The sequence below is a fragment of the Corythoichthys intestinalis genome, chromosome 19 (genome assembly GCF_030265065.1).
Source record: "Corythoichthys intestinalis isolate RoL2023-P3 chromosome 19, ASM3026506v1, whole genome shotgun sequence".
Lineage (NCBI taxonomy): Eukaryota > Metazoa > Chordata > Actinopteri > Syngnathiformes > Syngnathidae > Corythoichthys > Corythoichthys intestinalis.
The window spans coordinates 22441949-22722617 of NC_080413.1; the positions used below are offsets into that span (position 1 = coordinate 22441949).

At 39.0% G+C, this 280669-nt stretch overlaps 14 protein-coding genes across 18 annotated transcripts; 6 read left to right on the plus strand and 8 right to left on the minus strand.

Annotated features, from left to right (window-relative positions):
• The first annotated feature begins 1023 nt into the window (after nt 1-1023).
• pals1b (protein associated with LIN7 1, MAGUK p55 family member b) lies at nt 1024-39961 on the plus strand. The gene is made up of 14 exons (XM_057822387.1): nt 1024-1306; nt 4830-5291; nt 9023-9231; nt 15891-15968; nt 17629-17748; nt 20640-20801; nt 20907-20984; nt 21094-21277; nt 28278-28349; nt 28440-28511; nt 34790-34951; nt 35025-35227; nt 35368-35478; nt 38934-39961. The coding sequence occupies exons 2-14, from the start codon at nt 4964-4966 to the stop codon at nt 39108-39110; spliced, it is 1956 nt and encodes a 651-aa protein (XP_057678370.1). The 5' UTR covers nt 1024-1306; nt 4830-4963; the 3' UTR covers nt 39111-39961.
• Nucleotides 39637-49949, minus strand: atp6v1d (ATPase H+ transporting V1 subunit D). Its single transcript, XM_057822389.1, has 8 exons — nt 49738-49949; nt 46156-46273; nt 45991-46070; nt 45814-45926; nt 45615-45718; nt 40384-40450; nt 40221-40299; nt 39637-40143 (listed from the first exon to the last, which is right to left on the minus strand). The coding sequence occupies exons 1-8, from the start codon at nt 49776-49778 to the stop codon at nt 39999-40001; spliced, it is 747 nt and encodes a 248-aa protein (XP_057678372.1). The 5' UTR covers nt 49779-49949; the 3' UTR covers nt 39637-39998.
• A 17-nt stretch (nt 49950-49966) lies between these two features.
• eif2s1b (eukaryotic translation initiation factor 2, subunit 1 alpha b) lies at nt 49967-59683 on the plus strand. Its single transcript, XM_057822388.1, has 8 exons — nt 49967-50146; nt 50744-50986; nt 51056-51135; nt 53962-54113; nt 54408-54514; nt 54607-54704; nt 54843-54986; nt 59250-59683. The coding sequence occupies exons 2-8, from the start codon at nt 50746-50748 to the stop codon at nt 59373-59375; spliced, it is 948 nt and encodes a 315-aa protein (XP_057678371.1). The 5' UTR covers nt 49967-50146; nt 50744-50745; the 3' UTR covers nt 59376-59683.
• A 108-nt stretch (nt 59684-59791) lies between these two features.
• rbm25b (RNA binding motif protein 25b) lies at nt 59792-86638 on the minus strand. The gene is made up of 17 exons (XM_057822385.1): nt 86242-86638; nt 85697-85797; nt 85248-85453; nt 85057-85114; nt 82695-82855; nt 82434-82616; nt 82282-82365; nt 78608-78861; nt 75378-75495; nt 75219-75308; nt 74784-74857; nt 68786-68936; nt 68177-68621; nt 63538-63818; nt 63343-63441; nt 63220-63267; nt 59792-60236 (listed from the first exon to the last, which is right to left on the minus strand). Exons 2-17 carry the CDS (start codon nt 85773-85775, stop codon nt 60144-60146), a joined length of 2424 nt encoding a protein of 807 aa, XP_057678368.1. The 5' UTR covers nt 85776-85797; nt 86242-86638; the 3' UTR covers nt 59792-60143.
• A 1953-nt stretch (nt 86639-88591) lies between these two features.
• On the plus strand, nt 88592-95152 carry hsp90ab1 (heat shock protein 90, alpha (cytosolic), class B member 1). The gene is given in 13 exon segments (XM_057822573.1): nt 88592-88758; nt 89744-89757; nt 89760-89878; nt 89948-90154; nt 92036-92195; nt 92334-92467; nt 92540-92848; nt 92907-93072; nt 93147-93337; nt 93415-93562; nt 93639-93907; nt 94214-94547; nt 94611-95152. Coding segments are annotated over 13 exon segments (2322 nt in total). The 5' UTR covers nt 88592-88606; the 3' UTR covers nt 94730-95152.
• Nucleotides 95153-95492: 340 nt separating this feature from the next.
• slc35b2 (solute carrier family 35 member B2) lies at nt 95493-112431 on the minus strand. Its single transcript, XM_057822574.1, has 4 exons — nt 112206-112431; nt 105075-105265; nt 104838-104998; nt 95493-101653 (listed from the first exon to the last, which is right to left on the minus strand). Exons 1-4 carry the CDS (start codon nt 112223-112225, stop codon nt 100727-100729), a joined length of 1299 nt encoding a protein of 432 aa, XP_057678557.1. The 5' UTR covers nt 112226-112431; the 3' UTR covers nt 95493-100726.
• A 10079-nt stretch (nt 112432-122510) lies between these two features.
• Nucleotides 122511-148840, minus strand: nfkbie (nuclear factor of kappa light polypeptide gene enhancer in B-cells inhibitor, epsilon). The gene is made up of 6 exons (XM_057823547.1): nt 148075-148840; nt 134350-134452; nt 130554-130764; nt 130321-130409; nt 123254-123502; nt 122511-123190 (listed from the first exon to the last, which is right to left on the minus strand). Exons 1-6 carry the CDS (start codon nt 148392-148394, stop codon nt 123122-123124), a joined length of 1041 nt encoding a protein of 346 aa, XP_057679530.1. The 5' UTR covers nt 148395-148840; the 3' UTR covers nt 122511-123121.
• Nucleotides 148841-151120: 2280 nt separating this feature from the next.
• On the minus strand, nt 151121-160913 carry LOC130908062 (SMC5-SMC6 complex localization factor protein 2-like). Its single transcript, XM_057823679.1, has 2 exons — nt 160753-160913; nt 151121-154918 (listed from the first exon to the last, which is right to left on the minus strand). The coding sequence occupies exons 1-2, from the start codon at nt 160818-160820 to the stop codon at nt 151759-151761; spliced, it is 3228 nt and encodes a 1075-aa protein (XP_057679662.1). The 5' UTR covers nt 160821-160913; the 3' UTR covers nt 151121-151758.
• Nucleotides 160914-166446: 5533 nt separating this feature from the next.
• Nucleotides 166447-177969, plus strand: tmem151ba (transmembrane protein 151Ba). The gene is made up of 2 exons (XM_057823138.1): nt 166447-166840; nt 175600-177969. Exons 1-2 carry the CDS (start codon nt 166742-166744, stop codon nt 177043-177045), a joined length of 1545 nt encoding a protein of 514 aa, XP_057679121.1. The 5' UTR covers nt 166447-166741; the 3' UTR covers nt 177046-177969.
• A 6551-nt stretch (nt 177970-184520) lies between these two features.
• On the minus strand, nt 184521-188780 carry tcte1 (t-complex-associated-testis-expressed 1). The gene is made up of 5 exons (XM_057823459.1): nt 188636-188780; nt 187989-188554; nt 185569-186018; nt 184863-185207; nt 184521-184740 (listed from the first exon to the last, which is right to left on the minus strand). Exons 1-5 carry the CDS (start codon nt 188778-188780, stop codon nt 184702-184704), a joined length of 1545 nt encoding a protein of 514 aa, XP_057679442.1. The 3' UTR covers nt 184521-184701.
• Nucleotides 188781-192728: 3948 nt separating this feature from the next.
• Nucleotides 192729-204670, minus strand: rnf8 (ring finger protein 8, E3 ubiquitin protein ligase). 3 transcript variants are annotated; one of them, XM_057823150.1, is made up of 11 exons: nt 204470-204670; nt 204179-204307; nt 199523-199953; nt 198369-198576; nt 196550-196612; nt 196371-196457; nt 196190-196297; nt 195896-196107; nt 195401-195540; nt 194826-194975; nt 192729-192948 (listed from the first exon to the last, which is right to left on the minus strand). In XM_057823150.1, exons 1-10 carry the CDS (start codon nt 204593-204595, stop codon nt 194854-194856), a joined length of 1626 nt encoding a protein of 541 aa, XP_057679133.1. In that variant the 5' UTR covers nt 204596-204670; the 3' UTR covers nt 192729-192948; nt 194826-194853. The 3 variants fall into 3 exon arrangements, with proteins under 3 accessions (XP_057679133.1, XP_057679134.1, XP_057679132.1); XM_057823151.1 differs by having other exon boundaries at nt 192734-192948; nt 194826-194908; nt 196371-196460; XM_057823149.1 differs by having other exon boundaries at nt 192734-192948; nt 196371-196460.
• A 1982-nt stretch (nt 204671-206652) lies between these two features.
• aida (axin interactor, dorsalization associated) lies at nt 206653-224065 on the plus strand. The gene is made up of 10 exons (XM_057822811.1): nt 206653-206989; nt 207524-207590; nt 207674-207727; nt 210395-210449; nt 210527-210590; nt 211937-212034; nt 212412-212534; nt 212624-212746; nt 216248-216365; nt 220009-224065. Exons 1-10 carry the CDS (start codon nt 206883-206885, stop codon nt 220106-220108), a joined length of 909 nt encoding a protein of 302 aa, XP_057678794.1. The 5' UTR covers nt 206653-206882; the 3' UTR covers nt 220109-224065.
• mia3 (MIA SH3 domain ER export factor 3) lies at nt 223668-251895 on the minus strand. Of its 2 annotated transcripts, XM_057822807.1 has the most exons (28): nt 251685-251895; nt 248890-249023; nt 248725-248811; nt 246498-248607; nt 245892-246248; nt 244480-244610; nt 241967-242098; nt 239067-239088; nt 238907-238995; nt 238747-238824; nt 238559-238669; nt 238389-238460; nt 238204-238308; nt 236645-236767; nt 235486-235573; nt 235351-235403; nt 235175-235265; nt 234951-235089; nt 234602-234764; nt 234485-234520; nt 234337-234404; nt 234158-234243; nt 232619-232732; nt 232187-232231; nt 230766-230812; nt 230137-230211; nt 228011-228425; nt 223668-224421 (listed from the first exon to the last, which is right to left on the minus strand). In XM_057822807.1, the coding sequence occupies exons 1-28, from the start codon at nt 251803-251805 to the stop codon at nt 224186-224188; spliced, it is 5328 nt and encodes a 1775-aa protein (XP_057678790.1). In that variant the 5' UTR covers nt 251806-251895; the 3' UTR covers nt 223668-224185. The 2 variants fall into 2 exon arrangements, with proteins under 2 accessions (XP_057678790.1, XP_057678791.1); XM_057822808.1 differs by lacking the exon at nt 230137-230211.
• On the plus strand, nt 243241-261138 carry taf1a (TATA box binding protein (TBP)-associated factor, RNA polymerase I, A). Of its 2 annotated transcripts, none has more exons than XM_057822810.1 (11): nt 243241-243361; nt 253566-253762; nt 253870-254033; nt 254151-254264; nt 254338-254536; nt 254980-255101; nt 255220-255378; nt 255442-255508; nt 259245-259368; nt 259465-259619; nt 260082-261138. In XM_057822810.1, the coding sequence occupies exons 2-11, from the start codon at nt 253636-253638 to the stop codon at nt 260132-260134; spliced, it is 1284 nt and encodes a 427-aa protein (XP_057678793.1). In that variant the 5' UTR covers nt 243241-243361; nt 253566-253635; the 3' UTR covers nt 260135-261138. The 2 variants fall into 2 exon arrangements, with proteins under 2 accessions (XP_057678793.1, XP_057678792.1); XM_057822809.1 differs by lacking the exon at nt 243241-243361 and adding an exon at nt 253215-253361 and having other exon boundaries at nt 260082-261137.
• Nucleotides 261139-280669: the final 19531 nt, after the last annotated feature.

Consider the following 280669-nt stretch of genomic DNA (forward strand, 5'->3'; position numbering starts at 1 on the left):
GGGCCAATACGGTAAATATAGGCCTATATAGGGTTAGGTTTAGGGTTAGGGCTTGTTAAGTTAAGCATTTATAATTTCTTCGTTAAGGGACACATGTGCTTCACTTTACAATAGGGGTCCAAAAAGCATTCATTAATGGTTAATAAAGGTTAAGGTGTGTGTGTGGGGGGGGGGGTGGGGGGTGTAAATTAAGCATTTATGATTTCTTAGTTAAGGGACACGTGCTACACTTTACAATAAGGGTCCAAAAAGCATTCAGTAATTGCTAATAAAGGTTAATAGGGGGGAACTTAAGCATTTATAATTTCTTAGTTAAGGGATACGTGTGCTACACTTTACAATTAGGGTCCAAAAAACATTCAGTCATGGTTAACTAAGGTTAAGTAATACTTATGAGCTACGTTCATGTGAAATAATACCATACTTACGGTTAGGATATAATATATAATATACATAATACATAACTTAACATGAATTCACATATACATTAGTGCATTAATAAATAGTTATTAATGTATACTGGTACTAGTAAGTGATTATTTTTATTTTAAAATGAAAAACATTGCTCTGTGATTCCTTGGGTACTGCAAACCTAAACCCTAACCCGAACCTTATATTGGCCAATATATATTTTTAATTTTACCAAACCATTAATTACTGTCTGGTTATGCATTAACTAATGCATTATCTAATGCATTAACTCATGTTAATTAATATATAAATAAATGTTAGTTAGGCAATTCTATCAATTATTGTAATGTTACTTAAACATTAGTTATTGTCTAAAAATGCATTAATTAATTAATTAAGGGACCCTTATTGTAAAGTGTTACCATAATTTCATAGACAAATGAAACTATTTACAGAGGCGGCAGAGAGTTGGGGTCGCGAAACGTTTACGCCTTCTTGGAGGGGCGTAATGATAAAATAATTGAGAAGCACTAACATGACTCTTTATGCGCTGTACCAATCCTTTTGTCCCAAACGGCATCCGTTACAGTGTAGTAACGTGTCTGACCGATGGGTGCCGCTGTGTTGCCTCAGTGTTGCCAAGGGAGACCGCATGAAAACACCTCGTGCATGTCCTCAATGGCTTCAAGAGTTTCGGAACACAACTCTCACTACAAGCTGGACGTGGACTACCCGGATCACGAGAGAGACAACGCATGCTTTCGTTTTGATATTTGACCGTGATTGATTCTTTTCATCTCTGGTAAACGAGGTTGCGGTGGATTTTAAAAGGGGGGGAAAAGAGCAAAAGGGGGCAACAGGCTTTTCTTAAGCCGTATTCACAGACACCGAACTGGTGAGTCGTCGCCGCCGTTCACTGGGCAAAGCTACGTAGTTGACTTGAGAGTTAGCGGTACCCCGACACTAGCTAATCTGTGTCATTTAAACTTTTGAGAAAACAATGTAATGAGAATTTGCTTTTACGTGACTATATTTATTACGTTTTACGTCAAAACAGGACGTTTTACGTCTTGGTAGTCGCTAAATAGTACACGTGAAGGCTATTTAAACTAATCTCTTCGCAAAGCGCATCTATGTGTTCAAATACATAGTCGCTATTGCCACTATCCTTAACACTATTTTAACTTAAAGATAGGGTGGTAAAAATATGGAATTAGTTGAAAATGTATTTTTTAATGTAAATTTAGACGTTAGGCTCAGCCACTTTACATCACTTGTCAAGGGTCACTGTATATCGACACATTGTCAACGTAACAGAATTTGACAAAATTACATTCAGAATTTCCCTTTGGCAACTAGTGATACCGATACAAAGCAGGTATTACAGCAAATTAGAATGAATTAGATGCAAGAAAAGTTGAAAATAATGTTTAGTTCAAGACCAACATTAGAAGCAGAACTTGGTTTAACCATCACATTTCATTGCAGAGGTAACACGAGCTAAGGAAAAATGTGCTGGAGAAAGAGCATGTGCCCCATTATTGATGATCAATGAAATATTAAACTTTATAATCGAGGCTCATCTGGAGTGGAGAAAAAAAATGTTGTTATTAAAATTTATTTAACCCCAAATTTCAGGATGGTAACCAATTTTGGGGGGGATTCCCTAATTTTGCAGTCCCAGAGATTGTAAGCAGAATGATATGATACCACATGAAATGCCTTGGTATTGAAATAGGTACTGAATAATTACATACTTTTTTTTCTTTCTCAAGAGCACAACGTATCCTTGTGAGTGGATTCTTGCACATGTTCATGTGATGCTTTAATGCTTACTGCACATATTCTAAGTTTTTCCCCTCTAATTCGTAGGTTATGCTTTGGTCAAGTGATCAGGACATACTTAATTTGATCATTTCACCTCATTTTATCCAGTACAGTATATGCATAGATATCACTGTCCTGTTCAGGTAACTCAGCCTGCTGAGATATTCAAGGATTAATTAAGGCTGTGGTGACAGATGGCCCTCTCGAAGTCTGCGCTGTTTGTCAGCCGCCAGTCTAAACTGAGATAAATGCTTCCAGAGCTTGCAGCAAGAGCTGAGGCGGGGGGTGCTTGCTAGGCCTGCCAATTGTGATTAGCTAAGGCAAATCAACGGTAAAGGGGGAGGGCCACCAGGAGTCTGTGATATTAATGGCTATTGGGCATGAGCATTTAAATTGGAACTTGTCATTGACATGAATATAGACACACCCATTTATATCTCGTACTATGAGCAAACATATTCCTGTGATAAACTATAATAAGCCCTATGTATCTGACGATTTGAATTTTAGAGAATGGACACATGATATTTTAATGTCAACGTGTAAAAATATCTTAATCATCCTGAAGAAGCATATTAAACATGAAATCAATCGGGGATGCATTTCAATGGGATCCTAGCAACATCATGCATAGGCCTGGATGAGGGATTTCAGGTGACCGAGGCCGTAGAGCTTTCCGTATTGAGGAAACATCAGCTACAGTGGTATGAAAAAGTATCTGAACCTTTTGGAATTTCTCACATTTCAGCATAAAATCACCATCAAATGTGATCTGATCTTTGTCAAAATCACACAGATGAAAAAACTGTCTGCTTTAACTAAATCCACAGCAAACATTTATAGGTTTTCATATTTTAATGAGGATAGTATGCAAACAATGACAGAAGGGGTAGAAATAAGTAAGTCAACCATCACATTTAATATTTTGTGTCCCCCGTTTGGCAGTAATAACTTGAACCGGACGCCTCCTGTAGCTGCAAATCAGTTTGGCACATCGATCAGGACTAATCTTTGCCCATTATTCTCTACAAAACTGCTGTAGTTCAGTCAGATTCCTGGGAGCCAGACATCCCAGATTCCTGTGATGTCTGGCTTGAATCTCTGTCTTTAGGTCATGCCAGAGCATCTCAATGGGGTTAGGGCTTTGACTTTCCCACTCCAGAACATGTAATATGTTTTTCTGAAACTATTCTGAAGTTAATTTTACTTCTGTGTTTTGGATCATTGTCTTGTTGCAGCATCCATCCTCTTTTGAGCTTCAACTGTGTGACAGTTGGCCTCAGGTTTTCCTGCAAAACATCCTGATAAATGTTTGAATTCAGTCTTCCATTAATGATTGCAAGTTGCCCAGGCCCCGAGGCAGCAAAACAGCCACAAATCATGATGCTCCCTCCACCACGCTTCACGGTGGGGATTAGGTGTTGATGTTGGTGAGCTGTTACATTTTTCCTCCGCACATGATGTTGTGTGTTCCTCCCAAACAATTCAACTTTGGTTTCATCAGTCCACAAAATATTTTGCCAAAACTTCTGTGGAGTGTCCAATTGCCTTTTTGCGAACATTAAAGAAGCAACAATGTTTTTTTTAGACAGCAGTGGCTTCCTCCGTGGAGTCCTCCCATGAACACCATTCTTGGCCATTGTTTTACTTATAGTTGATGTTTGCACAGAGATATTGGACTGTGCCATGATTTCTGTAAGTCTTTAGCAGACACTATAGAGTTCTTTTTTTACCTCTTTGAGTATTCTGTGCTGAACTCTTAGCGTCATCTTTGGTGGACATCCACTCCTTGGGAGAGAAGCAACAGTGCCAAACTCTCTCCATTTGTAGACAACTTCTCTGACTGTCGATTAATGAACATCCAGACATTTTGAGATGGCTTTGTATCCGTTCCCAGCTTTATACAAATCAACAATCCTTGATCGCAGGTCTTGAGACAGCTCTTTTGACCAAGCCATGATGCACATCAGACAATGCTTCTCAAATCTTACCCGGTGTGTGTTTTATAGTGGGCAGGGCAGTTTTAAACCACTCATCAGTGATTGAGCACACACCTGACTTAAAATGTTTGGTAAAACTTGGTTTCAATTGCTCTTTAAGTATCCTTAGGCAGAGGGTTCACTTGCTTATTTTCCACTTCTGTTATTGTTTGCATGCTATCATCATTAAAATATGACAACCTACAAATGTTTGGGTGGTTTTAGTTAAAGCAGACTGTATTTTCATCTGTGTGATTTTGACAAAAATCAGATCATATTTGATGGTGATTTTATGCAGAAATGTGAGAAATTCCAAAAGGTTCAGATACTTTTCCATACCACTGTATGAGAAATTACACAGCATATAACGTTTACTTTTTATTTAATTTCTTACAAGAAAATGAATGAATTAATGTTTAATGTTGTACACTGAATAATGAGATCCAGTATGAGTGCTTCAATAATATTTTCAGGAACTATGCAATGTTAAATGTTCATGTGAGAAACTTGTTCTTCAATGATGACTTTCTTCTCAAATCAAAAATCTAATTCTCCAGTTCCAGTCTGCTTTTCTTTGGGTATTTATCTTGCTTATGTTTGGATGTATTTCAGGATGACTGTTTGCACCTACATCCGTATTGGAGTAAAATGGCTCCAGATGAGAGTTTGTTCACCAGTTCCTCTTAACAGCCAAGCAGAGCTCAGCCAGGACTGAGGTGGTCTGAGCCGTATGCTTTGGGGCAGTTATGATCACGTCCCACATGAACGGTTATGTGCAAGAGGGCTCTGGCCAGGCCGCCAACCACAGGGAACGGGCGGTGGACTGTCCCGGCGATGAGAGCTGCCTCGTCAAACCCGTGCACTGCAGCGCCCAGATGGAGAGAATTCAGCACTATCAGGAGGAGCTGAGGAGGAGGAGAGAAGAGGACAGCCGGGGGAAGCACGACATCGACCCCAACGCTTCACTGAGGCTCAAGAAGCTGGCGCAGAACCCCAAAGTGGGCGTTGACAATCCCACCTTCGAGGGGAGGGAAAACACCACCAAAGATGCACATTCCCAGGCCCCGCTTGCTGGTGAGTTGACATGGCTAGATAGTACACTATCTTGGGGTCTTAATAGGGGGTCACAAAGTAATGCAGACCTCAGGGAAGAAAGGGAAGTTGTGAGCAATTGGGAAAGATAACTACAAACAAAAGGAGTCCAAACAATGACTATTGAGAAGGGAGTGCAGAGGGCAGGCATGGAAGTGGGTGGCATTCTTTGTAGGACAAGAAACCGTAAATTTAGGTTGGATCCTTTCTTGGTAGCATTGTTAGCACATCTGCCCACAATTTGGCAAAGTCAAGGGGGAAAAAAAAGACTATTTAAAGTTGACATGTTAGTTTATCTCGTTAAGTAAAGACAAATTATCAAATGTCAATACACGTTACACATTTTGATTGTTCGCCACATTAAGAAAAGGAACAAATGTATGCCTCTTTAATTTATTAAATTACGTTAAAGCAGTTGGTTGTCGAACTGTTTCCGAAGTTTGGTAACATGCCAAAGTTACTGTGTGGTCAATGTACTGTAATGTTGATCACTGTCAATGGTAGCTAATGAGTTCAATTGTGTTGAACTAATATAAAAATTCACACAAAGGATTTTAAATGCCTGAAGTTGTTTTTTTAGACTGACAACATTAAACAAGTCTTCAATTGCGATTGATTTTTGCCTGTTGAAAATGTAACAAAAGTATTTTTACAAAGAAGAGCAATAGACATAGTTTTGTTTTCAAGGATAAGTATTTAATGCAAAATAAGAGTACCTTAATTTTCGGATTGTAAGCCGCTACTTTTTTCTGTCATTTTGAATCCTGCGGCTAATAGTCCAGTGCGGCTTAGTGCGGATAATTTGCCAGATGACACAAGACATCTCTCGTAACTTCGTAAGCATTTATCAATGCTTATGGTAGTGTCATGTCATAGTTAAGATGGTCTTGTGACGGTTTTATGGTGCCACTGTCAAATAAAGTGTTACAAAATACTAGAGCTAGCAATTAATGAAACAACTGCAAGAGTAACTGAAGAAATAATTAGCACAGAACCTTAATTTTGATTGTTATTTACATCTGTAGCACTGCATGCTAGGAGGTATGTTGGATGACAGCAGTGTTGACAGCAGGTGGCAGCAGAGGTTGACTGTCTCACCCAAGGTAGCAGTGATGTCCAAATGAAGCTTCTTGAAGCAATGAAGCTTTGCAGCCAATTGGTTCTCAAAGCTTAATGGTGGTTCATTTGGTCCTATGACAGTCTTCTGATGCCACTGCCAAAAAAAGTGTTCCCTGTTAATGTCTTTTGGTGTAATCATCCCGTAGTACAATGAGGACAGCTGCGGCTTATTTATGAAAAAAATGTCATTTTCATGTCAAATTTGGTGGGTGGCGGCTTGTAGTCAGATGCACCTCATAGTCCGAAAATCACGGTAATTGGAAAATGATAACAGAACTATGGACTTTAGCAAAGCACAATTACTTTCTTTTTTCTTAAATTTGGAGCTCACGCATTTTTACATCCCACCACTACAGGTTTCAAAATCATGCATATCAGATATGGTTTACAATTTGTAGATGCAGTATGTTTATTTCCGATGGTGACAACAACCATAATTGACAGTATATGCAAACGCAAGTCAGAACGTCTTCTAGTCCACTACCATTCTAAGCTAATGCAGTTGTAAATTTTTAATTACTACACATTCAAATACTTGGTAAGACTTTATAATACCTATCTGTTATAAGTAGTTAATACATCATTACCAAACTGTTAACAAATGATTTATTGTTAAGTGTTTGTTAACAGTTTGATGTAATGTATGGACATTAAATGTCCCTCATAATAAATTCAGTTTATCCTGTGTTTAGCGCAAAAAGTGTCCCGAACGCATGGGTTTGTAATATACTTTTGTATTTTGTTTTGCCATGTGATGGCTCAGTATGTGTGTTTCTATGCAATAAAAAATGTTCAGCATTATTAAGTATCAGTTATGAGCTTATGTATGTTATTGGGACGTTATCCTAAAGTTATTATTTATTCCTTACTAACAATTAAGAAACGAGGAGTTGTTGCAACTTTAGAATAACGTCCCAATAACATAATTGAACTATCAACTGATACTTGATAAGTCATTAGTTACTAAGTTACTAATACCTTGTAAATGCTATATTGACATAGCGCGTACAAGTCATTTATTGCTCATTAACCATCAGTTTATAAATGATATTTTAACTATCTATAAGGCATCAATTTAAATTCTTAACTGTTAACAAACACTTAACGAATCAACAATAAATCGTTTATTAAAGGTTTACTAATGATCTATTAACTTGTTATAACAGCTAGTTATTATAAAGTGTTACCAAATAATTACACAGAATGTTGTGTTTTCTCAGCATATGAATATAAAACTTTTTTTTTCTTCTTCAAATAAGTGAGCATGCATTCTTTTATCATGATGTGCTAGTGTAAATTGCTCACAATTTGATGCATAGATCATTGTGTAATACTTTTATTCAAGATTTTCTGTATGCACGTGTTTGTAGGAACTTTAAGTCAATACACTCTGAAGGGCTCTTGCTTTGACGCACAATCTTTGTTTGTTAACCCTGCACACTCATCACCCAAGCATGCCTTTAAGGACACTGCCTTGAGTCATGCTGCAACAAAAAGTGACCTTCCCCCCAAATATTCCCACTAAGCAAGGAATTATCCAAACTGTACTGGTCATATGAAGATTTCAGATTCCGTTTAGAGTAGACAAACTTGCAACCATTGATTGTTCATTTGCGCTGTTTGTAGCAGTTTGAATTAAGCTACAGGTCCGATCTCAAATGATAAAATATGAATAACTGTAATCACATTAACTCATTCACTCCCAGCCATTTTCACCAGAGCAAGGCCCTTCGCTCCCGGCCGTTTTACTGGATTTTGACTGATTTTGCAAGGCCCAAAGAAAATTCTGTTCTATTGCTACATAAACATGGAACCCACCAAAAGAAAATTTAGACTCTCTTCTTTCAGCAGAAAAAAGTGACTTTAACACAGCTATTTTTTGCTTTAGTTACATCCCAAACATCTGAATAATGTTTTCCTTTCACAAAAAAAAAACAGAAACAAAAGGACAAATAGAGATTTTGATAGCAAAGTAACAATTTATTAAGACATAACGAACTGAAAGATGACGTTGTGTAGGCCGCGACAGCGGGTTAAACTTTTCCCTCATCGCCGCCTGTTTCAAAAAGATGAATTTTTTTGAGTCCGTGCGGGCTCTGCTCGCGAGCAGCACGGACTGTACAGCATCTAGTAGCCCCGGTTGTTTTGCCCGGTCGTCCAGCGCCTGGCATCCCGGGCATTCTACCGGTTGTTCTGCTCGGTCGTCCGCCGCCTCTCATCCATTCGGTCGTCTTCCGCACTCTCCCCGGCTTTGCGGCTTGGCCGTTGGTTGCCGTTGAATAGGGTTGCGGGTCTTACCAAATGCGCTACTAAACTCCAGTGGCCAGTTTTATTGCTTTAAAATGGGTTTTGAGCTTTGTGCATTCTATCTGAGATACATGGGAACCTATAGATGCCGATTGTGGAAAAAAATGCAAAAGACGTATAAATACGTTTTTGGGACACTGAAGCAATTAAAAATAGAACGTATTTATACGTTTTTGGGAACAAATGAGTTAAGCTCTAGCATGAACCGCATATAAAACTAAAGGATACTAGATTGTAGGTAAAATCATTCATCCAACAAGTTTCCTATGTGTTTATCGCCATCACAGAGCTGGAGGACCTGCTGCAGGCTGTAAAGTGGGTGCAGCAATGCTTGAGTGACGCTCAGAGCCAGCAGGATGCAGAGCTGCTGCTCCAGCTGCTGGCAAAGGATGACTTCAAGTGCGCATACAACATCTACACTGTTGTGTCCCAAAAGATGAACAGAGTGAACCCCACCTCGCCCCTCACTGTACAAGCGCAAGAACTTTGCCTAGAGGTATCTATTGTAGTGCACTTGCTTCTTTTACCATGGTAATGTGATTGATTTTTTTGTCATATATATTTATTGATTTTTATTTTCTGAGGTTGTGGTTCAAATAGTTATTATCGTTAAAAATAAAAAATAAAAACCGGCATGGCGAATGACGTAAATGCAATGTGTTGGTCACAGAGCATTTTTAAGACAACTCAAAAAAAAAAACAAAAAAAAAATTTTTTAAGACAACTCAGTACGAACAGGGTTTACCTGACTAAACCGTCTAGTGAGCAAGTGAAATCATATTTTATTTGTTATGCACAAGTGCAGTGGTGCTGTGACGCAGTTGCAACGCGATGCTAAGTGGCTTAGAGCGTTAGCGTAGCATTCACGTTCTAGCTAGCATTAGCATTTAGCGTGGGGAGCGTCTTGTTAAACGCTCGGGAAACTGTATGGAGACATACTGTTCAGTTTCAGGTGGGTACAAATATTTAAAATTAATGTTTTTGTTTTTTTATTACAAAAAAATAGTCACTTTTCTTGAATGACGTATAAACTGTGTGTGATTTTTGTGTGTGTGTGTGTGTGTGTGTGTGTGTGTGTGTGTGTGTGTGTGTGTGTGTGTGTGTGTGTGTGTGTGTGTGTGTGTGTGATTATGTCATTATACATAATCTAAAAAAAAATAATCCTGAACTCACATGATTTTTAAATATTTTATCTGTAATTTACTGGGGTTCATAAGTATTTGTACCCCTGAGAAAATCATTGATAATATGTAGTGCAGGAGCCTTTGTTTGCAATTTCAGAGGTCAGACGCTTTCTGTAGTTCTTCGCCAGGTTTTCACATACGGAAACCGGGATTTCGGCCCATTCCTCCACACAAATTTTCTCTAGATTAGATCGGGGCTGTCATTGAGAAACATGAAGTTTGAGCTCCATCCAAACACTTTCTATTGGATTGAGGTCTGGAGACTGGCTAGGTCACTCCAGAACCTTGATATGCTTTTTACGCAGCCACTCCTTGGTCAGCTTAGCTGTGTGCTTCGGATCATTGTCATGGTGGAAGATCCAGCCACGACTCATGTTCAAGTCTCGGACTGAGGGAAGGAGGTTGTGGATCACAATCTGAAGATTCCGCCTCTGCTGTCGTCCTGTCCCCTTTGCAGAAAAGCAACCCCAAAGAATGCGTTTTCCAGCCCCATATTTCACAGTGGGGATGGTGTTCTTGCGGTTGTACTCATCTTTCTTTTTCCTACACACACGAGAAGTAAAGTTTGCACCAAAAAGTTCTATTTTGGTCTCATCTGACCACATGACTTTCTCCCATGACCCCTCTGCATCATTCAGGTGGTCCTTGGCAAACTTCAGACGGGCCTTCACATGTACTGGCTTCAACAGGGGAACCTTCTGAGCAACGCATGGTTTTCAACCATTGCACCGTAGTGTTTTACTGACAGTAGCCTATGAAACTTTGCATACAGCTCTCTTCAGGTCATTGACCAGTGTAGTTGTTGGCTGAGTCCTCACTTTTCTCATCATGAGTGATACTCCACAAGGAGAGATTTTACATGTAGCCTCATTGCGAGGTAGATTATCAGTCATGTTTAGCCATGCTTTCATTTTTACAGTTGCTGCAACTGTATATTTATTCTCACCAAGCTGCGTTCCAATTGTCCCATAGCCTTTTCCATCTTTGTGGAGCTCAACAATTGTTTTCTTCAGTGTCTTTCGAAAGCTCTCTGGTCTTGCCCATGGTACCAGTTGGATTATGACTGACTGTGGGGTGTACAGATGACAATATTGAGATCAAACGGTTGGTGGGTGGGTGGTTACTCATAGGGTAAAGGTGGACTTTTTTAAGGTAGACTGACAACTCTTTGAGTGTCATAATTATTGCTGATTCACAGGGGTACAAATACATATGAAGCCCAGTAAATTACAAATAAATTATTTTTAAAAGTCATACAGTGTGATTCCTGGATTTTTTTTTTTAAAGATTATGTCTTTATGAGTGGAAATTCATCTATGATAGAAATTTCAGACCTCTACCTATTTTCTAAGTGGGTGAACTTGCAAAATGACAAGAGGTGCAAATACTTCTCTTCCTCACTGTATGTCAAGGGGATCGTATGTCAAGGTACCTTTAAGTGTGGCCACTGTTTGCAAGCTGGTACTGTACAGGTAGCTTTGTCAGCACAAACAAGTCAGTCGGCCTAAAGCAAAGCAGCAGTAATTGACTTATGTCCCTGCACAGTTGAGCTTGTGTTGTTTCCTGTCACACAGAACCATGTCAGAGTCATGCATTGTAACATGTTTGGCCAGTATTTGGTTAAACAGGCCTACCACTGGGAGTTGCGTCAACTCCATAATGGTAATGTAGGGGGGATGAAAGACTGTATCTAATGTGGCAGACTCAGCCTTTATTGTGAAGAAACAGGCAGCCATGAGGCATGTAAAGTTCATTTAAAGGGCACCGAGCAGCACCGCCGCTATTCCAGTCTTGCCTTGAGACAACCCGATTGAGCGGATCTATTTTGCTCTCAGACATGGCAACGCGTCGTCCTCCTGTGTACAGTAAACCGATGTGATCTCACACACCGGGCACGGATCCCGAAGCGCTTTAACAATGCCTAATAGCCGTGGCCGGGCCGTGTTAGACGCTCCTATTGGATAAACTAATCTTCAAGCAGCCCACGGTGCAGCAGGGAGCAGGACAGAAAAAGAAACTCCAGCAGCTTACTGTAGTGTGGTTGGAGGAGCAGCAACATCGCCAAGGAAGGGGGGGAAATGTGCGTCACTATCGTAAAGGACAAAGTAAACAGCTAGCAAGATGTCAAAGAATGTTTTTAATACTATTTTTGAACTTTTTGTGTACAGTAAATTTCACTGACTAATGTGTTTTCATTTTGACTAATGCCATTGATGGGTTGAGACATTTTTCGTTGGAAGAAACTAATCTTTCCATTGAGTGACACCCCATAACTAAATGATTCAAATGGAGAATCATGTGACTTAGAGGTTGAATAATAAGAATTGAACCAGTGGAAATGCTTAACCTGTCGGTGTTATTTTTTTTTTAGTCTTTTACTGTGTTTCACCAAAAAAAAAAGCATTGGAAAAATTACACTAGGGAGCCAATATTTCCCCAGGATAGTAAAGACATGTAAAGATCAAAATGGCACCATGCTGCAATTTCTAACTTATTGCTAACAGGTTGGGGAGATTCGCACTTAATTCTTGTAATAATGCCATGTTCTGGCTCATAGACTCCCATTATAAATAATATTTTTTTGATATGCTGTAAGCCTGATGTGTTATAATTAGGGTTGTTCCGATCATGTTTTTTTGCTCCCGATCCGATCCCGATCGTTTTAGTTTGACTATCTGCCAATCCCGATATTTCCCGATCCGATTGCTTTTTTTTTGCTCCCGATTCAATTCCAATCATTCCCCATAATACATATCATCATATACATTTTGGCAATGCATTAAGAAAAAAATGAATAAAACTCGGACGAATATATACATTCAACATACAGTACATAAGTACTGTATTTGTTTATTATGACAATAAATCCTCAAGATGGCATTTACATTATTAACATTCTTTCTGTGAGAGGGATCCATGGATAGAAAGACTTGTAATTCTTAAAGGATAAATGTGACTTTGTATATTGTGACTAAATATTGCCATCTAGTGTATTTGTTGAGCTTTCAGTAAATGATACTGTAGCCCTTTAACTGTTGTGCCCAAATGCATGATGGGAAGTGCCCCCATGACTGTGCGTAGTGGTACCAATTGATATATCTTCTCTGCGTTGGGAAATAACATAGGATGTTAAGAAAAAGATCAATTACTACCTTTCTTCCACACATTGCTTCCTACGATATTTCTAAACGTAGGGAGAGGGATTGTAAGGCTTTAGCCAATTAAAAAAATGCTCCAAAGGTTGCCAATATTCACAAAAGGCATGTCCGATATTTTTTTGCCGATTCCGATACTTTGAAAATGACATGATCGGACCCGATCGATCGGCCGTGATTACTGATGCAATCGCTTCTTTGACGAGTCAAAAACATGGAAATAGAGGAATTTTTGTGTTGACAGTCTTAACACCCAAAAGTCACTCGGAGGTGCCAGTGGCCAAAACATGAATTTGCTTGCAAAGAAATTCTGTTGTTATGACTTATGGACTTATTTGGGCCTCTAACTATGTCATATGAAATATTCAAATTAGACTTTTATTTTATATATGTATATACAGCATAGTTAGTTTTGCTTTTAGAATAATACTGTTATTAATGTCCATAGGGGGCGTTAAAAAAAATAAAATAAAATAAAAAAAGTATATATGTGTAGATAGGTCTGATGCCAGTGAACATTTTTGAGTGGCTGAAAGTGAAAAAATATTCATAAATCATTCATAAATATTCATAAAACTTAGTTATCACACTTCAAAGGAAAAGCCATACTTTGGACAAAATCACAAGAATTTAGTCAAAATAAATTAACGGCCACGGGTTTTATACGTAACATAACAACCTAACATAAGAAAAAAATTGCTTGGAATGTGTTGCAGTGAACACTTGCACTATAAACCTGTAAACATTGTTTTATGGCAGGGAGAATTCTCTGGTGTGTGAAATTGCATTAAGATTTAAATGCGGTATGTGAGATGTTTATATGCTCATTTAGAAAGAAAGTTAGTAGTGTAATTGTAATAATATATTGCTTACATTGTGAATCTTTTTACTATGTCGCTGAAAGCTTTAACCTAAGCAGATCTAATGTCAGTTACTAGTACTGTCTTTTTATCATGTGTTTCTTGCAGTGAGTAGGTATGTGACATAAAAAATAAATATGGAATGCAAACGATATTGATATAATTTAATATGTGTGAAAGGACGGTAATATAAATTCATTAAGTTTACGGATCTGACTTTGTGACCCATTTTGCTGTTACAATGGTGCAAAGTAAAGGCCTCGAACTTGCTTTTATTTTCATTTATTGTAATAAACAAGCTTAGTCAATATAACTATGACTATGCAGGGCTGCAAATAACGATTATTTTTATAATTGATTAATCAGACGATTAATTAAACAATTGATCAATTGGAAAAATATCACTTTTTTTTTTCAATTATATTCACAATTCAACTTGAAGTTGATTTAGGCATGTTGTGAGTAACAATAAAGACAAAATGGATTACTATTTCCTTCAAAAATGATATTTTATCAAAGCTTCCTGACTTAACTGTTCTCTACAATTGTACTGTACAACTGTAAGTTCGCAAAACTTGTTAAAGTTTTTAATCAAGGTTCTGAGTAAAAAACATTAAAATAATTTCTCAGTACACAAATAAGACAAAAGTCCTGTTCTTTCAAATAACGAAAAAAAAAGTGCTGGTGATTGACATTTTTTTTCTTGTGGGCAAAGCCCTGATTGACAATGAGGAGGAGGCTAACTGTAATGAATCGGTTTTCTTTATCAGTTTTTCATTAGTACAATCCAAGCCCAATTTCAAAGCACTCTCTCTTGTATGACAATTTACAGTTTGAATGGGAATTTGTGTTGAAAGGAGACTCTAAGCTGTTATACGAATGTGTTTCTTTGTGTGGTTTATTTATAAAAAGAAAAATGAGACTTCACAGAACTTTACTATCTAACAATAACTCAAGTGCTAATGTACTTCTCCAAAACACAATACAAACGGACACTTAAGACACGGATTAGCATAATCGGTAACTAGCTTAGCGCTCTGTGCTAAGTAGTAACGTAGCATCAACAAAGAATACAATTGACTTCATTTACTCACCTCTGACAGAGGCACACTGGATCTAAAAACACACACGACTAAAGACAATCGAACTCTCGTGTAAATATTATTGATTCAGCGACTAAACCTGAGTGCAGCAGTGAACTCTTTCTCTCTTGCTCTAATCACTGGCACGCGCACAGCCTCACATTACACACAAACAAGGACCCAAACAGAACGCTTAATAGCTGCTGGCAAAAATTTATCAATCGATTTAATCGATTAGTTGTTGCAGCCTATGACTATTCTACAAGAAAATATTGGTTGGTTACTCATTTGAGTGTGCAGTCACCCCTAATTTACTGCCATAGCTGTACCCGTCGTGAGGTTGGCATCGTTTAAACTTCCCCGAAATTTGCCAAAATGAAGAATAACAATGAATGAAATTGTATATTATGGTTGCATGACTTTTACACATTTTGACGAGGGGTTTTGGCGAATTAAAATATCGTTCAACTTCCAATGAACAGCCCGCTACTTAAAGTTGACCAATTGTAAAAATTCGAAAATGACACATATCGTGGGGAATTCCCCTGCACTTTTGTGTACATTGAATCACCTTGTTGTTCATCAAAAAAATCATCGAGTTCATCAAGGCAAATGCTGTAGTTTCTCTAAGTGTTCCCCACGAACGCAGCTGTGTTGGTTCGTATGCATATATACACCTACATATATTTATACCCACAATGAGGTATTAATGGACTGTTGAGACCTACGTATATTTTATACAGAAATATTACCTTGGGGGCTGGAGGGAGTAGAAACACTTCTCATTATTTTAAAAAAAATCTCCCCTCCTCTGTAAAATTAATCATCATGTGACTTGTCACTTTAACATCCTATGTGTATTGTACATTTCCAGGTCCAAAAGATCCTCCAGTCCAGCCAACAGAGGGAAGGCTTGGAGCTCAGCGCTCTACTAACCAATCCTCATCTCCAGGTCAGGTGACTTGTGCATGTTCAATTTACAGTATGTCATTCATTGTCTTTCAACTAACACTTTTGCTCCAGGGCTCCCCTATAGTCTTGGAAGCTATTAAATATACAATAAATTAAGTAATTATTGAGCATTGCAGTTGCATTGAAAATTAAAAGGAGTTAAAGCAGTCACTATTGGTTTCCTGTTAATGTAGTTTGAAGGGATGGAATCGAAAGTGCGAGTGGAAGTAGAAAAATATTGCTGAATTACATAAATCCATCTAGGGCTGCAGCTATCGATTATTTTAGTAGTCGATTAATCTGTCAACTAGTTAGTTCGAATAGTCGAGTAATCGGATTAGGACTACTTAATGCATTGCAGAATAAATTTTAGGAGATGTAAAACAAAAGCTTGCTAAGATTGCACTTTTAAAGATCATTAAATGCAAATACAAAATAAAACCCCCGAGTGTTTCATCAAACTATGCAGGATTGCACTTTCATGTAAAAATAAATTAAAATGTGTGCGCTTAGCCTCAAACGGTATAAAAAAATAAATAATTAAATAAGGATTTAAGTACAACAAAAGAACAATTGGTTAACTTGCATAGCAAAATCTGCTTGTCTTGTGTAATGCTATAAAATGCAAAATTTTTTTAAATTTATTTTTTTTACAGTGCTCCCAACAAATTGTTCAGACACATATTTCCACAAAAAAACAGCTAAAAATACCTATAAACTTAATGACAAATGTGTATTAAAAAACATGAGCTCAAACAAAAACTTACGTTATGTTGGTCTTAACAGGGAGCAGCTAGATTCAGCCATGTAAAATGAGTTGTGTCATATTCACTGTTGCCACTAGAGGGCAGTGTATCCACTCAAATCAATTAAACTAAATGCAAACATGTTCAAAAACCATTACAACACTACTCTAATTAAACGAATACTTGAAGCAGCAAAATTTGTTTCGAATGTTTTTTTTATTACTTTATTACTCGAGTTAATCGATTAAAAATCGCAGCACTAAATCCATCCCTCGGTCAATTTTAGGGGAACCAGGAAATGCATAAATACTATGTTAAGTATGTTTGATTTAGGTCATCATGGGCACATGGTCATTGGATATGAGATGTGCCAGTCTTATGTAAAGTTGTATTTAAACCTTGGGATAGCAAACATTAAATTAAAAGTAGCAAACCTCAACTGTCATAGCAAGCAGAAATAACACAAACGCAGCGACATTTATAGTTGAAAGGAGGTTTGTGTTATGTGATATATGTAGCATGACTCCTTCTTTTGATTAGTTCCAAGTCCTATGTGTTGCAACAGTTTTGTTTCTGGCATTTCTGAAAAGATTTACACAAGCTTAAAGGTTCTGTTCTCCATGTCACCTCTCAGTTTAGGACCTTTCTGACCTGTTCTCCATGTCACCTCTCAGTTTAGGACCTTTCTGACCTGTCTTTTTGATGTGGTGAATAAAAACTGATAATAAATCATCAGAATCTGTTTAAATATCACATTGCGTATTACATGATATTGAGTATGTATTCCAACTCATCTGAAAGTTGGCTTGTAACATGCAGATAGCAGTAAATCCAAAAATAAAGAGGAACATTTTTTAATTGGACTCCTTAATTCATTGTAAAGATGCATCCTGACTGTTTTCTTTGTGTGTCCAGGCGCTGATGCAGGCACATGACAGCTTAGCAGTTCAGGAAATATCAGAAGACACTGTGATCCAGTATTTTGGAGAAACTGTGAAAATGGTGCGGCTGCATAAAACCCGTGATACTCCACTGGTGAGAAGCCATCCATATTTATGATTTTTTATTTTAAGAGGTGTAGTGGTCAGCAAGACAAAGACAAACACAAATATAGGTTAAATCATATATTGCATCTCGCATGTCAAGCAGTTTAAAGTGTAGAGGTTACAAGTATACACACTTATAGGGGTGATATTTCTTCTGTGTCCCCTAATTCAAATCAAAATTCAATATCAAAATTTGTAAGTTAAAAATACCTGTATTTAAAAAAATATTAATTTATCCCCATAATGTATAAGGCATGTAGGGTTATTGCAGGTCATTAAAAATCATAAAAAGTTATTAAATGGATTTTGTCAAGATGCAGGCCTTAAAAAGTATTAAACTATAAATTCAAAGCATTAAAAATTATGTAAACTTGACGGTTAAATACATGTTTTTTATATAATTTATTACAGTTGAGTAGAGATCTCGGCCGATAAAGTCATTTTAAAATGGTATCGGATATTATTAACATCTGTCTTTCATTATCGGTTTTGGACCAATATGCATGTTGCCTTCAAAGTGAATGTAGAAGCCTTTTGCCTTTGTTCAAGGGCTGGTCACAGCCTATCACGGCAGTTAGGCTGATTGACCATTAGATGTCTCTAGATTAAGATGCTTACGTTTTTTTATGTGGGAATACCATTTGCGTTCATGGTGCAACAATTAAATGAACAATAAATGATTGAAAATGATGAATTATAAACTTGTTACATACCCCATTCACTGTACTGAAGCTGTGTGCCTTTGTTGTTATTTTGAGCCAGAAGCCCTGTGTGGCACTTTACCATAACTTTAGTTGAAGTTGTTCCCTTATTTTTCACAGAATATCCAGTTGGGCATCACAATTCAATTAGCCAAAATATGTCCACGACCGCATACAGTCCCTGCCAAAAGTCTTGTCGCTTATCCATTTTGTAGAAACAATTGCTAATAACCTGACTTCTAATTATTCAATTGGTTTCAGAAATGGCTCATATGAAAGCTAAGACCCTCCCAAATGATGTTGAATGTACAAAAATATATTTGTTTCACTGAAAAAAGATTTATCATTTAATGAAGACATAAAGGTCAAATTTTGGCAAGACAAAGGTTTTGTTGCCTGCAGAAAGTAGTGTGAATATTGAACAAAAAATGTACTTCAAATATAAACATATGTTACATCACATAAGCGAATTAAGTAGTGGTGCTGTTAAATCCAAATGTAATATTTTGTATGACTTCCTCGGGCTTGAAGGACTGCATTCATGCGGTTCAGCAAGGATTCATACAATTCATTGATGAAGTCATCAGGAACATCAAAGAAAGCAGTCTTGCATGCCTCCCAGAGTTCATCAACATTCTAGGGTTTCGTCTTCCATGCTTCCTCTTTCATCCTACCCCAGACATCCTCAATGATGTTCATGTCTGGTGACTGGGCTGGCCAGTCCTGGAGGATCTTGATCTTTTTCCACTGCAGCAGAGCTCCACAAGACCTGGTCACCTGAAGTCCCTGTGTCAACCAGAACAGTCTGTCGAATTCTGTCTAGAAATGGCCTCCGTGGTTGAATCAGTGCCCAGAAACCAGCATTAAAGAAAAGACAATTAAAAAACCGTGTGGGATTTGCCAAGGCCCACAGCCTGTCAAAAGGACGGACGCTGGAAAAGTGGCAAAAGGTGGATTTTTCAGATGAATCTTCCATTGAATTACACCACAAACGCCGCAAATATTGCAGGAGACCTACTGGAGCCCGCATGGATCGAGAGATCTGGAGGGTGGAAGGCAACATAAATAAATATTCAAAAATCTTAGCTGCCTCTTACATTTCTAACCATAAAAAGGGACAAATTCTGCAGCAGGATTGCACCACAGTCGCCGCAAATATTGCAGGAGACCTACTGGAGCCCGCATGGATCCGAAATTCACTCAGAAAACTGTGAAGTTTGGTGGTGGCAAAATCATGGTCTGGGGTTACATCTAGTATGGGGGGGTGCGAGAGATCTGCAGGGTGGAAGGCAACATAAATAGTCTGAAATATCAACAAATCTTAGCTGCCTCTTACATCCCTAACCATAAAAAGGCACAAATTCTGCAGCAGGATGGTGCTCCATTGCATACTTCAATCTCAAAGTTCCTCAAGGCAAAGAAGATTCAGATCCTCCAGGACTGGCCTGCCCAGTCACCAGACATGAACATCATTGAGCATGTCTGGGGTAGGATGAAAGAGGAAGCATGGAAGACGAAACCCAAGAATGTTGATGAACTCTGGGAGGCATGCAAGACTGCTTTCTTTGATGTTCCTGATGACTTCATCAATAAATTGTATGAATCCTTGCCGAACCATATGGATGCAGTCCTTCAAACCCATGGAAGTCATACAAAATAATAAATTTGGATCTCATGGCACCTCTCCTTAATTTGCTTATGTTATGTAACATATTTTTGTATTTGAAGTACATTTTTTGTCCAATTTTCACACTGATTTCTGTAGGCGACAAAACATTTGTCTTGCCAAAATTTGACCTTTATGTCTTCATTAAATGATAAATCTTTAAGTGAAACAAATATATTTTTGTACATTCAACATCATTTGGGAGGGTCTTAGCTTTCATATGAGCCATTTTTGAAACCAATTGAATAATTAAAAGTCAGGTTATTAGCAATTGTCTCTACAAAATGGATAAGCGACAAGACTTTTGTCAGGGACTGTATATCGGTATCGGTTTGATATCGGGATATGAGTTATCGGTTAAAAAGTAATGATCAGACAATTCAACTCACGATTTGTGTGTGTGAAACACAAGTAGTTGGGTATGGGCATTAAATTTGTTTAACGTTGCATTAAAAAGCATTAAATGAGATTTGCTGATACCTGTAGAAACCCTGTGCATGGCTCTATCACCAGGGTGCGACCGTACGTAATGACATGGATAGTGTTGTGGTGAGTCGAGTAGTGAAAGGCGGGACCGCGGAGCGAAGCGGCCTGCTCAATGAGGGGGACGAGATCCTGGAGATCAATGGCTTTTCAGTTCGTGGGAAGCACGTCAATGAAGTTCACGACTTACTGGTGAGAACATGCTCGAGAGGAAACAATACACCTCTAATTGTTCTAAGCATGAGCTGAATAATAACCTAATATTTGAGGAACATTTCCTCTTATCTCGTCCATCAGCAACAAATGCACGGCACTTTGACCTTCCTCCTCATCCCAAGCTCTCAGATTAAACCTGCCCAACACAGACAGACTGTGGTAAGTCTCTAATATGGACCCGCACGGGCTGTCTGCACGCACAAATGCAAGCAAGGGCAACAAAGACCACGCTAAACCTTTACTCTCCAAATCCCGCCTTGTTCCACAGATGCACGTACGAGCTTACTTTGACTACGACCCCTCGGATGACCCTTTCGTGCCATGTAGGGAGCTTGGCCTGTCTTTCCAGAAAGGGGATATTCTCCATGTCATCAGCCAGGACGACCCCAACTGGTGGCAGGCTTACAGGGACGGTGACGAGGAAAACCAGTTACTGGCTGGACTCATTCCAGGTTGGGATTAGAACAGAGGAATTCATAATTATGTAGAGTACCGTAACGATAAAATGGAGAACAACAGGCTAATATTAAAGTAACATTAACGTTTATTTAGATAGTGAAGTGCCTAAAAAAGACAAATAGTTTACCAATCTCTCGATTTTACCTACCAAATTGTAAGATGTGCTTTAATGCTTTTGCACACTAACAGTATTTACAATAATTAATGCAATTATGTGTGTTTAAAACTAGGTGTTATGATTATGTTTTCTCATGTAACAGTTTATTCGCCTGTGCTTTAGTGTTTACACAATGAAAAGAGTAAGGTTTCTGTTTTCAGTAAACGTTACCATAATGTTTCATTCTGGTTTCTGTTCTCAGTAAAGAATACCTTAGCAGCTCAACGAAACTCACGTGTGTGCAATAAAAGGCTGCGCTCCTCAGGGGGAGGGCAGAGAAGCTTGTTGTGAGCCACCCGCTCCGCATCAACCTTCCTCCTGACGGCCGTCAGCGTAAAACCTTATCTCTGTCTCCGTTCTGATTCTCTCTCCGCCCTCCCTCAGGTCCTTTATTATTTTCTCAGTACAATAGTAAGTTTAGACCCAACACAAATCTATCAAAATCCACATCTTCAGTATCACTTCTGAAAAACCTGTTAGTGTGGAGGAAAAAATACAAAACATCCAAAACTGTGAGTTATTGTCCCGAAAATAAGGGAAATTAATTTTACTTGAAAAAGTTTTGTGATTGCACAAAAGTGATTGCAATGTTTAAATGCCTGAACAGTTAGTTTTTACATACTGTATACCGTTCTATGGATTTGAAATTAGGTGAAGAAAATATATATACTGTATTAGCATTAGGGTTAGTATAGTGTATAGTGTATTTTCGTGACCATAGGGCGCACCGTATTAAAAGCCGCAGGCTCATTTGGGGTGACATTTTTGTATTTCACACACACAAGGCGCCATGAAAAACACACTAGCATTTAGCAGTTAATGGAGACCAGAACCCGCAGCAATAAGTAAAAAACCGCAAAGTAGCATTGTGTGTTCAATGTATTTATTCAGATTTAGCACTGGAAAGAGATACATGTAAGACACGTTTTCCACTTTTTTCCCCAAAGTATAAAAAAAAGCTTTCATATATATTGGCTGTCAAATTTATCGCGTCAACGGGCAGTAATTAATTTTTTAATTAATCACGTTAAAATATTTGACGCAATTAATGCATGCACGGAATGATCCGTTCATGCGTTGCCTCAAACAGTTTACAGTAACGCCGTTTTAGCACATTAAGAGCGATAAGGCAGAGAAATGCGAGTGGACACAGGCGTTCATTAGCGCCTTTTATTGGCTTAAGCTTTGGGAACTCTCTCACAACAAATATAAGTATTGTGGCAAACGACTTAACACGCTTAATGAACACATAGCAGAACATACTGTATACCATTTGTAGCCACCACTGACAATCATGGTTGCCCAACTTCCCATCATGCATTTGGGCGGAACAGATAAGTCGCTACAGTATCATTTAGTGAAAGCACAACATTAATTATACTCCCATCTCTCACAAGAGACGATCTTTTTCTTAACATGCTTATTTGAACACAGCGCAGAACATACTGTATACCATTTGCAGCCACCACTGACAGTCATGGTTGCCCAACTTCCCATCATGCATTTGGGCGGAACAGTGAAGTCACTACAGTATAATTTAGTGAAAGCACAACAAAATTAAAGTTCGTATCTTTCACAGAAGAAGATTTTTTTTAACACGCTTATTTGTTATTAAAAGCACAACAAAAATAATATTCTATCTCTCAAAAAAATAATGTTCGCAAAAAGAAAAGCGCTCAATGCAAAGAGAACTGGCGTTCCCAATTAAAATAGCTTTGCATAATACACATAAAACTTACTCAGACTTTGCCTTGGCTAGATCTCTAATTAATTTAAAACTCGCCATTGACACCTTGTGGTGTATTCTAATCACTACAGGGAGCCCATGTGACGTCCCGCTCGGCGACGTCAACAATGGCGAGCTATTCGTTTATTTTTTGATTGAAAATTTTTCAAATTTTATTAAAACGAAAACATTAAGAGGGGTTTTAATATAAAATTACTATAACTTGTACTCAAATTTATGTTTTAAGAACTACAAGTCTTTCTATCCGTGGATCCCTTTAACAGAAAGAATGCTAATAATGTTAATGCCATCTTGTGGATTTATTGTTATAATAAAGAAATACAGTACTTATGTACAGTATGTTGAATGTTTATGTCCTTCTTGTGTCTTATCTTTCTGTTCCAACAATAAATTACAGAAAAATATGGCATATTTTAGCGATGGTTTGAATTGCGATTAATTGCGATTAATTCATTTTTAAGCTGTGATTAACTCGATTAAAAATTTTAATCGTTCGACATCGTCGACAATCGTTTTTTTTTTTTTTTTTTTTTTTTTAATAAATGGTTTTGAAACACTCCAAATGTAATAATTATAAGTTTTAAAAATGTTACTGTCTACTACTGTAAAGTAGAAAAATGCTTCTTTATTAAATGCTTCATTGAGTGAGTCCACTCAAATCCGCTCAAGCTGCTCACTTACACATAATGAGTTGCCACAGCAACTGTTTAACAAGCTAAAGGATGATTGACACATGTTGCGCTTTGAAGTTTCGGCTTCCAAGCGTCTCCAGTGCACTGCCTGACGAAGAAAAGCAGCAGGAGGGAGAGTGAGACTACATGATCGTATCGGGACAGCTTATATGTATTTATTTATTTATTGGGGGGAAAAAATCTGTGATGGACTAAGTGCGTGAAGGAGCGAGGGACAACTGTACTCACATCAGGCTTAACCAATCCACAAATCCATCAAATTCCTCATCTTATGTATCCAAATTGAACAGCTGGGCTAGGTCTCCCTCAAACACAGCAGCTCAACTTTTCTTCTTTCCAGGCAGTGTCGTCCTCTTAAAAATCACCATGGGTGGCAGTTTCTTTTTGTTTCGCGTAGGTCGGCGGTCTGCAAGTCCGGTCCTGGAGAGCCGCTATCCAGCTTGTTTTTCATGTCTCGCTCCTTTAACACACCTTAATCAAACAATCATGATCGTTATCAGGCTACTGCAGAGCTTGCTGATGAGCTCCTTATTTCATTCAGGTGTGTTAAAGGAAAACAAGCTGGACAGCGGCTCTCGTGGACCGGACTTGCAGACCCCTGCGTAGGTGATAGCCTTGAGTTTGAACTGGGCTTCGTAAGCGTGTCTCTTTGCAGTAGATGCCATTTTCGAGGGTCCTTTGCATAACCATGGGGTCACGCCCCCTATCATATGCAGCCTTCTGTCTTTAAGGTTCTCATGCAGCTCTCACTTACGTCCGCCTTTTCAAAAATTGCTCAGACAGACACATTTTGGTACTCAGTCCACACAATAGGCACACCACGTTATTAAGCGCACGATCCATTTTGGAGAAATTTTTTTACTTTTAGGTGTGCCTTATGGTCGTGATTTTTTTTTTTTTTTTTAATCATTTGCTTTTTTATTAAAATTGAGATTCCAATATGAATTTGGTCTGATGATGTGTTTTGGATCATACCAATTCACGGAAATATTTTTTTAGTACATGCCACATCCAATCAGTGATATTAAAATACAAATCTATACTTACAGTAAATATAAAAGGAACTTTGTCTGTGTGTGTGTTCGTTCCCAATGAACTCTGAAACGGTTGGGCGGATTTTGCCAAAATTTTAAACAGTTGTACTTTGTGGAGGTGACAGCAAAAGACATGTCTCTTGCAATTGCAACATCGCAGTTGGCTTTCAAACTTTGCGGTTTCATGTACAAATTTTAATTGGTGTGATGATACGCCGTGGCTTTGAGTACTCCACAACAAGACGCTGGATAACATTTTTTTACAATTTTCTGAAATATTACTAAGGTATTCATTTTTGCTGGATATATGGTGTTACGTGCCAAAGATGGCTCGCGAAAGGCGTAACATAAAACAATCCACACAAATGGACAAGTGGACACAAATTTATTTACACAATAATCAAACTCGCAATGAATATGTACAAAATGCTGAGGAAGCGTGACTTCAGGGTAAGCCCAGGCCAAAACAACAAACAAAAGCAACTACACTTAAACCCCACCCGCTAACTAAGCCCTGATCCTGTAAAAGGAACAAAGAAAAGACAGCTTCTAACCTAACTTCCTACTCTATACAAAACAGGAGAAAACGGGTTGAACAGAAATGGCGACTTACCCTTACTTGCTTCAGTGCTCTTATTTACAGTGGTGAACAAAAACGATCCAATAACGAATAAACACAAAAGATCTCACCGAAAAAGCGGGAGTGTATCAAACTAGCGATCAAAGTGCAAACGAGCGTGAATGGCGAGCAAATAGCTAGCGGGGAGGAACGCGACAGAATGCTGCCAAATTGCGACCTCATAGAACGTTGACAGCGGCAGGTTTATATTTATACTGTAGCGACTGTTATTTATTATCTGTTACGCCCGCAATGGTTCATGGGTAGTTGTGGCAACCATGACTGAGGTTGGCGGTTGGCGTGGTAATGTTCTGGTGTTTTCTGTTCAATAACAGCGCTATCTCTTGGGGTCGTGCGATGTATGGGGTACAAAAGCGGCAAGTGTGAAACATAAAAACTTGTCTCGTTTTTCTCCACATTGCTCGCCACAATACTGTACACAGTGATGGAAAAGCGATTGCGCATTAACCCCTTTTTGGTATTCTTTTACTATTACCAGAAGCTTAGCAAGGGTCCCCGTGGGCCCCAGGCAACAAGCAAAATGGGGCCCTTCTGAGTCACGTGACACACATACATACTCGCGCAGTATAATGAACACAAAGGTGGGAGGTTCGAGTGTGCGCTGCGTGCACGTGCGGTCATCTTGGCCATAAAAGTGGCAAAAACTAAGCACTTTACACTGACTCATATGGATATACTTACATTCGTTCACGGACGCACACGTCCTCTGCTCGAATTGCGCACCTTACGCCTATTCTCTCTCCCAGAATACGCAGCGCTTGTGACGTAGGACAATAATAGGACTGGTTGCTATGAGAACGTACCCATACCCAAGAACCTTGCTAAAAGGAGTATTAAAATTGGTAATGAAATCGTTTAGTATTATTTTAGATGCATACAGTGGGGAGAACAAGTATTTGATACACTGCCAATGTTGGCAGTGTATCAAATACTTGTTCTCCCCACTGTATATGTTATACATTTTCTTATAGAGTATTTGACGAGGAATACAATAGACCCATTAATAGACTTTTTGGGAAAAATCACCATTTCTTTAAGTCGTCACATTAATAATGAGGTAGCCTGTGAAAATCAACGTAAAACAACTCGGCAAGGACTTTCCAGAGAGTACTTGGTGAGTCACTCTTTAAACAATCATGTGGTATTAATTGCTGATTGGACTTTCTTAAACATGTATAATCTACGGGACATGGTTTGTGCTGATTGGGATTGATAACAGAATCGTTAGATAATGTGCCAAATGATTCCATGGTATTGAAACACTCCCTACACTTGTCACTGCGATAGTGCAGTAAAGCTGCGTGTGCTAAATCCGTTGGCCCTCTGGGGCCCCTGCTGGCTGGGGGCCCTAGGCAATTGCCTGGTTTGCCTAATGCAGTGCTTCTCAATTATTTTCTGTTACGCCCCCCCAGGAAGACGTAAACGTTTCGCGCCCCTCCCACACAACTCTCTGCCGCCACTGTAAATTGTATCATTTGCCTATAAATTATTAATATAAGTATACCTCTGCATAATATTGTGTCCTTTTTAATATTAAAGAAAAAATACATAGCAACTTACAATAAAGTATAGAAAAGACTTAAAGTGCATCACTTTGCCTGAATTAAAAAAAAAAAAAAATCATATCCAATCCGTAAAAATACATTCACGGTACATTTTTTGACCATTTAATAGTGAACAATAAATTTTGATAAAATCAATCAATAAATAATAATACATTCAAATAACCATTTAACCGTAAAAACAAAAATTAATCCAACAAAAACAACAGTGTCATTGGACAGTGGGACAGTTTTTATTTTTGCTATTTTGCACTGAGCAACTTGGTATGTCACCTTATATGATGCTAATAGTGCTCGCTGGTTTACTGATGTAACACTGCGAAACAAAGCAGGACGATTGTTGGCAATATTCGGCACATCTTGACTGAAAAAAAATTAAGTGGATTATCAATGTGAGTGGGGTCTGATGTTTATAAGTGACATCTTATTTGATGTGGCTTCCTGCTGTTCGTTGCAAACATTTTTAGACATAGACTGGTCTTTTCCCGTCCCCCACTGTATTAAAAGTCAAAGCCAAATGCTACATACGCTTAGTCATATTTCCTAGTCTTAGCTTGTCATATCGCCAGTGCTCTTTGCTGTGTGCTTTTGTTTTGTCCAAAAATACTGCGCACACAAAATGATACATTATTCTAGTATGGCAAAAAAGTATGTTCCCCGAGGAACATAATTTTTGCCAAACCCAAGCAATGCCAGGCTATACTGCTTGTAATGCATAGTGGCAAACTACTAACCTTACACTATCTGAGCCTTCCCTAGCCTTGAGGAAAGCCCCTCCCATCTGGAGAAACCAACAGATTAGATGCAACACCTAAGAATTATTTGAGATTACTCTTTGACCCGAGATTGTGCCTGTTCGAAAAGGAGGTTAAGCAGTGGAAATGGAAAGTACGCCAACTTGTTAAGCTACAAGAGGAAAACACAGGAAACACAATAGCACTTGTTCCTTGAGATTAGAGTATTATTCATTCCGTAGCCATGCTCACAGTTTTAACAATTTTAAAAAATGCACAATAATGAAAACATTACTTGGAAATTCAATACACATTATACTTGTGATCCTGTCAGATGAACTTTTCCAAACACACCATTTCATGATTTTGAAACTGAGCAAACCATCTTTACTCCATCAGTTATATCATTTTATTTTGTCTTTGTCAGGGAAGTGCTTCCAGCAACAGCGAGAGACCTTGAAGCGAACTATGCCAGACAGGAGTAGAGAACAACAACAAGGTAAGAAGATCATGTCGTTGTCCACTGTGAAGGTTACACACAGGCAGGACAGGATTTTGCAATCACAAATAACCTTGTCTTCTTTTTCAGGGAAGCGTTGGTATGTGAAGAAAAACAAGAAACAGAAAAAGAAAAGCACATCACCTCTGAGCAAAAGCACAGGTGAAAAAAAGAAAAAAACTTTCTTCAATCAACACGCTCCACTTTGATCTCTACTCTTAATGTCCGTCAAAAAAGAGCAGCTTTTGTCAGTGTGCAAACATTGTCTGCTTTGAGGCAGTACAAACTATAGCTACAACCGAAATGACCTGGCCTACGCTTGGCTAAGATTAGTTTTCTCCACACAGACAGGATCAGAGGTGGCACCAACAGGTGCCCAGCAGGGGCCTAAATGGCTTGGAAGGACCCCTTCACACGGACAAACACATGCTTAGTGCCTGAACTTGTGTGACTTGTTTGCCCAACTGTGGGTGCAAACCAGATCTGAGACCAAACCTTCACATTAAAAGCAGCAACAATGAGCATCATTCAAATCCATAAATCCTCTCTGTGCACTTTTTAATTACAGTCAAATTGTGGCATACTAAGAAATACTTTCAGATAGTTAAGTGGAGTTGTGTCGTCCAGTGGTGGAATGTAACACAGTAAAAGCACTTCGTTACTGTACAGTCCCTGACAAAAGTCTTGGCGCTTATCCATTTTGTAGAAAGAATTGCTAATAGCCTGACTTTTAATTTTTCAGTTGGTGTCAGAAATGGCATCATTTGACCCTTACAAATGATGTTGAATGTACAAAAATATATATGTTTTACTGAAAAAAGATTTATCATTTGAAAACTTTGGCAAGACAAAAGTTTTGCCGCCTACAGAAAGTCGTGTGAAAATGGGGTGAAAGTGGGCCAGAACGGTCAGGAACGCAGTTCCGGTATAAGATTCAGGGCCGGAACGCAGTTTCTGTATACCAGGGGTCGGGAACCTTTTTGGCTGAGAGAGCCATGAACACCACATGTTTTAAATGTAATTCTGTGAGAGCCATACAATATGTTTAAAACTAAAAATACAAGTAATATGTGCATTTAATGTAATTTTCAACACTTTTAAAGTACAATAAGTCTCTGAATTCTTTTTAATAACTTATATAAATAATAATTAAATTAAATAATAATTATTAAATAATATTTTAATCCACAGATACTGTTGTAATTACAGTTTTAAACCAGCAGGGGGGAGGCGTTCGCTACGTGGCGTCCATGGGCAATAAATGTTTGCATTTTATTCATTTCCTTTTGATTTAAAAAAGTCAATATATGCGCGATCTTCAAAATATATTCCGTTTCACTCTGCGTAATATGTCATTTGTACTTATTTTTCTGAATCGATATGTTACTTATATCTTTATGTTTAAAAAAAACAACAACAAAAAGTAAATGTTTACATTATCTTCAATATACAGTGCCTTGCAAAAGTATTCGGCCCCCTTGAACCTTGCAACCTTTCGCCACATTTCAGGCTTCAAACATAAAGATATAAAATTTTAATTTTTTGTCAAGAATCAACAACAAGTGGGACACAATCGTGAAGTGGAACAAAATTTATTGGATAATTTAAACTTTTTTAACAAATAAAAAACTGAAAAGTGGGGCGTGCAATATTATTCGGCCCCGTTGCGTTAATACTTTGTAGCGCCACCTTTTGCTCCAATTACAGCTGCAAATCGCTTGGGGTATGTTTCTATCAGTTTTGGACATCGAGAGACTGACATTCTTGCCCATTCTTCCTTGCAAAACAGCTCGAGCTCAGTGAGGTTGGATGGAGAGTGTTTGTGAACAGCAGTCTTCAACTCTTTCCACAGATTCTCGATTGGATTCAGGTCTGGACTTTGACTTGGCCATTCTAACACCTGGATACGTTTATTTTTGAACCATTCCATTGTAGATTTGGCTTTATGTTTTGAATCATTGTCCTTTTGAAAGATAAATCTCCGTCCCAGTCTCAGGTCTTGTGCAGACCAACAGGTTTTCTTCTAGAATGTTCCTGTATTTGGCTGCATCCATCTTCCCTTCAATTTTAACCATCTTCCCTGTCCTTGCTGAAGAAAAGCAGGCCCAAACAATGATGCTGCCACCACCATGTTTGACAGTGGGGATGGTGTGTTCAGGGTGATGAGCTGTGTTGCTTTTACGCCAAACATATCGTTTTGCATTGTGGCCAAAAAGTTCAATTTAGGTTTCATCTGACCAGAGCACCTTCTTCCACATGTTTGGTGTGTCTCCCAGGTGGCTTGTGGCAAACTTTAAACGAGACTTTTTATGGCTATCTTTGAGAAATGGCTTTCTTCTTGCCACTCTTCCATAAAGGCCAGATTTGTGCAGTGTACGACTGATTGTTGTCCTATGGACAGACTCTCCCACCTCAGCTGTAGATCTCTGCAGTTCATCCAGAGTGATCATGGGCCTCTTGGCTGTATCTCTGATCAGTTTTCTCCTTGTTTGAGAAGAAAGTTTGGAAGGACGGCCGGGTCTTGGTAGATTTGCAGTGGTCTGATGCTCCTTCCATTTCAATATGATGGCTTGCACAGTGCTCCTTGAGGTGTTTAAAGCTTGGGAAATCTTTTTGTATCCAAATCTGGCTTTAAACTTCTCCACAACAGTATCTCGGACCTGCCTGGTGTGTTCCTTGGTTTTCATAATGCTCTCTGCACTTTAAACAGAACCCTGAGACTATCACAGAGCAGGTGCATTTATACGGAGACTTGATTACACACATTTGGATTCTATTTATCATCATCGGTCGTTTAGGACAACATTGGATAATTCAGAGATCCTCACTGAACTTCTGGAGTGAGTTTGCTGCACTGGAAGTAAAGGGGCCGAATAATATTGCACGCCCCACTTTTCAGTTTTTTATTTGTTAAAAAAGTTTAAATTATCCAATAAATGTTGTTCCACTTCACGATTGTGTCCCACTTGTTGTTGATTCTTGACAAAAAAATTAAATTTCATATCTTTATGTTTGAAGCCTGAAATGTGGCGAAAGGTTGCAAGATTCAAGGGGGCCGAATACTTTTGCAAGGAACTGTACATCCTATGTTCTTAAGTAGTTACAATTGAGATTTGGCATTTAGTATGTGAAGAAATTAGGGAAAATAAAAATTAGGAGATGGAGGTTGGGGGTTATAGCTGTTTTTGTTTTATTTTGCAAATCATTGAAAAAATACAATTTTGAATGAAAATCAGTTTTGTGTTATAGAAATAACTGACCAAAACAGTTTTCTTTGCATTTCAGTAGTTTGATAAAATTTCTGGCTCCATGGCGACCATCATGTCGGGGAGTTCCGGCAAGAAATTCTAACCACTTTCACCCCTGTTCATAACATAAGCGAATTAAGTAGAGGTGCTGTGAGATCCAAATTTAATATTTTGTATGATTTCCATGGGCTTCGGAAAGGATTCAAACACTTTATTGATGAAGTCAGTTACATTTACTTGAGTAACTTTTTGAGAAAAATGTACTTCTTAGAGTAGTTTTACCACCAATACTTTTTACTTTTAGTTGAGTAGATTTGTGAAGAAAAAAAAAAACGCGACTCTTACTCCACTACTTTGGGCTACACTAGAGTCGTTACATTTTTCGTCTTTATTCTACATATTGACTTTATTATTGCCAGAGATGCCGTCCCAGTTTCACCAAAGAGACGTCGAAACAATAACAACATAAATCCATTATACCAGTCAGTTAACAATGTTTTTTTCTCCACTAGAGGGCCCTCATGCTCTTTGGAAGGGTGATGTTTCATATTGTTGTTCTGGTCTGAATTCGATGATTTTTGTGTCATCATTTTGGCCTCATATGGTGATGCATAGGCGGATCTACTATTCAGGCGAAGTAAGCAATCGCCTTAGGCCCCCAACCAGTAGGGGGCCCCCAACCAGCTGCCCTTGCTCCAACGAACAAGAGCTTGGGCCACCGGAGCCAGCAGCACCCCCAACTATTCGTCATGTATGATTATGTCAGCACACCAAACAAACAAACAAAAAAAAGAAAGCCATTTGAATGCTGCATTTATATTATCTTTCCCCCACACACACGCACTACAATGGACTGTTCCACAACGACGGACTGAGTATCAATCGCTTAGCTTCATTTAGCACCGTTTAGCTTCGCTTAGCTCCGTTTAGCATCGGTTAGCTGTTCGTTAGCTTCACTTAGCTCGCCCACGTTTTTCACGCCACTAAACTCGCTTTTTTTACAGCTCACTTGCTACTTTGCACGTCGGCTATCGTTTATTTCGAACACATGAGCGAACGTGCTCTCCATAAGAGCCAAAGTACAGTGAGGGAGAAGTTGAGAACAGGCCGCTAATGCCTCTTTTAACCTTCTTCTTCTTCTTAACACCGAACATAAAATACACGACAGCACACCCTGTGGCGAAACAATGCAGTACAGTTCCAATCAGTCATAGAATAAAACTCAACAGCTGGTTAACAGCATTTGTTAACGAAAAAAAATTAAATCTATTAGTGACACCACAAGCAGTGACGAAGAATGTTTTTTTTACAGAATGTAAAGCTTTCGGTTCTTGGTTTAGCGAACGTACCTCCGGTGAACATTTCAACATAAAATGTTCGTCATATAAATAACGATTTCTGGAGTTAATCCCACATACTTGAGAATTAATATTATAATATGTTGAATAATTACTACAGAATACAAATTTTATACTAAGAAAAGCTTTCAAATGACACTCTTTGTGACAAATATGATTGGCAATGAATAATTATTATGATTATTATACTACCAGTGGCGGACTTGGCAATTTTGGGGCCTAAGGCGTACATATTCAGGGGCCCTCTTCATGGGTCAGGGGTTAAAAAGGTGAGAAGGGTGTGGAGAAAATATGTTCCGGTACCCTAGGGCTGTCCTAAACGACAAATTTTCTCCTGATTAGTCAGCCGACTAGTTTTACGATTAGCTGACTAATCCAATTTTTTTTTTTTTTTTTTACTAATTTAGCGATGAAATTTTTGTTGATGCTTATTAAGTCACAAAACCATTTTGGAACACTTAAATTCTTTATCAAAGTACAAATAAAGCTAGAATTTTTTTTTTAAGAATTGTTTTGAATAATGTTGGAAAGGCAAAGTCAGTGTTCTGAATCAGTTTACTTTCCATTCTTTTGCACTAGTAAATGCTATCAGCATTTAACCTCATTGTTTATTTGTGATTAACTATTGTTATTTACATGATTATTTGTACTTTAATAAAGAATTTAAGTGTTCCAAAATGGTTTTGTGAATTAATAAGCGTCAACAAAAATTTTATCGCTAAATTAGTAAAAAAAAAAATAATAAAGTAAATTATTAGATTAGTCGACTAATCATAAAACTAGTCGGCTGACTAATCAGGAGAAAATTTGTCGTTTAGGACAGCCCTAGTGTACCAGAACATATTTCCTCCACACTCTTCTCACCTTTTTAACCCCTGACCCATGAAGAGGGCCCCTAAATATGTTCGCCTTAGGCCCCAAAATTGCCAAGTCCGCCACTGTGGCCATGTAATAGTTTTTAATACAGTATAATAGTCATATCAATGAAGTTGTGCTGAGAAAAAAAATACAGTATACCATGATTTAAAAAAAAAAAAAAAAAAAAAATCAAACATTGTAAGCAGTTACTCACAGTGTTTCTTTTCAACAAACACTTTTTTACTTGTACTTGAGTACATTTTTGGTGACTACTTTTACTTTAGTAATATTATTTAGAAGTAACGCTACCCTTACTTGAGTAAATATTTTGGCTACTCTACCCACCTAGTTGACAACTAATCCGTTTCTAAATGAAGCGACAACTATTTTGATGATCGCTAAATCAATTAGAGACTTTGTCAACCTAAAAAATTATTATTTTTTTTTTTTTGTTGCTTTTTTTGAAATAACGGGAAAATACTAAATATTGTCTTTATTTTGTTTGTTTGTATTTTATTTAAAAACGGAAAAAATGATTTTTTTTCCCAGCGTTCATTGTTTTTTTTTTTATACATATTTTAAATTAAAATAAAAATAGAAAATAAATTTGATTAAAATCTTTTACTCACTTTTTTTTTTTTTTTTATCAAAATAGAAAACGACTATATATTCTTATAGTTAAAAAAAAAAGTTTCCTTCAAATAGAAAATAGAAAATATTCTGATTAGTATTCTGTAGTCTGTATTGAGGACTACAGAAAGTGTTTAAACTTTATTTTTGTGGAAAACATGAAGTGGATGCATACGATTTACTTTCGCGGGTCACACAAACTATTGTGGTGGGCCAGATCTGACCCCAAGGCCTTGAATTTGACACCTCAGCTTCAAACCTTTCTGTGTGCTGTTTGATTGGCAGCAAACTAGTTGAGGTTTTGATCAATCTAATTCTAGTATTGACCTTGACTCCATCTCCTCAGAATGCGATGACGTCCTGACCTACGAAGAAATGTCTCTCTACCACCAACCCGCCAACCGCAAACGTCCCATCGCTCTCATCGCTCCGACAAACAGCGGCCACGACGAGCTGCGCCGCAGGCTGCTCTCAATCGAACCAGACAAGTTTGCAGTCGCCGTCCCACGTGAGTTACCAAAGTGATGCTGAAAAGCACCCAACATTGGCTGTGATTTCACTTGAACTCTTGGGTCATGTAGACACAACCAGAAGCCCGAGGATACATGAACGAAACGGGCGCGAGTATCACTTCGTGAGCCGACAAGGCTTCGAGGCCGACCTTTCAGCGGGGAAGTTCATAGAGTCTGGGGAATACGAGAAGAACCTGTATGGGACCAGCACGGATTCTGTGCGACATGTGGTCAACTCTGGACGCATCTGTTTGCTCTGTCTGCACACCAGGGTATGTTAGAAAGCTTGATTCACTCCCTCCTTACACTTATTTTATATTTTTGATAGGCTACACAACCCAAAACATATTTTAAAAATGAGGAAAGTCCTTTTAAGAATTTGCCTTACACTTTCCGACTCCTTTTTCCACAGTCGTTGAAGGTGCTAAGGTCATCCAACCTTAAGCCTTTCGTCATCTTCATTGCTCCTCCTTCTCAAGAACGACTGCGCACCCTGCTGGCTACTGAGGGAAAAACACCCAAGGTCCGAAATATTTTTTATCCTTGTGCACTGCAAATTTATAACGTCTTCATCAGATTATTTTTATTAAATCTAGTCAAATAATTTTCTCCATCTTATTTTGAGTTTTAAAGACTAGTGAACCGATTAATGCATCAAATTATTCTATTTATTTCAAGGAATATGACCAAAAAGCCATATTATATATATATATATAAAAGCTGGTAATTGTTCACATAAATAAAGAAAAAATTGCTTTCAAATAATGTTTTCAACAACATCTATTTTTGAATTAAGAACATTTCTGACAAACAAGAATAGATATACTAATTTATTGATTGAACATAGACTTCATAATATATTGACAGGGCGCTGGCCGATTCATCGGGGGTCTATCTCCGTCAAAGCTGACCGTCTCGAAACACGGAAAAAGAGCTTTTTCTGTTAAAAAATCTTGTGAATAAATGCTTAAATTCTTATAAATTCTTTATAAATATAAATTCTTTATAGATATGGACGTAAAAGTCTCGATTCTTGGTTAAAATAAAAAAAACGGGCAGGTAGCATTTATTTGATGTAAATATGTCGAATATGCTGCTAGTCTTTAAGCCACTGTGGCGCTGCCTCATCACTACAAAGAGCTTTTTGTATGTTCAAAGTTCTTGTGAATAAATGCGTAAATCCCTGAATTCTTTGTAGATATGGACGTAAAATAGTCTTGATTCGTGGTTAAAAGCAAAAAAAAACTGGCAGTTAGCATTTATTTTACGTAGATATGTTGAATGTGCTGCTGGTCTTTAGGCCACTGTGGCGCCGTTTTATCTGCACAAAGATCATTTAATGTTAAAATTCTTGTGAATACATGCTTAAATCCCTGACTTCTTTATAGATATGGACGTAAAACAGCCTCGATTATTAATTAAAAGCAAAAAAATGGGCAGTTAGCATTTATTTTACGTCAATATGTCGAATGTGCTGCTTGTCTTTGAGCCACTGTGGCGCTGCCTTATCACCACCAAGAGCTTTTATATGTTGAAAATTCTTGTGAATAAATGCGTAAATCCCTGAAATCTTTATAGCTTTGGACCTAAAACAGTCTCTTTTCATGGTTAAAAGCAAAAAAACTGGCAGTTCGCTTTTATTTTACGTAGATATGTTGAATGTGCTGCTGGTCTTTAAGCCACTGTGGCGCCGTCTTATCAGCACAAAGATCGTTTTACGTTTAGAATTCTTGTGAATACATGCTTAAATCCCTGACTTCTGGCCACTCTGGCGCTGCCTTATCACCAAAAAGAGCTTTTTTATGTTGAAAATTCTTGTGAATAAATGCGTAAATCCCTGAATTCTTTATAGATATGGTCTTGATTCTTGGTTAAAAGCAAAAAAACAGGTAGTTAACGGTATTGCGGATTATAACGCCAATGCTGTAGTGGCTAATTTCTCCTATTGATTTTTTTCACATTTCAAATTGCATGCATGGTACAAAAAATATAATAATTACCTTCAATCCTCGAACAAATCACTCCTGAGACAATCCTTCTTGTCTGTATGCGGTACATCTTTTGTAGTTTTTCAACCTAAATCCGGCATTGCATCTCTGCGTGCGTTTGAAAATAACTCCTCTTGATGCTGGGTGTGGGCAGGCCCCCCACTTGAAGGCGTGGCGCAGTGTCTGAGGGTTGTGACCTGTTAATATAATTATGAAGTCCATGGATTGAAAGAAATCTGTTAAGCTTATTTTCAGTTAGCTATTTATCTTATTTCAAGAAATCGGAGTAAAATTTACTTAAAGCACTGGAAGATAACGACACATATTTCTAGTAGATTTACACAGAAAACAAGGGAATTTAACTAGTATTAAGGAGGTGCGTTTTTGCAGTGTGGTACAAATGACGATAGGTTGGCCTGGTATTAAAAATACAGGGGTTGAACAAAATAATGCAAACACTAGGGTGACTAAACGTCCTCTTTTGCCCGGACATGTCCCCTTTTCACATCCAGTCCGGGGCGTCCGGCAGGGTTTTGAAAATTCATGAAAATGTTTTTCATTATTTATAACGGGACCAACTAGCGTGTGTTGAAATGGACTGACGCTTTGCATAGGATATCACGGTACAGTGCTGCATGTGACGTGTTCCCAGATTACGATCAATACGTATATAATAAAATGCTCATTTACCCAAAAGAGTTATTAAAACGAAAATACCTTTATTCTACTTTGGATACAAATTTGTGCATGCGTGCACAGTCACAAACTGGCTTTATCACAGCGTCAACTGTCAATTCTCATTCATAAACAACCCTTCATCACGACAGGCGCTCACATGCTATCGGTATGTAGATTTGCTAAATTTACTTTTCAGCAACTGTTGACTTCTGTCGGAGCTTTGTACTGGTGTTATCTGTAAAATCCCGTTTGGTGTCGCATCGTTGCGTTGGCGATGATTGTAAACTTTTATAGCAGTGTTTGAATTTGCCTCGGCTACTGGCGCTTGCTAATAGGGTAGCTGTCAGTGAGCTAAGCTGTGCTAGGCATTATGGGAAATGTAGTTTTAAACTGATGCGTTTGGAAACATGCTGGTTGAATCGTTTGTTTTAGTTATTGTTTGCGCGCAATCTAGAACATTGAATGAGAGTAAAAATTGAGTGGGAATAACAATTTGTCAACAACAATTGTTGTGATAGTAATTTATGAAAATGTTTAGTTGGCACATAGCCTAGTGTATGTGAGTGTGTAGACTGGACTACATTTCCATGGGTCTGCATTATATTTTTATTATTTTATCATTATTTAATTCATTTTTTTGCATTTTTATTGTTAAATTATTTTTAGGAATAATAAAGCCTATTGAGTAACCTCTGAGAAATTTAATTTGTGTCTTTGATTATACACTATGTGGGTAATTTTTTATTTATTTATTTTTTTAAGTTTTTTTTTTTTTTTTTTTTGGTCCAATCCAGACGGAGGATGCACACTTTAAATATATTAAATTGATATAGGCATTTTTGAGTGAACTTCGAGTAAAATTAAAGTACCTCAAGGCCGGGCCGAGTGTCCTCTTTTTTTGGAAATCAAAATGGTCACCCTAGGAAACGCCTAACACTTTGTCATCATAATCATTGAACGTATTGGTTCAAAAATGGCATGATGAACATTCTAATGAAGTTGAGCATCTCGTAAGGCCGGCACAATCCCCAGACCTCAACATTATTGAGCATTTTATTTTAGAGATTCAAATAAGACGTCAATTTCCACTGCCACTGTTTGTAAAAGGGATGGTATTCTAACTAAAGAATGGCTTACAATTCCTTTGGAAACAATTCACAAGTTGAATGAATCAATACCTCGGAGAAAAGGCGGACCAAAACCATATTAAATTAGTCAATTTTGTAAGGTGTTTTCATTATTTTGTCTAAACCTTCTCTAGCTTTTGGCACATTTGTTCTTTTCATGCTGTCAAAATGTCTGCCCCGCACAGCCCGAGGACCTAAAGGAGGTCATCGAGAAGGCTCGTGAGATGGAGCAGGACTTCGGCCACGTTTTCGATGCCACCATCGTGAACTCCGAGCCAACCGAGGCTTTCTACGAACTGCGCAAGCTCATCGAGAAGCTGGATACTGAACCACAGTGGGTGCCCACCTCCTGGCTCTGCTAAACTTCTCAGTTGAAGGACAGATGGTACTTTTGCACATTTCGTTGATTTGTTTCTCAGAGATGAACTCAGGTTTCTTACAGTTCTTGTCTGTGCGTTTCAATTGTCATTTTATCCTCCCCTTTTGCTTTAGCCATTGATGAACCATAGAAACATCTGAATATTTATAATTGTAAATACAGATTTTTTTGTTTTTTTTTAGAAAAAATGTAAACATTTTACTCTTTAATTGTATGTGTATACAATATGAGGGGCATATTGATATAATGGTACATTGCTTTAAGTGACTGCAGTTACTTCTTCCTACCGCAATCAGTGTTATTTTTTTGTTTTACTATTTGTGTTCTGTTGACAGGCCTCTAATTATATTGTTTGCAATGATTGGTTATTATTAAAAATGTATGTTATACAGGAAAATCGTCTTCCCACCACCCTGTTACTGCAACACTGTCTAAATTCATACCTGACAAAAATCTGTGAAATGTAACAGTGTGGTGCAAAATGCACAGGAGGATGCAACCAGTTTGAGTTTGAATACAGTACACATTTTATTTGATGACAAATGAAATGTGTGTTTGGGCGGGTGCGGTTGCAAAGGAATCATAAGGTAAACATCTTTGAAATGAGGTAATGGCACTCACACACTTGACTAGCAAAATTAAGATATACAGCATACAATATGAGGGACACCGTTTACTACTAATTACCATTCTAATCTTTATATCATGTATAGTTTCTCAATTTACACATTATTTTAGCTAGCTTGGAGTTCTGTACAAAGATGGAAATGCATGATTCTTTCCAGTATTGCCACAAAACACAACACAATAACACACAATTACCTTCTTGGGAAGGTTTTGACAATAAATAAGTCTAGGGTTTGCCTTAGTGTTACTCAAAGAGCAGATCTTCGTCAGTCTCTTCTGTCAACATGTTGGCGGGCTCTGCGATGGGGCCCAACTTTGCCAGGCGGGCAGCGATTTCCTTCTCGGTACGCTCTCTCAGCTGCTTCTTCTTCTCCTGGATCTTCTTCAGCCTGAGATAACAAACAATGAGACGCATCTGTGAGATGTGGAAAAATAACCCAATGAGGAAACTAATGAAGATACTGGCCTGTAGAACTCTTCTCGTTCCCTCTCATCCAACTCCGTGATGATGTAAGTCAAAGTGCGGTCGATCCGAGGGATAATAACTGCAAAAGACAAAAGTTAAGTCTTCTTTGGGAGGGGAAGAAAAGTCAAATTTGGGATCAAATGTTAAAATTGTTCATGCTTACCATGCTCAATTGCATTGACACGGCGGTTGGTGATCTTTATGGCTTCATCCAGCGTGACAAAGGATGTCTGGGGGCAGAACGTGATTTGTCATTTGGCTCACAAGGAATACATGTAAAGTGCGTACTTGGATGATTAGGTATCACTGGACGCATACTGGTATATATATACAGTGGAGCAAATAAGTATTTAGTCAACCACCAACCGTGCACGTTCTCCTACTTGAAAAGATTAGAAAGGCCTGTAATGGCGTACCGCAAGCAAGACGTCACTTCCGCTCATTAATATTCATGACATTAGCTACTGTTGCTAAGTAAGGACAAGCCATCGTTTGTCCCTAATAGGAAATGAATGGAAATCGTGTACGAAGGAGATGTTTACAGAGCTAAACCTACAAATTCTCTCCGAAAATGATGTACCTGGTGCCAAATTCACTGGCAAAGAAGTGGAAGAACATGAAAATGTTCAGTTTAAGAGATGGCTTGAGTGTCGAAGGCTGAAAAAGACAAAAAAAACGAGCCGACCTAAGCATAGCTTTAGCTTTTTTATCGACACGACTGACAATGACATTCTCCTGTTTCAACAAGCTATCCTTTACCATCAGCCCTGTCTTTATATATCCTCTGGTTGTCCTATGTCTCTTACCGTTCTTGGGGGTAATTTAGTTAGCTTTGTGTAGCGATCGCAAATGCTACTCAGTGACAGCCAACGAACACTTTTAATTTTTTCATTGATAACAAATCTTAATTCTATAATTTATTTACAATTCCCCCTTACTAAAGTTGTTTTATATATATATATATATAACAGAAATGGTAACAGTGGGAGTCAGATACCATTGTAATTCTTTTCAGGTCATTCATTGTCAGACAGAAGCAGTACAGCACAACGTTACGCTAAAAGAATAAGTTAAAAATATAAAAATGGCTTACCTCTTTGTCCTCTGAAAGACCATGCCAACCCAACATAATGTTTACTGCATATGAAATGTGAATGGATTCGCCGAGCTGGTGTTAAAGTCCGCGCAAGTTGATTCGGTCTTCACATTTTTTCCTCCCGAGTTTTTGGTTCCTGGAAACGTAAGAACATCCTTCATGTGTCGTAATGTCCAGAGTCGTTTCTACAAGTTCCAAAAAAGCAATGCGTGATCGGCATGTTCGTTTTTGAAAGATTACCGGCCAAAAGTAGCACAAATTACGTTAAGTCTATGCGAGGGCGGGTCTATAATGTCCCACTTCGGCTTTACTTCCGCTTTACGATGCAACGTCACGGTCTAAAAATAGCCTGCGTGCGGTACGCCATTGTCAACATGGGTAAACCTCAACCATGAGAGACAGAATGTGGAAAAGAAAACAAGAAAAATCACATTGTTTGATTTTAAAAGTATTTATTTCCAAATTAGAGGGGAAAATAAGTATTTGGTCACCTACAAACAAGTAAGATTCCTGGCTGTCAAAGAGGTCTAACTTCTTTTAACGAGGCTCCACTCGTTACCTGTATTAATGGCACCTGTTTTAACTCATTATCGGTATAAAAGACACCTGTCCACCACCTCAGTCAGTCACACTCCAAACTCCACTGTGGCCAAGACCAAAGAGCTGTCGAAGGACACCAGAGACAAAATTGTAGACCTGCACCAGGCTGGGAAGACTGAATCTGCAATAGGTAAAACGCTTGGTGTAAAGAAATCAACTGTGGGAGCAATTATTGGAAAATGGAAGACATACAAAACTACTGATAATCTCGCTCGATCTGGGGCTCCATGCAAGATCTCACCCCGTGGCGTCAAAATGACGACAAGAACGGTGAGCAAAAATCCCAGAACCACACGGGGGGACCTAGTGAATGACCTACAGAGAGCTGGGACCACAGTAACAAAGGCTACTACCAGTAACACAATGCGCCGCCAAGGACTCAAATCCTGCACTGCAAGACGTGTCCCCCTGCTGAAGAAAGTACACATCCAGGCCCGTCTGCGGTTCGCTAGAGAGCCTTTGGATGATCCAGAAGAGGACTGGGAGAATGTGTTATGGTCAAATGAAACCAAAATAGTACTTTTTGGTAGAAACACAGGTTCTCGTGTTTGGAGGAGAAAGAATACTGAATTGCATCCGAAGAACACCATACCCAATGTGAAGCATGGGGGTGGAAACATCATGCTTGGGGCTGTTTTTCTGCAAAGGGACCAGGACGACTGATCTGTGTAACGGAAAGAATGAATGGGGCCATGTATCGGGAGATTTTGAGTGAAAATCTCCTTCCATCAGCAAGGGTATTGAAGAGGAGACGTGGCTGGGTCTTTCACCATGACAATGATCCCAAACACACAGCCTGGGCAACAAAGGAGTGGCTTCGTAAGAAGCATTTTAAGGTCCTGGAGTGGCCTAGCCAGTCTCCAGATCTCAACCGCATAGAAAATCTGTGGAGAAAGTTGAAAGTCCGTGTTGCCCAACGACAGCCCCAAAACATCACTGCTCTAGAGGAGACCTGCATGGAGGAATGGGCCAAAATACCAGCAACAGAGTGCGAAAAGCTTGTGAAGAGCTACAGAAAACGTTTGGCCTCCTTTATTGCCAACAAAGGGTACATAACAAAGTATTGAGATGAACTTTTGGTATTGACCACAAACTTATTTTCCACCATGATTTGCAAATAAATTCTTTAAAAATCAAACAATGTGATTTTCTGGGGTATTTTTTCCACATTCTGTCTCTCATGGTTGAGGTTTACCCATGTTGACAATTACAGGCCTCTCTAATATTTTCAAGTGGGAGAACTTTCACAATTAGTCGTTGACTAAATACTTATTTGTCCCACTGTATTTGGTGCCATGATTAGTGATTAAACAATTAGGATGGCGACTGGGGCTACTGCTATCGATTATTTAGGTAATCAATTATCAGTTCGAATAATCGAAATACGAACATTTAATGCATTGCAGAATATGCGGATATATTTTCTTGCTTGCCAACTTTTAAAAGAGCATTAACTGTGAATACAAAATAAGATTCCTGAGTGTTTCTTTAAACTATGCAGAATTGCACTTTCATTTCACAAGAGCAATAAATGCATTTAAAAATAAAATACCTGTGCTGAGCCTCAAACGATTTTAAAGATCCTCGTTTATTTATTTAAGTACAATAAAAACAATAGCGTACCGCACGAATGCTATTTTTAGATGCAAGGCTGCATGACGTCACCATCGTAAACCGGAAGGGGGTCAACTTAGAAGAGCACTCGCATACAACCCATGCTAGCTAATACTGCTTGTTTTCTTCCGGTAATCTTTCAAAAAAGAACATGCCGAGTAAACACTGTTGCTATGGATCTTGTAGAAACGACTCTAGACATCAAGACCGTCCACATATGAAGGATGTTTTCTTCATACCTTTCCCGAAGCCAAAAACTCAGAGGGAAAAACTGAACAATGAATCAACTTGTGCAAACGTTGAAAAGACCAGTTTAACGCCAGCAAGGTGAAGCCATTCGCCCTCATATGCAGTAAATATTTTTTGGGGGGCTGTGGTCCAACAAATGACAATCCTGCCTCGAAGAGGTAAGCCATTTTGATATTTTTACATATTTTTTAGCGTGGCGTTTTGCCTGACATTGTCTAACAGTGAATGACCTGAAAACAATTAAAATTTTATTTATATATCACAAGTTCACAACAGTCATGTAGGCCTATTTTTTTCTAAAATACAGATATTGAAATAAATTACCCATGTTTGGCCTTGGTCTTTTTGTAGTAAGCCTGTTCATGCAAACAGGTAGGCTTTAGATTTAACTTTAGTAAAGGGGAAGTGTAAATAGATTATAGAATTTGATAGATTTGTTAATTATGAAAAATAAAAATGTTCATCGGCTGTCACTGAGTAGCATTTGCAATCGCTACACAAAAATAGCAATATAAATTACCCCCAAGAACGGTCAGAGACGTAAGACAAACAGAGAATATAATATATAAGAAAGACAGGGCATATGGTGGGAAAGAATAGCTTGTTGAAACAGGAGAAAGTCATTTTCAGTGGCGTAAGGCAATGCACACAACAAAAAGGTGTCGATAAAAAAGCTAACTCTGGATCAGGTCGGCTCTTTTCCTCCTCTTTTGCAGCCCTAGACACTCAAGCCATCTCTATAACTGAAAATTTGTATGTTCTTCCACATCTTTACCAGTGAATTTGGCACCAGGGACATCATTTTCAGACAGAATTGGTAGGTTTAGCTCAGTAAACATATCATTCGTACACTATTTACATGCATCTAGCATGAGGGACAAGCGCGAGTTTGACCCCCCCTAGCAACAGTTGCTAACGAATATTAATGAGCAAAGTAACTAATATTATTAATATATATTATTAATAAGCAAAGGTGATGTGTTATGTACGGTACGCTATTGGCTAGTTTGCGAAGCAAAAGTCTGCTAGCTTAAATGCTATAAAACGTATTTTTTTTACAGTGCTCTAAACAAATTGCTCTAACACATACTCCCACAAAACACAGCTAAATATACTTCTAAACTAAAGAACGATTGCATAAACAAACATACTAGCTCAAACAAAAATGTCTCTTATGTTGGTCTTACAGCAGCCACTTTGGACGAGTTATGGCATATTCACTCTTGCCACTAGAGGGCAGTGTGTCCGCCCAAATCAATAAAACTAAATGTAACACTTAAAAAAATATTACAACATTATTTAGACAAATCCTCAAAGCAGCAAAACTTTCGTCAAAGTTTTTTTGTAATCAAATTACTCGAGTTAATCAATTCATCATTGCAGCAATAATGTCGACTCACTAATGCTTACAGGGTATTTATCCTAAAACTGGGTTCAATGCTACACATCACTACCAATGCTCATGCACTCACCCAGCTTTGCCACACCCTAATCTGACCTATCTTAGTTCTTGCTACCCTATTGGTTACTAGTGTAACACGTTGTCCATTCATTAAGAGTAGTCATTAACAGCTTGCAGTGCTACTTAAAGCTAGGTAGCATATTAAGTCATGTTTTTATAATCACAATTCTCTCTGTTGTTTCTCTCGTCACCTTAAACCCTTATCTGTCCAATTGCATATTCTGAATAAACAAAACCTATAAACAACCACAAAGGGAGTATTCTTAACTCCCCTGTGGCACATTAAAATGCCAGATAAACTGGTCCAATGTGTCTTTTGACTGAATCAATAGTAGTATGCTTTTTCATTTTATTTTTAAAGAGTACACCCCACCTGCAGGGAGGCCAACTCCACTAACAGCTCAACAGCTCTGGCATAGTTCCTCTTCAATCTGGAGAGCTGTTCTCCTCCTCTAGCCAGACCAGTCAGCTCATAGCCTGACAATAACAAATATGAATGTAAAATATCCTCCTGATTTGCAAAAAATAATTTGTTTACCGTACATATTTTATCCAAATATTAGTTTACTTACTGTCTCCGCCTTCTTGGTAATGCTCAAAAACAGGGAGAGTCACACCTGCCACGTTGTCTTTTTTGGCACGCACCTTCACCTGAGCTTTGTTGACATTCTGGATGACAGTAGTGCTGTGGAAATAATGATTTGTCTGAGTTTTACCCAAAATTAGGTCATTTTAGGCAGCACTCTTACCTGAAGTCACCAGCGGCAAATTTGGCTTCTGCCAAAGAGAAGGCCGCCTCTCTCATTACCTCTCCCATTTTGGTCTTTGTCTGTGGAGAAAATGAGCAATACCATCTTTAACTATTGCACTCCAACTGTTCTGATTCGGCATTTTGTCATAAAAGACTAACTTACTTCAATAATCTTGCGAAGGATCTGACGGAATCGCATGGAGAGAGCGTCCGACTTCTTCTTGAGAAGGTTGCGGCCTGTCTGCGCTCCTTTCATACGAGCCTTCATGATGGTCTGAGCCCTGCAGATCCAAACACATCATGATGGAGCACAACGAAACTTTGCAAAGCAAAGTGCAATTCTTAAAACAAAACCTCTAAAAAACTTAAGAAAATAGCTACAAACTTTTATTTTAGTAGCATTATTATTTAACTTACATGCAAGACTTTAAAACGGATTGATTAATAAGATTTTATTCATCAACGGTTTCCCTTACAAATAAAAGATTGTGGCGTACCGCCACACCAAAGTAAAAGCCACCAAGCCTTGCTAATGAGATGTTTTTTTTGAGGATACATTCTGCCAGTAGTAGTCTGAAATCGCACATCAAATACAAATTGTTCCTTTACACGCTTTATTTTGAAAATCAAATCGGTTCTCCTGTTGCAAGCATGAGTCTGACTATGTTAGCGCAGAGTCGGGAGAAAAAGCCACAGAAAGGTATTTCAAGTTGATGAATGTAATTCTGGTTTAAACCTGTGAAAACGACCTTAATATTGACATTGACATTGACATGATGTTTAGTTTCTTTTTGGCGTGTGTTTTACCCGAATCATCGCGTCCTAGCAACACATTTCTTCGTTGCTAATGTCACTGGTAGTAGTTTCAGATGAGTGTTTTGAAGTATTTAGAAAAGATTTAGGTTGTCAATGGATGAGGGTCCGTTAACAGAAAGACTATTATTGTTGTGGTAATGTAGTGCATACTAGGGCCAAATAACGAAAAAGAAACGAGATGTAAGTCGTACTCTTGCTACGAGGAAAAAGTATTATTAAGTAGGGGTCATTTTACGTACAAAAACCGTACAGGGACCCTGTACCCTATCTATATTTTAACACAATGCTTGTTTTCAAGCTGTAGTTTGTTATATTGGCTTACAATAGGAGGTCGGCCGATAAATCGGGCAGATATATTTTTTTCCAACATCGACTGATTAACAACAACAAAAAAAGCCGATAAATGGACTTTGATCAGGCATCTGTGTGGGCAACTGCGGCCGTCGCTGACTGACGGTAGGACCCCGGAAGGACCCTGCAGCAGCCTGAAGGCAGGCTGCTACATGAAGCTTCAGGCTTGCCTGTTTTTTAAATATTGTAAGATTTTTTCTTATCTTGAATGAGACAATATGCAATGTTGCTTTAGCCTTTTACGGTGCTGAGTGATGCTTACACTCTAAATGTAACTTGTATTGTTAGTGAAGCATTTGCGTTAGCATTAGCTTTAGCATGGCGAGCATCCTCTTAAATCACTCTCACTTGTTAACATCACATTGTGTCGTACTGGTGGGTTTAATTGTTTGAAAATAATGTACTGTACTTGCTGACTGTGTATAATCATAAAAAAGTGCTATGTTCATTGATTTGGCAGCACTAGACTGAATTAATCCTTTAATTCTCAGGTCATCATTGTAAATTTAAAGCTGTTGAAGCATATTTTTAATGCATTTATAATCTATGTGCTTTAAAAAAAAAAGTTAGACAAGTTTCCTGAGCGAAACATGAGCGGTGCCATCTTGGAAAATTTCTGCTCCGAACTTCCAATTTAGAAAAAAACAACATGGATTGTGGTTGAAGTAAGTAGTGTGTTGACAAAGTTAAAACTGCCAAATCAAACCAGAGGAATCAATGGAACCTCCAAATATGGATTCAGCACGACGTAGATGAGATTCCGAGACTTTCTGTGCTGTGCGTGAACTCCGCCTATATATATATATATATATATGGTATGAAGTGGAATGTTTTAAACAGCGTCCAGCGTCCAAGCGCCAGTGTGGATCTACCTCGCCATACGCCTTAAATTGAAACCAGCTGCAGACAAGAAGTTAAGGATGTGATTTAAACCTAAGGATATACCAAAAAGATTGTATGGTTGTTCACCTGTAACAACCTGTCAGCCTGCGTTGACGTGAGGTCTAATGCGCCGGCCACTTGAGTGACCAAAATGAGGTGAAATTACAAATCACATTACATTTGCCGAATGCAGAAGGGCTGACACGGATTTTGTTGTTACAAGGGAATACTACAAGGTACGTACATATAAACAAAATTAGTATGTCATTCTTTTTTATTGCAGGTATTAATCGCAATAAAACATTTGGACAACATGATTCCATTTCTCTTTTTATTTAAAACGATTGGTGCATGTGTAAAACAGGTCAATAAATCACAATTTTAAAAATTATTAGAAAAATATTAACGAAGGTGGAGCATACAGCAAAGCTCCGGAGCAGCTTAAGGGAGCCTCGCCAAACTTTCACCCGACATTACCTAACCCTCGGTGGGCTCCAGGTGGGCTTTCTCCCGCTGTCCTCGGTAATTCCAGCTCCAGTTGCTGCAGTTGAAAAGCTCGTAGTTGGATCTCGGAATCGAGCTGACGGTCCGCCGCGAGCGAGCCACAGTCTCCCAGCCCCAGCCTCTTGGCCGCTCCCGGGTACGCACGTAGTCTCAATATATGTCCATCAACGTACAGTAAGTGTTGTTGTGAGGCACATCAACTTGTCGTCCCTTGCCTAACAGTGTTTTCCATCTGTAAACAAACAAACAAAACACTTTAACGCTTGCATTTATGCGTTGACATAATTGTGCCGTCCTACATGTACTGATTACCAACAGGCTAGCAGCAGATAGCATGTGTTGCAGCCACAGTAGCTGTAGTAAATAATATTAAAAATCATAATTACAATCATCAACGTAATAACAATATCAAAGGCAACAAGTCGTTTCATTCGCAAGATTTTAGCTTTAGTATTTTTTGAGCACTGGACACATGAAAATGCAGGGATAGGAAGAACATACCTACCATAACACAGCGGCAACAGGGCTACAAAAACAACCGGTCTTTGTGGTGGCACGAGCTTTGTTCCACATCTGCCTTCATGAAGATGTTCTCCCCTGTCGTGATGATGGCAGATGGATGCCCTATTTTCAAATTGCCTTCTTTAAGGGATTTTGACAAGTAATGTTACTCCAGCTTCATTGTTGTATTGGATGGAGAAATTGTAAAACGGAAGTTGCGAGCAGAAATGCGGAAGTAAAGCGGAAGTAGTTCGGAAACTTGTCTATATCGGCTTATAAAATCGGCTTTTGATATCGGCAATAAGCTGAGAAATTTTTTAGATATCGGTATCGGCATTTAAAAATCCCATATCGGTCGACCTTTACAAACAATATTAATAATTACTGGTTTGTTACAGACATAAATACGTATTTATGTGCAAAACTTTACAATTCAACCTATATATTGCCGAAAAACACATTATTGGTTCGTGACCGCTCACCGTTGGTCATATTAGAAAACGTCACATGACAGCAAGGAGTCTTCCTCTTTTTAATACAAACGAAAAATATGTCAAAATTGCACCACATTAGATCCTAACTGAGAAGTTCAAACATATCCATGAAAACACGGGAGCAGAAATAATAAAAATTGCTCTTTTTGACGAGATGCTAAATAGTGTTAGCGAGCGCAGCTATCAAAAACGCTTACATTCTGGACGGGAATACGTCGATTCTGTCCTTCCCAGACATCTTGTCGGTGTTCTGCTGATTATCTGGAACTCACAGGCTTAATTTTCCCAATTTTTATAGTCCGGTTAAGAATAAAATTTGCTTCGTGCGAGATTTCATGCACAGGTTCAGATGATCTTGTCTGACGGTCCGGCCGAGGGGATCAGCTGACCTCTACTCACGTGACACATACTAACCCACTATGCGCATGCGTATTGCAAAAAAAATGGCATGATCTTTTCCGGGTCAAAAAAATAGCACCGCCGCGAATTCGAGCTAACTAATGCTAGTTGTCAATCATTAAGTCGAACCCAAGAAGGACGAAATCGGACATATAAACACCCAGTGAATCACATCCAAGGCCGTCCTTATCCAAACACATGACACAGGTGAGTTTGAACTGACAAAGTGGCTGCTGTAGTGAAAAGTGGGAGATGCTAGCTGCTAGCCGCGCTAACTTGCATGTGCCGCATGGGAGATGGGCAGCCGGCTGCGAGCTAATAATGCTACTAGCATTAACTAGGGATAAACTGAACTATTATTGCTGTATTGTACTCTGTCTGTATGGCATCGTCCATAAATTCCGCGGATGAACGATATTTAAAACTTTCGTATACGAGTTTGTCTCGTAGACCTGTTCAAGAAAAACGTGTAAAATGTTCCTGTTGCATCATATTGTCTGACAAAAAGTGCGACTGAGACATGAAGTCAACATTGTCGCCTTCTATTGTTCGGATTCACTGTGTTCGATGATTTTTTAACTCTTTGGAAAATTGGAGCTGGTACCATGCTACTATAAATTATGACAAGATGGAAAAATGCATGTGTATCCAGGAAATCACTTAAAATATACATATATATATATACTGCAGTTTTTTAATTGTCAGTTTTTCAGTATTTAAATGCATGCTCAGTAAGTGATGTTACTCCAATACCAAAGCTCGACTGTGTTTTAAAATTATTGAATATTTTTTGGTGTTTTAAAGCGATGCCGGGGCTCAGCTGCCGATTCTACCAGCACCGCTTCCCAGAAGTGGAGGACGTGGTCATGGTGAACGTGAGGTCCATCGCTGAGATGGGTGCCTACGTCAGCCTTCTGGAGTACAACAACATAGAGGGCATGATCCTCCTGAGCGAGCTGTCGCGTCGGCGTATCCGCTCCATCAACAAGCTCATCCGCATAGGACGCAATGAGTGCGTGGTCGTCATACGAGTGGACAAAGAGAAAGGTGCCTGTTTCGCCCGTAGCTGTTCGTGTTAGGCGTATAAGCTTCATCTCTCCACTGCTTTCCAAACAGGATACATTGATCTGTCAAAAAGAAGAGTTTCACCAGAGGAGGCTATCAAGTGTGAAGATAAATTCACAAAATCTAAAACGGTGAGTGGTGTTGAAAAGGCAACATTTTATTACTTTTAAATCACACATTTTCAAAAAGCAGAACCTCACGAGTGTATCACCCAAAAAAGAAAAATGGAGTGATACAGGGTTTTTGCGGGTCATAAAAAAGCATTAAAAGTCATTAAATGGATTTTGTCAAAATTCAGGCCTTAAAAAGCATGAAAACAAAATGTTCGAGGAATGAAAAAGTGCTAACTTGACAGTTAAAAATACTGGACTGTCTCAGAAAATTAGAATACACAATATTCTAATTTTTTGAGACAGTCCTGTGTATATATACAGGACTGTCTCAAAAAATTAGAATATTGTGTATTCTAATTTCCTGAGAGAGTCCAGTATACACTAGTCCTTCTCAAAAAATTAGCATAATGTGTTATTTTTTTTGTAATGTACTGATAAGCATTAAACTTTAATATAGTTTAGATTCATTACACACAACTGAAGTAGTTCAAGCCTTTTATTATGTTAATATTGATGATTTTGGCAAAAGTCAAGAAAAAACAAAAATCCCCATCTCAAAATATTAGCATATTTCATCCGACCAATACAAAAAAAGTATTTTTTTAATACAAAAAAAAGTCAACCTTCAATTAATTACATCAGCTATGCACTCAATACTTGGTCGGTAATCCTTTTGCAGAAATGACTGCTTCAATGCGGCGTGGCATGGAGGCAATCTGCCTGTGGCATTGCTGAGGTGTTATGGAGGCCCAGGATGCATCGTTAGCGGCCTTAAGCTCATCCACAGTGTTGGGTCTGGTGTCTCTCAACTTCCTCTTCACAATATCCCACAGATTCTCTATGGGGTTCAGGTCAGGAGAGTTGGCAGGCCAATTGAGCACAGTAATGCCAGGGTCAGTAAACCATTTACCACTGGTTTTGGCAATGTGAGCAAGTGCCAGGTCGTGCTGAAAAATGAAATCTTCATAAAACTTTTCAGCAGATGGAAGCATGATGTGCTCCAAAATCTCCTGATAGTTAGCTGCATTGACCCTGCTCTTGATAAAACACAGTAGACCAACACCAGCAGTTGGCATGGCACCCCAGACAATCACTGACTGTGGGTACTTGACACTGGACTTCAGGAATTTTGGCATTTCCTTCTCCCCAGTCTTCCTCCAAACTCTGGCACCTTCATTTCCAAATGACATGCAAAATTTGCTTTCATCTGAAAAAAGTACTCTGGACCACTGAGCAGCAGTCCAGTGCTGCTTCTCTGTAGCCTAGGTCAGGCACTTCTGCCGCTGTTTCAGGTTCAAAAGTGGCTTGACCTGGGGAATGCGGCACCTGTAGGCCATTTCCAGCACGCGCCTGTGCACAGTGGCTCTGGATGTTTCTACTTCAGACTCAGTCCACTGTTTCTGCAGGTCCCCCAAGGTCTGGAATCGGCCCTTCTCCACAATCTTTCTCAGGTTGCGGTCACCTCTTCTGGTTGTGCAGCGTTTCCTGCCACACTTTTTCCTTCCCACAGACTTCCCACTGAGGTGCCTTGATACAGCACTCTGGGAACAGCCTATTCGCTCAGAAATTTCTTTCTGTGGCTTAGCCTCTTGCTTGAGGGTGTCAATGTTGGCCTTCTAGACAGCAGTCAGGTTGGCAGTCTTGCCCATGATTGCTCAAGGTTTTGAGTAATGAACCAGGCTGGGAGTTTTTAAAAGCTTCAGGAGTCTTTCGCAGGGGTTTTGAGTTAATTCGTTGATTCAGATGATTAGGTCAGTAGCTTCTTTAGAGTACCTTTTCATCATATGCTAATTTTTTGTGATAGGGATTTTTAGTTTTTCTTGACTTTTTTTTGCAAAGTCATCAATATTAAAACAATAAAAGGCTTGAACTGCTTCAGTTGTGTGTAATGAATCTAAAACATATGAAAGTCTAATGTTTATCAGTACATTACAGAAAATAATGAACTGTATCACAATATGCAAATTTTTTTAGAAGGATCATTATATATTTATTTTCTTACATTATTTGAGTTATTACGGGATCAGAGAGCAAATACGATCGGCTACCCGATGATATCGGCCGAGAAATACATTTTAGTTTTGGGCCATGTTGCCTATAAAGTGAATGTAGAAGCCTTCTGCCTTTGTACAAGGGCTGGTCACATCCAAGCACAGCAGTTATGACCATCAGATTTCTCCAAACTAAGATGCATAGGATTTGTTACGTGAGCTGACCATTTGCATTCATGGTGCAAAAAATAAAATGAACAATAAATGACTGAAAAATAATGCATCACAAACTCAATACATACCTCATTCACTGTGTGCCTTTGTTGTTATTTTGAGCCAGAAGTACTGTGTGAGCCATAGGTGAGATGGCAGTGTCTTATTGGCACTTTGTACTTGAATTGATCCCAAGAAACTGATTTTTGCACTATTTTGATTTCAACAACAAAATGTAGTGGTGCAATATTGGCACTTTTTTCATAACTTCAGTTGAAGTTGTCTTTTTTTACACAGAATTTTTATCTGCAAGACATCAAACTTGTTACATTTATCATTATTAAAGCATCCAGTGGGGCATCACAATACAGTCAGCCATAATATTTATCTGTATCGGTTTGATATCGGATTTTTGGAGTTGAACAATATCGGGATATCGGTTAAAAAGTACTTAACAGACAACGCTACTTACAATTCCTGTGTGTGTAACTATCTGCAGTTGGGCATGGGCATTAAATTAGTTTAAAGTCGCATACAAATGGCATTAAAAAGCTTTAAATGAGATTTGCTGATACCTGTTGAGATCTTGTATCAGAACAACTTGGAAGCCTTTTTTCTTTTTTTAACATGTTTTTTGCAGGTGTACAGTATCTTGCGCCACGTTGCCGAAGTGCTGGAGTATAGCAAAGACGAGCAGCTGGAGAGCTTGTACCAGCGCACGGCTTGGGTCTTTGACGAAAGGTACAAGCGGCCGGGATACGGCGCCTACGATGTCTTCAAACAAGCTGTGTCGTAAGTACTCAAATGTAGACTTTCGGACTTGACGCGTACAACCTGGTGCTTTTTGACTGCAATTGGAAACGGCAATAACTAAAATGAATTTTTACAGCCAATCAAAATGTATTTAGAAATGATTAACCCTTTATAGGGTATTAATTGGTTGCCATTGATGGTGCTAGACGTGCATTTTTTTGTATGACCAAAAATCGTCGCTTGCCCTATAAATATGACGGGGATATGGGTGTTTTTTTCACACATAAATGGAAGCAGGTCCTTTTTTAATTTGATGTGGTTGCATTGATGCAGTGATCCTTCCATCTTGGGTGATCTGGACCTGACAGAAGAAGAGCGATCTGTGCTTATCGACAACATCAACAGGAGACTCACACCGCAAGCTGTCAAGATCCGCGCAGGTGTGACTAAAATAAAAGACAGAATTTTTTATAACACCTGTATTTATGACAATAAAAAAACAAATGTGAATTTTTTTTTTTTTTTACAACAGACATTGAAGTTGCATGTTATGGCTATGAGGGCATCGATGCTGTGAAGGAAGCGCTGAGAGCAGGACTGAGCTGCTCTACGGAAGCCATGCCCATTAAGGTAACACCATCACCTCCAAGCATGTGTCTTGTACTTCTGCACCAAAGATTACTGAGTTGCTGTGGATGCCTATTTTTAATTATATTGATGACTACTTTCTTTCTAACTGGGCCATTCAACACTTTTCATTTCACCTAGATTAACCTGATTGCTCCGCCTCGCTACGTGATGACCACCACCACTCTGGAGCGCACAGAGGGCCTCTCTGTCCTCAATCAGGCCATGGCGGCCATCAAGGAGAAAATTGAAGAGAAGAGGGGCGTCTTTAACATCCAAATGGAGGTGAGTTAATGCATTTGTCTTGTGTTCTATAGAGCATTTCACTATAATGACACATGCTACCTAGGCTTGTGCCATCTTAGACACCCCACGATTCGATTCTTGAACGATGATCACGGTATTGACGATGATCACTGTTATCAATGCATCGTACATTACTAATTAATATAGTAGACAAACAAACTTTTTGTCCATTATGTACCCTAATTTTCGCAGTATAAGGCGCACCTGACTATAAGTCGCAGCCCACCAAATTTGGCACGAAAACGGCATTTGTTCGTAGATAAGCCGCACTGGACTATAAGCCGCAGCTGTCCTCACTGTATCATGGGATATTTACACCAAAAGATATTAACCGGTATCATACGACCGACTGTCATATGACCAAATGAACCATCATTAAACTTTGAACCAAATAGTGCAAAGCTTTATTGCTTCAAGAAGCTTCATTTGGCCATCACTGCTCCCTTGGGGGAGACAGTCAACCTCTGCTGCCACCTGCTGTTGACATCCAACATGCCTCTTAGCATGCATTGCAGCGCTACAGATGTAAATAACAATCAAAAATCATGTTCTATGCTGAATATTTCGTTAGTAACTATTCCAATTGTTTCATCAAATGCTCGTTATGGTATTTGCTAACACTTTATTTGACAGTGTTGCCAAGACTGTCATTACACAATCATAATTATGATATGTCTCTGTCCTGACTCCTGAGCATTCATGAATGCTTATTCCAGATGTCATTTAGTGTTATCCGGCAAATGATCTCACTTTTGAATGGATGCAAAAGATCCAAGATGAACAAAAATTGAGTGAGTGACATAATTTGCCAAATTACACTTAATGGCATAAGCATTCAGTAATGTCCATGATAGTGTCATGTCATAATTTTGATGATCTTATGACAGTCTTATGACACCGTTGTCAAATAGTGTTACCTAAAAAAAAAAAAAAATTCAACAAATAAGCCGCACTGGACTATAAGCCACAGGTATCAAAACGAAGGAAAAAAAGTAGCGGCTTATAGTGCGAAAATTAGGGTATTTAAAATATCCTAATGATTCAACAAGAATGATGGAAACATGCCCATACAACAAAAAGCTGCCCTTAAGCTGCTGTTTTATTTATTTATTTTTACAAGAAAGTGCAAAAACATTAACCATTTTAAAGGGAGTACTTATTTCTCTCAACAATACAATGAAATTTACACAGGTGGAATGAATTCCACATTTTCTGGAAACAAAGTGTCTTTAGCAATAAGACTTCTTTTTACTAATATACTTTGTTTTCACAGATTTCTGTACTATTTCGCACGTTTGTAGTGTTACTGCTGTAATCATGGTTTTACACGTTCTGCATATGAAATACACATTAGCGAATTAGCCAATTAGATTAGCGCTCGGCACTAACTATTAACACCTCAAAAACAACAACAACAATAAAGGCTAAACAGTAAAAGAGGGTTCGTGTACTCACCTCTTGTAGACGCACACGGGTCTTAACAACACACTCAGGACATATTTCAATTGACATGACTTGAAACTACAGCTGGACATCTGAAAGACGAGGAGCAACGAATTATCTCTATTAGCTCTAAAAAATAACGTGCGCACCCGGCGCGCTTTTGGTCCTACCTGTCTCATACACAAATTTGTTTTTCAGTCTATTGAAAAAGAGCAAATCTCTCACTCACAGGCAGCTTCCATTGTAACGTGAGTGCGTCCGTTAAAGGTGTCCGGGCGCCAGACGTGTCTTGAATTTCGTTCCGCTACGAGCGGCTGTCATAAAGATTTGAGGGAAAATCATCGTTTTTGAGCCTTTGAGTCTTAATCGAATCGCAACGCATGTAATAATCGATTTTGTTGGAACTCTTCTATTGCCACCAGGTAAAGCAAATTTAGCGAAGTAAAGATGGGATAACACATTGATTAAATATGAAACAAAAAAAAACGCTAAAAATACTAACACAGTTTTAATCGCAGTTTGAGTTTCATGCTACGCAGAACCTTTGGCACTAACAAAAATTGTTCGGCGATTAAAAGGCTGATTTCATATTTAAGCGTTATATATTTGCGCCTGTGTATATTTGATTGTTCTTCACTAAGATCTATTTAAAATATAGTTTGTGACAAATAGTATTGTCAATTAATATGTTGATAAAAATGAATTACAAAGTCACTTTGGGGGGGGGGGGGGGGTCCCGGGTCCCCACCCCCAGTACCCCTAGTATTAACCGTAGACATCATAACGTATTGACGGGACACGGGGCCGATCTCGGTCAAAACTGACCAAGTGGAAACACAGACAAGGAGGTTTTTCTGTTGAAAATCTTGTGAATAAATGCTTAAGTCCCTGAGTTCTTCATAGATATGGACGAGAAAGTCTCCAGTCTTGGTTAAGAGCAAAAAAAAAAAAAAAAAACATGCAGCTATCATTTATTTTACGTAAATATTGCGAACTATGAGGCTACTCAGTAAGGAAATTAGCGGCTGCCATATGTAAACAGCTTTTTCTGTTAAAAATTCTTGCGAATGAATGCTTAAATCCCAGATTTCTTTATAGATGTGATTCTTGGTTAAAAGCAAGAAAGGGCAGTTAGCATTAATTTTAGGTAAATATTGCCGATTATAACGCTAATTTCTCCCATTGATTTTTTTTCACAACATTTCAAAATGCATGCATGGCAAAAAAAAAAAAACATAATTCCCTTGAATCCTTGAACAAATCACTCCTGAGACAGTCCTTCCTGTTCGTATGCGGTACAGCTTTTGTAGTTTTTCAACCTAAATCCGGCGTTGGATCGCTGATTGAAAATAACTCCTCTTGATGCTGGGTGTGGGCAGGCCCCCTACTTGAAGCCGTGGCTCAGTGTCTGTGGGATGTGACCCGTCAATATAATTATGAGGTCTATACATTCTTCTGTTGTTATTTGTTTGGTTTTTGCTACTTACTTTTCAAATTTGGTCATGTATATTTTCCGTGTATTTTTTCAGTTTTTTGGAGCCCTTTTAATTTTTCTTTTAGATGAAAATACGTATTAGTCTTGGTAATATTTGTCATTTAAAAATGTGTTCGTCTTGTCTAGTTTTAGTCAAGTTACTCAAAATGTGTTTATCTTTTAAATTAAAATGTTTCAGTTAAAAAATAATTTGGAACGAACATAGACGAGTAGCGTCTACAACAGTGGTCTCCAAACTGTTCCACATGGGGCCGCAGTGGGTGCAGGATTTCACTCCCAACAAAACAAGACCACACCTTTTCACCAATTTGGTGTTTTATAAGTGTAATCAGTCGATTGCAGTCAGGTGCTACTTGTTTTAGTAGAAACCACATTGGTTAAAAGGTCTGTGCTTGATCAGTATAAACAAAAACCAGGACCCACAGCTGCCCTCGGGGACCGGTTTGGAGACCGCTGGTCTACAAGGACAGCGGCAACTTGACAATACATACTCACCAGGAAAATCAGTACATTACTTAGCCACAAACAATATGCAAAAGAAAAAGTTGTCCGAGCATATAACTGTTTTTTTTTTTTTTTTGCTTTGCTTAGTCTAGCCATACCAATTAGCGTCCTATAGGCAACTATAAAGAGCGTTTAATCAATGCCATTTTGCCAAATGACTCTCCTCTAGACTGGCAAGTGTTTTAAGAGGACACTCGCCATTCTGAAGCCAATGTGAACGCGAATGCTACGCTAACACTAGGGTTTACATTTAGCGTCTGATATTCACTCAGCACAGACCTTTAAAAGTTAAAGCAGAATTGCATATTCTCTGTTGCCAAGATAAAAACACAAGTCTTACCGTGTTTCCAAACAAGCAAGATGGAGCACAGCTTAGCTTGAGATACATCCTAGACTCCGGTGAGGAGAGTGAGGGATTGGCGCAGTACATCTCACATGAGTGACACGACCCCAAACACTGCTCCAATGCAAGCTGACATACAATATGAAAAAGTCACGCATTGTAAACGTATGACAGAAATGGTTGCATTATCGTCAGACAAAAACTGCCATTCGTCTTATGTTCGTCTTCCAAGCCACATTTTTAGCTAGTCATCAACATGAAAAAACGTTTGTGGACAAAACACTGGTTTCATATTTAAATGATTAAATGTATTTACGCGTTGTATATTTGTCATTCACTAAGATCTATTTTAAATACGTATATTTGACTAATAGTATTGTGTCAATTAATGTAAAAATGAATTAGTCACTATTTTAGGGGTTCCCACCTCCAGTATTAACAAATAAATGCTTTTCAGCCCAAGGTGGTGACAGACACAGATGAGACAGAGCTGGCCAGGCAATTGGAGCGGCTAGAGAGAGAAAACGCAGAGGTGGACGGAGATGATGACGCAGAGGAGATGGAGGCCAAAACCGAGGACTAGAGAAACCTGCAGCCAGTCAATCCAGCAAACATCAACTGCTATTAAAAGTGCCTCTTTGGGATTTTTAGCAGCAGTTTTCCATTTACTCGCCTTGTGTAAGAAGGTATTCAACACATGGAGTTGTGTTCATGGACACAATGTGCTTCTGTTTTTAAATAACATCAGCGACCTTCAAACAAGTATTGGTGACGAGGGAAATATGCAGGCTCAGCTAATCGTTCAGTGGTGACATTTACAGGGTTTTCACTGTTCAGTTCTACCCTTGTTTCTTCGTCAGCATCAATAAAAAAAATCTTGCTCTCAATGGATCATCAGCTATCTCCTTTTCCAGAATCAACACATTTAAGTGCTAATCAGTGGTGTTTCCTACAAGAGTCATGAAAACTTATTACAAAAACATTTTTATTGAAATGTTCAACAATACAAAAACAAAACAACACAAAGTATCTTAACATTTGTCCTGTAGTGGTATTAATATATTCAGGCAAAATCATGGAATCGAAACGTCTCCAAAACCTGAAAAATAATTTGGGCTGAGGGTGTGAAGTTGAAGCAACCCACATTCAAATGACATGTTAAAGGCAACCCTGCTCAATTAACGTCCCCACAAGAAGTTCAAGTAAGCTATTAAAACCAAAATGTTCCTGGAAGAAAAATTTACCAATGACAATATTTACAACAAAGCAGCAGGTAAGGACAAGTTGCTATGTTTAAGGGTAATTGACAGAACTTCCTAAATCTATTATACATTAAAATCTTTATTTGTACTTATTTCACAAGGCCAATCTTCTTGGCTTCTGTTTCATAGATGAGCAACCGCCACATCTTTACTATGAAGACTTCAGCCTCTTCATCAAGAACCTACAAAAAAAAAATGCAAGAGAAAATTGATACATTAGAAAAGTGCATAAAATATTCACTCCATTGCATGGAAATGAGTCATTAACTGCCTAATACATTCATGGCAGTGTTGGGAGTCAAATCATTTTTCAACAAATGGCAAATTTTATGTAGTCAATTATCAGTTAAATAAAGATCAGTCACGTTACTGCATTATTATATCACCATCCAGTGCTTTAATATCATAAAATAACATGTTTTGTTTCGAGTAAAGTGCATTTTAGAAATGTACTGGAAGGAACTATGTTCTGTCCTACTTAAGAGATTTCGCAATACAAATCAATAACATTTTGTATTGGCCCGATCCGATCACGTGATCAGAAATCGGGCCGATTGCTCCATTTTTCAGAGGATCGGAATCGGGTGAAAAGGACTGGGTTATTAATTTTAAAAATATATTTGTTTTTCTGCTTCATGCTCGTACAGCCACTCACTCTCCATTTTGCTTTTCTTGGTCAGCAGTGTAACTGGAGTTTTCTACTCCTAGTTAACGATGATTGACAGGTTTGTAACTTTGATCTGGCGAGTGAAGGCTCTGTTGCTCCACGATCAAAGGCAAAAATGTGTTAATCTTTGTTGTCTAGAGGCGTAACAGCGTGAGTGAATTTGAGTGGACTCAGGAATTATACAAATGTTATGGAGAGATTAAAATTACGGCATTAAAGGTGATGCAACGAAAAATGGGGGCGCGCCTACATTTTGTGATGGTGCACCTTAAAGCAACACTAGGTAACATTTCAAAGTAATCTTTTCATAACATTTGTGATAATGCTGACTAGGGGTGCAGTTATCGATCATTTTAGTAGTCGATTAACCGATGAACTAGTTTGTCGAATAATCGAGTAATCAGATAAGTAACATGAAAAATTAAAATGCCTGAGCTGAGCCTCAAATGGTATAAAAAAATTAAATAAGGATCTATGTACAACAAAAGAACAATTGGCTAGCTTAAATGCTATAAAACGTTAACTTTTTTTATTTGTTTTACAATGCTCTTAACAAATGGTTCAGACACATATTCCAACAAAACACGGCCAAATATACCAATAAACTAAATTACGAATACATTAAAAAAAGAAAAAACAGCGCAAATAAAAACTTAGCTTATGTTGGTCTTAACATAGAGCAGCTGGATTCAACCATGTGAAATGAGGCAGACTAGAAGGCAGTTTATCCACTCAAATCAATAAAACTGATTGCAAACACTTTCAAAATAAACCATGTCATCGCTACCAGGATATACAGAATCAACATTGGCCCGGCTTTCACTTACTGGCGTGATGCCCCGCCCTACTCAATCAAACTCGTCAGCGCTGGCGAGTTCGGGTGGGTGGGGTGGAGGGTCAGCCACACGGTTATATGCTATTGTTTAGCCACAACGATCATTATGGTGGTTATGGTGTTATACTTGTATACCTTGTTACTATTCATCCTTCACACAGCCGCTGGAAACAAAAAATGTTGTTTAATCCATCTGCAGTCAACCGGGAGATTGATTTTTGATTGATTTTACGACACTGTGCGGGTGTGTGTTGGTCCTCATGGGAAAGGCAGTCTTCCTTAAGGCAAAACACTACCGCTTTTGTCCACCGGTGTCGCTAAAATTAGCCAAAACTGAAAAGTTACCAGGTGTTGCATTAAGAAAAAAAGTTAGGCGCACCAGTGAAACCAATGCAAAGAGAGTGGAGCCTTATCAATACACCGTATTGGCTCGAATATAAGACTGTTTTTGGCATTGAAATAACACTGAAAAAGAGGGTGTCTTTTTTATATTCGCGGTCTAGACATTATACCCATTCACGACGCTAGATGGCGCCAGATATCATTGACACCATCTTCTGTCATGACAGATCTCAGCTACTCTCCCCATTCACGACACGAGAGGGCACCAGATATAATTGAAGCGATGTTCTGTCATGACAGATCTCAGCTACTCTTTTTAGTTTAACCAGTTTGCATTATGTCATTGCAATGTTTTTCCTTATTCAGATTTGTTTCAAGACAACAGTTAGACTTCACTTTGATGGTTAATGCAGTTATTGCAATTTTGTTGTTTTATCACAATAGATTGGTTTATTTACATTTCAAAAACCAGAAGCCATTCATTTACAAATGTGATTGCACTTTAGTTTACATATTTAAATGTTCAGATATTAAGATTTGAATGAGGCAAAATAACATGCTTTTTCTCTCTAATATATTGTTATAATCATTTGTTTCAGATGTACAGTTATTTTTTCTGTATAAAAATTTGGTGTTCAAAAAGTCTTTTTTTCCCAAACTTGAGTCTTGGAATAAGGGGGTCGTCTTATAATCAGGGCCGTCTTATTTTCGGGCCAATACGGTATATCGCAATCTTTTCAATAACACTCAGGCATAATTTATATATATACTGTATATATATTTTTTAAATTATTTAATTTATTAGGATCATGGAAGCTTCCACTTGGGGAAATATATATATATATATATATATATATATTTTTTTTTTTTTTACTTTTTTAGGGCTAAAAAGTAACAAAAAAATCTAGAAATACAATGACATTGCCAAAAGAGACAAAAATATATATAAGTTGTATACTCTGCAACATTCCTGGAAAATTTAGAAGAGTAACTCATGTAAAAAGTACAGTACTGTAACATGTTTGGAACTTTTGTTCAAATGGGGAAGACAAAAAAAAAACTTTTTGGTATCGGGACTGAATTAGCAGATTCTCAAAATCTAGTGACTCGGGTGCAAAATTTGCGATCGGGACATCCCTTGGCACAATGCGACATAGGATATACTGTATTTCTCTACTCACTATTCAGCATATAGCATGACAAAATGACAACTTCACATTTTTTTATGGACAGAGAATGATTCGGAACGCAAGCATGTAGGACTTTTTTCCTCATAACATTAGAAGGGGGCGAAAACAAAAAGCCATCTCATGTCACTCACCATAGCGACGTCATCCAAAATGCCCTGTGGGGTACCATGAGCCATGACCTGAGACGACACAAGCATGAGTACAATCGTGGTATAAATGAAGACAAGTGATCACTGGCTAGAGCTCGATAGTACCTTGGAGCAGACAAAGTCCACCAATGTGGGCTCCTCTTCTCCGATGTACTCTATAATCTTTTTATTGATCCACGGCCGCACACGCCGTTCCATTAACGTCTAAAAAGACAGTGACAAGAAGTGTTCTCTGTTAACCTCCACCTTTACTCCATGACTTAACGGAATAAAAATGAGGGGGAAAAAAAGACAGCTTACCGTGTCCACCATGGACCAATCTAAAGGATAGGAAAACAGGTCGGGTTTGGCTGTGGGAATCTTTTCAATGAGGCTTTTAATGTGTTTGCGCTTCTCCTCCGAGTTGGGCCCTTTAGCGCCATCCGACCCGAGGCTCTTCTCCTCGTCGTAGTCAAGCGGTACGAGCTTCCTCTTGCGCGGCTGCTCGTCCGCCTCCTCCTCATCAAATTTGCCGAAGACGCTATCGACGGGGAGCTTCTTCCTCTTGCCTGCGTTGGGCTGACTTGGACTTCCGCTTGCGCCTGCATTAAAAGATCAACTCTGACATATAAACCTGCTAGTCAGCAAATGTATAATTAGGGCTGTCGAACGATTAAATTTTTGAACCGAGTTAATCACAGCTTAAAAATTAATTAATCGTAATTATTCGCAATTCAAACCATCTCTAAAATATGCCCTAATTTTCTGTAAATTATTGTTGAAATGGAAAGGTAAGAGAAGACTGACATAAGCATTCAACATACTGTACATCAGTACTGTATTTGTTCATTATAACAATAAATCCACAAGATGGCATTAACATTATTAACATTTATGTGTATTTTGCATAGCTACAGTGCCTTGCAAAAGTATTCGGCCCCCTTGAATCTTGCAACCTTTCGCCACATTTCAGGCTTCAAACATAAAGATATGAAATTTAATTTTTTTGTCAAGAATCAACAACAAGTGGGACACAATCGTGAAGTGGAACAACATTTATTGGATAATTTAAACTTTTTTAACAAATAAAAAACTGAAAAGTGGGGCGTGCAATATTATTCGGCCCCTTTACTTCCAGTGCAGCAAACTCACTCCAGAAGTTCAGTGAGGATCTCTGAATGATCCAATGTTGTCCTAAACGACCAATGATGATAAATAGAATCCAAATGTGTGTAATCAAGTCTCCGTATAAATGCACCTGCTCAGCGATAGTCTCAGGGTTCTGTTTAAAGTGCAGAGAGCATTATGAAAACCAAGGAACACACCAGGCAGGTCCGAGATACTGTTGTGGAGAAGTTTAAAGCCGGATTTGGATACAAAAAGATTTCCCAAGCTTTAAACATCTCAAGGAGCACTGTGCCAGCCATCATATTGAAATGGAAGGAGCATCAGACCACTGCAAATCTACCAAGACTCGGCCGTCCTTCCAAACTTTCTTCTCAAACAAGGAGAAAACTGATCAGAGATGCAGCCAAGAGGCCCATGATCACTCTGGATGAACTGCAGAGATCTACAGCTGAGGTGGGAGAGTCTGTCCATAGGACAACAATCAGTCGTACACTGCACAAATCTGGCCTTTATGGAAGAGTGGCAAGAAGAAAGCCATTTCTCAAAGATATCCATAAAAAGTCTCTTTAAAGTTTGCCACAAGCCACCTGGGAGACACACCAAACATGTGGAAGAAGGTGCTCTGGTCAGATGAAACCAAAATTGAACTTTCTGGCCACAATGCAAAACGATATGTTTGGCGTAAAAGCAACACAGCTCATCACCCTGAACACACCATTCCCACTGTCAAACATGGTGGTGGCAGCATCATGGTTTGGGCCTGCTTTTCTTCAGCAGGGACAGGGAAGATGGTTAAAATTGACGGGAAGATGGATGCAGCCAAATACAGGAAAATTCTGGGAGAAAACCTGTTGGTATCTGCACAAGACCTGAGACTGGGACGGAGATTTATCTTCCAACAGGACAATGATCCAAAACATAAAGCCAAATCTACAATGGAATGGTTCAAAAATAAACGTATCCAGGTGTTGGAATGGCCAAGTCAAAGTCCAGACCTGAATCCAATCGAGAATCTGTGGAAAGAGCTGAAGACTGCTGTTCACAAACACTCTCCATCCAACCTCACTGAGCTCGAGCTGTTTTGCAAGGAAGAATGGGCAAGAATGTCAGTCTCTCGATGTGCAAAACTGATAGAAACATACCCCAAGCGACTTGCAGCTGTAATTGGAGCAAAAGGTGGCGCTACAAAGTATTAACGCAAGGGGGCCGAATAATATTGCACGCCCCACTTTTCAGTTTTTTATTTGTTAAAAAAGTTTAAATTATCCAATAAATTTTGTTCCACTTCACAATTGTGTCCCACTTGTTGTTGATTCTTGACAAAAAATAAAAATTTTATATCTTTATGTTTAAAGCCTGAAATGTGGCGAAAGGTTGCAAGGTTCAAGGGGGCCGAATACTTTTGCAAGGCACTGTATTTGATTGGGAATGCCAGTTGCCTTTGCATTGAGCGCTTTTCTTTTTGTGAACATTACTTTTTTGAGAGATAGGAACATTATTTTTGTTGTGCTTTCACTAAATGATACTGTAGCGACTTAACTGTTCTGCCCAAATGCATGATGGGAAGTTGGGCAACCATGACTGTCAGTGGTGGCTGCAAATGGCATACAGCAGGATTCACTAAATTCGGACCTCGGTGCCACTTTTCCTGTCGTGTTTTCCACGTATCTCTCCCCTAACACACCTGAATAAAATGATTATGTCATCAGCAACCGCTCCAGAAGCCTGATAATGATCCTGATTATTTTGATTCAGGTGTGTTGGAAGAAGGAGACATGGAAAACACGACAGGAAAAGTGGCACCAAGGTCTGGATTTAGTGAACCCTGGTATACAGTATGTTCTGCCTTGTCTTCAATTAGGCGTGTTACGAAAAAGAACGTCTCCTGCTCCGCCCAAATGCATGATGGGAAGTTGGGCAACCATGACTGTCAGTGGTGGCTGCAAATGGTATGCAGTCTGTTCTGCATTGTGTTCAAATAGGCGTGATGGGAAGTTGGGAACCATGACTGTTAGTAGTGGCTGCTTAAGCCAATAAAAGGCGCGTTCCAATGAACGCCTGTGTCAACTCGCGTTTCTCTGCCTTTTCCGTCTCAATGTGCTCAAACGGCGTCATTGTAAACTGTTTGAGGCAACACATGAACAGGTCAATACGTACATGCGTTAATAGACGCTACTCACCTACGTCACAAAATGACGTGTCGCTGTATCCGGCTGCCATATTGTCCGTATTTTTTAGACCTATTCTCATTGTTTTCAATTAGTCGTGCAAGTTATAGAGCAATTCATGGAAGCCCCGGTGTTATCTGACGCTGTAAACTCATTGGACGCGTTGCATAAAAGGCGTCATGTGGAAAAGCTTCAGTTTATCCATTCGCCAGATCCATATTTGATGCCTAAATCGATGTTTTTCGACCCGCTGTCTTCGCCGTCTTTGCCTGACATCTGCTACCCTGATATTTACAACTATTTTGTCCACACAAAATCAGCCTATTCTCACGAAAGTTTGAAAAACTTTATGAGCCTGGAGGCTTATAAATACTTTGTTGCTGGTTGGGTGAAACAGGTCCTCGTCCACGAAAATTCGGCAGGAATCTATCTTGTGCTCGGGAAAGTGAGTTACGAAATTTTCAATTCAAAATCTTTTGTTCTTGCTAACATCCACTGTCAAGTCTAATGTATTTCATGTCATTTGTCAATGGAGCTAGGGCTTTTAATGTTTATATCGTTTAGCGATAGCACTCTCACTACATACATATATAATATGTAATAAATATGAAGTGCGATAGCACTACTCCAGATTGTCCCTAGTTGAATTTTTTTTTTGGCTTTTGACCTCAATAGTGAAATTGTAAATTAATTGTATGACAACTGTCTTATTATCCCCTTATAATTATATATTTTCAGGTAGTTCATTCACAACGTCTGAGTATGTTGTCGGCGATTAGCCTAGCAATGATCTTAATTGTGGTTGTCAGCCCAAAACCCTCTAAATATATATTAAATGCATCTTACCAGATATAAAATGACTACTACATAATCTGTGAAAGTCATTTGGAGCCCAGTTTTCTCGTCGATTTGCAGCAGTTCATCTCGCTCTCCTCTCCGGGTCTCTCGGAATACGGTAATTTTTGCAACCGACCACCACACACGTCTTCACCATTTTGATTATTAATGTTAACGAGCAGAAAAACACGCCATAATAGGAGGAATTTACGAAGCGCTAATGCATTAACATGACGAGTAGATGGACAACATGGCGCGGGGGCGTGGCTGTGACGTCACGTGAGTAGGGTCTATTGCATCAAATATATTAACGTGATTAATTTAAAACATACCGCCCGTTAACGTGATAAATTTGACAGCCCTAATAAGATTCTTTTTTTTCCAGATCTTTGACAGTGTTGACCTTTTTCTCCTTTGTCATCCATGTGAACACTTACGTATGAATAAAGTTATTTCAAATACTTACACCAAGCATAAATGACCTTTAGATGAAAGATGTCTGCTCACAATATTTCAGTATGGAGAATTTCTTAGATCTCTGATAATAGAGAAACTAATATTTAAGGGGAGGCAATCTAGTATACTCGTATTTGATTGGCTAAAATAGTAACGCCATTGATAAAATGTCAATCCCCTTGTCGGAGCCACTTCCTGGAAACACAGTCTTTTTCTCCATTATTATCCACCAGAAAAATAGAATTCTTTGTTTTATCAATTTATAAAGCAAGAATTTTTCTGTTTAGATGTACATGATAAATGCGTTGTGTGTCCCTTTAAAAACCAATGTCGCAGCCACTCCAGTTGTGCATGTGTTGAAATACACTCACCCATTTTAAGGCTCAGTCCGATCTTTGGTCTGTTCTCATCCGGAGGCAGCGCATTGAGGGGCGAGTTTTCGTGGGGGATGATGATGCCGCACGGCGACTCGTCACCCGGCACGTCGGGCGAGGCGTCGCCGCTGGCCGACGACACTGACGGCGCTGCCGTGATGGGCCTCATGGTGGGCTTGAGGCAGGGTTTGACTTCCGGGTCTTCCTCTTCGCCGTAATCGTCATCTTCGCCCTCCTCAACCTCTTCGTCCTCCGAGCGGGCGGGGTGCGGCCGATGCTCTAGCCTTTCTTGGTGAGCGCTGTGGTTCTCTCTGTAGTCGCGTTGGTCCCCGCGGTGGTCCCCTCGGCGGTCCCGTGGGGGCGCCCTGTGGCGCGGCTCCTCAGGCTCCGGCTCTTGGACGACGGGAGGCCGTCTCATTCGCTCCTCCTCTTCCTCCTCCATCTGGACCAATCGGAGCGACAAGAGGTGAACGCATGGATCAAAACGTGCAAGGAATGATGAAGTGACCTTCAGAGAGACAACACTCGTGCGTACACACACACGCGCAGGCACATGATCTCTCCCTTACGCACACATGATTTATGGAATCAGGCAGCGGCGTTTACCCTGCGCAGCTCGGCGTCTGGGTCTGGATGTCCCTCGTCTAACAGCCTCTGTCGGATTTTTTCCAGCTCCTCCTTCTCCCTCTTCCTGTCACGCTCATCCGCCTCCACCTCCCTCTCTCTGTCTCTGAGGCGCTTCTGCAGGGCGCTGCCCCTAGTGGCCGCGACAAGTAACGACAAGCTTTAAAACAATGGCTGCAGTCCCCCCTCCTCCTTTTTTTCCTCTCTTTGCATGTCTTCACCAGAATGCAAATGTAGGCCACGGTGTCTTTGATTGCAGTTAAGCATAAGAGAAAAATAGTGCATCGTCCCAATAAAATGTGGTTTTAATAGACTAATCACACTACATTCAATACACTGTTTTCTATAAAACGAATTAGCCATTTTCTAGTAGCGATTACATTGGCAAAAATATTGCCTGGAGGCCACGTCTGGCCTGTCCACAACCTCTAAATGTAAAATATCTGATGCTTGTATTTGTAAAGTGTTGGCATGGATTTTTATGGGCACAAATGTAAATGGTACAAGCGAGACAGCTACAGGTTAGGTGTTGTGTCTACAATGTTGTGGAAATACACATATATTTCTTATTTATCAAGTAAGATATCAAATGATTCGGAAGACCAAACCAGAAATAGCTAATATAAGTTTTGATTGGGGCTCAAAATATCACACTTTAACGGGGTTTCTACAGGTATCAGAAAATTTCATTTAATGACACTTTAATGCTCATGCCTAACTGTATAATTTCACACACACACACACACACAAATTGTAGAGTTAATGACTTTTTAAACAGATTTCCCCGATGTTGTTCAACGCCAAAAATTCGATACCAATATCAAACTGATAATACGATATATGCGGTCGTGGACTTAACATTTTATGGCTAACTCTATTGTGATGACCCACTGGACACTTTAATAATGATAAATGTAACAATTTCAGTGTTTTCCAATAGGCATTCTGTAAAAAAATAACAACTTCAATTGAAGTTAGGGGGAAAAGTGTCTATATTGCACCACTAGATTTGTTGTTGAAATCAAAATAGTGTAAACATAAGTTTTTTGGATCAAGTGCAATGCCGTATCACATATGGCTCACAACTTACATAAGTGTAATGAGTTTATAATTCTTTATTTAATTACATCATTTATTGTTCATTTAATTTTTGCACTATGAATGCAAATGGTCTGCTCACAAAACAAATCCCAAACATCTTAGTTTGGAGATATCTAATGGTCAATAAGCATAACTGCTGTGCTAATCTGTGAGCCCTTGTACTTTGAAGGCAACATGCATATTCGCCCAAAAAGGATAATTAAAAACCAATGTCGATATTATCCTATATACAGGGGTGCACATAAGTGGTCCGCATGCGCGCATGCGTACTGGACGTAGACAAACGCGCTGGCCCTCAACGGCTTCCATACGCTTTTGCGTACCGATGGCTGACCACTGTGTTTGCGGCGGACACGAGAAAATCACTTCTCAAAAAGTCAAAGAGGCAGGCCCTACTGAGTAATTCTTTCCGTGTTCCCCCACCCTGCGTCAGGAGACTGACAGACGACAGAGACGTCACCGGAGCTAACGGAAAAAAAAGGACTTTTGCTGAAAAGTGGCTGCAGGAGGTACCATGGCTAGAAGCAAATAATGCTCGCACGGAAAAGTGGTACAAAATTTGCCGTGAGAATCCCAATGTCGCTGATAAGAGCAGCGCATTGTATGTAGTGTCAAAGAATTTCAGCCATCCAAACTTTGAAAAGCACGAAGAAAACAGAGAGCATGTGGCAATTAAGCAAACCATCGATGTCAGACAGGACCCTACTCGCCCTATGGACAAGTGGCGGAATAAAGTTCATGAAGAACAGAGCCATGCACTGACAAACGTGTTTTTGCTCGCATTTCACAAAGCTAAACATGCACGTTCAATGAGCTCTTATGAGGACATCCCACTTTTACAAAGGCTTGGAGTTAATGTGGGAGCCGCATAATGCCCTTTATTTTGAATTAGTGCTTTTATGTTTATTCCTTTACATTTCACTGCATAGTAATGGCAATTTTGTTGTGCCAGTTGATGTTAATCAAGCATTAATTGTTAATATTATTAATTAAAGGTAATTGGCTCTAAGTAAAGCTTGTCATAATTTTATCACACCAGGCGGGTCGGCTCTCAAACTCAATGAGGACCAAGTCACATTTCCAGGTCCTCCTCTGAGAACCTGGGCAAAAAAAATATGTGCACCCCTGCCAATATAATTTTAAAATGCATTTATTTGCGAATATCGGGTAGTATCGGCTCTCTAATCCCATAATGATATTATCTTATCCCTGATAATATCAGACAACTCTATAATGTAAAAATATATATTTTTAAAAGTCAGGTGTACGTACAGTGCCTTGCAAAAGTGTTCGGCCCCCTTAAACTTTTCACCACATTTCAGGCTTCAAACAAAGATATCAAATTGAAATTTTTTTGTCAAGAATCAACAACAATTGGGAAAACATTGTGAAGTGAAATGAAATTTATTGGTTAGTTTATACTTTTTTAACAAATAAAAACCTGAAAAGTGGGGCGTGCAATATTATTTAGTCCCCTTACGTTAATACTTTGTAGCGCCACCTTTGTTGCAATTACAGCTGCAAGTCGCTTGGGGTAGGTCTCACCTTTGCACATCGAGAGATCGAAATATTTGCGCATTCTTCCTTGCAAAACAGCTCGAGCTCAGTGAGGTTGGAAGGATAGCATTTGTGAACAGCTGTCTTCAAGCTCTGCCCACAGATTCTGGATTGGGATTCTCGATTCAGGTCTGGACTTTGACTTGGCCATTCTAACACCTGGATACATTTATTTGTGAAACATTCCATTGTAGATTTGATTTATTTGATTTGGATCATTGTCCTGTTGGAAGATAAATCTCTAAGATCTTCTGCTCACTCAAACAGGTTTTCTTCCAGAATGGTCCTGTATTTGGCTCCATTCATCTTCCCATTAATTTTAACCAGCTTCCCTGTCCCAACTGAAGATAAGCAGGCCATGAGGCTGCCACCACCGTCTTTGACAGTGGAGATGGTGTGTTCGGAGTGATGAGATGTGTTGCTTCTACGCCAAACATATTGTTTTGCATTGTGGCCAAAAGTTCGATTTTTGTTTCATTTGCCCAGAGCACCTTCTTCCACATGTTTGGTGTGTCTCCCAAGTGGATTGTAGCAATTTTTTTATGAATATCCTTGAGAAATGGCTTTCTTCTTGCTACTCTTCCATAAGGGCCAGATTTATGCAGTGTACGACTGATTGTTGTCCTATGGACAGTCTCCCCCACCTCAGCTGTAGATCTCTGCAGTTCATCCAGAGTGATCATAGGCCTCTCGGCTGCATCTCTGATCAGTCTTCTCCTTGTTCGAGATGAAAGTTTAGAGGGACGGCCGGGTTTTGGTCGATTTCCAGTAAAAAGATACTACAAGATACTACTCCTTCCATTTCAATATGATTGCTTGCGCAGTGCTCCTTGAGATGTTTAAAGCTTGGAAAATGTTTTAGTATCCGAATCCGGCTTTTAACTTCTCCACGACAGTATCTCGGACCTGCCTGGTGTGTTCCTTCGTCTTCATGATGCGCTCTGCACTTTCAACAGAAACCTGAGACTATCACACACCAGGTGCATTCATACGGAATTTGATTATACAGAGATCGATTCTATTTATCATCATCAGTCATTTAAGACAACATTGGATCATTCAGAGATCCTCACTGTAATTCTGGAGTGAGTTAACTGCACTGAAAGTAAAAGGGGCCGGATAATATCGCACACCCCACTTTTCAGGTTTTTATTTGTTAAAACGGTATAAAATATCCAATAAATTTCATTCCACTTCACGACTGAGTCCCAATTCTTGTTGATTCTTGACAAAAATAAATTTTATATCCTTATGCTTGAAGCCTGAAATGTGGTGAAAGGTTGAAAAGTATAAGGGGGGCGAATACTTTCGCAAGGCACTGCAATTTTTAATGCCTCAAACATTTAGTTTAATGCGTGTTAAGGCCTGAATTTTGACAAAATCTATTTAATGACTAATATTTTTAATTACCTGCATACACAAAGTTTAAAAATGCATGACATTGGAGAAATTATGCACATTTTAGACATGACTTTTGTCCATGTTGAAAGAGTAACATGCAAACTGTATTTAACTATGATGACAGTACAATTTTGCATACCTCTTTGTTATGCTTAAGAAATAAAAAATCTACATAAGCAGCAGAATATAATAACGTATAAATGCATTAAATGAAAATTGAACACACTGTAGTTGAGGTTCCGTTGTCTTCAATGGCCCTTATGGAAAGTGAATTGATCGCCCCTGTTCTAGTGAAGAGAGTTTATACTCTATAGCACCCTCAATGTATCCCACAGTGTATCTTGAAAAGTAGGGCACAACAAACGTCACAACCAAATCAAATATAACCTATGACGCATTGCGGTGACAGAAAAAAATGTTTTCAAGTTGTTTGCTTTTCAGCATGAGACCAATTAATTCATCGTGGTGCAAAAATAAATTTACGACTTGTTTTTGCTTTGTCTGTAGTTAATTCACACTGTGCTTTTAAAAGAAATGTTTTCACTCACTCTGTTTGTGCAAACATGAACATGTTTATAAACACATCACCAGTCAGTTTATCTATCAGACATCAATAGCTCTGTGAAGTTGGCCTCACATCAGATGCAAGTTTACGTAAAAATTATGTCAATTGTTTGTGCTGTAAAAGAGTAAAATGAAACAACGGCACAAATGAACGGCATCATTTCACTTTCATTCCGCAGTACATGGGGGGGGGGGATGCTGTGTGACGTCATGACTACAAAATTAAAAGTAGAATATCTACAAAACCGTTGCAGCACAAACGATTGACATCATTTATCATTTTAGCAAATGGGGGGGGGGGGGGGGGGCTGGTTGACCTCCGCTTGACTTATAAAAGAATTGGTAATATTTAAATACTTTTTACAGCACCAACCGGCACAAACCAGTGGCATAATTTTTATATAAATTTGCATCTGATGGGGGGCCAACTTTATGAAAGTAACAACAGTGCATCAGGTTTTTATCTACTTCCAATTCCTTGCATTTTCTTTGGTGTATTTATGATAGTTCTGGTAGCACTGGTGTAGGTGCCATTTAAAAGTGGGTTGCTAGGAGACCCAATGGTGTATCACTGCTATTCACTTTTTAGCATTGTTGTTTTTTTATTTACAGGTAGTCCCCGGGTTATCAACGAGTTCCTTTCCTACGCTGGCGACGTAACCCGAATTTCCACGTAAGCTGGAATTAACCCTTTAAGTACCCCTAAATACCCCCAGAATCTTAAAATAACTATCCAAAAACATGTATTACGCATTATTGTACCGTCGAGCCAAGCTGCAATCTTTCCCTCTTCTCTCTCACTCGGCTGCACGACTTCTTCGTGGGAGCAAAATGTGCTCTTCCTCGTGTGTGCGCGTGCGCTTTTCTTCGTCAGCGCAAATACATTTTTCATGTGTACATGGGCTCTTACTTGCATGCAGAAGTACTACCTGCTCTACACTTCCTGCGCCAAAATAAAAGCATGCATCACAAAACAAAAATCAACATTAAAATCAAATACACATTTTGCCAAAGGGCAAAACAGTCATATTAATAAAGCATAAGATACTCTGAGGTACAATAAGGTACTGTTTATGCCCCCCCCCCCCACACACACACAAAAAAAAAAACAACTGGAGACAAGAAAATGACGGACGAGACACCGGCATCGTAAAGTCGAAATCACGCAAGTCGGGTACGCCTAACCCAGGGACTACCTGTAATTTAAAATGTTTTTCTTGTATTGTGTCGTTGTATTCTGGACCTCGAGTCTTATCAAAAAAAAAAAAAAAAAAAAAAAAAATTTTTTTTGTGTCACTTTATCTCTGCAATTTAAAATCCATATATTTGACACAAAAATGAGTTTTTTCTCTCCTACCTGTAATATTTGGGGTCATCTCTATCATCATCGTAGTCTTCCAAGAATTCTTTTAGCCGTTTTCCTTCCTTCATCTGACAGACATGAAAAATATGGATGACTGAGCAGACATTTTTGTTGTTGCTATTAAAAGTCTCACAAAGTAAGCTTTCAATGTTCTTGTCGTCCATAAGTCGATGCAGGTAATGACCAACTTTTTGTGAACAATGACCTCTGATTGTATTGTATTGTTCTACCCTTAAAAGATTTAAATTTCACACAAACAACTGCACTGGACAAAGATGTGTCATGAATCCAATGTATCCTTATAGTACATATCATTTCCAAAAGAGAATTCCAAGTACAAAGAAAATACAGATCCAAAGTAAGAGTAAGAATGACAGGTGCACATTTTGAGTTGATTTAGAGCAGAGTAAAAAAAAATGCCTCCCTCACCATCTCTCGTCGGCGTTCATCCTCTCTCTCGACCTCTTTGCTATAGTCTCGTGCTTTCTTCCTTTCTCTAAGCTCCCAGCTTTTGAGGCGCTGTGGTTAAAAATTATGTTAGGTCAAGCACTTGAAATTATATTCGTGCATAAACGTATCCATTCCTACCTCTTGATAGGCTGCTTCTTTGTCTCGCAGCTTCCTTTCTAGCATCCTGCGTTCATTCACTTCGTCTTCATCTTCAAGGTCTCGTTTCTTTTCTCGCTCTCGATCCCGGCTCAAATCCCTGTGACAAAAGAAGCGTTGGATTTGATCGCATGCGATTGATTCAGTCAATGTCTTTCATATTGCTACAGGGAATGCCCGTACCACTTGTGGTACTCATACCACACCAAGAACCACTGATCTAGAATACCGTATTGGCCCGAATATAAGAGGGGTTTTTTGCATTGAAATAAGACTGAAAAAGTGGGGGTTGTCTTATATTCGCGGTCTAGACAATATACCCATTTACGACGCTAGATGGCGTTAGATACATTGAAGCAATGTTGTGTCATGACTAGAGCAGGGCGGTAAACCGAAAATTTACCGGCACCGAAATTCTTCACGATGACCGACGTAATTTTGACCATGACGGTAAATTCGGTAATTTAATAAAACAAGAAAATAGAGTCTTTTCATCCCGCTTTGACTCTGTGTTGATCGGCAATGTTCATTCCCCTTTAAGTAAGCAGAAAGTGTGCTTACGTATGGAGTCACGTGGTTATCAGGAAGCCAAACAAACAAGAGCCCTGTGGCTAACGCTAGCGGCTAACGCTACAAGCAAACGTGATGGAGTGTGGCTTAAGGGAGGTTCGCCAAACTTTCCCCCGACATTAAATAGACTCTTGGCGGCATCCAGACAGGCTTTCACCCGCTGTCCTCCCTTGTTCTCACGATTTCCAAAGAGGATGCTTTCAATGCTTTCTACTAGTAGCCAAGCCACAGGCTAACGCTAGTGGCTAACGCTAGCGGCTAACGAGACAAATAAACATGATGGAGTCGGATAGCGGCTCTAAACTTGGCGAAACAGCTGAACTTAATGAGTGGATTGGGCACGGACTGCATCTAGCAATTAGTATGTCACGTTATTGTGTATCTCTGTTTATGTGTGATTTCTGATGGCTGTTGTGATAGTAAAGCATTCAGCATAAAGTACAATCCAACAGTGAAAATTTTAATATGACTGTTTAATGGCCCCAGCTATTTTTCTGTATGTGTTTAATTCTGTGTCATTAGATCAATGCAGCTTTAATGTGTGTGTGTGTCTGTGTGGGGGTTCATGTGTCCTTGCATGTATTAAAAAATGCACTGGAAAAAAAAAACTGAAACCTTGAAGTAAACATTTGTGTTAAGTAAATATGTCACAGCAGCCATTAACAATAAGTTGTCTTTTTGAAGTGTACTGTTCAAGCTGTAAGTCATTTGTATTACAATGACATGGTTGCACAGGCATATTGATTTTGACAATGTACATTGTTCAAGCCATACAAGCTGTTATAAATGTTCATACTTGAATTCTTATTTTTTACAATAAATTTTGTACCCTTAATGTTTAGACTGCATGTACGATTGTTAAACATATTAAATTGAAAGCTGGTAAATAAATCAAGAAACGGTTAATCTGTATTTCATGCATTGATTCAGATTTTCAAATTCTATAACCGTCCGCTTGGGCGAATTTATCGTCATTTATCGTTATCGAGGTAAATCTGCTCAATTTACCGCGATACGTGCTTAAGGCCATATCTCCCAGCCCTAGTCATGATAGATCTCAGGTACTCTCAAGTTTAACCAGTTTGCATTATTTTATTGTAATGTTTTTCCTTATTCAGATTTGTTTCAAGACTGCAGTTACAGATAGACTTCACTGTAATGGCTAATGCAGTTATTGCAATTTTGTTGTTTTATCACAATAGATTGGTTTATTTACATTTCAAAAACCAGAAGCCATTCATTTACAAATGCGATTGTAATTTAGTTTACATAAATGTTCAGATATTGAGATTTGAATGAGGCAAAATAGCATGTTTTTTTCTCTCAAATATATTGTTATAATCATGTTTCAGATGTACTGTAATTATTTTCTGTATAAAAATTAATTTGGCGTTCAAAAAGTTTTTCAAACTTGAGTTTTGAAAAAGACGGGGTCGTCTTGTAATCAGGGCCGTCTTATATTCGGGCCAATACGGTATTTTTTAATACCATTTGAGGCTCAGCTCAGGTAGTTTAATTTTTCATGGTCCTTTTCAGAAATCAAATTTTTAAACCAACTAGAAACTGCAATTTCTGGAGAAATTTCAATGGGGCTTTGCAGTGGTAGATACAGATCTATCATGTCACTTCCTGTTGATTTGTTGACATTTTGGGGACACGTCCTGTTGATATCAGGTCACTGTGTTGATTTGGGGACATTTCGGGGTCCCCACGTCACGTCCGGTTACGTGGCTGTCAATGACATGCTGTCAAGGTAAGAAGGTAAGTGGTCAAAAATTACAAGAACCTCTTTTCCTACCATTGAAAATGAATGGGAAATTTGGACATACATGGCTGTCAATGGATGAATAGGCGAGTTTTCGGCAAATTCTGCATACAAATTTTATGCCCCTCCTTACTGTCCTGGAATTTTGGATGTGTAAATTTTGCGATTTGATCAAAAAATGTAGCAAAGGTAGCATTTTGATATATACATTTTTTTAAAACCTATCCTGCGTTTACGAGCGACCGGAAAGTTTTGGGGGTCATTCGAAAAATTCACTGCATCGCACAAAAAATCCAGTCATTTCAATATTTGAATGGTGCCAATCGGTCAAACGGTTCGGGCTGTGCGCCATTCAAAAAAAGAATAGAGGAATTTTACTATATGGGCCTTTGCCTTGCAAAGCCCAGTCTAAATATTTGTATTGTTTTCTTATTTTAGCAAATATTTATTTTGAAATGTTTTGTTATTAAAAATACAGTATTCATTTACTTATAGGTTTTGTCTACAGTAAATACTTATTACATAATTATTTTAAATACATTATTTTAAAGTAAAAAAAAACATTTTCAAAATTTGTTGCAAAAAAACAGTACATTTTAAAAGGTTAACAAAGAGTTGATTCATTTTTTCATACGGAAGAAAAAATGTATTTCTTTATGTTATAAATTTTTATTTTGGTGAGAAACAAGAAGTCGGTACACAATAGACTTTCACGGGCCCTGCCAGATCTGGCCCCCAGCCCACAAGTCTGACACCTGTGCTGTAGAAGCTTTGACAGCATGATAATAAAAAATGTTTTAAAATGTGTGCACCAACACACAAAATTCTGACAGTGTTGTTTTCAGCCCATATTTATAAACGTAATCGTTCATAATACCTGGAGCGACTGCGAGCAGAATTCGTATCTCGGCTTCTGTCCCTATCCCAGTCTCGCTCTCTGGTCCGGCGCTCCCGGTCTTTGTCTCTTTCCCGATCTCGCTCTCGTTCCCTTTCCCGTTCCCTCTCGCGTTCCTTCTCCTTTTCGCGGTCCCGCTTCTCTCTTTCGCGCTCACGTTCCTTTTCCCGCTCACGCTTCTCCCGCTCAAACTCCAGACGCTCCTTCTCCCGTTGTTCCTTCTCCTCCTCCCTTTTCTGTCAGGGGAAAGCAGACAAATTTTCAGAGGATGGCGTGGACTGAGGCGAGCATTGACACTCAACTTGCTTAAGTGGTTTCCAGACTGTGACGACAGACGAGTAGCTTTCCTACGCTCTTACTCGTCCATGCAAATGGCTACAAATCCTTGTGTTTACAATAAAAGGGAAGTTTAGCATAGATGTGACTGGAAACACAATACGAGAAACGACAAGGAATAAAAAAATTTTTAAAAGGCGCCGAAAGAGACAGTTTTTTTTTCTCGCTGTGGTTAAGAGTGCCTCTCTCAGCACAAGGAAATACAAAAACAAAGAACAGACGTCAGTCTTTGCTTGAACTAGTTGTTTGGGACTTACAGGTGATGAACTATGGACTCAGCCCTTCGCTGCCCCTACAAGCCTTTTAAGTTAGGCCTGGGAGGAAAGCAGGTCACACGGTATACAAGGGAAACACGTTATGGGATTCGGTTTTGCTTCAGCATCATCAACAGACACAACGTTTTAATTTCAGTGAGTAAAATTGAGCATCTGTCAAGAACATCAGGAACATTTTTGCACAGATACATTAAAAAGTATTGGAGAAAATGTCTTACCCCTTTGCAGAAGTCATGGCAGCTCTTGGCGACCCATAGCACACGCACACACACACGTACATATATCAACTCTGCCATTGAAGGCATTAAACACAAGGCTTTTGATGGGAGAATTATTTGATTAAACTGAGGAATGAGTTAACAAGCACACACAACAGCTGACCAAGCCTTGGGGCTAATGCAGTGCTATGCAAGTATAAGGAATGGAGTTAAAATAAATTAATGGATATTTGTTATTTAGTGCTAAATCGCTTTATGGTTGCTGCACTATGGTACTTACCTCACAGCAATGCAGAAACAATGCTCAATGCAGAAAAATCTTGAAATAGTGAACTCTATGCTAAGAACATACCTCAAATTAAAATTGCTAGATATGTCGTGCAAAAACTGCAAACAAAAATATTAAGGCCAACTCTTCAGCCATGCTGATAATATTTGTTGAGTAAAAGACACTTGATAACTTTTGAGAGAATAATCATTCTGCATATACTCAATCAGAATCAATGTATGTGAAGCCATTTTCTGCGTCGTTAGGTTCAAACAATGATCAAGATCAAAATGTTTTTCTTCTAACATCATTTTAAACAAATAGTTGACAGATTAATCCATATTTTATACAATCATAACATCATACACGGGGATTAATGGGGGGCCAGGCGGCCGAAAATGTCAATGCATATAATTGACTTTCCAAAATATCAATTTAAAATTAGACTTTGCAGGGACAAAATGCTATCTATAAAAGCTGTAAAGCAATAAAACAACCAACAAAAATGAATGAAATGCACAAAACATTTTTTTTATAATGGTTAAAAATTTTCAAAAAAGATTAGGTCATTTGCTTTGCTTAGCCAAAACCACCTGAGGAGATCCGTAATTTTTTCAAATCCTAGCTTTCAAAAGCCACAACAACTACTGAGCGAGAACCAAGGGTTGAAGATGTAAACCATGAACCGCCGGGGAGCACCGCCAAAATGGTGAGCGGCGTTCAGTTTGAAAGATGTTGGCGTTCAGTTTGAAAGATGTTAAGTATAACAGTTCCACCATCAGGCGTACCATATTCAATGGACAATAATCTTGGCCAAAAGCATAGCTGTCCTAAGCAGCCTGATTTAGAATTCCCCTAAAAAATGGTGGGAAACAAAAAAAAACTCATTTTCAACGTATTAAATTCAGTCAAAAAGGATGCAGTGTGTACTTCTCTACTAGGTAAGACAGAAAAACACGCATGCTCGCACACACACACAGCTGGGATGCCTGTATGTACGAGCATGGGCTAAGCTATTATCCGAGCATGTATCTTGCAAGTTAATTTTATTGCAGACACTGCCTTTTGGGCTCAGCAACATGTTCTGCCCCCCGCCACAAAAGTCAAACCCTGCTTGTGCATAACATATGACCTTGACCAACTGAATATCTTACCTTCATTGTCTGGTAGGTTCAACCTGTGCCTCCAGAGCCATATGTGGCTCTTGGTGACTTGGGAAAAATCCAGCTATCGAAATTCAAATTAATTTGTCCGTTTTTCAAATTTCAGATAATGTTTTTTTTTATTTAATAAAATATTTGCTACTCAAAATATGCATGGCAAGAAACGCCTCAGCTATTTGACATCTAGTTGGCAAGCCCTATATAAATCCAAGTGAAGTTGGCTTGGTTCTTTGTATATGTAAGGTTGCTGACCCTTTCCCTAAACCTAAATGATGGTAATCACCAATTGGGCAGATACAGTATAATAAAAAAATTTAAAAATTTGTACAAATTAAGGCACTTACTCTACACAAACATCTTACCTCAATCCGGTACTTTCAGCAGTTGAGTAAACTATCACTACTGGTCACTATTTGAGCCGATACAGCGGTACAGCAGAAGCAACATTTTAATTCCCAGTTTCGGTTCTTCCTAAAAACAATGTGAAGACAGATTTTTGTCTGTGCTCCCTTATGTAATAAAAGAACAATGCTTGACTTGCTTATTCTGCGCATGCTCAGTACAACTTCATTAAAACTAAGGCAGAGTGAGCCAGGCACTGAAAGACACCAAAAATGAAGATGACACCTCAAAACACCAACACATGCAGGGGCACGTACCTTCAGTGTCTTCAGATCATTGTGCTGCTGTGAAGAGGGTGCCCCCCTCTCTCAGTACCCCATACTTATGCGTAATATTCAGGACTACGGCCACAGTTACTGCAGCGGTTATTGACAAAGCTTTTGTGCTTTAAGCAATCATCACTATTATAACAACAGTTCAGAGAAGAATTGCACAGGTTTACGCTTTCTTCGTCCTTTGAGGCACCGTCAATAGGTGCAAATGCTGCTAGTCAAACAGGCCAAAGTGCAGTGCAGTTGCCCCTGTGCAAGTCTCCAAGAGGGGGGCACCCAGTTTATGTAAGAAGTAAAGGAAAGCTCATACTTACATCCTATCCTCGCAACTTTTTCCAAAGCTCTGAGATTCATCTTGCTTTAGTCACCATATGATCACTATCATAATGGTGGGGTTTAATGAATAGATTAGCTTTTAAGTAACTTTACATCGTCTCCATGCATTGTTTGTGTATGTGTGTGATAAATGCAGAAATTATATGTCACACCTAACTAGCTTAACTATACAATTCTTTTGAGTTGACTCAAAATTAAACATGAATTATTGCAATACGTGTAAAGCAGACTAAACGCAGTGTATTTTAACGACATCCAATTCAAAGTGCTGTCTTAATGATGGTAAAATTGTTGCTGAGTGTGCAAGCTACAGGAGTGAACTACGTGATCAGCTGCTGTCCAAAAACCTGTAATGTCAATTAGAGAACTAAAAAAAGGGTTTTTACCATGTGAGTGTCTCGGAATTTACTAATCTCTCTGGTAATCAGGTCTCTCTTGTCATCCTCCATATCGATTGCGTTCAGGTCATCCTATGGAATAAAGTAAAGAGTTGATTCTTCCCAATTTTGTGCAAAAAGTCTCGATGAGCTCGACGCACCTCATCTTTTTTATCCTTTTTTCTCTTTCGTCGCAGGGCGTCTTCGTCCTGTAAAGGTGCACTGAGCTCGTCAGCGTATTCCCGCATTAATCCGTCAATAGCACCTTGAACCACTTGATCCTTCTTCTTGGTCTCCTCATCAAGAACCTCCTCTTGATCGTCTCCATTATCAGATTCCACTTTCTAGCAACACAGGCAAAAGAAACTGTGAAATCTGAAGCATAATAAGGATTCTTAGAAGAAAAACAACAAAAATCCTACCCCATTAGCACTCTTCTTCTTGGCCTTCCACTCATCTAGTTGTGCTTCTGTTTTAGGATCCACTTTCACAAGAAGATTTTTGTCACCAATGCGCAGGTCATGAAGCAGCCGCAGAGCACGAAGTGTGGACTCCGGTTCTTTGTACTCACAAAACCCGAATGCTGTCAATGGATGAATGTGAAAACATTAACAACGACCATCTGATTGACAGCTAACTCACACATTATTACATTTAAAGCAGGGTAAGCAACAGTTGTTGTTTTGAAAGGTTTAATGTGCCTATGACAGCAAAAAGCATGTTTATTTCATATTTCACGCGGTATTTTATATTCCTGAATGAAATGGACCACTTGGATGAGTGTGGAAGCGATCAATTTTTATAGTCAATTTTTGAATCTCGCACCATGAAAATTTGTGATTTTCTGGATTGAAGAGGAATGCAAATGTGACGTCACTCGAGTCAGCATCTCACAATGCAGTATTGCTTTATAGCATGCAGATGGACTGCGGATTCAGTTTATTTTGCGGATTAATTCGTTTTTTCGCATCACGCCAGCCAAATGCGCTGCAGTGTTTTGTTGCAGCACCAGGGAGAGGCGTGTGAGCCTTTTTGGGTTTCAAGAAGTTCCCGTTCACCGCGGAGATTGGCCAAAAAAAGTCTGACAACTGTGGGGACCATTGGATTTACGAGGAAGTGAGCAAACATCGTGTTTTGCACTATGTCAAATACCGGGATCATGGCACAAGGAGGCGGTTTGAATTTTGTGGCTGAAAATGCTACTTGTCCACCGAGAAGGCCACTTGACCGACAGCTTGTCGCACACCCCCCTTGGTCCTCTTCGCGAGCCCGCCGGGAGAGCGCTATACTCGGCTTATGCTCATGCAGCCCTCCGCTCTCATCTGTGGTTCTCCATATCATCCAGACTTCCAGCTCCCTCTGCCCTTTTCGTGTGCCCAACAATAGACCACTATCCTCGGGTTGGGCTCGGGCAGCTACGCACTCCTCCGATGTCGGCTGCTTCGTCCTGCAGTCAATCTCCAGCTGCTTCCCCGGCAACGAGCACTCCTGCCCACAGCAGGGGAACGACTAGACATTCCGTGTGACATGATCCGGGTTAGTGTTGTGCAATTTTTCGTTTTCGAAAGGAGAAAAAGATTTGAACAGCCGCTCAGCGGTCATTCTCAACCAGCTTCCCCGGCAACGAGCACTCCTGGCCGCGAAGGGAAACGACAAGCTGTAACTTGCCTGTCGCTGGCGGGGTTGCTGATCGGTGAAGACAATCGAGAACCCCGCCGCTGTGTGAAATGATCCGGGGTAGTTTTGTGTGTGTTTTTTTTTTCGTTTTCGAAAGGCGAGAATAAGACTTGGAAACGCCGCTCGGTTCAGGTTAGCGTGTCGGCTAGCTGTCATGCCTCCTGGTTTGTTTACGCTCTCCGAAGCCAGGGCAGGGAAATGACAAAAGCCGGACTAACTCCAGTGGCATAAAATATCGATTGGGAGTGCAACAAGTCGACAGTTTATGGAGCAATTTTGCCCAGTCGTACTGAATTTTGCATTTTTAATATTTCATATTCCATTTAGCACAAGACTTATTTGTCATGACCATACCACTTATTTAGCAAGTGGGGAAAAATACTTAGATAAAAAGAATATCCTGTAAAAATAAAAGTAGAGAGATTGAAACAATCATGACATTTTGATGTGGTCTGTCACATTTTCCTCGTTCTGAGAAATTCCCCCTCAACGGGCTGAATTCTAAATCAGATGATATCGTGACCCTGCCGACATCATCCTCCACCTGGGAACGCTAGAGCGCTATAATGCCAGGCGGGTCTAAACGGCAGAATAAAAAAACTAATTTCTCACCATCTGCGCTTTGCCAAATTGTTGTACATAGTCGAAGCGTCTCAAAATATGATTCTAATTCACATAATAATGCGATTTAAGATGTTTTAATGCTGTCACAGGCACTTTAAAACAGTCTCCAGGGCCTCGTCATAAAATTAGTTTTTAAATTGACCTGACCCCTTTAGTAGAAAGACAACATTTCCATTTTGTCTTTTGGAAAAAGTTACACATTTTCAACATCAAAGATAGACCTTTTTTAGATCGATTTTGGTGATTAGCTGTGTCATATTTAATCCATCATATGCATAAACAGATGCAAATTTACTAGGTTGGCAGATTTTGAATAGTCCCGCAAGCTGTCAGAATTTTTTCAAGCGGTGTATCACACTCCAGGTGAGGTCGACTATAAAGCCAAACACGTAACAAAAAAAATACACACATTGTGCACCAAAATACATGTTTGTAATCAACATTTTAACCTTAGAGGTACTGTTGTAATTCCTCATAGTTTACCTTGTAGCTTGCCTGAGGCTCCCTGAACTCGTTTCCAGCTCAAGACTATTCCACACTTCTGTAACGAGACCCCCAATACAAATTTAGTCTCACACATATATGACTTCTTCAAAGAATGTATACCATTGAAATTGAACCATTAGGAATGATGAGTTTAAGAATGTCAAATTCAGATAAAACCTGTCCCATACCGCTAGTAACTGTCGAATCAGCATGTCCGAGGCTTTTTCGGAAATGTTGCCTACAAACACTGTGGTGGTGGGGCCAGCCTCTTCATCTTTAATTCGCAGAAGAGCATCCTTCCTATGGACTGGAGGTTTGCTGACCACAGGCATAGATGACACTATGACAGGGCTGGGGGTCATGATGCCCATGTGTACTGGGATCATTGGCGCTCCTGCAATGGTAACATCATCAGAAATATATACATGAATAATTCATATTCAATCGTGAAAATTGTATCTTTTTTTCAGTCAAATTTTCTAACTTTAAGCAGGCTAGACAAATATTCACAATAGGGTCATATTTGAACATTGAGATCAAATGAAGGACAATTTGAGATTTTTATTGGATTTCCTCACATTTTAGAAATGGGCAAGTTATCAAAACTGTTTGTACTTGCAGAGTGATCTTTTGTTACCTGGAGGGAAGCCAGCATACTGAGGGGGTATCCCAGGAGGCGGTAACAGCGGCCGGTTCAAATGTGGGGGAAAGGACATCGTGGGTCTAAATCGAAGCGACCTGTTGTAAAATATTGGCAAACATCACGTTTTAGTCCAAATGTACAAAGTAGAGGTTGTGATTGCTACTTTAAATCCAATAGGCGAATCGAAATTTGATTAACTAAAGGGAGGCAACAACTTTCCTATGATGCAACCTGTAACTTTATGATATATTGTACGTTTATCGATTCCTAAATAATTTAAACTGCCAACAGCGCTAAGGAAGTTAGCCAGTGGCTGGGTGTCAAAGTCCATTGTTTAAATGAAAACACCTTTCGAACAACTTACTTCTAATTTCAGTAGGAATAAATATAACGATGGGGCCAATCAAAACGTATACGCGAACATTAACCACGCTATATAACCCGGCATGGCTAAAATACGCTAAGCTACTATCAGTCAAGAAACGTAAACCGTTTATGGTACAAACTAGTGCAATAAAAGATAACTTAAGTATACCTACCCCGAAGTGGCTCTTGTGTGAAACGGTCAAAGCGTCTAAATCTGTGTTTCAAAGCGTAAAGTCCTTTCTAACACAAAGGTAGCTTGATTAGCAAGGTAGCTAGTGTTGGCCCGCTATTACGCAAAGGCAAGCTACTTTGGAGAGGCAATCGAGGAGCGCGTGGTTTGATTTCCGGGAAGTGGCAGGCGGGCGGAGTTAGAATGGCCTCAATTCAGTAATCAGACGAAAGAAAGGATTTACACAAATCGAACGAATCTAATTAGGCAGGGATTGTATGAGTTATTGTATTACTTTGAACTCGATGGTATAATAAGTTTTCTAGAATAAAAAACAAAAAAACAATACCAATCATATTAGGGGTGAGTAACTATTAAAAAGATTAACTGGAAGCAACGTTCATAAAATTAAAGAGACTGCGCATGTACGTTTACCCCGGAAGTCTAGCCACGAGAGTGTGATGACGTCACACTCACTGTGGAAAAGCCATGATTAGAAAGTCAACCCCTGAAAAAAATGTATTGCTTTAACTTCACAAAAATTTGCCCACCGAGTTCACATGTTCTAATCTAAACAAAGGCCACACGAAATGTTCATAAACAGCCATGAAAGAATGACGTCTCATATGCAGTTGTCATTGTCCGTCCTTTACCTTGCCTTGCCTTCCTGGAAAATTGTTAGGTCCTCTGAACAGTACGTAAAATCAATTTGTGTACCATATTACACACTTGGAAACAAAGGATTGAGTAGCACCGTGAGTATATCCGCTTGCATTAAAAAAAAATATATATATATATATGCCCTGATTTAATTTTAGTAATACTATTACTAATATACAGTCTATGTCCGTCTATCTAACGACACACATTGTTCACTTAAGAACATTACAGTATTACGAATATACATTTAACGAAACTTTAATAACTATACTCACGTATCGAAACAATTCTCTGGTTGTGTACATTGGTGTGTACACTCTAAGGAATGTTTTACGATGACTAGTATATCACATACAAGACATTTATGATAATAATAATAAAAATAATAATAATAATTAAAAATCATTAATTATTTTATTGTTTGTTTTTGTGTACATTCTCTCATACAAAATACGAATTAAAACGATTTCATATCCTAACGCATTGTTATAAATTCTAGAGAGAAAAAAACTGTTCTATCTGTGGTTGTCCAAACGAAGGCTGGTTTACGAGTTAGGTTATTTGTTTAATTCAACACTAAAAGGTCGCTACAGTGTTTTGTTTGTGTTGGTCGGGTGCAGCTGTAAAACGGGGGCTGCAGTTGACAAGCATGTGACGTCACTTCAAGCGCGGGTTTTTTTTTTTCACCGTGGAAAGTGCTAGAAGAAACTAAGCACACCCTCTCCATCTACAGTATCCCTGCGTCCGATTAAAAAGGCCCTGTTTGTTGTTCCAATTTGTTCAGTTACATTTGTCGTTTTAGCGGATTTATTGAAGTATATTTCTTTTGCTAATTAAAATATATTAGTTGCGACCATATACGTTGACAGTAATTATGAATTAGCTTGGAAACGAAACAGCCTTGAAGGTTGAATCATCTGTCATGCCACTAGATGGCAACAACACATTCAATACATGTGACTTTATATAATAATTGCAGTGTGAAAGCTATAATGTTTCAAATAGGCGTACAGGAGCTCATTGAAAAATCTTTTTTCAATTTCAAATTAAGGTTAAACTGTTATTAGACCGGGTGTCGAGAGTACTTGAACACACCACTGGAGTGTATATTAATAGTAAAATATATATGTTTCAGCACGTCCAACCTTGCAATTATGTTCATACTAATTTGAGTACATGGATAAACAATTGTCGTTCCTCCCATTCATCACTGTAATATTGCTTGAAAGACAGCCAAGTAGGGTTTAATGGTACAAAGCATAGATATCACATGTCCAATGATAGATGTCCCCACTAAAGTCAGCGGCATAGATAAATGGCGGCCATCTTGTGTCGGACGATGGTTTTCTTCACTAAAATCATCTGAATTCATGACGGATTTACAAACGGCTTGTTCTATAATAAATCGTATGAACGTGGCTGGGAACCAGGCTGTATTTTAAGAAAATGTTTACATATCCTAAAGTATGTTGTAAAGTTCCTACCTATCTGAATCGTTTGATAAAGCAGTCGTTTGAAAATTGGTTTAAACAATGAGCAATTTCTAGCCATTTTGAAGTGCACTCTCCATTGGCCTTTGTTTTTATTTTATTAAATGGACCCGAAGCAAAATTGCTGACGAGTGCTGACATCCGTTTCCACTGGCTTACAGTGGGCATCAGACATCTATCCTTTTATATGTGATATCTAGAGTGGACAGCGCACCGCGGATGGATATAACTTGCACCAAGTCGAAACGCATGTGTATAAAGAATCCGGTCTATTTAGAGGAAGTCCCTTTCTTTTTCCCTGCAATCAGAGAGCAGAGGGGGACATTTGTTTCTTTGCATTTTATTCAAGAAAAATCAACACAACAAACAAGGTTGGTGGTCAATCTTACTTCCTTTGGTCAAACATTGAGGTAGCATAGTTATTTCTTGGATTTGTGACGGTTTTCCTATCAAAGTGATGAGACCCCCAGGCCTAAGCCACGACGATGAAGTTTGTATTATTTTACTGCGAAGTCAAATTTTGGTTAAAATGTGTAGAAAATACGGTCACGTAATTTTTATTTAGCGTTTTTGCGCATCGCCGAGCGGTGTTGGGATGCAGCACTGCAGACATGGACGTTATGTCGAGCTTTGGTTGCATAAAACAGGTGTGGTGATGATGATTGTCAATATTATTTGGTTTGTTTTGCTCTCCCGGCATTAAACAAGGTCGTAAAAATGCTAAGCATACATCGGAATACATGAATACAACAGAATGACATGCTTGTTCATTTTAAAAATCTCCAGCCCGTGGTTCCAACTCTATAATTTTCATTAATTTGACTGAAGTCCTTCAAAACGTTGCCATTTTCGAATCGATGAATTACCCCCACGATATGGCTAGCAATAAAGATGTGGCGTGTATTTCGACAACATGAAAGCGAAGCTTTGTGAGGTTTCGTAAGGGTTAACTGTGTGAGCTCTGCAACGTTTATCGTTTGAGTAGCGTTTATATTCAAGGACACGCAAGGATATCTCGAAAATTCCAAATAAATTGTGTTTTATGGCGTTTTAATGCGTAAGCACGTGCTTAGCGCTGCCATTGTCTGCGTGTGAACGGACGCCATGTTGGTTAGGGGCTACTTCCGCCATCTGGAGCGGTACGAGGGCGACTTCGTTTAAGAAACTTGAGAAAATAGCGAACGGGTTTTCTGACGTTTTAGTTTATAACTTTCTTCCCATATTAATTACAGCGTATTAGAAAAAAATAGTTGCTCCTAAAACCCTTAGAGGTTAGTGTAGTCATACAGCTGTCTTCAATCAAGAGGTGCAAGTAACTGAATTCCATTTTGTCAAAGTGGTCTCTTTTTTGCGCAGATGCCTGAAGAAATGCAAGACGTTGAGACCTTTGCCTTCCAGGCAGAGATTGCTCAGTTGATGTCCCTTATCATCAACACCTTCTACTCCAACAAAGAGATCTTCCTCAGGGAGTTGATCTCTAATGCCTCTGATGTAAGTATGCCCGGGCTTGAGTCTGTATTATTTGAAGTCATCGTAACATTCGCTTGATGTTGTTGACAGGCTTTGGACAAAATTCGTTATGAAAGCTTGACTGATCCAACCAAGCTGGACAGCGGCAAGGATCTTAAGATTGACATCATTCCCAACAAGGTCGATCGCACCCTCACCATCATTGACACTGGCATTGGGATGACCAAGGCTGACCTGATTAACAACCTGGGAACCATCGCCAAGTCTGGCACAAAGGCCTTCATGGAGGCCCTTCAGGTACATGGATGATCTTGCCCATATGATTGAAGTTGTATAATTTATAATGCAAATTTAATACGAATGAGATGCTCAGCAATAGTGTAGCATGACAACCACTTTCGATTGCTTGAGACACTTAAAGAGGCCCAGCATGTTGCGATTAAAGGAAATCATCTCTGGTGTCAAGAATAATTTACTCTGTAATGGCCAAATGTCCATCAGACACCCCCCCCCCCCCCCCCCAAACCCCAAAAACTAACCCTCATGTTTTATCCCAATCCCATTACCAACTATTTTAAAGCAATAGAGTACTCAAAGTATAAATGACTTTTGTGTATACCGTTGCACAAGGTATGTAATTGTAAGTATGCACACATTGAGTTTCTCAAGACTTCTGATCGAAAATGTTAAAATCTCCAAAATTGCGCCACTTACAAGAACAGCCATTGTGTGACAAACGTCAGTTAGGCCACCAGCACAAACATCGATACTTAAAAAGTAGCCAAGAAAATAGGCCCACACTTTATTGTAGTCTTTGTCTGAGACTGACAAAGCCCACTTCACTTTGAGTCCATTAAAGCTTATTTATCCAATAGCAACGCATACTTGAGTAGGCAGTCGATACGTGATTAGTAGGCAGGACGGTCTGAGATGTACACATTTGATTGGCTAAAATAATATTGGCATTGAAAAAAATGTCTGCGCCTTTTTACGTTTTTCTCCACTATTACACACATTAACCATCCCCTGCTGAAAAACCATGAACATGAGTTTTGTACCACTGTGGGACAAAGCTCACAAATGTCAAGCTACGCCTTCTTGCATACAAACTTTTTTTTTTAACATGGATTATTAGCAAATCTTTTTAAACCTATAAAAGCATGCATTTATTGGCGCTGTTCAAAACTCCCAAGATTGATAAGGGTTCATGAAAACACAAGCCAACAAAATTGCATTCTGTTAGGTAGGTTATTCACAATTCACAAACATCCATATTCCGATTAATGGAATATGCCAAGTAAAGCTTGACTAAAACAGTCAGCGCGGTCTTCGGGACGCAATGAGGAACGGACCGAGAGTAAACATCATGCTCAACTTGTGCTGCTAGATAAACAAAAAACAGTAATACCTGCCTGATGCCGAGAGCCGCCACAAACTACACCCACATAATGTTACAGTAGATATCACATCTATAGAACTATTTGCGAATTGACACTCGCCGGCGTTCGTAAACAGCCACCATCTTAAAGCGGTAGACCTCTGAAAGGCTGTTGTAGCGGACCTAATTTTTATCTAATATTCCAAAATCAGCAAAATCTCGACTTGAATCCATCTTCAAATGATGAAACGGTTTTAAAACTTTCACATATCGAAAGAAAGAATCGGGACTTGAGTATTTCATTTAGTTTTGAACTGTTAACTTTATACTGAAATGGTAGTTTATTTAAGCCTGAGAGGATTTTTGTAACTAATGTATGAAACGGTAAAAGCAGCTAATAGCTGTGGGGTGGGGGGGGGCATCAATAATCGATTTATAGTTGAATCGTATTCAAATCGTTAGGTGTCCCAAGATTCCCACCTCTGGTCTGAAGAGGAAGTAACGTTTTAAGGATCGGTGACTATTTTTAACCCGTCACAGGTTATTTTTGTGATTCCTAATTTATATCTATAGGGCACTTAATGGTTGGCACTTAAATCTTTCAATGCCATTGACGATGAAAGACATCCAAATGTGGCTGTTTTCATCCTTCTGTGAATTTGTTTGACACTAGTAAACGTTCAAATGGATTGGACGTCTATTGCTGTCAATGGTAACTGATGAGTTAACGGTGATGTATGTATTGTGAGACTCTTGAGACGCAACTACCGCGTGATAACTTATGGAGTGACTTTTTTTAGGCCGGAGCTGACATCTCCATGATTGGTCAGTTTGGTGTGGGTTTCTACTCTGCCTACCTGGTAGCAGAGAAAGTGGTCGTCATCACCAAACACAATGATGACGAGCAGTACGCCTGGGAGTCTTCTGCTGGTGGCTCCTTCACAGTTGCTGTTGACAATGGTGCGTTGGCCAGTCTGACAGTTGCTAACATAAGAGCAGAAAAAAATGAGCTGGGCTCCCTGCCTGCAGTTGCTTACTTGAACCAATTTCGATGCCCGTCGGAACATGATGTATTAATGGTTGCGCAACTTTCCACAGGAGAGCCCATTGGACGTGGAACAAAGATAATCCTGCACTTGAAGGAGGACCAGACAGAGTACATTGAGGAGAAGAGAGTCAAGGAAATTGTGAAGAAGCACTCTCAGTTCATTGGCTACCCCATCACTCTCTTTGTGAGTATCGCTTGCTTGTTTATTCTGGAGTGAAGCCGCACTCTTAACAGATTAGCTCAATGTGACGCGTAGGTGGAGAAGGAGCGCGACAAGGAGATCAGCGACGATGAAGGTGAGGAGGAAAAGGCAGAAGCGAAGGAAGACAAGGAGGACGGCGAAGACATGCCCAAAATTGAAGATGTTGATGACGATGAGGAAGATGACGCCAAAGACAAGGACAAGAAGAAGAAAAAGAAGATCAAGGAGAAGTACATTGACCAGGAGGAGCTCAACAAGACAAAGCCCATCTGGACCAGAAACCCTGATGACATCACAAACGAGGAGTACGGGGAGTTTTACAAGAGTCTGACCAATGACTGGGAGGATCACCTGGCTGTGAAGGTACAATTGGATGGTCATGTCATGCCAAGAGGACACATATTAATCTTTCATCTTTCAGCACTTCTCTGTGGAGGGTCAGCTTGAGTTCCGGGCCTTGCTCTTCATTCCCCGCCGTGCACCTTTTGACCTCTTTGAGAACAAGAAAAAGAAGAATAACATCAAACTATACGTCAGGAGAGTCTTTATCATGGACAACTGTGAAGAGCTCATCCCTGAGTACCTCAGTAAGTTTGCTCTTCTGAGCAGCCTCGTTGAGGTCTACAGAGCAGGTGTAATTAACATTTGTGTTCCCCTCCAGACTTTGTCCGTGGCGTGGTGGACTCTGAGGACCTGCCCCTCAACATTTCCAGAGAAATGCTGCAGCAAAGCAAGATCCTGAAGGTCATCCGCAAGAACATCGTCAAGAAGTGTCTTGAGCTTTTCGCAGAGCTGGCTGAGGACAAGGAGAACTACAAGAAGTTCTATGAAGGCTTCTCCAAGAACATCAAGGTAAGTGGTTAAAAGTTCTCATACAAATGATTTAAATGTTACATATGGAGTTCTTATTGAATATCTGTTGTACGTAGCTGGGCATCCATGAGGATTCCCAAAACCGCAAGAAACTGTCAGAGTTGCTGCGCTACCACAGCTCCCAGTCTGGAGATGAGACCACATCCCTCACAGAATACCTCACCCGCATGAAGGACAACCAGAAGTCTATCTACTACATCACTGGTCTGTTCCCAGCTGGGTTTTAAAAGTTAGTTTTTAAGACATGGCTCTGATTTTTCCCTCCGATTCTTCCCTCAAGGTGAGAGCAAGGACCAAGTAGCAAACTCTGCCTTCGTGGAGCGCGTTCGCAAGCGCGGCTTTGAGGTGTTGTACATGACTGAGCCCATCGACGAGTACTGCGTGCAGCAGCTGAAAGAGTTCGACGGCAAGAGCCTGGTCTCGGTCACCAAGGAGGGCCTGGAGCTCCCTGAAGATGAGGATGAGAAGAAAAAGATGGAGGAGGACAAGGCCAAGTTTGAGAACCTCTGCAAGCTCATGAAGGAGATCCTGGATAAGAAAGTGGAGAAGGTAAGAGTCAGTGGAATTGTCAACATTTACCTCAAATGCTGAAGCACTTGGACTTCACCGTAGTTGTGTTGTTACAACAGGTTCCTAGTTGAACATTACTTGTGTTCTGGTGAGTCCACCCTGCTGAGTTTTGAATATTTGGGACTGGTTTGATAGCCAAAATTGTGAATCTAACTTGAAACTGCCTGGGTTGAACATTTGGTTCTACGTGTGTGAACATGAAACTGTCAAATGCATGTTACTGACCCTCCTCGGTTTGTCATATAAGATGGTGCATGCCTAATGTCCCTTGATTGTTCCACGCAGGTGACGGTTTCCAACCGCCTGGTGTCTTCACCCTGCTGCATTGTGACCAGCACTTACGGCTGGACGGCCAACATGGAGAGGATCATGAAAGCCCAAGCCCTCAGGGACAACTCCACCATGGGCTACATGATGGCCAAGAAGCACTTGGAGGTCAACCCCGACCACCCTATCGTGGAGACCCTGCGACAGAAGGCAGAGGCCGATAAGAACGACAAGGCTGTGAAGGACCTGGTCATTCTGCTCTTCGAGACCGCCTTGCTGTCCTCCGGCTTCTCCCTTGATGACCCACAGACCCACTCCAACCGCATCTACAGAATGATCAAACTAGGACTCGGTACGAAAATGCTGCATTTGTGTTAGTTTCAGTTTTCTGACCCGCAATGTTGTGACCTCCCAGGTATCGACGATGACGACGTTCCCACAGAGGAGGCCACTTCCACATCGGCCCCAGATGAGATCCCTCCACTAGAAGGTGACGGTGAAGATGACGCTTCACGCATGGAAGAAGTCGATTAAATAGCCCCCCAGATTTCTATCAATCTGTCCCATGTTTCTATTGTTCATCCTTTAAACAGCAGTAACTTTAAAAACAATTAGTCATTCATGTTGTTTGGTGGACCAGTGTTGCTCTTGTTCCAGAGCATTTATCTGCAAGACCCTCCTTTTATCAAAGAGAAGCAGTTTGGTTTTTGCTGTAAAAGTTGATGGTGACCGCACATTTCCTTTTATCGAATACCCTGTTGCACTGAGTTTTAAATGTGGGAGTGAACATGGGAATGGTACATTCCATTAATCGGGTCTGAAGGTTTGGGTGAGTTCTGCTCATCGGCAACACTGCACGCTGCATGGAGAAAGAACTGTAAGATTCCTTTTGCCTGAGTCCAGGCTTGTGTGTATTCAAGTATTGTTTTGCAAAAAAATAAAACCTGCAATACTTAACTCGTGAAGGCTGGGTTTGTCTTACTATTATTGTTGCAACACTAGTAGTGCATGTCCACAGTTGGCCACTAGGTGGACATGTACTATAAGAAACTATTGGGATGGCACTCATTGCTTTTATTAGGGTCAGTACAGTCCCAAAACAAAAAGTTATGGAGTCGCCAGTCCCGGATGATGACCATTGCAGTTAAATTGTACAGAAAACTGATCATTGACATGAACCAAAATTCTCATTTCTAATGGCAACTTGGGTATTGTGAGTATAAACTAATGGTTAAACATTTTAATAAGACACTGATGACACTGTGACAGTGACAGTATTGACTTATGGCTTTGTAACATTTTTCTAACTTTCATACAAGAATCTCAAATATATTGTGGGAAAACAAGTGAAAAGTATTTTTCATCAAAGCACTGATTCAGTACCTGAAATAAGAGTTGGTTCTAAGAAATTGTATTTGTCTTCTGTAGATTGCCATTTCACTTTTTTTTTTTTTTTTTTAATTCACCAGTGCATATGTCATTTCAGTATTTTTTAATGAGCAAATATTTTTAAAAAACATGGTTAGCATGTCTTCGTTTTTAATCGAGTGGGTGGTAGGCTTCCCTTATAGCATAAAAAAAAAAAAAAATCTCCCCCATGTGACTTTTAACACAATTGGAAACATTTGACCATTGTCAAATTTTTTCCACCCACGTATGCACTAATTTAGTGAGGGGGGTTCCTCAGCATTTAATCAGTGGGCCGCCACACCTTTTGGTGACCTTTGCGGCCTTCCATGTCTGGTTGCTTTATGCCTGACTTCAAAGGTGCCAAAAAAAAAAAAAACTTCCTCAGCTGTATAATAATGAAGGTTCCACAAATTCAGCCTGTGGTTCAGACTACATAACCGAAAGCTAAGACATACTTCCTTCTTGTTATATACCTACAACACTTGAAAACCGTAAAATGATAAAAATTGGAAAGTTAACGACTCGATGGAGTAAAAGTCTTCAGAAGACTGAAAGGAAAAAAGTACTTTGTTAATTCCCATCACCGAAATGCAACATCTTTAGCACCAATGAATCATTGAGGTCAGAGCCTCTGACGAAATCAAAGAGGTTTCCGAAACTTGAGTTAACTAAACTCGGGTTACGGCACTTTTTGACTCGAGATGCCTTGGCACTGTACAGTATATTGTGTTGCAACACTGATCACCTAACGTGCCAGCTAGGAAATTCCCCATAGTGAGCACTGAGCAGCTTGTATGATTGACAAAGAGGGCAGGTTACGAGTTCCCGTACTTGACAGTTAAAAATGCGGCCTTCAGGTCATGAATCATCAAATGTGTTAAGAAATATGAGTCAGCAAAGGGTGGGATTGTAGCTCTAAATACTAGAAAATGCAATCTATGGAGAAATTGCTATCTAAATATGGAAACCGAGAACACATCATCACCATGATGCTGAATTGCAGTTGTCATTCCCCTTGGCACTATCAACAGCCATTCATCATTACATAACTGCAGTAATGTAGCGCCCTAGGCGAGATTTATTTATGGATTCCTCAATGGGTGATTTGCATTAGTTTACAAAATGAATCCAATTCTATTGTTGTCTTTGTTTTATAATGTGATATTTGAAACCTCACCTACTTAGCATGCTTATCAGACTACACAAACAACAGTGCTGGTAACTTTTTACTGTAAACAGGTGATATTTTGTGCTCACATGTATGAATGACAAAACTGTCATTCAAAAATTTGCATATAAATGTTATTTAGAGCTTTCAGGCACTGTATGTTTTAGTGGTTGAATCAGTGCAAATGAACCATGTTTTGCCCAAAAGTTAAAATACCGTAATTTTCACACTATGAGGCGCACCTGAATATAAGCAGCCACCCACCAAATTTGGCACAAAAACGGCATTTGTTCATAGATAAGCCACACTGGACTATAAACCGCAGCTGTCCTACTGTAATATGGAATATTTACACCAAAAGATATTAACCGGTAACACTTTATTTGAAAGAGGCATCATACAACTGTCATAAAACCAAATAAACCACCATCATTGCTTTAAAAAGCTTCATTTGGCCATCACTGCTCCCTTGAGGGAGACAACCTCTGCTTTCACCTTCTATCAACCCTTTTGTTGTCCAACATGCCTCCTAGCATGCATTGCAGCACTACAGATGTACAGTGGTTTGAAAAAGTATTCGAACCTTTTGGAATTTCTCACATTTCTGCGTAAAATCCCCATCAAATGGGATCTGATCTTTGTCAAAATACACAGATGTAAAAACTGTGTTCGCTTTACTTAAAACCACCCGCGTATTTATACGTTTTCATATTTTAATGAGGATAGCATGCAAAATAAGATAGAGGGGGGAAAAATAAGTAAGTGAACCCTCTGCCTAAGGAGACTTTAAGAGCAACTGAAACCAATTTTTACCAAACAACTTAAATCAGGTGTGTGCCAAATCACTGATGAGTGGTTTAAAGCTGCCCTGCCCACTGTAAAACACCCACCTGGTAAGAATTATCTAGATGAGAAGCAGTGTCTGATGTGCATCATGGCTCGGTCAAAAGAGCTCTCTGAAGACCTCCAATCAGGGATTGTTGATTTGTACTGGGAAAGGATACAAAACCATCTCCAAAAGTCTGGATGTTCATCAATTGACAGTCAGAGAAATTGTCTACAATTAGAGAGTTTGGCACTGTTGCTTCTCTCCCAAGGAGTGGCAGTCCACCAAAGATGACTCCAAGAGTTCAGCGCAGAATACTCAGACAGGTTAAAAAAAGAATCCTGAAATGTGTCTGCTAAGATAAAAAAAAGAATCCTGGAGTGTCTGCTAAAGACTTACAGAAATCACCGGCACGGTCTAATATCTCTGTGCATATACATTAACTACATGTAAAACTATGGCCAAGAATGTTGTTCATGGGAGGACTCCATGAAGGAAGCCACTGCTGTCTAAAAAAAAAAATGTTGCTCCTTTCATGTTCTCAAAAAGGCACTTGGACATTCCACAGATGTATTGGCAAAATATTTTGTGGAGTGATGACACCAAAGTTGAATTGTCTGGGAGTAACACACCTCATAAGTGGAGGAAAAACGGAACAGCTCACCAACATCAACACCTCGTCCACACCGTGAAGCATGGTGGAGGGAGCATCAGGATTTGGGGCTGTTTTGCTGCCTCAGGGCCTGGACAACTTGCAATAATTAATGGAAGAATGAATTCAAAACTTTATCAGGACGTTTTGCAGGAAAACCTTAGGCTGTCTGTCAGACAGTTAAAGCTAAAAAGAGAATGGATGCTGCAACAAGACAATGATCAAAAACACAGAAGTAAATCAACTTCAGAATGGTTTCAGAAGAACATAATACACGTTCTGGAGTGGCCTAGTCAAAGTCCAGACTTGAACCCTATTGAGATGCTGTGGCATGACCTAAAGGCAGCGATTAATGCCAGATATCCCAGGAATCTGACTGAACTACAGTACTTTTGTAGAGAAGAATGGACAAAAAATAGTCCTGATCGATGTGCCAGACTGATCTTCAGCTACAGGAAGTGTCTGGTTGAAGTTATTGCTGCCAAAGGGGGGAGGGCACAAAATATTAAATGTGATAGTTCGTTTACGTATTTTGTCCCCCTTCTGTCATTGTGTGCATTATATTGTCATTAAAATATGAAACCTATAAATGTTTGGGTAGTTTTAGTTAAAGCAGTTTTTTTCACTTGTGTGATTTTGACAAAGATCAGATCACATTTGATGATGATTTTATGCAGAATTGTAAGAATTTCCAAAAGGTTCAGACACTTTTCATACCACTGTAAATAACAATCAAAATTAATGTTCTGTGCTAATTATTTCTTCAGTTCCGGTCCCTATTGTTTCATTAATTGCTAGTTATGGTATTTGGCAACACTTTATCTGACAGTAGCGCCATAAGACTGTCTTTAGACAATCATCGTTATGACATGACACAATCATGAGACTTAATGAAAGCTTAGAAGTCATTTCATGTTATGTGGAAAATTGTCTCACTTTTGAATTGATGTAAAAGAGCCAAGCTGGACATAAATGGAGTTAGTGACATAATTTGCCAGATGATACTTAGTGACATCTGTCATTACCATTCAATAATGCCCATGGTAGTTTCATGTTATAATTATGACATCGCTGTCAAATAAAGTGATAAAGTGTTCCCTATTAACCCAAATAAATCAACAAATAAGACACACCGGACTATAAGCTGCAGGATTCAAGATGAAGGAAAAAAGTAGCGGCTTATCGTCTGTAAATTACAAAAGTAAGAAATTATTAATTTTGAGACTCGAAACAATCCAAAAAAGGCTTCAGATGGAATTGCTACCTGAAATGTGTTAAAGTTTTAAAGTGGGTATAAAATACCTCTTTACTTTTTGTCATGTTGTAACTTATTGATACACCTCCAATCCAATTAATTTACTTCATGTTCGCAGGTTTAGATGCAAAATTCTTTTTAAAAAAATAGAGAAAATCATTACTGTATATAAGTATTTTATTATTAATCCACTTAGCATAAGTAACAGAATGTACTTTGAATGAGTTTGAGAGTTCTCCTAAACCACCCTTCATCATAATCATTCATTCAGGAGAGGTTAAACACAAATGCAGTGCAACAGACATGGTAGATATAAACTTAAGATATATTCACATGATTTTATTGACGCCGTGTTGTAACAATTTAAAAGAAAAGGGGGGGGGGGGGGCATCTTAAAAATAACGTGGCACATAAAACAACTTACAGCATCTCTTTTGGTGACATTAAGGACCCAGAAATGTACACATATACGCTCGGGGGGGCACATAAGGTTCAAAATCAAGTGCAAAACAATTCAGTCTTGCAGTTGTATTTTGCACCTGTTATAAAATGTCCCTCGAGTATTTGCGTAGTGTGTTCGAGCTATAGTATAAAATCCAACTTTTCCACACAAAGGCCACTTGCTTGCCACATGGGGAGCACATCTGGCGACTATGACAGACTACATTTTATGATATTGACCATCTTAAGTATTTAATGTGTAGTCAATTATGGGCAACGTCATAAAGTCTTAACTGTTTTAGCCATAAAGGTCACATAGGCTACTCACAAAACCTAAAATGTTGTAACAATCATTACCATGTTAGCATGTAGCAACACGTCAGTAGGGCATGTGCTTCCATAAATTTGATAAAGGTCCAACTAAATTTGCCTGTAAAGGTTATTTAGTGTAACTTGGGTTCATTGGCAAATTTCAACAGAAAAACAAATGACACCTTCTGAGTGAGCAATGAATTTTCAGTAACTAAAATTGGCTGCGCAACCCACACAATGTGGTTAATTCATTGACTGCAATACACAGACAATACATTTTGGAGAAGAAGAGTTATGAGGCAGGCCGTAAAACTGTTTAAATGGACATGGACTGCTTGTAGGCACAAAAACAAATAAATTCCCTTTCCGTCAGTACCTTAGACACAAAAACAATGGATGTGAGCCGTATAATAAAGAAAGAACCACAGAAAACGCGGTCGTAGTTCTCAGTTCTGTAGCTGCAAGCGCTACACCTTCTGCGGCGGCGCCTGCCGTCGGCCCGACTTCTTCCGACTACGGGCGTAAACCCGCAGAAAGAGGGCGAGGAAGACCACGGCCACGCCGATGCCACCGAGCATGGTGACGGAGTGGCCGTATAGGAAGCAGGAGAGGAGTATGGCGAAGGCCTGCCGCAGGGTCATGATGATGGTGAAGACGGCGGCGCCAAACTGGTTGATGGTGTAAAAAATGAAGAGCTGGCCGCACGCCGAGCACACAGACAGCAGCACGGCGTGGAAGGCGAACTCGGAGTGGCGCGCCATGAACGCCACCGAGTCGAAGAAGGCGCCCTGCTCCAGCAGCGAGAACACGGTGAAGAGACACGAGAACAAGTTGACGCCGAACATCATTTGAACTGACGACATCTTGTACTTGAACAGGTTGTCCTGCCAGTTGGACGTGAAGCTGTCGAAGACGATGTAGCCCCCTAGGATGACCACGCCGCTGAAGGTGGTGACCCTGGGCGGATGCTTGTCGGCGGGACTGGACAGAAGGAACATGCTGACCCCCACGGAGATAAGCATGGCCGTCAGGTACTCCCAGTACTCGTAGCTCTTCTGGGAAACGAGCTTACCCATGAGCATGACGGGAATGACCTTAGAGGCCTTGGCCAGGACTTGAGTGGGGAAACTAATGTACTTGAGCGCCTCGTACTGGCACCAGCTGCTCATGATGTTGGAGAGCGAGGCGAAAGAGTACTTGTACATGGGTGTGCCGTGGTGGGGCTGCTTGAACAGAAAGCACCACAGGCCCGACACTGTCAGGGCCAAAATACGGTTCATAAAAACCAAAAACTGAGAGTCCTTGAATCGCTCGCCCTCCTCATCTGGAGCGGAGGCGCCGTACGAACGGGTCATGACCCTCTCCTGCAGGACCCCCCATGTCAGGTAGGACGCCTGGCATACCAAAACATCACAGTCAGCAGGAGATGAGAACAAAGCATCATTATCATTGGGTCTCTTAGCGAAACCAGTGATTACTGACCTATTGTCTGAGATATCTAGGTGTGCCATGGGAAATTACCCGATTATACTCATCCGTTGCCTTTCAAATGATATTCATACAGTGATACCGCTTCTTCCTAGTGCCACTACATGTGCATTTTTTTTTTTTAAAGATACATGCCATCGCGGGTTTATTTTTTGAAGGGATGTCCCAATCGTAGAGCCGGCTGGTTTACTGAAAATTTACTGTTACCAAAATGGGTCATAATGACCGACGTAATTTTGACCATGTCGGTAAATTTGCCGTTTCATTGAAAAGAAAAAATTAAGTCTTTGCAGCCTGCTTTGACTATGTGTTGTTTGGCTATGCTCATTCCCATGCAGCCAATGCCCTTACATGTGACTGTCAGGTGTGCATGTGTGCGGCGTGTATTTCAGTAAATGCTCTGGGGAAAAAAAACTTGAAACCTTGAAGAGAACAATTGTGTTGAGTAAGTAAGTTTAAGCCCCTCTTGATGTAAATCATTTGTGTTACAATGACATTTTTCCACAGTGGCAATAGCAATATTTACAATGTTGCACATTGTTCAAGTTATACAAGCTGTATAACTATTTATACAGATATTTTTGTAAACTTAATGTTTACACTGCATGTACAATTATTAAAATAGGTGAAATTGAAAGCTGGTAAATAAATCAGTTCGTTTGTATTTCATGCATTGATTCAGATTTTTAAATTATATTACAGTCCGCTAGGCGAATTTATCATTATCGAGGTAAATCTGCTCAATTTTACAGTGATAAGTACTTAAGGCCATCTCGCCCAGCCCTACCCGATCGCATATTTTTGCACCAGAGTCAGAGTCACCTGATTTTGAGAATCTGCCAATACAGAGTCCCGATCCGATACTGGGAATAAAGTTTTTTTTATTTTTTTTTATTTTTTTAAATTTTTTTTAACATAAGTTCCAAATATGTCGCAGTAGTGTATTTTTTACAGTACTTCCTTTTCCACTGTTTCCAGGAGTGTTGCGGAGTGTTAAACGTATATATTTTTGTATCTTTCGGAAATGCCATTATATTTCTGGATTATTTTACCATTTAGCCTTTTTAAAAAGTGAAATAAAATATGAATAAGGCCTGAATGATATTGGAAAAAACTAACATTGCAATATACTGTATATTGCCTAGGCTCCATACTTAACTTTTTACATTGGTTGCACAGGTGCACCCAACTTTTTTCTTAAGGTGCACCACAAAATGTAGGCGCACCCACATTTTTCATTGCATCACCTTTAACGCCATACTGTGATTTTGACTTTAAGACGCCTGTCTCGTGTTTTTTTTTTTTTTTTTTTTTTTTTTAAATGTTGACTTTTGTTTTGTGATGCATGCTTTTATTTTGGTGCAGGAATCGAAGAGCAGGTTGTACTTCCGCACGTGAGAGCACTGACAGACTGGCCACCCATTACATTCACCTATGAGGAAGAGTGCAGAGGTGACAGCCTGCGCGCACATTTGTTGCTTGTGAAGCATTCAGAGGCAACGACTGTATGTAACCCCTTTTGTACTGTTTATTGCGCGTTTTCAATTGTTGTCGAATACTTGAGGTGAGTTTATGTGATTGTTTTTGATGATGTGCGGACGCTAACTTATGCATGCTAATCGTTTGTTATTGCTGTATCAGCAGCTACTTGTAAACGCAAATTTGAATTGCTGTTATTGAAGATGAGACTGATTTAATTTTTATTTCATTTTAGTTTCATTCTGCAAGCGTTAATTTATGTCATGAGAAGCTGAATGAAGTCACCAAACTACACAGACGTTTGGGATCGTCATTTCGGAGTTCAGCTCGCTGTCTAGCTAGGACTTAGCTCCAACGTATCGGGGAGGACAGTAGTCAGACGTATAATACATGTTTTTGGATCTTTTTTTTTTTTTTTTGTAGAAGGTGTTTAAAGGTTAGGGTTGGGCATTGAGCATCGATAGGAACCGGTTCCAACACTCAGATTCTCCCGGAATCGTTCGAATTTTTAAACTGATCCCTGACCGCCGAGTGGAAAAAAATTGCTCGAGTTTCAAGACTTATATTTATATACAAGTTATAATTAGCCCTGTGACAAGTTCATTTCATTTAAAAAAAACATTGTTTAATATAAACTATGCAATTTTTTGGACCCTGCATTTTTTTTTGACCCTGCCTCTTAAAAGAATCAGAATCGGGAATCGTCCAGAACCGGAATCGAAACGTGGAATCAGAATTGTAACCGGAATCATTCAATTTCAAATGATGCCCAACCCTATTAAAGGTATTTAAAGGGTTAATTCTGACTTACGTGGAAATCGGGGTTACATTACCAGCGCAGGAACGGAACTCGTCCGTAAACCGGGGACTACCTGTAATTCATATCGTGAGTCCACTCACATTCTCTCACACTTTGACGCTCACGCTGCCGAAAACAGCCTCTAGACAACGAAGATTGACTAAACGATGATTAACACATTTGTGCCTTTGATCGTAGTGCTACAGAGCCTTTACTCGCCAGATCAAAGTTACAAACCAGTCAATCATCATTAACTTCGAGTAGCAAACTCCAGCTGCTCTGCTGACCAAGAAAAGCAGCAGGACGAAGAGTGAGAGGCTGTATAAGCATGAAGAAGAAAAACAAATATTTTTGGACATTAAAAACCCGATTCTTTTAACCAAATTCCGATCTTCTGAAAAATTCGGCGATCGGCCCGATTTCTCATCACGTGATCAGATTGGGGCAGCCCTAATTTTTGTCTTGATTTGCCAGAAAATACTTCAGTTATAAGTGTGCTCTAGAAACTGCATCATACTAAGCGTTGTATCTTAAATATTTGGCTTTTCAGTACAACAGTTCCAGATTTTCTGAAGGATTAGAAAACGTTTAAGACTTCCCGGATTTTCCCCATTATCTTTTTTTAAATACCAAATAAGGACGTAACATACAGTATCAGCAAACAGCAAGTGAGCTCATGTTTAGCTAAAACAAACAATCCCCTTTGTATCAGTGCAAATAGAAGAAGTGTTAGGACTCGTCCAGGATCATAAAAGGACACGGCATATTTACGTTGACATATACTCTTGTTTATTTAATGGGAGGATGCTCACCTGAAGTCCAGCAGCACAAAAGATCAACCTTAGAGCCTGTCGGAGGGGCGAGCCCGAATCCCCCTCATTCCTGGAGTTGACTGACACATTGTCCAACAAGCCCGTCTTTGCCTCGTTTCCAAAGACGCAAGACTTGACGATCATATAGAAGAATCCACTACCTGGGGAAAAAAATAAAAGTGAAGAACCACATAAGGCTGAGACACAGATGAGTGGGATCACAGGAAAGAGCGTCACCTGTGTCTAAGTAATTGGTGCGTTTGAAGTAGCGGATGAGGAGGTATCCGGGGATAATGATGGTCGAGTATCCCAGCACGTTCACTAGGAAGCGAAAGAGCCACACATCGCGCCACCCCGCCAGCAGAGTGGACTCCTCTTGAGCGGCGACGACGGACGGCAAGAGAAGTGACAACAGAGCAGGACAAACCCTAAGAGACGAGTTACAATATAATCAAGAACAATTGAGGAAACATTACTCATTAGTCTCAATGTGAATTGAGATTTAGTCAAGTCGCAAGAAATTAATACTTCTGCTTCTCCACTTTTGCATTTCAACCTGTCATGTGACACAGCATTACATGATTGGCAAATACCTGTGCCCCGTTACGACAGGATTCAACTACAATTTAATTAGGGCCCGAGCACTGAGCGTGCGAAGGCACTATTGTAATGCTAAGGATTATTATTATTATTTGTTCTCTTCGGCAAATAAAAATGGCTAATTTGGAGGCCCAAACATGCTCAAAAACTTACCAAAATTTGCACGAAAATGGCAATTTGGAGGCCTGAACATGCTCAAAAACTCACCAAAAGTGGCACATACATACGAATTTGCGTAAATTTCGATAATCTTGCGACGTTACGAAAAAATATAACAAAATGGCTCAGTGGGGACCCCTTGATTTTTTCAAAAAGGCCTCTCCATTTAGGTTTTTTTTTTTAAACATAGAGCTATGAAATTCAAGCAAAAAAGTATCTTGCACGCATATTCTACACCCAAAAGGCAATCGGGTATTTTGGAATGAATGTGAAATTTTTATCAATTTACAGGGTGCACATTTGAGACCTTGGCACCTAGTTAGTAATTAGTTGGATCCTACTCAAAATTGGCGAGACTTTTCATGAGGCATATGAAATCTTAATTTATCAAAATGGTGTGTTTTCATTCACGTGCCTGACCTGGGCAGGGTGCCAAAGTCAGCCATTTTTTCGGCAATACACCAAATTCAGAAACTCACTAATAACTCCCTCATACAACGTTCAATATATTTTACATCTGGCATGTATGTGAGGTATCCCAGCCTGAACAAGACTGCATTGAAATATTACCAATTAGGCCTGGCACCCTGTAGTGGGATCAGGAAATGCCCTTTTTTACGGGACAGGCGTCATGAAAACTATTTACACAACCCTGCAAACTGCACCACAGTTCAGTCAATCACTTGCAATGAGTTTCATTTTTTGGCCGTTTCTTGGACTGCAAAGATATTTATTGTCCAATTATGGCGAAAGTCAATATTACTATTAATACCATAGACTTCATAAATGTATTGGATGGTCACATCCATCAGTCACTGTGCAACGCCTTCAAGTAGGGGGCCGTCCTACAGTCCGCTTCAGTTATTCGCAGTCGGTCAACACATGCAGGGATCCAACGTCGGATTTAGGTTGAAAAAGTACGAAAGCTGTACAGCATACAAACAGAAAGGATTGTCTCAGTAGTGATTTGTTCGAGGATTCAAGGTAATTATTATATTTTTCGTACCGTGCATGCATTTTGAAACGTTGTGACAAAATCAATGGGAGAAATTAGCCGCTACAGCATTAGCATTATAGTTCGAGATATTCACGTAAAAACTGCTAACTGTCCGGTTTTTTGCTTTTAACCAAGAATCGAGACTGTTTTACATCCATATCTATAAAGAATTCAGGGATGTAAGCCTTTATTCATAAGAATTTTAAACTGAAAAAGTTCTGTTTACATATGGCTGCCGCTAACTGCCTTACTGACTACCCTCATAGTTTGCAATATTTAAGTAAAATAAATGCTACCGGCAAGTTTGTTTTGCTTTTAACCAAGAATTGAGACTGATTTACATGCATATCTATAAAGAATGGCGGATTTAAGCATTTATTCACAATAATTTTTAATGGAAAAAGCTGCTTATTTACATATGGTGGCCGCTAATTTCCTTACTGATTAGCCTCATAGTTCGCAATATTTACGTAAAATCAATGTTACCTGCACTTTTTTTTTTTTTTTTTTTGCTTTTAACCAAGATCGAGACTGCTTTACATCCATATCTATTAAGAATTCAGGGATTTAAGCATTTATTCACAAGAATTTAACTCGGAAAATCTCTTTTGTCTGTGTTTCCACTCGGTCAGCTTTGACGGAGATAGGCCCCCTATGAGTCGGCCCCGCACCCTGTATCCCGTCAATACATTATGAAGTCTATGTTAATACCATTGTCAATTTATGTTACAATATTTAGAAAACAAACTCAATGGCTGCCTTCGACGGCGATAGATGCCCACTTCACAGCCTTCTCAGTTCAAATTGACTGGATCCCTATCACAGACAATAAGTTAAATCATTGTTTTTATATAGTGCTATTCTAGATTTTTCTGCAACTTGGGTGTTTACTCTCTAAGTAATTGTTGCCAAAAGCTTACCATTACACAATGTCATTGCCATTGTTTAGATTTTGGAATTTACTACTTGTTCACATTTGATGTGGAAAAAAATAGCACTAAGTTACATTTTTGCACAGTAACATTTCATCTTTGTATACTTCAACAGTTTACATACATATTTGAATAGAATTATCGGCGTGACGTTATCAGTTATCGGGTGGAAGGGGAAGGAAATTATCGGTTATCGATATCGGTTGAAAAATGTATTATCGTGCATCACTAGTATCTACAGACCATGTCACACTTTTTTCATAGTTTGGTTGGGCCTGCGACTTATACATAGAAGGGTGCTCTAGGCGTGCCCTCTATTTCCAGAGTTGGCTGACTTGTTCAAAAGTGATACAGAAGATGAAGACTTAAACGTATTTTGTAGTAGAGTATGCATGACCCGATCGCATATTTTTGCACCAGAACCAGGGTCACCTGATTTTGAAAATCTGCGGATACAGAATGCCGATCTAATACCGAAAAAAGTCTTTTGTCTTTTTGTTTAGATTACAAACATGTTACAGTACTGTACTGTTTATAGTACTTCTTCTTCTGCTTTTTCCCAGGAGTCTTATGGAGAAAAAAATGTATATGTTATTGTTTCTTTTGGCAACACCATTGTATTCCTGGATTAATTTGTTTTTTTTAAAAACCCTTAATATCTTTTCTTCTTTCTAATTAAAACCCCGATCCTTTTTACACGATTCCAATCTTCTGAAAATCTGGCACTACCGGCCCAATTTCGATCACATGATCGGATCGAGGACATCCCTAATTTGGCGTGGGATTGAGTTTGGCAAACAAGTTACCCTAATTTTCAGACTATAAACCGCTACTTTTTCCTGTTCATTTTGAATCCTGCGGTTTATAGTCCAGTGCCGCTTATTTGTTGATTTATTTGGGTTAATCGGTAACACTTGATTTGACAGCAGCGTCATAACACTGTCATAATTATGACATGACACAATCATGGGCATTACTGAATGCTTATGACAGATGTCATTAAGTGTCAATGTATGTCACTAACTCCAATTATGTCCCGCTTGGATCTTTAACATCCATTCAAAAGTGAGATAATTTGCCGGATTACGATTGTCCAATATCAGTTTTATGGCGTCACTGTCAAATAAAGTGTTACCAAATACCATAACTAGCAATTAATGAAACAACCTGAACAGTAACTGAAGACATTATTAGCACAGAACATGAATTTTGATTGTTATTTTAATCTGTAGCGCTGCAATGCATGCTAGGAAGCATGTTGAACAACAACAGTGTTGACAGCAGGTGGCAGCGGAGGTTGACTCAGTCCCCCAAGGGAGCAGTGATGGCTAAATTAAGCTTCTTGAAGCATGGTGGTTCATTTGGTTTTATGACAATCATATGATGCCGCTGTCAAATAAAGTGTTACCGGTTAATATCTTTGGTATAAATATCCCATAATACAGTGGGGACAGCTGCAGCTTATAGTCCAGTGTGGTTTATGTGTGAACAAATGCCGTTTTCTTGCCAAATTTAGTGGGTGGTGGTTTATAGTCAGGTGCGCCTTATAGTGCGAAAATTACGGTATGTTGTTTAGGCTAGTTATCTGAATAACTTTTAATCGTACTTAACAGATGCCTATTTAGCCTGTTCCTCTCCATCAATGCTTGCCTGATAAAATAAACTCCTCCCCAAAATTCAATTCATACTCATTCATTCTTATTTTTTTCCCCCTTCACTGTGCATTCTTTAGCTGATGCAGCTTATATTTGGGTGCGATTTATAGTCCGAAGGACATGGCAATTACAAGAAAAATAGGAATACAATTTGTTTTCAGGACAGGACAGTCATTATTTTCCAACAGTTTAGCTGGCACTGATGATCAAGCACATCAATGGTGAAATTCTAGCTCGCTGCACATGAATGAAGAAGGTGTGCTCCTTTTGCCACCGTGGCAGGAGAATCAGATCCCATTCGTGGTGAGGTCGGGCCTCCCGCTGGAAACCCGCCGTTTCTGACTCACACAGAAAGTCTTTGTGTGGGACTGGGCTGCAGCCTTGACTTCCAGGACCTGGACCTGAACCTGAACAAGCAATCAATTGCATGCAGGAATGCTGTACGCACGCCATTGAGTTGAACTGCTTGTGGAGGGTAGCTGATTAACCCTTAGGTGGCGTTCAGGTCTGGGGGACCCACCTTTATCTCTTATTAAAGGGAAATGAATCCAAACAATTAGGAGTGGGAACCTCTTGGTACCTCACGATACAAAGCTCACGATAACGATGATCTGACGATATGGCGATACAACGATTATCGATACATTGGTCAGGAAATCATTCTAGGATTCTCTACAAACAAGTAATAAACAGAAAAACAAGCTTCTGCTGTGAATAGGAATGAATTTATCACTAGTAGACGTTCAATCCATTTGAACTGGGAGGGTGGCAACGAATGAACATTCGTTCTAGGGCTGCAGCTGTCGAATATTTTAGTAGTCGATTAATCGATACACTAGTTAGTTCGAATTATCGAGTAATCGGATAAGGCACATGAAAAATCAAAATACCTCAGCTGAGCCTCAAACGGTATGATTTTTTTTTTAATGAGGATTTATGTACAACAAAAGAACAATTGGTTAACTTACATCGAAAGAGTCCGCTAGCTTAGATGCTATAAATTGCTAAAGTTTTTTTTTTTTACAATCCTTTTAACAAATGGTTCAGACACGTATTCCCGCAAAAAATGGCTAACTATACCTATAAACTAAATTATTATAAACATTAGCTCAAACAAAGACTTAGCTTACGTTGGTCTTAACAGGGAGCAGTTGGATTCAGCCATGTGAAAAGAGGTAGACCAGAGGGAAGTGTATCCACCCTAATCAATAAAACTACATGCAAACACTTTCAAAATTAACCATTACAACGCCACTTTTATTAAACGAACACTCGAAGCAACAAAATTTAATTCGAATATTTTTTTTGTAATTGAATACTCGAGTTAATCGATTAATCGTTGCAGCACTAATTCGTTCATTCGCTGCCATCCCTCCCACTTCTAACGGATTGAACGTCTATGGCTGTCAGTGGCAGCCAAAGCCAGGCAATGAGGTAATTTTGGGCCATTTAAGGTCATTTACCTGTTGATTTTCAGTTACTTCCTGTTGATTTTGGGGTATTTTATGGGTCTCTTCCTGTTTATTTTGAGTTACAAAACAGGAAGTGACCTGGGAATCACCCAAATGAATAGGCAGTGACTCAAACTCAACAGAAAATGACCTGTCAATGCCCTAAAATGAACAGCAAGTGACCTGTAAATACCCTGAAAATCGGACAGAATGACTGAATGGTCTGGTTTCGAATGAACGAAAGTTCCCAGTCTAAATGGACTGGGCATCGAGCACCGTCAAATGCAGCCTTAGAGTTAACTGAGACACCATTATGGTGGAAGATTTTGGTAGCAAGTTGTTGGTTCGTTTTTATTTTTAGACATTGACACCTTTTAAAAACAATATCTTGATTCTTGGCAGGAGCATATCGATAACCTTTTGGGATACAAAGTATCACGATGTATCACCATTTCGATATTTTGTCACACCCCTACAAACAATATTATTTTTGGGTTTAAGACCATGTATTAGTAGTTAGAAACTATTTACACTAGGGCTGTCAAAATTATCGTGTTAACGGGCGATAATTATTTTTTAAAATTAATCACGTTAAAATATTTGACGCATTTAACGCACATGCCCCGCTAAAACAGATTAAAATGACAGGACAGTGTAATGTCCACTTGTTACTTGTGTTTTTCGATGTTTTGTCGCCCTCTGCTGGCGCTTGGGTGCGACTGATTTTATGGGTTTCAGCACCAGTAGGTGAATGGCGGGATAGTGTAAAGCGCTTTGAGCGCCTTGAAAGGTGGAAAAGCGCTATATAAGTATAACCATGAGCACTGTGTAATTATTAACGTCAACAATGGCGAGCTACTAGTTTATTTTTTGAATGAAAATTTTACAAATTTTATTAAAACGAAAACATTAAGAGGGGTTTTAATATAAAATTTCTTTAACTTGTACTAACATTTTTCTTTTAAGAACTACAAGTCTTTCTATCCATGGATCGCTTTACCATAATGTTAATAATGTTAATGCCATCTTGTTGATTTATTGTTATAATAAACAAATACAGTACTGATGTACCATCTGTTAATGTATATATCCGTCTTGTGTCTTATCTTTCCATTCCAACAATAATTTACAAAAAAAATATGGCATATTTTACAGATGGTTTGAATTGCAATTAATTACGATTAATTATTTTTAAGCTGTAATTAACTCCATTAAAAATTTTAATCGTTTGACAGCCCTAATTTATACCATACAGTAAATAATATTCTGGGGGATATTTAGGTCAAGAGTTAAAATACGGCACATTGTGTTTACTGGCATATGACGAGGAGGGATTGGTTTGAACTATAAACTTGCCATTATTGTAAATGGGACGTCAGTATGAGAAATTATAAACATTAGACGTCCGCGATATTATTGAGATATATATTTAGAAACCTAACGGAGGTGACAAGCAGTAATTTAATGGCAGGAATCGAAAGTTACTAGTTTTTTCGGAGACTGACTTGAACTAAATGCAACACCAGTGAACAGTCCTCGCTTATTTCAAAATTTCTCCATCGGTTCAACATTACCTCTGTGGAAAAGATGACATTTTTCTCCTGTGTGGCCGAGACCTGACACAGCGCCGACAGTCAATCTCCTCGGCTGAAACGGAGCATAAAACCGGTCCGTCGGCAACACGGGGATAACCTGGAATGGTTTATTTTCTCCGAAACTAGCTGTCTTTGCGTGCTAGCTTCAACTTATGCTTGAAAAGCCGTTTACTTGAACAGAGAAGAGACTGTACTCTTCTCACCGCGGTGGGATGCGGCTCAAACTACGGCAACGTTTATTTAGCGCCTCTTTCGCTTCGGAGTGGTCACTGCATCATTGCCTCTTATGACGTTTATTATCATCATAAATATCATATTGTCGTTTTTATCATGTCGAAGAATACAGCAAAAAAGCAAAAATATGTTCAGGTTAGATTTAAAAATAATAATAATAATCACGCATAGCTTTCATTGGCAAAATCGAGACCCCACCACTGTTTTTGTACTACAGTGATCCCTCGTTTTTCGCGACCAGTGGGGCCCAGAACCCGCCGCGATAAGTGAAAAATCGCGAAGTAGTGCAACCTGCTCCATCCCCAAAATTGTTTTTGTTTTTGTCTGTTCAATGTACTTATTCAGATTTAGATTTTAGCATTGGAAATAGAAAAATATTTTGCGGAAAACACAGACCAGACTGAAAAAGCAGTTTCTGCTCTTGCACTCCTCTTTAAAAGAAACTGCTGTATTTTAAGCCAAAACAACTGTTGTGTTTGATAGCACAATATGTCTCTAAGCTGCCATAGCAGATTCATGGCGCATTAAGCCTCCGAACGATTTTTAATTTGTCCATTTTACCCTGGAAACCCCCGTTTACAGACGTCTCGCAACCGCTTTTGTTTGAACCCAGCCATAAAACGAAGGTAATAAATTATATTTATTATTCAAAATGTCTGTGATTTTAGCTTAGAATCATTAATTGATGTCTAATATTTAATTGAAAAAAAATAACTTTAAAAAATTATTCACTCGCATATTTTAAACTTTTAGACAAATTACGTCACAATGAAAAAAATGGTGTCTGTAAAAAAGTCACGAATAGCTACCTCATAACTATCGCTTAATTGTATTTTTTTTTTTTACCGTCGCATTTTCTCCGATATGTTAGATGATGAATAATCGATCCAAACAAAGAAAATTTGAAAAAAAATGTTTAAAAGGGTAAATAAATGAAAAAGAAAATCTCGACCACTCCTTGATGTCTGCGATTTCTGCATCGCGACCCTTGTTATATTACCATGTTCCACCCATAATATCCCCCACAAATCCAGCTGTGGCCATTCACAGCTAGGTCTTGACACTCGGTGATACATGCTGTGTGGAGTTTATGGATCGAAACAAGGTAAGTACTCGATATTATATTGTTAAAGTCATGGCGTCTGTAATTCTGCTCTCGCGTGCTCTCACCTCCAGATAGGGTTTTGATCTTTAAAAAATGTTTTTAAAAAAATGCCCTCCTGTTCAAAATTTTTCTTCCCCCAGAAAATTGAGATTTTAGGCTTTCCAATGTTTGTGTGTCTCACACATGCATATCGGACAATTTTGAAATTTGGCCAAATTGGGGGTCACAGAGCAGAACTTCATGTCACCTGAATGTTTTCCGACATATATATAAGACATGTTTTTTCATTTATTTCAAAAAGTATATATTTTTTCTATGTGTATATATTGTAACAAATGATTTTTAAGCACTTCAAGTGTAATAATTTTGATAAGTTTTAAACATAGTTGTATTGAGTTCATTTTGTCTATACTTATAAATTACAGTGGTACCTCAACATACGAAGTTAATTTGTCCCAGGACCTTGTTTTGTAAGTCGAAATGGTTGTATGCCGAGCAGGATTTTCCCATAGGAATACATTATAATTCCATTAACTCGTTCCACAACCCGGAAACCTACACTAATAGTTACTATTGCAAATAGCAATTACAAAGAGCAAAATAAATATATTATGAATAAGAATCGGAATGATAATAATTTAATGATAGTAATAATAATAATAATTAGGGTTGTTCCGATCATGTTTTTTTTCTCCCGATCCGATCCCCGATCGTTTTAGTTTGAGTACCTGCCGATCCCGATATTTCCCGATCCAATTGCTTTTTTTTTTTTTTTGCTACCGATTCAATTCCAATCATTCTCGATAATTTTTCCCGATCATATACATTTTGGCAATGTATTAAGAAAAAAATGAATAAAACTCGAATATATACATTCAACATACAGTACATAAGTACTGTATTTGTTTATTATGTCAATAAATCCTCAAGATGGCATTTACATTATTAACATTCTTTCTGTGAGAGGGATCCACGGATAGAAAGACTTGTAATTCTTAAAGGATAAATGTGACTTTGTATATTGTGACTAAATATTGCCATCTAGTGTATTTGTTGAGCTTTCACTAAATGATACTGCAGCCATTCAACCCAAATGCATGATGGGAAGTGCAACCATGACTGTGCGTAGGGGCACCAATTGATATATCTTCTCTGCATTGGGAAAGAACATAGGGTGTTAACAAAATGATCAATTACTACCTTTCTTCCCCACATTTCCTCCCACGTTAATTTTAAGTGCTGAGAGGGGGAATGTAAGGCTTTAGCCAAATAAAAAAAGGCTCCAAAGGCTGTCAAAATTCTCTCTACACATTATACGCTGTGTTTAGCTCTATATATTGGTAAAACGGCAGCTTTATAGATTGAACACGACAATGCGTGAGTGGGTCGTGCAGCGCATGGGTTAATTATTTAACGTGATTAATTAAGAAAAAATAATCACCCCCGTTAATGCAATAAATTTGATAGCCCTCGTTTAAGCCTACACTACTCTGGATGAGTGTAAGACATTTTGTCTGTAACGTTATATACAATTAGAAAACAATTTAAATAAAAAATATATATATACGAAAAAAAGGCATGTCCGATATTTTTTTGCCAATTCCGATACTTTGAAAATGACGTGATCGGTGCCGATCGATCGGGACAGCTTTAATAATAATAATACATCTAATAATGCAACAAATCGGGTTCTAATGTGGCAGTTGTTTTTTGTGTGGTGTACCTGAACGCACCGTGGGGCTGATGGCAGAGTGAGGGAGTGCAGTTAAGATATCACTTTCCCTTTTCATGACCTATTGTTGCGGGCAGTTGGCGTGTTGTGTTGCACAAGTTCTGAAATAAAAGATTAAATACCTGACGAAGCTGGCAATCTCTTTGGCGATGTTTGTCAGCTTTACTCATAAAGACTGGCAAACAGAGGTCGGAGGAGCATTGTCAAGCAGTTCACGGACACGCACCCCATGCTCATATTTTTTCCATTGGTAAGCCTCACCTATTTTTTCACCACCTGCTTTAACATTCTTGGAACATATGTTGATTTCTCTTACAAGAAAATCTGACGTGTGTGCGTCTTGCGGGAAAACAATGACATTGCGACGCTGTCATAAATCGTCGTATTTCGAGGATTTTGTCGGATGTAGAAACAAATTTTACGTCGGATGTCGAAAAAATCGTGTGTCAAAGCGATTGTATGACGAGGTACCACTGCTTGAATTTTTCTTTCATCCCAGACAATTGTTTTAGGTTGTTTGTGACATGTTTCGGCAGGTCAGGTAAGTTTTAAACCCATTACTGTCCCAACAAATGATTATTAAACAAATATAAAGTAGTAGAAAAATGCTTAGGTTTAATAAATGCTTCATTGAGTGAGTCCACTCAAGCTGCTCACTTACACACAATGAGTTGCCACTGCAACAGAATAACTAGTTAAACGATGATTGACGCATGCGGCGCTTTGAAGCTTGTGTCTCTGGCAACATCAAACCCAAACATAGTGCAATTATCGTTAATTTTAATAAGCAACTCCAGTGCACGTGCACTGCCTGATGAACAAAGAGCAGAGAGAGGGAGGGATGGAGAGTGAGACTGTGTGATCAGATTGGGACAGCTCATCTGTATTTTTTTTTTAAGTTGAAAAAAAATCCGCGATGGACTGAGGGTGCAAAGTTTGAAGCGCGAAGTAATGAGGGATTACTGTATATTGGTGTGACATCAGCCAAAGCACTAAAGAATTTTTTTTTTACATTGGAAAAGGTACAATTTATGCCGCTTATGTCTAGAAAATGTAATTAAGTCCAGTCTAGCAACAATTAACTGATCAACTCGAGTATTCGATTATAAAAAAAAAAATTCAAATTAAATTTTGCTGCTTCGAGTATTCGTTTAATTAATGTGGCGTTGTAATGGTTTGTTTTGACAGTGGTTGCATGGAGTTTTATTGATTTGGGTGGATAAACTGCCCTCTATTCTGCCTCATTTCACGTGGCTGAATCCAGCTGCTCCCTGTTATGACCAACATAAGCTTAGCTTTTGTTTGAGCTAATGTTTTTAATGCATTTGTAAAGTAGTTTATATGTATATTTAGCCGTTTTTTGTGGGAATATGTGTCAGAACCATTTGTTAAGAGCATTGTAAAAAAAAAAAAAAAAAAAAAAAGTTAGCGTTTATAGCATTTAAGGTAGCGGATTTTTGCTACGTAAATTAGCCAATTGTTCTTTTGTTGTACGTAGATCCTCATTTTTATATTTTTTAATACCATTTGAGGCTCAGCTCCGGTATTTTAATTTTTTTTATGTTCCTTATCCGATTACTCAAACTAACCTGTTCATCGATTAATCGACTACTAAAATAATCGATAGCTGCAGCCCTAATTAAGTGATCAAAATTTATTTGTACATTTCTACTTACACACGTTTCAACTAAAAATATCTCAATAATACGCAGGTTTCACTGTGTTAATGCACATTTGCATAGTGCCTTTTTAAACATAGAGTACAGGCCAAAACAACTCATTCAATGCAACACAAATGAAGGTCCCACCACCATTGAAAAAGCAATAAATCCCACTAATCAACCCTGAAAAGGCATACCTGTGAAGTCAAAAAACATTTTAGGTGACTCCTTTTTTAAGCTCATCAAGACAATGGCAAGAGCGTGCAAAAAAGTGATCAAGAGCAAAGGGTGGCTACTTTAGAAATAATAGAATATTATACGTTTTTAGTTATTCCACTTTTTTTGCTAAGTAAATAATTCCGCACGTGTTCATTCATAGTTTTATTACCTTCAGTGAGAATTTACAATGTAAATGTTCATGAAAATAAAGCACACAAATGAGAAGGTGTGTCAAAACTTTTGGCCTGTACTGTACTTCCATGTCTTCTTTGGAAGACAACAGCTTTTTCAGTTATGGGTTTATGTTCCAATATTCCCGACAAAAAAACATAAACCCATACCTGCGGTAATGTAGCGCCCTAGGGCAGATTTATTTATGGTTTCCTCAATGAGTGATTTGCATAAGTGTACAAAATAAATTCTATTGTTGTCTGTTTCATAATGCGAAAGCTCCTGTACTTGGCATGCTTATCAGACTAAAAAAACATTTTAAGAGTACTGGTAACTTTTTATTGGAAATGGGTGATATTTTGTTCTCACTTGTATCAATGACAAAACTGTCATTCAAAAATTTGCATATAAATTTTGGCTCTGTTATTTAGAGCCTTTAGGCACAGTATAAACCAAATACTGGCATAAATTGTGTTTGTGTGGTTGAATCAGTGCAACAGTATTTTTTTGTTCATTCTATGTTGTTTTTTACATGTTTTGACCAAAAGTTTAAATAGTAAGAAATTATTAAGAAAAAAAAACAATCCAAAAGAGTTTTCAGTAGGAATTGCAATCTGAAATGTGTGAACGTTTTAGACCATTTTAAGTGGGTATAAATTAAGGGAGTGCCAAAAATTCGATTATTAGATGCATCGCGATTCAACACGTGACGATTCGATTACTATTCATAAACGTTCAAAAACGATGATTTTTTCCCCCAATAACTTCATGACAGCCTCTCGTAGCGGAACAGAATCCAAGACACGTCTGCCGCCCCGACACCTTTAACGGACGCACGCACAACCTTATGATGGATGCTGCCGGTTACTGAGCGAAAGATTTACTCCTTTTCAAAAGACTGGAAAATAAATTTGTGCATGAGACAGGCAGGGACCCAACAGTCGCTCTTCTGTGTGCAACTTATTTTTTAGAGCGAGAGGGGAAGAGAGATAATTCGTTGCTCCTTGTCTTTCAGTTGTCCAGCAGTAGGTTCAAGTCGTGTAAATTGGAAAAAGTCCCTAGCGTTTTGCTAAGTCCTGTGTCCGTCTATCAGAGGTGAGAACACGAACACTCTTGTACTGTTTAGCATTTATTGTTGTTGTTTTTGAGATGTTACTAGTTAGCGCCGAGCGCTATGCTAAGTAGCGACTTCGTTAACGTGTATTTCCATGTCAAGTTGTGCGTTGTTTGGTAGTAGGAGTGGGAACCTCTTGGTACCTCACGATACGATACGATAGAAACCTCACAATAACGATGATCTGACGATATGGCGATACAACGATTATTGATACATTGGTCAGTAAATCATTCTAGGATATTCTACAAACAACTAATTAACAGAAAAACAAGTTTCTAGTGTGAATTGGAATGAGTTTATCACTCGTAGACGTCCAATCCACTTGAAGTGGGATGGTAGCCGCGAATGAACATTCGTTCATCCGCTGCCATCCCTCCCACTTCAAACGGATTGAACGTCTATGGCTGTCAGTGGCAGTCAATGCCAGGCAATTAGGTAATTTTGGGCCATTTAAGGTCTCACTGGAACAGCACCAAAGAAAAGTTCCAGCATCATCACCTTGTCCAATGCAGATTATTGACTCTTGACAAGGTGATGATGCTGGAACTTTTGTTTGGTGCCATTCCAGTGAGATTTACAAAGATGACTGCCTGAAAGTTCCCTCAGTCCTTGATGATATGGGGCTGCATGTCAGGCAAGGGCACTGGGCTGTGTTTACATTGAAATTTTACACAGCTTTCTTATCCCTTCAATTGAAAATATGTTTGTCATTTTCCAAGATGACAATGCATCATGCCCCTTGGAGAAAGACTCATCCAGTCAATGTCATGGCCTGCAAATAGCCCTTGACACCTTTTTAAAACGATATATCGATTCTTGGCAGGAGCATATCGATACCCTTTTGGGATACAAAGTATCACGATATATCACCATTTCGATATTTTATCACACCTCTATTTGGTAGTGTACATAAGTTACTCCAGATGCAGAATGTTTAAAACCAGGATTAGGTACAGCGGTCGAATCGTAGCACCCTGAATCAAATCGTGGGGTGCCTAAGATAGCACACCCCTAGTATAGATGACCTAACTTTTGTCATATTGTAACTTATTTACACACTCCTGATCCATTTAACTTACTCCATGTTAACAGGTTTAGAACCACATTGTTTAAAAATTAAAGACAAAACCTGTAGTGTACTTCCATGTCTTCTTTGGAAGACTACAGCTTTTCTAGTTATGAGTTTATGTTCCAATATTCCCGACGACAAAATATAAACCCAAATCATCAGCATCAAAATGGAAATCAGAGGAATTCCCTTTGCATACTTATGTTCATATTTAAGCACAGTCTGCCCTTCGCACTCCGATCAAGGCCCTTGAAAGTTATCATTAAAATGTGCACTGTGAATGGGGCAATTTCACCCGAGATCTAAAAAAGTACAGTGGTACCGCTACACACGAAGTTAATTAGTTTCAGGACCTTGTTTTTAAGGCGAAATGGTCGTATGTTGAGCAGGATTTTCCCATGTGAATACATTATAATTCCATTGATTCGTTCAACAGCTCGAAAACCAACACAATATCCTTAATAAATACTGCTGTACTATTGGAAATAGCAATTATTCATTCATTCATTCATTCATTTTCCATGCCGCTTTTTCCTCAATTACACAGAGCAAAACAAATAAATTATGAACATAGGAATAATAATATAGTAATAATAATAATACCTGTTATAATGTAACAAATCAGATTCTAATGTGGCGAATGTGTTTGCGTAGTATACCTGAACGCATCGCGTGGCTAACTTAACAGTGAGATAGGACTTTTTACTTTCACTTTGCTCATCTGTGGCGGACAGTAGGTGTGTTGTGTTGCACAAGATGATGGAATAAATGATTGGAAAGCTGACGAAGCTGGCGATTTCTTCGGCGATGTTACCACAATAATAATTGCCACCTTAACTTATAAAAACTGGCGAACGGAGGTCGGAGGAGGACCGTTGAGTGTAGACATTCTACGGCCGTGTTATCGAGCCAGTTCACTGATGCGGACACAACGCTTATATTTTTTAAAATCATTTTCATCATTTCAATGGTAAGCATCACTTTTTTTTCACCACCTGCACTAACATTCTTGAAACCCATGTTGATTTCCCTCAAAAGAAAATCCGCCGTGCGTCCGTCTGCTGGCCAAAAGTATTGGCACCCCTGCAATTCTGTCAGATAATGCTCAATTTCTCCCAGAAAATGATTGCAATTACAAATGCTTTGGTGGTAATATCTTCATTTATTTTGCTTGCAATGACAAAACACAAAAGACAATGAAAAGACAAAATATTATCGTTTTACACAAAACTCCCAAAATGGGCTGGACAAAAGTATTGGCACCCTAAGCCTAATACTTGGTAGCACAACCTTTAGACAAAATAACTGCGAACAACCACTTCCGGTATCCATCAATGAGATTCTTACAACGCTCTGCTGGAATTTTAGACTATTTTTCTTTGGCCAAGTGCTCCAGGTCTATGAGATTTGAAGGGTGCCTTCTCCAAACTGCAACTTTCAGATCTCTCCACAGGTGTTCAAAGGGATTCATGTCTGGCCACTTAGAAGTCTCCGGTGCTTTCTCTCAAACCATTTTCTTGTGCTTTTTGAAGTGTTTTAGGTCACTGTCCTGCTGGAAGACCCGTGATCTCTGAGGGAGACCCAGCTTTCTCACACTCGGCCCTATATTATCCTGCAAAGTTTGTTGGTCATCTTGAGACTTCATAATGCCATGCACACAGTCAAGCAGTCCAGTGCCAGAGGGAGCAAAGCAACCCCAAAACATCAGGGAACCTCCGCCATGTTTGACTGTGGGGACCGTGTTTTTTTTTTTTTTTCCCTGTAAACTCTATGTTGATGCCTATACCCAAAAAGCTCTACTTTTGTCTCATCTGACCAGACAACATTCTTCCAAAATGTTTTTGGCTTTCTCAGGTAAGTTTTGGCAATCTCCAGCCTGGCTTTTTATGTCTCTGGGTCAGAAGTGGGGTCTTCCTGGATATGCTACCATAGAGTCCCTTTTCATTCAGACGCTGACAGATAGTACGGGTTGACAATGTTATACCCTCGGACTGCAGGGCAGCTTGAACTTGTTTGGATGTTAGTCGAGGTTCTTGAGCCACCATCCGCACACTGTTTTGTTGAAATCTCTCGTCAAGCTTTCTTTTCCGTCCACATCTAGGGAAGTTAGCCACAGTGTTATGGGCTTTACACTTATTGATGACACTGCACACGGTAGACACAGGAACATTTAGGTCTTTGGAGATTGACTTATAGCCTTGAGATTGCCCGCGCTTCCTTACAATTTTTGCTCCTCAAGTCCTCAGACAGTTCTTTGGTCTTCTTTCTTTTCTCCATGCTCAATGTAGTACACACAAGGACACAGGACAGAGGTTGAGTAAACTTTAATCCACAGGTGTCAAACCCATTCCAGAAAGGGCCAAGTGGGTGCAGGTTTGCTTTCCAACCAATGAAGAGGACACCTTTTCACTAATCAGATCTTTTACATGTGTAATCAGTTAAACTTTGTCAGGTGTTGCTTGTTTCAGCAGGAAGTTCATTGATTAACTCTTCACGGAATCGGTTGGAACAAAATCCAGCACCCACTTGGCCCTTTCTGGAATCGGTTTGACACCTGTCTTTAATCCATTTTAATTGGCTGCAAGTGTGATTTAGTTATTGCCACCACCTGTTATGTGCCACAGGTAAGTAACAGGTGCTGTTAATTACACTAATTAGAGAAGCATCACTATTTTTCAAAGTGTGCCAATACTTTTGTCCAGCCCATTTTGGGAGTTTTGTGTAAAATGATAATGATTTATTTATTTTTCTCAATTTCTCTTTTTTTTTCATTGCAAGCAAAATAATTAAAGACATTACTACCAAAGCATTTGTAATTGCAATCACTTTCTGGGAGAAATTGAGCATTACCTGGCAGAATTGCAGGGGTGCGAATACCTTTGGCTGGCACTGTATATATACAGCCTGAACCATTATTCAGCAACAGAGTATAGGAAATGCCTTGGTCATCCCTGCAACAGTTGTCAAAGAATTAAGTAAGGAACACTATACAATGATCTTATAGTCCATTTTATTACAAAATAAATGAGCATGAAATGACTTATCAGCTAGTCATGCCAGTGCAATTGACACCAAAGACTAAAGCAAAAATCTAAACTTCAAACAACTTAATATCGTAATACATTACAATTCCAAATGGGGTTATGAAGCCTTGCTTTAGCAAAAAGATGTGCTTTAAAAAAGCAGCCAAACAAATACATGAATGGTGAAATTGAGAAAAAAAAGAAGAAAAAAAAAACGGGATAGCCATTTGAAAAAGCAACTAAATGCTGAGAAAGAGGTAGATCTTTGAAGAGATTTGAATGGAACTGCTGATGCAACGTGACTGTAAAGAGCAGAGTATTAAGCTTTTTTTTTTTCAGTGTTCAAGTCAAAGATGTTAAAGCAGAACGGTGCCTTTCTCCCAGAAACAAGTTCATGTTATGCAAATGTTTATCTATAAAACATATGGAGACAGATTACAATTCCAGAGTACCGCAAATAGTACAATTGAAACAGTTTTGCAGACGAAAGTTTGCAGTCGGCGTGCAGTAAGCCTCTGTCTCGCTTTCATGTAGCCTGTAATGCAGAAAGCTAAGCTAAGTAGCTTAAAACTTCACACCAACCACTGACCTCCCCGAGATCTGAATGTCATCGAAAGGAAATAGGGCGAGAATCTGAAACAAACAAAGTAGTGTTACAGCAACACTGCAGCGTTACTGGACACAATTTGAACTTACATCGTCATTCCCATCGGCCAGGTCCAACGCCGTCTCGTCCTCCAAGTTTCGCAGCATGGTATCTGCACCAGACTGGCAAAGGAGATTGGCGATGGTGGCGTCCTGCCTCCCCACGGCGAGATGAAGTGGCGTACAGCCGTTGAACATGGCGGCGTCTACGTTGGCTCCACTGCTGAGCAGAAGCTTCACCGTCATGGCGTCGTTCATCTCAACAGCGAGATGAAGTGCCGTTTTGCCGCTGGTCCCCTCCTGGAGGGCAGAGACGGCAAAAATAGCTAAATATCTTCACCAAGAACAATTTTTGTGGTCGTGAGCAGTGTTGTTAACCTTACTTTAAAAAAGTAATTAATTACAGTTACAAATTACTTCTCCCAAAAAGTAATTGCGTTAGTAACTCAGTTACCTGAATGTAAAAGTAATTAGTTACTTGACAAAGTAACTGGTGATAATGTTCATGTTTTTTTTTTCCTAAAAAAAAAAAAAAAAAAAAAAAAAAAAAAAAAAACTAACTAAAAACTGGTCAACCAATCTGAAGTTTAAAGGGTTTTTGGGACAATTGGCCCTAGCCCAATTCTTTACCCTAAACTTAACTAGACAGAGGGGTATTGCGGATATTGGGATAACTAGATAATAACCTTTGCTATGTGTGGAAGTCATTTAATGTTGTGAATCAACCGTTAAAGTTGGTAAAATTGCTCCCGTTATTGCATTAGTTCCCTTCTGTCTATTTTTGACATGTAAGTTTTAAAATTGTTTCATCATTTAAAGATAGATTTAAGTGAAGTTTTGCCGATTTAGGAGCATTTTAGATAAAAAGTGACTTAGGTTCGCCAGGAAGGTTCTCTACAACAGAGCCTTCATGAGAAGTCTACTGCTTTAAGATGGCGGCTGTTTACTAACGCATCTAGTTCTTTATTATATGTTTCTAATGTCGCCGTGTCTGTCATTTGCATCTAGTTCTGTGTATATGTGATATCTACCGAAGCATCATGTGGGCGTAGTTTGTAGGCTATCGGGTACAGTCAGGTGTTATTGGAGCCACCTAGCATAGTAGCATCGCGGTTGCAACGGCGTCACACTCCCTTGGCTGCTCCGCACTCCTGCTCTGCTCTCTCGTCTCCGTGAGTCGGTCTTTTTCCAGACTTTTCTCGCGGAAGTCAACCAACATCATAACGCATAGTAACGCACGCCTTTCCCGCCTCAGTAACGGAAACGGCATTGCCAAGATGAGAAAAGTAATTAATTAGATTACTCACTACTGGAGAAAATAATGCCATTAGTAATGCCGTTATATTCTAACGCCGTTATTAACAACACTGCTCGTGAGATGTGGGATATCATTGTGTAGTGATATAAAGCAACAGGAATGTCCGTGGTAGTTTCCGAGCTGATGAATATTCCCCTATGACTTCCATCAAAAACATATCTCAGATCTAATTATGACTCTGAATTCTGCAGCAGCGCTGTGGCTAGCTCATATCACTATCAGCTGTGCACAAGTACATCAAGTTCACATGAAAGGACTGACAAACAGGACGCAAAAGGAACGTGATTTAAAAAATGTATGACTATACACATTCCCAGATTTCTTAGGAGGAAACCGATCCTTCATTAGTTGCAAAAAAATAGTAGGGGGGCTATCTTCAAAAACTATACTACTTTCAAAACCAAAGCCGCTAGCGACTTAAAACCAAAACAGACACCTCCCTTAGGCATATATGAGTCTCCATGAGCAGCGGCATAACAAAAACAAACCCCCCCAAAAAAATCACATTTGTTCCCTAATAAAATCCCGATTATTTTTATATAAGTCTAACAAAACTTAAAATGGCTATAAAATACTCAGATTTTACGGTGGATGCACAAAAATCACAAAATGCAGAGATAATCATCTATATTTTCAGGATCAATAGCAATATTTAACATTTCTTTTTCTTTTTTTTATTGCCCGAAATAGTGACTTACCGGTAATTTTTTTTCATATAGTGCAATTTTGAAAAAAAAAACAGGCAGCTGGCCCAAAATTAACTGATTATTTGAATGTAAAGTTATTGTGTATGGATACAAAACCCAACATGGCGGCCATCACAAACCAAAGAGTTTTTTAAGTTGAAAATTCTTGTAAATAATTGCGTAAATCTCGGAATTTCTATAGATATTAACGTAAAACAGTCTAGATTCTTGGTTAAAAGCAAAAAAACTGAGTAGTTATCAGATTCAGATTCAGAGTTTATTTGTCATTGTCAAGATAACAACGAAATTCAGATTGGAGTTTCAACAATAATACTATGGGTTAGTTTCCATTAAAGTGCTTGGTGCAGAGCAATATAAAGGTAAAGTGTCCCCAGTGCCCCCACAATCCCACCATAAATAATAATAAATATTGATAAATTTACATAACCATTCATGCCCCCCCCCCCCCCCCCGCAGTGTCAAGTGCATTCTTTTTACATTCATTCATTTTACATAAATATTTCAAGCAAAAGTTACGATAATTTTTTAATTCATGTCATTTTTTTCACAATGTTTCAAAATACATGTACGGTCCTATTTTATGTAAAAATTACCTTAAACCCTAGACTAAATCACTCGAGACACTCCAGCCAGCTCGTATGCACTAAAACTTTCGTCCTGTTTCCACCTAAAGTCGGCGTTAGAACGCAGTGTTTGTTTGAGTTTAGCTCAGTAAAAGCTCCAACGACGCTCTGCCTGGCTTAGCCCCCATGCCACAATGTCTGTAGGAGCTTTCTTGCAACTCATATTAAAGTCTATGATTTGTGATTGACAGTGAGAATTGTACAGGTACTGTAATAGGTTAGTGCATGATGAGCTTTGTGCAGTTAAATGTACCTTAATTTTCGGACTATAAGGCGCACCTGGCTATAAGCCACTACCCACCAAATTTGACCCGAAAATGGCATTTGTTCATAGATTAGCCGCACCGGACTATAAACCGCAGCTGTCCTTTCTGTATTATGGGATATTTACAACAAAAGATATTAACGGGTAACACTTTATTTGACAGCGCCGTCACAAGACTGTCATAAGACCAAATGAACCATCGTGAAGGGAGCAGTGACGGCCAAATGAAGCATTTTGAAGTAATGACGCTTTGCAGCCAATTGGTTCAAAGCTTCATTGCATCAAGTGATGGCCAAATGAAACCTTTTGAAGCATGGTTCAAACATTTTGAACCATCACTGCTCCCTTGGAGGAGGCAGTCAACCTCTGATGCCACCTGCTGTAAACACTGTTGTAAACACTAGAGGTGTGCGAAATTTCCGATTCTTGGATTATTGGCGATTCGGCCGTGGAAGATTCGAGAACGATCCGCAAACATCCAAATTCCGATTATTGAAATATGTCAAGTAAAGCAGAAGTAAAACACAGCGCGCCACGCGGTCTTCGGGTCGCAATGAGGAACGGAACGAGAGTAGCTAAACATCATGCTTGTCATTACTCCGCCCCTCGGGTAATGCCAATGCTCAACTCACGGCTCTAGCTCAACTCATGCCGCGAGATAAAAAAAAACAACAATACACCTGACTGCTGCAGACAGCTGCTACAAAGTACATCCACATAATGGTCCGGTAGATATCATATTTATATAGGACTAGATGCAAAATAGACTCGGTGGCGTTAGCAACATATGTACAAAAAGCTAGATGCGGGCGTTAGTAAACGGCCGCCATCTTAAAGCAGTAGACTTCCCTGCAAGGCTGTTGTAGCGAACCTTCCAGGCGAACCTAATTTACTTTTTATCTAAAATACTCCTAAATCGGTAAAATATTGACTTGAATCTATCTTTAAAATAGTTTTAAAACTTTCACATGTCGAAAGTAGACAAAGGGAAATTATGGAATAACGGGAGCAATTTTAACAACTTTAACGGTTGATTCACAACATTAAATTAATTGAATGTTTATTTATTTATTTAAGCCTGTGATGCTTTTTTATTTAGTATTTTTTATTATTATTATTATTTTTTTTTTTACAATTTTTGTAACTAATGTACAAAACATTAAAAGCAGCTAATAGCGGGGGGTGGGGGGGTGGGGGGGGGGGTTGTCATCAATAATCGATTTATAATCTAATCGTAGCCTCTGAATCGTAATCGAATTGTTAGGTGCCCAAAGATTCCCACCTCTAGTAAACACTGTTGTCGTCCAACATGCCTCCTAGCATGTATTGCAAGGCTACAGATGTAAATAACAATTCAAATTTATGTTCTGTGCTAATTATTTCTTCAGATACTGTTCCAGTTGTTTCATTAATTGCTAGTTACAGCATTTGGTAACACTTTATTTGACAGTGGTGCGATATGATGGTCTTTTGACAATCTTAATTATTACATGACACTGTCATGAGCATTAATGTATGCTTATGGCAGATGTCATTTTGTGTGATCCGGCAAATGATTTCACTTTTGAATGGATGTAAAACATTCGAGCTGCACATAAATGGAGCTAGTGACATAATTTGCCGGATGACACTGAATGACATTGGTCATAAGCATTCATCAATACCCATGATGCTGTCATGTCATTATTATGACGGTCTTATGGCAGTCTTATGACGCCGCTATATAAATAAAGTGTAAATCAACCAATAAATCAACAAATAAGCCTCACTGGACTATAGGCCACAGGACTCAAAATGAGGGAAAAAACTAGAGGGTTATAGTCCAAAAATTACGGTATTATATTTTTAATAGTATAAAACTCATTCAATAAATAAGGTGAATTCTTCGGTATAAGGACTTCTAATACAGATAGAATCTTACTTTACTGAATATTTTTCGGTTTTACTTCGTTTTCACATGGTTTCAATTTCTTTTGCAGATTAAAAACAAAAACAAAACAAAGATGGCCGACCAAGAAGCATGCTCCAGGATTGAACAGCGGTCCGTAGGTAAGTTTTTGGTTGCTGAAGGGTTCAAACGAGTTGAAATTCATAAGTGAATGTCAACTATGTATGGTGCACAATTGTTTTTCTCCACAATGATGCTAACGAAAATATTTCATTGGCGAACAATTTTTTCATGACAATGACGTCATGATGACGAGCTAAAATCGTGGCTAGGGAGACTAGAACATTACGAAACAAATGCCAATTTTCCTGTGACGATATGACGAGACAAAAATGCTATATAGTTTCTGTCATATCTTCACAATGCGTGAAATGTTCATATTGTACGTGGAGTACATCAGCTTGCATCAAAGCAGTATTTGGGTCGTGTCATACATGTGAGATGTGCTGCGCCTCTCTGTCACTCTCCTCACCGGAGTTTAGGATGTGTCTAAAGCTAGGCTCCATCTTGCTTGTTTGGAAACAAGGTAAGATTTGGGGTTTTTTTACCTTGGCAAGAGAGAATATGCAACGCTGCTTTAAAGGTCTGTGCTGAGTGATCATCAGATGCCAAATGTAACTTCTAGTGTTAGCGTAGCATTTGCGTTAGCATTTGCTTCAGAATGGCAAGCGTTCTCTTAAAACACTGGACAGTCTAAGGGGCCGTTTACATGGCATACAATTTCAAATTTGTATTTATATGGGCCCGTCTCCATTCGAAAAATGTCGAAATTCCGAATGAAAACGATGTAGTATTCATGCCAGGCCCTAGGGGGCAGTGCAGATTTACAAGGTGACAGCGAATGATGCACTTTGACCCCAACAAGCCCCTCAGCCCGGGAATTTTTTTTTTTTTTTTTTTTTTTTTTCCAAAAAGGCACAAAAATGGAAACATTGAACATACTTAATTTAAAAATATTAATAAAACAGTCATTTAAAGCCGACATTGCGCCATATTTGCTGTTTTTAATGTTTAGTAGCACCGCTGCGCAAGCCCAATGGGACATGTACGAGTGCTGACGTTATCGGCGCGGTCTGGCGCCGCGGGAGCTTTTGATATTCATACGAAGCAACCCCCCCTCAACCCCCCGCAATCGAATTCCTCCACTTTCGAGGTAGGATTCAGAATTTTTCGTCTTCGCCCTCCGTCTTTGCCGACACCATATGCACGCAAGGCGAGTCCACTAATCAGTCATTGCGTCTTTGTGTGGCAGAGACGCCATGTAAACTGCCCCTAAAGCAGAGCCACTTGGCTTTTCTAGTCAGTAAATCTAGAGGAGAGCCAGTTGGCGAAATGGCATTTCACTAATAGCCCACTTCGGCTGCTTTGTTTGGTTGATGAGCAATTACTGGGAAATAATGATTGCTTGCAACTTCTGGCTAGACTCTCAGAATAGCAACAAAAAAAAAAAAAAATCCCAGTGTTAAACGCTTGGACAACATTCTTTTACATACACTTAGTGGCTTACAGGTGGATTTAATTAACAATGATGTACGGCCTCTCATGGTGGGTATGTATTATCATCACCAAGTTGGCGTTGTCCTTGTAGATGCTACAATATGTGCTCGTCTGTCTATGTTCGTTGAAAATTGTTGGAAACCTTTATTTATTTTTGGACTAAAACGTTGGAATTTTACAGACAAAAACAATTTCAGTAACTGTCGACTAAAACTACCCAAAATCTGTGTGCGATTTCGTCGACTAAAACTAGACATAGACAAACACATTTTGAAATCACTTAAATATGACTAAGACTAATACATATTTGCATCCAAAAGTCTGAGACTAAAACAAATATTAAAAGGGCTGTCAAAAACAACACTAGTATGGTGCCACGTTTCAGCTGAAAAAATTTGAAAGTGTCGATGAAGTCAAAAGTGTTGTGAGCGACTGGTTGAGACATCAGTCCAAAGATTGTGCACAGATGAGAAAAGTTTGTGACAGTGCGAGAAATTACATTAATAAAAGTAAGCTTCTATCTCTATTAGAAGTCTTTATACCGAAAAATTCACCTTATTTATTAAATGACCCTTGTACAACAACGGTTGAAGAGCCTTAGGCTATTGCAAAATCAGCTGCAGTACAAACAGAATTAAAAAATCCACTTTGTTACCTGCACGTTAAATGTGGCTGGTGCCCTCTTAATACTAACAGGGGATAAACCACTAAAACCACCACATTTTCTTGTAACAACAAAAAAGCAATCGGTTACACAAACCTGGATATTAAGGTCTGCGCCTTTCGTCAGCAAGAGTTTCATAATCTGGTGTTGCCTGCTGAGCGCTGCTAAGTGAAGACAGGCAAGACCTGCAAGTGGATTTTTGTGGTTTGAAATGTGGAACATAAATGACAGACGTGATATTAGCGGTTTTCCGAAACAACAAAAGGCCAGATGAGATTAGTAAAAACAAGAGACGTGCATGGCAACGTCATGAAGCAGTTATACCTCACCTCTCCAGTTTTGGGTTTCCAGGACTCTTGTCAGCTTGCTGGGAGACATCTCACTGGTCATCTCCGCGGCACACGAGGTTAGGCCGTGATGACAGGCCACATGGAGCGCTGTATTTCCATCCTGGTCCTGTAAGTCAATGCTGACCATTTTGGCCACCAGGCTCTTGACCACATCAGTTAGGTTCAAGTAGGTGGCTAGATGCAAAGGACTCTGCAAAAATATAAGCATTAATTAGTGCTGGAGTGATTAATCGATTAACTTGTGAAATTGGATTAGAAAAAAAAGATTCGAATGACATTTTGCTGCTTCGAGTATTCGACTAATTGAAGTGGCGTTGTAATGGTTTGTTTTGAAAGTGTTTGCATTTAGTTTTATTGATTTGGGTGGATACAATGCCCTTTGTGGGCAACAGTGTATATATCTCATTCACCAGGCTAAATCCAGCCGCTCCCTGATAAGACCAACCTAAGCTAAGTTTTTGTTTTAGCTAATGTTTTTTAATAGATCCGTAAAGTAGATTATTCGCATATTTAGCCATTTTTCGTGGGAGTATCTGTTTGATCCATTTTTTAAAAGCATTGTTTAAAAAAAAAAAAAAAAAAAAAGTTAGCATTTTATAGCATTTATGCTAGCGGACTTTTGCTATGCAAGTTAGCCAGTTGTTCTTTTGTTGTACTTATATCTCTTCCTTATCTAGTTAATCGATTAATCGACTAATAAAATAATCGATGGCTGAAGCCCTACATTCAATAAGCCACTTTTGGCATGTTTGGCATGATGAACTTGATGAAAATTGACCAATGCAGAGAATACTTCAATGACAGTTTCTGTTGGATGAGCATTGATATGTTGCAGGCTAGAGCTGCAAGGATTAATCAATTGACTCGAATAATTCTATAGGGAAAAAACCTTTCAATCAAATTTTGCTGCTTCGATGATTTGTTTCATTAGAGTGGCGTTGCAATGGTTTGTTTTGAAAGTGTTTACATTTAATGTTATTAATTTGGATGGATACACTGGCTTATAATGGCAACAGTGAATATGAAAATGAATCCAGCTGCTCCCTATTATGACCAACGTAAGGTAAGTTTTTGTTTGAGCTAATGATTTTTTATGTATTCGTTATTTAGTTCATCAGTCTATTTAGCAGTTTTTTAGTGTGGGAATATATGTTTGAATGATTTATTAAAAGCATTGTTTAAATTTTTTTTTTTTAGCATTTTATAGCATTTAAGCTAACGGACTTTTGCTATGCAAGTAAGCCAGTTGTTCTTGTTGTACTTAGGCCACTTCACACTTTCACACACGCACTGTTTGATCCAGAGTCCTTTTTCTCAGATAATTCGCTTCATTTTGTAAATATGAACATGCATCTAAATCTAGTTCGGACCAATAAACAAACTCTGGTCCGCTCAAAAATCATGGGACTCGCTTCGCTTGGTGCGCTTATGCTACACTACGTGCAGCGTCACACCACAATCCTCAGTTATCAATTTTTTTTATACCATTTAAGGCTAAGATCAGGAATTTTTTTATTTTTTTTAAAAATGAAAGTACAATTCTAAATAGTTTGAAGAAACGCTCTGGAATTTTATTTTGTATTTGCATTTGCATCTTTTGAAAGTGAAATCTTAGCAAACCTTTGTTTTAAATCTCCTAAAAATTATTCTGCAGCACATTTAAATGTTCCTAATCCAATGACTCCATTATTCAAACTAACTACAGTGGGGCAAATAAGTATTTAGTCAACCACCACAACCTTTGGTCACCTACAAACAAGCAAGATTTCCGGCTTTCAAAGAAGTCTAACTTCTTCAAACGAGGTCTAACGAGGCTCCACTCGCTACCTGTATCAATGGCACCTGTTTTAACTCATTATCGGTATAAAAGACACCTGTCGACAACCTCAGTCAGTCACACTCCAAACTCCACTATGGCCAAGACCAAAGAGCTGTGGAAGGACACCAGAGACAAAATTGTAGACCTGCACCAGGCTGGGAAGACAGAATCTACAGTAGGTAAAACGCTTGGTGTAAAGAAATCAACTGTGGGAGAAATTATTTGAAAATGGAAGACATACAAGACCACTGATAATCTCCCTCAATCTGGGGCTCCATGCAAGATCTCACCCCAAAATGATAACAAGAACGGTGAGCAAAAATCCCAGAATCACACGGGGGGTCCTAGTGAATAACCTACAGAGAGCTGGGACCACAGTAACAAAGGCTACTATCAGTAACACAATGCGCCGCCAGGGACTCAAATCCTGCACTGCCAGACTTGTCCCCCTGCTGAAGAAAGTACACGTCCAGGCCCGTCTGCGGTTCGCTAGAGAGCATTTGGATGATCCAGAAGAGGACTGGGAGAATGTGTTATGGTCTGATGAAACCAAAATAGAACTTTTTGGTAGAAACACAGATTCTCTTGTTTGGAGGAGAAAGAATACTGAATATCATCCGAAGAACACCATACCCACTATGAAGCATAGGGGTGGAAACGTCATGCTTTGGGGGTTTTTTCTGCAAAGGGACCAGGACGACTGATCTGTGTAAAGGAAAGAATGAATGGGGCCATGTATCGAGAGATTTTGAGTGAAAATTTCTTTCCATCAGCAAGGGCATTGAAGATGAGATGTGGCTGGGTCTTTCAGCATGACAATGATCCCAAACATACAGCCAGGTTCGTAAGAAGCATTTCAAGGTCCTGGAGTGGCCTAGCCAGTCTCCAGATCTCAACCCCATAGAAAATTTTTGGAGGGAGCTGAAAGCCCGTGTTGCCCAATGACAGCCCCAAAACATCACTGCTCTAGAGGAGATCTGCATGGCGGACTGGGCCAAAATACCAGCAACAGTGTTTGAAAAGCTTGTGAAGAGTTACAGAAAACGTTTGGCATCCGTTATTGACAACAAAGGGTACATAACAAAGTATTGAGATGAACTTTTGGTATTGACCAAATACTTATTTTCCACCATGATTTGCAAATAAATTCTTTAAAAATCAAACTATGTGATTTTCTGTCCCCCCCCCCCCCCCCCCCCCCGCCCCACATTCTGTCTCTCATGGTTGAGGTTTACCCATGTTGACAATTACAGGCCTCTCGAATATTTTCAAGTGGGAAAACCTGCACAATTACTGGTTGACTAAATACTTATTTGCCCCCTGTAGTTGATAGATTAATCGATTACTAAAATAATCGATAGCTGCATCCCTAGTGCAGGCAATGTGGGCCTCATATCAAAGACATGAAGAATTACGCAGCTAAGATTAGCCAATATGCGTGGGTGGATGTTATTTTAAAAAAAAAAAAAAAACGTTTGCATTTTTTTTTTTTTACTGTACAAATGTTAGAATGTATTCAAATGACTACTAAAAGGAAATTAGGTAAGCAAAGTGGACTGGTTGAGAGAAGAGGGGTTAATGAGTCACTGCTGAGTATTAACTATGCCTTTTCTGAGGTTTCCACTGACAAGACGAGTGCTCCATTTTCACTTTGGCTCTAACTTAAGGCAATAACTTGATCAGACAGCTTGTAGGCCTGTAACAATTCCCTGCGCAGCCTGTCATGGTTCTATTTCTACAGAGGAAGAGCACGGGAGTTTCCACAAAAGCCACTTGTGAGCCAACACTAGAACCACCTAGAGGGCGTACCAAAGGGGGGCTGGTCCTGACTGCATATAAAAGAGGAAACAACAGTTCTCTAGAATTATACAGGTTAAAAAAAAAAAACTTCCACAGCCCACCATGCCAACATACTAGCTACTAAAGTACTCAACACACGGTCATGCCAGAAATTACCTGATACAAATTGTTCTGGATGTCCAGGACTTCTTTAGGAAATAGTTGGATCAACTGTTTTGCAATTAAAGCTTCCTCATGGATAATGGCCAGGTGCAGGATTCTACAAGAGTTGAAGAAATGTGAACATTTTAGTGCAGGCAAAAGCATGTTTCATAGCAGACACAATGACTTGTTTAAACTTATTAATCATTCGTTACTACTGTCAGCGGTTAACAAGAAGCATACTGTATACTTTTAATGTAATTGAAGGAAAATAACATTTCAAATGTTTATTACAAAGAACAAACAGAATAACCCAAAGTCTGAAGGGGAAGTTGTAGCAAATTAAATGTTGCCTTGTTGTGTGCAAAAGACAGGAAATGTAACCAAGCATTAGAGCTTAATTTAGACTAAAGAACAAGACAGTTTGTGAAACACTGCTGAAAACAAGCATGAGTTACAACTACAGCTGACTTATCAAATTTTCAGTTCGAGCTTTATTCTATTTTTTCTTAAATGACCAAATAATGAAGTTAGCCTTCATCTTTTTGATTGATAGTTTTCAAAGTTTTGCTCATACATAAACCAGTTGCCATGGCATTTTGTTTTGCGTATAATGTGGTTAATGGTTCTATCCAAAGTGACACTTTATACCAATTCGCATCCAAACTAAAGTCAAAGTCAAAATGACCGCAGACGAGTGGGTCAGCCATGCGCGCAAATGTCTGCATTTAAGACATGACTTCCTGGTTTGAGTCAGCATTGGATGATTAAATACTAAAAAAAAATCCCACGGAGGAAAACTAAAGTGAGTATGGTGCTCTTTTAATCGGCGCTACAGTTTGTCCGCTTGCAAATATTGACACTTTGTGTGTATGACTGAAACTGATGTGGCATATTATCTGACGAGCACCAAGCGGAAACAAAATGAGGTCAAACACTTAGCAACATTTTTGCAAATACAATGTCTGTAGAATCTGTCAATCATCGGTTCAATTCATTTTCATTTTAAAATAAAAACATGAGCTGTAGTCAAGTCAAATTGAAAATCAGAGCAATTTTGTGATCTTATTTCACTACGTATAATGAAAAATATTTCTTGCTAATTGCTACATTTAGCTATTTTTCTATTTGAAAACGAATTAAATGGAAGATACACAGTGCCTGAAATTCAATCAAATCAGGCTGGTGACATGACAATGAAATGGAATGATGTATACCTAGATTGGAAGATAAAGCTGTTTCTCAAATTGAAAAGATACAAGAATTACAAAGTTGAAGAGGAGCCAAGAACCTGCATGGCCGTAGCAATGAAACAACAGGGAGCTTGGACAAGATAGAATGATGCGATGGAGAGGAGAGTGACATGGGCGGCCTCTGGAGAGCTGAGCTTCAGTGCATTAAGTTCCTTATCCAGGCAGTTTACGATGTGTTACCCAGCCCATCAAATCTGCACAGTTGGGGCTTATGCAAAACACCAGCTTGCCCCTTGTGTTCTAAGCGAGGAAGCCTTGAGCATATCCTCAGAAGCTGCACCAAGGCACTTGGAGATGGAATGTACCGTTGGAGGCACGAACAAGTCCTTAAAACCATTGCTGAAGCTATCAGCATTGGATTGGTGTGGGCAAAGCACGCCCAACCCTTAACTCATTTGCTCCCAGAAACGTATAAAAACGTTCTATTTTTAAATGCTCCACTGGCCCACAAACGTATTTATACGTCTTTTGTGGGGTTTTTTTTAATAAGAAGCAAATTTAGCTTCCGCTGTATCTGAGAAACTAAGAACAACGCTCCAAACCCCTTTTAAAGCAATAAAACTGGCCACTGGAGGGCCGTAGCGCATTTTGGAAGACCAGGCAACCGATTCAACAGCAGTGAACGGTCGGGCAGCTTTGTCAGAGCGCTGGCGGCATGAAGCCAGGCAGTGCTCCGACCCGACAAAACAACGAGAGGACGCCTGGGACGCCAGGCGCTGGACGACCGTGCACAATGAGTGAAACCCCCCGTGGAGCGGCTCGCCAAGCAGACCCCGCAGAAATGCAAAAATAATTCATCTTTGTGAGACAGACAACGATGAGGGAAAAGTTTACACAGCTGACGTGGCGACAACGGCGTCATCTCGGCGACAAACCGTCATCTCTCAGTAGTCGTGTGTGAATAAATTGTTACTTTGCTATCTAAAGCTCTATTTGTCTGGTTGTTCATGGTATTTTGTAAAAGGAAAACATTATTCAGATGTTTGGAATGTAACTAATGCAAAAAAATAGCTTTGTTAAAGTCAAAGTTATGTTTGAAATGTATGCGTTTACAAAAAGCTCATTTTCTCCGTTTTTTCATCAGAAATTGGAAAATTGCTCAAACTAAGCTATTTTCTAATGCTGATTTCTAAAGAATGGAAAAAGATACGAACTTACTTTTTTTCTGCTGAAAGAAGAGAGTCTAATCTTTCTTTTGGTGGGTTCCAAGTTTATATAGCAATAGAACATAATTTTCTGTGGGCCTTGCAAAATCAGTCAAAATCCAGAAAAAACGGCCGGGAGCGAAGGGCCTTGCTCTGGTGAAAATGGCTGGGAGTGAAAGAGTTAAAGGGAACCTCTGACTTAAAGACTTGTAGGCGCTAATAAGCTACAATTGTTCTCTTTTACTGAAATATGTTATTAGAAACACATAAAATACTGTATTGCCATTGATTTAAAAATCTATAATATTTAGTTCATGTTTTGACCTACGGAGGGCGCCATGTTTTATGCGCGCAATGGACTATCGGGGTGATGAAGTTGATTCTCACCGTCACTCGACGAATACTACAAGGTTACTGCAATTCCTTCTACGCAGCGAGACGTCCAACACGTGCTCATCGGTTAAAAGCGGCGAGTACTTACGATTCGTTTTTTTATTCAGTCTTTTATTTTTCATTGCCTCAAAATAATTTTTGAATGTGTTTCTCTCTCATACTTTTAAGCATTGTGTTTTCTTGTGGTAGCTTTAAAGGAGGTTGTTGATCCGTTGAGCACATTAGTCACGTAGAATATTTAAACCACCCTTATTTGATATTACTAGGGCTGCAGCTATCGAATATTCTAGTAATCGAGTATTCGTCTGAAAATTCTATTGATCAACCAAGTAATCGGATCATTTTTTTGGGGGGGGGAGCAATTAAAAATATATATGAGAAAACAAGACATTTCATCTCGCATTGAACCAATTTCAGTCAATCGATGTCTTCATTTTCGATGTACACTGTTGAAAACAGCCAACAATTGCATCTCAGATGTAACTAGAAAAAAAAAAAAAAACTAATTCACTGCTTTCACTCAAAAAACTTCTAGATCTTATGAAAAATTTTAAACTCTTTTTTTTCTTACCTAAAATTGTCATTACACTTGATAACACACACCACTTAAAAGTTAGGTGTTTTTCCCCACGTGTTTCAATTGAATTTCCATTTGTGTCAAGCTATTTTTAAGTTCTAGCTAAATTTTAAGTTAGTCTAAACTGTAAGTCCTGATAGGAATTTGAGTTTTTGCAGTGTTAAAAATAAATGTATAACACCAGCTGTATTGGAGCACATTGGGGACCAGTGCTACTTCGTGTTTTATCCAGCAATGACTACTGAGCTAAAATTGACAGTTAGCTTTATTATGTTTTTATTTTACACCCTCATCACTCTACAGCACTATGTTTTTATAGATTAAATAAAGCCTGTATGTGAGACACGTTAGCCACGCATCATCAGCAGTCATAATTAATAGAAACCTAGCCCTCCGCAGGGCTAACGTGTCGTGAGCAAGGGACAGTAACGATTGGACAGTATTTATAAGCGCTGAGAAGTCTACTGCTTTAAGATGGCGGCTGTTTACTAATGCCGCCAAGTCTGTCATTTTGCATCTAGTTCTATATAAATGTGATATCTATGAGAGGTACCAACGTAGCATCAGACGCTACCTGCTACAACTGTAGCATCATGCGGGCGTAGTTTTTAGCAACGTTGGAATAGTTTGTAGCTGCTGTTGGCTGCAGTCTGGTATTATTGCTTCTTCCTATACGCACGTGACGTCAGAGCATTGTCCCGCATTAAAAGTAGTCCGGGCAAAACGTGATGCTTAGAGCTGGCAAAATTAAACGATTCCTCGAGGGGAATAAAATTACTCAGATCAGTTTTTAAACTCGAGTTACTCGAGTTGCTCGAGTATTCGTTTCAGCTCTAGATATTACTACGTTTAAGTATTTTTCTCAAGGCATCTTTAGTATGTTCTGTCAGTATGCATCTAAACATAACAAGCTGAAAGCGCACAGTAGTACTTTAGGTGTGAAATTCGCCTCTTGTAAGACGTTTCGCCGGTGTAGCTCATTTTGGCAGAACATAATTTTTTCCCCCCTACTCTCGTCTTATCTCATCCCGTCTTTCCTGTTCCTTTTGCTACTCGTTTTGTGAAATATCGACAGTGCTGTCATGCTCATTAATGTTCCTCTCGGGTTCAAATTGAAAGAGTTGAACAGATGACTTATGTCACTACAGTCATACTCTGGAAGCAGCTAATTTTACATATTATGTGAAAACAAAACATCAAGAGGGGTTTCAATATCAAATTATTTTAACTCATAATAACATTTATGTTTTAAAAACTATAAGTCTTTCTATCCGTGGATCTCTTTATGGAAAACCATGACCATTGTCAAAGGTAGGGAAAGGCAGCCCCTGCCAGAAGAACATCTGCTGCCATTTTAGCTTCGGCAAGAGACTGGCAGCTACTGGTGGACCTCGGTCGACAACTGAGGTTCCCTAGTAACATGTCACCACCCTGTGGTAAACATTGTCCTCGTGTCAGAGTCCACCAATCATGTGGTGTTGCTGGAGTTAAAGGTCCCATGGCAAGATCGATTGGAGAAAGCCTTTGAGAAGAAACTCGTTAAGTACGTGAAACTGGTTAGTGATTGCCAGCAAGCTGGGTAGAGAGCAAGATGTATCCCAGTTGGAAATCGGATGCAGGGGATTCGCAGCCAGTTCTCTAGCCAAGGCCTTCAATATTCTAGGCGTCAAGGAGAGAGCAAGGGGAGAGCCATTCGCAGTTTAACCGATGCGACACAGAGAGCCTCAAAGATGGCTGTGGCTCAAGAGAGGAGCCATGGTGTCATGGTAGCTAGCCATCTGGACACAAGCAGAGGTCTGATCAACCCCGGTTAGGTCACCTGGAGGAGGGTGCATGATGTTGAATGACCAGAATCACCCGACGATTCCAGGAACATCACTGAAAATGTGTCCAGATGCATCAGTAGATGTAACACAGAGCCTGCAAATTCAATCAAGTCACACTGGTGACATGACAACGAGATGGAATGATGTATATGCCGCCTAGATTGGATGATAAAGCCATTTCTATTAGTCAAATTGAAAAGATGCAAAAGAATTACAGAGTTGCAAGAAGTCTTTCCGCAGTGTTGCAATAACCGCTAATAACGATGATAATCGTTATAAAGGGAAAAACACAAATCCAGTACTGTGCTATCCTGATGAACAAGTTTCTTGAATAAAAAACAAGCCACGCCGCCCTCACAGCATAAGCTTTGTCTATGCTGCGTGGGGAAGTCCAGGCCTCTCTTTCACTTCTGTTTTCTCTCCCAAAAGCCTCATAGCAATCAGCCTGCATGCATGACAAGTCCACTATATATGAAATCCCCTACATACCAGCAGAACCGGCAAATTTAATATTCTCGGGGTATTAATAGAGAAAAAAAACAACCATGCGTCCGTACTGCAGAGTTGGTGTGTTGATTGTGGGTCTTCCAAGCATGTGACCTTAGAGTGACATCATGAGCTGGCGTCAGGCTGGCTGGTTATTTCAGCGTGAGCGTCTGGGTGTGAGGCAGCACCTCCTTTGAGAGTGTGTCACTGTTTGTTCCTCTCAATGAACATCTGATAGTGGGGCTTCTTGCAGGCTACTTTAGCTGCTGCAGTTTCTCTTTGTTGCCAAAGCTGGCTTGTAAAGTCAAATTTTGGCAACACAAATCAAAAACGGATTAAGTTTCAGGATTCAAAAGGCTCGTAAATCGGGCACTTGTAAATTAAGATGCCGAGTAGTTGATTAGCCATTGTAAAAAATGAAATTACAACGATAAAAAAAAGCCTATAAATGATAAATTGTATGCCACAGGACACCATGCAAATTGGATGCTTAGTAACTGCTATGATCTTCCAGCAATGACATGACATGATATATTTGCCTATCATCTGTTGTTTTGTTTAGAACGCAAAGATCACGCAATGACATGACATGATATATTTGCCTATCATCTGTTGTTTTGTTTAGAACACAATCTCTCAGTCTGAAAAAAGACAAATATTTTTACACACACTTCAACTCACACAATAAGTGTTAGAGTTACTATTTTTGTGGAAATTTAGCCTGCTTTTTATTCCAGATAAAGGCCATTTTAAGGTTGAAACTGTTTAAACTGGTGTCTTCAGCACATTTGTGAAGGCTCTTTTCTTCAAGCACACATTTTCGCATTCGATTTCTTAATGCGGGACTAAATGATAAACTATTTACTTTTTGTCAAGGTCGTAGGTTTGCATAGGCACAGTAGGGACATAACACTACCAACTTTTCAGGACGCTCAAATTATCCCCACCAACTTTTAAGCCACCTTATTTGCATTATAAACTCAGTTCAGTTATATGGGTAATTTAGATAGTCTTCCCGTATATTGTAAAGATAGAAGAGACTAGAGCTGGGAATCTTTGGGCACCTAACGATTTGATTACGATTACGATTCAGAGGCTCCGATTCGATTATAAAACGATTATTGATGCACCCCCCTCCTTTGTTTTTTTTTTTTTTGTTTTTTTTAATATTTTGTACATTAGTTCCAAAATTTTTCAAAAATCCTCTCAGGCTAAACCAAACTACTATTTCAGTATCAGGTTAACATATAACAGTAAACAAATATACAAAAATAACAGTAAACAAAAAAACTCCAGTCCCCATTCTGTATCAGCAGCTTTAAACTACATTCAATTAATTTAATGTTGTGAATCAACTGTTGCAGTTGTTAAAATTGCTATCGTTATTCCATAATTTCCCTTCTGTCTACTTTTGTCAAAGTTTTAAAACTATTTCATCATTTAAAGACAGATTCAAGCCAAGATTCTGCCAATTTAGGAGTATTTTAGATAAAAAGTTAATTAGGTTTGCTACAACAGAGCCTTCTAGAGCGGTCCACTGCTTTAAGATGGCGGCTGTTTACTTACGCCGGAAAGTCTGTCATTTTGCATCTCTGTTCAATAATACATGTTCTAACACCGACATCGTCTGTCATTTTGCATCTAGTTCTACATATATATGATATCTACTGTAGCCGTATGTCTGTAGCAACTAGCAACTGGGCGTTGTTTGTAGAGGTGTGCAAAATTTCCGATTCTTAGATTATTCGCGATTCGGCCGTGGAAGATTCGAGAACGATTCACAAACATCCAAATTCCGATTATTGAAATATGCCAAGTAAAGCGGAAGTACAACACACTCAGCGTGCCGCGCGGTCAATGAGCAACGGAGCGAGAGTAGCTAAACATCATGCTTCTCATTACCCGGCCCCTCAGGTAATGCCAATGCTCAACTCACGGCTCTAGCTCAACTCATGCCACGAGATAAAAAAAAACACAACAACATACCTGAAGCTGCTACAAAAGTACGTCATCCACATAATGTTACGGTAGATATCATTTATATAAGACTAGATGCACTACGGTAGCGATAGCGTTTGCAGCACATATACAAAAAGCTAGATGCAGATGTAGTAAACGGCCGCCATCTTAAAGCAGTACACTTCTCTGCAAGGCTGTTGTAGCGAACCTTCCAAGCAAACCTAATTAACTTTTTATCTAAAATACTCCTAAATCGGTAAAATATTGACTTGAATCTATCTTTAAAATAGTTTTAAAACTTTCATATGTCGAAAGTTGACAAAAGGGAAATTATGGATTAACGGGAGCAATTTTAACAACTTTAACGGTTGATTCACAACATTAAATTAATTGAATGTAGTTTAAAGCTGCTGATACAGAATGGGGACTGGAGTTTTTTATTTACTGTTATTTTTGTATATTTGTTTACTGCTATATGTTAACTTGATACTGAAATAGTAGTTTGGTTTAGCCTGAGAGTATTTTTGAACAATTTTGGAACAAATGTACAAAATATTAAAAAAAAAAAAAAAAAAAAAAAAGGGGGGGTGCATCAATAATCGTTTTAGAATCGAATCGGACCATCTGAATCGTAATCGTAATCGAATCGTTAGGTGCCCAAAGATTCCCAGCTCTAGTTGTTTGTAGCGGCTGTCAGCCGCAGTCAGGTATGATTGTTTTTTTTATCTAGCGGCATGAGTTGAACATGATATTTACTCTCGGTCCGTTCCTCATTGCGTCCCAAAGACCGCGCTGACTGTGTTTTACTTCCGCTTTACCTGGTATAATTCAATAATCGGAATTTGGATATTTTTTAATCGTTCTCGAATCTTCCACGGCCGAATCGCGAATAATCTAAGAATCGGAAAGTTCGCACGCCTCTAGAAGAGACCCTACTATTATTAAGTGAATTATGTTTATTATGTTCAGACTTACATTTATCCCTTTTCACTTGCTGAATGTGCCGGTCCATTTTTTCCTCCCTCAAACGCACGTTTCATTGGCTGACGACTTGACCCCCAGCCCCCTCCTCCCGCCACACAGACACAGACGCACACTCACACTACCCAGCCGACAGAAATACAACATGCCGTCTCCTCTGCCCCCTTGGAAGAGGAAGGGTATTAGAAGTCATTTTCGGCCAGCACAAGCCACTGTAAGTAATGTAAAAAGACGTCGATGTTGTGGAGGTGGCGGAAACACCACTAATTTTGCTACTAAAAGTCTGACCTACATCAGAGTTAGCATAGCATTAAGCTGTGTGAATTTGCTAACTTGCAAAACTACTACGGTCAGGCCAGCCTCCACAAGGAACAACGAAGTCAAGCTAGCAGTCCCTCATTTGGATCATTGTCTGCATTATGTGCATTGCCCAAATGCAACGCGGTGGCTTCAGAGCGCAAGTCGCAAGAATGGGTCCACTTGACATGAACATGAACCGACATGAAAAAAAAAATCTGTGGAATGAAATTACTCATCAGAATTTCATGAAAGTTCTTTGGTTCAAATCTTTTCGTAGTCTGGGATGCTCCAGATGTAGATCGGTCCTTGGATATCTCACGTTTTTTTCATGATTTTTTTTTTTCAAACTCACATAGATTACAACAGGGGTCCCCAACCTATTCCACTAAGGCACACTGTGGGTGCAGGATTTCATTCTTACCAAACAAGATGACAACACTTTTTCCCCAATCTGGTGTTTTACAAGTGCAATCAGTTGATTGCAGTCAGGTGTGGCTTGTTTTAGCAGAAGCCTCATTGGTTCAACTGTCTCTGCTGGATCGGCTGGAACAAAAACCAGGACCCACAGTGTGCCTTGAGGACTGGGTTGAAAACCCCTGGATTACAATACGTTAGTTTGAGTCTGGGGTGCTCCAGTGTCCCCCAAAAGTGGACCCAATTTTGGATAGCTCCCTATTTTTTTAAATAAAGTAGTGCTGCAACCATTAATCAATTAATTTGAGTAATTTGATTAGAAAAAAGATTCAAATTAAATTTTGCTGCTTCGAGTATTCATTTCACTAAAGTGGCATTGTAAATGTTTGTTTGCATTTATTTTATTTTTTTTTAAATTTTGGGTGAATACACTCCCCTCTAGTGGCAAGTGAATAAGATATAACTCATTTCACATGGCTGAATCCAGCTGCTCCCTGTTAAGACCAACATAAGCTAAGTTTTTGTTTGAGTGAATCTTTTTTATGCATTCGTAATTTAGTTTATAGGTATATTTAGCCATTTTTTGTGGGAAATTGTGTTTGAACAATTTGTGTTTTGTAGAAAAATAAACGGGAGCATTTTATAGTATTTAAGCTAGCAGACCTTTGCAATGTAAGTTCTTGGGTTGTAAACTAAGATCCTTTTAATTTTTTATACCGTTTGAGGCTCAGCTCAGGTATTTTAATTTTTTATGTTCTTATCTGATTACTCGAATTAACTAGCTAATCGATTCATCGACTACTACAATAATTGGTAGCTGCAGCCCTAAGAGGATTTGCAGTTCAAAATGTTTCTTTAGTAGGTTTGAAAACCAAGGTTTGAATCTAACATAGTATCACATGAACCAATTCACATCCCAGATAGACCGACATTGAATAGATGTTGATTTTCCAACAAAATCATCAGTATGGTGAACATTACTGCTGCAACGATTAATCGATTAACTCAAGTATTCGATAAGAAAAAAAATATTCTAATTAAATTTTGCTGCTTCGAGTATTCATTTAATTAAAGTGGCGTTGTAATGGTTTGATTTGAAAGTGTGTGCATTTATTGATTTGGGTGGATACTTTGCCCTCCAGTCTGCCTCATTTCACTTGGCTGAATCCAGCTGCTCCCTGTTAAGACCAACATAAGCTATTTTTTTTGGTTTCAGCTAATGTTTTTTTTTTTTTAATGCATTCGTAATTTAGTTTAAAGGTATTGTCTATTTAGCCGTTTTTTGTGGAAATATGTTTTTGAACTATTTATTAAGAGCATTGTAAAAAAACGTTGGCATTTTATAGCATTTAAACTAACGGACTTTTCTATGCAAGTTAGCCAATTGTTCTTTTGTTGTACATATATTCTCATTTATTTATTTTTTTATACCATTTGAGCCTCAGGTCAGGTATTTTAATTTATGTTCCTTATCCGATTACTCGATTATTCGAACTAACTAGTTCATCGATTAATTGCCTACTAAAATAATCGATAGCTGCAGGCCTATTTGACATTGAAATTTTCGACGGCAAGTGACGTTGAAACAACGTTGTTCTATGGTATGTCAGGCAATGGTTGGATTAACATCATTTTATAGCTGATGAACTAATGTTGACAAATAGTTGATATGTGTTTGACCGGGAACTATGATTGAAAAGTCATTGGATTATGGATGAGCGGGCGTTTTGGTCGAAAACATAACATTGATTCAGCGTTGTTCCAATAATATTAATAATCAATATGACGCTTAGGTTTTGTAAGGATTTCAACGCTGAAACAACATTAATTGAGGGTGCAAAAGTGACGTTGATTGAACGATATAAGATCGAGAGCGGAATGTTGATCCAACATCTTTTCAACGTCGGTCTGCAATCTGGGTTATTATACATTGCAATTAGAGATGTCCCAATCGATCGGAAGTATCGGAATCGGCAAAAAAATATCGGATATGCCTTTTTTTAAATATATATACTGTATATTTTTAAATTAAATCGTTTTCTAACTGTATTTAACGTTACAGACATAATATGTTACACTCATCCAGAGTCTTTAGTTTAGGCTTAAGGTAGGGTTATCAAATTTATCCCGATAACGGCAGTAATGAATTTTTTTAAAAAATGTATCACATTATAATATTTAACGCAATTAATGCATGCACTGCACGACCCACTCACGCATTGTCGCGTTCAATCTGTAATGGCACCATTTTACAGCATAAAATGAGCAGAGTGAATTTTGGCAGCCTTTGGAGCCTTTTTTAATAGGCTAAAGTATTACAATCCCTCTCCCTACGATTAGAAATATCGTAGGAAGAAATGTGAGGAAGGAAGGTAGTAATCGATCTTTTTCTTAACACCTTGTGTTATTTCCCAATGCAGAGAAGATATATCAATTGGTAGCACTACGCACTGTCATGGTTGCACTTCCCATTATGCATTTGGGTCTGGCTACAGTATCGTTTACTGAAAGCTCAACAAATACACTAGATGGCAGTATTTAGTCACAATATCCAAGTCACATTTATCCTTTAAGAATTACAAGTCTTTCTATCCGTGGATCCCTCTCACAGAAAGAATGTTAATAATGTAAATGCCATCTTGAGGATTTATTGTCATAATAAACAAATACAGTACTTATGTACTGTATGTTGAATGTATATATTCGTCCGAGTTTTATATATATATATTTTTTAGGGCTGTCAAACGATTAAAATTTTTAATCGAGTTAATTACAGCTTAAAAATTAATTAATCGTAATTAATCGCAATTCAAACCATCTATAAAATATGCCATATTTTTCTGTAAATTATTGTTGGAATGGAAAGACAAGATGGATATATACATTCAACATACGGTACATAAGGACTGTATTTGTTTATTATAACAATAAATCAACAAGAGGGCATTAACATTATTAACATTCTGTTAAAGTGATCCATGGATAGAAAGACTTGTAGTTCTTAAAAGATGAACATTAGTACAAGTTATAGAACTGCTATATTAAAACGCCTCTTAATGTTTTCGTTTTAATAAAATTTGTAAAATTTTCAATTAAAAAATTAATTAGTAGCCCTATTCTGTCCTCAATGTGTGTGAGTACACAAATTGACAGATAGCAAACATAAGTTCCAAAAAGAAATCAGACGGTGTGGCAAAGTTGCATGGGCTTTACTGAAGTCATCTCTTTTTGACAGGAGCACGTTTCTTGTATTTTTGTAAAACTGAAAATAACAAGGCAATGTGTCAATAACTTGCATAAATCACAAAATAACATAAAATGTACACACACGTGTCCATTTGAGCAGTAGCACTAGCCAATTAGCTCACAAGCATCTAACAATGTAACTGCATTTCACCATATATGTGAACAAATTCAAATACACATCATCAATAACTATCTAATGCTCATGAATATAAACAAAGGAGGAATATAACTCACAAGCGATGCATGTATTAGACACAAACAGTGTGATGGGGCTATGAGAACTGCCACTGAATACTGGATGCGGACGTTAGCTGGTCTGAATAGCACTGTCTATTAGTGTGAGTTCGCGTCGACATATAATCACGTCAGAAAAGCGCGCCGAAATACAAATAATCAGCTGCACTGAATCGCCAGCAGAGGGCAACATTACGCCACATAACATATGCAAGTCACACCCAAGCGCCAGCAGAGGGCGGAAAAACTCCATAAAACACAATTAACAAGTTGGCCTTTCACTGTACTGACATTCAAATCTGTCTGAGCGGGCCTAGTGCGTTAATTGCGTCAAATATTTTAACGTGATTAATTAAAAAAATTAATTAACGCCCGTTAACGCGATAATTTTGACAGCCCAAAAATTTCTAATGCATTGCCAAAATGTATATGATCGGGAAAAATTATCGGGAATGATTGGAATTGAATCGGGAGCAAAAAAAAGCAATCGGATCGGGAAATATCGGGATCGGCAGATACTCAAACTAAAACGATCGGGATCGGATCGGGAGCAAAAAACATGATCGGAACAACCCTAATTACAATACTTTAGTTTGAGTCTAGGGGTGCTCCAGTGTCCCTCAGAAATGGACCCATTCTTGATAGCGCTCCATCTTTTTAATAAAGGGACTTCCACTTCAAAATGTTTCTTAGTAGTATCACGTGAACCAACTCACATAAAAGTTAGTATAAGTCAATACAGATTTATTTTGCTTTGGTCATTTCGAAATATGAACATTTTAATTAAGGTCATATTCGTTCAACAATCTGTTTGGTCTTATTAATGTCCCGTCCCCAGCTAAAAGTGTACATGCAAACCCTTGCTTTTTGTGATTATTATTTTTTTGCTGTCAAAGCTGGACATAATTTATTTGTGGCAAACTTACGTATCCCCATCTTCAGTGATGGATGTGATAATGTTCTCCTCTTCCTTAGTGAGTCCAGAGCTGGTCGCTGGTGCTTCCTCGGTGTCAATGTTACAGGCCTCCACGATTTCTGCCAGGCTCTCCACCGTCAGCGACGACGAACCATAAGAGGAATCCAAGCGCTCCTCCACGGATGAAAACTTGTCCCGTGGCCCGCTTATCTCGGTGCTGAGCTCTCGTTGCTGCTCCTCCGACTTCAGCATGGAGCGATAAGAGTCAATACCCGAGTCCATGCGGCTCTCCTCCAGAAAGTCATCTTTGCGATAGTCGCCGCTCGCCATAGCGGGTCTCCCCGACTAATTTCCGGATAAAATTCAAAGACTGGTGGCGGGGGTCGCCGCCGGAGACCGGGACTCCGAGGACGAAGAGACCGCCGCTTGAAGGAAAATTTGAGGGCAATACCTTGTGCCTTTCATGCCACTGGAAGACGTTCGTCAAACGCTACGGTTCCTCGGGCGTGACGTGTTGTGCTGGCGCCTTTGAAAGTTTCGATGCTCATTACTGACGCGGGCAAGAGAGCGAAGCGGTTGTCTGTCGTCGAGATATTCGGTCGCGTTCCGGGTGAGGAGCATATGAGCAAAGCAATGCGAGAAGGGGAAGCGCTGACATGTGAAGAGCTGAGCCGTTTTTGTCAGAAGGGGAATCCCCGGTGCGTGAGGACTAGAAAGAGAGAGAGAACAAAAACTAAATTTGTCCACCGGCGCATGCGCGGTAACAGCGTTTGTTTTATTGACAGAGCTGGGTAGAGTAGCCAAAAATTTAACTCAAGTAAGAGTAGCTTTACTTCAAAATAAAATTACTCAAGTAAAAGTAGTCATCCAAAAAATGTATTTTGTCAGAAGAATACTCAAGTAATGAATTACATTGTGAATGACTGCTTATGCTTTTATTTATTTATTTATTTTTAATTTTAAACAATGGTATTTTTTTCTCAGCACAAAATTATATGACCTGTTATTATTATACTGTACTATAACCTATTACAGTAATTTTCGGACTATAAGCCGCTACTTTTTTCCTTCATTTTGACTCACGCGGTTTATAATCCAGTGCATCTTATTTGTTGATTTATTTGAGTTAATAGGTAACACTTTATTTGACAGCGGCGTCATAAGACTCATAAGACCGTCATAGTTATGACATGACACCAGGGGTGAAAGTGGGCCAGAACGGTCAGAAACGCCGTTCCGGTATAAGATTCAGGGCCGTAATGCTGTTCCGGTACACGGTGCTTTGATTCCGAAAATATGACGGCAACTGTCAAAACGCTATCTAAAAAAAATTTAAAAAACAAAAAAAATCCTAAGCTGCCACTCATGCATTTCATTTAGAGCTGAAACGAATACTCGAGCAACTCGAGTAACTCGAGTTTAAAAACTAATCCGAGTAATTTTATTCACCTCGAGTAATCGTTTATTTTGACAGCTCTAAGCATCACGTTTTGCTCGGACTACTTTTAATGCGGGACAACGCACTGATGTCACGTGCGTAGAGGAAGAAGCAAAAAAAAAAAAAAAAAAAAAACTTACTGCAGCCGACAGCCGCTACAAACGACACCGACGTTACTAGCCCGCACGATGCTACGTTGGTAGCAGGTAGCGTCTGATGAGTCTCATAGATATCACATGTATGTTGGACTAGATGCTTAACGACAGACTCGGCCGCGTCTGGGCAGCATTAGTAAACAGCCGCCATCTTAAAGCAGTAGAGCGCTAATAAAGAGCGCTAAGTGCTAATAAATAAGATTAACGTTACTGTCACTAGCTCAAGTAACGTTAGCCCTGCGGAGGGCTAGGTTTCTATTAATTATGACCACTTTCGATGCGTGGCTAACGTGTCTTACATACAGGCTTTAACATAACATAGCGTTGTGGAGTGATGAGGGTGTAAAATAAAAACTCAATAATGCTAACTATCAATTTTAGCTCAGTAGTCATTGCTGGATAAAACACCAAGTAGCACTGGTCCCTAATGTGCTCCAATATAGCCTGTATCATACATTTATTTTGAACACTGCAAAAACTCAAAATCCTATCAGGACTTACGGTTTAGACTAACTTAAAACTTAACTAGAACTTAAAAATGGCTTGACACAAATAGAAATTCAATTGAAACACGTGGGGAAAAAATCCTAACTTTTAAGTGATGTGTGTTATCAAGCGTAACGGCATTTTTAGGTGTATATATATATATATATATATATATATACCTTTTACCTTATATATACACCTTTTGTTTAAACCAGGGGTCCCCAATCTAGGGCCTGCGGGCCGGATACAGCCCGCCTCCACATTTGGTCCGGCCCCCTGAACACCCCCCCCCCCAATAGTGTTATTTCCTGTTATTTCTGCTATTTCCTATTTTTTCTGTGAAGAACCCAGAGAGGGTTATCTGGTTATTATCTATTTAATTAGTGGTGTTATTATTACTTATTACATTATATTATGGGCTGTCAAACGATTAAAATTTTTAATCTAGTAAATCACACCTTAAAAATTAATTGTAATTAATCGCAATTCAAACCATCTATAAAATATGCCATATTTTTTGTAAAATATTGTTGGAAAGATAAGACGGATATATACAACATGCTGTACATAAGTACTGTATTTGTTTATTAGAACAATACATCAACAAGATGGCATTAACATTATTAACATTCTGTTAAAGCGATCCATGGATAGAAAGACTTGTGGTTCTTAAAAATGTTAGTACAAGTTATGCTAATTTTATATTAAAACCCCCTCTTAGTGTTTTCGTTTTAATAAAAATTGTAAAATTTTCAAACAAAAAATACACTAGTAGCTCGCCATTGTTGATGTTAATAATTACACAATGCTCATGGTGCTGAAACCCATAAAATCAGTCGCACCCAAGCGCCAGCGGAGGGTGACAAAACACCAAAAAACACAAGTAAGAAATGGACATGACACTGTGCTGTCATTTTATGTTTGAGCGGGGCATGTGCATTAAATGCGTCAAATATTTTAACGTGATTAATTACAAAAATTAATCACCGCCCGTTAACACGATAATTTTGACAGCCCTATATATTATATTAAATTATTATTTTATTTACTTTTGCTCCGTGAAGAATTCAGAAAGGGTTATTTGATTGTGGCTTTCTGAAAAACAATACATTTTAACATTTAGGCACTCCTGCAATCGTCACTTTTTCTGTTACAAACTGACCCGGCCCCTCATCAGAGAAGAAAAAAGTTATGTGGTCCTCACAGGAAAAAGTTTGGGGACCCCTGGTTTAAACATTTTCTGAAATGGATTTGATGTCTAGAACTGTCAATGATAGTGAATAAGTTAAAGGCCACAAGCAACAAAATAATCCAGAGGTATAAGGATATTCCTTTTATTTTCAACTTCTTACAAACTCTTACAAATTAAAACATTCTGTACACTGAAACTCTGTAAATCCAAACTGTTAACAGCAAATTTATACAATTCAACACTACAGGCCTGTATAAAACAAGCTACATTATTTTGAAAAATAGTGTTTTCTATTGAACCTACTGAAAATGTAGGAAAAGCGCTACCAAAGAAAAATATTTTAATTGAGCAGAGAACGAGTCAATAATTCAAGTTTAACAGGCTTAGCAGTGCAAAACGGGGTTGTAAAATTAAGGTGTTCAACTACTGTTGGATGGGTGCTCGTCCCGGTTCATCTGTTGTTGTTGTTATTGTTTCGCATTCCATTTTAACTCTAGTGCTCATGCCGGAAACAATGTATGTTTCCTGGCAGCGGTGCGGTAATGTTCCAATGGACGATGGCTTCAAATAGTCTCGAGTCTTAGAATGAGGAGGCTGCATCTGCTGAAGGACAATCTGCCACTTGGTGTAGATCCTGGTCAGCAGATCATTCACCTTGCTCTTGTACAAACACTTTTCAGATGTTCTAATGTTACACCCGACGCGAGTTCTCAAATCAGAAGAGAGAGTCAGCAGATGTTCTTTCTGATGCGTCGGGAATGACTCGAAATTAGAGGCTTGGCTTGTCAATGTGAGCAGGCTGTGGCAAAGGTCGTACGACTGCCGATCCGAAAAATTTGCGTCGTCTTCCGAGGAACTCTCGTTGCAGATGCTCGAAATGAAACTGTGGAGGGACGAGGGTTGCATTCTCAGCACGTACGGCTGCAGCGCAGTGAGCTTCATTTCCTCTCCAGTTGGTTTGTATTGACAAGTCCTGTCTAAAAGTTTGGAGATCATGGAGAGACTAAGATGCTGGCGAAGGAATTGGTGGTGGCTGTTAGGCAGCAGTTGAACCAGATAGCACATGTTGAGGTGGTCATCCGTCAGGTCAGTGAGTGCCCGGCAGATTCTGGGGAGCATGGTGTCCCAGTCCCTAACATTGTTGACTATCTTTTCCAGCAGAGTGTCAATCTTCACACCGCCCAAGGAGATGATGTTTGTGTCGAGAGCCACTCGAGCACACATGGTCATCAGCAAGAGAAGCTCGTCGTCGACGTATGCGTACGTGCACAGGCTCAGGCAGCACGACAGGTACTCGAAGCTGTTTCTGCAGTTGTGTTCTGGAAATATTTCCCCTCGCTCATTGCCAAAAGTCCATTCAGTTTGAATATCAACATTTGTAAGTATATCTCTCTCTGTGAATGGGGGCTGCAGATTTTCAAGCGGGAATAGCGTGACAAACGACACGCCCATGTTCATCAGCACCAACGTTATGTCTGCCAAAGTGGGAATCCACACGGTAAACGCCTCGTTCTTGTTTTTCACAGTATTATAGGTGGCAGATTTGGCCGTTTCACAGAGAACCTGCAGTATTTTGTCAGAAAATTTCCAGTCAGAATGCACAGACATCATCTTGAAGAGGAACTGGGACACTTGCGTGGGACAGGGTGAGTTGTAGCTGAATTCTCGCTGGAACGAGCCCGTGTTCACATATTGTTTCAGCAGAGCTGGGCTGGACCTGAGAATAATTTTCTGCATGTTGTTCTGCGGTTTGACGGAGCACCGTCTGAGCTGCAGCGAATCCTGATTGAAGATTTGACCGAACTTGTGTAGGTGGAACACCTCTTCCCCCGGCGGCACCTCTCTGATCCTACTGGAATCCAACGAGTCACGCTGCAGTATTTCCAATTGTTTGTCTACATCCTTTACGCAGTTTTCCTCCTCGTGGTACTCGGCTACTTCCATGAGTACTTTGTCGCACGCCGTACGAAGTTGGGCCTCATTTTCTTTGGACTTTTTTCGGGTGTCAACCTCTTCCAGCAACTTGTCCAGGCTGTTGTACACCTGTCTTTCTGAGATTGTCAGCGTGTTTAAGGCACTAGAAAATCCACCAGATATCTCTGATTTAGGTGGAACCTTCAAAACCTGGCTCATAATCTCCAAGGACAACAGCTGGTCTTCGTCGCTGCTTTTGGAAGCTTGGCTCGAGTCCGATTGGAAAGTGATACCGAGGCTTAAATCCAGATCCTCGTCAGAATTGCTTTGAATCGCGGGCAGTGTGCACACTTTGGGTGTCAGTCTCTCATCTGTCGAGCATTTGTGTAGAGAATTCATTTTGGATTCAGCAGGAATGGGTTTATATTCAATATCTTCAATCCTTAGCCTTACTAACGAAACGTAAGGTAAGGAAATATGGCAGTGTTTCGCTGGAATCAACTCTTCCGCAGGAGAAGCAAACACTTTGGGTGTCAGCCCCTCATCTGTCGAGCACTTGTGTGGAGAATTCATTTTGGATTCAGCAGGAATGGGTTTATATTCGATATCTTCCGAAACGTAAGGTGAGGAAATATGGCAGTGTTTCGCTGGGATCAACTCTTCCGCAGGAGAAGCAAATTTATTCATTTTAGTAAAAGAGCTCTGGGAATTCTTGCATTCTGGATTTCCGTCATCGCATTTGGACTGTGTGCTCTTCGGGAAAGGGCTGAGGATGACGTCCGGGGTGAACAATTGATCGTAGTCGTCGGGAATGTATGTCGTCCTTCTTCGTTGGTGCGCCTTTCTTTGTTTGGTCAGCAAATGATTTGACTTGGTGGGCGAATGGTGAGGAACGCCTTGCGATTCCAGTTTCGGAGTCGTGATTGACAACTCGGAAGACTTTTGTTGGGGTTTCTGAAGTAAATTGATTTCCTTCGTGTGGTCAGTTTGAGCTTTTTCCTTTCCGTTGAGTTCTTTGGGCATTTTCTTGGAAACGTCTCCCTTGGATAAAGGTTGCAAGGAGGCGATGTTACCGTCGAAGGAATTTATTTTGAGCTGCATTACTCCTAAAAAAGGTTGTTTGACAGTCAGTTCGGACGGCGTCCAAGGTGATTGTGTGGATAGTTCATCTGCGATTTGGGAAGGTGATTCTGAAGACTTGAGACAAAGCTTTTTGACAACGCCGTCCTCACACTCCCTGTGGCGTTTCTGAGGGTGCGTAAAGCACAAGGCTGTAATGGATTTTTCATTTCGAGGTGGTGGCAAACTTTCCTTCGCTGACAGTAGTAGTCTTTGTCCAGAGTCCGACACCGCCCTGGATTTGGACTCTCTACTGACGTTTTGTAATAGAGAGCAAGTACTTGAATTCGTCTTGCGGTAGTGGGCCGATGAGCCGAACGGCATCCGAAGAAAGGAAGGACATTGTTCCCGGCGCTGCGACTCTGGTGAGGAAATTTGCGACAAAGGACTGGGGAGTTGGTGCTGCGATGGCAGCTGGTGGTGCTGGTACAAGTCGGGACTTGAGAGTGGCAATCTTCTTCTAGGCAGGTCTATGTGGTTGGTGGTCTGAGACGGTTTCATTGGAGTCTCTTTAATCTTTGGGGAATAGTATTCTGGTATTGTATGTGCTCTGTAACAGACAAGAGAAAAAAAGTTATCAAAACAGATGAAAAAAGAAAACCGTATCAAGAGGAAATTAAGCAAGACAGGTTTTACCCCCATGAAAAGCTGCCATTTTTGAGGAGGGGCAATTCCACACAACAGCAATAATTATATTTGTAAATATTGACATCTTTTTTTTTTTTAAGTGAGACTAAAGATTTTTTTTTTTTTTAAATCCAATTATAGTTTTCTTTTTTTTTTTTTTTTTTTTTTTTATTTAAAGGATTTTAGTTAGATGAATTCATCAAATAGTATTCTATGGAGAAAGGCAATCATTTGCATTTCAATTCAAAATAGTGGGGGAAAAAATTCTGGGCAAAAACATTAAAAATCTGAAGTTAAAACAACTTTTCAGGATATTTTCTGGAACTATCCTAACATTTCAATGGTTAAAAGAAGAATATATATATATATATATATATATATATATATATATATATATATATACACATATATGTATATACTGGACTGTCTCAGGAAATTAGAATACACAATATTCTAATTTTTTGAGACAGTCCTGTGTATATATACAGGACTGTCTCAGGAAATTAGAATACACAATATTCTAATTTCCTGACTGTCTCAGGAAATTAGAATATTGTGTATTCTAATTTCCTGAGACATTCCTGTATATATACACAGGACTGTCTCAAAAAATTAGAATATTGTGTATTCTAATTTTCTGAGACAGTCCAGTATATAGGCATGTGCCGGTATGAGATTCTGACAGTATGATAACCTTTAGGAGTGGGAACCTCAGGGCACCTCACGATACGATACGATTCGCGATACAAGGCTCACGATAACGATTATATCACGATACAGCGATTATCGATATATTGGTCAGAAATTGGATACATGAAATTCTACGATACAACTGTTGAAACGAAAAGAAAAAAAAAGATATTGGAAATAAAAAAAAATACTGTTTAAGTCATTTATTAAACAGTGACACCTTTTCTGTGCAACATTGCTGTAAAATATAAATCTACTGCAAATTGTGCCCCTGCACATATAGAGGAAACCAACCACGACCACTGATATCGCTTGGAGAGATCACGATGAATGGCACCCTTAATTTCTTTAAAGTTTTAAATCTTTAAAAAAAAAAATAAATAAAAAGTGCCGTAGGTGTCAGCAGTTGAGCTTGGAGTGGGGCAATGATAAAATTGGTGGGTCTTTTCTTCGTATATGAACTTTGTTGCTTGGTTTGAGCACTTCCACTATCTGCTTCAGCATTTAAGATGTCAGACTTGCTCAGTCACAGTCTTCCTCACCTTAAAAACAACAAAATAAAACAAAAAATATTAGCTACTTCATAGCGTTTGAGTTTAAATCCTGATTTTTTTTGTTTTGTGTTGAAAGTATTGAATTAAAAAAAATATGAACTGAATGTATAGAAATTAAAAATTCAATAATTACCTATTTTTAATATGTAGGCTACATTAATTATCATGCACATCACTTTATATATCTTGGAACCTATTCAAACCATTTTTATAGCTTATTGTATCAAAATGACAGTAATAACAGTTTGTGTAGTAAACTAGATGGAAATTGGTTCTCAAATAAATCGGTAAATTCATGTGGGCTTGTTCGATATTCATTTTCATCCAGTTTAGGGTCCTGGTTTATTTTATATCATTCAACACCAAATGTTATCAAAATAATACTTGTAAATTAAAAAGTCAATTACATTGCAAAACTTTCTTACCTGAAGTGATGAAAGCAAAGCTCACAAACTCCAGTGTCCACTACGTCACCAGCTCCCAGTGAAACTTATTTTTCTTAGACAATTCTTGCATACAGCAAAGTCCTTGTTCACCTTACTTCCTTTCTTGTTGGTGTAAAATCTAAAGTGTGTCCCCATGTGTGATTTGTAGCAATATTTTTCTCATTTTTTCCCTCCACCGTTCTCACAGAGCTTTTTTATTTTTTCAACCCACTTGGAGCTTCTCTTCTTCTCTAGACAACTTGTGCGCACTTCACCCTCACCGCCACTCCCGAGCGCCCCTAGTGGACCGCCAAGGAATTGCTCAACAAACATTGAGCAGTTTACAGCATCCATACTCCATTGTATGGCCAATATGTTAAATAAAAGTATCGATTCTTGGCGGGAGCATATCGATAACCCATCGGGTTGCAAAATATCGCGATATATCGCTGTATCGAGATATTGTCACACTCTTAATAACCTTAACCCAAAATTTCACGGTATCACAATTACAGCTCTAAAATGTGTTAAGCCAGAGTTATACTCCTGCGTTGCGGTGACGGCGAAGTGATTACGGCGTCAATGAGCATTCGATAGTTCTGCGGTGAGGGAACCCGTTGCTCTTTACTTCACCACCAAGCCACTAGAGGCGGTGTGGCTTTATGTTTGTACGGTTTTGGGGTATGCTTGTTTATTTCCGCTAGTCTAGTTTAACGGAGAAAAAATAAACAATGCAAAATGGAACGCTTAAATGTAATTCTTCTGCTCATCAACACTGAATAAATGTTGATCATACAAATGTTGAGGGGCAGGCAACGCAGAAGACTGTTTCGAGGCGGGTCTGGCCGACTTTTGATGTTGCACAGAGGGTTCTAGACTCGGGTGGAGAGAGCTAGCTGTGGCGGCTAGCTTCAAACTGGCGTCGAGCACTGCGTCCAAGGTCTGCAAAGCCCTCCAGCCCGATTTGTTTGCCGTGTCCTACAACCAGACAGTGGGAAGCCATAGCAGATTTCTGGCGTCTATGGAACGTCCCAAACTGTGTTGGGAGCCTTGATTTTAACGTTATCATAAAAAGCACCGAGGCACTCTCAATCAGTGATGATGTATCATGTGTGAACAGTCTGTTATTGAAAATTAAAGATCAAAACATCTCTTTTGACACCAAAACCTGTGCTTTATTCTTCATATACTTGAAGTGTGACACGTAAATATAAAAAAGTCACAGACTCACAGCAAACATATGCACACAATAATGAAGTGCACCAACCAAAAATACGACAAAGTGATAAAAAGTTGGCAGTTTTTGGCTGACTGGGTCACCGCTTCGTGTGGCCACTCGATTCCGAACACACGTCTCGGTGGTTCTTCCATTTTTTTTCCCCCAATCGCCGACTTTGCCATTTGGCAATCATAATTATGTCTTGACGAGACTTGCTCTTCGATGATACTCCCGTCGGCCTGGTCCATTTTTGCGTGTAGAAAAATAATGTTTCACAATGGCGGTGATTTCGCACTGAACCGGAAACAACAGTCTGAGCGAACCAATCACAGTCCATTTCCCCCACCTCATATGCGTTGACGTGACACTAGGCTGACGCTAGGGTTTGAAAAATCAATAGGACCGCGTCAGGCTTCGGCGCAGGGTCATAAATCGGGTCTTACTTGACGGCGCAGGTCTGACGCGGAAGTATAACTCGGCCTTTACTTTGAGATATCTGGGTTAAAAAAAAAAAAAAAAAAAAAATTCCATTGAACAGGATTTTTATTTTTCTAAATTAATTAGCTAATTGGAAAATAAGTATAAAGTTAAGTTAAAAAAATAAATAAATAAAAATTTTTAATCAATGCAGTCCTTTCCGTGAGCCAAAACAGCCACAGCTCAACATTATTACCATCAGAACAAAAATAATAGAATTATTTGCCATAAAAAGCACGTGTGTATGACTCGTATCATTGTACATTAAACACACACTCTCTTTCTCAACACAGCAAATTGCCAAAGCGAACAAAAAATATATATGTGTTTTACCAACACTAGACACACTAAACACGCTGGAGTTAACTCTCGTGGCTGGTGGGAATCGTTCATGAGTTTTTACTAACCATTAATTTTGTATGCGAAATCATATTGTAGGTATTGCCTCCTCGGCAGCCACATGTTTTACATGTCGGTTGGCTCTCCTACTCTAAGCCGCGGCTGTCTGTAACTTTTTTTGTAGCTGAAGTATTCCCATACGAGCGATTTCGTTTTCTTCGATGGGGGAAAAAGTTTTGGAGTTTCACCTTCTGCAGCCGTCGTGTAGCACAGCTTACTCACTGACACTGAGCAACAACCGGTGGGGAAGGGTCTAACCTCGCAGCTGCAAGCGAGGGATTTCTCTCTGCATTTTTGGGACATAAAAAATAGCTAATACCTTAGGGACGGTATGACAGAAAATTCTAGCGGTTTTGAAACCATGATGCTTTCATACCACGGGATAACTTGAAAGCGGTAATCGGCACTTGTGTGTGTATATGTGCATAATATATATATATATATATATATATATATATATAAGGGCTGTCAAAATTATCGCGTTAACGGGTGGTAATTAATTTTTTAAATTAATCAAGTTAAAATATTTGCCGCAATTAACGCACATGCCCCGCTCAAACAGATTAAAATGACAGCAAAGTGCAATGTCCACTTGTTACTCTGCCCTCTGCTGGCGCTTGGGTGCGACTGATTTTATGAGCTTCAGCACCCATGAGCATTGTGTAATTATTGACATCAACAATGGCGGGCAACTAGTTTATTTTTGGATTGAAATTTTTACAAATTTTATTAAAACGAAAACATTAAGAGGGGTTTTAATATAAAATTTCTATAACTTGTACTAACATTTATCTTTTAAGAACTACAAGTCTTTCTATCCATGGATCGCTTTAACAGAATGTTAATAATGGTAATGCCATCTTGTTGATTATCGTTATAATAAACAAATACAGTACTTATGTACCGTATGTTGAATGTATATATCTATCTTGTGTCTTATCTTTCCATTCCGACAATAATTTACAGAAAAATATGGCATGTTTTATCGATGGTTTGAATTGTGATTAATTATGTAATTAATTTTTAAGATGTAATTAACTCAATTAAAATTTGTAATCGTTTGACAGCCCTTATATATATATATATACACACACATATATATATATATATATATATGTGTGTGTGTGTGTATACATAACCATCTAACACAAAATGGGTTATACACGTATAAGGCTTTGAGAAGGTGATGGGTGGAATACCTAAACTCACAAAGAGATATCCTCCAAACCCATTTTGTGTTAGATGGCATAAATATTATATATATATATTTCACTATTTTGCACTGTCGGTCTACTGTAGATAACCTGTTTTGGCCATAGTATTTGGAAAGGACAAAAACGTCTATGACCATACCTGCCGTTTCTGTTGAATTATCAAATATAAAACGATTCATTCTCTTTTTTTCTGTTGAATGTTTATCCTACCAAGTTGAATAAATATTCAAAACGGTTCGTCGAGCATGTTTGGTTGTCAATGGGACATCAATATTACAAATTTTGACAAAAGATGTGGGGATTTTTTTTTTGTCTTTACGGGTTTAAGGTGATTATAATTGGTACGTGAAGAAAACAACAGTTTGAACATGAAGATTATGGTGTCCAGAAAAAAAAGAGACCCAAAAAACCGAAAACGCGAATTTTCCTGAATATCTAACACACCCCGAATTGTGTGCCAACAAGATTATGACGCATTTTTTTTTCTCGCCAGTCATAGCGTGAGACATCAAACACCGTATTGGCAAAAAAGCGTTTGGAATTATCGTCACACTGACCAAATCAAGCACAACTGCGGAAGCTAACTATCACCTCACATTTATAATTTAGGAGGCTTCTAATACTGGGCTGCCAACCTAGCTTGTTATATAGTATTTAGCTGTAACCGACCTCATACGGAAGTACTCTAGGCACTTGAAGTTAGCATTAAGCTATAAAGTCACTATCACGACTCACGAGCATGTTACATTGCTGGTTTCGAAAATACATGCATTACTCACCTACTGTCCCCATTATTTTCTGCTGTATTTTTCATTTTGTGACTAAGATAGTCCTTCGTTATCGACATATTTCAAAGAGAATTCGAATCACAGCATTACCCGCCCGAAGTAAACTAAATTTAGCGTGTTGCATTATGGGCCTTGGAGTCTCCCACTGCTTTTCCGTCTTCTTCTTCGACAGTGTTTTTACGCTCAGTTGCTGACGTAATGACGGCGGATAAAGCAACCTTGCAGCGCAATGTTGCGCTCTGCAGGTTCAGATTGTGTATTGCACATTACTTATCGATTGAAACTATTATTTTTTTGACCGATTCACACCGTTCCAACTTCGAAACGTTCCAAAAACTATGGAAGGGCTAGTGAAAGAAAAAAAAAACGGTCAGAATTCTGACATTAGAACTTTGACCTAATAGCCAGAAGTCTCCGACCCCAAAGCCAGAACTATTTTTTTTATTACTTAGTCTCTCAAAATATTTTTAATAATGACAAGTCCAAAACAAAGTACGAACAAAAGCTCAGGGGATCAAACAAAAGACAGTAATAAGTTCCAATATATCTATACACCACTAAGACCTTGCAGAACTCATAATTAAAAATGTCTAAAATAAAATTTAGAGATATAAAATCCAACATGGCCGCCGCAGCAAAACAGAGCTTTTTACGTTAAAAATTCTTGTGAATAAATGCTTAAATCCCTGATTTTTTTATATGAACATAAAACAGTTTAGATTCATGGTTAAAAAGCAAAAAAACGGGCAGTTATCATTTACTTTACGTAAATATGTTGAAGTATGATGCTAGTCTGTAAGCCAATGTGGTGGCCGCCTTAGCAAAACAAAGAGCTTTTTATGTTGATAATTCTTGTGAATAAATGCATCAAGTCGCGGAATTTCTATAGATATGAACGCAAAACAGTCTAGATTCCTGGTTAAAAGGAGAAAACTGGGCACTTACCTTTTTTTTTTTTTTTTACGTAAATTTTTCGAAGTATGACTTCAATGCCGTAATGGCTCATTTCTCCCATTTATTTTTTTTCACAACGTTTCAAAATGCATGAATGGTACGAAAAATATAATAACTACCTTGAATCCTGGTAAAAATCACTCCTGAGACAATCCTTCCTGTTTGTATGCAGTACCGCTTTCGTACTTTTTCAACCTAAATCCGGCGTTAGATTGCTGCGTGTATTTGGGAATAACTGCTCTTGATGCAGTGTGTGGGCAGGCCTCCTACACGAAGGCGTGGCGCAATGTCTGGGGAAAGTGACCCGTCAATATATTATGAAGTATGTTGCAGAACTAAAAATGTCCAGCGACAGTATTTTTTCTTTTATTAATAAAACAAATGAAATCTTACACTTTTTCCTACATTGATTTCAACATGCTGTCAGGTTTTGACCCCTTAGACTTCATAACCTATTGACATGACACGGGAAACGGGGCCGATTTGTAGGGGGCATATTTTCAAAAACTTCAAATTCAAATATTTACAAAACCAAAGCTGCTACCGACCTAAAAGCAAAACAGGCACCTACCTTAGCCATATATGAGTCTCCATGAGCAGCGGCATAAAAAAATTCAAAGTCGTTTCCTTATAAAATCCTGATTATTTTCTCTATACCATAACTTTTGCACTATAAGGCGCACCCGACTATAAGCCGCCACCCACCAAATGTGACAAGAAAATGGCATTTGTTCATAGATAAGCCGCATTGGACTATAAGCCCCAGCTGTCCTCACTGTATTATGGGATATTTACAACAAAAGCTATTAACCGGTAATGCTTTATTTGACAGCGGCATCATACGACTGTCATAAGACCAAATGAACCACCATGACACTTTGAACCAATTAGTTGAGAAGCTTGCTTCAAGAAGCTTCATTTGGCCATCAGTGCTTCGTTGGGGGAGAGTCAACCTCTTCTGCCACCTGCTGTCAACACTGTTGTCGTCCAACATGCCTCCTAGCATACATTGCAGCACTCCAGATGTAAATAACAATCAAAATTCATGGTCTGTGCTAAATATTTCTTCAGTTACTGTTCCAGTTGTTTCATTTATTGCTATGTTATTTTGTAAGGTTTTATTTGACATTGGCACCATAAGACTGTCATTAGACAATCATAACTATGATATGACACTGTCATGAGCATTAATAAACGCTTATAAAAGATGTCATTAGCGTTATCCGGCAAATTATCTCACTTTTGAATGGATGTAAAAGATCCAAACTGGACATAAATGGCGTTCATGACAATTTGCCGGATGACACTTACTAACAATGTCATAAGCATTCAGCAATGCCCATGATAGTGTCATGTCATAAATATGACCGTCCTATCACTGTCAAATAAAGTGTTACAAAATACCATAACAAGCAATTAGTTAAACAACTACAACAGTAACAATACATAATTAGCACAGAACGTGAATTTTGATTGTTATTCACATCTGTAGTGCTGCAATGCATGCTAGGAGGCATGTGTTGCCTATTAACCCAAATAAATCAATAAATAACCCGCATTGGACTATAAGCCGCAGGTTTCAAAATGAAGGGAAAAAGTAGCGGTTTATAGTCCGAAAATTACAGTAAGTATAACACAACTTAAAATGGCTATAAAAGTCTCAGATTTTACACAAGATGCACAAAAATCACCAAATGCAGAGATAATCACCTATATTTTCAGGATCAATAGCAATATTTAATATATCATATAAGTTTTTGACCAAAATAGCAACTTCATTTTTTTATGTACTGCACTTTTTCAACAGCTAATAAATCCCTCAATTTAACATCAGAAACTTAATACTTGAGGAAAACATGCAGAATCAATCATAAATAATATGTAATAGATAATTAAAAAATTGTATATACAATCACAACTTATTATAGGACAGAATATCCCTTTATTATTATTGTGCACTATATACTGTTAGCGAATGAGGCTAGCGGCTGCCTGGCGCAAACAGAGCTTTTCTGGTGAAAATACTTGTGAATAATTGCTTAAATACCCAAATTCTTCATAGATATGGACGTAAAACAGTCTCAATTTTTGGTTAAAAGCAAAGAAACCATACAGTTAGCGTTTATTTTGTGTATACTGCCGAAGTACCATGCTACTATGTAAGGGAAAGAGGCTAGCGGCCGCCAGGCGAAAAAGGAGCATTTCTGGCAAAAAGTCTTGTGAATGAATGCTTAAATCCCCGAATTCTTCATAGTATGGACATAAAACAGTCTCGATTCTTGGTTAAAAGCAAAGAAACCATGCAGGTAGCATTTATTTCGCGTAAATATTGCCAACTATGAGGCTAGTCAGGTCCGTGTGTAATCAAAGAAGAAAATTCCTGCGAATAAATGCTTTAATCACGCATGCGTAGTACGAAAAATATAATATTTACCTTGAAGCCTCGAACAAATCACTCCTGAGACAATCCTTCTTGTTTGTATGTGGTACAGCTCTCGAATTTGAATACAATCGTAAGTAAATCCAAGTTTAAATCCGACATGAGCGTGTCCTGTCTTCGGCTATCACTACATGAAGCCCCCCACCCCAACGATAAGGCGTTGCCTAAATAAGGACGAAGTGTCAGGCCTTCTTTTGTGGACCATATTGAATATTTTCATAATTTGCTTCAGGCTATCGAAAACAGGCAGCAGTACGCAATTGCTCCACAGGCCGTAGTTTGGACATCCTTGCTGTAGTTGGTCACTGCACAGTGACATAATGCTGAATATACTGCCAGTTTTGATTCTTACAGTAATTATACACTACTTTTCAGACTTCCCATTTGTATTATGAAATTTTTGTAAATGCACACTTCTTTAATCCAAAATGCTTTGAAATAATAAATTCTATGTATTGCCTGTTCATGCCTAAAATTTGCTGATTGTCTTTTGGCCTTTAGAGGGCTCACTCGCTCAGAAATAGTGTACTAAGTGAGCCACATTTATCCCGAATTTTCACTGTCTGAGAGAAACAACATTGTTGCCAACTACCCCATCTGTTTTTATCCAATGATGTGCTTGCTTATTTGATTTTATGCCAATAATCCCTCCAGTGTTCACAATAAATAAGATAATATGATACGCATACATACCCATGCATTTATTATTGTCATGCTCAAAGAACTCAGGATCAGCAACAGGGCCAATGTCGTCTTGTTCCCACCCCCCGTTACAGCATCTATGATCAGCAATAATAAACTCCTCACACCCTTCACACAATCTGTTTGCCATCCGGCCATAAGGAATACAGTCTGGCTGCATCAGGGCCAAAACCACAGGTTCTATTCGCAAGCTGTCAGAACCGTAAACACTCTTATCACCATGTGAAATATCCCAAAAGCGAACTCCACTTAAAAAAAAAAAAAAATCTTCAATTTATTCAACAGATCAGTGTTTTATATATATTTGCACATACTTTATCATAAATAATATTTCTTTCTATAGGCACCATACTGGTGACACCTGATTTATAGAATTCAATTAATCTGTAATGCATATACAGTGATCCCTCACTACTTCGCGCCTCCAGTCCATCGCAGATTTTTTTCAATTAAAAAATAAATAAATGTGATATTTTATAGAGCTGTTCCGAGCCAATCACGTAGTCTCTCTCTCTCTCTCTCTCTCTCTCTCTCTCTCTCTCTCTCTCTCTCTCACTCCTGCTGCTTTTCCTGGTCAGGCAGTGCACTTGAGTTGTTTATTAAAGTTAACAATGATTGACAGACGGTTAAGATTTGATCTCGCCAGCGACGCTTACTTCAAAGCGCTGCATGCGTCAATCATCGCTTAACTTGTTAAACAGTTGCTGTGGCAACTCATTGTGTGTAAGTGAGCAGCTTGAGCGGATTTCAGTGGACTCACTCAATGAAGCAATTAATAGAGAAAAGCGTTTTTCTACTTTATTCTTGTTTTTAAAATAATTTGGTGGGACAGTAACATGTTTAAAACATAATCATTACATTTGAAGTGCTTAAAAAAACATTTATTAAAATATACAGGGCATCCCAAAAAATGTATACACTCTGTAGGAGCTGGTAACCAAATTGTCTATGGAGTTTTTGGAGATTAAACCCACTGACTCAATGATGGCAGCCAGGCTAAACTTCAAATAATGGAAATTCATTCTGAAATGCTACTGGAAGAATGAAAATGCAGTTCAAGTGTGAACATGTCCGGCTATTAGGTTGTTGTTGTTTTTTTCTATTTTACTTTGGGAAAAAAAACATCTTATTTGTACCTTTTTCCCAATACTAAGTCTGAATAAATACATTGAAAAAAAAAAAAAAAAAAAATTGGGGTGTGGGCGCTACTTCGCGGTTTTTCCACTTATCGCGGCGGGTTCTGGTCCCCATTTACCGCGAAAAACGACGGATCAATGTATATTATTCTAATTTACTTATATTTGCTATTTGTCTTTTTAATACAATAACCCAATTGAAAAATTTGCTAGCGTAGCCTATGACAAATTCTCGATTTATTGTTTAATTATGGAGGTTTACACAATATTGTATTAGTTTTTTCGTCGTTTCTAGTCATGTTTTTACATTGAAGAATGAACGGTGCGTTGCACATGCAGGTAAGGGTGCGTGAGGGTCGTATCTGCCGTGGTAGCCCCGCCCCCTCGTGCACGCGCTGTGTTGTTAGGTGGCGTGGAGATGTCTGCACACACGTGCCCGCCTTCTTTGTCCCCTTTTACGGCCACTACCGGGAACTGGAAGCTCCCCCGACAGCCGCTTTTGTTATTTCCGAGCATCCCTTGAAGTGCTTTCGTCTAGCGACGCGACGTCTGGACGCTGGGCTGTTTCTCCCCGCCACGGTTTTCTTCTTCCCTGCCCACCTGAAGATGTTTCCATTTAGCCTCCGGGTTCCCCTGGCTGGGCCGCCTTGTCAGGTGGCATCCCCATGTGTTTAGGTTCTTGCAACAGCACTCACACCGCCTTCCTCTCATCCCAACTGGAGCTCCATGCACCACTTCTTTTGTCATCATGTCCCCTGCATCGGCCGCGGCTGCCAGTGAAAGCAGCACCTGCACCGTTGCCTCCGAAGGGGAGCCCGAGCCAGAGCAGGACAGCCCCAGACTTGAGGTGAGGTGCGAGGTTTAGTTGTGTTTGTTTGTATTCAAATTGAAGGCAGGTTAAAGCATGTGCCATGATGTAAAAAAAAAAAAAAAAAAAAAAAGATTGTGGAGTAGGAAGTGGTATGCATTTTTTCTGATCAGTTTGAATGAATGCATCCTAATAACAAAGTCTTTATTTTATTGTTGTCAAAAATAGGGTTGAATGTAGGGCTGGACGAAAAAACTAACAGTGCGACTTATTGAGGGTTTGCAATATCAGATGACTTGAAAAGCTCTGGGAAGATTGGTTGACTCACCATGTTTTTTTTATTGGTATATTGCATTCAGTATGTTATTAGATTGTTTTACCTTAGTTTTTCTCATTCATCCTTGTATTCTTATTTTTTACACAATTTATCAAATTCTCCGTTATAAAATGTTATCTTGGTTTCTGTATTTTTTTTAACTGTTGGATTATAAATTCAAGGCGCTTCAATTTATGCAAAAAATGGCAAAACTGCGACATGTGATTGTATTCCCATAATGCAGTTTAATCCAGGCTAAGGGAATTTACATTCAACAGCCACTTTATTAGGTACACCTGTCCAACTGCTCGTTAACACTTAATTTCTAATCAGCCAATCACATGGCGGCAACTCAGTGCATTTAGGCATGTAGACATGGTTTAAGACAATCTCCTGCAGTTCAAACCGAGCATCAGTATGGGGAAGAAAGGTGATTTGAGTGACTTTGAACGTGGCATGGTTGTTGGTGCCAGAAGGGCTGGTCTGAGTATTTCAGAAACTGCTGATCTACTGGGATTTTCACGCACAATCATCTCTAGGGTTTATGGTCCGAAAAAGGAAAAATATCCAGTGAGCGGCAGTTTTGTGGGCGGAAATGCCTTGTTGATGTCAGAGGAGAATGGCCAGACTGGTTGGAGCTGATAGAAAGGCAACAGTGACTCAAATAACCACCCGTTACAACCAAGGTAGGCAGAAGAGCATCTCTGAACGCACAGTACGTCGAACTTTGAGGCAGATGGGCTACAGCAGCAGAAGACCACGCCGGGTGCCACTCCTTTCAGCTAAGAACAGGAAATTGAGGCTACAATTTGTACAAGCTCATCAAAATTGGACAATAGAAGATTGGAAAAACGTTGCCTGGTCTGATGAGTCTCGATTTCTGCTGCGACATTCGGATGGTAGGGTCAGAATTTGGCGTCAACAACATGAAAGCCTGGATTCATCCTGCCTTGTATCAACGGTTCAGGCTGGTGATGGTGGTGTAATGATGTGGGGAATATTTTCTTGGCACGCTTTGGGCCCCTTGGTACCAACTGAGCATCGTTGGAACGCAACAGTCTACCTGAGTATTATTGCTGACCATGTCCATCACTTTATGACCACAATGTACCCAACTTCTGATGGCTACTTTCAGCAGGATAATGCGCCATGTCATAAAGCTGGAATCATCTCAGACTGTTTCTTGAACATGACAATGAGTTCAATGTACTCAAATGGCCTTCACAGTCACCAGATCTCAATCCAATAGAGCATCTTTGGGATGTGGTGGAACGGGAGATTCGCATCATGGATGTGCAGCCGACAAATCTGCACCAACTGTGTGATGCCATCATGTCAATATGGACCAAACTCTCTGAGGAATGCTTCCAGCACCTTGTTGAATCTATGCCACGAGGAATTGAGGCAGTTCTGAAGGCAAAAGGGGTCCAACCCGTTACTAGCATGGTGTACCTAATAAAGTGGCCGGTGAGTGTATACAAGCAATAGAACGTACAACAGTAAAGAAAAGTGGAAATTGAGATGTTTTAATACTAGAATTCTACCCCCACAAACCCAAACTTTTTGTGGACCTAGTGTTTTGTATGTCAATGTGACGAAACAAACCAGGAAATACCACTGAGAACCTGGGAACAAAATATGTGTTACATGGTGTAATCAATAGCTTCAAAAAAACAAAAAATAAAAAACAACCTAACAAAAAAAACATTGATATAAGCCTGAGCTTTTTGGTAGGCGCTGCTGTTTTGTCTAGTTTATGGTATTAGTGAAAGTAATTAAATGAAATGTTACCGTAAACAGCAGACTGTTATAAATATACTTTACCACTGACTATGTAGTGGTTCACTCACCTGACTAAGTGCAAGCTTTGCCTCATTACGTTGCCTGTGAATGACGAGCAACCGGCCCGGAGTGTATAAACTCAGTCAGTTGGGATAGGCCCCTGCTATATTGCAACACAAAAAGGACAACTAGTAGAGAAAATGTATGCATGGTGGGATAGAATAGAAAATGGGAGTAAAGATGGAATGAATATTTCACAAAAAATGGTACATTTGACAGAGTGGTAGAACCAAATTTTTGGCGGGCATGTTACTATCACTCAAAAAACATCTGTATCCGGATCATAACCAGAGGTGGTTGTTGTGTTCATCCAACTGCTCAGTTGAACACAAAAAAGGTTATAAGTTAATCAAATATTCAGTGGTGGCTCAGTCAAATTTGTAACGACACATCTATTACACAGGGGACTTTTTTATGTAACTTAGCTGGTCTTATTATGTCAAGACAAAGTGTCTATGAGTGTGAGCGCAGCACTTTGCAAAGCCATCACGTGGATTGTACAGTTGTGTAAGGTTTTGAGGGGAACATCTGCTACATCTTGTTGTTTTGTGTGGATAGAAATATTTCAAATACAATAAAATAATTGGGAAAAAAATCTTTCAAGTGAAATCATACCTTTTAAGAAATAAAAAGTGTTCATTAAAGACTGAAATTGTACCATAGGTGAGTCAATATCATTACCTGGTACCTTTGTGATAACTCCAGAATGTTATTTTCTATTGTATTTGGAATAAGATGCTGTTAAACAAGCCCCAATCATTTAAGAGTTGCTCAAGACATTGTCAACAACATTGTTACTAGTTGATAATGTTGGCAGCCTTAATATGGATGACAATTTTTAATCCTTACTTTATCCTCTGCTTTAATGGTTGTTGGTTGAAATGACAAAAGCAAGCACATAATTACAACCTAAATATTATTAGTATATTTCTGTGACCAAAAGATCTGTTGACAGCCTTTTTGCATTGAAAGACAACACCTATATATTATAAATAACCTTAACATGAAAGAGTTGTTAAAAGTATTTAGGTAAATTGCATTTTTTTAGACCTCTGATAATAGAGAAAATAAGATTTAAACAGAAAAGAATGGCACTACCTAGAACCTATGGGTGCAGCCATTTTGTCAGTTATCTCCACGCACATACACACTGATAAACTCGAGCACAGGTGCATGTGCTAATGGGTATTCATATCACGAGAAATGGTGTGCAATCTGGGATATACATATTTGATTGTATACTGGCACGGACTTAATAGGCATGTGCTGGTATGATAACCTTAAGCCAAAATATCACGGTTTTGCAATTACAGCTCTAAAATGTGTTACTTTGAGATATCTGGGTTAAAAAAATAAATTAAAAAATTCCATTGAACAGGATTTTTATTTTTCAAAACATATTAGCAAATAGGAACATAAGTATAATTTTAAAATAAATACATAAATAATGCTTTAAATAAAATTAAAATATATGCTGTCCTTTAGGTGAACCGAAACCCACAGTCGCAGCACATTATTACCATCAGAACAAAAATAATTAAATTATTTTCCATAAAAATCCATGAATATGACTCCTATCATGTTTACATTATACACACATACTCTTTATCAACACAGACAGTTGCCAGAGAGAAAGAAACATCACATTTTACCACCACTAGACACACTAAACACAGGAAACGTTCATGACAGTGTTTACTAACCTTTAATTTTGTATAAATGTGGAATCATATTGGAGGTATTGCCTCCTCGGCAGCGACCCTCCGCGAACATGTTTTACATGCCGTTTGGCCCTCCTCCTCTAAGCTGCAGCTGTCTGTAACTTTTCTGTAGCCAAAGTATTCCCATACCAGTGATTTCGTTTTCTTCGATGGGGGAAAAGGTTCAGGAATTTCACCTCCTCCAGCCATGGTGTAGCACAGCTGACTCACTAAACCTGAGCAACAACCGGTGGGGCAGGGTTGAACCTTACAGCTGCAAGCGAGGGATTTCTCCATGCATTTTTTTGGACATAAAAAAAAGCTAATACCTTAGGGACAGTATGACGGAATTTTTTTGCGGTTTTGAAACCTTGACGTTTTCATACCTCGGTATACCTTGAAACCGGTAATCGGCACATGTCTACACCATACCTGTAAAGTTGTATGGTTTCGGCGTAATTTGCACAAGTGAGCACTGATTTTTAAATGGGTACGCCGTACGTTCAAAATCTGTATGTTTTTCGTGCATTACGTTTTTTTTTCTCCGTTCAGATTTTGTCACGGTTTCGGCAATGAGACAATGTGCGTTACTATGTTGGTTGAATGACGCAAGAAAATTCAGATACACTGAGAGCGAAGTGTTTGTTGTGACGCTGTTGCAAACGCGAAGTAGGTGGCTCCAATATTTCCAGACTATAGCCGACAGCCTACAATCTACACCTAGATATCTCATGCATATAGAACTACATGCGAAATGACAGACTCGGTCGTGTTAGTAAACAGCCGCCATTTTAGAGCAGTACACTTCTCAGAAAGGCTCTGTTGTAGTGAACCTTCCTAGCGAACCTAAATAACTTTTTATCTAAAATACTCCTAAATCGGCAAAATCTTGACTTGAATCTATCTTTAAATTATGAAAGTTTTAAAACTTTCACGTCGAAATGAAATAATAAATACATGACTTCCAAACATAGCAAAGTTTACTATGTTTTTTTGTTTTTTGAAAAAATGAAAAAAAATCATGAAAGGTAACACCAGTTAGCCTACTTTGCCAATTAACTAATTACTTTTACATTCAGGTAAATGAGCTACTAACTCAATTACTTTTTTGGGAGAAGTAATTTGTAACTAATTACTTTTTAAAAGTAAGATTAACAACACTGGTCATAAAGATGAAGTCTGCAGAATGAAAAGTGACGAAAGCGGAGATTTTATTCTGCCAATTTGTTGCCGAACACAATTTGCCCGCAACTATTGCTGATCACTCCTCAGAATTAGCAAAAGAAATGTTCCCTGACTCAAAGATTGCATTGGTGAGTTAATTTTATCAGTTGACCTTTTTAATTTATAATTGGACACACTAACGAACTACCTTCAAGTCAAACTGAATTGCGAGCTGAAGTGCAATGAAATGCAGCCATCAAGACATGCCAAAAGTGCTACATACAATTATAACAAAAGTCACTTTTAATTTTAGTAATCATGATGTAGCTGTAGATATTGATTGTTCTTTGATTGCTCCAGGTTATATGTTACAATATTACCAATAAATTCATATTATTTAAAAAACTGAGTTTTATTGCATGCTATATACAATGTATATTATGTATTAAGGGCATACGTCACTATTTGTAAGATTGCCAACGGCCTCGGGTTGACAGGTATGTCTACACTGATATCATGTCTGCCCCCGTGTCAGTCAGCAACTCCATTTTATTTACATTTTACACATAAGATAAATTAAAATCGTTTTTCAATGTATTAAACAAGATTCTTTACACCGAGATGCGCAAATTAAAGGTGTCGTCTTTCCCTTTAAAACGTCACAACTCACACTTCCATGACATTTCAATTGACTGCCAGTGATATCAATACTCAACGGATATAACAGCGTATTATTATTCCCAATGCTTCAATCGAGGCAGTAAAGAGAAACATGAGCCATGAACTGTGTCATGTTGTATTGATTATTCTTGTAATGTATTCAGATAGAAGCAAGCACATGCAGTGGGTTTTTGTTCCCGATGGCAAATTTCTCAGTTAATCCCCACAGTGGGGTGTACAACCATCTGGCTAAGGTGGAAGTGAAAAGCATAATAAGTATTAACTTGTATTATTGATGCTCGCCTGTCACTTGAAGCTCTGATGACGTGTTGGATTCAATACATCAATGACATGGTGTGGACTGTTAAACCCACTCTGGTGCAGAGTTTGACCAATGGAAAAAAATCCAGATGATTTTTGCTGACATGTACCTGTTTGTTATTTTTAACAAACTCTTTATTTCAACTTTATTTGAAGACCGGAGTTATTATTGAATGAATATACAAATAATCCGTCCATTTTAGGACTTTTAAATCCTTGCCAGGTTTGCATGGCAGCCTTCCCAAAAAAGCGTGACTAAGTCATGATCCAGGCACGGGACTGGCTCTTCCCTGAGGTGATGAAGGACGCCACCAGCTTTATACTACACAGCCACATTGCTCCCCCCAGCCCCCCTTCAAAGGCTTGGCATTGAATATGGACTTGAACTAGCATGCGCATTGACTTCATAGAACATGCAAAGTCAGACAGACACGCATTGTACTTGTCAACCAGTTGGTTTCTTTCACTTAATCATAGTCTCTTCATTGTATTACGCACAGACCCTGACATGTGCGACCGCTCATGCATAAACTATGAAAAAGCACTTACAGCGCAGAATATTTGAGTAAATATTTCATATGCACCAGTCTCTGACTTTGAGCCATTTTTAGCTTCAAAGAGATATTTTCTCCTTCACAGCTAATCGCTTTTTGGAGAGATACTTAGCGTTATTGTGTTGTTGTTTTTTTAAATCAGTTTTTAAAAATATATGGCGGAAAACACAGACAAGACTGAAAAAGCAGTTTCTGCTCTTGCACTCATCTTTAAAAGAAACTGCTGTATTTTAAGACAAAACAACTGTTGTGTTTGATAGAACAATATGTCTATATGCTGCCATGAATCTGTTATGCATTAAGCCCCCAAACTATTTTTAATTTGTCCGTTTTACTCTGGAAACCCCCGTTTTCGGACGTCCCGCAACCGCTTTTGTTTCAACCCAGCCATAAAACGAAGGTAATTAATACCATTTATTATTAAAAAATGTCTGTCATTTTTAGCTAAGAAACATTAATTGGTCTCTAACATTTTGTTAAAAAAAAAAAAACGACTTAAAAAAATTATTCACTCACATATTTTAAACTTTTAAACAAATTACGTCACAATGAAAAAAAATTGTTTGTAAAAAAGTCACGGATATCTACCTCATAACTATCGCTTAATTGTATTTTTTTTTGTTTTGTTAGCGTCCCATTTTTCTTCGATATGTTAGATGATAAATAATCGATCCAAAAAAAGAAAAATTGAAAAAAAAAAACGTTTAAAAGTGTAAATATATGAAAAAAAAAAATCTCGACTACTCCTTGATGTCTGCGATTTCTGCATCGCGACCCTTGTTATATTACCATGTTTCACCCATAAAATACCCCAAAAATCCAGCTATGGCCATTCACAGCTGTGTCTTGACACTCAGTGATACATGCTACATGGAGTTTTTGGATCGAAACAAGGTAAGTACGCGATAATATCTCGTTAAAAGTCATCTCGTCTTCAATTCTGTCACCTACAAATAGGGTTTTGCTGTTTACATTTTTTTCAAAATGCCCTCCTGTTCAAAAATTTTCTTCCCCCAGAAAATTGAGATTTTAAGCTTTCCAATGATGTATCACACATGCATATTGGACAACTTTGAAAGTTGGCCAAATTGGGGGTCTAAGAGCGGAACTTCAAGTCACCCGAGTGTTTTCCGCCTTATATTTCTGGCCTGTTTTTCTGTTCATTTTACTTGCCACAGTTATCGACCACAACCTAGATCTTTTTGATAAGTTAATATTTGTTCATTTACATTCTTACCCTTACCTAAGCCTTACCACAGTTTGATGATATCATAAAAAAATAGTGCAGGGCACAACCACATTCACATCTATGGACAATTTGGTGTTTCCAATTAACCTGATGCTTTGAACTGCTATGGTGTGAGAACATAATTTTTCAGAAGTATGTTTTTTGTATCCGTCGGCATTGTGGACTACTAGTTAAAACATCTCCAGAGTTCTGATTGTTGGTGATCAATTTTCAGCTTTGGTCTGCCAATTTGGAGTTTGTATGCAATCCCCTTGTTAATTTTCTCTGCGTAATCTGACTTCCATTTACAACGTGTCCATTAGAGAAGCTCCTAAATTGTCCAGAGGTTTAAAAGTTAGTTTGACTAGCTGTTTTTGTGACGCTCGTGAGGATACACTGCAAAGAGAAAAATCCATGATTAGTTTGAATCGAAAGCTATCATTCAGATGTAGAAATACAGTAGCAACAGGTGGATGGAGGATACACAAGTTACTGTAACTTCGCCTGCTTCCACATTGTGGAAGAGTTTTGTCACTATACTATTTCTTGTATATAATGTATCTGATAGGTGGTAATTGTGTTGTCGTACATTTATCTGACTTTGGTTCAGACAAAGAACTTTTAGTTCTCACTCAGTGGTGGTCTCAACGTTAGTCTGAATGGTTGCCCTGCAAATGACTGGTGACCAGTTCAGGGTGTTGTGCTCTGGCAACTCTAGAACTTAAATACTTGGAGATGAAATGTTGATGAAAATGAGTGGATATACAGTACGCTTCAAGACACATTGTCTGAGGTAAAAAGTTCTCATAAAGATGAGCTAAAATCTTGAAAGATTTTCCAAGATTTGACTTTCGAGCCAAATTGCGTGATGGTGGCACGGCGCTCGAGCGTCACAAATCATTGCAGTTACGCCTTCTTTGCTCATTTGATAGTTACCTAAACAAGCTATCGATACATAATCAAGTCAACAAAAATCCTCAACTGACCGCAGTCTTCTCCTCTTTTGTGTGCAGCTACGTCCTCAGAAGCAGTCCCTGCTGAAATCCTTGTGTCAGGAGACTCACTGGAAATGCCTACTGCTCTCTTTGCTCATGTATGGCTGCGTTGGAGCCATGGCTTGGTGCCAGGTGACCACTGTCACGCGCCTCTCCTTTGACAGCGCTTACAAGGGCAAGTCCATGATGTACCACGACAGTCCTTGCTCCAATGGCTACATCTACATACCTCTTGCCTTCTTGGTTATGCTCTACGTGGTCTACCTGGTGGAGTGCTGGCACTGCTACACCAGGAACGAGATGCAGTACAAAGTTGACGTGGAAAACGTAGCCGACCGAGTCCAGAGGATGATGCATGCCACGCCATGCATTTGGTGGAAGGCCATCAGCTATCATTATGTGAGGAGGACCCGGCAAGTGACACGCTATCGGAATGGAGACGCGTACACCACCACCCAGGTTTACCACGAACGGGTTAACACGCACGTGGCTGAAGCAGAGTTTGACTTCGGGAATTGCGGAGTGAAGGACATCTCAAAGCACCTTCAGGGCCTGGAATGCTTCGCTATTACCAAGCTGAGGTTCACCAAGTGCTTCAGCTTTGCCAACGTGGAGTCAGAGAACTCTTACCTAACGCAGCGGGCCAGGTTCTTTACAGAGAACGAAGGCCTGGATGACTACATGGAAGCCCGTGAGGGAATGCACCTGAAAAATGTAGACTTTAAGGAATACATGATTGCCTTCACTGACCCACATCAACTTCCCTGGTACGCATTGCATTCAACTTTCTGGACAGCGGCTGCTCTGACTCTCTCCTGGCCTTTACGAGTGCTGACCGAGTACCGAACTGCCTGTGTCCACTACCATGTAGAGAAGCTCTTTGGATTTGACTATGTGCCGGCGACGCCTTCTGAAGAGCGTCCTTACTGCAGGCACATTCCACGAGTCAACACAATCGACAGCACAGAGCTGGAGTGGCATATCCGCTCCAACCAGCAACTAGTGCCTAGCTACTCTGAAGCGGTTCTCATGGACCTGGCCCAGCTGTCAGGCAACTGCCAGAACTACTCTGTTTGTCATCGCTATGGCAGCTACAGGCAGAACTGCCAGCGATGCCACCGCGCCATCAGCAACTCGTCAATCTTCTCTCGCAGCGCTCTAAGCATCTGCAACACTGCGAGCCCGCGCCTGCCCTTCAGTGCTAGTCGCTTCTCGTTAGGACGGCTCTACGGCTCCAGGCGGAGCTGCCTGTGGAGGAGCAGCGGGAGCCTGAACGAGCCCACGATTCGCCCTACGGAGAGCACGCGCTGCCTATCGGGCCAGCAGAACGGGGAAGAGAGCCCTCCAGCATACCAGGATGCACTCTACTTTCCCGTTCTCATTGTCCACAACAACGAAGGCTGCCTCAACCACGACCATCGCTCCTTGCACAGAAACGGTTCTTGCGTGGAGACTTCGCTATGACCCTCAAGCAGCATTATGAAGGAAAAGAGAAGGGATGGAAACCACTTACAACCTTTTTTTTGGGACAGATACAGTGGCTTTAACAAGCCTTTTAGCCAGATGTAAAGACAATAAACTGAAAATACATATGACAAAAGAGCTTGACACTAATTGCTCTAAAGTTGGGATGTTTGTGCGTCAATGTCATTGAAAAAAGCTGATACTGGCAATGTTTTAAAGACCAAATGTGAAGTAGGGTTGGCCAACTACGTTTTTGAATAATATCAATGGCTAAACAATTAAAAGCATATTTTCGTTATTTTTTTTTTTTTTTTACGCAACCCTTCCAGATTCTTTGTTTAACCCATAGCAACGCCCTTGACAACGAAAATGCTTTTCTCCGACAAGCTTCGGAACTCTTCGGAAATGACGTCACACAGAGAACTGCGAGGGAAGTCCGCCATAGAACAGTATTGTTGTATTGCTTCTCGGTAAGATGCCACGGCGGTGTGTGGCGATGTTTTGTTCTCACTCAAACGAAAAGTTGTATGAGTGGCCAAAGGATAGCAGGGCACATAAATGGACATCTTTCGTTCGCACGAAGCGAATGAATTTCATGCCATCATCGAGTAGTGTTCTCTGCTACAAACACTTCGAAGATGCCTGCTTCCTCAACCGGTCTGCTTATGATCAAGGATTTGCAAAAAAGTGTGATTTTTGGATAGATGACTGATGACTTTGTCAAAGCAGGGATGCCAACGGTTGTGGAATGAACAGTAGAAGGTAGCGACGTTAGCCGAAAGGTAACTCGAGGCAAAACCCCGATCGTGTTGTGGAATGAACAGTAGAAGCTAACTCGTGTCAATCCCCGATCATAGTTGTATTGAGTTCATTTTGCCTACACTTATAAATTCGTCAAAACTTTTCTTTTATCCCAGGCAATAGTCGGTGGTTTATTTACCTGACATGTTTCGGCGAACATTTCCGCCTTCGTCAGCGGGTCCGAAGGCGGAAGTGTTCGCTGGAACATATCAGGTAAATAAAAGCTAATGTCGCTAGCTTCTACTGTTCATTCCACAACATGATCAAGGATTCGTCAATACTTTTCTTTTATCCCAGGCAATAGTAGGTGGTTTATTTACCTGACATGCTTCAAATCATAAAATCAGCCTATATTTTACCAATCTTGTAATCTCGATGGGTCTTGTCTCCATTCCATGTCAGGTAGTCTGGGCACATTGTTTGCATCCTGATTAACGTCTGGCTAATAATACATGTACGCTCCAACATAAAATTCCGACCTCCTCCTCTTCCTTCAACTCTTCAAAAACTTGGATCTCCTCACTTGCGCTCGATCTATCGCTTATATCGCTGTTTGAATCATTGTTTGAAGGGCTTTGTATGGCGGCCGTATGGAGCGCTGCCATCGCTGTTCTCGGTGTGACGTGTCACTTCCGGGTTCGTACCCTTTCAGGCTCGAACTTTGGAAACGCGATTATTTTGTCAAATATACAACATATAAATTATTTTTTCATGCTTTATTTGTTGGACAATGTTTAATTACTTTAATTGTGACCCTATTTGGCATTTGAAGAAATTACTTCACATTTGGTCTTTAAGTTATATTTACCTGCACCAAAAGAGTAAAAAAAATGTTACACTCAGTTCGTATTAAAATGTATGAACAAAAAAACTTACTTTTAAGAACCAATGACAAAGGTCTAACGCAGAGGCTGATCACTCAAATTTGTTGCCAGATGAACTTGCATTCCATTGCTGTGATGGAATCTCGCGGGAAGTCCAACTTCAGAGCTGTATTGTTTTTCCACAGTTTTAAAGGAATTCTAAACTGTATCCCTTTGAGATTCTGCTGGATCACAATAGTAGGATTCTTGAAAACTCTAAGAGAAAAATCACTTCTTTGACATATTAATACTCAAATGGGAAGCATACATTGCAGGAATGACAGAGCTGGTGCCACATCAAAACATTTCCCAATGCCTGAGAACGATGCAGAAATCTCCTATTAGCAGAAATGGCTCGGTTGCGATGACATTACACTTCCTGGCTTGGTAAATATAGCAACACGCATTATTAATAATTCAGCAGAGGAGCGCTAAAGGACACAAGCACTGCCACATCAAAGCTTTTAAAATGACTGTACATTTTGTATAAATGCCAATAACACTGTTAAAACCTTGTAATAACTTTATCAACTAGTTTAATGTTGAATTTAATATGTGGCAATTAGTTTTTTCTTTTTTAAGAATTCTCTACCTCTTTATTTAAGTGCCTACCAATTGAAGTAATGACAAAACCTCTTTCCTCTAAATCAACTATACACTTCTGTTTGTCTTTGTGCATGTCCCCTTTTATCTCGGATACAATGAACGTTTCTCTGTCTTCCTGATGGTGTAACAGAGCTGTGGTGTAGCGGGATGCTGCTGCAGCTGCTGATGCATATCAGAGAGACAGGCGGAGAGCTGGCTCTCAAAGACGCTGAAAATAGGCAGTGGCCCTGCACTCACTACTGATAGTGTCACATGTAATAATTGGAGAAGATGGCTTTTTAAGAACTGAGGGCTGCGTTACGGATGTCAGGACGAGTCCGCTTGCAAGTTCCGAAGGGAATGTTCATGAAAATCAAGAGTGCCACAACTTTTTGAATAGATATTAGGTAAGACATTGCTTTCAGAGTTCCCTACGAGTGAGTCATCACAATATATAAAATCTCTTAAGATAGGGATACTGTTTTAACAAAATGTCCTCAATTTACAATGGGGTCAATTAGCATTTGATTTTGACTTTAATTTAATGCAGTATTTTGAAGGGGTGATAACTTCTCTCTGAATGTTCAGAATCTGTTTTAATGAGTTAGTTTCGAATTGAGCAGAACCACACAATCAAATTTGTAACAATCCTTCGATACATTATTTTACCCCCTTAATTTTGGAGTTTTAGAATCTTAAATTTTTTTGTAATTATTTGAAAAATGAAGTTTAAACTTTACATTTTAATTTGCCATCATTGTTTGACCATGTTTTATCAAGTGTCCTCACTGCATTTTTGAGGAAATTCAATGAATTTGTAGCAAGTGAAAGACACATTTTTTGAAAGAGAAGTTCAAAAGGACATTGTGCATTTTGTCACAAGCCATGACAACATTGAACAATTGTGAAGCTTTATACAACTGGTTACCACTGTACTGTGCAACTACTATTTGAATATGTTTACTTTTCAGCACAGGTTTGATTTATTATTGCTTGGCTTCAACAGGGCTCACCAACATTTTTGAATCTGAAAGCTACTTCTTGGGTGCTGATGTTGCAAAGGGCTACCAGAACTTCTGAAATAACAAATTTGCTCAAATGACCTTTTATGACAAATTGTTGTTTATATTGATTCATGTGACACAACAAAATAGACTTGACATTTAACAAGATCGTAAATTAACTAATGTCCATCTGCAACTCTGTTTCTTTAAAAACAAAAAAAACAACAACTCCAATTCAACTGAAGTTGGGATGTTGTGTTTAACATAAACGAAAAACCGAAAACTGATTTGCAAATTATCCCTAGGAAATCAGAAGGTCTTCGGTGAGTTCTTCCTCCAATAAGCCTGTGGGCAAGGGCGTAGGTTTGCATAGGGATGGTCGGGACAAAACACTATCAACTTTCCAGGATGCTCAAATTGTCCCCACCAGCTTTTAAGCAACCTTATTTGCATTATCTAATGACTTCAGTTATATCGGTAATTTAGATTGTCTTCCCCTATGTTGTAAGGATAGAATAGACCCTACCATTATTAAGTGAATTATTTTCATTATGTTCAGAGACTTACATTTATCCCATTCCACTTGCTGAATGTGTTGGTCAATTTTTCCCCCCTCAAACGAACATTTCATTGGCTGATGACTTGACCCCCCCACCTCCAGCCACACACACACGCACACTCATGCCTCCTTCTGTGCCCCCTTCGAAGAGGAGGGATACTGTATTAGAAGTTGGGTTTTTTTCGGCATGCAGCAGCCACTGTCAGTAATGTAAAAAGATGTCAATGTTGTGGAGGTGGGGGAAACACCACAAATTTTCCAATTGAAAGTATGACATGCATTAGAGTTAGCATAACATTAAACTATGAAATTGCTGACCTACAAAACTACTGTGGTCAGGCCTGCCTCCACAAGGAACAAGGTCAAGCTAGCTGTCCCTCATTTGGATCATTGTTTGAATTTTTTTACATTACGGTAATGCAATGCAGTGGCTTAAGGGTGCAAGTCCCTTTATTAAAAAAAAAAAAAAAAACGGGGCGCTATCCAAGAATGGGTCCACTCGAGGGGGACACTGACATGAACATGAACTGACATGAAAAAAAAAATCTGTGAAATAAAATCACACATCAGAATTCTTGGGGTAGGTTAATATGCTCAAAAGTAGATTGGTCCTTGGATAATGGAGAAATCAGTTTTTTTTTTCATTAATTTTTTTCTCAAATCACTTTTATATTACAATACTTTAGTTTGATTCTTGAGGCTCCAGTGTCCCAAGAGGTGGACCCATTTTTGGATAGCTCCCTGTTTTTTTTTTGTTTTTTTGTTTTTTTTTAAATAAAGTGACGTGCACTTCAAAATGTTTCTTTATTAGTTTTGAGAATAAATGTTTGAATTGAATGTTGTATCACCTGAACCAATACACATGAAAGTTAGTACGTCAATACAGATTTATTTTGCATTGATCGTTTAGCCTATCAATTAGGAGTGGGGACCTCTTGTTCCCTCACGATACGATAAGGTTTGCGATACAAAGCTCACGATAATGATGATCTGACGATATGGCGATACAACGATTATCGATACATTGGTCAGGAAATCATTCAATGATATTTGACAAATGGCTAATAAACAGAAAAACAAGCTTCTGCTGTGAATTGGAATGAGTTTATCACTAGTAGACGTCAGTGGCAGCCAATGCCAGGCAATGAGGTAATTTTGGGCCATTTAAGGTCATTTATCTGTTGATTTTCAGTTGCTTCCTGTTGATTTTGGGGTATTTTATGGGTCAATTCCTGTTTATTTCGAGTTACATAACAGGAAGTGACCTGGGAATCACCCAAATTAATAGGCAGTGACTCAAACTCAACAAGAAATGACCTGTAAATACCTTAAAATGAACAGCAAGTTGTAAATGCCCTGAAAATCGGACAGAATGACTGTGAATGCTCTGGTTTCGAATGAACGAACGTTTCTAGTCTAAATGGATTGGGCGTCGAGCACCGTCAATGTAACCTTAGAGTTAACTGAGACACTATAATAGTGGAAGATTTTGGTCGCAACTTGTTGGTTCCTTTTTATTTTATTTTTTTTAGACATTGACACCTTTTAAAAACGATATCTCGATTCTTGCCAGGAGCATATCGATAACCTTTGGGGATACAAAGTATCACGATACATCACCATTTCGATATTTATGTCACACCCCTACTATCAATTAATTAGGTTCATATTCGTGAGAAATGTAGCCCTGACCCACGTTCAATAATCTGTTTGGTCTTACTAATAACCCGTTCCCAGCAAAAAGTGTACATGTGGGTTATGCTGTTACATCGTCCCTACCAATGTTTAGACCAAACCTATGCCCCTGCCTGCGGAGTACTCATGTGGTCTTTGACGTTGCCCTGATTTATGATATTCAATCACTCAGGAATATTTGTCAAGATGATCAACAAAGCAAAACATTTTTACGTTCTATACTGTATGTAACACAATGTGGTTAAGTATAGCTATGTAGCTCACATTGAAGCATATGGGATAATTATGAATTTTCAAATAAAATGTTGGAAATTACTAAAGCAACATCATTTGCAAAACTGGCATTTAGGTTCTAAAATATTTTTTTTTCTCGTTTTTTTTTAAATATGCTAATCTTAAATTACTTTTTATTCACTTATATAAGAACAAGCAGATCTAATTCCATGCATGATTTATACAATGTTTTTTAATTCTTCGACATGTTAGATAAACAAACAGTTGGGGAGTGTAAATAAGTAACTAATAGCAATCTAGTTTCCTTGTTTGAAGGATTTGTATTTTGTCATCAGTTTTAAGCCCCATTTGTGCTGGATGAAACATTAGCAACCATTACATTTCTACAATCAGTGAAGGAGACATGTTAATTCTCATATCGATATTTACTCCAACTATGTGCTTGCATTTTTATAAAAAAAAAGATTACATAAGACTTTTTGGTCAATTTTGTGAAGCTGTTGTCTCATCATATTTACAGTTATCCAATTGCAATAAGCTAATGTACCAAAAATTCCAACCAGACCAGAGCAGTTCATGAAAGACTGTAAAGTGATATACGACTGTTGGTAACTGCACTCAGCCCTTTACGATGTAATTACTCAGTTTGATTGGTAATGTCAAGCATTCACTGTAATTTGTCTTTTCTATGTAATACTGTACTCTGTCTGGAAACTGTCAGGCTACTGTGCATGAATTGGAGAGGAGTGTCCAATGTGACAATTGTACAAAAATAAACATCAATTGAAAGAGGCTATAATGGTAGCATTTTTATTAAAAGCCCTGAGAGATCCATGCGTTGAATATCAATTTTATACGTTAATAGAAAATCATGATAAACTGCTGAAAATAATAAAAGGTATTTTATTGTTCACATGCTATATTGAAATCAGTACTACAACAGAGTCAGCTTTAAGTAGTAGTGATAGGGTATTAACTGGATATTCAAGGAAATGCTACTAACTTTTCTTTTGAGATAAATCACCCAATGCGATAGTAAATTACCATTATGGCTTAACTAATCCTTTTTTAAAATAAATTTGAAGAAAATATTTGTGAGTTAAAAACTCTATAGCACTTTTTACACTTGGATTTACTCAGTTGTCATTTATGTAGCACATAACGCAAGCCAATTTTCATGATTGAACGTACATTTAAAATTAAATAGGGCTGTCAAACGATTAAAATTTTTAATTGAGTTGATCACAGCTTAAAAATTAATCGTAATCAATCACAAATTAAAACAATATATAAAAATATGCCATATTTTTCTGTAAATTACCGTAATGTTGGAATGGAAAGATAAGACACAAGACGGATATATACATTCAACATACGGTACATAAGTGCTGTATTAGTTTATTATAACAATAAATCAACAAGATGGCATGAACATTATTAACATTCTCTTAAAGCGATCCATAGATAGAAAGACTTGTAGTTCTTAAAAATGTTAGTACAAGTTATAGAAATTTTATATTAAAACCCCTCTTAATGCTTTCATTTTATTGAAATTTGTAAAAATTTTCAATCAAAAAATAAGCTAATAGCTTGCCATTGTTGATGTCAATAATTACACCATGCTCACTCATGGTGCTGAAAGCCATAAAATCAGTTGGACCCAAGCGCCAGCAGAGGGCGCCAAACACCAAAAAAACAAGTAACAAGCGGACATTACACTCTGCTGTCATTTTAATCTGTTTGAGCGGGGCATGTGCGTTAATTGCGTCAAATATTTAAACGTGATTAATTAAAAAAATTAATTACCGCTCGTTAACGCAATAATTTTGACAGCCCTAAAATAAAAATTAGCTTATCCTCAAATCGTGCATCAAAAATTCAATCAAGTGAAACAAATGACATTCAAATAAAGACATCAAGCACTGGCGGTTGAACTTTTTGCTTCAGATGGGGCCTGTGGATGCAAAAAGAGAAGGCAGGTTTGCTTATTCGGATTCATGGCGTTGTGAAATTGCAACAATAAAGTAGTTTAGGTTTAAGAGAATAGCAGCTTTAGATGGTTGACGTCTACTGTACCTCTCCATCTTCCTGTTGTGCCTCATCAACTGGTGCTTCTTGTACCTCGCCATCTGGTTGCTCATCATTTTGTTCTTCTTGTACTTCGTCATCTTCAGCTTGAACCTCGTCGTCGCTTTCTTGTTCCTCTTCGTCTGAGCTGTCATGAATGTCAACCACTTGGTTGATAATGATTTTACTCTCGGTGTTGCCAACCACCTGGTTGGTGACGGAGGTTTTCTTATTGGTGCAAACCACCTGGTTGATGATGGAGGCGCTCTCCTCATCCACATCGGTCAGGTTTACGTCACATTCTGTTAAAATGCTGTTTTGAACTATGGCCTCCGCCAGAGCTTTTCCTCCATCCTGCTCATAAACAATCAGAACATATTAAGTATGATTAGAGAAAAATGTCACTCATTCTTAAGTGTTTATTTGCCTGATACACATATCTGTCCCCGTGCGTTTCGTCACTCAAATTGAGGTGAAAATCCAGGGATTATAGTGTGTACTCCAGACTTATTTGGTATTTCATAAAATATTTTTAAGCGTTCTTTTGTTTGATTTTTAAAAATTTGGTTTCAGGACAAGTACATTGATTCAGAAACCTTGTGTCACCCTTTAGTATTTTGTATGTGGATTATTAAGAAAAAAAATAATAAAAAAAATAAGGCTGGGATGTAAAATGCCATCCAATTCTGTAATTATTCAGATGTACTATACTCACCACACCCAGTTTGTTGCAGGAAAGGTTGATGGTCTTCAGTGTTTGGTTCTTAGCCAGCACTTCTGACAGCGTGATGGCAGTGGGCTCAGTCACGAGGTTGGCTCCGAGGTGAAGATGAAGAAGTGTACCGTTTTTCATTAAGGCCTTTCCAATAGCCTGCCCACCCTCGTCACCCACACGGTTGATTCTTAGGTTAAGAAGCAGAAGGGTGCAGTTGCCTGGTAAGGCGTCAGCAATGGCGTTGGCTCCCACGTCTCGAACAATGTTGTCGCTCAAGTTAAGGATCTCCAGTTTGGTGCTATTGAGCATTTTAGCAACAGCCTTGGCCCCTTTGTCGCCAATCACGTTATGGGAAAGGTTGAGTTCTCTCAGGCAGGGATGCGCCACGAGGTGTTTAGAGAGTAACTTGCATTTTGCATCATCAATATGACTTTCATAGAGTCGTACTACCTGCAGAATTATTAAACAGATAAATATATCTGTTAATTTGGGTGTATAAAGCAGTGTTTTATTGAGCCAACACACATTTCTTAGGAAAGATTTCACAAAATTTATTCATACTGAAAAGATGATTTCATCTAATTTGACTGGCATATTCAATCAGTGTGAAATTTGAACACAAAGCTGATATTGTATTGAATGAATGGCATCAAAGGAACGCAAAAGTGAATCATAATTTCTGTTATCAAATGGTGGACTAATTAATCATTCAAGCTATTTAGATATAGATGAACAATCATTTTTTTAAAGCTCTGACTCTCATGTGACATTGGTGAAGCAAGCGTTATAGAAAATTGATGGATGAAAGCTCTGAAATAATTTCTACTGTCATGTGAAAAAATTAGGAACCCCATTAAATATTCAGTTCTTTATTAAAAAATGTTTACATGTCAATGTCTGATCTTGTTTTTCTTAATCTCTGGAAAAGAAAGTTATTTAATCGCACGTAAACAACAAAAAAAATAAAAATTGTTTGACTCATTAAACCAAATATATTAACAAAAATGCATATTCTAACTGAGGAAAAAGTTAGAACACCCTACCACGTAATACCTAGCGTTACCCCCTTTGGCTGAAATAACTTCAGTGAGATGCTTTTTCTAGCCATCTATCAGTCTTTGACATCGGTCTGAAGAAAGTTTGCCCCACTGCTCAACGCAGAATACTTTCAGCTGTGTGATGTTCCACGGGTTTCTTGCATGTACAGCCCGTTTCAAGTCAACCCATAGCATCTCAATGGGATTAAGATCTGGGCTTTGACTCGGCCATTCCAGGACTCTCTTACTTTTCAGCCAGTCCTTGGTGGATTCACTGGTATGTTTTGAGTCATTGTCATGTTGCAGGGTCAAGTTTCGCTTCAGCTTTAATTTTTTCACAGATATTCTCACATGTTTCTCAAGCACCATCTGATACACGATAGAATTCATGGTGGATTCTATGATGGTGAGCTGGGCAGGTCCTGCTGAAGCAAAGCAACCCCAAACCATGACACTTCCACCTCTATGCTTCACACTTGGTATGGGGTTCTTTTCCTGGAATGCTGTATTGGGTTTATGCCAAACATGTTCTCTGTTCAGGTGTCAAAATAATTTAATTTTAGATTATTTGTCCAAAGAACATTATTCCAGAAATCCTAGTCTTTGTCTACATTCACTCTGGCAAACCTCAGTCTGGCCTTCATTTTCTTCTGGGAGAAGAAAGGTTTCCTCCTTGCACACCTCCCATGAAGGTTAAACTTGTGAAGTCTCTTTCTGATTGTAGGGGCATGCCCTTTCACATCAACAGTAGCAAGAGCCTGCTGTAGGTCCCGTGATGGCATTTTAGGGTTTTTGGAGACTTCTTTTAGCATCTTGCGGTCTGCTCTCGGGGTGAACTTGCTTGGACTGCCAGACCTGGGCATTTTGGCAGTTGTTCTGAATGTCCTCCACTTGTAGACTATTTTCCGGAATGGAATGGCTGATTTTATATTCTTTTGAGATCTTCTGAAATTCCTTACCAGACTCATAAGCATCTACAATCTTCTTTCTGAAGGCCTCAGACAGCTCATTTGATCTCACCCTGCTGTTTTGTCTCACTTCAACAGTCAGTATTCTGCGTTTGGGAGTGGGGCAAACTTTCAAAGACTGATAGACGGCTACAAAAAGCATCTCACTGAAGTTAAGGTGGTAAAAGGGGGGTAACACTAGCTATTAGGTAGGGTGTCCTAACTTTTTCCTCAGTTAGAATATGAATTTTTGTTCATATATGTGGTTTCATGAGTAAAACAATGTTATTTTTTGTTGTTTACCTGCAATTAAATCAGTTTCTTTTCCAAAGATAAAAAAAACAAGATCAGCCATTGATATGTGAACATTTCTTAATGAAGAACTGAATATTTAATGGGGTATCCTTATTTTTTTACATGACTGTATGTACAGTACCTTCAAGGTCTTGCATGCTTGAAGAGCCATCGAGAGAGTCTCGGAGTCACGTTGAGCCATCTCAAACATCTTCCACTCAAAGTTCATCCCGCATTGTCTTACCCAGTAGCTCAAGTGTAACTCCTCCAGCCACGGCAGGTTGGCCAGGAGAGTGCGGAAGTCAAAGTGCTCCATGTGAACTGTATCTGAGTCAGTTTCACTTTGCCAGTCTACGTTGTCTCCAAGTCCCACCATGCCCTCCTTAACGGGAGGCAGCATTTGGGAGATGTTAAGCCTCCTCACGTAAGCCTTGCACAGGGGGATCTCCTCAGTGACTACCCTAATGGCGGTTGTCTCCGGGATAAACTGCTCAATAATATTTTCCAGGTGCCTCTCAAAGAACATACGCTTCCAGCTGTGGCCATAGTGAGACACGTCACAAATGTCCCACCGTTGCTCACAGCATCGCCGCCAGTAGACACCATCATCGATCAAGTTGGCAGTCACAGAAAGGGGCAGCAAGGGTGACAGTTTCTCCTGCAAAAAGTCTCTCTGATTGAGTGCAAGCTCCTCATAGATGGGGGTTTCTGCCACAGATTGAGCTTAAGGTCAGTGGCTAAAAAAATCAAGAAATATGGTATTTAGAATGATAGTAAAAAGAATGATACCTTCAAAGTTGCTCACAATACATTCTAGGCAGAGGGTTGATAGAAAAGGCACAAGACTCAAGGACCAAGTCGGATTTTCAGCAATGATTCTCCTCAATCTCCTGCTGTCCACAGTCAGCATTGGGCCTGCAGTGAGCCGCGACATAACTGCAGACAGATTCCGGAAGACTGGATTAAAAAAAAAAAAAAAAAAAAAAAAGATAATGAACTTCATGGAAAGATCATAACAACTGCTTTTATTTTGGATTACTCAGAAGCACATCTCTTGCTGGATTTGTGATATTTTATGCATATATTGAGGAATAATTCAACTTTGTAGTCATTAGCACCCTTATCTGTCTTGGGAAACCTATCAAGTATAAAAATAGATCAAATCCAAACCTCATTCCTTTGTTTTTAATGTAGAAGTACCATAATTTTTGTCCTATGAACCGCTACTTTCCCCCCCCTCTTGAATCCTGTGGCTTATTTGTTTATTTATTTCGGTTAATAGGTAAGACTTTATTTGACAGCGGCGTCATAAGACTGTCATATTTATTACATGACACGGTCATGGGCGTTAATGAATGCTTATGACATGTCATTAAGTGTCATCCAGCAAATTTTGTCGCTAATATATTCAGTTCCAGTTTTTTCACACATCGTATCATGGTACACACAAGAACATGGTCATATACAGAGCCCTCCATAATTATTGGATTTATAATAATTATGTGTTTTTTAGCTTCTAATATTTTTTTTTTCTAAATAATATGGGACCTTAAAAAAAGAGAAAAATCCAACCTTCAATACAAGTGCATTTATTCAGTGGGGAAAAAATCCCACATAAAGAAATAATTATTTAACATCAAATAATGTGAGTCACAATTATTAGCACCCCTGGTGTTAATACTTTGTATAACCCACTTTTGCCAACAAAACAGCACCTAATCTTCTCCTACAATGTTTCACAAGATGTGAAAAGACAGAAAGAGGGATCTTCAGGCATTCCTCTTTGCAGAATCTCTCTAAATCATCCAGAGACCTGGGTCCTCGCCTCTGTACTCTCCGCTTCAGCTCACCCCACAGATTTTCAATGGGGTTGACGTCTGGGGACTGAGATGGCCATGGGAGGAGCTTGATTTCGTGTCTGGTGAACCATTTCTGTGTAGATTTGGCCATATGTTTAGGGTCATTGTCTTGCTGAAAGACCAGTGACGACCCATCTTCAGTTTTCGAGCAGAGGGCAACAGATTTTGATTTAAAATGTCCTGGTATTTCAAAGCATTCTTGATGCCATGCACCCTAACAAGGTTCCCAGGGCCTTTGGAAGCGAAACAGCCCCACAGCATCACTGACCCACTCTAAGTGGGTCTGGCGTGCCACGAAAGATGCGCCTTAGAGTGTTTGTTGCCAAAAAGCTCAATCTTGGTCTCATCTGACCAAAGCACACGGTCCCAGTTGAAGCCCCAATACCGCTTGGCGGACTCCATACGTTTGCGTTTATGATTGAGAGTGAGGAAAAGTTTTCTCCGTGCATGCCTCCCAAACAGCTTGTTGGCGTGTAGACAGCACCTCATACCCACTGTGAAGTATGGGGGTGGGTGCCATTATAGTCAGGTGCACCTTATGAGCCGAAATTTATGGGTATATACAGTGCCTATCAAAAGTATTCGGCCCCCTTGAACCTTGCAACCTTTCGCCACATTTCAGGCTTCAAACAAAGATATAAAATTTCAATTTTTTGTCAAGAATCAACAAGAAGTGGGACACAATCGTGAAGTGGAACAAAATTTATTGGATAATTTAAACTTTTTTAACAAATAAAAAACTGAAAAGTGGGGCGTGCAATATTATTCGGCCCCCTTGCGTTAATACTTTGTAGCGCCACCTTTTGCTCCAATTACAGCTGCAAGTCGCTTGGGGTATGTTTCTATCAGTTTTGCACATCGAGAGACTGACATTCTTGCCCATTCTTCCTTGCAAAACAGCTCGAGCTCAGTGAGGTTGGATGGAGAGTGTTTGTGAACAGCAGTCTTCAGCTCTTTCCACAGATTCTCGATTGGATTCAGGTCTGGATTTCGACTTGGCCATTCTAACACCTGGATACGTTTATTTTTGAACCATTCCATTGTAGATTTAGCTTTATGTTTTGGATCATTGTCCTGTTGGAAGATAAATCTCCGTCCCAGTCTAAGGTCTTGTGCTGATACCAACAGGTTTTCTTCCAGAATGTTCCTGTATTTGGCTGCATCCATCTTCCCGTCAATTTTAACCATTTTCCCTGTCCCTGCTGAAGAAAAGCAGGCCCAAACCATGATGCTGCCACCACCATGTTTGACAGTGGGGATGGTGTGTTCAGGGTGATGAGCTGTGTTGCTTTTACGCCAAACATATCGTTTCGCATTGTGGCCAAAAAGTTCAATTTTGGTTTCATCTGACCAGAGCACCTTCTTCCACATGTTTGGTGTGTCTCCCAGGTGGCTTGTGGCAAACTTTAAACGACTTTTTATGGATATCTTTGAGAAATGGCTTTCTTCTTGCCACTCTTCCATAAAGGCCAGATTTGTGCAGTGTCCTATGGACAGACTCTCCCACCTCAGCTGTAGATCTCTGCAGTTCATCCAGAGTGATCATGGGCCTCTTGGCTGCATCTCTGATCAGTTTTCTCCTTGTTTGAGAAGAAAGTTTGGAAGGACGGCCGGGTCTTGGTAGATTTGCAGTGGTCTGATGCTCCTTCCATTTCAATATGATGGCTTGCACAGTGCTCCTTGAGATGTTTAAAGCTTGGGAAATCTTTTTGTATCCAAATCCGGCTTTAAACTTCTCCACAACAGTATCTCGGACCTGCCTGGTGTGTTCCTTGGTTTTCATAATGCTCTCTGCACTTTAAACAGAACCCTGAGACTATCACAGAGCAGGTGCATTTATACGGAGACTTGATTACACACAGGTAGATTCTATTTATCATCATCAGTCATTTAGGACAACATTGGATCATTCAGAGATCCTCACTGAACTTCTGGAGTGAGTTTGCTGCACTGAAAGTAAAGGGGCCGAATAATATTGCACGCCCCACTTTTCAGTTTTTTGTTAAAAAAGTTTAAATTATCCAATAAATGTTGTTCCACTTCACGATTGTGTCCCACTTGTTGTTGATTCTTGACAAAAAAAATTAAATTTCATATCTTTATGTTTGAAGCCTGAAATGTGGCGAAAGGTTGCAAGATTCAAGGGGGCTGAATACTTTTGCAAGGCACTGTAATTACTTTCCATCCTACCAGTTAGTATGGAGCTTAACCCTACTGAAAGCCTCTTAACGCTTCACTTTATTTTAAATTTAATTTTTTATAATTAATGGTTTATCCTGCAGGTGAGCTGATGCCATCTTTTCATTTAGTTGCTTACGAGTTCTCCTCTTGATGGGTATCTGGGCAGAAATCAACTCAGAATGTGCATCAGGTACACCAAAAAGATATTCATCAATAAAATAATTACCACCTACCACTAGAAATGTAACACTTTTGATGTCTTGCATTCACACACTCAGCAACTGTTTTTAGGTTCAAGCCTCGTAGATCAGACGCCAGACAAATAAGTTTGATCTGTGCATGATTAGTCTCCACTCTTTCCCAGAGATACCCAAAGCAGAGATACTATCATTGTTTGACATTACTGTAAAAAGCCTTATTTTGAATAACTTAAGCTACATAAGCTTTATGATGAGAATAATGGACTTTTTTGGGACTAAAATACAGCATTTAATACCAACATCAACCAATAGTGAGTAAATTCGTTTTTTTAAAACCAATTTTAAGGGGCAAAACTCATTTTGGTATAATTTATCACTCTAGGATAATATTGTCGGTCACTGTGCAGTCCTACCTGTGATTCCGGAAGGCTGTTTCCATAGTTACAGGACGCTCTTCAGCAAATAAACTGACGAAACGCTGCCACCCGCAGGATAGTAGTGAAAATGCAGTAGTTGAGCAGCAGTAAACGCAAACCAATGAAGCAATTAATTGGCAGTAACAAACGAGACAGTGAATAAAACAACAAAACTCACACACAGTATTATTATTTAACAATATTACAAGACAATTTCAGTGCGGCATATGAACAGGAAATTTTATTTCTTTAGTTAGAAAACATCCATTTTGGCAACTAAATTGACACAGATTTAAGGAGATGTGCTTTTAGAAATGTCCCAGGGACATCCTGGCAAGAGTAAACAATTCCAGTAAACTGATTTGTTGGTGTCCACACAGCTGGGGCTGCGGTTATGGACACTGGCCATACTGTATATAGCTGCTCTCGTGCTGATAGCCCCAGATCTGCAAAGCACAAAAAGTTAAAGGAATATTAAGACAAACAAAAAAATGCATTTACCATTTACAGGTAAACTTAGTTTGACCTTGTCTAAACTTTTTAATACACATGTCAAAATGGCCATTGTTTAAGTAGTTTTTGCACAACCTTTCTTAACAAGGAGGAAATTTAAAACAGATGTTTCACCTCATTATGCCGTTCACATTTTGACATCATGAGAAAAAGACGATACTTGCAGTATTTAATCAACAATACCCTGCCACAGCCAGATTTCAAACGGGGTATTTACAGCGGGAATTGATCAGTGACAGTTTTAAAAAAGAAAATACTTATTTGATTTTTCAAGTCTGTTTGTATTTAACTTTGACGCCGAACCGGTGTTTTGCAATAGCGTACCACACGAATGCTATTTTTAGACCGCAAGGCTGTGTGACGTCACCATCGTAAACCGGAGAGGGGTCAACATAGAAGCGCGCTCGCATACAACCCATGCTAGTACTGGTTGTTTTCTGCCGGTAATCTTTCAACAAAGAACATGCAGATTAAACACTGCTGCTATGAATTTATAGAAACGACTCTAGACATAACGACATATGAAGGATGTTTTCTTCATGTTTCCCGATGCCAAAAACTTAAAAGGAAAAAATGTGAACAATAGATCAACTTGTGCGGACGTCCAAAAGACCAGTTTAATGCCTGCGTGGTGAAGCCATTCACCTTCATATGTAGTAAACATTTTGTTGGGGGCCATGGTCCTACAGATGACAATGCTGATCCACAGCTTGCCCTGAAGAGGTAAGCCATTTTTATATTTTTACTTATTTTTTTAGCGTGGGGTTTTTAACTGAACATTTGTACGTTCTTCCACATCTTCACCAGTGAATTTGGCACCAGGGACATAATTTTCGGACATAATTGGTAGGTTTAGCTCAGTAAACGTCTCGTTTGTACACTTGATACATGCATCTAGCATGAGGGACAAACGGAAGTTTGACCCCCCTAGCAACAGTTGCTAACGTCATGAATATTAATGAGCAAAGGTGACGTGTTATGTGCAGTACGTGATTCCTACACGGCGAAATGTCCTACATAATGCCCAGTGCGCTTGCGCACGCAAGTGCACGCATGCGCAGATCAGTTAAAAGAGGTGAGTACTTACTATTTTTGTGTTTATTTAGTCTTTTATTACCTTTTCATTGCCTCAAAATACTTTTTGCATGTTTCCCTCTCATACATTTAAGAATTGTGTTTTCTTGTGGTAGAGTGTTGATCTGTCGACCCCATTAGTCACGTAACATATTTAAACCACCCTTATTTGATCTTACTACATTTCAGTATTATCTTAAGGCATTTTTAGTACGTTCTGCCTTTTTGCATCCAAACAAAACAAGCTGAAAGCGCACGGTAATACTTTGTGTGTCAAATTCGCCTCTTGTAGACGTTTCGCCAGTGTAGGACATCTTGGCAGAACACCGGTCTGCTGTCTGTTCCAAGAACAAGAAGCTAGCAGGGTGAGGCAGCATTCAGTTACTATGTTCCTAACCTCTGGAACAAGTTATATGAAGCTCTGTAGTGTGCTCCAACTGTTAGCTCCTTTAAATCAGAGCTAAAAACAACACTGTTTACCACAGCGTATTCATAATTTGGACAATTATGAATTCAAATCTCAAGTTATATGACTATTTCCTATTTCTTTTTTAACTGTTTGATGACTTGTTTTTGGATTGTATTTGATTTAAAGGACTTTTGAAATACCTTGAATTGTGCTATAGAAATAAATTTGCTTTGCCTTGCCTTCACACAAAATGTTTGTGAAACTAAACGGCATGATAATAAAAAAAAAAAAAAATAATCTTTCAAAGCTTCACTAAGAAATACTTACCAAAACAGAAATGGCCTATGAATCGGCCTTAGAGGCGCACTGGGTCAGCGTCTTCAGATGTGCTGCTGCTGTTGCTGCTGTAGCTGTAATTTAAATCATAGTGGTAACTGTCGCTATCACTACTGCTTTCACTTTGGATCATGAACGCATCTGCAAAACAGAAATACCCTCTGAAATCTTTCATGTCATTAACACTCCTCTGAAATGTACAAAACAATGAGACAAATTCCTTAGTTTTGCTATTGACAGAAAACATACTAGTAGATGCAAAAGATAAATACAAGAGTTAAACAATGTTTTTTTAAATATTTATTTACATTTGGAATTCATAAACAAATGAATACCTCCGTATTATATGGAAGAGTAATGCGACAAGTTCAGTTTTAGAAATTTTATATATGTGTATATCGTGACAGACTATAAATTGTTATTTTAGAGTAACTACCTTGGTCACTAAAATATTGTTAGTCGTGTGTGTGGTTGCTAAGGATCAGTATAAAAACACTGGTGTCTTAACTTGTGAAAATGTCATTCCCAAAAGAATATGATTATCATTTAACAACCTTCAAACATACCGTCACTGGTAGGGAATCTGCTGCGAGCTGTTCTAGAGGTTGAGCGCGTTCTGTCGGGGATCTCCACTCCGCCCTCACTACTGTCATCACTGTCGCTCTCCTCATCTTGTTTCACTATTACATGTGCAGCGGCCGGCAAACTTAGAGGGGGAAAAAAGTTGCTCATGAAATGTGCAAAAATGTTTGCGACCTTTAGCGTATTAATATGTTGACCTTCTGATGTACTGGCATTTTATCTTTTATTATGCTTTATATATATATCGATATATGAATTTGCTGCAAATTAACCGAGTAGTCAAAGATATATAAACTATGTATGAAGAGTAATGAGAGCGACAAACAAATGTAATTTGGAATATATTTAATCATTAGCATTATTATCAATATATTACAACAAGTATTGCCTTTCAAAATTAAAGAACAATGCAAACACATTCTCTTCAGCAGAGCAAAAAAAATTCAAACCATTCTAGATTGTGCATCAATTTAACCTACTGCTCTCCTTTCCTGTCTGAAACAAGCTTCTGACGTCTGGCCTTCATATCCAAACTGAGGTTCTCCACCATGCTGTCGATACAATTGTCCAGTGCCAAACAACGTGTCTGGGAGTTGATGGCCTGTCGGCAAATGGGGCACTCCTCTTTCTTTTTGCGCCACTGATTGATGCAATAGCAGCAGAAGCTGTGAGCGCAATTCAGGATGACAGCCTAAAGATATCAATCAGAAAAGTTGCCATATTTGTTTGTTGACACACACAGTCAAATGTGAGCCGGTTGTGCTGACTTGCACCTCAATAAACAGCTCAGAGCAGATGATACATTGAAGTTCATTTTCAAGGACCTCGGTTACTTGTGTGACAACTTCCTCCTTCTGGGCCCTTGCTTTTTCTTTTTCCTCCTAGAAACAGAAATAGTATGAGGCTTGAAAAAAGCAGCGAGCTAAAACAACTACAGCTGTACAATTTGCCCACCTTAGTCACTTCAAGCTCTATGTTTTTGGCCAAGAGAATCTCTTCGAACTTCCGCCGGGAGAGCGAAAGCTCATCAATTATTTTCTTCTGCTAAAGGGTGTTGAGAGCAAATTGAGAATTGAAAAGAAATCCACCGTGTCATGTAGCATTCCATCTCATGTCATATATTTAGTGATTACCTCCTTCAAGGCATCCTCTAACTGTTTTTCCATGAGCTCCTTTTGCTGCTGTGTTTTCTCAGCCTTAAAAGCCATATAGAAACAAAAAACAAAAAAATAAACATGAATCATTATTGGATGTTGTTCCCCCTGAAACCATCCTTTTTAGCAGTCAGTGCAGTGGAAGAATATTGCACCCACAAATTTCCACACATTTTCTCTTCTTTTTGTAAATAATGCAATATTTCTGTACTACTACTAGGGGTGTAACGGTACACAAGAATCTCGGTTCGGTACGTACCTCGGTTTTGAGGTCACGGTTCGGTTCATTTTCGGTACAGTAAGAAAACAAAATGCAAAATATAAATGTGCTAGTTGTTTATTACACACTTTTGTGCTTTCAACAATACGAACATTAGCCTATACAAAGCTAGAATTCTGCTCAAAAAGTAGCGGGTATTTAAAGATAATAATCCAATAACAATTTGCCTTTCAGATCCTGCGTATTGGTCAGCTTTCTTTCTAAAAGAAAGAAGAAAAAAGTCCTGTGCTAAAGAGAAAAGCAATCCCAATGACAAAGATTTTAACATATATTTTACAAATGAAATGCCTCAATGAATCATTTTTTTTTCTTATGAATGGTTTTCAAAAGCTTTATTGGTGGATTTTTCTCAAGTTAAAGCGCCACACAGAAATTACTAAATTATGTAAGCAGAATCTGTGTATTATTCTTATTATTTAATTACAGGTGTTTTAGCTCATTTTAATTTATTTTATTTAAATGGGCTATTATTTATTATGTGTTTATATTTTAAGAATGTGATGTAGTATTCATTTATATTGTATATTTCATGTTGTATAACTTTAGTTCCTATGTGAATATTAGTTCCTACTTGTTTTGTTGTGGTAGGAGGGTTTTGTATTGAACACGGGCCCGTGTTGGTTATTATTACAGCAGAGAAAACAGCAGTAAATCAACAAAGACAAGTCAACTGTGCCCCGATCTACCACTCAAGAGATCTTATGGACTCAAAAAGTGGGTTACGATTGCATATTAGTTTGAAAATCGACCGGATCCACCGTATTTTTATTCGAGTGACTTCCGGTCTGCCCGATCCTAGCTAGTAGTATTGACGCAGGAGGGCCGCGTCTCGCGTCAAATAATAAACTTTGCCGTTCTTTTCGCGTGCGTCGCATTGAGCCGCTTCTGGGAATCGTCTAACACGCGGCCACACTGCGACTGGTGTGCATTGGCTGACTTTAACGCCCGTGTTTTACTGCGTTCTCGCGGCGGCCACGTTGTCGCGTCGTTGGCGTTTCTGGGTTATATACTGTCCTACCGTGTTGGTCCTCATTATAGTAGAGAAGACAGAGTAAATATAATCTACATAAAGAAACTGTAACCCGATCGACCCCTAGCCTAGAAAAGTAAGGGTTACATTACGTCAGAAATTCGTTCGGTACGCCTCCATTCCGAACCGAGCACCCAGTACCGAAACGGTTCAAGACAAATACATGTACCGTTACACCCTTAATTACTACTATGGACTTTTACTATTCGTGCTTTACATAGCATCTCAATTTCGGTTCACATTTGTGCAATGACAATAAAGGCATTCAATCGTCCATTGATAAATTTTCATACGTAATGGGAGAGCCCGATCTACCAAATATGGCAATGCTTTGAATTTGGCTGCTTAGGTGGATGCCTTTTCTCTTAAGAGTGTTCCTCTACTTTCTAATGCTGGACTGGCAATGGCTGATTGTTATTCATTTTTGCTTCAGATGAAACAAAATTTAGGTCACAATGTAACAAGGTTTTGACTCTTTTTCTTATCACCTCTTGTTGCATCCTAGTTTCAGTAAAGGATCTCTCAAATGTCTGCATTTGTTGCATCTTGGCTCGAAGGGTCTTCAGCTGCTTCTCTAGCACCTTAATCTGCTCTTCCCTGAATGGGTTGACCGACTGGGATTTACCCTCCAGCGAAGCGACCTGCATGCTTGTGTTGTCCACTTGCTCCCTGAGCATCAATATGTTCTGACTGTACCTGCAAGAAAAGACGTGCTAAGTTCACTTGTGGTCTTACAGTTACTAGAGCAGAGTTAAACGAATGAGATTTAACAAAAAGGAGCCAATTTGTGTATATTTGCTGTAAAAGCAAGAATGTGACAAAACTTCAAACCAGTCCAAAAGCCAATTAAAAATGTTTTCGGGGAATTGTGTGAAATGACCATACAACTGTATAAGTAATCATCATCATATACTGTAATTATATGATAAACCCTAGCATTCTTGTCTTTTCAAAAGTGAACTGATAAAACAGGGCAACACAGTGTTATTTTAGGTTTGACAGGCAATTATAAATAAAATTTGGTTGTGGAATCCAAAACTGATCTGTTTTTGTCTATCACATCTAGGTTTTTTTGCACCATAAGACCCTGCATTCTTAAAAAATATGAAAGACACTGCACTTAACATACAGTATATTGCTGCATTATAAAAATGATCAAATATTGACATACAATGCAGAATTGAAAGAAACAGGAATGACTGTAAGGTTTATTTACCACTAAATGTTTTTCAAAGCATGCGCATTTTCTAGTAAGTATCTAAGATATGGAAATAAACTTGACGTGGTCAGTTTTGGATTCAGCAACCAAAAATTTGTCAAAAACAGCTATAACAGCTAACTATAAGAGCTTAGACAACATTTTTTTGCGTGTAAAGTAGGTCGTACAACATTTAGTTTGAGATGAACTGCCTTAATGTTTTTTTTGTCATTATTGTTGGCATCCACTGAACATAGGGCATGACATGCGTGATTTCCAACAGGACACATACAATGACTCAACCATGAGTTGAAGCCAGCAGGATTGAATATTTTTTGTCATATTACTGATTTTGTAGCATCTCCATTTTGCAGTTTGAAGTGCTTACTGCAACTACTCAACACTGAGTGTTGTTCAGGTGACAAATGAGAGAAAGAGACATACATCTGCAAGTTGTCCATGTCCCCGAAGCCCCCACAGCTCTGGTTTGTTCCTTCCAAATGTGGATTGGGAGGTGTCTCCTGCAGCTGAGAATGCCTTTGGTGCTTGGCTGGAGGCATAGGACATGGGTGTGCCAATGACTTGTCCGTATTTGAGCAGCGGAACAATTTGGCCTCTGAGGTGGATGGCTTCACTTCTTCAGCAGTGAACTTCCTCTTGGTTTTATTTGCTACGGGCACCACATTGGCGGCTCCCTCCTGTCTTTTTGCCAGTTTGTGTATAATTTCTCTGAGTGGTCGCTGCACAAGCATGTAGTCATACTCCACTTTGGATCCCATGACCGGAACACCGAGGTGTATTGAGTCACCAAGTTTAAGCAGGTGGGCTTCGTGAGCAGGTATGCGGATTCCATTTACCCAAACACCATTGAGACTCTGACAGTGATCAAAAAGAAAAAAAGATTATTCACTTCAACATGACTAGTAAAAATGTATCTTGTAACATCTACAGTGTAACCTTGATCTCTACACACTCCGCCTTTGAAAAGATGAGCTTGACATTCACCCAACAATATACACTGCTGGCCAAAAGTATTGGCACGCCTGCATTTCTGTTAGATAATGCTCAATTTCTCCCAGAAAATTATTGCAATTACAAATGCTTTGGTAGTAATATACAGTGTAACAAGTATTTGATACACTGCCAATGGGTTTTCCCATTGGCAGTGTATCAAATACTTGTTCTCCCCACTGTATTCATTTATTTTGCTTGCAATGAAAAAAACACAAAAGAGAGGGAAAAAAAAAAAATCATTATCATTTTACACAAAACTTCAAACACGGGCCGGACAAAAGTATTGGCACCCTCAGCCTAATACTTGGTAGCACAACCTTTTGACAAAATAACTGCGAACAACCGCTTCCGGTATCCATCAATGAGTTTCTTACAATGCTCTGCTGGAATTTTAGACCATTCTTCTTTGGCAAACTGCTCCAGGTCTCTGAGAATTGAAGGGTGCCTTCTCCAAACTGCCATTTTCAGATCTCTCCACAGGTGTTCTATGGGATTCAGGTCTGGACTCATTGCCGGCCACTTTAGAAGTCTCCAGTGCTTTCTCTCAAACCATTTTCTAGTGCTTTTTGAAGTGTGTTTTGGGTCATTGTCCTGCTGGAAGACCCATGACCTCTGAGTGAGACCCAGCTTTCTTACACTGGGCCCTACATTATGCTGCAAAATTTGTTGGTATTCTTCAGACTTCATAATGCCATGCACACGGTCAAGCAGTCCAGTGCCAGAGGCAAAAGCAACCCCAAACCATCAGGGAACCTCTTCCATGTCTGACTGTGGAGACCATGTTCTTTTCTTTGAAGGCCTTGTTTTTTCCCCCTGTAAACTCTATATTGATGCTTTTTCCCAAAAAGCTCTACTTTTGTCTCATCTGACCAGAGAACATTCTTCCAAAATATTTTTGGCTTTTTCAGGTACGTTTAGCCCGTTGAAACAGAGCAGGAGCAGATGTGATGCTAAAAGGTAATCTGCAATATCTGAAAAGTCCCTTGTTCGTGTTAATTGTCAGCCACTCCCGGATTCTTTGTCCACGTGCATCTGCAGATAAGCTTGGTTGAGGTCAATTTTGCTGAATTTTTTTACCCCCGCTCAGACCTGCAAACAAATCATCGATTAATAGAAGCGGGTACTGCTCCGCACAAAGCACCGGATTCAAAGTCACTTTAAAATCCCCACATGTGCGAATTCCGCCATTTTTTTTCAGAACCGGCACAATTGGTGTCGCCCATTCACTGGTGGTGACTGGTTCCAGAACACCACTTTTGACCAACGCATCCAGGTCAGCCTCGACTTTGTCACGAAGTGCATACGGCACTGTCCTAGCCTTCATAAACACAGGTTTGCTTCCTGGTTTGATGTGCAATTTCACTGTAATGTGCTGCTGTCATGCTGCCCAATTCCTCACGAAAAACCTATTCATTCTTTTCCAGGATGACTTGTAGTTGTGAAGAACAGTCTGACAGCCGCCGAACTTCTTGCCAATTTACACGAAGTGTATTAATCCACAGTCGTCCCATGATGGAAGCAAAATTCCCTTTTGTGACATACTATTGAAGTTTGGCAGTTTGCTCATGGAATTGCACAGTAATGTCAGTCATTCCTTTCATGTGCACTTTGTGTCCAGTGTACGCTTTGAACACAGTGTCTGACGGTCTAAAAGGAAGGTGTCTCAAATACTGTTTATAGACTTGGTAAGACACAAGCGATGCCTATGATCCAGTGTCTATTTGCATTTTGACTGGGTGACCCTCATACTTGGTGTCACACTCCAAGTTTCTGTCCACGCTCATTACATGCACGGTGTGCACATCACTGTCATCTTCGGAAGTAGAGGCACTCTCTACTGCTTTGATGTATTTCTTTGTTTTCTTCTTGTCATCCATTTCCTTTGCTTTTTCAGTGCTTGTTTTATTCTGACAGGCACGCACAACATGACCCCTTTTTCCACAATTACGACAGTTCATTTCTTTGCACCAGTAGGTGGAGGTGCCCCGTTTTACCGCACCTAAAACAGGGACCAGCAACATTGCTTTGGGTACTTGACACTTGGTGTATTCTGCTCATCATGTTCAGTTGTTGAGCCTCCTTTAAAGACATTTCCATAGCCACACTTACATCAAAGGCTTTCTTTAATGTCAATCCACTTTCTGAGAGTAACATCTTTTGTGTAGCTTCATTTCTCAGTCCACATACCAATCTGACTCTTAATGTGTCTTCTAAAACATCACCAAACTCACAATGTTCAGTCAGCTTCCGCAGCGCTGCTATAAACATAGTGACAGATTCCCCCTCCTCCAGTGAAATTGGAATCTCTCTGCAATTACAAGAGGCTTGGGTGAAAAATGCGCAATAAGAGTATCCACGATCTCCCTGAACGTTCTGCTGCCAGGTTTATCAGGTTGAAGCAAGTTTCTCAGTAAATTGAAAGTCTTTGGCCCAATAACGCTCAAAAACGTGGGCACCACTCTCTCTTGCCGTTAGCTTCCACGAAATAGCCAAACCGCCCCGTGTACGAGCTCCACTGTTCCACAAGGTCATCAAAAAAGACCAACAGAGCCAATAACACCTGCCATAGCACCTAGTTATACAGCACCTTCACGCTCCTTTTGAAATCTCCGCTCGTCCTCCTCCCCACGAAGTCACAACGCAGAAGCGGAGGTCAGCACCGTCTATCCACTGGAGTACTGCGACCCGCAGCCAACTTAAAAAACGTCTGAGCTGACGTAGGTCCAGACCTCCTCGTCGCCACTTTTTGTTATGTACTTCATTAATCTAAGTACATGTCAGGCCGAGACTTGATTGGAACAATACTTCTTAATTCAGCGTGCTTCTCAGCATTTTTGCCCCAACACATCACAGAGATTCCTTTTATACTGTAATACCACACCCACATGAAGTGCATGCACACTATGGCAACAGCAGCGTGATATAAATATGTTACACCGTCCACATCTAAGGAAGTTAGCTACAGTGCCATAGGCTTTACACTTTTTGATGAAACTGCGCACGGTGGACACAGGAACATTCAGGTCTTTAGAGACGGACTTGTAGCTTTGTGATTGCCCAGGCTTCCTCACAATTTTGCTTCTCAAGTCCTCAGACAGTTCTTTGGTCTTCTTTCATTTCTCCATGCTCAATGTGGTACACACAAGGACACAGGACAGAGGTTGAGTCAACTTTAATCCATTTTAACTGGCTGCACATGTGATTTAGCTATTGCCACCACCTGTTATGTGCCACAGGTAAGTAACAGGTGCTGTTAATTACACAAATTAGAGAAGCATCACATGATTTTCCAAAGGGTGCCAATACTTTTGTCCAGCCCATTTTTAGAGTTTTGTGTAAAATGATTATGATTTAATTTTTTTCCCCATTCTCTTTTGTGTTTTTTTCATTGCAAGCAAAATAAATGAAGGTATTACTATCAAAGCATTTGTAATTGCAATCATTTTCTGGGAGAAATTGAGCATTATCTGACAGAATTGCAGGGGTGCCAATACTTTTGGCCAGCAGTTTATGATGTGGGTATTAGGATTTCTACACTGCAATAGGGTCAATCAGCCTCTACCAAAAAATTACCATTTTCACCTGAGAAATCAATTTGCTCAAGAAATGTTATATGTAATGCTTCAGCTATCAGGTAAATAAGATGAAAACATGCCAAAGAAATGGAAACTTCCTCCAAAGAGTATTCTTGAATAAACTGCCAAGGCATTAATTGAATTCGTAAAAAAATGTATTATGAAAAAAAAAAAGTCGCACTGGATTATAAATCACATTTTCTGATATTTTTGCAAAACGAGGATCTACTATAAAGTATTTTCTTCTGTTGGGTAAACCAAATTTAGCCACCTGGCAACTGTTTTGTAAATAATTACAGTATTGCACACTTTCCATAACTCCTATAAACTTTTTTTTCCACTTCTCAAATATTACTAATGCTCTATATTATAACTGGAATTGCAAACCCCATACAAAAAGTGGTCACCCAAACTTTTACCTACTACTGTATCACCCTTAATGAGTTGAAATTATGCGTTTTATTCCACGAAAGAGAGTTTTAAATGACAGTCAAGTCCCACAAACGTGTACCTTCTTGTCTGTGACTGTCCACTGTCCATCTTCTCTTTGTGAAAAAGTGCAATGAAGCCTGGAAATCATTAACGGGCAACTTGCAGACAAGAGCTGATATGTCACGTCAAAACCACGGCCAATCGTAACCTAAACACAACAATGTTGCCAGTCAGTATCACGGTTCTCATTGGGTTTTGGGTTTAATTATGATTTTTTGTGTGTGAGTAGAATAGGCGGGATGCCTCAGATATTGAACGACAACAGGTTATTTTATTTAGCTAGCAAACGATGCTAGCAATGTGTATGTACCTCTGTGTTTTCTAACAAGCGAAGCCAGTCTGAATTCATCCCAACTCTCATCAAACATACAACTTCTAAGTCCATATTTCCATCCTTATCCACCGCGAGAGAGTCCGTTATCGTGACTTTATCCATTTTTTATCTCATCTACGAGTGGCCATCCCGTAGCTGACGTAGTGAGTACTATGTTTGTGGTACAGCTGCGTAGAGTTAGGATATTTACAATGCTGGAAACAGGTGGGAATATTTTCAAGATAAAAGCATATCTAACGGATGTGCTTGAAATTACTGTAGTACAACGTTTGGGTTACGCACAAGCGGCACAACACAATGAAAGTGTAGTTTTCCTCCCAATGTATGTATTCTAGTGGTTATTTTAAGTCGCTGGCCTTAATAGATGAACATGGATATAATATCTGAATTATAGTACTTTGCAAGGTCGTGGCAAACAGTGAAAATTAAGACAGGGCCTTCAACATATAAAAATTAAATAAAATACACAATAATGGCAACAAGACAGCTGAACATGTCATGTTGGAAGTTTAGAATTATGATAAGAATATGCTTCCTTTCAGCATAGTAAACTTTTAGTTGCTGATGTGAACATGACCAGAGATATGACTAGATGACAGAGAAGAGGAAATGTGTTGATGTACATGGCGGAAAACACTCAGGTGACTTGAAGTTCCACTCTGAAACCCCTAATTTGGCCAACTTTCAAAATTGTCCGATATGCATGTGTGATACATCATTAGAAATCTTAAAATCTTAATTTTCTGAGGGAGGAAAAATTTTGAACAGGAGGGCATTTAAAAAAAAAAAAAATTAAAAATTTAAACAGCGAAACCCTATCTGGAGGTGAGAGCATGAAAGAACAGAAGTAAGGACGCCATGACTTTAACGAGATATTATCACGTACTTACCTTGTTTCAAGCCAAAAATTCTGTGTAACATGTATCACTGAGTGTCAAGACACAGCTGTGAATGGCCACAGCTGGATTTTTGGCGGGATTTTATGTGTGAAAAATTGCATGGATCTTAGAAGATCTTAGAAGTTTTTTTTGTCTATCAGCAGCCTCTGTAAGTCATGTAAAAAGATGCCAATGTTGCGGAGGTGGGGGAAACACCACAAATTTTGCTACTGAAACTCCGACCTGCATCAGAGTTAGCATAACATTAAACTTGCTAACCATCAAAACTACTGCGGTCAGGCCAGCCTCCACAAGGTACAACGAAGTCAAGCTAGTCGTCCCTTATTTGGATCATTGTTTGCATTATGTGCTTGACGGTAATAGCGTCCCTACCAATGTTGAGACAAAACCTATACTATACTATACTATACTATACTATACTATACTATACTATACTATACTATACTATACTATACTATACTATACGATACGATAATATACTATACGACACAATACGATATGATATGATACGATACTATACTATTGGTCCGAATATAAGACGGTGTTTTTTGCATTGGAATAAGCCTGAAAAAGAGGGTCCTATATTCGCGGTCTAGACAGTATACCCATTCACGAGGCTAGATGGCGCCAGATATCATTGAAGCGATGTTCTGTCATGATAGAGCTCAGCTACTCTCATAATTTTATTGCATTGTTTTCAAGGCTACAGTTACAGTTGGACTTCACTTTGATGGTTAATGCCGTTATTGCAATTTTGTTGTTTTACCACAATAGATTGGTTTATTTACATTTCAAAAACCAGAAGCCATTCATTTACGAATGTGATTGCACTTTAGTTTACATATTTAAATGTTCAGATATTAAGATTTGAATGAGGCAAAATAACACGCTTTTTCTCTTAAATATATTGTTATAATCAATTGTTTCGGATGTACCGTAATTATTTTCTGTATGAAAATTAATTTGGTGTTCAAAAAGTCTTTTTTCAAACTTGAGTCTTGAAAAAGAGGGGGTCATCTTATAATCAGGGCCGTCTTATATTCGGGCCAATACTGTATACTATGCTATGCTATGCTATGCTATGCTATGCTATGCTATGCTATGCTATGCTATGCTATGCTATACTATACTATACTATACTATACTATACTATACTATACAGTACTATACTATACTATTCTCTTGCCGCCCCACTAGGGCATCTCCATGTCTCAAATTGCGCGCACCCGTAGCACGAGGCGGGACTTCCGGTGATTTCCCCTCCTCGCGGATGGGACTTGAGTGTGTTCACCGAACAGACAGAAAGGGCTTGGTCCGTTCTCGTATCGGCCAGGGTGTCACCGGTCGGTGAGTGAGTCAGCGCGGCCCCGAACTGCTGCAGTCAGTCTGGCATAGGAGGCGCTCCAGCCCCGAAGAAGCCCCCGGTAGATGAACGTCGTCCTCGGCTATGCTGCCCTGAGTGCGCCGCCGCCGGTACCCGCCCTGCCAACATGTCTGATGTCAACAAGACTCTACAGAAATGGCAAGCCAGTTTCAGAAAAGGCACAGACTTTGACTCGTGGGGACAATTAGTGGAGGCTATAGACGAATACCAAATGTAAGTGGATGCCCTGCCTCTCTCATGCACGCACACGCACATTTGCATGCAGCCCTCCATCGGTGAGAGTCAACCGGGAGCTCCCACAAGTTGACCCCCGAGCTGTAATGCACACCTCGGGAGTGTTTGAAATCAATCCTACCCACACATGACCCGATGTAGCATTTGTTGTTTTCGTGTGTGTTGTACTCTCCACCATCGGGGTGTGTGTGTGCGTGTAAATGTGCGTGCGTGTTGCTCTGTGCAGAAATTCACCAACAATATTCCTCAGAGTATTGAGAAATATCAGCCACACCCTCTCATTGTTATGGGTGGGTTTCCTGTGGTTTGAGAGGAAATACTTGACAATAAAAAAGGTCCCATCCCTCAGGAAAAGCAAAATGAGTCGTAGTTTTTGTTTCTCTCCTTCCAAATAATTGTAAAATTTCACGCATAAGTTTGAGATTGTGACGCATTTCTGTATGAACACAAGGGGGTGTAATGTGCACCGCACTGTCAGTTATTTAATTTTTTAAATTGTCGTTTCATCTCCAGACTTGCAAGGCAACTGCAAAAAGAAGTGCAGTCATCAAACTCATCAGACTTCACAGAAGAGCAGAAGGTCGGCAAGTGCTTCATGTAAACAGAAAAGTCATGCCTTTATTACTGACTTGACATGCTTTTTTTTTAAACCCCCAATTTTAGAAAACTCTAGGGAAAATTGCAACATGCCTGGAGATGAGGAGTGTCAGTTTGCAGGTTTGTGGCAGAGCTGAGCTGTGTGATAGAACATTCATTGCCTCTTGAATTTATTGTTGTTTGTGCAGTAATATGTATAAATCAATGGCTTAGGTTTGGTCTCAACATTGGTAGGAACGATATAACAGCATAACCTGCATGTACAGTTTTTGCTCGGGACGGGACATTAATAAGACCTAACAAATTATTGAACGTTCAATTTAAACCTTGGTTTTCAAAAACTACTAAACCTTCTGAAGTGCAAGTCCCTTTATTTAAAAATGGGGAGCCATCCAAGAATGGGTCCACTTCTGGAGGACACTGGAGCACCCACAACTAGACTCAAACTAAAGTACTGTAAGATAAAAGTGATTTGAGAAAAAAAATGAATGAACAAAATCTGAGCTATTCAAGGACCGATCTACATCTGAGGCATACTAGACTACCCCAAGACTCGAACTACTACTCTCATGAAATTGTGATGTGTGATTTCATTTCACAGATTTTGATTTTTTTTTATGTCAGTTCATGTTCATGTGCAAGTCCGTGTCCCCCTGAACTGGACCCATTCTTTGATAGCTCCCCGTTTTTTTTTTTTTTTTTTTTTTTTTTAAATATAAATATAATTTTAAAAAAATTTCACTCTGAAGCCACTGCGTTGCATTACCTTAACATAATGCAAACAATAATCCAAATGAGGGACGGCTAGCTTGACTTCATTGTTCCTTGTGGAGGTTGGCCTGACCGCAGTAGTTTTTCAGGTTAGCAAGTTCACACAGTTTAATGTTATTCTAACTATGATGCAGGTCAGACTTTCAGAAGCAAAGTTAGTGGTGTTTTGCCTCGTGTCCACAGCAGTCTTTTTACATCACTTACAGTGGCTGCTGCTGGCCGGAAAAAAAAAACAAAACCTTCTGATATCCCTTCTCTTCGAATGGGGCAGCATGTTGTCGACAGTAATTGGTTGGGGCTTTGTGAGTGTGTGTCTGTGTGGCAGGGGTGGGGGTTGGGGGGTGGGGGTCCTGTAGTCATCAACCAATTCAATGTGAGTTGGAGGGGAAAAAAACATTGACAGGCACATTCAGCAAGCATCAAAAGGATAAATATAAGTGTGAATATAATGAAAATATTTCACCTAATATTGGTAGGGTCTATTCTATCCTTAGAACATATGGGAAGACAATCTAAATGGCCTATATAACTGAAGTCATTACATAATGCAAATAAGGTTCGTTAAAAGTTTGTTGGAACAATTTAAACATCCTGAGAGTTGGTAGTATTAAGTCCCTACTGTCCCAAACCTATGCCCTTGATATACAGTGTATCACAAAAGTGAGTACACCCCTCACATTTCTGCAGACATTTAAATATATCTTTTCATGGAACGACATAGACAAAATGACACTTTGACTCAATGACAAGTAGTCTGTGTGCAGCTTATATAACAGAGTTAATATATTTTCCCCTAAAAAAACTTTGAAATATAGCCATTAATATCTAAACCCCTGGCAACAAAAGTTAGTACACCCCTTAGAAACTACATCCCTAAATGTCCAAATTGAGTACTGCTTGTCATTTGCCCTCCAAAATGTGACTCGTTAGTGTTACTAGGTCCAGGTGTGCATAGGGAGCAAGTGTGTTCAAATTTGTAGTGCAGCTCTCACACGCTCTCATACTGGTCAGTAAAGGTTCCAACATGTGGAGCACAACATGTTAGTTAGTGCTCTGACCATACGCCACACTCTACATCAAATTGCTGTGTATGGCTGTCACCCCAGAAGGAAGCCTCTTCTGAAGACGGTACACAAGAAAGCCCGCAAACAGTTTGCTGAAGACATATCAACAAAGCACATGGATTACTGGAACCATGTCCTATGGTCTGATGAGACGAAGATAAGTGTGTCATGCCTACAGTCAAGTATGGTAGTGGGAATGTCATGGTCTGGGGTAGCATGAGTGCTGCAGGTGTTGGAGAGTTACATTCCATGAAGGGAAACATGAACTCCAACATGTACTATTAAGTACTGCAGCAGAGCATGATCCCCTCCCTCCAGGAACTGGGTCGCAGGGCAGTGTTCCAGCATTACAATGACCCCAAACACACCTCCAAGATGACCACTGCTTTACTGAAGAGGCTTAGGGTAAAGGTGATGGACTGGCCAAGCATGTCTCCAGACTTTAACCCAATAAAACATCTTTTGGGGATCCTCAAGTGGAAGGTGGAGGTGCGCAAAATCTCAAATATCCGGCAGCTCCGCAACGTCGTCATGGAGGAGTGGAAGAGCATTCCAGTGGCAACCTGTGAAGCTCTGGTCAACTCCATGCCCTTGAGAGTAAAGGCAGTTCTGGATAATAGTGGTGGCCACACAAAGTATTGTCAGTTGACATGTTGTATGTTAATATTGACAACTTTCACTAAGGGGTGTACTCACTTTTGTTGCCAGGGGTTTGGATATTAATGGCTATATTTTGAGGTTTTTTTTAGGGAAAATAAATCAACTCTATAACATAAGCTGCACACAGACAACTTTTCATTGTGTCAAAGTGTCATTTTGTCAGTGTTGTCCCATGAAAAGATATACTTAAATATCTGCAGAAATGCGAGGGGTGTACTCACTTTTGTGATACACCGTAAATATGATGGCACATGAGCATTTGAGGGTGCTTATAATTTTGTGCTGTTTTCAGTGCACACAGTCAACAGAGGAGTTCAAGTTGGAAGATTTAAAGAAACTGGAAAGCAGTGAGTCACTAAGTGGTATTACTTTGCTGTTTAGTCATGCTCTTCATTATTCAAACACATGTCCTTTGCGTCTGTAGTCATCAAGAACATATTGACGTACAACCAAGAATTTCCCTTCGACGTCCAACCGGTGCCTTTAAGGTAATAAGCATCTTTCGGTATCTTTTATATAATTATAGCAATCTGTAACAAATCATGTAATGTTTTACAATATGTTACCTCTACTTACAAAATTAATTGGTTCTGGAAGTAGTTTCGTAACCTGAAAATTTTGTAAGTAGAGACACTTCTTCCACCTAAATGCCCTAATCCGTTCCCAGCCCCCCAAAATTCAGACATAAATCTTTTATAATGCATAAAAATGCCTCCAAACATGTAATAAATACATGTACATGTTACGATTAGATTATTGCACAATAAGCATAAAATCAAAGTTGTGAATAATGTAAAAAACAAGAAAAAAGAATGAAAGTTAATAGACTCATGTAAAGCTGTCTGAACACCAGAGGCGAATAAGGAGGATGCCGGGATACACACATAATCATACAGTAGAAGCAATTGGGTGCCAGGAATGCTAGGCAATGGCAGAGCAGCTGTAAATATGTTACGTTCAGTAACCCTTGGGAGCTGCGAGTTCTAGCCATACTGTATTTTTGTCTTTTGTATTCTGAAATGTCTTCTGTAAGAAGAGGCAATATTTTTTCCCATCGAGGGGTGTCTTAACCTGAAAATTCTGTATGTAGAAACGTTTGCAAGTGGAGGTAACACTGTACCTAACTAGGTTTGTAAAGCATAATTTATTAATTCCTTTAACAATTAATGGTCTCATGTTTGAAAACCTTTTATTATAGTATTATGTGATTTTTTTTTTTGTGTACACTCACCAAGCACTTTATTGAATTTGGACACCAAACCTTTAACAGTTTGAGCAGTGTTTCTGAAATATCTGACACCTAGCACCACCCATAAAAAATAACTGGCTGTACAATTGCTAATACTAATGATAAATATTAAAATTAAGGAGTGTAGTGACAGTAGGTCTAAATATTTTATTTTCAATCAAAATGCAACAGAATATTGTAATATTTTAAGACAAAAAAGGCATAATTTTCCAGATTTACATCCAACTTTTATGTGAAAAACCTCAAAATCACACAAATATAAACTGAATATTCTGAGGGGAAAAAAACCTTATGCTTAGTGATGCTTATAGAATAATGTTGAAAGACCTGAACATGAATGACAGGAAAAGATGATCCAAGATTAACAATACATTTAGTACAAATTTCTAACAAGAGAAATTAAAAAAAAAAAAGAGATCATTTGTCATGCATGGAAGTTAAGTAAAAAAAATAAAAATTAAAAAAAGTAATTTTTTTAGGACTTAAGTCAATGTGTTATAAGTATTTAGCCACATAAAAGTAACAAAATACAAGTAAAAATGACTTGGTTGCTATGAATGACTTTTTTTCCTACATCTTCATCAGAAAGATCCTCGCTCCTGGTGAAGAGGAGAATCTGGAGCTAGAAGAAGATGCTGTTGCAGTCGCCGGTTCCACAGAAGCTTTCCCCCCGAGAGCTCCGGGTACTTTTAAACCAAAACAAACACGGCAAATCCTTTGCCTTCCCGGTTGAGTTGCAATGTCCCATTTGATGTGGCCGTTTGTGTTTTCTGTCCTGTCTTGTTGGCGCTGTGCATGGCTTCGCCACTCATTCTTGCCTGCCTGCTTTATTCACAGCCTCACAAGGTAGGACCTTATCAACAAAGTCTCTTCCTACCGTAGTTGTGTGCATGGCAATTCTTTTATTGAATATAACTTCACTGGAAATACATACATAAAAAGATGTTGAACGAAGTTTTGACAATCTCCTGAGATCAACACATTTCTTAGTGCACAATGGGAAAACCAAATTTATCTTGGTTAAACACATTTTTTTGTTATCGTTCATTATCCTCCGCAGGTACCTTGTTGCCACGATTACCCTCCGAGCCAGGAATGACGCTGCTTACGATAAGAATAGAAAAAATTGGTCTCAAAGATGCAGGGCAATGTATCGACCCATACATGACTATTAGTGTCAAAGGTACTGAGCTACAATAATATCAACATGGCTGCTGATGTAATTGTCCTGGGCATGAAAAAATCTAGACCATAATGTTTCTTTGCGTTCAGATTTAAATGGGGTAGATTTGAACCCTGTGCAAGACACCCCCGTGGCCACCAAGAAGGAAGACATCTACATCCACTTTAGTATGGACATCGAGATCCAAAGGCATCTAGAAAAACTACCTAAAGGTAACAGTGCGAGCAAAATGTCCAAAACTTTCAAATGACGGTTAGTGCTGCAAGAATTAATCGATTGACTCGAGTAATTCGATTAGAAAAAAGCTTCTGATCAAATTTTGTGGCTTCGAGGATTCGTTTAATTAGAATGGTGTTGTAATGCTTTGTTTGGGAAATCTTTGAATTTAGTTTTATTCATTTGGGTGCATATACTGTTCTCTAGTGGCAACAGTAAATATGAAATAACTTGCCTAACATGGCTGGATCAAGCTGCTCCCTGTTAAGACCAATATAAGGTTGCAAGTTTTTGTTTGCGCTAATATGATTGTTTATACATTTGTATTTTAGTTTAGAGGCATATTTAGCATTTTTTGTGGGAATATGTTTGAACGATTTGTTAAGAGCGTTGTAAAAAAAAAAAAAAGTTAGCATTTTATAGCTTTAAAGCAACACTAGGTAGCTTTTCAACCTTTATAAAATATTTTCATAACATTTGTGATTATATGTCGACTGACAACTAGTTGAATGACACCTCTTTTCTAATTAACTTTGAGGAGGGTGCCAGGTACCCTGCCACTAACAAAAAAAATACAAATGTGCTGACTGCTTTACGGCATACGTCACCGTCCCCTTTCCCCATTCATTATAAAGACTGAAGTCGATGCGAACACTTGCGCGCAAATTTTGCAAAGATGGCAGAGCAACAAAAAGAGACAAAAAGGTTCGTCTGAAGAGGGAAAAAAAGCCCGGCTTTCACTCGCTGGCGTGACGCCAACCCCCGCCCCGTCAACCGAACTTGCCAGCGCTGACATGTTCGAGTGGGGTGGGGCAGCCACCCTAAGCCACATGGTTGCTAACCGTCATATGCTATTGTTTAGCCCCATCTGGATTCATTACCGTATTACTATTCATTCTTTACACAGCCGCTGGAAACAGAAATATTGTTTAATCCATCTGCAGGTGACCAGGAAATTGATTTTTGATTGATTGATTGATTGATTTTACGACTGTGCGGGTGTGCGCTGCTCCTCATAGGAAACACTTGTCTTCCTTGAGGCAAAACACTACCGCTTTTGTCCACCGGCGTCGCTAAAATCGACCAAAACTAAAAAATTACCAAGTGTTTCTTTAAAGTGCATGTGACACGAAAAAGCATGTTTATTTCATAATACACGCGGTATTTTATGCTCCTGAATGATATGGACCGCTTGGATGTGTGTGGAAGCGATCTCTATATTTATTTAGTTTTTTGAATCCCGCGCCATGAAAATGACAGACTTCCGGCTTCGGTCTTGCATTGAGGAGGAGGGCGCTGTGACGTGTACGGTAGAAGGCGTCCTCTTCACCATACAGCGTACTGTTGTGTATGAGGACGAAGGATTCAGCTGATTTTGCGGATTAATACGTTTATTTTTCGCATCACGCCAGCCAAACGGCTGCAGAAAAATCATTCTGTATGAGGGAGAGGCGTATGCGCCTTTTTGGAGTTTCAAAAGGTTCCCATTCACCGTGGATATTGGCCAAAACAAGCCCGACTACAGTGGGAGAATTGGACTTGCGAGGAAATGAGTAAACATCTTGTTTAGTATTATGTCAAATATTAATACAGCTATTACAAAGTAAACACTACAAACTTTCTTTAAATAAAGGACTACTTACATTTGATTATTGATAGGCATGTAAAAAGCTCTCCTCATGCACATTAGTAGCATGTTAGCTCCACAACAACTGCAGCCGCCCTTCTCCGGGGAACGAACTGTAAATTGCTCTCCGCTGGGCGGTTTGCCGATCCGCGAAGACAATCGATAACCCAGTCGTCATGTCAAAAGTTCCGGGCTAGTTATGTGTGATTTTCTGCTTCGAAGACTTTGAAACATAACTCGGTTCGGGTTAGCATGTCGACTAGCTGTCACGCCTTTTGGTTTGTTTACATTCTCCGAAGCCGGGGAAGGGAAATGACATATGTCCGATTTAGGTGTCATAAAATATCGTTCGGGAGGTGCGACAGTAAAGGTGAAGTCGACAGTTTTGACCATTATGGAGTAATTTTGCCATGTCGTCCTGAATAACTGCATTTTTATGATTTCATATTCCATTTAGCACAAGACTGTTATTTGTCATGACCATGCCATTTATTTAGCAATTGGGGAAAATACATGGATAAAAAAGAATATCCTGTAAAAATATTGACGTAAAGAGACAGAAACAATGACATTTTGCAGCTCTCTTCATCGCGTTTCCTCGTTGTGAATAGTTCCCCCTCGACGGGCTGACTGTTCCTTCTCAAGTCATTTATATAGCTATTGGGGAAAAATACTTGGATAAAAAGAATATCCTGTAAAAATATTGGAGTAGAGAGACTAAAAAAATGACATTTTGCGGCTCTATTCGTCACGTTTTCCTCGTTCTGAATAATTCCACCTCAATGGGCTGAATAGTAAAACCGATGAGCCCAGTCTACCGCTGACGTCATCCACCTGTTGGGGACGATAAAGCCCTATAATGGTAGGCGTGGCTAACCGGCAGATTAAAAGACTAATTTCTCGTCATCTGCGTTTTGCTAAATTGTTGTATATAGTCGAATCGTCTCAAAATATGATTCTAATTCACATAATAATGCTATTTAAGATTTTTTTTCCTGTCGTATGCTCTTTAAGCTAGCGGACTTTTGCCTTGCAAGTTGGCCGATTGCTCTTTTGTTGATCCTCATATATTAATTTTTAAAATCCCGTTTGAGGCTAAACTCGGGTATTTTAATTCCTTTTAAATGCAATTATTGCTCTTGTGAAATGAAAGCGCAATTCTGCATAGTTTGAATGCTGTTAATGCTGTTTTGAATGTTCAATCTCAGCAAGCCTTTGTTTTACATCTCCTAAAATTTATTCTGCATTAAATGTTACTAATACGATTACTCGATTATTCAAAATAACTAGTTGATACATTAATTGATTTGTTAAATAATCGATAGCTACACCCCTAATTATCATTACAAGTTAACAAAGGTGACTCTAATATAATTGTGAATTATGTTTTTGTGATTCTCAATATCTCCCAGTTAATGCAGTAATTAGAAGGACTGAACTATTTATCATTTTGGCCGTGAACAGCACATACCAAAAAAATATATATACTGTATTTTATCATTAATCGTTCAAACCTGTTAGCTATGGAGCAGACGTGCTAACAATAGTGTATATAGTAATATAGTGCCTATGTCTCGGTAGAAGAGTTCAAGGATTATGATAATGAATGAAATAAGAAACCACAGTTGAGTTCTTAAAAAAATACGGTACATTGACTATAGTTGAAAACAATTTTTGCATTCCATGATGCAAAGTATTTTTCCATTTCCATTTTGACTAAAATTGCAACTTTGTTGTTTGTTAGTTCTCAACCACAATGATACTTATTGCCTCAGTGTTTTCCTTGACTGGGGGAGGTAATAATATGCTGGAGCCTGGCATGCAAATATGCCGGATGAAGTGTTGACATATCTGAACTTGTCATTTGCAGGGGCAGCTATTTTCTTTGAATTCAAGCACTACAAACCCAAGAAGCGGTTTACCAGCACAAAATGTTTTGCCTTCTTGGAAATGGACGAAATCAAGCCTGGACCCATTGTGATTGAGCTGTAAGTCACTACTTGACATGATTCCATTGCTGGTAAAATCACAATCATACAGTGGTATGAAAAATATCTGAACCTTTTGCAATTTCTCACATTTCTGCATAAAATCACCATCAAATGTGATATGATCTTTGTCAAAATCACACAGATGAAAATACAGTGTCTGTTTTAACTAAAACCACCCAAACATTTATAGGTTTTCATATTTTAATGAGAATGGCATGCAAACAATGACAGAAGGGGGACAAATAAGTAAGTAATCCTCTGTCTAAGGCAGTGCTTCTCAATTATTTTCTGTTACGCCCCCCCAAGGAAGACGTAAATGTTTCGCGCCCCCCCCAACTCTCTGCCGCCACTGTAAATAGTATCATTCGTCTATATTACTATTATAAGTACGCCTCAGCCTAACATTGTGTCCTTTTTTTTTCTATTAAAGAAAAAAAGTAACATAGATCAACTTATAATAAAGTATAACTTTTTTAACATTGTGTTGCTTGTAACAGAAAAGACAATGCGCATCAATTTGCCTGAAGTTAAAAAAAAAAAAAGTCACATCCAAACTGTAAAAATACACTCAAGGTACATTTTTGACCATTTGATACTGAAAAATAAAATGTAATAAAATCAGTAAATAATAACAAATTCAAATTGATTAGAAACATTTACTCTTCAGGACAACATGCCAAAAAATTTGACCGAAAAAAAAACAAAACTGAATAGAAGGGGGGAAAAAGGTCTCTGGACAGAAGGGAAGTTTTTATTTTCGCTGATTCACCACAGTGCTCACTGGTTTACTGATATAACACTGACAAAGCGGGACGATTGTGACAATTGGCAATATTCGGCACATTTTCGCTGAAAAACGTGGCGTCTTAACTGATTTGGCTTCTCCGCTATAATCATTTTTAGACTCAGTAAACAGTGGTCTTTCCTCATTTCCCACTATATTAAAAGTCAAAGGCAAACGGCCCGAAAAAAGCGCATTCTCGGCGGCCGAGGGAGAACCGTAGGTGAGGGCGGTGGTCGTGACGATCCCAGGCCGAAAACAGCACTTCTCGGCCGGACACGTGAGAAAGACAGTGGGTCGCTGCGTGAGTCCAGCTCTGCATGAGTCTCTTCCGTGTGCTCTTGCTTACTTCAAAAATACTGCACGCACTTTGAAAATGAGAGCGCCACTGCCACCCACGGAGTGGATGTGCAAGTACACTTTATTCTAGTACGGCAAAAAAAAAAAAAAAAAGCATGTTCCCCGAGGTCACTCGCGCCCCCCCTGGCATCGCTCTGCGCCCCCCTGGGGGGGCGCGCCCCACCATTTGAGAAGTACTGGTCTAAGGAGACTAAAAGAGCAATTGAAACCAATTTTTACCAAACATTTTAAGTCAGGTGTGTGCCCAATCACCGATGAGTGGTTTTAAGCTGCCCTGCCCACTATAAAACACACACCTGTCTAATGTGGATCATGGCTCGGTCAAAAGAGCTGTCTGAAGACCTGCGATCAAGGATTTTTGATTTGTATAAAGCTGGGAAAGAATACAAAACCATCTCCAAAGGTTGGGATGTTCATCAATCCTCTGACAGAGTAGTTGTCTACAAATGGAGAAAGTTTGGCACTGTTGCTTCTCTCCCAAGGAGTGGCGGTCCACCAAAGATGACGCCAAGAGTTCAGCGCAGGATACTCAGAGAGGTAAAAAAAGAACCCTAGAGTGTCTGCTAAAGACTTCCAGAAATCACAGGCAAAGTCAAATATCTCTGTGCACACATCAACTATATATAAAACTATGGCCAAGAAGGGTGTTCATGGCAGGACTCCACAGAGGAAGCCACTGCTATCTAAAAAAACATTGCTGCCCGTTTAATGTTCGCAAAAAGGCACTTGGACACTCCACAGACGTTTTGGCGAAATATTTTGTGGACTGATGAAACCAAAGTTGAATTGTTTGGGAGTAACATAAAAACGTGATGTGTGGAGGAAAAATGGAACAGCTCACCAACATCAATACCTCATCCCCACCGTAAAGCATGGTGGAGGGAGCATCATGATTTGGGGCTGTTTTGCTGCCTTAGGGCCTGGACAACTTGCAATCATTAATAGAAGAATGAATTCAAAAGTTTCTCAGGATGTTTTGCAGGTAAACCTGAGGCTGTCTGTCAGACAGTTGAAGCTAAAAATAGGATGGATGCTGCAACAAGACAATGATCCAAAACACAAAATTAAATAAACATCAGAATGGTTTCAGAAGAACAAAATACACATTCAGGAGTGGCCAAGTCAAAGTCCAGACTTGAACCCCGTTGCGATGCTGTAGCATGATCTAAGACTGATCTGCAGCTACGGGAAGCGTCTGGTTGAAGTTATTACTGCCAAAGGGGGGAGGGCACAAAATATTAAATGTGATGGTTCACTTATTTTTTCCGCCATCTGTCATTGTTTGCATACTATCCTCATTAAAATATGAAAACCTATAAATGTTTGGGTGGTTTTAGTTAAAGCAGACACTGTTTTTACATCTGTGTGATTTTAACAACGATCAGATCACATTTGATGGTGATGTTATACAGAAATGTGAGAAATTCCAAAAGGATCAGATACTTTTTCATACCACAGTACAATAACTATTTGGCCCAACTAAGGTAGTGAGGTGTAATTGGTTTAACTCATTTTATTAGCACGTTAGTCCTCATACGTATGGTATGTACTTTTTTGTAATATTACAACTAGGGCTGTCAAACGATTAAAATTTTTAATCGAGTTAATTACAGCTTAAAAATTAATTAATCGAAATTAATCGCAATTCAAACCATCTATAAAATATGCCATATTTTTCTGTAAATTATATATATATTCTGTAAAATAATTTGTTGGAATGGAAAGATAAGACACAAGATGGATATATACATTCAACATACGGTACATAAGGACTGTAGTGGGCATTTCACTCTACTGTCATTTAAATCTGTCTATGCTGTCCTCACTCCGAAGCGTCTACTTTTTCCAAAGGCTGTCCTCACTCCGAAGCGTCTACTTTTTCCAAAGCTAGACAGCTAGTGAACGACGCCTTAATAATCAGACTTCTTCCTTTTTCATCTGATTTATTAATAAAATGGCCTTAAACCACTGTCCTCTTTAGACCGTAGTGAAACTACAAAAAAAAGTACACAAGCATCGCATTAGCAACAACGTTAGCTTAGCACGCTCTACAGGTTGACTAAACATAAACAAAAAGCGTCTCATACAAAAAATATAACATTTCGCTTCCTAACATAATATGTACATTCTTTACAACAACCATACTTACGGACAAATCTTGTCCAAGGATCATATAAGCACAAAATTACAACGTAGGCGTGACCCCGAGACATGGTGCAGCCATATTGAACTGGCAAGAAAGCAATAAACCATGTCGCAAAGCGACCACAAGAGTTGGCTGTTTGACAGCACAAAAAACCTTGCTGTAAAACTTACCAAAAGGCAGAATACTGTCTGAGCGGGACATGTGCGTTAATTGCGTCAAATATTTTAACGTGATTAATTAAAAAAAATAATTACCGCGCGTTAACGCGATAATTTTGACAGCCCTAATTACAACACAATAATTTTGTCACAAATATTTTTGCATGGATGAACACCATAAATTTTAATTTTCAGGTACAAAAAGCCCACTGACTACAAGAGGAAGAAACTTCAGCTCCTCACAAAGAAACCACTTTATCTTCATCTTCATCAAACCTTGCACAAGGACAGCTAAAAAGCCCATGAGGCGCTCGATCACATACAATACAGCACTACTAAATCATACTATTTTTTTTTTTTTCCTCAATGGCTATATTAGCAGAGTAAAGGGAACTGAACCAGAAGGTGGTCACGCCCACACACCTTTCCTACATTTTTTTTTTTTTATACCCTTGTGCAAAACTGTGTTCGGGCTATTTGAAGGACATACTGTATTTCACGCTGCAAAATTTTTGAACCCAACGCGTTGGGTCGGACTCCACACGAGGTTATGTCAACATGAGGTGCTCTACTATCTCTGTTTGCACTGGTGGACCTTGAAACAGAAGTGTGCAAGTCATCTGCCAAAAAGTGGAAGTCATGTGTAGCACGCATTGAGCTAAGCCATTGATTGAATCATTTAAAAGGCAGACTAAGTAAATCTCAAAATGAGTTCACGTGGAGGCATTTTGGTGCTAAGTAATATCTGTATAGATAATTTTAGTTATCATAAGTAAATGAAATAATAGAAGTGGAATTTAAGCATGCCGGAATTTAACAAGATCTGCCTCTTTACCAAAATGTATAATGATAGAAATACTAAGAGAATTTTAGCATATGTATAATATTGCAATACTTTTTTTTAAGGTGGTCAAAATAACTAATACTTTCTTGTTCAAGCTTCACCTCCTCACCAATTATTGCAAATTGAAATATATATAGTCATTAAAATATATTTTAAATACGTCTTCTTAAGCTGCTTCTCCAATTGTAATATTGGCATTAGTACTAATAAAAAAATACAGCATGAACTAATGATGAATTGTAATTCAAAAAAATACAACACAAATCATATTCCCAGTTTAAGCTCCACACCGTTCCGAATTTTGTATTATAAAGTGACGAATAATAACTATTATTACATTTTGATAAATGATGGATAGCATCTGGCTAACCTGCAACAGAACCTGGATGATTAACCTCTGTGTAATAAATATTTAAATAATTATTTTTTAATACATTTTTAAAAGTTAAAAGGTTCCAGCTATGCCATGTCACCAATTTGGATGTACTGTGCTCATTAAAAAAATATTACAAAATAGTTGATAGAGAGCAATCGAATTAAGAAGAAAAAAAAAAAAAACATTTTAATTTCAAAAGATTTCATACTTTGGTCCTGAAATATTTGTATAATGAGTGATTTAAGTGTCAACAACTAAGAATTTAAAATTTTCCCACAAAAAAGTATCCGAACCTTTTGGAATTTTTCACATTTCTGAATAAAATCACCAACAAATGTAGTCTGATCTTTTGTCAAAATCACACAGATGAAAAAAACAGTGTCTGCTTTAACTAAAACCACCAAAACATTTATAGGTTTTCATATTTTTATGAGGATTGTATGCAAACAATGACAGAAGGGGGACAAATATGTAAGTGAACCATAACATTTAATATTTTTTGCCTCCACCATTTGGCAGCAATAAAGTCGACCAGACGCTTCCTGTAGCTGCAGATCAGTCCGGCACATTGATCAGGACTAATCTTGGCCCATTCCTCACGACAAAAGTGCTGTAGTTCAGTCAGATTCCTGGTATGTCTGGCATGAATCGCTGTCTTTAGGTCATGCCACAGCATCTCAATGGGGTTCAAGTCTGGACTTTGACTTGGCCACTCCAGAACGTGTATTTTGTTGATTTACTTCTGTGTTTTGGATCATTCTCTTGTTGCAGCATCCATCCTATTTTTAGCTTCAACTGTCTGACAGACAGCCTGTTTTTCCTGCAAAACTTTTGAATTCATTCTTCCATTAATGATTGCAAGTTGTTCAGGTCCTGCGGTAGCAAAACAGCCCCAAATCATGATGCTCCCTCCACCATGCTTCACCGTGGGAATGAGGGGTTGATGTTGGTGAGCTGTTCGTTTTCCTTCACACATGACTTTGCGTGTTACTCCCAAACAATTCAACTTTGGTTTGCATCAGTCGACAAAATGTTTTGCCAAAACGTCTGTGGAGTGTCCAAGTGCCTTTTTGCAAACATTAAACGAGGAATAATGTTTTTTTAGACAGCAGTGGCTTCCTCTGTGGAGTCCTGCCATGAACACCATTCTTGGCCATAGTTTTACATGTAGTTAATGTGTGCAGAGATATTGGACTGTGCCAGTGATTTCTGTAAGTCTTGAGCAGAGACTCTAGGGTTCTTTTACCTCTCTGAGTATTCTGTGCTGAACTCTTAGCGTCATCTTTGGTGGACAACCACTCCTTGGGAGAGAAGCAACAGTGACAAACTCTCCATTTGTAGACTTCTCTGACTGTCGATTGATGAACATCCAGACTTTTAGAGATGGTTTTGTATCCTTTCCCAGCTTTATACAAATCAACAATCCTTGATCATAGGTCTTCACACAGCTCTTTTGACCGAGACACAGTGCACATCAGGCAATGCTTCTCATCAAGACATTTCTTATCAGGGGTGTTTTAGAGAGGGCAAGGCAGCTTTAAACCACTAATCAGGGATTGGGCATACACCTGACTTAAATTGGTTTCAATTGCTCTTTAAGTCTCCTTAGACAGAGGGTTCACTTAGTTATTCGTCCCACTTGTGTCATTGTTTGCATGCTATTCTCATTAAAATATGAAGACCTATAAATCTTTGGTTTTAGTTACAGCAGAAACTTTATTTTCATCTGTGTGATTTTGACAAAGATCAGATCACATTTGATGGTGATTTTACGCAGAAATGTGAGAAATTCCAAAAGGTTCAGATACTTTTTCATACCACTGTACAGCAATTTTATTCAGATTGCCTCCATTTTTCTAAACCATTTGACAAAATTGACTGACGGATTTACCAACAAACAACTTGTATTCCACAGTTGATATCAGGTCGTGTTTGACATTTGGCAGCTATTTGACTGGCGCTACTATCTGAACATTTCAAATAAATTCAGCATTTAATTAGACTTTATGGTGCCCTCTTCAGAAATCGTGACATTTGGATTAAGTGGTGCAGTTTTTCATTTAGTACTGTGTCTTTGACCTTTATTTTCCTGATCATGTCAGGTGGCATTTGTAGGCAAATGGATGGATAATCGTGTTGGCCTTTGTTTCAGAATTTAATTTGAATGTCATATTTGTATGCATAAAATTTGTATGGATGCAATGAGATTTGCATTTTATCTGGGATTTGGGCGTTTCCCCATAAAGTGTTTTTTTTTTTTTTTTTTATAAGTGAAGATGGATTGATGTCACCTTAATATTTTGATCTCCATGGATTTTGATTGCAATACTTGATTTTTAGATTTTATTTTTGTAATGTTCAAGGCTGTAAACGACCTGAGAGATGAGGATGCAGTAACTATGTGTGACCATGTGGTGTGTATGCCTGGACTGATAAGACTGACGGGAATTTGATCTTAAGATTTCTAATAAACAGAAAGGCATTTCAATGAATGAATGGTAATTTTGAATAATGTTAAAGAAAAAATCATGACGTTTTGAGTACAAATGTACCGGACAATTTACTTTCAGAATTTTAATCACTACTTGGACTCCAAGAAATGGTTTATAGACAAATTGTACTTATAACAAAGACTGCTAGTTTTTGCATTCTTTATTATTAAAAGATTTCTACGAACATAGTAAAATAAGTTATACATCTGGCCATCAAATTACACATTTACAGTTGGCTCCAGAAGATAGTTTTGGGCAAAAAAAAAAGAAAAAAAATGAAATGCTAGAAGCTAAACCTCTCTATTACCACTTTTAAAACATTTCCACAGGAAATGACATTTATAAACCTTTAAAAACCACCGCTATATATTTTTCAAAATGCAAATCCTTTGACATACATTGAATTATTGCACAATAAAATGTTGCAAAAAAAAAAAAAAAGTGGTAACCCTTTCAGTTCTTGAGTACATGGAATTTCCACGCAAACATTGATGCTTTGATTTAAGGACCATGCTTTATAAATAGCATTTCAGTTTTATTTCATGGCTGAAATATGAACGTCATGGTATATATTGGACTTAATCTGGATTAACACGCATTTTGTGGGGAGTGTGAAAGTCCACCGCCGCAATTGGTGGCATTTTTCTTTACATTTCTGTGTTAAGGCTCGACCATGGATGGCCTCCCTGAGTCCTGAGAGGCCTCCTGCTTTGGGGGCACAGCTTCTACTGAGCCGTGGGGGGCGTTGGCTGGAGGCTGACCAAAGGCTTCGCTGTGACGAAATTGTGGCGGGACACCCGGAGGCAGGTCCGCCAGGTGGCTGCTGTGCTCGCGCGGTCCTGGAAAACGCACGTCAGGAGGGAACGATGGACGAGGTCCCATAGGTCCACGGGGACCTATAATGAGACAGGGCAGCAATAAGTCCTAAACAATACTACACATTTTTGTACTTTGTTTGACCAAAATGAAAACTATGGCTGGGTTTACATTGAAATATCTAGTTCCACTGTTGCCTCTTTGTACCGACACGCGTTCTCGTTTTTGTGATATTAAAGCATACCTCGGGTGGTCAGCTGAAAAAGTACAAATTGAATTTTCCGAGATAAACCAAACACATTTATGTTACACTCGTGTAATTAACATAGAAAAGCTTCCTGAACCTTTCCGTCCGAGACACCATGATATCTCATGTGTGGAATCATGTTTTAACCTTCTTGGCCAGCAGAGGCCAGAGTGGTGACGCAAGGTCATTGACAGGTGAATCTACCGCTGATGGAACCTACTTGCAATTATCTGTCACGACAGAATGCAAAGCATATGGCTGTCTCGATAACAAGTGAAAAAACCCAAACCTGTCAATCCAGAACATTCTTTTGATCGTGAAAAATATAAAAACGATACGACGTATTACCGCATAGGCCCAAATAAAAGACTATGTTTTTTGCATTGAAATAAGATTGAAAAAGTGAGGATCGTGTTATATTCCCGTTATACTCATTCACGACGCTAGATGGCGCCAGATATCATTGAAGCGATGTTCTGTCATGACAGCTCTCAGCTACTCTCAAGTTTAACCAGTTCGTATTATTTTATTGCAATGTTTTTCCTTATTCAGATTTGTTTCAAGACTACCGTTACAGTTAGACTTCACTTTGCTGGTTAATGCAGTTATTGCAATTTTGTTGTTTTATCACAATAGATTGGTTTATTTACATTTCAAAAACCAGAAGCCATTCATTTATGAATGTGATTGCACTTTAGTTTACATATTTAAATGTTCAGATATTAAAATTTGAATGAGGCAAAATAACATGCTTTTTGTCTCAAATATATTGTTATAATCATTTGATTCAGATGTACTGTAATTACTTTCTGTATAAAAATTAATTTGGTGTTCAAAAAATCTTTTTTTTCCAAACTTGAGTCTTGAAAAAGAGGGGGTCGTCTTATAATCAGGGCCGTCTTATATTCGGGCCAATACGGTAATAGTAATAAGTAACTAGTGGGTGTGAGGGAAGCCCAGTGGATGACATGACATCCCATCTGTTCCTCTTAAGGCAGTGAAAGTAAATTGACCAGGGGGACAATTTTGTCAAATACAAGACAAAACACTAATATTGTAAAACCAGATATTTATCAAACTGTAGTGTACAATTAGGCATGTACCCGATTCGCTATTTTTTATGTCCCAAAAATGCATGGAGAAATCGCTCGCTTCCAGCTGCAAGGCTCAACCCTCCCCCACCGGCTGTTGCTCAGTGTCAGTGAGTCAGCTGTGCTCCCTGATGGCTGGAGGAGGTGAAACTCCTGAACATTTTCCCCCCATCTAAGAAAACGAAATGGCTGGTATGGGAATACTTCGGGTACAGAAAAGTTAACAGATGGCCGCGGCTTAGAGGAGGGCCAACTGACATGTAAAACATCTTTGCGGAGGGCGGCTGCGAATGAACTAATGTTCACCACCCTCCCAGTTCAAATGGATTGGACTTCTACTAGTGATAAACTCATTCCTATTCACAGCAGAAGCTTGTTTTTCTGTTTATTAGTTTTTTGTCGGATATCCTAGAATAATTTCCTGACCAATGTATCGATAATCGTTGTATCGCCATTAGGGATGGGAATTGATAGGATTTTTACGATTCCGATTCCATTATCGATATTGCTTAACGATTCGATTCTTTATCGATTCTCTTATCGATTCTAATTTGGGGAAAAAGAACAAACGTTTTGATTGGCATCGAGTTTGTTTATTCAGAAGTCACAACCTTACAAACTCACAACGAGATCAAAAGAGGCCCAAAGCCTCAATGTTAACTGTGGCAATAAGTGGCAAATACACAAGAATGTGTAAAATTTTACTGAAACATTTATCTAATAGAAATAAAAAATATTGGTATATATATTGGCAGATAGGTTTTTGTTCTGCCTTTGGCAATATGTGTTAAAGCAGGGGTCCCCAAACTTTTTCCTGTGAGGGCCACATAACTTTTCCCTTCTCTGATGAGGGGCCGGGGTCAGTTTGTTACAGAAAAAGTGTGACGATTGCAGAAGTGCATAAATGTAAAAAATTATTGTTTTTCAGAAAGCCACAATCAAATAACCCTTTCTAGATTCTTTATAATAATAATAATAATTAATAATAAAAACACTATTAATTAAATAGATAATAACCAAATAACCCTCTCTGAATTCTTCAAGGAAAAGGCCAGAAAATAAATAACACGATTGAGAAAAAAAAAAAAAAAAAAATCAAAATGGCCGGACCAAATGTGGAGGCGGGCCGTATTTGGGCCGCGGGCCGCAGTTTGAGGACTCCTGGAGCGCGCATACACCCAAAGAAGAAATGCCGCATCCAAGTGAGTGAGAGAGGGAAACACTTCTACGAGCCTACGTTCTTTGTTAATGTTAATATCTACAGAGGCAACGCCTGTATGTATCATCTTTTGTGTTGTTGTTGTTGTTGTGTTTCCACTCGCGATCGGACACTTAAATCCAGTTGTGTAGTGGTTTGAATGATGTGCTAATGCTAGCGAACGAATGCTAACCATACTGTTATTAGCAGCTAATCATCGGTGATTTACGTTGATGCAAACCTGTTTGTTATTGGGGACGAAATTGATTTGTTTCATTTCTATTCTTAGTTTCACTCTTCAAGTGATGGTTGAATAAAGTCAGCAAATTATACCAACGTCTTCTGCATCGTCATTTGGGAGTTTAGCTAGCTGTATAGCCGGGACTTTTTTTTTTTTTTTTTTATAGCCAGGACTGAGCCTTATCCTCTCTGTGAGGACAGCGCAATCGTATTCCCTCCCGATGCAGTTATCTCCACCTTGCAATGACTGCAAGTCGCTTTGTTGTAATTTTTCCTCGTGAAGTGAAGACACACTTTCGAGCGTTTGAACTTACGTGCTGTCATTGTTATGTTTATGGCTGCAATGCTCGTGCTTACCCGTCGTAACCTTTCATTTTCACACTCTTTCCTGGTAAAGTGTAGTCAAACTTTGGAGCGAGTGGTTCTTGGCACCATGCTAGTTTGATGCGTCTGGACAACAACTTACACGTCACGACGCAATACGCGTCTTTAGGAATCGTTAAAGGGATCGTTAAGGCTTTTTCATTGTGATGTCGAGGCCTCGAAACACTCGGAACCGGTTCCGAATTGGAATCGGATTTCGATTCCCATCCCTAATCGCCATATCGTCAGATCATCGTTATCGTGAGCTTTGTATCGCAAATCGTATCGTGAGGTACCAAGAGGTTCCCACTGCTACCATGTATAATAATAACCTGGCAACCATATGTATTTTTAATCAGAACACCGAGGGTACGCTCTAATATCCAATTCCATTCAGTTCTTCCCAGTTACCGTATCATAATGCATCATCCTATGATTCCCCTGAATCTGCCTGAATCATGAATTGCACAGTTGTCAATATGGTGGGAGGGTGTAAAGCCAGCCAACGAGACTAAGGAGACCCAACATACCATGTGGCATCGGCCCATAATGATGAGGCAGAGGCGGACGGAAGGGTGGTGGCGGGGCACCCCGAGGATCGATGATGTGACCTGGTCCGAGCCTGGGATGGAATGTGTGTCCGTTGGCAGGTCGAGGCGGAAAGTCTCCTCCCATCGGCCCAGGCAAAGGCATCCCCGGGTGCCCATTGGCAGGCAGCGGCGGCCCGGGAGGAGGGAGAGGCACATTTGGAGGAGGTCCGCGGAGTCCGGGTCCCGGATGGTAGAGGGGCGGTCTCGGAGGTCTGTAAGGACCACTGGATGGCAATCGGCCGTGCGGCCCTGGAGGGAAGTGTGGATCGTGGGGGCCTGGACCGGGCGGTGGCGGTCCTTGACTCATGGGGCCAGGCGAGTCCCTGATGGGCGATGCTATGAAGGATGCAGGGCCCTGAGACAGAGAGCAAGTGTGCTGATGTGGATCAACTTAATGTGCTCACGAGAAAGTGTTAGTTACTGTTATCTTCTCAAATAGTGGCCGTAATTTTTTATATATATATGACAGAAAACATAGGGCAGGGGTGGGCAAACTCATCAACAAAGGGCAGCAGTGGGAGCGGGTTTTCAAGCCAACCCATTAAGAGGACACCTTTTCACTGATCTGGTGTTTTACAAATGCAATCAGTTGACTGCAGTCAGGTGCTTTGTGTTTCTTCAAAAACCTAATTGGTTAAACTGTCTGTGCTGGATTAGTGGAAGTAAAACCTGCACCCACAGCTGCCCTTGAGGACTGGTTTGCCCACCCCTGATAAAGGGTGTCATCAGTTTACCATGGTATGGAGTCTTCAAACAAACTCGCATGTCCTAGCTTCATACTAGTTACCACGGTAACAAAAGGCAAACAGTGCATATGTATTAGATCCAACCACCCTGCCCACAAACAATAAGATGTTAACCAAACGGTGAAAAGTTAGATGTCACTTGTCTTGTAGTTCTTTTGTTTGACAGAAACTATATTAAGTCAACAAGTGCTGCAACGATTAACTCGAGTATTCGATTAGAAAAAAAGATTCTAATTCAATTTTACTGCTTCGAGTATTTGATTAAAGTGGCATTGTAATGGTTTATTTGAAAGTGTTTGCATTTAGTTTTATTGATTTGGGTGGATACACTGCCCTCTGGTCTGCCTCATTTCACATGGGTGAATCAAGTTGCTCCTTATTAAGACCAACATGAGCAAAGTTTTTGTTTGAGCTAAGTTTTTTTTTTTTTTTAATGCGTTGTTTTTTTAGTTTATAAGTATATTTAGCCGTTGTTTGCGGGAATATGTGTCTAAACCACAGGTGTCAAACCGATTCCAGAAAGGGCCAAGTGGGTGCTGGATTTTGTTCCAACCGATAACGCGCAGAGAGTTTCTGCTGAAACAAGCAGCACCAGACAAAGTTTAACTGATTACACATGTAAAAGATCTAATTGGTGAAAAGGTGTCCTCTTCATTGGTTGGAAAGCAAACCTGCACCCACTTGGCCCTTTCTGGAATCAGATTGACACGCGTGGTCTAAACCATTTGTTAAGAGCAATGTAAGAAAAAAAACACACAAAAAAAAAAAAAAACGTTCGCATTTTATAGCATTTAAGCTAGCGGACTTTTGCTATGAAAGTTAGCCAATTGGCCATTTGTTGTACATAGATCTTCATTTATTTATTTTTTAATACAGTTCGAGGCCCAACTCAGGTATTTTAATTTTTCATGTTCCTTATCAGATTACTCAATTATTCGAACTAAATACTTAATCGATCAATCGACTACTAAAATAATCGATAGCTGCAGCCCTAAAGTCAACTGTAAAATTTTAAATGGTGAAGTTTCATTATAGGTCTCCTCTAATTGAGAGACTTGAGCCACTACTTGAGAAAACAATGAATCCTAATGAAAAGCCAAAGCCAGGTCACTTAACTCCTCTAACCCACAACCAACCATGATGATTAGGAGAAAAGAGCACTGCGTTCATTAGACAGCTGCTTGTTGTGGTAGTGTTAAAAACACTCAAATCACAACATGCAGTAAGGCCTGTTAGGCAAAATCCAGGTGAGGTTAGAACGACGGGGTGCTCTTGCATTACACCTTCGCACAGAGACCTAAAAACAGCCTCTTTACTCACTGCCTCAGGAGCCTCTTTGGAGGCATCAGCCTCAGCATCGGCCTCATCTTTTATGAGCGCATCTACTGCTTGGGTCTGCTTCACAGCAAGGACATATACAAAAAAAATCAAGGAAGAGGACTAGGAATAGGAAGACACATATACAATTCCCTGATCTCCAGCCCGCCCCGGAAGAAATTGGATTCCCATATTTTATGCTATACTCAAACAAATGATTTAATCTGCTTACTCAGCTCAACTAAAAAGACTAAAATAAAGGCTGTACTGTAAATGTCACTGCTACATAGTCAATCCAGGCTAATTTATCTTGTGTAATCAATATGCGCAAGTCTACATATTGCTGTATTGGTGAGTGATGTTCCGTACAGCAACTCCAAGTAGATAAATTAAAGAGCTGTAGATATTTACAAGCTAACTAAGCCCGCATGGGAAACCACACTTGATTGACTGTACATTAATTTTTTGTTGGCATATAAAGTTACAGTGGAACTTCTAAACTTCCAAAACGAAAAATAATTTCAAGTTCGTAAAGCCTTAATAACCCAAATGTAACAGGTTTATTACGCCCATCAAAGTAGGAACAGTAAACAGGAGAACGTTGTATAAGAATAAAAGAAAATGTGACTTACAGAAGCATCCATGTTGGCAGGTGATGAACTCCGAGGGCCCGACATATCTATCAAGGATGAACAAGAAATTGTATGATAAATCAGGCTTAATATGAACGAGTTTCTCTGAGAAAAAAAAATATTTAACTGCAATAAAGCATACACACAGGGTTCCTCCAGGTTTCCTCAAGTTAAATTTAGACTTTTTTAATACCTAATTAAGGCCATTTTTAAAAACTTAAATACCTATTTGACAGCTAAATCAACAAAGACAACCAAAATCTGTGAATTTGTGTTAATCTATTTCTCGAAAGAGGAAATGTGGAATGTGTGCGCGATGTAAGAATGCAGCGTCTTGAATAGACTACTCATGCGACACCATCAAGCGCAGACACCGTCCACAGGCGAAGTAGAGGCGTTCTCATTAGCATTAGCATTTAGCTAATCTCGGGCAACCAAAACGCCTCTGCTTTCATGGTTGCTGTGGAACCAAACGATGTGCGTAGATCCACTCTCGCAAATCCACTAGCAATCGTAGCTGGGCTGGGATGCAGGCGGGCATCAGCACTAGGAGCTAGCTGGCTAGTGTTAGCTGCTGTCGCTTCACTTACATTAGCAGCTTGCTGGCTGGCTTTAGCTTCCGTCTCTTCAGGCTCGCGAGCAGCCGCCGTCTTATACAGACAGATTGAAAAACGCCGGCAATGAAGGGAGTTTGTTTCTTTCCTCTCATGGAGGTTATGTGCTTGGATGATTTAGCATGGGATTCTATCGCCTTAATGCCCATTTTGTAATGCAAAAAGCCTCTAACAGACTGCTATGCACTGGTTTGAGCCAAAGGCGAAAGGATTGTTTCCTCAACCACGCTTCGTTGAATTTACATTTCCCCATCTCTCTACTATGAAATGTATGGCTCGGTGAAAAAAAAATCTGTGTAGTGTAGAGCATGACATTTTGTCGGGACTCACGGGATTCACATGGGAATCCCACGGGACAGGACTTTGACCTGGGGCTGCGTTGCGTTCTCAATGATTGGCTCCTCTGCCCCGTTTATTTATTGAGGCTACGGTATTTAATCAAAATGACAAATGACACTTTTGATGAGAAATGAGACACCGAGAAGTTACATACATTATGAATTTTAAGACCCAGATATGAAAATTCAATACTTTGTCAAGACTTTTTAAGGTATTTCAAAATCAATGCTTTTGAGACTTTTTAAGACCTCACAGAAACCCTGACACATGTTTAAACATACAACTATTTATATCTTAAGGAAAAAAAATATTTTAAAAAAAGTAATGCAAACAAATGTTTAGGCAGACAACTATTACATTTTGGTTAAGAAAAAAATAGGAATGTTTCATTGCAATAAAAATAATAAGGTTGAAGTCACTTTGCTTTACTAGCACTAAATATGAATAAGAAAGTAACCCCGATCTTACCCATCCCAGGATAACGACTGTGTGGGTCTGATGGAGGCCGTGGACCTGAGGGATGAAAAAAAAAAAAAAAAGATTTTAAGAAATGAATGAAATTGACTTCCCCAGATAAGGCTTTAAGATTATGGAATAGAAAGAAGACCAGGGTTTAGGCAGTAATTAAGTCAACACAAATCAAGCAATAAGAAAGAAATGCATCGTGGAAGTTCTTTGAAAAGAAAATGAAACATAATTGAAGCAAGAGGAATGTAAAATGCTACTTTTCAAGGAGGACACAAGTGGGATTCAAGTTGAAAGTGCAAAAAGTGGATGTGACCAAACAAAAAGCGAAGAGTGGAGAAGACTGAAGAGAATTTGAAGGACAAGGCTGAAGTTGAGGAGTTGATGACCAGAAGGGGGCAAATCAACATCAGAGAAGGAACCTACTAAACTCACCATACGGGTCAACTCTTCGCCCCACTGGGGCAGAGGGAGGGCGCCTAGGACCCTCAATCATTAATGGTGGTGATGGCGCCCCCCCACTCACTGGGGAAGGCCCGTATGAATCGCCTGTTGTGATCAAACCAGTCATTTTACCACAAGAATAAAACAGATGCCACCACTTAATAAAAACAAACACTAGTGGGCTACTACAAGCTGAAGGTTGCCTTTGCTGGCTAACTTTTAACCTACAGGCAACAATAAGTCCGCAAATATTCAGTCAGCTGTCATACAATAAAATAAATAAATAAATAAAAATTGGGCAACTTAGTTTCAAGACAATCGGTTCACAAGTAATCAAGTAGGGTTTCAAAGTTAGTGTTCACTTGAAAGAAAAATAACAACTACTTGAGCATTGACTTGACAGGGCTCCAGCCTGTAATAAATATTAAGGGTTTAATGAAATACTGTTTGCTGATAATGATGTAAACCAGTGTTGTTTTCGTCACCGGTGACGATAACGAAAATATTTCGTCAACAAACTATTTCCTCATGACGATGACGCGCTGGAAACGTGTCTTGGGAGACTAAAACATAACGATAACGTCTGACGACACGAGAACGAGATGAAAATTTGCCAAAGTTTCCGTCATGAATTCACAAAGTGTGATATTTTCGTTTTGTATGTGTAGTTAGAACGGATTTAGCAGTGTCTGGTCGTGTCACTCATGTGACGTGCTGCGGTCCCTTCCCCTTCCCTCAGGCTTAAGCGTGTACCCATTCCATGCTCCTTTTGCGAAACGTGTCAGGTGCTGCTTGATAAGTTTTTTTTCTTATCTTGGCTATGCCATGTTGCTTTAGCCTTTAAGGTCTGTGCTGAGTGCTCATCACACACTAAACTAACTTGTAGCGTTAGCATAGCGTTCGTGTTAGTATTTAGCGCGGTGACTTGGTGTCTTCTTAAACTCTTGGAAAATATTTTACATACAGTTTGTGGCGTCCAGGTGAGTTTAATTGCAAATAATGCGATGTATTCCTGCTGAGTGTGTATTATCATCATTAAAATGGTGATGTCCTTGTAGACTCTACAGTTATGTGCTCGTCTGTCATGTACATTTGAAATTTTTGGAAACCTTTTAGTTATTTATTTATTTATTCATGGACTAAAACTTTTGAAGTTTATAGCCAAAAACATTTTGACAATTGTCAACTAAAACTAGACGAAGACGAACACATTATGAAATATTATTATAAAATATGACTAAGACGAGTAAGTATTTTCATCCAAAAGGCGAAGACGAAAATTAAAATGGCTGCCAAAAACAACACTGATGTAAACAATACTAAACTGTTGAAAAAAGTCATGTATATTTAACCAGTAAGCAGCCCATGTTTGGAAGTTGGGAGTTAATGTAACCCATCCATGTTTTGATCTGAATGTGGCAGTTTTTTGTTAAAGTTTAAGAAAAACATAGTTGTATATGAGATTTGACAGCAAATAAACCACAATGATTATTATAGTCGCATGGATAAGAGACCATATGGCTAGCTCACCTTGTCGAGGGCCAGCAGCTTGTCCAGAGTTAGGTCTGAAGAGAGGAGCACGGCGCTCATTCAGCTGAGAGGTCAGTGCTGCCAGCCTTTGAGGAAGAATGCACCAAAACATTTTATTCCCCCAAGCTTCCATATTACAAAATCAATCTATTCGTTCACAGCAGTTTTTGTCGACTTACTTCTCGCGCAGCTTTGACGATTCAAGCTTCTCCTGATTCAAAGCCCGCTCTGCGTTACGAGCGTTCACCTTAATAAAATGAATTTCGGATTAAAATCTTGATACTACATGCATTCTTCAATAATAAATAAACTCTTTAAACAACATACCCAGTTGGAGTGAGTCTTATTTTCCTGTTCTTTTATCTAAAAGAAAAGAAAATGCAACTTTCAGTCGTGGTTGGCATGTTATTTTTTTTTTTCTGTATTAGCTCAGTGGGAGTCTACCTGTTCTTTATAGACTTCTTCAGTCTTCTTCATTTGCTCTTCCATCTCATTAATTCGCTGACGCAGAACTTTGACCTGTTCCTCTGCCTCCACAGCTTTTCCGCCCACCTCAGACAGCATGCTCTCTTTGCTGCGGCGCTCAAGCTCCTCCTTGGTGAGCCTTCTGTGATGTCACAAAAAAAAAAAAATGCAACACTTGAGCTCAGCACGGCATGGTCAACTAAGTCAATAGTATGACATCACTTTGGGTGGAATCTCTAACTTGTAAAATCAAACACTGCGCCCCAGAAACAATAATTAAATACAATTTTATTTCAACATTTCATTAACTTTCATCAATATTACTTACTGTTGCAGAGCGTTTTCCTTTTGCTGATACATTTCCACCATAATTTCATTCTTCTGCTGGAGCATATTGAACTGGTTTTCCACATGGCTCTTTTCACTTTTGAGGGTTGCGATGCTATGTTCAAGCTCCTGGTGTTTTTCTGTCATACAACAAGGTCAGACTGTAGAACACTGTTCTTTGTGAGAATATTTCATAAAATTTTCCACGGGCCAAATGCCACACACCTTCCAGAGCCTTTCTACTCTTTTCCTCATTAAGCAGTTTAGACATGAAGCGGTCCCGTTCCTCCTCAATTACTGCGAGCGTAGTTTGGACCTAGTTAAAAATAAAGATTGTTTACGACTGCACAGGAATATTTTTCATAATCCTGCTAGAACTATATTGAGCTTTGTCTTCTTACCCTTGAGACATCCATCATCAGTTTGATCCTGTTCTTCACTGCAGTCTTCTTATCTGTACAAGCAGGAGTGTGACAATGTAATCACTTTACTAAAAGGTCCCAAAAAGTCGATCTTTCTTAATAAACTGAACTTACCAGGTGCTACTTCGCCATTCACTAATACACGACCATCACTTTTTTGCAACTCACAGGCATCGAGATCTGCCAAGAGCTCAGACAATACCTGCCAGGGTGAAAGTCTGTGTGTGAGCTGATAATTCTGTAGATTCCTTAAAGGGAACCTCAGACTAAAGACTTGTAGGCTCTAATTAGCCACAACGGTTTCTTTTACTAAGATATGTTATTAGAAACACATAAAATATTGCCATTGATTTGAAAATCTATGATGTTTAGTACGTTTTGACCTGCGGAGGGCGCCATGTTTTACGCGCGCAATGGACCCTCGGGGTGATGACGTAGTTTATCACTGTCACTGGACTAACACTACTGGTATTTTGCAATTCCTTCTACGCGGCAAGACGTCCAACACATGCACACATCGGTTTAAAGCGGCAAGTACTTAATAAAGCACCAATAGTAAGTGTTTTTACCTTTTCAGTTCCTCAAAATAATTTTTGCATGTTTGTCTCTCATACTTTTAAGCGTTGTGTTTTTTTGTGGTAGCTTTAAAGCAGATTGTTGATATGTTGACCCCATTGGTCATGTAGCTTATTTAAACCACCCTTATGTGATATCACTACGTTTAAGCATTTTCTTAAGGCATCTTTAGTATGTTCTGCCTGTATGCTTCTAAACAAAATTAACTGAAAGCGCACGGTAGTACTTTGGGTGTCAAATTCGGCTCTTGCAGGATGTTTCGCCAGTGTAGCATACTTTAGCAGAACACCGGTTTTGTCATACTGGTCTCGTTTCATCCTGTCTTTCCTGTTCATTTTGCTTTTGCTGCTCGCTTTGTGAAATATTGACAGTGCGGTCATGCTCATTCATGTTCCTTTTAGGCTCAAATTGAAAGGAATGAACAGATGACATGTTTATGTCGTTGTCATACTCTGGAAGCTTGGCAGCGTAACCCATTGACGTCAACGTCCTGCGACTTTAACAACAATGGCGACCTACAAGTTAAACTAATTTTACAAATTGTATAAAAACGAAAACATCAAGAGGGGTTTTAAAAGCAAATTATTTGAACTTATAATAATGTTTATCTTTTAAGATCTACAAGTCTTTCTATCCGTGGATCCCTTTAAGTGATTTTTGGGAAACACCACTACAGTCATAAAACGTAATTGCAAACCTCCACATTGTGATCTTTGAGCACCACAGAGTCCTCCAGCTCTTTCTGCGCCTTCTGGTAGCCTTTAATTTGCTCACTCAGCGTTGTGTGTTTGTCCTCCCACCCTTTAATGGTTACCTTAAGCTAGAAAACAAAGAGGAAAAATCGCTTTTTTAAAACAAGAACACAGCGCATCATGACATGTTTCAATGTTGACATAAGACCGTTAATATCTTAATTGCTACGAGCTTGATTTATTCTGTTATAAGTGATAATGTCCCTTAAGTACAAGAAAATATAAACTCATCTGATGCACTTTCAGAAATCAAAAGCCATTTTTTCATTGCACAGTACTTAATTGGGCAATCAGTTGTCCATTTCAAACTATTGCAGGAAATTGTGAAAAGCTAGTAGAATTGAAGGCATCAGTCTGAATAAGACTTCCAAACAAATAGTAATCGAGAACAAGACTACCCTGTTGGCAACAGGCCACGGTAAGGACATTAAAACGAACTGAAAATAATCTAAGGGTAGGAAAACAGAAGAATAATTTCACAAAATAGCAAGCTAAAGATAGCATGTATTCAGTTTCATCATTCCTGCCACATATCCCCAAATATTACGATTATTAGTCAATTGAAAAGCGTCAAAAACATGTTCACATGAACATGGCTCATAGTAGTGTTTGGATTAGGTCTAAAATAAATCAAGTTTAACATTACTGCTTACTAGTGCTGCAACGATTAATCGATTAACTCGAGTATTCGATTAGAAAAAAATATTCGAATTAAATTTTGTTGCCTCGAGTATTCGTTTAATTAAAGTGGCGTTGTAATGTTTTATTCTGAAAGTGTTTAGATTTAGTTTATTGATTAGGGTGGATACATTTCCCTCTGGTCTGCCTTAGTTCACGTGACTGAATCCAACTGCTCCCTGTTAAGACCAACGTAAGCTAAGTTTTTCTATGGGATATTGTTTTTCCATGCATTCTTAATTTAGTTTATATGTATATTTAGCTGTTTTTTTGTGGTAATATGAGTCCAAACCATTTGTTAAGAGCATTGGGAAAAAAAACGTTAGCATTTTATAGCATTTAAGCTAGCGGACTTTTGCCATGTAAGTTAGCCAATTGTTCTTTTGTTGTACATAGATCCCCATTTATTTTTAATACCGTTTGAGGCTCAGCTCAGGTATTTTAATTTTTCATGTTCCTTTTCCGATTACTCGATTATTCGAACTAGCTAGTTCAACGATTAATCGACTACTAAAATAATCGATAGCTGCAGCCCTACTGCTTACACATGACAAATATTGTTGATTTGATATAGTTAAACAAAAAGAACATGTTATACAACAAACTTCTAATTTTACAATAGATCATCTTTTAATTATGTCTTCACCATGTGGATTGGACTGGAATCAAAAATTGAAACATTCTTAGAATAACACTCAATTGCTTTATAATTGTTTCAACAACAAAAAAATTTGTTACATGCGTACATTGCCTACACCTACGACCCACATAACATTTAATTAATGGCTCTTATTGCTTTTAAGCGTCACACAAAAAAGTGTCTTACATTTTTATTTTCTTCTTTCAGTGTTGCATACTCTTTAGCAAGGCATTTGTGCTGAACACTGCGTGCATCTTCCCTGATCTTGGCCTCATCCAAAAGGACGGTCGTCTGTGGGGAAAACAGTGTTCCATTTATAGTTAGACCCCTTGAAATCAAATGCGATCAAATGATTATGTAACTATTTGCACCTTAGCTAAAGCTTCCTGGACTTTTTTTCTGCTCAGCTCAAGCTTCTCGTTTGACTTCTCCAATTTTTGGATCTGTTTAAGAGACCAGTTTACAAAGCGATTTAGACGGCACAGTTAACACTACATTCAAAATTAAGGATAAAACATATTTACATATAAAAATAACACACCCTGTTTCCAATTTGTACGGAGTTTTCTTTCTCTTCGTCGAGTAGTTTTTGGTATGTTCTCTTTTCCTCCACCATTTTCTCATGCTTTTTTTCGGCAGCCAAAACCTGATTCTAAAAAAGAAGGGAAAAAAATGGAATTTAATGTGGTTAATTTATTGAACAGTAACAATAATAGGGCAAAGCATTACCTCCAGTTTTTGCATCTTTTTCATTGTACAACTAACAGTCTCTTCAGACTCCTTTTGGGTTTCTTTTAGGTCTTCTGTCTTTAAAATAACAATACAAATATAATTACGCATTTTACAAAGTATACTATTTAGGTCTGTTTACATTATATTTTCAGCTTACCTGCTTCTGGAGTTCAGACATTCGGGTCAATACATCATTTTTCTCCCTCTTAAGTGCTTGGATTTGATCGGCCAGCTGTTTCTCATCCACTTAAAATAAATATCAATTAGCTATGAATGACTTTGCGCTATCAAAGTTCTTCAAATAAAAGAATACTTACCTAGATATTCCCTTTTCTTTACCTGCAAGGCAATAACTTAAGTCAGTGGTCTAATAACACTAGTAATCAGTAGGGATGGATTTGATGTCGATATTGTTATGACAGTGCAAAAAAAAAAAAAAAAAGCATTGACTTTCACTAACGCTACTGCCAGAGGTGGGTACAATCGCCAAAAATGTTACTTAAGGAAGAGTAGCATTACTTCAAAATAATATTATTCAAGTAGTCATCCAAAAAATGTACTCAAGTACAAGTAAAAAAGTATCCAGTGAAAAGAATACTCAAGTAATGAGTAACATTTTGAGTACAGAAACTGCTTATTTTATTTTATTTTTTTTAAACAATGTTTTTTTTTTTCTCAGCACAAACTTATCTATATGAACTGTTGTTACATTGACGGAAGTAATAAAGCATTATTCGTCCAAAGAGCATGAGTCCCCTGCCCTCTAGTGGGGAAAATAGTTCCTAGTTTGAATAGTGAATACTAGAGGTGTGCAAAATTTCCGATTCTTAGATTATTCGCGATTCGGCCGTGGAAGATTCGAGAACGATTCACAAACATCCAAATTCCGATTATTGAAATATGCCAAGTAAAGCAGAAGTACAACACACTCAGCGCGCCGCGCGGTCTTCGGGACGGAACGGAGCGAGAGTAGCTAAACATCATGCTTCTCATTACCCAGCCCCTCAGGTAATGCCAATGCTCAACTCATGGCTTTAGCTCAACTCATGCCACAAGATAAAAAAACACAACAACATACCTGACTGCTGCCGAAAAGCTGCTACAAAGTACAGCCACATAATGTTACGGTAGATATCATGTATATAGGACTAGATGCATTATAGATTTGGTAGCATAAGCAGCATATCTACAAAAAGCTAGATGCGGGCGTTAGTAAACGGCCGCCATCTTAAAGTAGTACACTTCCCTGCAAGGCTGTTGTAGCAAACCTTCCAAGCAAACCTAATTAACTTTTTATCTAAAATACTCCTAAATCGGTAAAATATTGACTTGAATCTATCTTTAAAATAGTTTTAAAACTTTCACATGTCGAAAGTAGACAAAAGGGAAATTATGGAATAACGGGAGCAATTTTAACAACTTTAACGGTTGATTCACAACATTAAATTAATTGAATGTAGTTTAAAGCTGCTGATACAGAATGGTGACTGGAGTTTTTTTTATTTAATGTTATTTTTGTATATCTGTTTACTGCTATATGCGGACTTGATACTGAAATAGTAGTTTGGTTTAGCCTGAGAGTATTTTTGAACAATTTTGGAACCAATATACAAAACTTTATTAAAAAAAAAAAAAAAAAAAAAAAAAAGGAGGGGGGGCATCAATAATCGTTTTATAATCGAATCGGAGCCCCTGAATCGCAATCGAATCGTTAGGTGCCCAAAGATTCCCAGCTCTAGTGAATACTGTAGTTCTTTCATAGTTACCATTATGAAATTAAAAGGATCATATCCCTGGTTTTCCCTGGTCGATCGGTGCCAAATAAAAACTGGGAGAGTTTTAAATTTGCGCTTTTGATTCATGTTGAGGGCAGCGCTCTAAATCAAATACTTCATTTGTTACGGTGCTTTAAAGACGCGTTTGAATAGGCTTGCATAATCACAAAATGGTAAGCTTGCGTCTGATTGGTGTAATGGAGTCATGTGATTATTGTAAAGTAGCAGAGTGAGAGTAGCATTTTTTCTTCATAAATCTACTCAAGAAAAAGAATGGCTTAGTAAAACTACTCTTACCCCGGTAACACACCAGGCACGTCTACCGGGCGTCAATGATGCCGCGTGGCAATGCACCAGTGTTGCTCGGCATGAATTTCCATAGGAGGCGTTTTGAGGACAGCGCGTCTGTGGAGCGGCTCTTTCAGTTCAGGCGAGGATTGCAAGATTGCGCGAGAGTAGCGGGTATTTAAAGATAATAATCCAACAACCATTTGCCTTTCAGGCCCCGTGTATTGATCAGCTTTCTTTCTGAAAGAAGCAATCTCAATGACAAAGACTTTAACATGTATTTTACAAATGAAATGCCTCAATAAATCATTTTTTTTCTTATGAACATTTTTCTAAAGCTTTTTTGATGGTTTTTAAAGCGCCACGCAGAAATTATTAAATTTAATTGTGTAAGCAGGATTTGTGTATTATTCTTATTTGATTACAGGTGTTTTATCTCATTTCAATTTATTTTATTTATATGGGCAATTATTTCATTATGTATTTATGTTTTACAAATGTGATATCGTATTCATTTATATTCAATATTTTATGTTGTATAATTTTAGTTCCTATGTGAATATTAGTTCCTGCTTGTTTTGTTGTGGTGGGAGGGTTTTGTATTGAAACGGAGGTAACGATGCACAGAGATTAAAACCAGAGTTGATAGTGTCCTGCCATGTTGGTTATTATTATAGCAGAGAAGACAGGAGTAAATCAACAACGACAAGTAAACTGTGACTCGATCTACCCACAGCCTCAAGAGATCTGATGGACTTGAAAATTAAGAGTTACGATTGCATATTATTTTGAAAATCAACTGGATCCTCTGTATTTTTACACGAGTGACTTCCGGTCTGCCCGATCCTACCTAGTAGTATTTACGCAGCAGGGCCGCGTCTCGCGTCAAATAATAAACTCTGCCGTTCTTTTTGCGTGCAACGCGTTGAGCCAATTCTGGGATGCGTCTAACACGCGGCCGCACTGCGACTGGTGTGCATTGGCTGATTGACTTTAATGGCCGCGTTTCACTGTGTGGACGCGGCGGCGCCGTTGACGTTTCTGGTGTTATACCGGGGTTAGAAGTACATTTTTCTCAAAGAGTTACTCAAGTAAATGCAACGGAATACATGTAGCGTGTTACTACCCACCTCTGGCTACTACATAAAACATACCGCTAGTACAGTTTTCCAGAAGAAGATGGTGAACGTCAGTATTCCAACTACAGCAGTGATAATAACAGCCTGCCAAGGACAGCCAAACAAGGTATCTCCTGGCTTCCACTCTTCTGGCAGTAGTGAAATCATCTGAGAACATACACACAACCATTAATAAGGAGGAGTGGGTCAAAATTGAATATGCGCCAGGTAAACACATGCTAGAGCATCAAGTGTCTTGAATAAATAGCTCACTCACAAGATGACACCAAGCATGGAAATTGCTTTCCCCTTACCAATACAAAAGGCGCTTGGATTAGATGACAAAACACCAAATGGATAATTGCACGCTTACTACACATAAAATGACACAGATTGACAGCTGTCTTCAAAAATATTAACCTCTTAACGAGAGGAAAATAAAACTTCTCAAAAAAACGCTTAAATTCTAGTAAACAGACACTCATCAGTTCACAATCACACTTTATCCAGCATTGCAAAATGTGGGATCAAAATTTTCAATGCCTATAAAACGCTGTCTGTTTTGCACGTCAAATACACGACGTGATAAATCCAGTCAAATTCTGAGGTGTGTAAATGATTAACGAAAGAGGTTGGTCGAACACGTTTTTGTTTAATAACACGTCAGCTCATCATTACAACTCGTTTGTCAAAATGCACAGCGCTTTCTTTTTATACTTACATTTTGAAGCGCCTTTAGAAAGAACATGTATGCATGTTCCAGTTCCCTGACAGGTAGTTTAAGGATATCGCTCTCCATTCTTGACGATAAACCAACTGGCTCAAGTATGCTAGTTTAGCAGACGCTAGCTTATGAGCGGGTTAGCTGAACATGGAATTCTAGGATGCTAAAAAACCAACAACGCTAAAGGCCTACATGCGAGAATAAGAAGGAAATACGGGGAGAAATACAGCATCGAAACCAGTATGAAACGCTGATCTAACTAAGGCTAATTAGCATCGAATGCGTATCGTTACGATGGCAAGCAGACCTGGACAGATTCCGCTCAGAGTAGCGACGCCGGTATGAAGCTAGATTAAAAATAAATGGTTGCTATAGGTATATGGTTGAATGTCAAGATGATTATCCATGTCAAAATAAGCCCCGGCGTATCGACTAGCAGGTAGCTAAGCACCGGCTGTGTTGAACTTCAGCCTCACCGCTAGTCAACAAGACAAGGGGAGGGCGTACGTGACACGTTCAGGATAACTCGGAAATTTTTTCGTGTTTGCTGACGTCGTCTACTAAGCACCGTACTTCATCGTATCACACGAACATGAGACAGTATACCCGTAGAGATATAATCTACATAATTTACAGCTCTGTTGTAAAACTGAAAGCGAAAACGACACTGTCTTGTTAAAATCTGCTGTACTTCACAGTCATCTGAGGTAAGACTTACCCATTTTCATTTTTCTTTAGATTTAATATTTAAACACATGACCAAGTATGTTTTGCTTTCATGTGTATTTAAAAAAATCGAAACCAATAGTTGATTTGCTTTCATTTAAAAAAAAAGAAAAAAAAGAAAAAAGTATTGCATTTAATTGTGTATTTCGTTGCTCTACTAAGTATACTATTTGATGAAGTGACTAGAACAGTGGTTCTTAACCTTGTTGGTGCTACCTAACCCCACTAGTTTCATATGCGCATTTACCGAACCCAACTTTAGCGTAAATAAAAAAATGTATTTTTTTCAAATTCAAGACATGGTTTTTCTACTGGTGCACAAAATGAACCGTGCAGAACAAAACTTACATAGTGTTCCGAGAATCAGATTCACTATCTTTAACGCAGCTGGTTTTACGAGTGTTTCACCAATGGTGTGTGGCTTGCCCCGCTTTGCGATTAGGTACCCAACTTCATATGATGCTGTGATGATCGGTTTGTTAATGGTAATGGGTACAAATCAAAGAGCAGGGAGAGTGGCCTTATCATCGAATCTGACTCTCTTCACCTTGAATTCAGCAAGCGTTGTGCTCTTATATTCCCCATCTCCATGCAGTTTCTCGAAGTGTTCCTTTAATTTTGACAGTGCGAGACTAGAATTGCTCAACTTGGCATTGCAAATCATGCAGATAGGATGTTGACTCCCATCCCGTTCCATGATACATGAGAATCCAGATAGTGCATAATTGTCCGACCACTTTTTTTTCACGCGACATAGTTATTATGAATTAAAATATGAAGAAAGTAATTGCACCATGTACTTCGATGATATTAGCACTTTGGATCATTCCTCGCAGCACTGACTGGCCAAGCAATGTCATGTGATCATCTGCTGCCAGTGATGGCCAAGCGGGGCATGCCATCGCGTATAGACATGATGAGTCCGTGTATCTTGACCTCAGCGGCAGAGGCTCCACCGAACCCCCGAGACCGACGCATCGAACCCCTAGGGTTCAATCGAACCCAGGTTAAGAACCACTGGACTAGAAGATTGGAATATTTATCATCATTTGTTGTTACTAAAAGGAAACACACTATTGTGTTTAGCACTGATACTTACAAGAATGGTCCACTCTGCAACTTTAGCCTTGATCATTGCAACTGCACAACCCATAAAAGTCAAGATTTCTGAGAGCAATCCCACTTCTTCCTCATGTAATTCCGTCAGTGGCTCAAAGGAATCCAAAGACCCTATATAAATGAGATTATATTAAGGTTCTCGGACGTAGCCGCAGTATTAAAACAGTACACCCCCTATAAATCCTACAACATTTACAACAAAGAGTCATTAAAACTGGTGTAAAATGTATTTCTACATTAGCATGGATCAAAACATATACAGTGGTACGAAAAAGTATCTAAATCTTTTGGATTTTCTCAAATTTCTGCATAAAATCACCATTAAATGTGACTGACCTTCGCCAAAATCACACAGAGGAAAAAGCAGTGTCTGCTCTGACTAAAACCACCCAAAAATTTATAGCTTTTCATATTTTAATGAGGATAGTATGCAAACAATGACAGAAAGGGGAAAAACAAGTAAGTGAACTACACATTTAATATTTTGTGCCCCCCCTTGGCAGAAATAACTTCAACCTGTAGCTGCAGATCAGTCTGGCACATCAATCAGGACTAATCTTGGCCCATTCTTCTCCACAAAACTGCTGTAGTTCAGTCAGTTCCTGGGATGTCTGTTATGAATCGCTGTCTTTAGGTCGTGCCACAGCATTTCAATGAAGTTCAAGTCTGGACTATGACTTGGCCACTCCAGAACGTGTATTTTGTTGTTCTGAAACCATTCTGAAGTTGATTTACTTTTGTGCTTTGGATCATTGTCTTGTTGCAGCATCCATCCTCTTTTTAGCTTTAACTGTCTGACAGACGGCTTCAGGTTTTTGTGCAAAACATCCTGATAAACCTTTGAATTCATTCTTCAATTAATGATTGTAAATTGTCCAGGCCCTGAGGTAGCAAAACAGCCCAAATCATGATGCTCCCTCCACCATGCTTTACGGTGGGGATGAGGTGTTGATTTTGGTGAGCTGTCCCAGTTTTCCTCCACACATGATGTTGTGTGTTACTCCCAAACAATTCAAATTTGGTTTCATCAGTCCACAAAATATTTTGCCACAACTTCTGTGGAGTGTCTGAGGGCATTTTTGTGAACATTAAATGAGCAACCTTCAGTCATTGTTTGCATGCTATCCTCATTAAAATATGAAACCTGTAAATGTTTGGGTGGTTTTAGTTAAAGCAGACACTGTTTTTGCATCTGTGTGATTTTGACAAAGATCAGATCACATTTGATCGTGGTTTTATACAGAAATGTGAGAAATTCCAAACGGTTCAGACTTTTTCATACCACTGTAGATGTGGTAGGATACATTGAGTTTAACACCAAGCAATTCTAGTTTTATTAGGAAACACAAAGTTAATAGAAAATATGCTGTTCAAGGGGTTTGAATGACCAACCTGAGGATGAGTGCTCAACCTCGCCAAGACCCTTGTCTAATGAACTTTCCAAAGTGGCTTGAGGAAACTTTTGCAGCTCATCAGACGGGATCAAACGTTGATTTTCTTGGTTTTTGTTGAAGTTTCCACCATCTGCCCCCACGCTACTATCCGGTCCAGTACTCCCTTCATCAAAGAAGATTGGAACTTCTTTTTCAATCTCTACAGCCTCTTTCACAAGCTCGGTTACTGTATGGTTGACATCAATCCCCATCTCTGGCCTGTCAGGTTCCACCTCTGGCAAGTCAGGCTCTGACTCCATTTTAACAATGTCAGGCATATCATCTTTGATGCTCAAGTCAGGTTGGTCTGCAATGACTGAAAAAATATAGTTTTAGAATGGAGAAAATTGGAGCAAATTAGGCTGAAGTATTAAGATACAGAACTATGGATGTTCAAAAGGGGTATATAAATGAATGTAACTTGATTTTGGGAAGTTCAAGATCAATTCAGGGAGGCCTCTACTATGATAGCATTAATCTGTCCAATAATAAAAAAAATACAACAACTTAAAACTAGCGTCACTGAATTATTTATTAATTTCACCCACAAAAGATACTGGCCTACCTTGGTCGCTATTAACTTCCGCTTTCTCTTCTGCCAAAGGAGCACTATCCTTTGCTAAAGAATACTTCTGTCTTAAACTAAATGCCAATTCCTGGAAGTCATCCAGTATTTCAGTTTCATCATCTATCATCTCCATTCTCTGTTCATCATCATAGTTGGAGTGTCGGCTATCCAGCATTTTCTCAATTTCATCCAAAATTGCATTTTCGGAGGTTTCTAAAATGTTCTCGAGTGCATCCTCTAGTTCTTGCACAGTCCCTGAATGTGTGAGACGAGCAGCCTTTAACTCAGTGTCCAGGTCTGAGAACATAGACTCCACTTTGAAGAGATTTTTGAGACCCAGAAACTTCTGCAAACGTGCCATCTTCTCTTCAGTGTAATAATCCTGCAACAGTGTCAACCTCAGCACACTGTCACTGTAGACTGGCTCGGCTGTTGGCAAGGGGTTGATAGTGTCTGCATCGTACGACTGCGAGACAGAAAGTGCATTTTCATCTTCAAGTAGTTCTTCTCGTTCCTCATATTTCTCTTCATCCATCTCTGTGTTTTTCGTCTTTACATTCAGTTGTTCTTCAGGTATGTGTGAATTATTCTGATGATCACGTTCAATATCTGCGTGTAAATGCTGATGGATTAGAATGCTGTTTTCCACTTCCTTATCATCAGGAGTGTTCATTGGATCAAGGGAATGAGTCTCCTCTGAAGGCACATCACTTTTTTTCCCCGGGGTGATTAATTCTTCTTGTATTTCAATGTCATTTTCACTAAAAGATTCTTCCAATTTGCCATTTTCTTTCATTGCAACGCTACTGTCATGTGTATATTCTTCAGTGACACCGACGACTTCGGTCTCCTCTTTGTCAGTGCTGTGTCCATCTGTGACTTTCTTGTGCAATTCATTCTGAGTTGCTTTGTTTGATACAGGATCAAATGTACTGTGAACTTCACTCTCACCTTGACTCATCGGCGTATCAGTAATTTTTGGTGTTTCACCAAGAGTTTCCTCTGGTTTGATCACTTGGCCGCCACCATCATCCTCTTGATCAAACAAGAGTTCCTCAACCACTGTTGCTCTGGGATCCTCATGAACAGAATCGGGTGAATCTGAAGGGATCTGATCTAGGATCTCTGGGGCTTCTTGATCTCTAAGATCTACAGTGACTGAATCAAGTGACCCTGTATGGAATTGATCCAAGTTATCTAGCTTCTCATTTTCTTTAGGATGTGAATCTCCAGGGACTGGTTCGAAATTCTCTGCTGCTGTGTCTTCTTGCAGTTCCGCATAACTCAAAGGTGTTTCTGACTCAGGCGCTTGCTCCCAATCTTTTTCTGAACTTCTTTCTTTTTCAGTCCACTCTCTGTCACTCACAGGTGAAAAAGTCTTCTCAAATGCCTTTGACATGACCTTTTCAGCCAGTTTTGATTTTCCACCGCTTGTAACGCTGGAAGTATCAACATGTTCTTCCTCTGACAAAGATAGCAATAAAGTTGGACTGGTTTCCTCTGCATCTCCGTGCTGTTCAGAATGATCTTCAAACTCTTCATTCGCTTCCTCTTCATACGAAGTCACTTTAGTCGTGGCTTCAGCATCTGTAGTAACAGCATCAAAAGTAAATCCAAAACTAGTTTTCACCTCAGAGATTTTCTCTCCTTGAGAGGTTGAGTCTGTAATGTGTTCTGACACAATATCTTCACTGGGTAGAGATTTGTCTTCATGAAAATCTTTGGTTTCATGCTTCTTAAACTCCGCGTCATCAAAAAAAGTGTCTATGGTGGTTATTTTCTCATTCTTTTCGTCTTCAGCAGCATTTTCAGTGTCATCGGGTATAAGTTGTATGTCAGGCACTTTATCTTGAAATACATCTTGTACATTGTGTTGGAGAAAAGAGGCACTTTGACCGTCTGGGTCCATGACGTTATCCTCAGCTCGTTTTTCACTGTCGATCACCACCTTCTCTTCTAGTAGATTTGTGTCTTCTGACACGTGTGTTTGGTCGGAATTCCCTTTATTTATATCCAAACCTTCCTCATTTGAAAAACCCAGCAGTGAATCTATATCATAGTTGTCAAATTGGTCAAATCCTGTGTCAAAACAGACAAAATCTGTTTCCTATAAAGCAAACAGAAGAAAATTGAGTGCCACTCGCACTGTTTTTCCAAACAAACTCAAATGCAAATCTTGTAAACGGGGGGAATCTGTTTATTGTTTCAAGTTAACATGTTCTACCTCTGCTGGAGCTTCAACTTCTTTATCCGTATAAACATGGTTGACAGCCAGAAGGTCCATTGGAAAATAACCAAAGTGACTTCCAACCTGTGAAAAGAGGTACGTTCATTAATTGACAGAATTCTAAGGCACATTCAATTAAGAAGTGCAATATACTGTACTCACGCTTCCAGCCCAAATGTCAGCCCTTTTTCCTGACAATTTATAGTATACATAAACCGTTTCAGATTTCTTGAATGACAGGAACCGACAGTCTGGTCCTTTAAAATCTTCTACTGCTTTTCCACGACATAGAAGCACTGTAAAAAAGAATGTGTAAATTTAGTAGTGTTCCAAAATATACCACTTTGATAAAATTGTTTAACAAGGTGTCCATTGTTTTTCTGTTTACCATCAACATTTTTAATGCAACCCCATCCAAATCACTAACCATACGGTATTTACATCATTTACACAATCTACTGAGCAGTCATACACCCTCGGTAAAAAGTATCGAGACCCCACACCATTCAGTCAGATGAGAAAGTGTCTCAAAACCTATGACCGCGAGTGTACATCTATAACAGATATAACACAGATAATTGAACAATACACTTAATATGACTGATGCTAACTCATGCTATGCATATTTATGTCAGTCCAACATCACTCCCCCATAATCCTCAAAAGAGAGTGCTGGCTGGCTGCTCGACTAACAAGTAGTGAAAAGAAGAGCCCAAGTGAGACTGGTAAGCAGGACCACCACCGTTATACTATTACAAATATTTTTAAAAAGTAAAACAGAACAAGAGTAGCCTGACAAAACCGACACAAGCAACGTTTCATCGGAAGATAGGCCGATATTTTAAACACCAAATCCGAAGGCTGTGAGGCATTATTAACAACTACCGTAATTTTCGTACTACAAGGGGCGCCTGACTATAAGCCGCCACCCACCAAATTTGACACAAAAACAGCATTTGTTCAGAAATAAGCCGCACTAAACTATATGCCTCAGCTGTCCTCACTGTAATATGGGAAAGTTACACTAGTAGATATTAACACTTTATTTGACAGCGGCATCATGCGACTGTCATGAGACCAAATGAACCATAATGAAGCTTTGAACCAATTGGCTGCAAGGCTTCATTGCTTCAAGAAGCTTCATTTGAACATCACTGCTCACTTGGCGGTGAAAGTCAACCTCTGCTGCAACCTGCTGTCAACACAGCTGTTGTCCAACATGCCTTCTAGCATGCAATGTAGCGCTACAAATGTAAATAACAATCAAACTTCATGTTCTGTGCTAATTGTTTCTTCAGTTACTGTTCCAGTTGTTTCATTAATTGGTAGTTATGGTATTTTGTAACACTTTATTTGACAGTGGCGCCATAAGACTGTCATTACACAATCATAATTATGACATGACAATGCCATGAGCATTAATGAATGCTTATTACAGATGTCATTTGAGTTATCCGGCAAAATATCTCACTTTTGAGTGGATGTAAAGGATTCGAGCTGGACATAAATGGAGTTCGTGACATAGTTTGCCATATGACACTTAATGACATTTATCATAAGGATTTAGTAATTCCCAAGATAGTGTCATGTCATAATTATGATGATCTTTTGATAGTCTTATGATGCCACTGTCAAATAAAGTGTTACCTATTAACCCCCCCCCCCCCCCCCAAAAAAAAAAAAAAATCAATAAATAAGCCACGCTGGACTATAAACCGCAGTTTTAAAAAATTAAGGAAAAAAGTAGGGGCTTACAGTCCGAAAATTACAGTATTCAGTGTTGCCAAATGAACATTTCTATTTTTTCTTTATTTTTTTAATATGCATTTTTGTATAAGTGTCCAGAATTCAGGCTGACCCTGTATAATACCCAGATAGCAGACCGACATTGAATAAACGTTGATTTTCCATCAAAATCATCAGTATGGTTGACATCGAACTTTTCGACGTCAAGTAACGTTGAAACAACGTTGTTCTATGGTATGTCAGGCGATGGTTTGGTTAACATTGTTTTATAGTTGATGGACTAATGCTGACAAATAGTTGATTTATGATTGACCGGGAAATATGATTGAAAAGTCATTGAAATATGGATGAGTGGGCGTTTTGGTCGAAAACATAACACTGATTCAGCATTGTTCCAATATTATTAAAAATCTAAATGACATTTTAAGTTTTGTAAGGATTTCAACCCTGAAACAAAATTGAGGGTGCAAAAGAGACTTTGATTCAATGATATAAGATCGACAACGGAATGATGATCCAACATCTTTTCAACGTCGTTCTGCTATCTGGGTATGTTAGGGATCTTTTAGGACTACTGCTTTTCATTTAGAACTGTCAGTGATTTTAGAGATTTCCATAAAAAAACTGTTTGGTGTAAACTGTAGGACAGGTTATGTTTAAGCAGGAGTTGTTCACAATAATTCAAAATCAACGAGGAAAAATCAAAACAATGCAAAACAGATGACACATAGATTTTGTTTTTCTCCAAGAGGTTTTCCCTGCAGTTGAAATCTTGGCTAACACAAAATTAGGTTAAGAAAGTTAGATTGGTTGGCACAATGGCTGCAGATTCGTGTTCTCAATTTAGGTGTTGTTACTAAAAGTCGTGCTGAAACTACTTGTTGCTAGACCAGATTTTTGTTGTTTGTTTATGGTTCTATTAGCTGCTAATATTAGCTAAACAGTAAGCAGGCCGGAGCTAAAAACAGGCAACCAGCCAACGAAGGCTTCAGCAAGGCGAATAACCTTTACCAGCGATCGGCAAACATTCACTTGAAGCGAACTGGCCAGCAATAACAAAGTTGCCGCAGGGATAAAACAACAGTTATCCGAGTTATCGCTGTCACAAATATCGACTGTCAACAGGTCAAGAGATAAGGCTCAGTTTATGGCTAGCTGCTTTTGGATGGAGACAAGAGGTACCCGTGAGCTTCTGGTTAACTGAAACTTACTGCTGCACTCCTCGTCGGCGCATCTTTTAAAGTCGGAGAATCGCTTCTCCAGGGCGGCGGTTGAAATAAAATTAAATAAAAGTAATAAAAAACCTTTTTGGTAAAAGTGTTTAGCTGCCATGCTGGCAGGTTTGGTTGTGAGCAGGAGCTCTGGGCTGGAAGACGACACGTCAGCAAGCAGATCAGATCCGGCTGGGTGTAGGCAACGCCGTTTGCTTACTGACAGGGTGGACATTTTTTGGGGGGGTCTCATATTAACATTTTATGAGCTCATGATGGACCTTCATTTGGTAATACGATTAAGCTATCAAGATTGTTGATATGTTTTACAAATATATTATACCTATTTTAATGTTATTTTGCATTTAATTTGATAATTTCCCTGTGGTATTTTGGACAATTTAAGTTTGACAGTATCCAAGTACACACATAATATAAAAAAACGACTTAACGTGCAAAAATTTACTCTGCAAGACTGCAACTATCCACTCTTTCAAGTGTTGTTTGGGAAAAAAGACAAATGTTGATTGCAATATCACTGAAAACATGGTTTATTAAAACAGCAGTCACACCATAAAGACAGTGTGGACACCAAGTTCACATATACAAAAAAAACATTGATATAATCAATATGATCATAAAAATACAGCAGTTGCTCGCCCCCCCCCCCCCCCCCAAATAAGTCCTGCACACTAATGCCAAATTCAGTTTCAATCTGGTATCATTTAATCACTTGTTGCAGAAACTGTTAATTAGGAAGGCATAATAATAGGATAAAACATTTTAAGACCCTGGACATAAGGACTAGGTGTGCAATTATTTGGCATTTAAAAAATACCTCAGTATTCCATTATTATTTTACATTATCACAACTAGTGTCAGTGAGAGTGTAGTGACATATTCCCCAAAGTGAACAGATGACAATTAGCAAAATTTAGCAACAGAAAATACTATACAATTAGATTTGATAATTTGATACATTGTCATAAACATAGTTATCATGTGACTAGATGTGGAAGCGCGCTGTGAGCCAAGGGCGACAGGAGTCGCAGCTTTTCGGCCATTTTGCTTTGGATAAACATAGTGAATGGATCGTGTAACTTGGGAATAGCTATAAATTGCTCACTTTTCAACTAATTTTTAAAACATCATAAACGTCTGAGATGCAGTAAATTTACTTCATATTTAAAGTATATACATAATCTTTAAAAAAAAAAAAAAAAAAATCTTTCATTATCCAGCCTTAAGTTTAGCCAAGGTAATTTAGTTTATTGTAACCAAACTCTTTGTAAATGCGCCATAATTAAGCAAGTTGCAAGAATATTTCAGTGACGAAAAACACTCACTTTACGTACGCTGCAGTCGCGCCTTCTAGAGACGGAAGATGGCTGCAGTTAGGTACACCGCCGACTCTGGCTCTTAACATCTAGTCTTACATATGTACTATCTATGGCCATAGACTCCTTGCGAATATGACCTGCAGAGGGAGGCATACTGCACTCGTGAAATGTTGCCATCCTAAACACAGCAGAAGAAGATAATCCGCGCCTTGAGTGAAAACAAGACGGCATGGTATCTCCATGGCGAGAATCTTAATTTTCGACCACTATATATCATTAAGAAAATAAACCTTTAATTCGACGCTGATATTTGAAGTGCTCGCATCTCTTCGAGCAGGTAGAAAACATTTTTAGCGTTTAAAAAGTTCTTATTTTGTCACTTTGTGATTGTCTTATCGTTCATGGTTTGTTTGTTGATTCGTGAAATGTGCGGAAGTCTCACGTGACGGAATTCATAAACACAAGACGTGTTAAATACATTATTTTGCCACTTTGACCGATCTCGGGTTGCTTAACAGTACACGTGTCTGCCTACCCTCAGGTGGAAGTGCTACAAACATCAAAGATTGTGACTTTTCTACAAAAAGAAAAGCATCACAACTGTCATAACAATGGACGACATTGAAAATGAGCTTAGGTCCCAAATACAGTTTGATGAGCACAACGACCCATTGGGCAACACATTGCCAAAAAAAGAGAAAAAGTCACGGCTTCCCCTGGCAGAACCATTCTTAGTAGGTGAGTAGAGCATACACTCCCCAATCGACAACACTTGGCACATAATTGAACTATTTTCGTTCTTAAATAAATAGATATCCCGTAATGTCTTCCCCTCGCAACTTTAGAGAACGCAAAGGAAACGGGATTTCGCCAAACGACAAGGCTTTGTCTTGAGAGAATCAGAGAGGCTATGCTGCATCATAGATGGCAGGAAGCTGCAGAATACCTGCCATGTTACCCTCAAATACTGGAGGACACAACTGCTGGCAAGGGAATTCACTACAAAGAGGTACGTTAATGTTAGGCCATCAAGTACAACAAATAAACTTTTGGAAAACAAACCAGGATGGTAATGACTAAAAAATGGAAAGAAATAATGAACCATGAAGGGTGTGTGCTTTTTCAGATCATTTGGAGAATCGGCATTGAAATCCTCCATCATCACCCCAACTCAAAAATGGATGACTACAATGTCGTCTATGAGCGATTGAAACATTCAGGCGTTCAACATTACCTGATGGTACATCAACATCACTGCGTAGACTCGCTGAAATATTTATATACTAAAATTGTTGTCATCATTACGTTTCAAGATCTGCTTGGAACATGCCTTCCACCTACTGCTTCATGGCCAAATCGAAAATGCAAAACATCACCTTTCGGTCGCTGAAAGCTGGAGGTATGGCAGAGTGTCGGCATGTCAACATCAGAAGACTAAACTGATCCAGGCCTACAGGAGTTTGCTAGACTACATTATCTGGTGTGACAAGAAAAGTTCAGCCACCAACACTAGTAAGGCAAAACTATTAATTATGTATTATTATTTATTTGTCTATTACAGCTTTAATGTTACACATATTGTTAGCATGTCTGCCTCGTAGTCAAATGGATCAAGATTCAAATCTATGTGTGTGGAGTTTTATCCACTTTTATCCATGTACTCTAGTTTTTCTCTACATACATACATATATGCCTGGCTGATACTGGTTATTACTGACTGACTCTTCTGACTTAAGTTTAATTTTACCCAAAAATCTGAATCATGAGTGGTAGAAAATGGATAATTTGATGTTTTGTTAACAACTATTGTGTACACATGCTGCATCCAATCTCTGGTTTACCACTGCCACCTACAGGTTAGATCTATTAATAAAGGAATTTATCGATTCATGAGTAGACGCTGCATTTTTGTTCATAAAATCTAATCTAATTATTCAATGTTTTGTGTCTTAAAGGTTTTACAAACGCTGATAGCAGCAAAGACATGCACAGCTACTTTAGGCAAGCTTCAGTCAATCTAAAGGAGATTTTAAAACATCCTGGTGTCTGGGATCCCTTCATTCTGAGTTATGTCGAGGTAAACAAACATCCCTTAACTCGTACTGTAATTTGTACATTAGCTATTGTAAATTTTTAATGTAGTCCAATTATAATCAAGATCTTTTTTCAATCAAGTTCATTTTTTTCCCCAATAGATGCTGGAATTCTATGATGATCAGGAGGAAGCAGTGAAAGTCCTTAAGAATTATGCACATGATGAGTCGTTCCCGCCGAATCCCAATGCACAAGTGTATCTCTACCAGTTTTTGCAGAGACATAATGCACCAGAAAGGAAATTGCTGAATGTTTTAAAGGTGTTGTCACATTTATCTATTCCAGTGTGATCAGAAGTTTTTAAATCTTCCTTTTACCTTCAGATTCTCCATGCTTTAGTTCCTAGTCATGAGCTGATGTTGGACTACATTTCCTTTCTGCTTCTCTCAGGTATGTTCACATGTTTAGGCAAAAACATATTCACCTCAAGTCAACAAATACTGTAATTTTCAGACTATAAGACGCTATTTTTCCCCTCATTTTGAATCTTGTGGTTTATAGTCCAGTGCGTCTTATTTGTTGATAATAGGTAACACTTTATTTGACAGCGGCGTCATTACACTGTCATAAGTAGGCCTCTCCTGATAACAAATTTTAGTAGGCGATATAATTTCATTTGTGTTTACCAATATACGATTTTATTGTCAATTTCTTTTAACCAATAATGTGACATCTTAAGCCATTCAAATACAATGAATTGATATTCTTAAATTAAACATGCACATTAGTTAAAATAAAAAATATTAAAAAAAAAAAAAAAAGAAGCCAAACTATTCTTTTCCAATCAGATTTTTCATAATAGGTGTCATTTTAAAGCTATTCTTACTGTAGAATCTGAAGCATGTGAGATTAAGGAATCTTTATTTACATGTTACATGCTTTTATTTTTTTAAATGTTCACCGGAAGTAAGCCATTAACCGTAAACTTTACACTCGGTGAGGAAAATACCAAAAAAAAGTGCATTTCTATTTTCTTATGCTTACAAACATGCAAACCAGCGGGTTTTTATGTTTGAAGTGTCACTTTTGAACCAAAAGTTTGCATTTTAGACAAGACTGCCAATGTTTTAAGTGGTCTTTTTTTCCCATTAGCCTCAATGTAGCAATGCTAATGTTTTACAATGTTTAATATAGATGTCTTTTTTTAGTTTGTATGTCTGAACTTTAGATTTTTACGGTGTGTTGATGCATAGACTTCATAATGACATTGACCGGTCACATTCATCAGACATTCCGCCACGCCTTCAAGTAGGGAGCCGTCCTACACTCAGTCGGACTAAGTCGGTCGCAGTTATTCTGCAACGTTAGATTGAGGTTGAAAAAGTACGAAAGCTGTACTGCATACAAACAGGAAGGGTGGTGTCTGGAGTGACTTGTTCGAGGATTCAAGGTAATTATTATATTTTTCATACCGTGCATGCAATTTGAAACGTGTGAAAAAAATCAATGGGAGAAATTAACCGCTACGGCATTGGCGTCATAATTCGCAATATAACGGTATACGTAAAATAAATGCTAACTGCCATTTTTTGGGGGGGGGGGTTAACCAAGAATCAAGACTGTTTTACGTCCATATCGATAAAGAATTCAGGGATTTAAGGATTTATTTAAAAAAAAAAATTCGACGTGAAAAGGTCTTTGTTGTGAAATGGCGGCGCCACAGTGGCTTAGAGACTAGCAGCACATTCGACATATTTACACAAAAAAAAATGCTAACTGCCCGTTTTTTTTTGTTTTTTTTGTTGCTTTTAACCAAGAATCGAGAATGTTTTGCATACATATCTATAAAGAATTCAGGGATTTAAGCATTTATTCCCAAAAATTTCAACGTAAAAAGCTCTGCTGTGATAAGGCAGCGCCACAGTGGCTTAAAGACTAGCGGCACATTCGACATATTTAAGTAAAATAAATACTAACTGCCTGTTTTTTGTTTTGTTTTGTTTTGTTTTTTTGCTTTTAACCAATAATTGATACTGTTTTACATCCATATCTATAAAGAATTCAGGGATTTAAGCATTTATTCACAAGAATTTTCAACGTAAAAAGTTTTGTCTGTGTTTCCACTCGGTCAGCTTTGACTGAGATAGGCCCCCTAATAATCAGCCCCCACCCCGTGTTCTGTCAATATTATGAAGTCTATGGTTGATGACCAATAAACATCTGTGAAGGGAAATGGAGTCAACACGCACATGTGCTGAGTGCGCGCTGCACATGCGTGCACAAATATACAGTACGAACGCACGCACACGTGGCCATAAATCGTAGCCTGGAAATCTCACTTTTGAATATATGTAAAAGATCAGAGCTAGACATAAATTGAGTTAGACAAACATTTGCCAGATGACACTTAATGACATCTGACATAAGCATTTACCGTATTGGCCCGAATATAAGACGGTGTTTTTTGCATTGAAATAAGACTGGAGAAGTGGGGGTCTTCTAATATTCACGGTCTAGACATTATACCCATTCACGAGGCTAGGTGGCGCCAGATATTAGTGAAGCAATGTTCTGTCTAGGGCTGTCAAACGATTAAAATTTTTAATCGAGTTAATTACAGCTTAAAAATTAATTAATCGTAATTCAAACCATCTATAAAATATGCCATATTTTTCTGTGAATTATATATATATATATTCTGTAAAATGTTGGAATGGAAAGATAAGACACAAGATGGATATATACATTCAACATACAGTACATAAGGACTGTAGTGGGCATTTCACTCTACTGTCATTTAAATCTGTCTATGCTGTCCTCACTCCGAAGCGTCTACTTTTTCCAAAGCTAGTGAACGACGCCTCAATAATCAGACTTCTTCCTTTTTCATCTGATTTATTAATAAAATGGCCTCAAACCATTGTCCTCTTTAGACCGTAGTAAAACTTCCCAAAAAAGTACACAAGGATTGCATTAGCAACAACGTTAGCTTAGCACGCTATACAGGTTCACTAAACATAAACAAAAAGCGTCTCATACAAAAAATATAACATTTCGCTTACTAACATAATATGTACATTTTTTACAACAACCATACTTACGGACAAATCTTGTCCAAGGATCATGTAAGCACAACATTACACGTAGGCGTCAGCCCGAGACGTCGTGCAGCCATATTGAACTGGCAAGAAAGCAATAAACCATGTCGCAAAGCGACCACAAGAGTTCGCTGTTAGACAGCACAAAAAACCTTGCTATAAAACTTACCAAAAGGCAGAATACTGTCTGAGCGGGACATGTGCGTTAATTGCGTCAAATATTTTAACGTGATTAATTAAAAAAATTAATTACCGCGCGTTAACGCGATAATTTTGACAGCGCTAGTTCTGTCATGACAGGTATCAGCAACTCTCAAGTTTAACCAGTTTGCATTATTTTATTGCAATGTTTTTCCTTGTTCAGATTTGTTTCAAGACTACAGTTACAGTTAGACATCACTTTGATGGTTAATGCAGTTAGTTATTGCAATTTTGTTGTTTTATCACAATAGATTGGTTTATTTACATTTAAAAAACCAGAAGCCATTCATTTACGAATGTGATTGCACTTTAGTTTACATATTTAAATGTTCAGATATTAAGATTTGAATGAGGCAAAATAACATGCTTTTCTCTCAAATATATTGTTATAATCATTTGTTTCAGATGTACTGTAATTATTTTCTGTATAAAAAATAATTTGGTGTTCAAAAAGTATTTTTTCAAACTTGAGTCCTGAAAAAGAGGGGTTCGTCTTATAATCAGGGCCGTCTTATATTCGGGCCAATACGGTATTAATGTCCATGACAGTGTCATGTCATAATTATGACGGTCTTATGACAGTCTTATGGTGTCGCTGACAAATTAAGTGTTACCGGTTAATATCTTTTAGTGTAAATACTCTATAATGCAGTGAGGACAGCTGCGTCCTATAGCCTATATACCGTATGCCGTTTTCGTGTCAAATTTGGTCGGTGGTGGCCTTATAGTCCAAAAATTACGGTAACCAATTCTCAGCTTGCCATGGTTTTTATTATACTATTCTTTAAAGTAGTAAAGAATTGCGTAAGATCAGACTTTTTTTTTTAATTTGAGTGAAAACGTTGATAAAAATATATCAATGACTGATATCTGATTAATTTTTTCAGAAAAGGCGAAAAACATCGAAAAAGCTCTTGGAGTTGTCCTTGACATGCTGGACTATGCCTGCTGGAGAACAAGCATGGATGTGTGGAAACATTTAAAAGATGTTATTGACAAACTGCAGCTACAGTATGCCTCTGTTCATAATACATTCAATTGACCTAATGCCATGAAGACTGTCAATGTGAGCTTCAACTGTCATATCCATTGTGTATGTTAAAACAGTAAGGACTGGAAGAAGATTGTTGCTGAGAAGATGGCACCAAGAAAAGAATGGTGGCCTGCATTGCACTTTACAAGGTTCCATGCAACTGAGGATGCCCGACAAAGACCCCAGCTGATGGCGGTAAAGGCGTCACTCACCAATATCTTATGTCCAGGTAAGAAAACTTTGTAGTTAGGATTTTTTTGATCAATTTCAAAAAGTTATAAATGTGTTGATTTTCTTTTGATCTGATGAGAGTTTTTTGCTTTTTAAATTTAGATTAAAAGTTATCACTCATAAAAATCTAAGGAAATGTTAGCGTGAAATCACTGCATGTCAGTGGGTGTCTCCCAGTGACTTGATTTATTATTCATTTTCCTCTAGATGGGGAAACAAGAATCTGATGGTTCATTAAATATAGATTTGAAACATTTCCACATAGCAGGATAAAACCGAAAGACATTAACTGTATAATGCAACACTATTGTAGCCTTTGAAAACAGTTATACTCACAACTGCATTTTTGTTCATCCTTATGTTCAAAATGTGAAAATGTGGTATGCGAATGTTACAAATTAAGATGCAATAGATTTTATATACTATGTTGCCCAGATCATTTTTATTTGTGTACTTCCAGAAATAAAACTCACATACCCTGCTGGACAAATAATCAGCGGAGAGACAACTTGAAGACTATGAATAATTTATTTAATCTCATCATTCAGTTATGATGAAGATCAATACAGTACAGTACTGCACTGTTATTTTGGGGAACAAGATGAAGTATTATCCTTTTTTCCCCACCACGGGGCGCAGTTGCACAGCATGTTGCTTGACTATGTGGTTGCCACCTTTTCTGTACAGACAGCACATTTTGCTCCGAGCCAGCCCTCATGGGTATTTTATGGTTTTTGTAACATTTTGTTGGAAGTCTTCCTCTGTCCTCGGATGACTTTTGCCGCACCACTGATGCTACAAATCGGCATATACGCACACAACACACAAAGCCTCTGTTAGCCCTGTTGTCATGAAAGATTACTCATCCAGCTAAGACCTCACAACAGCCCAGTGTGCTTTAATTTGGACTAGAATGACAGACTGTTGACAGACCCATGTGTGTCCTAACAATAGCTATTTATAAACAGCCTAAAATGACAGAGAGCTTTGAAATTGTGGTTAAGTGGTGCCGAAAATGTGTTAATGCTTAGCACACACAATAAATTATGGTCAGTGTCTCACGGGCTAATGCCACATTTGGTTGTGTACAAGAAATAGTAGTGTATCTCCTTGTATGAAGACAGCAGTCATGGCTTTCCCATCAGTGTTTATTCCTCTGGGTCCTTTGCACCAACCCATGAAATAAAGTCTGCATGGAGCAGCATGCCAATTTAATAAATGAAAGTGTTTTGTAATGATTCTGCTTACTTGAATAGGCTTGCCACAATGTAGGCTGTGCAGCGTGTCTGTGATAGTGTGTTTGTGTGTGTTGCTTTGCAGTCATTTTATAAACCGAAAGCCCTGCAGAGCACTAGCCTGACCAGAGAAGCAGCTGCGTAAGAGATCTGAGGATAAAAGTCACATGTCATTTAAAAACTCACAACTCCAATCTCTACTCTAGATTGTCATGCTCAGCATTTCAAATGGAAAGTTGTTCGTTTGCGTCCATTACTCTACTGCAATAAAATATTTGAATAACACAAATATGACGTTGTCAATTACATGTCACAAATGAACCTTAATGTTTTGTTTGCTCTCGGTTACATAATCAAACTTGGCTTCCGCATGGGTACCCATCTACTAATTACAAAGAAGGTTGTATGTTTTCTCTGTGTTAATTAACCAGTAAGAATTATTCAAAAACTGCATACCATATTTCCATCATATCATGTGGAGCGTCCTATTTGAATTGAAAGATCATGAGCTGACCAAGCGGAAATAATTGTTGATTAATCTTGTTCTGAAAGAGTTGAGGCAAACTGGAGAGCACTTTTCATTGCAACCCACATGGGTGCTGTTGATTAGTTCTCAACTTAACTGAGAGGTTGAGCTGCTTCCACACAAGAGATCAGCTATGTCAACTACTCAATCTGTTCAGTAAACATTGGCATAAAAGAAGTAGTTTCAAATGTTATGTAATTATCTTATCAGTGTTTCTATTACAAATTTTTTCAAACTGATGGGTTCTTATTGTATTCACATGTTGGTGCGATAACAGTTCAGTAAGCAGTTGTTTATTGAACACAAGGAGAAAACTTAAAAAACACAAAACGCACTAGAGCTGGCCCGACTAGTCGTCATTGTCGACGTCATCGATAACGTTAATGCGTCGACGAGCACAACATCCCATCGACGGTTAATGAAGGGTTAAAGAAATATATGTGTGGAAAGTTCAGAATGTTGGACGCTCGCTATGCAAGCGGCACAAAGCCAAAAAAGCGCACCAGAGTGGGCAAAACACTGACTTAGTTCAACGAAACAAAGGAGGATACACTGTTGTGTAGAGGTGGGAATCTTTGGGCACCTAACGATTCGATTACGATTACGATTCAGAGACTCAGAGACTCCAATACGATTATAAATTGATTATTGATGCCCCCCTCCCCCCATTTTTTTTTTTTTTTTTTAATGTTTTGTACATTTGTTCCAAAATTGGTCAAAAATCCTCTCAGGCTAAATAAACCAAACTACTATTTTAGTATCAAGTTACCGGTTAAAAACAGTAAATAAAATACTCAAGTCCCCATTCTGTATCAGCAGCTTTAAACTACATTCAATTTAATGTTGTGAATCAACCGTTAAAGTTGTTAAAATTGCGCCCGTTATGCCATAATTTCCCTCATGTCTACTTTCGACATGTGAAAGTTTTAAAACTGTTTCATCATTTAAAGATAGATTCAAGTCAAGATTTTGCCAATTTAGGGGTATTTTAGATAACAAGTAATTAGGTTCTCTACAACAGACCCCTCTAGAGAAGTCTACTGCTTTAAAATGGCGCCTGTTAACTAGCGCGGGAAAGTCTGTCATTTCACATCTAGTCTAGATATATGTGATCTCTACCATAGCTGTATGTTGCCGTATGTTTGTAGCAACTAGCAACTGGGCGCTGTTTGTAGCGGCTGACGGCCACAGTCAGGTATTTTTTTTTTTCCCTAGCGGCATTAGCTGCACTTGATGTTTACTCTCGGTCTGTTCCTCATTGCGTCCCGAAGACCGCGCTGACTGCGTTTTATTTCCGCTTTACCTGGTATAATTCAATAATCGGAATTTGGATGTTTGTGAATCGTTCTCGAATCTTCCACGGCCGAATCGCGAATGATCTAAGTATCGGAATTTTCGCACGCCTCTACTGTTGTGTCCTGTCTCTTCAATGCCAAGCTTGGATGCACATCATGAATAAACACCTAAAGCGCCGTCACCCAGTTGTGTTTTTGGAAGACGACAGGAGACAACAAACTGGCAGATCGTAAGTCCATCTAAATAACTACAACATGTTTTATTGAAGTTGCTTAGCCTGTCGCGATATGCAATGAATCCATTTATCAAACGGTAGATAAAAATTAGGGCGGTAATTTTCACGACTGCTTTATATCGCCGTGTGCGTGCGTGTGTGCTGATGGCATATGAGACAACAGTTCCTTTCACAGATGTTTTTTGGTCATCAACACGCCGTAGAATTAAAGTTCATACATACAAAATAAGGAAACATCTATATTAAACACTGTAAATGTTAGCATTGCTACATTGAGGCAAATGGGGGAAAAAAGACAACCTACTTTAGCCTGCTATAAAACTTTGGCAGTCTTCACCAAAACGCAAACTTGCGGTTAAAAGGTGACACTTCAAACATGAAAAATTGCTGGTTAAACAGCATTTGCAAACGAAAAGGAAAAAAAAAAGATTACTGATACCACATGCAATGACTAAAAGAACTTTTTCTTGCGGAGTGTAAAGCTTACGGTTAGCAGTTTAGCGAACGTACTTCTGGTGAACATTTTAAAATAGAAGCACGCCGTGTTCGTCATTTAAGTAACGATTTCCTGAGTTAATCCGACATACTTCAGAATTCAGATTCTACACTAAGAATAGCTTTAAAATGACACCCGTTCTGAAGAATCTGATTGGCAATGAATATTATAATTCTATTATATATAGTAGTATATGGTAACATTAATGCTAGATATTTTTAAGAGAATTGTTTTGAATCATGGCAAAGGCGAAGCCAGTGTTCTAAATCTGTTTACATTCCATTCTTTTGCACTACTTAATGCTATCAGCATTTGACCTCATTATTTATTTGTGATTTGTTATTGTTATTTACGTGTTTTTTTGTGCTTAAAGAACTTAAGTGTTCCAAAATGTTTTTGTTAATTAATTAGCGTCAACAAAAATTTCATTGCTAAATTAGTAACAAAAAAAAAAAAAATTGATTAGTTGACTAATCGTAAAAATAGTCGGCTGACTAATTGGGAGAAAACTGGTCGTTTGGGACAACCCTAATTTGCACACTATAAGGCTCAGAAGGTGCTGTTGGCCCCAGCTCTCCCCATATGTATCTGACACAGTCACTGTGATTTCTGGAACAGTATCGCTGACAATGTTATACTTTTTATGTTGCCGTATGTGTTGAAATGTGTGCTCTAATGGGTTTTAGTGTATTTGGGAAGGGAAAATTATACATTGATTTTCTTCCATTGTGGATGTTTGTTCAACACATCCTCCCTGATAAATGGAGGTTCATTGCACCTATGTAATTTATCAATTAAATGATTTTTCATTTTCCATTGCTGTAGCCAAAAGCAAAACCACTATTCAGCAAAATCCCAGCCATACACAATAACCACGGCATAGAAGCAATGTTCCTTTGGTGCAGCTGTCCTTTACTACATGCCCTAAAGACATAGTGACAACATGCAGTGGAAAGCACACCTCGAACACAGCATCGATAGGCACCTCGCAAGAACCACCCTGCATAGCATTCAAATAAAGCACTGAATCTGCACATGCTAATCTTAAATGAATTTCAAAGACAGACACCAGACAAACTTTTAACAATGATAGAAAAGGTCAACATCCAACTCAGCCTGACAGGTATACAGTGTGAGTGTATCACAAAAGTGATTACACCCCTCACATTTCTGTATATATTTAAGTATATCATGTCATGGGACAACACCGACAAAATGACACTTTGACTTAATGAAAAGTAATCTGTGTGCAGCTTATATAATAGTTTTTTCCCCCTCAAAATAACTCAAAATATAGCAATTAATATCTAAACACCTGGTACAAAAGTGAGTACACCACATGGGAACTACGTACTTCCCTAAATGTCCAAATTGAGTACTGCTTGTCATTTTCCCTCGTTACAGGAGTGCTGTCAGCATTGCTGCAGAGATTGAAGAGGTGGTGGTGGGGGGTCATTCCCACCACCATGCTTGACTGTAGGCATGACACACTTATCTTTGTACTCCACACCTGGTCGCCGCCACACATGCTTGAGACCATCGGATCCAAACAAATTAATCTTCTCATCAGACCATAGGACATGGTTCCAGTAATCCATGTGCTTTGTTGACGTGTCTTCAGCAAACTGTTTGCGGGCTTTCTAGTGTACTGTCTTCAGAAGAGGCTTCCTCCTGGGGTGACAGCCATGTGCACCAATTTGATGTAGAGTACGGCATATAGTCTGAGCCAGGGGTCCCCAACCTATTCCACTAAGGCACACTGTGGGTGCAGGATTTCATTCTTACCAAACAAGATGACAACACTTTTTCCCCAATCTGGTGTTTTACAAGTGCAATCAGTTGATTGCAGTCAGGTGTGGCTTGTTTTAGCAGAAGCCTCATTGGTTCAACTGTCTCTGCTGGATCGGCTGGAACAAAAACCAGGACCCACAGTGTGCCTTGAGGACTGGGTTGAAAACCCCTGGTCTGAGCACTAACAGGCTGACCCACCACCTCTTCAATCTCTGCAGCAATGCTGACAGCACTCCTGTAACGATTCACACGACATTTTGGAGGGAAAATGACAAGCAGTACTCAATTTGGACATTTAGAGATGTACGTAGTTCCCATGCGGTGTACTCACTTTTGTTGCCAGGGGTTTAGATATTAATGGCTATATTTTGAGTTATTTTGAGGGGAAAATAAATTAACTCTATTATGTAAGCTCCACACAGACTACTTTTCATTGTGTCAAAGTGTCATTTTGTCAGTGTCGTCCAATGAAAAGATAAACTTAAATATCTGCAGAAAGGCAAGGGGTGGACTCGCTTTTGATACACTGTAAAGCAGGGGTCCCCAAACTACAGCCCGCGGGCCGGAAATGGCCCCCTGAACAATACCAGAGAGCATTTTGATTCCCCGCCCAATAATATTATTTATTTCCTGTTTTTTTTCTGTGAAGAACCTAGAGAGGGTTATTTAGTTATTATCGATTTAATTAATAGTGTTATATTTATTATATTACCGTATTGGCCCGAATATAAGACGACCCTGATTATAAGACGACCCCCTCTTTTTCAAGACTCAAGTTTGAAAAAAGACTTTTTGAACACCAAATTAATTTTAATACAGAAAATAATTACAGTACATCCGGAACAAATGAGTATAACAATATATTTGAGAGAAAAAGCATATTATTTTGTCTCATTCAAATCTAATATCTGAACATTTAAATATGTAAACTAAAGTGCACTCACATTCGCAAATGAATGGCTTCTGGTTTTTGAAATGTAAATAAACCAATCTATTGTGATAAAACAACAAAATTGCAATAACTGCATTAACCATCCAAGTGAAGTCTATAAATGTAGTCTTGAAACAAATCTGACAGAACATCGCTTCAATGATATCTGTTGCCATCAAGCGTCCTGAATGGGGAGCGTAGCTGAGATCTGTCATGCCAGAACATCGCTTCAATGATATCTGGCGCCATCTAGCGTCGTGAATGGGTATGATGTCTCGACTGCGAATATAAGACGGCCCCCTGTTTTTCATTCTCATTTCAATGCAAAAAACACCGTCTTATATTCGGGCCAATACGGTCTATTATTATTTTATTTACTTTTGTTCCGTGAAGAATCCAGAACGGGTTATTTGATTGTGGCTTTCTGAAAAACAAAACATTTTTACATTTAGACACTCCTGCAATTGTCACACTTTTTCTGTTACAAACTGACCCCGGCCCCTCATCGTAGAAGGGAAAAGTTATGTGGCCCTCACAGGAAAAAGTTTGGGGACCCCTGCTGTAAAGGAAGCAACCTCGTCATTTTTTAAATACCTGTAAAAAGCCCATTGGCCACTACATGCTAAAACACATTGTCCTCAATTATGAAAAAAAAAAAAAAGAGTCACTAAGTTGGCTTGCAATATTTGCTAACGCCTCCAACTCATTTATTTTAAAATTCTAACTTTTGGGGTAATCCACTATGTATTTTAACTATCAAAGCAGGTTTCAAGGTGACTGATGAGAAAAAATGAAAATGTGAAGGGAAATATGTTTAATTCATTGCCGGGCCTAGAAAGGCACTGCATATTTCTTTGTTGTGCAAGTTTGACATTAATTGAATTTCACCTTCCCCCTCAGTTCCACCTCATCTTCCTGACATGGGGAAAAAAAGACAGCAGTTTGTACTCAGAGTCTTGCTTGGCCAGGCTCAGTGGATTTGTAACCTAAAATCCAGACTGTGACGGCACAACTTCCCGACAAATCTACTTTTCAAGTCTGGTACGTTAAGGGAGTGCAGGGTGTTAAAGGAGATGTGGAGGGTGAAAACGTCTTAATTCAGCCTTGCAACTGGGGCTTAACATACTGATGTGCTTGGCAGGGCTGCATGCTACAAAGGAGAATCAGTTCAAAGAAAACATTAGGCTGTAGCCAAAATCTTCAAAACACAACAGAAGATCAAACTAGGAAACACAAATCAAATGAAAATCCATCCAAAGTCTGAAGTAATCAGAATCAGAAGTCTTATCATAATTACATTGCTTTGGTACAATTATTCAATATTTAATGGGTATATTCCAACAACGTCGGCCTTTTTGAAAAATATAACAAAAACCTTTCAACACGCAATACTGGCAGATGCTAAGACAAAATTGCTTGAGGGGAAACATGTCTTGTGGAACTTCTGGGAGGAGGAAAGAAGGATTCCCAAAATATCCACCCCGTACTGTGAAGTTGAAAGTTGACAACCGCAGTACCTTTGTTCTCTGAGTGCGAAAAATAGCTTTCAATATTGTATTAGAGGAATAATGACTTGAGTTGATTTCTGGAGACCTTCTCTATGGTAGACTTGATTAGTTTATTATGATGTACGTTTGTTATGAGGAATAAAGAGCATTTCTTAAGATTTCACCAATTGATATTTCTAATATTTCAGAGTTGTCCGATATTATCGGAATATCGGCCAAAAAAAGCATTTTAAAATGATATCGGGTAATATCAACATTGGTTTTTCATTATAGGTTTTGAGCCAATATGCATGTTGCCTTCAAAGTGAATGTAGATGCCTTCTGCCTTTGTACAAGGACTGATCACAGCTTAGCAAAGCAGTTACGCTTATTGACCATTAGATGTCTTCAAACTAAGACGTTTGTGATTTGTTATGTGAGCATTATCATTATGCAAGCATCCAGTGGGGCATCACAGTACAATTAGCCATAATACCGTATTGGCCCGAATATAAAACAGTGTTTTTTGCATTGAAATAAGACTAGAAAAGTGGGGGTCGTCTTATATTCACGGTCTAGACATTATACCCATTCACGTCGCTAGATGGCGCCAGATATCATTGAAGCGATGTTCTGTCATGACAGATCTCAGCTACTCTCAAGTTTAACCAGTTTGCATTATTTTATTGCAATGTTTTTCCTTATTCAGATTTTTTTAAGACTACAGTTACAGTTAGACTTCACTTCGATGGTTAATGCAGTTACTGCAATTTTGTTGTTTTATCACAATAGATCGGTTTATTTACATTTCAAAAACCAGAAGCCATTCATTTACGAATGTGATTGCACTTTAGTTTACATATTTAAATGTTCACATATTAAGATTTGAATGAGCCAAAATAACATGCTTTTTCTCTCAAATATATTGTTATAATCATTTGTTTCAGATGTACTGTAATTTTCTGTATAAAAATTAATTTGGTGTTCAAAAAGTTTTTTTCAAACTTGAGTCTTGAAAAAGAGGGGGTCATCTTATAATGGGCTATTATTTATTTTATTATGTGTTTATATTTTACAAATGTGATGTAGTATTCATTTATATTGTATATTTAATGTTGTATAACTTTTGTTCCTATGTGAATATTAGTTCCTACTTGTTGTGGTAGGAGGTTTTTGTATTGAACACGGGGCCGTGTTGGTTATTATTATAACAGAGAAGACAGCAGTAAATCAACAAAGACAAGTCAACTTTGCCCCGATCTACCACTCAAGAGATCTGATGGACTCAAAAAGTAGGTTACAATTGCATATTAGTTTGAAAATCGACTGGATCCACCGTATTTTTACACGAGTGACTTGCGGCCCGATCCTAGCTACCGGTAGTAGTATTGACGCAGGAGGGCTGCGTCTTGCGTCAACTAATAAACTCTGCCGTTCTTTTCGCGTGCGTCGCGTTGAGCCACTTCTAGGACGCATCTAACACGCGGCTGCAGTGAGACTGGTGTGCATTGGCTGATTGACCCTAATGCCCGGGTTTCATTGCGTTCTCGCGGCGGCCACGTTGTCGCGCCGTTGACGTTTCTGGGTTATACTGTCCTACCGTGTTGGTCCTCATTATAGTAGAGAAGACGGAGTAGGTATAATCTACACAAAGAAACTGTAACCCGATCGACTCACAGCCTCGAAAAGTAAGGGTTATATTACGTCAGAAACTCGTTCGGTACGTGTCTGTTCCAAACCGAGCACCACGTACCGAAATGGTTCAATACAAATACATGTACCGTTACAACATTAATATCGGGTAATATCGACATTGGTTTTTCATTATCGGTTTTGGGCCATTATGCATATTTCCTTCAAAGTGAATGTAGATGCCTTCTGCCTTTGTACAATGACTGGTCACAGCTTAGCAAAGCTGCTTTGCTAAGCACAAAGGCTATTGGCCATTAGATGTCTTCAAACTAAGACACTTGGGATTTGTTATTTGAGTCTTATCATTATGAAAGCATCCAGTGGGGCATCACAGTACAATTAGCCATAATATGTTAAGTCCACGATCGCATATATTAGTATCGGTTCGATATCAGATATTTTGAGTTGTCCAACACCAATTATTGGTTAAAAAGTCATTATCGAACAACTCTCACTGTACACTGGAACATGAATATCAAAATGTTTCTAAGGTCATAGAATTCCAAATTAGTTCAAATCATTTTATGCTTTGGCACTCTCTTGCTATCATGGAAATGTTGAAGTTAGTTAAGTCATTGGCTGCCAGTGATATTGACAGTTATCAAACATAGCAAAGATAACCCATGTGAACATAAAATACTGTTTTCAATTCAATTTGCTGCTTTTGACGGTGAGAGACGTCCAATTTTCCCAGTCTAAATGTATTGGGTGCCTATCGTCGTCAATAACAGTCGATAAATTCGGGAGATTTTTAAAGTAGTCCTTTGCTGACATCATGCGGGATCCAAAGGCAATTACAGTAAACAAAATAATAGTGAATGAGAAGCAGATAGGACACACTTTGAAAGCCTGCTGACCAACTAGTCACAGCAATAATTATGTCAAATTAATACTCTAATACTGTCAATGAAACAATCTTTGTAATAGCCATTTAATGTACTATGGGCATATATTCTCCCATGCTACGGAACACTACCTGTGGACGTTGAAGAAACTAAATGCTAAGGATCGGCTCACAGCAGTGCACAAACACTTCAGTACTCCACATTAGTGAAGTGAATGCAAAGTGGCTCAGCAAAAAATGCTCACATAGGACTTGGGATGTAATTTATTGCATTCCAGGGAATGACAAGTTGCCGTCCAAATCTTGTGACTGCTTCAAACTCTAAATGTAAAAATATAGCTCATGGAGGAGTACTGATTTAAAAAATTGAAGAAGGAATCAAAATAGAAGTTAATATGAATTATTCAGGTTCTTCAGACAGCCGGATTGGCTCAGCACCTATAGTTTATCATTAAAAACAACGTAACATGTTGGAATGGTATCTAAGTTTAGAAAATGTCTTACTAGCTTGCAACCTCTGCTTTCATTTGCAAATACTTATAAATACATCTATCATTTAAATATCCCCCAGGGCTGCATTGGGCACGCCATCTTTCTTTAATATACTAGTATCGTTTTAAGTCTTATAATACCCCAGCAGGTCACTTTATCAAATGATTACAAAGGATTTTCATTTCTTTTATGCAATTTATTTCCCCTCTATGATACTCAATGCAGTTGTAAGACCTGACCCTCGAGACTTGACTTTGACATCGGAAATTGCATGGTTGGAAAATTTTACAAAGCCACATGTATTTTGCATGAACGTGGGAGTGTATTTCCACCTCGTTCTTTTTTTCTTCTTCTTTATGAACTACATATATGAAATGTTTTAAGTGTTTCACTGCTCCATGACTTATCAGTAAGCCACAATACATTACAAGAGAGATACTTCTTGCAGTTAGAGCTGTTGCTCACAATTGTTTGCAAATTGATTGAATGGATATCTTTTAATCGTTGTACATTGTTTCAAATTCCTGCAGAGAAAATTAGTTTTACCTCTTCTGTATGCATGCAAACTTGCACAGAGCTGTCAGACTGATGAATGAGCAAATAAATGATTATCGCAGAACACCAAAACAACATGCCACTTCAAATGTGACTGGTTTGATTTGTGTAAATTCCACAAATTGTAATTAAGTACAGTACATAAAAATGGGTAGTATTTTCGTACTAAACTGTAAACAAGCAACAACAACAAAAATTTTGAACAGACAATTAATTGACGTTTTTATTGGTGGCTAACAATATTGAATGTTCATTCTGCACAATTCATTTTGAAATATTTGAAATGATGGCGCATTTTAATCACTACTACTCATTCATATTACTGTCAACAATCCCTGAAAAAGAGAATAAACCCATTAGTGTTGTTTTTGCAAAACAAATGACAAGGCGAAATAAAACCCATGGCTGGATAATTTGCAGCTGCAGATTTGTTCTGGAGCAGCATCTAGAATGATAAATGAGGAATTAGCTCAACCTGGTTATTATAAAATGAAGCAACATGCTAAAATAAACTAAACAGCTGCCAGTTTTAGATAAACACTGAATTAAATTAGTGTTGATTGTTGAGCTACCGCAAGCCGTGCAGTCATTTAAAGCCTTTCTACCTTCCAGTGAATCTGTCTAATGGTCAGTTTTCATTGCCTGACCTCAATCAAAAAGCTGGTCCTTTGTGCCCGCTTTGGTTTACGCCAGCTTTTAAATTTGCTGTTTGTGTTTCTTTGTTCTGATGTGTAGCTAGCTGTGTGTTAGGTCAGATTAACAAATGTTAAGGCCGGTGGCGGGCTGAATGACAGCATTAACCAGAGGACAATAGGAGAATGGGACAAAGGCCTTTCACGACCTGTCTGACAGCTTGTAGTGTTGATGTCATCCTCTGACTCAGGCTGTTGCCGCCATCTCTGTCACACTGGATGCTTGGATGGATGACATCACCAAGTGACATACACCCCCCCCCCCCCCCCCTTTATTTTTTTTTTTTTTAATTATTTTTTAATTTTCTTAGGTCCCTGTTGACCTCATTAGCTTTCATGTATCTGTTGTGTACCAGGAAGACCCAGGAAAAAGTAGTAGAACAGGAACATGAGAACACTTTCTTTGGGTACTGTAATATTGATGCAGACTTGAAAAGAGTAGAAATGGTTTCATGATCAAAATTAATGTTTGGCACCAACATGATGAATATTAAATCAGAGGCTGTAGTTCAAAAGATTACTTCAATGATTTGTGCAGTGACAGTCAATAGAGTCAGATACACATATCAGCATCAAACATATTTCAATATTTCCAACAAGAATGATCTTTGTCAAATGAGATATCCAGAGACCACTAAATTTCAATACTAACAATAATCAGGAAACTTAACAACAAAGCTTTTCTTATTAAGTTGGAGGGAATGTTTACAGGGAGTTTCACTTGATTTTTTCACTGCCTGAAAAGCCAAAAACAATGTTGAAAAAAAACCTAAACAGTGTATTACACACCCTTCAGCTTTATGTATGTTTCCTATCTCCCACGGCAAAAAAAAAAAAAACATGACTAAAATAATGTAACATTTCCGAAATGACCTTAACTAAAATGCCCACACAGTATCCAAAGCCTTTCAGAGAAATGCCTCTACTGCTCTCTCCCTTAGTATATGCATGACTAGTAAACTGCCCTTCATGTGTAAATTCAGCGGACTGACATTTGAACGCAACGTTAATGGCAGGCTAACACTTGATGCTATTCACACTGAATGGAAATGACAAGGATCAACCCAGGATGTGCACTTGAGGGAATGATGGGTGATGATAGCAATCATTTATACACTTACACAGCCTGCATGATCCCGATCAAATTTGTGCTGGGTCAAAGCAGTATATAAACCACTTTTACTGTGGAGATATTATTGCTGCTGCATGAACCTATAGACACAGAAAGCTATCACTGTATTAGCATAACGAGGTTCCAAATGTTAAGAAAATTTTGTGGCCCGAGAATACATGGCACGCTGGCACACGCTCAGTTACTGCTGTACTTATGATTTTTCATTGGCTCATTTTATATTCATAACAGTTTTCCATACCAATATTTACTGTAATTGCTGTTTATTCTTATATACACCCTCTTTAAAATGGATGCTTGTTTACATTGATATTAAAATAGGTATCTGTTTATAGCGTACCGGACGAATGCTATTTTGGGGGACAAGTGGGACATTTTAGACATGCCCTCGCATACAAACCATTATATTTCTGCTAGTTTTCTCCGGTAATCTTTCAAAAATGAACATGCCGATCAAGCACCGCTGATATGGAACTTGTAAAAACGACTTTATAAATGAGGACATATGAAGGATGTTTTCTTCATACGTTTCCTGAAACCAAAAACTCAGAGCAAAAAATGTGAAGAATGGATCAAGTTGCGCGGACGTTTAACGCCAGCAAGGTGAAGCCATTCACATTTCATATGCCGTAAACATTTTGTTGGGGGGGCATGGTCCTTCAGAGGATGAAAAGATACGCAATTTTTATATTCTTTTACTTATTTTTTTAGAGTTGCGTTTTGCCATGATGCTTCTGTCTTACAATGAATGACCTGAAAAAATTAAAAATGGTATCTGACTGCCACTGTTACCTTTTCTGTTGTAAAAAAAAAAAACTTTAGTAAGGGGGAATTGTAAATGAATTATAGAATTAAGATTTGTTATTAATGAGAAATTAAAAGTGTTCGTTGGCTGTCAACGAGTAGCATTCGCGATCGCTACACAAAAATAGCAATGTAAATTGCCCAAAAGAACGGTCAGAGATGCAAGACAACCAGAGGATATAATATATAAGAAAGACAGGGCATATGGTGGTTAAAGATAGATTTTTGAAACAGGAGAATGTGGCGGATGCCTCCTGGACGCCTCCCTGGAGAGGTGTTCCGGGCATGTCCCACCGGCAGGAGGCCCCGGGGTCGACCCAGGACACGCTGGAGAGACTATGTCGCTCGGCTGGCCTGGGAACGCCTTGGAATCCCGCCGGAGGAGCTGGCTGAAGTGGCTGGGGAGAGGGAAGTCTGGGCTTCCCTGCTAAAGCTGCTGCCCCCGCGACCCGACCCCGGACTAAGCGGAAGATAATGGATGGATGGATGGAGAATGTGGCGTAAGAAAAAGGTGTCAATAGAAAAAGCTAAGGCTAAGCTTAGGCCAGCTTGTTTCTTTTTCAGCCCACGACACTCAAGCCATCTTTTTAACTAAACATTTGTATGTTCTTTCACATCTTTACCAGTGAATCTGGCACAAGGGACATCATTTTCGGACAGAATTGGTAGATTTAGCTCTGTAAACATCCACGTACACTATATCCATTCATTTACTATTGGGGACAAACGAAGCGTCCCCTCTCCCTTAGTAACACTTGCTAACGTCATGAATATTAATGACCAGAAGTGACGTGTTGCTTGCGGTACGCCATTTGCATACATTTACGTTTGTGTTTAACATGCCCCTTTGTCAGCATTGTAAACTGAAACAGGTTTTAATCAGCATTTTTAAATGTCACAACACACTAGGTATTCAAAGTTGTTTTTTATTTTTTTTATCGTGCCATCCCATGCACCTGCTGTCCTCCTCTATCCACCCTGTCATAAGAAGTGAAGCGTTTCGCATTTCTGACAGCTTGTGTCAAATTTTCTAGGGAGTTAACTTGAATAGAAAGAACACAGTAGCTGAAGAGAAAAGAGAACAAGACTGAAGACAGCCTATCAAAGTCACTGAATCAACTTTTACAATGATACAAAACATTTTGTGGCACGCTACGGTAGTTTTACAATAGTTCTATGTATATATTTGCTATTATACCAACGTAAAAATGCAAAGCAATCACAAAGACGAGATGCAGCTCCTTGTGGGACAGTCCCACACTCCCACAGAGACATGCTGCAGGTGACCCCCTGTCCTAGAAACAGTTGCTGTTTACACGTGATTAACAACGGGTGCTCGGGTAGTCATTGTTATTTATATTTGAGCTGTGTGTTTATGTCAGAGGTGGAAGGCAGCAAGTATTTTCTGATGGGCTGCTCTTTGGAACACAGTTAAATTCCCTCAATTTTTTTTTTTTTTTGTTAGAAGACATGCTCTAGTGATGTCATCATGGCAAAAATGCTGTCATCAATACTATACCAGCATCATGTACTCCAATACTGATATTGAAATTGATAGTACAGCAAACAAGTAAAACCAATACAGATAATGGAATTACAGATGACATTAGTATTTTTATTTAATTCAAACATGGGAGAGTGTGAGATATTAAATTATTATACAGTGGGGCAAATAAGTATTTAGTCAACCACCAATTGTGCAAGTTCTCCTACTCTTACTAAGATTAGAGAGGCCTGTAATTGTCAACATGGGTAAAACTCAACCATGACAGACAGAATGTGGAAAAAAAACAGAAAATCACATTGTTTGAATTTATTTCCAAATTAGAGTGGAGAATAAGTATTTGGTCACCTACAAACAAGCAAGATGGCTGTCAAGGTGGCTGTCAAAGAGGTCTAACTTCTTCCAACCAGGTCTAACGAGGTCTAACGAGGCTCCACTCGTCACCTGTGTTAATGGCACCTGTTTTAACTCATTATCAGTATAAAAGACACCTGTCCACAACTTCAGTCAGTCACACTCCAAACTCCACTATGGCCAAGACCAAAGAGCTGTCGAAGGACACCAGAGACAAAATTGTAGACCTGCACCAGGCTGGGAAGAATGAATCTGCAATAGGTAAAACGCTTGGTGTAAAGAAATCAACTGTGGGAGCAATTATTAGAAAATGGAAGACAGACAAGACCACTGATAATTTCGCTCGATCTGGGGCTCCATGCAAGATCTCACCCCGTGGTGTCAAAGTGATAACAACAACGGTGAGCAAAAATCCCAGAACCACACGGGGGGACCTAGTGAATGACCTACAGAGAGCTGGGACCACAGTAACAAAGGCTACTATCAGCAACTCAAATGACCGCCAGGGACTCAAATCCTGCACTGCAAGACGTGTCCCCCTGGTGAAGAAAGTACACGTCCAGGCCCGTTTGCGGTTCGCTAGAGAGCATTTGGATGATCCAGAAGAGGACTGGGAGAATGTGTTATGGTCATATGAAACCAAAATAGAACTTTTTGGTAGAAACACAGGTTCTCGTGTTTGGAGGAGAAAGAATACTGAGTTGCATCCGAAGAACACCATACCCACTGTGAAGCAAGGGGGTGGAAACATCATGCTTTGGGGCCAGGACAACTGATCTGTGTAAAGGAAAGAATGAATGGGGCCATGTATGGAGAGATTTTGAGTGAACATCTCCTTCCATCAGCAAGGGCATTGAAGATGAGACGTGGCTGGGTCTTTCAGCATGACAATGATCCCAAACACACAGCCAGGGCAACAAAGGAGTGGCTTCATAAGAAGCAATTCAAGGTCCTGGATTGGCCTAGCCAGTCTCCAGATCGCAATCCCATAGAAAATCTGTGGAAGGAGTTGAAAGTCCGTGTTGCCCAAGGACAGCCCCAAAACATCTAGAACTAGAGGAGATCTGCATGGAGGAATGGGCCAAAATACCAGCAACAGTGTGTGAAAAGCTTGTGAAGAGTTACAGAAAACGTTCGGCCTCCGTTATTGCCAACAAAGGGTACATAAGAAAGTTTTGAGATGAACTTTTGGTATTGACCAAATACTTATTTTCCACCATGATTTGCAAATAAATTCTTTAAAAATCAAACAATGTGATTTTCGCTTTTTTTCCCCACATTCTGTCTCTCATGGTTGAGGTTTACCCATGTTGACAATTACAGGCCTCTCTAATATTTTCAAGTGGGAGAACATGCACAATTAGTGGTTGACTAAATACTTATTGGCCCCACTGTATTTCCATTCATTTTCTAAATTATGCTCAGTCTATTTCAGCTATGTTTGGTCAAAAAGTGACTAATAGACAGCATGCCCACTCAGCCTCTTTGTGGAGAACTAACTCTGCAATTGCGCAAAACTACCAGATTTAAAAAATAAGTAATATAGTTTCATTTTTCACAGTAAGTTATCTCAGTAAATTTTGTAGTGCACTGCACCCCTAATGTGCTTACTGTGAGAGTATAAATATCATGAGACATTATCTGCTCAAATTCATTTGTGTGTGAGATTTGCTTCCATTCTAGGGGAAGGTCACAATTAAATTGGCCTCCCACCCCAGGCAGAATGACAATATTTGCTATTCTTGAGATCATTATCTCACATTTCACTGGAGATGCAAAGAAGCGTTAAATATAAAATATTGAATTCAATATCAATGAGAGGTTGCCTTAATGCATAACAATTGTATGTGTACACGTTTAAGTGCTGTGATCATTAACTATACAATATTTACTAGTTGCTAGGTTACCACATGGATGATTCAGCCCTCTGCTTAGGGGAAGGGACATGCCAACGTGATTGAATAATACTGAGCAGGCCAGCTGAGCTCAGGGCAAATAGGTTTGTTATTATTTCGAAGATGGAGATGTTATGGTAAGATGTCTTTAGTGGATGTGTCACATTTCTTGTCTGGGCAAGGCTGAAAGTTTATATTTCAAAACAATATACTGCATGCTTTAATTCCAGAATGCTCGTCTGCCTTCACATTTTATAACCACCGTCAAGGGGATTGCCAAAGGAACAGTCTCGAGACATGGAAGGTTTGAGGTTGAAGAGAAACAGATAAATGCACTCAGTTGTTATGCAACCAATAAAAAGCCAGTGAATAATGAGGCTAGAAAAATGTGAATCACTTCGATTCACCCATTTGAAACAATCAATTTTGACAAAGTTTGAGTTTCGCTATGAGGAAAAGTGGAATTTATTATAGGCAGAGTTTGAAGGGGGGGTAGGGGTGCAATGCCCCCCGGTGGACCAAAAATGTCATTGCATGTAATTGACGTTCCTATAAATGAATTTGAAGGGGAAGTTCAGAATTTCTGACATAAGGCTTAATCTTCGAGTTGGCGGGGTTTAATTTGTTGGTGGAGTTGATTTCAACAAATTCCGTGCAGTTTGTTAGTTATTTGTTAGTTTCTGCTAGGGTAGCTAAGCTAGCGTGAGTCAATGGTTCCTTCTAAGCATACCAATAAAAATCAATGAGAATCACCGATGACCCATGCAATTGATAGTGTTGGCTATGTTTTCAGGATAAAATTACTAAAACTTATGTGCCAATAATTGTAGTAGAACAGCAACATTTGTAATGCAGCAGCTCTGCAGGGAACAGGCTGTCTCGGCAAGCAGGGCGGAGTGATATCCAGTGTTGTTAATTTTACTTTAAAAAAGTAATTAATTACAGTTACAAATGTCTTCTCCCAAAAAGTAATTGCGTTAGTAACTCAGTTACCTGAATGTAAGAGTAATTATTTACTTGGCAAAGTAACTAGTGATAATTGTCATGTTTTATTTTTCTCAAAAAACCCCCCAAAACAAAACAAAACAAAAAAAAAACAGGTCACACAATGTGAAGTTTAAAGGGTTTTGGGGACAATTGGCCCTAGCCCAATTCTTTACCCTCCACTTAACTAGACACAAGGGTATTGTGATAACTACCGGTAGATAGTAACCTTTGCTATGTGTGTAAGTCATTTAAAGTTGTGAATCAACCGTAAAGTTGTTAAAATTGCTCCCGTTATTGCATTAGTTCCCTTCTGTCTACTTTCAACATGTGTAAGTTTTAAAACGGTTTCATCATTTAAAGATAGATTTAAGTCAAGATTTTGCCGATTTATGAGCATTTTAGATTAAAAAAAAAAAGTTACTTTGGTTCGCTAGGAAGGATCTCTACATCAGAGCCTTCCTGAGATGTCTACTGCTTTAAGATGGCGGCTGTTTACTCACGCATGAAGTCCTTAAAACATGTTGCCAATGCAGCCTTGTCTGTCATTTGCATCTAGTTCTATAATATGTGATATCTACCGTATCATGTGGGCGTAGTTTGTAGGCTATGGCTACAGTCAGGTATTATGGAGCCACCTAGCATCACGTTTGCAACGGCGTCTTCCCCACTCCTGCACTGCTCTCTCGTCTCCGTGAGTCCTTTTCTCTCAGACTTTTTTAATTCAACCAACTTAGTAACACACGCCTTTCCCGCCTCAGTAACGGTAACGGCGTTGCCAAGATGAGAAAAGTAATTAATTAGATTACTCATTACTGAAAAAAAATAACGCCGTTAGTAACGCCGTTATATTCTAACGCAGTTATTAACAACACTGGTGTGGTCGCGTTACGTATCTAAAAAAATAGTCTTGCAGAATAAAATAGTTACGGCAGTTTGGTGTGACATTGTTTTGGCGGCGTGCGTATTTCGAACAGTGATCTGCATTTTTAATTTATTTAACTATGTTAGATTTGTTAATATCGTTTTTTTATTGGCTTGCTAAGCAGGCACCATTGACTCATAGCCGCTCTGGAGCCTCGAAACTAACAGATAACTGACAAATTATACAGAATTTGTTGAAATCAACTCCACCGACTAATTAAACCCCACTAACTCGAAGATTAAGCCTAATTCTGAACTTCTTCAAAAATAAAGACCCAGCTGTTAAAATGTTGTCTATAAAAGTTATAAAGCAATAAAACAAACAACAAAAATGAATGAGATGAAACAAGAACCCTACAAAGTATTTCATAACTGGTCAAAATTATTTTTTTAACAGATAACGTGACTAACACCGTAGAGACAGTCCTTTCCTTTGCTTAGCCAAAACCTGAGGAGGCAAGATGGATACAGTGGGGCAAATAAGTATTTAATTAACCACTAATTGTGCAAATTCTCCCACTTGAAAATATTAGAGGCCTGTAATTGTCAACATGGGTAAACCTCAACCATGAGAAACAGAATGTGGAAAAACACCCCCAGAAAATCACATTGTTTGATTTTTAAAGAATTTATTTGCAAATCATGGTGGAAAATAAGTATTTGGTCAATACCAAAAGTTCATCTCAGTACTTTGTTATGTACCCTTTGTTGGCAATAACGGAGGCCAAACGTTTTCTGTAACTCTTCACAAGCTTTTCACACACTGTTGCTGGTATTTCGGCCCATTCCTCCATGCAGATCTCCTCTAGAGCAGTGATGTTTTGGGGCTGTCGTTGGGCAACACGGACTTTCAACTCCTTCCACAGATTTTCTATGGGGTTGAGATCTGGAGACTGGCTAGGCCACTCCAGGAACTTGAAATGCTTCTTACGAAGCCACTCCTTTGTTGCCCTGGCTGTGTGCTTGGGATCATTTTCATGCTGAAAGACCCAGCCACGGCTCATCTTCAATGCCCTTGCTGATGGAAGGAGATTTTCACTCAAAATCTCTCGATACATGGCGTCATTCATTCTTTCCTTTACACTGATCCGTCATCCTGGTCCCTTTGCAGAAAAACAGCCCCAAAGCATGATGTTTCCACCCCCATGCTTCACAGTGGGTATGGTGTTCTTCGGATGC

Coding starts and splice junctions, on each gene's coding strand:
- rbm25b (XM_057822385.1), bottom strand. CDS start 85,775: ATGTCCTTTCCCCCACATTTGAACCGGCCGCTGTTACCGCCTCCTGGG. Junction 85,115..85,247: donor TGATTCGACAGTTACTAGCG/GTATGGGACAGG, acceptor GTCTCGTTACAG/AAGTGTGGAATAGTCTTGAG. Junction 60,237..63,219: donor TTTTGGATGACGTCGCTATG/GTGAGTGACATG, acceptor TTTTTTTTGTAG/GTTCTTGATGAAGAGGCTGA.
- atp6v1d (XM_057822389.1), bottom strand. CDS start 49,778: ATGTCTGGGAAGGACAGAATCGACGTATTCCCGTCCAGAAT. Junction 45,719..45,813: donor TTACCAAGAAGGCGGAGACA/GTAAGTAAACTA, acceptor TGTTATTGTCAG/GCTATGAGCTGACTGGTCTG. Junction 40,300..40,383: donor TGTCAATGCAATTGAGCATG/GTAAGCATGAAC, acceptor TGTCTTTTGCAG/TTATTATCCCTCGGATCGAC.
- tcte1 (XM_057823459.1), bottom strand. CDS start 188,780: ATGTCGCGGCTCACTGCAGGCCCAATGCTGACTGTGGACAGCAGGAGA. Junction 188,555..188,635: donor TATTGTGAGCAACTTTGAAG/GTATCATTCTTT, acceptor AATCTGTGGCAG/AAACCCCCATCTATGAGGAG. Junction 186,019..187,988: donor AAGCATGCAAGACCTTGAAG/GTACTGTACATA, acceptor ATAATTCTGCAG/GTAGTACGACTCTATGAAAG.
- nfkbie (XM_057823547.1), bottom strand. CDS start 148,394: ATGGCGAGCGGCGACTATCGCAAAGATGACTTTCTGGAGGAGAGCCGC. Junction 123,503..130,320: donor GCGCAGACCTTAATATCCAG/GTTTGTGTAACC, acceptor TCTGCCCTCCAG/GAGGGGACCAGCGGCAAAAC. Junction 123,191..123,253: donor TGGCCGATGGGAATGACGAT/GTAAGTTCAAAT, acceptor TGTTTGTTTCAG/ATTCTCGCCCTATTTCCTTT.
- rnf8 (XM_057823149.1), bottom strand. CDS start 204,595: ATGGATAAAGTCACGATAACGGACTCTCTCGCGGTGGATAAGGATGGA. Junction 199,954..204,178: donor GGACAGTCACAGACAAGAAG/GTACACGTTTGT, acceptor GATCACTGTCAG/AGTCTCAATGGTGTTTGGGT. Junction 195,541..195,895: donor TCAGACAGGAAAGGAGAGCA/GTAGGTTAAATT, acceptor TCCCCCTCTAAG/TTTGCCGGCCGCTGCACATG.
- mia3 (XM_057822807.1), bottom strand. CDS start 251,805: ATGGCAGCTAAACACTTTTACCAAAAAGGTTTTTTATTACTTTTATTT. Junction 238,825..238,906: donor TGTCTGAACTCCAGAAGCAG/GTAAGCTGAAAA, acceptor GTTATTTTAAAG/ACAGAAGACCTAAAAGAAAC. Junction 234,405..234,484: donor ATAAGACTCACTCCAACTGG/GTATGTTGTTTA, acceptor CATTTTATTAAG/GTGAACGCTCGTAACGCAGA.
- taf1a (XM_057822810.1), top strand. CDS start 253,636: ATGGACGACATTGAAAATGAGCTTAGGTCCCAAATACAGTTTGATGAG. Junction 255,102..255,219: donor TCATTCTGAGTTATGTCGAG/GTAAACAAACAT, acceptor TTTCCCCAATAG/ATGCTGGAATTCTATGATGA. Junction 259,369..259,464: donor ATTGACAAACTGCAGCTACA/GTATGCCTCTGT, acceptor ATGTTAAAACAG/TAAGGACTGGAAGAAGATTG.
- tmem151ba (XM_057823138.1), top strand. CDS start 166,742: ATGTCCCCTGCATCGGCCGCGGCTGCCAGTGAAAGCAGCACCTGCACC. Junction 166,841..175,599: donor AGGACAGCCCCAGACTTGAG/GTGAGGTGCGAG, acceptor TTTTGTGTGCAG/CTACGTCCTCAGAAGCAGTC.
- pals1b (XM_057822387.1), top strand. CDS start 4,964: ATGATCACGTCCCACATGAACGGTTATGTGCAAGAGGGCTCTGGCCAG. Junction 17,749..20,639: donor AAACCCGTGATACTCCACTG/GTGAGAAGCCAT, acceptor CTCTATCACCAG/GGTGCGACCGTACGTAATGA. Junction 35,479..38,933: donor CTGAGGGAAAAACACCCAAG/GTCCGAAATATT, acceptor TGCCCCGCACAG/CCCGAGGACCTAAAGGAGGT.
- aida (XM_057822811.1), top strand. CDS start 206,883: ATGTCTGATGTCAACAAGACTCTACAGAAATGGCAAGCCAGTTTCAGA. Junction 206,990..207,523: donor GCTATAGACGAATACCAAAT/GTAAGTGGATGC, acceptor TTTCATCTCCAG/ACTTGCAAGGCAACTGCAAA. Junction 207,728..210,394: donor TGAGGAGTGTCAGTTTGCAG/GTTTGTGGCAGA, acceptor TGCTGTTTTCAG/TGCACACAGTCAACAGAGGA.
- slc35b2 (XM_057822574.1), bottom strand. CDS start 112,225: ATGTCATCTTTTCCACAGAG. Junction 105,266..112,205: donor ATGTCATCTTTTCCACAGAG/GTAATGTTGAAC, acceptor CTCGTCTCTTAG/GGTTTGTCCTGCTCTGTTGT. Junction 101,654..104,837: donor TTTGTGCTGCTGGACTTCAG/GTGAGCATCCTC, acceptor TTGGTATGCCAG/GCGTCCTACCTGACATGGGG.
- eif2s1b (XM_057822388.1), top strand. CDS start 50,746: ATGCCGGGGCTCAGCTGCCGATTCTACCAGCACCGCTTCCCAGAAGTG. Junction 51,136..53,961: donor AATTCACAAAATCTAAAACG/GTGAGTGGTGTT, acceptor TGTTTTTTGCAG/GTGTACAGTATCTTGCGCCA. Junction 54,705..54,842: donor CGGAAGCCATGCCCATTAAG/GTAACACCATCA, acceptor CATTTCACCTAG/ATTAACCTGATTGCTCCGCC.
- LOC130908062 (XM_057823679.1), bottom strand. CDS start 160,820: ATGTCGATAACGAAGGACTATCTTAGTCACAAAATGAAAAATACAGCA. Junction 154,919..160,752: donor GAAAATAATGGGGACAGTAG/GTGAGTAATGCA, acceptor TGTCTGTTACAG/AGCACATACAATACCAGAAT.